General features: G+C 34.3%; 1 protein-coding gene and 5 pseudogenes across 2 annotated transcripts; 3 read left to right on the plus strand and 3 right to left on the minus strand.

Annotated features, from left to right (window-relative positions):
- The first annotated feature begins 31,762 nt into the window (after positions 1 to 31,762).
- Positions 31,763 to 32,554, plus strand: LOC149562384 (replication protein A 70 kDa DNA-binding subunit A pseudogene; annotated as a pseudogene).
- A 6,325-nt stretch (positions 32,555 to 38,879) lies between these two features.
- LOC149562385 (uncharacterized) lies at positions 38,880 to 125,041 on the plus strand. Of its 2 annotated transcripts, none has more exons than XM_089825906.1 (3): positions 38,880 to 39,139; positions 60,444 to 60,639; positions 123,709 to 124,482. In XM_089825906.1, exons 2-3 carry the CDS (start codon positions 60,481 to 60,483, stop codon positions 123,751 to 123,753), a joined length of 204 nt encoding a protein of 67 aa, XP_089682032.1. In that variant the 5' UTR covers positions 38,880 to 39,139; positions 60,444 to 60,480; the 3' UTR covers positions 123,754 to 124,482. The 2 variants fall into 2 exon arrangements, with proteins under 2 accessions (XP_089682032.1, XP_089682031.1); XM_089825905.1 differs by lacking the exon at positions 123,709 to 124,482 and adding an exon at positions 124,655 to 125,041 and having other exon boundaries at positions 38,893 to 39,139.
- On the minus strand, positions 68,607 to 75,917 carry LOC149562386 (uncharacterized protein At1g03900 pseudogene; annotated as a pseudogene).
- Positions 125,042 to 141,861: 16,820 nt separating the features above from the next.
- On the plus strand, positions 141,862 to 151,222 carry LOC149562387 (uncharacterized; annotated as a pseudogene).
- A 2,913-nt stretch (positions 151,223 to 154,135) lies between these two features.
- Positions 154,136 to 160,556, minus strand: LOC149562388 (uncharacterized; annotated as a pseudogene).
- A 100-nt stretch (positions 160,557 to 160,656) lies between these two features.
- LOC149562389 (mitochondrial arginine transporter BAC1-like) lies at positions 160,657 to 162,119 on the minus strand (annotated as a pseudogene).
- Between the last annotated feature and the right edge of the window lie 126,239 nt (positions 162,120 to 288,358).

Genomic DNA, 288,358 nt, shown 5'->3' on the forward strand with positions numbered 1-288,358 from the left:
AACTTAGGAACATCTCTATTGGTTTGATATTTTAGATCCTAAGGACTCTGTTTTGTTTCAATGAAACGTTGTTCAATTTGATGATGACAGTGATTCTAATTAGAATATTTATCTCTCTGTTACTTTCCAAAAACAATGTAACTTTGATGTTACTATAAAATTGGTGAACATTCCAACTATCTTTATATGGATTATATATAAAGTTTATTAAAATATTATAGTTTACATTCACATATTTTATATGTCTATTTATTTTTTACAAATTTATGATTTATATCCTTTTGGGTGTAATAATTTGATATATGGTAAGTTTTAACATTTATTTTTTCACATTAAAAAATTACATAGATGTTTTCAATTGTTTTAGAATTTGTTATTAATTATTGAAAATTTCATAAGTCGCATTATTTATGGAAATAGTTTTTCGTTATCTTTTGAGTTGACATATGTTATCTTTTCAGTTGACCTATGTTATACGTTACATTTATTTTTCTCAAATATATATTTTACATATATTTTTCCCTTGATCTATGTCTCAAACTCAATATGATTATTATTTTTCAAATAGAATAAGTGTTATGTTTATAATGTAATGCCCCGCCTGGAGATCCTTGGAAACAAGGATGAAATACAAGCCAAGAATTTTATTTTTTTTGCAAGTATGAATGCACATGACAACATCATACAGGGATCACAAAGATCGCAACGAAAAACTTCACCACAATCCCGGCAACCAACGAATCTCCAAACACCACTACCAAACGAACACACCCAAACAAAGCCAACAACGGCAACACACATGATGAGGGCACAAGAAACAACCACTCATCAACCAAACACCAAGCTGGGATAAAATGCAGAAACTTGAAATTTGGCTAAGCCTGAAATCCTGAAGCCCTGAAAATTGGCTAAGTCTGGATTTCTGAAGCCCTGAAATTTCCTAGAATCCATAACTTATCTCCGAGAGGTCTGAAACCTATCTCAAAAGATTCGTCGCATATATTAAAATATATCTTAAGCAACTTATACTTAAACGATATATTTTAAACCCTAAGAGACAAAAACAGAAACACGAAAATTGGATTTCAAGAGAAACTGACAGAATTCAAAATGCAACAACATAGGGTCAAAGAATGCCTAAAAGGGTATCCAAATCAACTCTCAGAAAGTATGGATCACGAAGAAAAGTGCCCACTAACGGCACGCGTAGGTTTTTTACAAAAAACTGTGTGACACTTTTTACTAAGGGAGGGCGACACTTCTCCTTAAGGCATGTGACACTCTTCCACTGTCGTACGACATTTCTCAAGAAGGCATGCAATACTTTACAGGATCATATGACACTTCTCAAGAAGGCGTCTGACACTCTTCCGGTGTCATACGACATTTCTCAAGAAGGTGTGCGATACTTTACAGTATCGTACGACACAGTTTGTATGGGCGTGCAATACATTTTTATGTCGCACAATGCTGACAAAATGTCACCCATAGAAACATGAAAACACTCCCAGAAGCAAAAAGGACCCAAAAATAGAGAAAATAAATTCCACACCAGGGAGTACCGGATCCACAAAGGCTCGAGGAATGAACACTCGAGTGCAAGAATAACACAGAAAGAAGAACATCTAACCATCTAAACTATAGCAGCAAAGAACACACTAAAATAAACATTGCAGTGAACTGAACAACCAAACTAAGTATGCAGTTCCTCCCAATCGTCAATAGCATCATAAGACCATCGTGGGTCCTAGCCATCCCGCGCACATAACATCCCAAGCCACTGACCAAATTGTCGATACTGTCGTAATAGGGACGGCACTACTAAAAACATGCAACAATAAAAGCATAAGGAAATCTAGCATGCTAGTAGGAAAGCATAAGATAATCCTACAATAGATAACATCACCTATCACATGCTAAACAGCAATAAGCAACAAATATGCTAATACAACAATTCACAGCATCTAATCATATGCTAAACATCATAATAAGGGAATGCATCAAATAAAATAACATTATCTAAACATGATATACAAGCATCCCAATGAAAGCATAAATCACAAGAAAGCATACTTCGGAACCCAAAGTACCAAGTGAAGACACCCAGCAACGGTCGCACTAGGACAAAAGATCGTCTCTATACATCAATCCCTAGCAGTGGTGAAGGTAGCTACGCCTCCCAACCACGTGGAACCCGTAGGTCCACACCTGCCGTGCTGATGGAGATAAAGATCCAACCACAAACACACAAAACAACATCCAAGGCTAACACTCACGCCAAACAGTATGATGGCTGCAACCAAGAACCTAAGACAATGCAAGGAGTACAAGTCCTGGTCAGACACTCAAAAGGTTGCTAAGTAGGGCCTGACATCATTGAGAGTCGCTTGGCATCGACAAGCCCAAGCTCGAATTTGTGTAGCTCAACTCCCTCAACGGAAGGCCAATACACAAAAGTACCATTTTATTATCTTAAGCTTTTTATTACCAATCACACATTTTATTTAGTTATCACTTATTTAAAACTTCCTATCCTCCGCCAACCCTATGGGACTAAGGTCACCAAGTTGCGAGGTAGAAGCCCCCTCCATATGCTACCCTACCCTACCCATGCTCATCCTACGACAAGTGCCCGTGGGCATGCATACTCCCATCCCAACCCCAATGATCATAACTTCTGAAAGTACCACGGAAGATCGAGCCTCACAAGTCACTCGAGAAATGTACGCGAACATACTCATGTGTGGCGCACCACCATCACGAAGATCATAACACAAGGACAGGAATGAGAACACAATGCAAAGAAAACATCCAACTGAAAGCAACACGGGAAGGACGGATTCTACACGAATCCCAAAGCCAATAAAACCATATATCATAAAATCACTCAACCGGCCTCAATCCGAGAGTATGGATTCTACACGAATCCTAGCGCTCACAAAACAAAAGCAAAGGTCCAAAAGAAACCATAACAAGTAACAAATCACTCAACCGAACACAAAGTTGGGAGTACGGGTGCGACACGCATCCCAATGCAACAAAAGGTGCAATAGTGGTCTGACTGATATCCAAATAGATCATCCAGGTCCATGACCTACATTGTGCCAAGAAAACTCGAGAAAATAGGGCAACACGCAAAACGAGGTAAAAACTCCAAAAATTTAGAAAACTTCAAAATTAAAACCCATTTGGCCTTTGGGTTCAAAAACCCCAAAAATCCAAAAATAAATGGAATCAAACACCATATGCAAAAACGGCCAACATAACGACGTAAAATCCCAAACCCTCATCCCAAAAAAAAGGGAAATGTTCATACCCGCCCAACCGGGTAGAACTAGCATACAGAAACGGAGGGGAACACTAGTTCTCAGCCTCCAAACAAATGGCTACCAAAAATAGAAATAGAAACGGAGCAGAAACAATAAAACAGGAAAGCCCTACCTCATAGCCAAAAGGGCAAAACGGGAATCTGAACCATAAAATAAATATCTCGCAGAAGTAGCTGAAAATCACGACAATCCAAGGTTTCCCCAAGCTGGATCCAACGAGCCCAACCTCACAACGATCCCACGCCCATAGCTCCCACAAAGAACAAAATAGTAAATCCTCATGAAGAGGATTTTGGGTTTTACTCTCCAACTTTCCAATTTGAAAGTGAGAAGTGAGGAATTAAATTCCTCTTTGGATACTTATTCACTTTTCGAGTGAATAATCGATTAGGGCAAATAACCAGCCAACCTAGTTAAACCCCGAATCAACCCAAACGAAAATAGGCTATTCCTATAAATAAAAATTCATCTATGGCAAAGCTACCAGAAATTAAAATAAATCAATTAAAAAGCCCGAAAACTCAAAAACACAGAAATCTCCTTAGCAACTTTCGTGACAATGCGAAACTCTAAATGCACAGACACGCTCACTGGTCAAATCACATAATGCAAATGAGTTCGGATTTAATAATCACCGAAAGGTTAAAATTAACATTTAATTAAGGATACGTCGACCATACCAGGACGACATTGGTAAAATATGAAAGGATGGATCACTAACTCCATGTGTCACTGCCAGGGATATAAATCCTACACACTAAACAACACGATCAAGTGCAATTGCATATAATAATATAGTTGAAGCAATAATGTGTTAAATCAGCTAATTTAACCATTTATTTAATTATATTAAAATAATCTATTTACATCACTCATGTTCGCATAAAGCATAGCAACGCAGGAATGAAGTAAATAACCATAGCATTAAATCCATCACATAACATAATCAGAGGTATGTCCAAATACCAGATAACCAGATATCATCATGCAAACACATTGTCATCTCAAGATGGCATCATCATGCAATATGATTAACTGAACAGCATAGTAGTCTAAAATCTAAGATATTGAAATCAAAGTGAAACATTTGACCCTCAGGTCCTCTCAGATATGAAGCATCACATAAGAACAAATATCTCTCTGATCAAAATATAACAAAGTAAATGTCCACAACACACAACCAAATAATCCAACATGAACAATCCATTCTAATTACTTATGCATTTAAAAATGATTGATTACACAACAATAAAAAGGCACTTAAAACGCATAAGCAAACACAGTCATAAGCATGACTAAACTGCTATAGGAACCTAGTCCAGTGTAGCATGGTAAAAGAACACAGTGCAATCTCTGCACACACCTCTAGGTAATCATGGAACAACCTCATGATACCACATCGATCCTGGTAACCACTGGAACAAACCTCAGTGAACCATAAATCACATCATAATTTCATAGATCAGTCAAAAGCATAATCAAAGCAACTAATACAGCAACATAAATCCAAACACCTCGACAGTGTAGACCACTCAGGGTCACAATCATGATCCCATCACAACAAAAGATCAGCAAGGTTGCATCCATCAGGATGACTAAAAAAATTCAAATGGGAGAGGCACTACATCATCCCCCCCAAAGACTAGGCTTACTCTTGGAAGCCTACAATCCAAAAATAGAAACCAAAATACACAAAAACCAAAATCAAAAGCGAGCAATAGGAATGACTCAACAACTCTCTACAAGTCAAACCCAAATCACTCCAACATTCTTAAACCATCACGTTAACCCCCAAATAGGTTAACCACAAGAGAATGGGTGTCGCACAGACACAAGGTTCTCCAACAAGGAACCTTCTATGTGCTAGGAAAAACCCATCTAGCCATAGAGTCAACAATACAAGGTAAGGAAAAACCCTCTCTAACTCGTCAATAGGTGCCCAACTACAACATGCACCAACTACAAGACCACAAACAAGGTCAAAACAAGACACACTTCCAACAAGAGTTGGAATCATGGGGAAAAACCATCCAAAAATTCCCAAGAATACTATCATGTCACACATGATCATTCTGGAATCCACGTAAACTCACCCTTAGAACAAAGAGAATGGAAGTTTACCAACAAAAGGACACACTCCAAAAGACTACTCACCACCAAGTGTAGGAGCACGACACCTCACCAAGGCACAAAAGCTCAACTACCACTGGAAACTAGGGTAACATAACCCAACCAAACAAGATATCACCTTCCACAAGATTGCACAGACTTTCGTCAGTGGACACAATCATGAAATGTCTACATACCATCTCACGAGATGGTAACATGTGTCCAACGATACCATGTCCCTCTAGCACCATGCTAGGAAAACTACACCCAATCTATCGCTAAACTCAATCTCTAGCCTCAAGTCAACAGTCAATGAGAAAACTTGACTGAGATAATCTACATGAAGATATAAGCTTAGGGAGAAGGATACTACAGAGTATTAGGACTAAGAGGGAGTCTCTCTCAACCTCTACACTAAATCAGCCCAAGATGCGTTAGGGAACTCACAATTTCCCCAACCATCAACATACTCACAAGAGAACACTAACTGAGCTAGTGGCATAGCCACACTAGCCTACTCTCACAAGAGAGAAAAGGATATGGAGATGTGCCAAAGTCAACATCTAGAAAGGGGAATCTAGACTCATCAAAGAATTGAGTCACTCCCAAATGACAAGACAACATCATCCCTGAGCAAGGAATGCTCACAAACCACACTACACCTCACAAGGGCGGTTCAGTGCAATAGGAAACACAAAAACCCAAGCACGAACCCCAACAAGTACCTGGTAGATTATGAAGACAAGATAACTCTTCCATATGAATATCATGAAGAGTTAAACTTCTCCAATGGCCATAAATATGATATGTCATGATTGAATTGGCCTCTACTTGATAAAGGGTACTCGGGACAATGACCAGCAACGCCATAAGCCATAACTTTCACGTCCAAACTCAAATTGAATCCATTCGAAAAGAATTGAAAAGATATCAACGAGGGCCACCACAAGAAGAAGCTAAGAGAGACCTAAGACCTACGATTGAGTCACCACTCAAAACAAAACCACCCAGGCAAAATCTTGGCCACCAAGACAAGTGACGGACAAAACGTCCCAATCCACACAAGAGCACACATGCCCAAAACAACATAAGACATGGAGTGAAAGGTAGTAGACACATTGAAACCATCATTACTCTTCTTTCATAATTTCATTAATTAAGCATAACATAAGCACTAATGCATAAAGAACTGAAAGATTTTCCAAGCAAGGGTTCAAGAGAACTTTCCATAAAACAAGTACATATCTTACAATTTCTTTAAGAATACACTACGTTTACTCATCTTTTAAACCATTCAATTACAATAACAACTTTAAATCTAACAAAGACACACTAGCATGTTCTCCATGATATTATCCCTTGAACGTACTACTAGAGGTTCGAGATGAACATGATAGAGTCACAACACACAACTGGGCAGCAATAAAACACATCCAAAATAGTCATCATGAAACATAATCAAGAAGCCCAAATGGGAGAATTATCAATTCCAATAGTAAGTACCAAATAGAGCTCATTTCAACAATAAGTCAAATGTGACAACTATCACAAAGAGAGCGATAGATAAAATTTGATGACTACTCCAAGAGAGGAAAATACTGAAGACCAATGCTAGCCCAACAACATGAGGAAAGTACCTCCAGCCAAATAAAATAAAGAATCAAACAATTCACATTATAGGTGATGACTGAGTACAGTCACACAAGAGGGATAAATCACCACACAATGCTAAGGAATACATCATCCTAGTATTGTTAGAGAACAAACTCACACACATCAAGCAGTATACCATTAGTAACCTCATGCATATGCAGACAACAATAATTTCCATGCAATGCAATATTTAGATATCCATCAAATTAATATAGTTTTACATAAGCTTAAGAAACAATCAAATTGGGGACTTAAGTCATTAACCCAAGGATATAATGCCAAACCACTACTTTGCAATGATTCACAATAAACACTCATTTTCAATGAAAGGAACCATTTTATTCTTATAATCAACAAAATAAAGAATGACAATTAAGATTCATCTATTTACATGCAATAAGGAGAAAATAAGGAACAATGCACCTAACTCCACAAGGAGAAACAAAAGGAGGCACTCAAAGCCAACACATGGACACCAATCATTGGTTCCATCCAAAAAGGGTCACACAAGCAACCAACCAAACAAGGCACAACGATTCCGCTCACAAAATCAGGAAGACTCACTTCCTTCTCCTCACACAGATCTAGTTGCATCTACTGGACAGGCATGTCCATCACGAGTAGATACCAAAGCAACAAAGATCACGAGTTCTCACCAAGACACTCGCACTTAACCAATGCAACAACAACTACATGGCCAACATATACAAAGAGATCCCAATGTTTGAACATGGGCTCTGATACCAGATGTAATGCCCCGCCTGGAGATCCTTGGAAACAAGGATGAAATACAAGCCAAGAATTTTTTTTTTTTTTACAAGTATGAATGCACATGACAACATCATACAGGGATCACAAAGATCGCAATAGAAGACTTCACCACAATCCTGACAACCAACGAATCTCCAAATGCCACTACCAAACTAACACACCCAAACAAAGCCAACAACGACAATGCACATGATGAGGGCACAAGAAACAACCACTCATCAACAAAACACCAAGCTAGGGTAAAATGCAGAAACCTGAAGTTTGGCTAAGCTTGAAATCCTGAAGCCCTGAAAATTGGCTAAGTCTGGATTTCTGAGGCCCTGAAATTTCCTAGAATCCATAACTTATCTCTGAGAGGTCTGAAACCTATCTCAAAAGATTCATTTCATATATTAAAATATATCTTAAGCAACTTATACTTAAACGATATATTTTAAACCCTAAGAGACAAAAACAGAAACACGAAAACTGGATTTCAAGAGAAATTGACAGAATTCAAAATGCAACAACATAGGGTCGAAGAACGCCCAAAAGGGTATCCAAATCAACTCTCAGAAAGTACGGATCACAAAAAAAGTGCCCACTGACGGCATGCGCAAGTCTTTTACAAAAAATCATGCGACACTTTTTACTAAGGGAGGGCGACACTTCTCCTTAAGGCGTGCGACACTCTTCCAGTGTTGTACGACATTTCTCAAGAAGGCGTGCGATACTTTATAGGATCATACGACACTTCTCAAGAAGGCATGCGACACTCTTTTAGTGTCATACGACATTTCTCAAGAAGGTGTGTGATACTTTACAGTATCGTACGACACACTTTGTATGGGCGTGCGATACATTTTTATGTCACACAATGCTGATGAAATGTTGCCCATTAAAACACGAAAACACTTCCAGAAGAAAAAAGGACCCAAAGATAGAGCAAAAAAACTCCACACTAGGGAGTACCAGATCCATAAAGGCTCGAGAAATGAACACTTGAGTGCAAGAATAACATAGAAAGAAGAACATCTAACCATCTAAACTACAGCAGCAAAGAACACACTGAAATAAACATCGCAGTGAACTGAACAACCAAACTAAGTATGTGGTTCCTCCCAACCGTCAATAGCATCATAAGACCATCGTGGGTCCTAGCCATCCCCCACGCATAACATCCCAAGCCATCGACCAGATCGTAGGTACTATCGTAATAGGGACGTCACTACTAAAAACATGCAACAATAAAAGCATAAGGAAATCTAACATGCTAGTAGAAAAGCATAAGATAATCCTACAGTAGATAACATCACCTATCACATGCTAAATATCAATAAGCAATAGATATGCTAATACAACAATTCACAACATCTAATCATATGCTAAACATCATAATAAGGGAATGCGTCAAATAAAATAATATCATCTAAACATGATATACAAGCATCCCAATGAAAGCATAAATCACAAGAAAGCGTACTCCGGAACCCAAAGTACCAAGTGAAGACATCCAGCAATGGTTGCACTAGGACAAAAGATCGTCTCTGTACACCGATCCCTAGCAGTGGTGAAGGTAGTGACGCCTCCCAACCACGTGGAACCCGTAGGTCCACACCCGCCGTGCTGATGGAGATAAAGATCCAACCACAAACACACAAAACAACATCCAAGGCTAACACTCACGTCAAACAGTATGATGGCTGCAACCAAGAACCTAAGACAATGCAAGGAGTACAAGTCTTGGTCAGACACTCAAAAGGCTACTAAGTAGGGGCTAACATCATGGAGAGTCACTTGGCATCAACAAGCCCAAGCTCAAATCTGTGTAGCTCAACTCCCTCAACGGAAGACCAATACACCGTGTAGCTCAACTCCCTCAGCAGAAGGCCAATACACAAAAGTACCATTTTATTATCTTAAGTTTTTTATTACCAGTCACACATTCTATTTAGTTATCACTTATTTAAAACTTCCTATCCTCCGCCAACCCTATGGGACTAAGGTCACTAGGTTGCGAGGTAGAAGCCCCCTCCATATGCTACCCTACCCTACCCATGCTCATCCTACAACAAGTGCTCGTGGGCATGCATACTCCCATCCCAACCCCAATGATCATAACTTCTGAAAGTACCACGGAAGATCAAGCCTCGCAAGTCACTCGACAAATGTATGTGAACGTACTCGTGTGTGGCGCACCACCATCACGAAGATCATAACACAAGGATAGGATTGAGAACATAATGCAAAGAAAACACCCAACTGAAAGCAATACGGGAAGGACGAATTCTACACTAATCCCCAAGCCAATAAAACCATACATCATAAAATCACTCAACCGGCCTCAATCTGAGAGTATGGATTCTACACAAATCCTAGCGTTCATGAAACAAAAGCAAAGGTCCAAAAGAAACCATAACAGGTAACAAATCACTCAACCGAACACAAAGTCGAGAGTACGGGTGCGACACGCATCTCAATGCAACAAAAGGTGCAATAGTGGTTTGACTGATATCCAAACGGATCATCCAGGTCCATGACACACATTGTGCCGAGAAAACTCGAGAAAACAGGGCGGCACGCAAAACAAGGTAAAAACCCCCAAAAATTAGAAAACTTCAAAATTAAAACCCATTTGGCCTTTGGGTTCAAAAACCCCAAAAATTCAAAAATAAATGGAATCGAAAACCATATGCAAAAACGGCCAACATAATGACGTAAAATCCCAAACCCTCATCCCAAAAAAAAGGGAAATGTTCATACCCGCCCAACTGGGTAGAACTAGCATACAGAAATGGAGGGGAACACTAGTTCTCAGCCTCCAAACAAAAGGCTACCAAAAACAGAAGCAGAAATGGAGCAGAAACAATAAAACAAGAAAGCCCTACCTCACAGCCAAAGGGGCAAAATAGGAATCTGAACCATAAAATAAATATCCCGCAGAAGTAGCTAAAAATCGCGACAATCTAAGGTTTCCCCGAGTTGGATCCAACGAGCCCAACCTTGCGATGATCCCACACCCGTAGCTCCCACAATGAACAAAACAGTAAATCCTCATGAAGAGGATTTTGGGTTTTACTCTCCAACTTTCCAATTTGAAAGTGAGAAGTGAGGAATTAAATTCCTCTTTGGATACTTATTCACTTTTCGAGTGAATAATCGATTAGGGCAAATAACCAGCCAACCTAGTTAAACCCCGAATCAACCCAAACAAAAACAGGCTATTCCTATAAATAGGAATTCATCTATGGCAAAGCTGCCAGAAATTAAAATAAATCAATTTAAAAGCTCGAAAACCCAAAAACACAGAAATCTCCTTAGCAACTTTCGCGATAATGCGAAACTCTAAATGCACAGACACGCTCACTGGTCAAATCACATAATGCAAATGAGTTTGGATTTAATAATCACCAAAAGGTTAAAATTAACATTTAATTAAGGATACGTCGACCATACCAGGACGACATTGGTAAAATATGAAAGGCTAGATCACTAACTCCATGTGCCACTGCCAGGGATATAAATCCTACACACTAAACAACACGATCAAGTGCAATTGCATATAATAACATAGCCGAAGCAATAATGCGTTAAATCACCTAATTTAACCATTTATTTAATTATATTAAAATAATCTATTTACATCACTCACATTTGCATAAAGCATAGCAACGCAGAAATGAAGTAAATAACCGTAGCATTAAATCCATCACATAACATAATCAGAGGTATGTCCAAATACCAGATAACCAAATATCATCATACAAACACATTGTCATCTCAAAATGGCATCATCATGCAATATGATTAATTGAACAACATAGTAGTCTAAAATCTATGATACTGAAATCAAAGTGAAACATTTGACCCTCAAGTCCTCTCAGATATGAAGCATCACATAAGAACAGATATCTCTCTGATCAAAATATAACAAGCTAAATGTTCGCAACACACAACCAAATAATCCAACATGTACAATCCATTCTAATTACTTATGCATTTAAAAATGATTGATTACACAACAATAAAAAGGCACTTAAAACGTATAAGCAAACATAGTCATAAGCATGACTAACCACTGCTATAGGAACCTAGTCCAATGTAGCATGGTAAAAGAACACAGTGCAATCTCTGCACACACCTCAAGGTAATCATGGAACAACCTCATGATACCACATCGATCTTGGTAACCACTGGAACAAACCTCAGTGAACCATAAATCACATCATAATCTCATAGATCAGTCAAAAGCATAATCAAAGCAACTGATACAGCAACATAAATCCAAACACTTCGATGGTGTAGACCACTCAGGGTCACAATCATGATCCCATCACAACAAAAGATCAGCAAGGTTGCACCCATCAGGATGACTAACAAAAGTCAAATGGCAGAGGCACTACATATAACATGTCCATATACAAATGCATGTTATTTAACAGCTGTAAAAGAGACCTTATTAAACTATACAGTCATTATGCTTTATTTCTAAAGCCTTTAGCCTTTTTTCTTTAACTTTTTAGTTGACATATGTTATCTTTTGAGTTTACCTATGTTATACGTTACAATCAATTTTCTCAAATATATATTTTACAATTTTTTCCCCCTTGATCTATGTCTCAAACTCAATATGAATATTATTTAATAGTTGTAGAAAAGACCTTATGAATATGAATATGAATATTTCACAAATGCACATTATTTAATAGTTGTAGAAAAGACCTTATCAAACTATACAATCATGATGCTTTATTCCTAAAGCCTTTAGCCTATTTTCTTTAGCTTTTCTTTTGACATATGTTATCTTTTGAGTTGACTTATGTTATATGTTACAATCATTTTTCTCAAATATATATTTTACAAATTTTATTCCCTTGATCTATGTCTCAAACTCAATATGAATATTATTTTCCTTCTTGTCATTTGGTTTTCCTATATTTGTTTTCTTCTTTATTTGATAAGTAATAATAGAATTTGATTCTTTCTTCAAATATTTCGATGTTCAGGAATGATAAAAAATGGATTTATTAGACAATGAATCTGAAATTATTGCACCAAGTCTCGTTGTTTCTTTAAACTCATATGGCTCACCTCAAACACCATTTGATAAATGTGAAAAGTTTGTACTACAATATTGTTACCAAATGATTCAATATTTTGAATCTACAACATTGTCAATAGATTATGTTTTAGATAATGATATTTTGCGAGTGCAAATTGTTGTGGATAAGATACAGGAGATGTTTAATCGAGTATCTCAATTTCTAGAATATTTGGAAGAAGTGCCATGCGATCATAATGAGAATGAAGGACATAACATTATTCTCATGGGTGACTATTTTATAAGGTCATTGCATTGTAACAATTAGTTTTTATTATAACTTTTTATGATTGGAGTTGTTTACAAATATGTTTATAGTTCAGTTCCATGCCCAATAGAAAAGACCATAGTATTGAAGTATATATTCATAATCAATCACGTTTATGTTTTGTGGCATATGTTAGACTCTCATTTGGGTTGAATTTGAAACATGTATGTTTTTTCTTATATTTCATGATTAGTAATTTTTATAGTTGGTAGTAGTGTATTGAAGAGATATAGATTATTTTATACAACTTAAAAATAATCATATTATTGTTTAAATAAAAATTATAAATAATCTTTACAATTAAACACTCAACCACCACAGATATCAGATATTTTCATATCTCATATATGTGGTGGATGAGTGTTTTCCTTCCCATGGTGACAAAATAGAAAAATAAAACTTTATATGCTTATCACTTCATTTAGGTATTTCAACATTATTTTACATTAGTATTTGGACCATCACAATAGAGTATTAGGGAACAATGTATTTGACTTTGGTGTAGAGTATATCCGATTTTTTAATACAATTATGGGAAACAATGATAATGAAGCATTTTTAATGTACTAATATAATAGTATGAACTAGGAGATGTAACTTTTTAGTTTTACTCATAATAGTATTTTATTTAGTTACATCTTTTTAAAAAGTTTTTAAAACCTTTTTAGTTTCACTCATAATAGTATTTTATTTATTGTTTATTTTAATATAATTTTGAAGTTTCAAAGTTTACATCTTTTTAGTTTAACTTGTAAAAATAAACAAATTTGTCACTAAACTTGCTTACGTAATCCAATCTATCCCTAAACTCTTAAATGCAAATACTATAGGTAACCAAGTGGCTTGATGCGGAGATGTAATGTGAACTCTGCCTTCTTGAATTGTTCTAAGGTATACAAAGTTTAGATATCTTGATTTTCTCCCCCTATCTCCTTATTTTCTTTGATCCTCCTACTCTCCAGTCACCTCCAAATTTCGTTCTAATCAAAAGCATAATGTTAGATTTTGAATTAGTTTCAAATTAAAGTCACACATACACAGAAAATATTTTGTTAACATTTTTATGTGTGACTTTAATTTGAAACTCGTTCAAAATCTAATGTTATGCTTTTGATTAGAACGAAATTTGGAGGTGACTAGAAAATAGGAGGAACAAAAAGAAGAAGGATATCAGGGAAAAAATATTAATATCTAAACTTTTGTAGACCTTAGAACCACTAAGCTGTGTGTCATTGTCATATTATAGAAATCAAAAAATAGAGCAAAAAAAGAAGGAGATTGGGCTAGAAACCATTTGGCAACCATCCAAACCAGGTTCATGTTCACTTAATATTTTGTTGACATTTTTATGTGTGTCTTTAATTTGAAATTGAATCAAAATATAATGTAATGCTTTTGATTAGAACAAAATTTTGAAGTGACTAGAGAGTAGGAGATTCGAAAATAAAATAAAATTTGGGAGAGAAAATAGAAATATCTAAACTTTGTATACATTAGAACCACAAAGCTCTTTGCCATTGTCCTATTACAAAAATTAAAAAAGAAACATCTAGAAGCTTCTGAGCAATGAAATCCATATTTTCTATGTTGTGTTAATTCTAGAAAAATATCCAATAAGAAGGATAGAGAAACAATTATTTTAATTATTTGTTGTTATGCTTCTTTCTTATCTTATTGATATCATGAAGTATATGAATAAGAGTTTATGTGTTTGTTGGGTCCCTTCACACTTTCAGACCTTTCCAAATTTAGATATGATAGACTAAAAAAATTAAAGACTACCTATAGTTAAAAAATAAATCTAGATATGATAGACTAAAAATAAATAAATAAATACTATTGTCGACGAAATGATTAATCTAATATTATATAGTAAATTAAGTTGAAAACTTACTTTTAGGAAAATTGTATCATCATGAATTTTCTTAATAACTCTAGATATGACACACTAATAAAATTAGAGTTTGATTTAATTTTTAATGTGATATCAACACCTAGATTCTATTTCATTTTTTTAAAATAATTGAACAATAGATTTTCTATTAAACCAAAATAAATGATAATACAAAACCAAAATGAAAGCTAACGCTAACCCCAATTGATTAAAAATCCATTTTGAGTGCTAACCCATACATTAAATTAGGTTAATTTTTTTAGTCTAAAACCTATTTTTTATTCTTTATATAATCTTATAAAAGTTTAATTACACGCGCGCGCGCATGCACACACACATATAATAAAAATAAAAATAAACCTACAATTTTTTTAATATTAAACTAAGCAACTACAACCCCAAACCTACATTAAATTAGACCTATTTGTCAAATTCAAAAATTGGTCTTTTACATAATAGAACTATAGAAGTTCATATTATAAAATTGACCCAAATTGAATCATAACCTTAAACCTAATAAACCTATAAATGATAATTAATCCTAAACATAATACTAAATAACTAAACACCATATCCTTAACACTAAACTAATTTTAACCACAATTATAAACCTCAATAAACTATATACATATTATATAATTAAAGACTACTTGTTAAAAAATAAATCTAGATATGATAGACTAAAAAAAATATATTATTGTCGACCAAATGATTAATCTAATGTTATATAGTAAATTAAGTTTAAAACTTACTTTTAGGAAAATTGTATCATCATAAATTTTCCTAATAACTCTAGATATGACAGACTAATAAAATTAGTATTTGATTATTTTTTGAAATTAAGTAATCTAAGAAAAGAGCTTTGCCCTATAAAGATGGTGAAAAAAGCAAATTTGTGAAAGAAGACAATCTGCCCTAATTAAAGAATACCAACGTACCAATAGTAATCAAAACCAATTCTTCCCTTGAAAACCAATAACAAGTATGAAGCCCTATCATCGTAGAAATTCAACCAAAGAAATCCCCACTATAATAGCGAAAGCAATTTTGAGACCCTAGTCAGGCAACATCACAATTGAAATAAAGAAATCCAAAGGCAAAACTACAAATCATAAGAAGGATGGTAGATGGTGCAAAACAAGAAAGAGAGGAACCAATTTCGGCAAAAGCAAATCAGAACAGAAGCAAGAATTTAGAGACAAAAGAATCTTTTCAACAAAACTAAGTATGCACCGATCTTTGAGAAAAAACCTAAGATATGCAAAAATCATGACTAGAAGAAGCAAGTGGAACAACCCCAAGTGATTTCAGAGGAAAATAGCACCCCTCTGGGGTTAACATCAAAGAATTAGCCCAAATTGGTTAGCACGCCCAGTCAACTCAAGAACGGACATGACTTCAATCTGGGGATAGCATCTCCATCCTGAAGAGAAGTAGTTTATGTTCTGCTGCACCGAAAGAATGGCCAAACAACAATAAAGAAAGAAACAAGATTCACTAGACAAAGAACTCCAAGAAAGAATAGAGATCGTGAAGAAATCATAATCAACAATCCTTACAGTGAAGGGAAATGGAAAGAATGTCAAGAAAAGGGCATCTACATGCACTAGAATGGCCCAATAAGGAAAAGCTCCAAACTGGTATACATCCTAACTAATAAATGGGGCAACAAGGTAAGTAACATTACCTCTTTTACAGAATAATACTAATTTATTCTTTGTAAAAATGCTAAAGAAAAAGAGGAAATGCTGAAATCAGACAAATATTTTTACAAAGGGCATCACATTAAATTCTCAACATGGAAACCTAACTTCAACAAAAACCATATTAAAAACATTGAATCGATCAAATGGATGGAAAGTTATGAAAGTCCATTAGAATTAATGGAGGAAAATACTATTAAAAAAATTGGTAATTCATTAGGAATAGTTATAGGGTTTGAAGATAATTTTAACAAATCAAACACTATTAGAGTTCTAATAAAACCAGATCTAAAACATCCAGTAAACAAGAAGATTATCACTAACAAATCTATATATTATTTAATTTTTAAAGAATATACTGGAGAAATCAACAAAATTATAGATTCAAACTTATCTAAATCAAATATCAAGAATAACATTAAAGATAGCATAACCCTAAGAAGATGCAAAAGCAAAAAGATAGCAAGGATAAAAGAGGCAATCTCAGAGATGGAAAACTCAAGAGGAAAGCAAAATGCAAAGAAAGAAGCTTGCAATCCAGATAATAGGCAACTAGAAAATAATGATGAAAAAATACAAGAGGAGGAGGATGGTTTGAAAGGGGCTAATTGGACAGAAAACATAGACTACGAGCATTCTGTAAATAAATTCAAAAAATGCAAGGACTGTATATAGGAGAAAGAGACTATAAAAGAAATGGAATCCAATGCTACAAAATTAAAGCAGCTCCTTCATGAAATCCTCCTAACACACAATGATCTAATAGATCAAAGTGTAATAGTGGAAGAAATCCACAAGGAACACAAAGGGAAAAGGAAAAAAGTTATAGAAACAAGAGAAACTTATGGCTTCTGCAGGGAACAAATAAAGGAATAGAGGAATGAGCAAACAAAAGATCCTATTGAGGCAGAAATGGGGAATCAGGTCCAAAAATCAGGTAAAGAAGATGAGTAGATCACAAATAGTTTAGAAGGAATAGTCACACAAAAGGAAACAATAGAGGAAGAGGTTGTTATCCCACCAGCAAATGCAGCTCAGTGGAGCAATGTAACCATCAGGAAAAAAGGGGGTAAGAAAAGCTACAAATTCTGGCAAACTCCTAGCAATGGAAAGGATATGTTTGAACCAACATCAAAGAACATAGTATTTGAGACAAAAAAGAGAGGGTCACACACAAAGTAGCCACAGGGATCATTTGAAGAACTGACAATGGGGTCAGAATCACAAAATAACCCAAAAGAAGATAGTAGCAAGGAAAAGGACAAGAACACTAGGCAAAATCAAAACACAAAAAGAAAGGATTACCACTTGAACAAATTATTGCTCAAAGAAATTATTTTAGAATATTTTTAGGAAGGAGAGGATTTAGCAATAGCGGAGAAAGAAATAAAAGAATAAAATTTGGAGAAAATAGGCATATCAGTAAACCAGGAGGGAATGAAAACTCCTAATTGTGGAAAATCAAAGCTGAAACAAGGAAAGAAATCGCTAAAAGAACTCAGAGACACAGTGGGACAGGTAAAGGAACAAACCAAAATCTTTGATATACTACAAAATGGGAAGGGTAAGAGCCTTCCCAAGGAACAATGAAGATTACAACTTGGAATGCTAGGGGCCTAAATGACCCTAGCAAAAAAGGCTTGTTAAAGCTTCACCTTATTTGAGTATGATCTTATACTACTACAAGAAACCAAATTAAATAAAGAAGAGGGATTAAAACTCAATTAGAAATTGGGAAGATGGAAATTAGAATTCCATCAATCATAAGGAGCCTCAAGAGGACTGGGAATGATCTGGAACTCTTGGTAAATAAATACAGAAGTACTTACCAACCATAACAATTGGATGGGAGCAAGAGTAAGTAGCCTAAAAAAAATTTTGCAAATAATCATAATCAATGTTTATGGGCCCACCCAAACAACAGACAAACAAGAGGTTTGGAACAATATTAGCACCTTCATTAATTCTATGCCCCAAGAAACATTCATCTTAGGAGGTGATTTCAATGTGGTATTAAGAAAGGAGGAAAAATTTAGAGGAGGTAACCCAATATTCAGAGCCATGGAAGATTTCAAACATTGGATTCAGAAGGACATCCTCATGGATATCACTACAAAGAATAGAATCTATACTTGGAACAACAGAAGAAAAGGATTTTTTTACATAGTAGAATGTTTGGATAGATTCCTTATAAAAGGAGAGCTCAATACATATAAGATTGTTCACATAAAAATTCTAACAACGACAGGTTCTGATCACTTTCCAGTGAAGCTGGAAATTAAAGAGCAGATTAAACCCAATAGGAATCTCTTCAAATGTGAGAAAATGTGGTTTATGGACAAAACATTTATGGATTGGATAAGAGAATGGTGGCAGGAGGAATAGTTTCAAGGATCAAAAATGTTTTGCTTTGTATCAAAATTAAAAAGAATTAAAGATTTTTTTTTTAAATGGAACAATTCACACTTCAAAAATATCTTTAAAGAAAAACTAGACATTGAAGAAAAAATAAGTAATTTAAACAAAGAAATAATTAAGAAAGGTATGAATAATGAAGCCTATCTTCTTGAAAAAGAGTACCTAACAAAACAAGAAGAAATTTTATCTAAAGAAGAGATATTCTAGAGACAAAAATCCAGGGAAAAATGGTTACTAGAAGGTGATCGTAATACAAAAAAAATTTCATAACAACACTATCCATAATAGAAGCTTAATTAACATATCAAAGATTAGGAATCTGGAAGGGGAGCTAACTGAAAGTCCAATAGAAATAGCAGATATTTTTGTCAAACATTTCAATGACACATTTAACAATTTTGACTCATCAAAAAAAATATCCCAAGAAGAGATGCTTAAATATATTCCTAAGCTAATTATAGGAGAGGATAATAAATTCCTTAACAAACCCTTTTCTCTTTAGGAATTAAAAATAACGCTCTTTAACAATAACCTAGATAAATCTCCAGGACCAGATGGCTTCCAAGCATTCTTCTTCCAACAATGTTGGGACATTCTAGGAGAAGAATTATGGAAAGCCCTAGAAGCTACTTGAAATGGAGGATCAATCTTAACTGAAATGAATCATACCTTCATCACTCTTATTCCAAAGAAAAATGAAAGTATTGCTCCTGGGGACTTTACACCAATTGCTTATGCAACACAATCTACAAAATCTTCTCCAAAATATTAGCCAATCGTCTTAAGAGATTTCTTCCAAAGCTTATTTCGAAAGAACAAACAGGGTTTTTCTGTGGTAGATCTATTTTAGATGGTATTTCTATCATTTAGGAAACCATTCACTCAACAATTAAAAACAAAGAAGCAAGCATGTTATTAAAACTTGACATCCAAAAAGCATATGATAAGGTAGAGTGGAGATTTCTTTGTAAAACCTTGGAGGCCTTTGGCTTTTCAAAACAATGGATAAATATAATCTTTCAATATATCTCAACCCCCAAAATTTCCCTTCTCATCAATGGTACCCCAAAAGGTTTCTTTAATATCTCTAGGGGCATTAGACAAGGAGACACAATCTCTCCTTTTCTATTCATCATCATGGCAGAATCGTTTGGAAGAGCAATCAAAGCAACACAAGCAGAGAACAAAATTAAAGGCATTAAAGTAACCAAAGAAGTAGAAAACACTACTCACCAACAATTCGCTGACAACACTATTCTTGCAGGTGTTAGTACCTTAAATGAGGCAGAAAAATTGCATCACATCCTTGAGACATACACTAAAGCCTCAAGACAAAGGATTAATGCCAAGAAATCAGAAATATTCTTCTTAAATACAATAGAACATATAGAAGATCAAATATGTAATAAACTAGGGTTCAAAAAGGGTAAAATGTCATTTAAGTATCTAGGAATTTACCTTGACAAAAACAATAAAACCAACCCCAGCTGGGAACACATTCTTAGGAAAATCGAGAATCAAACAGAATCATGGAAGGGAAGATGGTTAACAAAGGTCGGAAGGACTACCAAATCAAAGCAGTACTATCAGCAATTCGAACTTACCAACTCTCTTATTCGCATTTACCCCAAAACATCAACCTAAAAATGGAAAAGAAACTACGTGACTTCTTCTAGAATGGTCTGGAGGATAAGAAAAAAGAAAACTTAATTAGCCGGAGTAAAATTTGTAAACCTAAAATATCTGGGGGATTAGGAATAAAGAACCTAGAATGGCAGAACGTAGCTCTTGGGGCAAAACAAGTTTGGAGACTGTATTATGAAAGGGATAGGAAATGGGCTATAATTATTTATAATAAATATCTTAACCCCATGGATAGCACATCTTTATTTAGAGTTAAAAATCCTCCTAAAGGCTCTACAAGTTGGAATTTTATTATCAAGTGTAGAAACTTGATTTCTAAATACCTCACTTGGGACATAGGGAAAGGTGAAAATGCTTTGTTCTAGGAGGATTCCTGGAATGGACACCCTTCCTTGATATCTTCGAATTTATCACCAAAAGAAATCACCCACCTCAAAAAACTATGGGGTACAAAGGTGAAAGATTACCTTGAAGAAGCTGACTCCGACATAGGTAGGTTATGGAAATGGAGATCCTTCAATAACTGTGGACTAAACCATTCAGATAGAGAAAAACTTGAAAGTATTTTAAAGGATTGACCAATTGCCATAAAGAACAGGGAGGATAAATTAATTTGGGCAGCATCAAAAGACGAGATGTATAAAGTAAAAGAAGGATACAAAAGGATCACAAACTCATAGAGATGGGAAGTCAATACCCTTCCAATCAATCTTTGCTGGGACCCAACAAGACTTCCAAAAGTTGGGATGTTCCTTTAGGCAGTGATGCAAGCGAGAATATTAATGGAAGACAGGGTTTTAAAAAAGGGCTTTGAAGGCCCATCTAGGTGCATACTATGCAAAGAACACAAAGAAAATGTAGATCATCTCCTTTTTGTGTGCAATTAAGCTCAAAATTGTTGGAAGTGGTTCCAAAACAAACAAATTTGGATGACCCGACTTGCAGAAAGATGGATAGACCATCTGCTAGGTTGGCCCAAAGAGGCTTTAAATAAAGTATATGGGAAATAATGGAACATCTCTCCAGCAATCATAACTTGGGAAATATGGAAAGAAAGAAATCTTCATATCTTCCAAAATCAAAGCCTATCAGAACAAGCTCTAATCACAAATATAGAAGTGGCTATCTCGAAAATTATGAATAGTGACCTTAGGAAGAGACCTAGAGTAGAAGGAACTTTCTCCATTTGGGATGCAAAGATTAAAAAGTTATGGCCCTCTCTTACTAACTCCCCCCCCCCCTCCAAAATCATAAAAAGAAAAACGATCTAGCCAGAAAAACATGTAAATGGGAACCCCCTATGCTAGGATGGAAGAAATTAAATTTCGATGGGGCTTCAAGAGGAAATCCAAGTAAGGCAGGAATAGGATGTATAATAAGGGATGATACAGGTAATTGGGTAGTAAAAAGATCCAAATCTTTGGAAAGGGCATCAAATAATATTGCAGAACTAGAAGCAGTAGAAGAAGGGATTAAACTATGTTTAGAACTTAAAATTAAAAAGGTTATGATTGAAGGGGATTCGCAATCATTATTAATGCCCTTAGAAAAGGTAAAACCCCAAACTTGTTATTAAACTCTCAACTTGAAATGATCATCTAATTACTTGCTAAATTCGTCGAAGTAAGGCTTTTGCATATTTATAGAGAAGGCAACAAAGAGGCCGACACCTTAGCTAATTTAGGAATAGATGGAGTTAATTCTTTATCATTTAATCATATTGTATGAATCATAGAAGAAAGTGGCTTTAAGCATTGCCACTTCACTTCTTATGTGAGAACTCATTAATAATAAATCGATACTAGTACTTGATTTAGAGGATATCTCTCACTCGAGTTAATCAATCTTAGTAATGATGTTTCCGTGAGGATTCGACATTTAGTAGAATGATAACATCATTATTAGGGTCTCTAGATCTTTCTCCCTTGTTTATTTAATCATGATTTTCAGAATTTATACTTCAGTTCAGCCTGGCTTGCAAATGGTATTTTTAAGTGATAGTCTGGACATTGCTTACTAGGGCCGCCATGGATACCAACATTTTCCTATTCCATGCTTTTGAAAATTGGACGATGGCTTTCTGTGGCCTGATCAAACAGGAAAGATGGAATACGTTGTTACGACCTATTGACAACATGAGTCGAGTAGCAATTAGTCAGGCTTTGGGAGAAGGGGTTTTTAGCTATGAATATTCATGGAGGACAAATAGTGATATCATAGGGCTCTAGGTAGGGTGCTTAGTGAGAGCTGGAGTGGAAAAATGGGATATTATCAGGTTAACATATAACATCTGTGACCCCTGCTGGTTAATTGGGTTGGAAATAGTGGTTGCCAACATAGATGTGAGGCTCAAGATCCCTCTCCTTGAGGCATACATGGAGCTAGAAGTGGATAGCCTAGAACTAGCTAGAAGCCCGCAACGTCCTTGTCTGGACATAAGGGACAATATCCAGTTTTTCAGAGAGTGGTCAAGAATGGAGGCTAGCATAAATTTCCTATTAAGGTGGAGAGGTATAATTGAAGACCCTAGTCAGGACTAGCTCACTAACTACCTTAGGGCTTTTGATGCATGCATACATGCGGACGTTGATCTCTTCAATCTAGAGGATGTTGAATTTTGCCTGCCCAACTATGATAAATCAAGCAGAGAAAGGTCGACATATGAATTCCGACCAAGCTCAAAGGCTAGTACTCTACTTGAGGCCTAAAAAATTATAATGGTCTTTGAGAAAAATTAGAATTTTCTACAGTTCATGGGTCATTTTGTAGTAGTTACCGACCCAGAAACTTAAATTAGTATATGTTTATAGTATGGATTCCCTCCTCGGTATAGTTTTCATGTATATAAACTAGTAATGAATATAGGACTAGGATACATGACTCTTTTGTATTGTCCTCTTTGAAAGTATGTTGTAGTTAGTTGGATTGTATATAATGACACAAGTATTGTTGAAGATAGTATTTTAGCTAAAGCAAGCCTTGCGTTATGAATTTTGTTTCCAATTTTCTCAATTACTGCATCATTTCGATTTTTAGATTCAAGCTTTTGAATTGGAGGCACCCCCAATTTTAGCTTGATGACATGTGATCTCGACATTATTTTTTGGTTATCACATATTATTAAAAGATAAGCAATGTGCTTGTGGTTGATTCATCCCACGGTCTAGGCACATTAACATTAATAAACTTAAACCCAAAACTTTAAAAATGAAAATATCGTTGATATCTGCTATTTCTTGGAGTTGGCTCCCTTGGATTTCAAATATTGACATTGTTTAATGATGTTATACTAAACTTAACATTTGCTGGCTATTTGTGGTGCTCTCTGTACAGGGACTCAACAATTATTATTATAGAGCATTTTGAGATTTTCCAGAAGGATTTGACACTATTCTATTTAAATCTTATTTGATGTAAACTGGGGTATGCCCCTTTTATCCATGTTTAATATAGGACTTCAGTCCCGGGCAAGACTGGAGGTTTTCTTCCCCCTTTCTTTCCTACCAGTGCCCATCGGAATGGTGGATATAATGTACTTGTAATTTAAATTTATTAATAAAATAATTCAATGCTACAACAGTTTACCGATAAAATAAATAAATTAGTATTTGATATAATTTTGAATGTGATGTCAACACCTAGATTCTATTTCACTTTTTTTAAATAATTGAACAATAGGTTTTCTATTTAACCAAAATAAATGATAATACAAAACCAAAATTAACACTATCGCTAACCCCAATTGACTAAAAATCCATTTTGAGTGCTAACCCATACATTCAATTAGGTTAAATTTTTTAGTCTAAAAACTAATGTTTATTCTTTATATGATCCTATAAAGTTCAATTACACACACACACACACACACACACGTGTGTGTGTGTGTGTGTGTGTGTGTGTGTGTGTGTGTGTGTGTGTGTGTGTGAGAGAGAGAGAGAGAGAGAGAGAGAGGGGGGGGGGGGAATAAACCAAACTAAACTCTAACCACAAATAACCTTGAATACAATTTAATGTTAAACCTTTCATTAATTCATTACATAATAACCCTAACAAAAAGTGCACCCTATTAGTGATTAAATGTGGACCCAAATTGAATCATAACTTTAAACCTAATAAACCTATAAATGATAATGAATCCCAATCATAATACTAAATCAACTAAAAATCATATCCTTAACACTAAACTAATTTTATTTTTTTGATCAGTAAACTAATTTTAACCCTAACTATAAACCTTAATACACTCAAACTCTAAACCTACTCAAAAGCGTTCACATTTTTTAGTATTATACTGAACAACTACAACCCCGAACCTACATTAAATTAGACCTATTTATCAAATTAAAAAATTGGTAATTTTTTTTACATTATAGAACTATACAAGTTCGTATTAGAAAATTTATGTAGTAATATTATATTATATAATAATATTAGAATCCTATTCTTTTAAGATCCCCTCCAAATGCTACTAGCTATATACATATTATATATTTATATAATATATATAGAGAAATATGAGATATATGGAGGCTTTAATTTACACAAAGAAATACTCATATTAAAAAATTAAAACCTTGATATCTCTCGGCTTTCTATATATATATATATATATAGCCGATAGGCTTTCCCATTGGGATTGCCTATAATTGTGATTTGTCTCACGCCGAAAATATGGAGGCGGTTAATAGTTTTTTAGACAGTATTAAAAAAATTTCCTCCTATGCTAGCAACCCAGGATTTCAACTCATGTCAGAGTAAATGTATAGGTGGGAAAGTAAATGCTAATTCAGGCCATCATAGAAATCATTGAACCTAATCTAGTGATATGACTGCCAGTGGTCAAAAATTTGCTCAAATCATGAGCTCGATCTCATTTATGGGCATCATGAGTTATTTACAGCACTATCACAGGCTCCATGTTATGGAAAGCCGGGAATATCATTAACTGTTGCATCTAATATTCACCCATATATTAGCACGACTGTTTCTTAATATGGATATCTAAACTTTATATAAGTTAGATGCATATAGGCCATCCAATTTATTTCTTAAGTAAGTTGTATTGAAATCTAAACATGGATACAAAATTGATTGGATTGCTCCCATCACGTTAGGATGGATCATCACGTAACAGAGCCCATCACATTAGGATGGATCATCACATAACAGAGTAATTACAATAATCCTATTTTTATGACTTGGTGTGATATCTCTTTACTATCATTTATGAGAGTTAAATACTATACTCAAGTGTTAGCGCTGCCATGGTGTCTTTAAATAGTGAAACTTTTTTCATATTTCCAGTATCCACTATCAGGCATGGGATTATTGTAGAAGACTTCTGCCAGAATTTGCAGCTTCAGGTTGACATTTATAATTTTCTATTTCAGTTTTATGTTTTTGTCAAATTTTTAGATTGAAAAATACTTTTGCAGATTGCAGATTGCTTTAAATCTGAGTTGGAATAGCTTGTTTTGGAAGATAACAGTTGAATTAGATAACATAAGTTTGTTAAGATCTATATATCTCGATAATAATCAATTTTTTTTATCAACTTCCTCCTTCATTTGGCAAGCTTTCAAGTTTTATAGTATGTAATTTTTCATACAGTAATCTTACTAGGCTCTAATATGACCCCCGGACCTACCTAATTCACATTGAGGGATTAATGTGGGCACTCAACAATCGTTTTGACTTTGTAGTCTTTGTTATTGAAAAAACAAATCCATGAATCATCCTGGGCCTTTGTATATCCTCTTAATAAACTACATCATTACCTTTTTTGGGATCTCTTTATTTTGGATGTATTAGCAATTGTGAACCAATAATCTCATTATTATCCCATTTTATCATATTAAAAATAGGGAAACAATGATTTGCTAAGTGTATTCGAGTTCTTGTCTCATTACCGACCTCAATAGACAGGTTCTTAAATATGGTCATTTACAATTGTGGGTATTATGAATCTGTCGTTTACCAGACTAATTTTCTAATCGCTACTCTGTTTACAGTTGGGTTACTCTGCATTTTGATTCACATTTACAACAATTACAATTGAAGATCTCAGACCTTTCTATTTTTGGTTGGTTTTTCAACTAAATCCTTGTTGGGTTCTTTAGTCATTCGAATGGTCACGTTTATACACAAACTGTTGCTTAGAGAAGTTTCCAGAGCCCATACATTACTGCTGTAACATCTTTTACAAATTTTGTGCCTGTCTGTATGTAGTATTTTCAGAAGGTATTGGTTGTTATGTGGGCTCTCGTGTACAGTACCTTTTTGGTGTGTAGTATGTCTAACACAAGCTGTCTGTTTCACTCACATTCATACAAAAGGGAACCCACGAAAATTTTAAGCTCAGTTAGATCATATATTGGTGTGTTGGAGGGGGTACAAATATCACGTTATAATTTAAGAAGTTTTAGTTCCTTTTGTTATAGTATTGGCCATCCAAATAAAGATAACATATAATTCTATTATTCCTTAGTTTTAGACCTATCAAGCTATATGTACTAGACTAAAAGACTGATTAGATGAGTTCCAAGATTTAAGATAAATTCTACATTTTTTTTGAATCTTTTATTCACCACTTCAGGAACTCTGTCATGACAGCAATTATGAAGCAACTAAAACATCAATGGGCCAAATCATGGCAATAGCTATTATGGTAGTAGGAAAAATTTCACAGTTTATTATTGGTAGCATTTGTTTTTTTTCTTAGGCATCTAGTGTATGTGATTGTCCCTTTTGAAGGCTGTCATCTTGTTACTTCAGAGGTTTATTTTTTCCAACAAGTAGGATTTACACACTAAAATCCAGTAAAATCCATAGATAATTTGATGATTTTGGCAGTTAAAATATGACAATTCTCTACTATTTTTGCTTGCAGATTAAGTACAGATTGTTTAATTGAATGTTGAATCATGTTGATTGTTGGAGTACTAAAACATTTCATGTTTAACAAATAAATATGGAACCATCTTTTATATCTTATTGAACACATATTTCCAAAAAAAAAAGATTAATTATGCGTTTTCCCATTCAAAAATAAACATGCCTGTATTTTCTAAAATATGTATGCATTTCCCCAGTAAATAAATAAACAATAGTTAAATTCTAAATAGCTACAATCTTCTCTAAAACTAGATACATTTTCTTCCAATTCAATGGGTAGCAAAATCCATAGTTATATTTGAATATAGTTATATCGATGGCAAAAGTGGATTCTAAAATTCTAATTAGTTGCCTATGTTTGAATCATAGTTATATTTGAATATTTAAAAAATAATTATATTGATAGTAATTACATTATATAATTTATGTTATTAAAATATTTTATAGAAAAATGTTTATACTAATAGAATTTATCATATAAATTTATTAATAGTTTTTTAGCTATTTCTGAATATTTTATTATTTTATATTATTAAACTTTCGGTTAGAAAATATATTTTATTATTTTTAAGTACAAATACTTATGTTATTATAAATTAAGTTTTTAATTATATGTTACAAAAATGTTTTTATGTCAAGCAGCCAACAAACTATTATGAAACACTACTACACCTTTTCATTTTCTGATATTTTAATATAGTAAGATGATTTTAACTATGATACATTCAAAGAAGGAAGTTCTACTTGTTATAATTTTGAGCTGCGAAATTTAAATTACAATGTTATGCTTCAAAATTTAACATTTGTAATTGTTGGTTTTGTTTACCATGTGTTTTGGTTTATGGCATTCTTAACTTCTATTTTTTTTAGCCATGTACGTAATAGATAAATACATACATATTTTATATATACTATTTTATTTTTCGTATGAATGAAAGATTTGGACCAAATCTGATCCAATTTTTATTTTTCTTTGTTTATGGATGCAGCTTGGGGTTTGTGTTTGTTTGCAAATTGTTATAGTTTGAGTTTTTGATAAATTAGTTCAAGTTATTTTGATAAATTTAAAATCTTGTTCAAATATTTCCACTGTAAAGCATTTGGTTTAATTCTTAACCATTTTCCTTTTATGTACATGTTTTTTGCTCACCAACCACAAATAGGGGACTCAAACTATTAATTTCAATACTTATACATTACAACCCAACTCTTTAGAATAGCATTCATTCATGCATTTACACTTATTTTTCATTAAAAAGGATACTCATGCAAATTAGTTATAATATATGGATAAAATTAATTTCCATTCAATACTATCAATGTTCCTATTGGTTCTCTTTTTTATATTTAACATTTGTTTTGGTTTTTAGGTCATGGCTAATCCTCCCCAACCTCACCACATAATAGACATCTTGAACAGTACATCAGAGGTCAATACTCCACAACCATATATGGGGTCTCATGGGTCTATCAATTGGAATGGGTATCCCCAAATTGAAATACAAAGTCTTGCGAATTGTGCTTCTCAAAATTGTGCTCAACTATATGCACAAATGAAAGTGGCAAGCATACATACATGTGATGTTCAAGAATTTGAGATCATTAGGGTTGAGGAAGTTTTGCAAGAAATCAATTTACAACAACTTGATTACTATCATTATTGCAATTATCTAAGGGAGATTCATGCTAACGAGTATTACTGACAAGGGAATGCACCTATTATTTGTTGTGCTTTTTAAGACTATCTTAACCATCCATAAAGCATGCTTCACTTGTGTTATCCCTTTTTGGTGATTATTAGTGGTTACTCTATTACAACTCTCCAAAAAAAGGGGTTTTTTGATACTTCTCCTATTATTGTAATACACGAGTCGACCTTATGTTCCTCCTCTATTATGTCGTATGTTGATTGAAGTTTAATTTATACACACTTGGTTCTATTTTGAATACAACTATGCATTACATATATCTCCAACAACTATTCACTTTTCTTCTTCCTTTACCCTTACATAGTTTACTTTTCTTAAAGAGATGCCACATTTGTTTGATATTATAAATGAGCTACAATATCTACGAAATAGCTCATATATATTTAACTATAATGATTTTTTTTCATGGCACAATGTTTTATATGCTATTATGTCTGTCACATCTTCATGCATCTTTGCACACTTTTGTCGTATGTTTATGTTTACACACTTTAGAATACAAGTTTGAGCACTCTTTTCAATCTATTCTCACACTTTATTCGACAAACTTGGGCTTCACCAAAGCAATTTTGGTGTATCGTTTCCTTGTATGTCCTCTCATGTTTAGACAATTGCCACACATATATGTTTTGGTTTGAAAATAAAGTCAATAGATACGATTAGAACTATCTCTTTATTATAAATTAATATCATGTTCCTAAGTAGTTATATATACTAACATCAATAAATGATATTCTACCATTTCTGAAAACCAACTATTCTTTTCGATCATACTAACCACTTATGGAAAACATTACTTCTCATCCAGGAAAACGCTTGGCAACAAAAAAATGTGTATCTGAAGAAATTACTTTTGGATTGCACATTCCTAGTATGCCTTCTTACCTATATTCCTTTTGCACATGTACATGTTTTTCTATATAAGTAATAATAACCGAGTATGCATTATTTTAGCATAGAGTTAATTTGATGTTACCTTCCATTTTATTTCGCTTAAATTCATAGTGGGAGTCCACTATAGTTACTAATTCATTTCCCTCCTACACTTCACCATAAGCATTCTTTCAACCATATCAAAGTCACCTATAACTACTCTTATTATACTATGACCACTATGTTCCCATACAAAGTGGTACCATACTATAATGCTTAGGTCCAACCCTACTAATGTAATGTAGCCTTTTATGACATTGACAACCACATGCTCCTCTAAGTCGACCACTTGTTCTGACTACTATGTTTGTAAATTTGAACAAGATAATGATTGTTATCTGTCTCAGTTTATAGGGAAAATTCAATCTCCCCAAATGATGTCTCAAACTCTTATGGAAGATGCTATCAAACTTATCAACAATGAAAACAATCAGTTGCAACTGCATCTCCAAGTATTTGGCATTGCACCGTTTGGACAAGGAACTCAAGCAAAAAATAGATACAAGTTAGAGCTCTCTGATGGCCTTCACCTACAAAAAGAAACCTTGCCAAGGAAATTTAATGATCTTATACTTTCAGAGGAAATCCAAAAAGGTTCTATAATACATGTCACCCACTATTCTATTCCCACCATTTGTGAGTTGAGGTAACTCCACTTCCACTCCACTTCTATTTAATGAATCCCTTCATGTTTTATTATGCAAATATGTACCCTTACTAATATTATTATTTTACCTACCTTTTTAGGTGGATTGTAATCTTTGACTTAGAGGTTTTGTGCACAAAACATGATATCATTGGTGTTCCCATCTTCTTGTTCAAAGAGCCAGGGAAAACTATAAACCACTCCTTTGTTAGTCCATTGAGCACAGGAAAAAATGTTGATCAGATAGGAACTTTAGCGCATATGACTCATACTAAATTGATGTTTGGCCTCGATGAATGTCTATAGAAAAAATGTCACACTTTAACAATCACTCCATTTAGAAGTTTGAACCCATATCAAACAATGTGGACTATTAAAGGTCATGTGACCATGAAAAAGGAAAAATACCAATTCAACTCAAAGAATGGGAATGGTCATATGTTTAGTTTTGACATTATTGATACTGAAAGGACTGAAGTCCGAATAACTTGCTTCAATGATGTTGCAGACCTCCACTTTGCTAAAGTCCAGGTTGGGAGTGTCTACACATTGTCTGGTGGTACCATAAAATCTACAAACAAGTTCTACAATAAATTGAACAATGATTTTGAAATCACCTTAACAAAGGATTCAACACTTTCACTATGTGACAATGACCTCTTAATTCCAACACTTTGATACACTTTTACAACCATTGCAAAGATTATGAATATGAATATCAATTCTACTCTTGATCTCATTGGAATTGTCATTTGTGTGGATCTTGCCTCTACAATAAGAAGGCGAGATGGAACTGAGGTTGTAAGAAGGAGTCTCAAGATGGTTGATGTTTCTACGTCCACTATCAATGTAACTTTGTGGGGACATGCAACTATGAAAGAAGGTGCACAATTACAAGAAATGTATCATCTACAGAAGTCAACTGTGCTTGTTATAAAAGATGGTTGTTTGGCAAAATACAATGGTAGGGTCGTAAGCACACTTGCCACTTCACAGATACTTGTAAATCTTGATATTGATGAAGCGAACCAACTACAGTCTTGGTTTTCTGAACATGGGCATGCGTTTCTTGCAACAATGCCCACCCTACTAGATTTGCCTCTGATTTTAGCACGAAAAACCATTACCAAGATTGAAGAGGAATGTCCAACTTCCTCAAAACCTCTCCAATACACTGTTAAAGCAACTCTTGTTTTTGTCGTAAGGAAGAAATTTTGTTATCCAGCTTGTCCCCTTGTCATAGCAAAAAAGCAATGCAAGAAAAGGGTTGAAAAAAATAGTGATTGCAAGTGGTATTGCCCAAAGTGTCTAACCACCTTTTTAGATTGTGATTATAGATATGTACTTCAAGTCAAGATTGAAGACCATACTGGATCATTATGGGAAACTTCTTTCAATGAAACTATAACTAAACTCTTTTGTATGCCTGCAAAAGAAGTCTATATGCTACAGTTTGATAATAATGAACTTGACCATGCAGAGTTTGCTATACGAACTACTTAATACAACCAATTTTTATTCACAATTACAAGAAAAATGGAACCATATAATGATGAGTTGCGTATGAACTCAACAATCCTGGAAGTTGCTAGGTTGGACTTCATAAGTGAGTGCACCTCACTCTTTGATGGAATTATAGCCCCTATGCTTACAACTTAAAAGATAATACACCACACATGAACACACATGACTTCCCTTTTTTAAAAACTACTATCCATACATGAAAATGACATCTTTTTCGTATAAGTATATTTTATATGAATCACAAATTTTGTTGTTCTCCTTACTATCCATTCTCTATGCTTATCACCCCCTCTTTGTTGTATTGACTAGTATCCCCAATAATGTATACTCATCAATAGGGTTTCAAGACCCCTTCAAACTTGTCCTTTAACCTTTTGCTAGAAAACATTTATAGTTTATGTTTTTCTTATTATATCTATTATTTAATGTCTTTCAATGACTTACTTTTCTCTACAAATTATGTACTCTTTGTTATACTTGTACCCAATGTTTAATTTCTATTTGCAACTTCATTATTATCTAATATGTTTTACATTTGGTAATACAAAATATGTTCTATAACAATAATCAACCCTTTACTTAGGCTAATTTAACATTTGTAAAAGGAGGTTCAACACAACTACTACTCTTACTCTTCAACATTTTTTTTCCACCTATACAACTTCTGTTGAAGTGTGGTTACTCTTTTGATATTATTGTTATTATTCTTGCAGTTCCTTGCTTTTGTAATTTTATGATGGTGATAGAAATGCATTTTTCTTCTTACTATACAATTCAAGATGTGGCTCTCGTTGTTCCTGATCAAGATAGATAGCCCATCTATAGTAATAGTGTTGCTATGCAATCACACAAGAGAAGTCGTGTATACTATGGCCAACATAGAGAAGAAATTAGAGCATGTCGTTGCATTCAACGCTACCAACATTTGCAGTCAACATTGAACCAAACATTCCCCTGCCACCTGCATGATTCTACAGATTCTCCTACACCACAACCTTCCATGAATGCACCACCAAATCCTAATGAGAAAATCCCTCCTTGTCAACAATCAATGAACCACATTGATTTCCAGTTTTCCTCTAAATATATAGATGCAACTCACAGATTTAGAACTAGGATAGATACCCTCTCACAACTAAAAACATGTACTACTTGTAAGGAGTGCTGCCCCGGTATGAATGTGTGTACATCAAATGGAGTTATAACTTGTAAGAGATGTTTTTCTGAAACGAGAATACATCGCTTCTCAAAAGCCAACAACATGGACCCCTTTGAGCAACCAACTATGTTAAGAGTTCTCACCCAGGTAGAGGAGATGCTTATTGCACATGTTACTCCCATCTTGCAAGTAACCCATGCTCATGGTGGGCAATACAAATATAGTGGCCACACAATAAGCTTTTCCCAAGATATTCAAACAATTACAAAATATTTACCACTTACAATTGACCAACTAGATGTCTTAATGGTTCGAAGACTAAATACAAGTGGGAAGAATTATGATTGCTATGTTAGTAGAAGCAATGTTCACAATGCACTCTCATACAAGATGAAGTTTGACCCTTACTACAAAGATGTAGAAATAGATAGTTTGGTATTATCAATGCTTCCTACTTGCACTACCAATATTTCTCAAATACTACATACAATTGATGATTGCATCGAACCTCTGCCTTCGACAACTACTTCAGTTGAAAAAATAAATGTGACATGGAAGATGCCTCCCAATATTCAACATCATTTATTATGAGCCTACCAAACAAATGTCGTCAACTACAGATCATAAAAGATTCTTTACAAATGGAACAAGAGATAGATGCCATTGCGGTTTGGCCACCGATAGGTTTAACCCCCATTAATGAGTATACTACTGAGGGCTTGTTTGACATGGCCTTCCCCACACTTTTCCCAAATGGTATTGCACCACTAATGCAACCTCGCACTAGAGAAGTCAAAATCCATGAATATGTTGTGCATCTTATTCATTACTATGATAATAGGTTTGGCCAACATCCACACTTTAGATACTTCCTCTTGAATCTTATGATGCATCATCGTAGCTAGTCTACTGCATATGTATTTATTAAATGAAAAGTGGAAGACAATACACCATCCACTATAGAAGACCTTTGCTCCCACCTAACTAACCTCCCTGACAATCAACTCGCAGAAGAACTGATGCACTTTGGGTCTACTTTATGAGGGACAAGAGCATTCTGGAATACACGTCGTATGGAGTTGACAAGTTTGATAACCCAAATAGGATCTCCAACATTCTTCTTTACATTGAGTGCAACAGACACTAAATGGCCTGATTTGCATAGTGCTCTTTCCCCAAATGTACCATCTTCATTGCTTACCAACAAACAACGTGTTGATAATGTGATTAATAACCCACATACAACATCACTATATCTACACCAACACTTCAAAAATTTTCATGAAGAGATCATTGAGAAACTCATGGAGACAACTAATTATTGGTATCACTTTGAATGGCAAGGAAGAGGATCTGCGCACATACATGGTGTCATTTGGATTAAAAATGCTCCAAATATGGACACACTTGATTGGGAAAACCCTGAAGTAGTAGAAAAGGCCAAACAATTCTTTGAGAAATATGTTTTAGCTATGAACCCTTGTTCAAAAGTAGACATAAACAACTTTCAACATAGGGCTCCAACAGAAGATCCATGTCTTTTAAATACAACTGAAATAACTTCTACTATTCCTTTAGTTGATTATGAAGAGTTGGTTAATTGTGTTCAAAGGCACACTCGGTGTACTAAGAGGACATGCCTATGTGTGAAAGGTAAAGAAATGAAATGTAGATATAAAGCACCTTGGAAAGAATGTGAACAAGCATCATTATACAATAATGAAATAGGGCACAAATGCTTTGAACCAACTAGAAATGATGATAGGTTGAACATTCATAACCCACATATGCTATCAATATGGAGAGCAAATAATGATTGCCAACCTATTACATCTCGAGCATTAGTTCTCAAATACATTGCTAGGTATGCATCCAAATCTGAAAGAAAAAGTGAAAATTGTGTTCAAATGTTGGCTAGAATTTGCTCAGATTCAAATGTAGATGACAATGTCGTCAAAGCATACCAAAAATTTATGGCTGAAATTTTTGTTGAGAGAGATATTAGTGCACAAGAAACATGTCACATGCTTCAAAAATTGCCCCTTGTGAATTGCAATCATCAGTTTATGTCTTTGAATGTGGGGCAAAAAGTTTTGCACCACCTTAAACAAACAAGTGCTGGTAGCAAAATAGAATCTAGCTATATACAAGCATACATGGAACGTCCAATTGAGCTTCAAAAACTTACACTAATTGAATCAGCAAGATCATACACATATGCTGCATCTCACAAACAAGATAAATGGAGAATAAGAAAGGAAATAGCAATAGTACAAGTGTATCCAAAATATTTTGCAATTCCCAATGAAGACTCTGAGCATTTTGAAAAATTTTGTTTGACTGAATTGCTCTTGTACAAACACTTTCGTGATATCCGCGTAGATATAGGTGTGGACAAAGATGACATTATTAGACATTGGAAGCAATTAAAAATAGAAAAATATAATGTTTGGCATGTAGACCGCACTAATCAAGATGACGAGATCTTGGAAGAGGAGAATGATTTAGATGGTGACATGGATATACAAGATTCATTGCAACTGTATGAGTGGGAATTTTTGTCCCAACTAGGCCTTGCCAATAGTTCTAGCCTAGATGATCTTGACATGTTGGGAAAACGTGTCTTTGACAACAACCATCCATGGAAAGACCATAACGTTCCTTTGAATTTGCATGACCATGCCATTCAATTTATACATAGACAAAAAAATGTTGGCTCAGTTATTGGCCCTTCTACCTATGTCTATGCCAATAGTTACACTTTATCACAACATCAACAAATTACACTTTCTATCATTAGAAACCACTCTGCATCTAATTTCTCCATGGAACCTTTATACATGGTCATACAAGGAACTGCTGGAACTGGTAAATCATACCTTATCAGCTGCATAAGAAATGCACTACACAACTCAATGCCAAATACAATAAATCCACTCCTTGGTCTTGCACCCACAGACATTGCAACTTTCAATATTCATGCATTAACCATACAAGCAGCCCTCAAAATCCCAATTCGAGAAATGAGATCACTTCAGGGTTAAGCATTAACAAAATAACAAGAAGACATGAAAAATATTCAATACATTTTAATAGATGAAATGAGTTTCATAGGTCCCAAACTACTTCTTAAAATTGATTCCAGGCTATGTGAAGCTATACCCCAAAAACAACACATTTTCTTTGGTGACATGTCGCTGATTCTTGTAGGTGACCTAGCCCAACTTCCACCAGTTATGGATAAACCACTCTATGCATCTCACACAAATGCAAAACAATTGTGGTGTAGCTTTAACACAGTGGTAACATTAGAAACAATATTTAGACAGGAAGGTGATGATCCGTGTCAAATATAATTTCGTAGAGTACTACACAATATTCGCAATGCTGAACCAATGCTACATGATTGAGATTTGTTAACGACTCGCACAAACAGGAACCTCACTCCAAATGAATAGATTGAGTTTGACTGTGAAACACATTTGTTTGCTACCAATGAATGAGTTTCACTTCACAACAAAAAAATGCTAAAAAAGCTCAATGTCCCTATTGCATTATGCACTGCAACAAATACACATCGTAGGCTTGAAGAAATGATTGATGATGACCAATTACCCAAAGAAGTTTTATTATGTAAACTTCAACGTGTCATGCTTATAACGAACCTCTAGGTCGCTAGTGGTCTTGTTAATGGGTCTCTTGGAGAGGCTAAAGATATAGTGTATCCAATAGGATGTAGACCTCATTTGTTTCCTTCATATGTCACGGTAGAGTTTAGTAGTTATACTAGTCCACCTTGTGATCCTAGAAACCCAAAAATCATTATGATAGAACCCATTTCCCGAGGCAATCGTACACAAATACCTCTTGCCACAGCTTGGGCTATCACTATACACAAATCACAGGGTTTAACCTTAGGCATGGTTACCATTGATATAGGTAAAACCGAAAGACAAGGCCTCACCTTCACGACAATCTTTAGAGTCAAATCCATCCAAAGGCTTCATATAGAGCCCTCCTTTTCTCTTGAGCGCTTTTGTAAGATGAAAAAAAATACGTACAATATTCTTAGAAAGAAAGAAGAAGCACGTTTGCACTCAATCTCGCATCAAAACCATGGCATCAAAGCTACTTCTACAGAAAATGGTAATGTCTCTCATTCTACAAATATCCATTTTTTCCATTTACTTGTGTGTTTGTGTGGCTTCCTAAGTAATTCACTACTCTTTTCTATAGGTTGACACTTGTTGGATTCAAAGAAGGTGTTCATACACAAAAATATGCTCAAGAAACTTTTAGGTATTTCAGGTATCTTTTGATTGCTTCTAGAATTTCACGCCTACTACATTTCCTACAATTGCCTCATTTCTACTTCTTATAAAGAATTAATCCTATTTTTTTCCTTACATATAGGTCTTTGCTGCCTTGCCACAAATAAGACTCCTATTATGTTTCTACTTACAATTTCAAAAAAATTCAAAAAATGTGCAATTCAAATCAAGTATGAAGTCTATTTTTATATCCTCAACACTGAGGGAGTGGACATTTTTGGGTTCCATTAGTCAAAAAATAATGTGAACTTTACCATTGAGATATGTTTCAAGACTATCTATTCTAGCGTTGGATGATCCTTGTACTTACATCATTATGATTTATCTTTTGTGACTTGTTCTATCTTCTCATCTTATTCTTTGGTACACATTTATGTATTCGATGTGCCTCCTTGATGAGATTTATGTGTATTGTTACGTTTCTATTTACAATTTCAATAAAAATAATGAAATGTGCAATTCAAATCAACTCCTGAACTCGATGTCTTGCATTAATCAAATAATGTAGTTCTACTTTTTTTTTTACCTCCAAAGAGAAATGTCAAATGTATATCCCTCTATTCTATATATATAATCTACACTATCAACTAGAAATATTTGTTTTAAATTTAGGTCTTTTGAATTTGTCTTTAAAAAAAAACTATCGACGTACCTCTTGTACCTCTTGCACCTCTTTCTGATCAAGTGCTAGTATATAAATATATAATATGTAAATAACTAGTTATGTATCATAGGTAGATTGAAAAGTACTAATTCACTCATTGTGAAAACTAATATTTGCCTAGGCAAGTACAATAATAACGAATCTAACTATTACATAAATTCGAAAGAGTAAAATATTCGTAAAAATCCGTGTATCGTTGGTTGGTTTGAAAATCGGAGGGCTACAGTAGCTTGCACTTATGAACAAAAATAATTGCTTCAGACAAGATCCAAGCAGCTCCGGAACATTGCTGAGTCCGAATGTTCCCAACGATATACACAGCTGATTATACTTTTTGCTGTCTGCACGGATATCGCATCTTGATATTCAAATGATTGTCTGGACGGCTCTCGCTCATTCGAAATTTCAAGGTATGTTGAATTCCTTGGCAAGGGCTTTATACCAATCTTGACCTGACGGTTAGAATTACAGTCTACTAGGTTAAAAACTTCTTTTTTAGCTCTGTGAATTAGTTTGCCCATATGAATGACCTGAAATGTCATGCGTAAATTATGCATGTATATTTATTATATTATGTCTAAAGATTGACCCAGGCAACATATTTTTTGGCATATGAATTCTCTCCAAAGAAGGAAAACAATGTCTGCGATATATTCATTTCCTTTTAACTATATGCTAAACCGAAAAAGATTTCGTTTAATCAACCTGAAATGAGATTTCCTGGCATTCAAAAAAAATCTAATATCTGGGACTTTATTGGATGGCACCAATTACCGCAGTTTTCTGTCATTGGAACCTTTAGTTGACTTTGTTGGCTCATTCTTAATCCGCAGCAATATGAAGTCCTATAGATAGGCAAGATCGCCACGGGGAAGGTGATTTTCCCGTTTATAAAAGGGAGCAACTCCTTTGAATGATGAGGCTTACAAGATGTGATGCATTTTTGGGCAGAAATTACAAAAAGATTACAAAGTGCAAACTGAAAAGAGATAAAAGTAAAGGGAAGAAAACACGTTATAGACTTAACACAGAGGACCGTTTGAGAATCCAAGAAACGAAAGATGTAAAATGGATGCACATGAAATGAAAGTCAGGGAAATCTTCAAGGTTTCCAAAGTTCCTTGCATCTCCAACTCCATACAGGTGATGTAAAATCCACAATTCGAATCTGAAGAGCACAGTGCCAATCTAGATACAAATAAACTGCATAATAGGGGAATTGACCTACTTGAAATCACCCATCTTCATATATGATAAACAAAGCAGGTTTTCCAAAGGAAGACACATAGCATCCATTATTGAGAAGTTGAATTCTCATTCGTTTCTTTCACATACCATTTACAATAACTGTGGTCTCAAAGAAAGGCATTGTACATGAACTTGCAGTCCTCATCTAGGACAGACACGAGCAAAACAATTATTGACAATCAAATTTTTTACCTTTCCTTTGATCAAGTGGTTGATTAACCACCTCCAAATTCTAATTCAACCTCAAAATCTATTCTAACTCAGCACATACATAACTAGCCCTCTTATGAACACCCCACACACGCATTCCACATAATTTAATATCAGAAATAATACTTGCAGTTTTTCATGAGATAATCAATAAGAAAGTTTATACTGTTTAAGTAATTACTTTTCCAAATGAAATCAATAGGCTGAAAATGTGTAAAGTAAATGACCACTTAAATGGACCCTAATTGGAAAACAGAAAAAGGTTTCACTCGCAGTGACATGTTGGATTCACATTACCACAGATCATGAGATGGAATGTGAACTTGCATGCAAGACCATCCAACCTTCTCTATTGGGTAATTGAGTCCAGATTTTGGTTGACTAAATTATTGATGTGGAAGAGGCCTACTCTTGCATCACCCTGCACATAATGTAGGAGGAAGACAAGGAACCCAAATTGTTTCTAAGGGTCCTAATTCCAATGCATCCAGGTTTGAAAAAATGGTGGTGATAACAGTATGTGAAAGCTAGATTCTGCAGTGTGTAGAAGACATTGTTAACTTATTGACTTTGTAGTAAACCCATTCCAGCAATTAAGTCAACCATCTCAGACTCATCGAATACGCCAAGTAATACTGACATACACTACAATGCACTGTATCACATGTCCATCACTTCAGCATAATTCACAATTACATACCATCATATTCCATACTCATCTTTTCCATTTCATAATTAGTATTACACTCAATTCTCAATTTTTCCATAAGTGCATTTACTATGCATTCTTTGCATTACTCCATATTTCATAAGTGCACTTACATCTTGCTATGCGAACATATTATTATCTTAACCAGCTAAGATAAATATGAGAACTGATTATTATCTTAATCAGCTAAGAAAAATATGACAACCAATTGCCATATTAATTGGCTAAGGTAAAAATGAAGTCGATTGGTTACAAGTGCAATTCAAGTATAACAAGTGGTTAAGGTGATTAACTAAACCAATTATGAATCAGTTTGAGACACGTCCATTCATTGTGTCTTTCCATTAATGAAGCGCAAGTATGTCATGAGAAATGGCTTATTCTTGCAGGGCATCATTGAAGACATGTTATTTTATATGTTCCTTATTGGATTTTCTCATATTGAGCATCAACCATCTAGGCTATTCTCAGGTTACAAGTTTCAATTGTCCAATCAAACCTGGCACCACTTGCAGGCTTGTATTGTAATATCAGAAACAACATTACATATCTTCATTGCTCTGGTGAATGGTAATATTCAGAAACAACAATTATAACATTGGTGGCAATAACCTTATTGGCCACTGCATGTTGTTAAAGGATATATCAAACACAACATCTTCAACATTGTAATTAATGGAGTCTCTAGTTCCTCCAGCCTAAGAGATCACAGAGATTACAAATTTATTAACTTGAGAGATTGCATGGATTGCCCTGTACACACAACCATCATAATTGCATACTACTATTGTTATATCAAATACAATAAAATACTATGTTCATTTGTACTGCATACTTCATTTGTCATATCTGAAACAATCAGTTATTCTGTAAATACTTCATATTAAATTATATTATCAGACTACTGTGTAATAATCAAATCATACCTGAGAATGTCATTGTGCAAATCAATCATAAAAGTATCTATATCAAGTGATTGAGGCATCACACCATCTATTGGCATACATATCAGTGGCTGCAACTGTAAGGATTCTAGTTAGATATCAAGTGCTACCCCAAGTTTCTGTGATGGGGACAGTAGGGAACGAGTTTCCAGGACAGCAATTTGTTTTTCCAAGTTTGTGAACAAGGGGATGGAGAAGGGGACAACTGTATAAATTATGTGGAAATTTTAAAATATGGGGAATCTTGCAAAAATACATGACATTCATATGAAAATATGGATAAAGCATGCCATTTGAACATCACAGAACCTTAACATACAAGTTTACAACATTTCATTGTTTCAAAACATGATATGAATTCAAAAGTCTAAAATTGGAATTCATTGCCAATATCATACATGCTTGTGATAATAAAAATTATGTAAATAAGTTTAACATACAAAACCAAAACGCCGTAAGGCTAAGTGCTGCCATATAGTGTCATGTTCAATATAAATTTCAAAATAGACAAAAACAAAGTCCACTGCTGCTCCTTTTCTGATTAGGCGGACTCTGCATCAGAATCAGAGTCATCTGAATCATTGCCGTCATCATCATGGTCCAGTGGAAGAAGGACATCCTCATATAATGGAACCCCAACCAACCCTGGTGGTGTCGCCTCCTCATCAATCTAGGCCACATCTTTAGGATTAACATCTCACCATAATATTGGAGTCTACCTATACTTTGGAGTCTGACAATCCTGAACTACAAGAGCACAATGCACCACCACTAGCTTATCCGCTCATCTAGAGGTATGTCTATTTCTCTTGAGTGAGTGGATAAAGCCATATGCAGAGAAATTCCTCTCTGTAGCAGAGGAACTAGCAACCTGTCCAAGGAGGCAAGTGGCAAGCACCTTCAACTGTAGTGGATCTCTCCCATGCCATGTCTAGCACCCAATAGGATCCTTTTGTGCCAATATGACTTTGTCCAACCTCGCCTGTGGTTTACTCAAATTTGGGCCACAAAGGTTTTTGAAGTCAAGGAACTGTGTGTGAAGTATCTAAGCCTCCTGCTCTGAAAACATCTTATCAATGGCTTGTGAGAAGTCATCTAACATCATTTGATCATCCCATAGAGGCACCCTTCCATCCAATTCTGCATACCATTTGTCATTTAGAGCGTAGGCTGCCATATGAAGCAGGGTATTCATTATGTTCCACCTGTGCATCACAATGAGTCTAATATGGTCCTCATATAACCCAAAAGTAGGATCCTTAGTTGCAACTATTTTTTTAATCTTCCCAACATACTATCAATTGTCTCATATATTTCCCCAAGACTAGGAGACTTTGTATTGACATATCTAATGACATCTGCAATGGGAGAGATGACAGCTCAAATATATCTGCAGAATGCAAATAAACAATTAATAAGTATTATATAATTAGAATTAGAAAATTTAATATAGTATAAAAATCACCAATCTAAAGACTTAACACTTAATTTTTACCTCATTATGTTCCACCAACTTAAATTAAGGATCTTTAGCTTGACTGATTTTCCTTCACAGAGCTAGAAATAGACCATCGAGTACACTCTGGATTCACCACCATCCATTGTAGAGCCCCATACATCTCAAACATCCTCTTCATCAAGACGTGTTGTGGCATTACCTATAATATGGATAATTTTGAATAATGTATATAGAATTTCTAGTTTTTGATTTTGTGTACGTTTTTTCGCTATCACACCTTTCTTGTGTTAAAACTAGAGCCCAAAAATCCATGAAGATAACCAGCAATAAGAAAGAGAGAAAACTGAAACAAATAACATCAGAATTATTCTGGGAAAACCCTTCGAGAATGAAGGGAAAAACCCAGCCACACAACACAAATATATTTTTATTGATAATGAAATGTTCAAGTGTACAAAATCCTTTGCTTGATGCAAATATATAACAATAGGAGAGACTCTTCACATTGTAACCTAACATCTCTTGAGATTCCCATAACTCCTATAGTTAATTATAATTCTTCGGATATTCATGCCTCAATGCATGTGAATGACACATGTCATTTACATTTAATATTACAAAATTAAACTTAAGTGACCCTTTCAGCTGAAGATAACAATAATGGTAATAATGTCCAGATTTCGAGAGATAAAGATCTCTATCACAGCTACAAACTTTAACCTCTTGCTCTTTATTCCCGATGATGGATCGTGGAGTGTGATCCGAAATGTTGATGAAAAAACATACAATTTTGAATAATTAGAAAATCAGAACACATGTAACAATAATTTAAATAAATTTAGAAGTTAGAAAATGAAGTAGTTCAAATTGGCATACCTTGCCTCAGCTGTTTTAAGAAATTCCTTCTTTGAGAAGAACCTAAAAAGAGCAAGTAAGGTGTGTTGGTTGAAAATGAACTTTGAACCTCTCTAGCTTCTGAAATTGCTTGCTTCACCCAATCTCTCTTACCAATGTCTTTTAATGCATTGTTCAATGCATGAACACAACAAGGGGTCTTAATGACGTGCTTGTAAGCACCCTTCACCATCAAACCAGCTGATTTGCACACATGTGCTGAATCTGTGATCAATTGTACAACATTAGTAGACCCAATCTCGTCTATGACATCTCTCAAAATGGTGAATTGTAACTTTGCATCCTCGTGCTTCCTTGAACAATCCATGGCTTTCAGAAAATATGAACCAGTAGGGGATGTGACAATGATATTGATGAGTGGACAATGTCTAACATCAGTCCACCCATCCATCACAATAGAGTAGCCAGTCCTAACCCAAGTCCGTCTCATATCCTCAAACAACACATTAATCGTGGAATACCCATTGTCTAGGAGGGTATTTTGTAGCTTATGATCACCAATTGGTACGAAGGAGGAACCCATAGTGGCTACGTATTTCATCATTCGTTTGAAATAAGAGGAACGGGCCACATGAAATGAGACAACTTTAGAAAAAAAGAATTTAGCAAAGGATGACTTTGCTTCCAATTGTTGTGCATTAAGCATATTTTCATTGTTTTTTCCCTTGTCAACAACTTTCCTCTTTCCTCTTTTGCCATTAGAACTAGTGCCAATAGTGGCTGAGAATGGCCTAGATGATTGTGCACTTGATAAAGTAGGCGTTGGACTTGTCAAACCTTGTTTTCCAATTTCAGCCTCATTGTGCAATCTATGACACTCTATTCTCTGGTCTTCAGTTAAGTTTGGACAAGCTATAACCCCATGACATGCAATACCTAAAAAGTGAGACTTAGCCCTTGTATGGTTTCCCTTAAAATCATCTTGACAAACATGACAATCCCATACCTTAGTCCCTCTTGCATTTTTTATTTTGACCCCTAGCTGTGATATATTGGAGAAGAGGCTTTTTTTTGTTGAAATGGCCCTTTGCATATTTGCTCATGATTTTTGAAGGGCAACATATGAGGTTGAGGTTTTTGTTGCACACTACTAACTTCAAGCTCAATTTTATGAGTTTAAGCACCCTCATATTCTTTCTCACTATTACTACTCATTGCTGCTCATTTTGGTTTTTTTATTTTTTCCAATTGAAGAAAGAAGTTGAACTGAAACAATGCAAAAAAAACAAAATCGGACTACTTCAAGCTTGAACTTTGGGAAAAAAGAATGAAAAATGTAAGCATCGAATGATGATTAAACTCACCCCTTCCAAGCTCTTGCATCCTAAGATGATAAAATCACTCCAAAAGGTGCTGCTCCTTCAACACAAAACTTCAAACCCTTGCTGCTGCTGCTACCAATGAAAGAATAGAAGTAAAAAAATTGAGATTTTTATGCATGTAACAAGAATGGAGAAGATGCAAGTATGAGCCATGGTTTTGGCTTTTTAGTGCATGTAAGAAGGTGGGGTCCACAAACCAACCCCTTATAAGCTAAAATGAACTGCAATTTTTTTGTAACTTTTCAGTGTGCAAAGCATTGGGGATGGATGACCATTTCTGGTATGGTTGAGGGATGTCTACCAGGTCCTTGGGGCTGCTAATCGTCCCCCTTTTTTTGGATGACATCTTGTTGTGACCTAATCACACATCGCCCATCGAAGATGGGACCCCAGTCTTTGCACTCACTTTCCCCTTTTGGTTTGCATTGTCTTTTTGGCTCTAGTTTCAATCTCCCAAGTTTTTAGTGGTTCTAATTGGGAAATGGTTCATTTTGGCTAAATCTCTTTCTAGAGAGAGGACATAAAGTTATTCTCCCTGTCTTTTAGGGTTTCAATTTTGAAAGTGTCCTGATTGAGAACTATGACATCAAATGAAATACTAAGTTGAAGGTCCTAATGGGAAACCGTGTGTTTTTCTTGGATAGGTATGTTTTATGATTATGAAGCGCTGGCCAAAGAAGATGTGAAGGATTACTTAGAGTCTAGGGAGCATCCTTGAAGGCCACTTGAAAAGAGGAAAGCAAAATTTCTCTTAGTTTGAAGAAATCTATCAAGGTGGTTGACTATTAATTAAAATAGAACATAGAACATCAAGAAAAAAAAGTAAATCAAGAGAAGAAAGAAAACATCAAATTTTGCTAAATTTAAAGGATTTAAGATTGCCAATAAGTAGGGAAAGGTGAAAATGATTAAGTGATGACAAGTTCACTTACATATGCCCATATTCTCATGTTCAAGCTTAAATGCATTTAAAATAAAAAAGAGTCCGAAGAACATAAAATCACTAAGTGTGGTGGACTCACAGTCCTCAAAGTGATGTATGAAGGATGTGATAAATGGCTGCACCCATGATCACTAGGCTATCATGTTTTGGATATGTTCCATTGGCAAAACCTATGTCTATGCCTAATTGATGGGTTTGTTGTTACACCAAAACTAATCAAATATTTTAAAATGGTGGAGTATGTTCGTGGGTTTGAAATTCGCCTTGTGCCTCTGTGAAATCCCAAACTTTTTCATTAAAAAATTGCAGAGGCATAAAATCTCATTTGAGAGAGAAAATTGCAAAGGAAGTCAAGTTTGTCTAAGGGAATAAAAAGAGTTGGAAAATGCCTCATATGTCTCCCGTGCAAATGCAAAAATACCAAATTCCATTACTCATGCACAACCACACTCAAAGTTCCGTTCATTGACATGTCCAAGAAGGGGAGAAAAAAGTGTTCAAAATGATGATACCATTATGCAACTGCTCCCAAAGAAGAATACTCATTAATTTCAAGTCACTCACAATCAACAAGATGAGCATCACAAACCTCAACGAAGGGGAAGACACACTATAGAAACAAAACACGCTTGAATCCCGATGGACTTATTCAAGCTGAAGTCCTCTTCCTTTGATATCCATTGCAATACATGACGAATACAGTGAACGCCAAATTAACAAAGCCGAAGAGCTTGACTAGAGTAGTTGTGATTCTCTGATGCCAAAAGGTGGTTTCAATACAAGAATGCCCCTTGCAAACACCAAAAAATCCGTGGTTAGAGCATGTAAGCACCAAGAAAATAGTGAAGGATCCAAAACTTTGTTCAAAGCACAACACATACTCAAGAAAATAAAAATGCAAACCATGGAGTGTTACATCCCAAATTTTTAACCTAATTTTAAACTTGCTCATAACTATTGGATTTAACGGGTTTTTCTTTCATGATCATGTGAAGTAGGTAGTTATTTATATCCGTTGTATTAACTATTAACGAAGATGGCCATTAACCATTAACTGTTATATGATGTTTAGCAGTTGCTTGATTTTTGGAATTCTGGTTAATAATTTAAAGTCTTTTAAATGTTTATATATGAAAATTATTATAGAATTGTTATTATGGTGGAAGTGTTTTCATGGGTGATTACAAGAGAAGATGAAGGGGGGAAGCATTGCTAAACGGGATCATCAAAATGGGATATTTGCTTAGTCCAGTCAACAGGATTGATAGGTATGACCTTAAACTTCTTTGATAAGGACTTAACGACTTGAACACAGGATACATCTGTGGGACCTGCATGAGCTATTGAAATAAATAATTTGAGAAACATAAAATAATTGAGTTAAAATATAAAACGTACCTCAAAGGATTTAAAATGATCTTTCACCATATTATATATATATATACGGACGTACGTACGTACATATAGATATAAAAATGAAGTGGCACTAAATTATTTTCTTATAATATAACGATGCCACCTCACTAATACATTTACATGTATATATATAAATATAAATTATAATAATATTCCAATTATAATAATATTCAAATTATAACCTCCAACTCTTTTTCCATTTTTTATTCTTTCCTTGTTTATAATCGATTAAACACTTGGCGTAATAAATTGACAAATATTCTTATATTACAGAAGCCAAAGAGTCTCCTTAGTCCTTTTTATATCTTGAGTCGGATGAGACAAATCGCAAGAGAGCACATTCCCTTTCTTTCCTTTTATATATTACATTCTTCCTTGCTTTTGGTGGCTTCAAATTACCATCGATACTATGCTTCATATTATCAAATATCTGCAATACCAATGAAACCTCTTTCCATTTCATAACAGCGCCATACTCTGCCGTATATGTTCTTTCCTCATTGAGGAATTAAGTATTTCATATACTGAAGTTACGTCTCCAATCAATAGCAGAAGAGTAGATTACCAATCGGTTGCAAGGCTTCAGACAGATTCGAATATAGATCAGGCCATGTAATGTTATTCCAATATTTTTTAAAATTGATTTCCATAGCAGCCAGTTAGGCTCACAAAACTTCTTTTCTTTCCAAATTATATTCAGGTTATGATATGAGTTTTGTTGAATACTCCATGTCATTTGTTATCAATTCCTTTTTAACTTTCATAACAACTGGGATCATCATAGATAATGTCGGATAGAACCTCTTATGGGAGAGTTTTCCAAATGCAATAAAACCTGAAATGAAATATACTGTATGGAAATCAAAATCCAATAATATTTTCAATAAGTCTCAAGAACATAATCTTTTAGGTCATAGTTTGTGATAAGTATACTAAGCAGTGAATCCTTCTAGAATTTATGCATAGAGCAGATTGCTCAGAAATTCCAAACACTTGGGACTCACTAGTTGTATAACCACGTAAGGTGAAGAGGTGGAATGAATTTGCAAGAAAGTAGAAGAGAAATCAGATACGAATAATAAATTAATTAAATGTACTTAATAGCTCATGCTCGTCCCTATAAATGTTTCCTGTTGTCAAGTTGAGCGGTGGTGATTGGGTTGTTGGACCTATCAAAAATTCTTGGCCAAGGCAGTTTAAAGGCATGTTTTCCATCTAATGATCACTTGATGTCAGTGGTGCTAGTTATGCAAACATGTCCGTTTCATAATTGTCCGGACATTCTAAACACCAAGATGCTCAAGTGGCTGGACTAAGAACATCCGAAGCCCTATCCTGAGGTAGGGAGGGCCTTTCTAATTCAATAGATTGTGTGGGGATAAGTATGGTCCAAGGTTGGGAGGGTAAGCCTATATCAATGCTTCTCCTCTCACCAAAGCCGAGGCTTGCACAACCAGTAAAAGATCCTCTGGATGATACTTGTATGTTTCTTTGCTTCTTTTCTTGATAAGCATTTACTTACTTGTATGTAGAAAGGATAGTTAATCGATAATTTAGATATTTCCGTTGATCATGAATACAGTTGTTTTTAGTTGGTCATTAATATAGTTATTTCAGTTGATCATAAATACAGTTATGTTCAGTTAATCGTTAATCTAGTTATGTCAGATGATCATGGTTACAGTTATCTTTAGTTAATCGTTAAACTAGTTATTTTCAGATGATCATTGATATGGTTATGGTTATTTCAGTTAATTGTTAAAATAGTTAATGTCATATGAAAAGGATTTCAGTTATCTATCAATGAATGTTGGAAAATCTTTATTTAAATTGTCTTTGTTTTCGATATGAAAAACCATTTGTTACATGGAGGCTAAGTCTATCTCCAATGGTCGGGTAAGGAAATGCCAAAATAGAGAAATAGCTCCATTGATAAAGATCTGTCATTGAGGCACATATAGCTCCAAAATAGAGAAAACAACACTTCTCTGCATGCATGAGAAATAGCTCCATTGATAAAGATCTGTCATTGAGGCACATATATGTATGGATGCAAAAGTCAGACGTTTACAAGAATGCAAAAGGATTAAAAGAATCATTGATTAAGATTCACATGCTATTGAAGGCTCGTAGCCGACATAGTCAGGGAGGCTTTGTGTTACAAAATATCCACTAAAGCCATAGTATGCACTCCAGATGTGTTTGTAAACATGTCATGGAGCACAAATTGAAGATTGTCCATCAAGGAATGTTGCAAATGGAAAAGACCACCCAATGCAAATCACAAAGTTTATCTAGAGAATGAAGTTTGGAGGAAGAAAGGAATCCATAATGGTAGTAAAATTGCACTTGGGCGTGAGTAAGCCTAATTAATAGAGAACTTCTAAAACAAAAAAAAGTCCGCGACACCTTGTAAAATGCAGCTGAGCACAAAAAGAGTATAGTCACACAATTTTACAAAGCAATAAAAATCCACTGCCAACACCAATATGTTCTCTGACTCATATTCCATATGGTCACATCGATTCAACAACCACCTATATTATAGGCAGTTGATCGATATATAGATCTAGTTGATGATCCACCAACAACGATGGTTGGTGTGGGGTTGCCATTCAAATAGTAAGGCAGTAATTTGCTCATTCTATCACTCATCCTACTTATGCAAGCAAGAAAAGTCAGCTAGTTGCCTTACAACATGCTCAAGCGTAATTTACATGAGCTGAAGAAATCTATTTTGAATGAAACAAATCCACTGTCGGGCCTCAGACACGCTTAAGCGCATATCGCAAGAACTAAAGGAATGTTTCCAAAAATATAAAAATCCACCTATGCTGCAAAAATACGCTCATGTGCAATTTATCCATAGTAAAGGAATAATTTTTAATGCACAGTGTGGGTAGATTCCACACATTCAAACGACAAAGTCAAAGGTACACTATTGTGGATAGATATGTATTTAATGCATAGTGGGCATTCATTTCATCCCTGTTCCTGAATGCGCATGCATAGTGTGCATTTATTACCCATTAAGATGGCGGCTTCCTCTTGATTGGTCAATGTAATTCCTTTTATTAATGTAGATTCTCTTTTCTTGCCCTAACCTTAATTAGGGCTGATTTGGCAAAATTTGGGCAATTGATTATTGTTTTGATCCAAACGACTCATATCTGGGGACCTATATAGAGGCCTCATTTCTCATTTGTAAGTAGTGTGTTGTGAGTTTTTCACACCATCGCCCCAAAATTTTGGGGACCCCCCTTTTTTTTGATTGCCTCAGCAAATTTTTGGATCATCCAACAATTTTGATTTTTCGAAAATTTTGAGCCTTGGACACTTTCAGGCCAGTGGGAGCAAGGTTAGATTTATTTTCACCCAGTTTCAACTTGATTTTCCAGAGCTACCAATTCTATCCTTAGGCCGAACAAATTTCAAAGTAAATTCCAACTTGGCAGGATAAAATTGTGAATTTTGTACTCAGACATTTTCTTTCGAAAATTTGGATATAATTGTATAAATATGGATAATTTTCAAAAAATGAAATTTTTGTTAAATTTGGTCTTTTGGAAAATCTTAATTATTTTTTGGTGAAGAAAATTAATTTTTGTGATGGTGAAGTCAAATTGCAAAATCGATTTTTAGGCTCTAGAGAAATAATTTTATTTGTGTTAAAATGCTAAAATTGTTTAGCTAAATCGATTTGAATTAAAATTGCAAAAATTGGTTTTAAATGGATTAATTTGCCTTGAAAACTTTTAGCCTTTAATGAAATTAGTAATTTAATATTGAAAAATGGCTTTTGGCTAGCCAAAATCTAATTACTAAATCTTCATTAAATGGAAATATTTAACACCTCTAAGGCATTATTATTATTATTTTTTTTGCAATTTTGGTCCAAATGGCAATCTAAAAAGTTAATTTTCATCATGGAAAAATTAATTTTAGCTAAGTATTTAATTGTGGGCGGGCCATAATTTTGCATTAATTATTTGTTTTTCTTTCTCCCAGGGTCCAAGTCGGCCAACTTGGAGAAAATTAGAAAGTTGGGTATAAGAGGAGGCCTCTCTCCCATTTCTTCCTCACTTCTCACTTCTCCTTCTCAAGGCGTTGGTGATTTTGCAAGAGCAGATCTGCACTCTTCTTGCTTGGTGAATTTTGTGGAGGGCGAAATTTGTGGGGGCTGAAATTTGTGGAAGCCGAATTTTGTGGGAGCCGAATTTTGTGGAGGCCGAAATTTGTGGGAGCTGAATTTTGTGGGAGATAAAATTGTGATTTTTGCAAGAAGCTGCGATTTTTGCCCTAGGTTGGGTAATTTTATTTGGAAGTGAATTGCATGATAAATTTCTAATTTGCAAAGGATTTGAAGTTCTTAGGGTCAAGTCTTAGTTCCGAAAATTCGCTGTAAGATTATTGGTTAAGGTGAATTTTCATCATCTAGAGTTGCAAGGGGTCCTTAAGCTAACATCCTTCTTTCATTCTAGTCTTAGGATTGCTTCCCTTGGTTCTACTTGCCTTCTGGTCCACCATTCTACCATCCCGTAATAGGGCGACGAGCATGGAGGATGTTAGTGCAAGTAAGAATCCCAAGCGGACAAGACTAAGAAAGACAAAGAGGATATGATGCCCAAAACGCCTTTCTTCTCGAAAATGAAGAGAATAACCGACACCAATATCGGTATGGTGGACATGATACGGATGAAGTACAGACTAAAGGAAGGACATCCCCCTTGGGCAAAGAGGATGTCAACGAGACAGATTTTGGATCGAAGTTGGATGAGCTAGAAAAGGTTGCCATCAGGAAGAAGCATCTAAGCACCCTTTCCTCTCTCAACACTTTTATTGGATTTGCAAAAGAATATGAGAAGGATCATGAAAAGACACTACCAGCAGCAAGCAGCGTGGTGAAGTCAGCGGAACTCAGGGTGAAGCACACACCTTGTTCTCCTATGGAAGAAGTTAATGAAGGGCTAGCTAAGTTCATTGCCTTAGCTAAGAAAATGAAAGAAAAGGGAAGAGTTATATTAGAAGATCATTTGATGTAAGCCCTCGCGGCAATTTCCCTTTCTTCTAGAATAGGACAAGTGTCTATTTCTGATTGGCCACCATTTTGGTGCCTTCTCATTGGTTGCCACTTTTTGCACTTTTTTCATTGGTCTATTGATGAGGTGGCATCTTCTCATTGGCCGATGGGGTGGCAACCCTAATTAGGGTTTTTAGGATCCAATCTGGATCGTTGATCTTGTTTTGATCTCCACCATCTGTTGTATTTTTGGCCCCTACATAAGGCCATTTGCTCTCATTTGTAAAGGGTTGGAGAAATTTTTGCGAAGATAATACCAAAATTGCTCTCTTTTTCATTGTTGTGATTTGCATGTTGATTAAGAACATTGGGTATTATTGCATGTTTTCTACTTCCACTTAGTTAGATTTCCTTTCAGGTTGTTAAAGTTGGTTTCATTTCAAGTTGTTTAAGTGAGGTTAAAGTAGATGGATAGTTGTATGGTAGCTTTGGTAAATGTTTGATAGGGATCAATACTATACCACTAGCATCACAGCGGCTGGTTGGGAAGCCTTGTGTGGTAAACTAATCTATTATTCCTTTGAATCATTGCACCTGTGGAAGTGAGGCCACTGGTCAGCTCTCATTAGGTTCAATCCCCATCCATTTGCTAACCTTCCATTCATAGGAGTAGGAGTAGAATAGTGAGTAGTTGGGTAGTCGAAGCTTAGAGAGGGAAGTTAGAAGGAGTCGGTCAAGCATTAGAACACGTCCATTCACCTTCCACCACCATCACTTTCCCATCAACATCATCATCGGCAGACACACCCTCCATCATCACTACCATCAACATTATCTGCCACCCGCACATTTTACAAACCGAGTTGCCATCACCTTCATCCCACCAAAGTCCAAGTCATCCTTGAATGAACAGCGTAAGGCCGCCTACGTGATTACCAGCAAATCACATCAATAAAACTGAGCGAGTATCCACAAGAGTAAGGAACATTGGAGTTATTCTCATATCTCATGAGCAATAACTTTTCAAGAGAGGAATTGTATGTTTGATACTCCGTATCAAATGTTCAATTGCTAATATGTTATGTAAGTGATACAAAACTCGCATCAACATAGTGGAATTTTGAGATTGTTGCTAAGTGCTATTGAGACAATATAATTTTCATTGTAGTTTGATGATCATTTGATGTGTCTTAAGGCTTGCTTGGTTTCACAGTTCCCTTATTTGGATTAGATTGTTAGAAAAAGTGTTTTGATCATAGTTCAAAATCTCATTCTCTGCCACTTTATTTATTTATTTTTGGATCGGTAAGAGGCCAAAGCCAAGATTAATTCTTAATATTATCGTGTTGGGATTAATTATTATTATTATATATTAAGTTTGAGTAGCCTCAAACCCAAGGCCTCCCAGATAAGAGGCTCACAATTTACTTTTGCGTTGTAGGCTATATTGCCTCTCGTTCTCTGCCACTTATTGGCGAGGCAAGAAAAAGTTGAAAAAGTTTTCTTGGCAAATATTGCATATAAGTTGATAACTTTTCAAGAAAATATTGAAATTTTAGAAATGACTTAGATTGAATTAAAAATGCAATTTTTTGCAAAATTCAATAAGTAGATGCATCTAATGAATCAATAAATGAGTAAACAAACCTAACAAACTGATCTAGATATATAAAAATGAATTAAGTAACAGAAGCGCAACCTCATGCGGAATGTCAATGTAGTTAGAGAATGAAGCAAACTACAAATAACAAATTGGCTTTGTAAAGCCAACTTTTCATTTTTGCAAGTCCAAAGCCAACTTTGATCCCTATCACCAAATTGGTGTGGTGAATGGAAGGAATACAAGCACAAAGTAGTAATTGAAGACTTCTTGGCCAATTCAGTTGAGATGAGGATATTGTGCTAAAAAATATTTGTAGACTTAATCAGGACATTTGAACTTTTCCCTATACCTGACCAACTATAAGATGGAGATTGTACCTATCCATACCATAAAGAAGAGAAAGATGAAGATCTTCCTCCAATAAAGTGATCTAGTTCTAAAACTTATAGATTTGACAACATTAATGAAGCTAGATACCAAGTATACCAATTGGTGGGTAGATCAAAAAATTCACAAATTGATGGAAAATAATATTTGCCTTATTATTTGATGGGCAACATTGAAGCACATTCTTCCAATGATGATGAAGCAATCCCCAGTGCTGAGAAACTTGAAGGCTGCAAGTATAAAAGAAAAGATACAACAAAAACTTTAGCAAGATCAAAAAGGAAGAAGGTTACAAACTAGAAAAAGAAATCAAATTAGGCTCATTCTTCAGCTTGCACTTCATCCATAAAGGAGATTGATTTCATGAATCAAAACAAAATATCAATTGCTGAAAATGAACCACAAGTGGAAATACAAATTCCTCTTTGAATTCTTGAACAAAAAGCAAAGCCTATTGAGTAGGAAACCCAGGAGGAAAAAACAATAAGTTCTTTGGAGATATATCACCAACTTCTTGGTGAGAAGTCTCAAATTTCTCAGCTCTGTTTTCTCATGCAAAAACTATATGTTGTCTCGTGGGCTGTAACTTCTTGCAAGAAGCCAGTTTAACAATGATCTATCTGTGCACGATTTTGATCTATGGTTTTGATATCAATGGAGAATGTGATGGTGTTTTGATGAATTCCATGGTTCACACTTTTGATGGTTTATTAATTCTAAGTTTTTGTGCAAATTTAGCTTGAACCCACTTTTATGTATGCTTAGCTTTTATCATTCAACTTATATTGTTTGTTTTGATGGTACTCGTTGTAATATGAAAATTATCTGCATAACCCACTGAAGATTGCACTAGTTCTTGCATACTTGTAGTTTAAATTGGCGAAGTGAAGTTTAGTTGTTTTGGAGTTTGTCCGTCAAAGCAGTATCCATTGTTGGCATAAACCTTAGGAATAGATTAGAATTTCTAAATCCCTTTCCCTTTGCTTTCCATATATTCTTTGAAAATAAAAAGAAGTACCCTATTGCTAAATCTCTGGGCAGCTCCCATCTTTGGTACCATCTATAATGAATTTGAGTGAAGCAAATGTAAGGCCCCTCGTGAGAAAACAACAAATCACATTTACCATCAAGCTTATCCACGATCAATGCCTGACATGAAAGGAACCTTGGAGTCACCTGTATGATCTTTTTGCAAGCTTATCATACATGAGATTTTGATCAAGAGAGGATAAGATATCCCAATATTTTGTTATACTGTTGGTGGGTCATAAAAAGCACATGAACATTTCACCAAGTTTCTGGGATGTTCCCACTAAATTTTTGAAAATCCAAGACATGAGAGGACGTCCCTTGGCTGTATGCAAGTTTCTGGAGTGTCCCTGGTATTGGGACGGGTGAAATAAGGATGGGGACACATCCTCAGGTGATGCTATAAATATGCCATAATCTTGTTTGAAGAAAAAAGGATACACTGAATTGGTTTCAGAGCACATGATTCTGCCAGCCTGTGGAAATGAAAAAAGTTTAGGAGCTAGTATTTTTAAAATAAGACAATAACAAAAGTTTGACGTATGGAAGAAAATAAAGAACTCAATAAGAACATGCAAAAATGCATGGTAGAGCAGAGAAATACCCAAGAAAAATTAGCTCAACTGTTGGGATTACTAACTGCCATCAATAACAATCATAGCAAATAGAGAGAGAGAGAGGAAACGATGAATTTCAAAACAACATACCCCAAAATTTAGGCCTATGTTTCTTACTTTTCCTCCAACGTAAGAATAACAAGAGAGCAAATGGAACTACTTTAGTCAATCTACAAGACTAACGGCGATAATATTGGATAAAGGGAGGTCTTCAACAATATATATCTCTAGAGGACCATATAGAGCTAGAGTAAAATACCCTAAAGATCATCACCTTGCTGTTAGGAGACAAATTGAAAGACATGATTAAAAATTGACATCAAGTAATTAAAAAACAATATCATTAGAAACTTAAAAGACTATCATATCAAGACAGGAGTACTCAGTAGAGTATAAAGACTTAGAAAGGAAAAATATAACTTATCCAGCACAACAAGAAGCAAAGAATCAGAACATGATCCCGTAGGACTCAAAGGAGTTAAAGGTACCAAAAGGGGAAATATTTGCAGGGATCTCTAAAAGGACAAAAGCAGTCAACTCTTCTTGTACATCTGTAATCACAAGTGAATCAAGTATGCAGATTTATGAAGATCACAAGTCTGATCTTACATCATCTCAACAGTTCTACACAGGGAATGACAAAATGGTGGTTGAATCTTGGTACCATAATTCAAGTTTTGTTGGATTGGTTGGAGATACAAATATGAACTTAAATACTCTTTTACATCCCAAAGAAAGGTTAGCAGTCGTAAGTGTGAAAAAGACAAGCTATGCTTCTTGGATCCAGCCCAAGCACTTCAAGATGTTCAGACAGAGAAATGTAATATTGAATTTTTGGAAGGAAAAGATGCAAAAAAGGGTAAATAAAGGTAGAAGAACACCTACAAATCATGGAGACCCAAATCGTTACAACAGAGATGAAGATGACTTCAAAGGTTACCTAAGGAAATCAGTTAAAGAAATGGGAGAAGTAGAGCTTAGTCTTCAGGGCAAAAATCAAATTGAACTTATTTACAATTCCTTGTTCGAGGTTGAAATGGACATGACATATAGTAACTACCCTTTGAATGGAATGAATAGGCTGATTTAAAATCACACCAAGGCAAGGATGAAAACAAATTTGTTGCATCCAATCAAAGGAACAGTGAGAACCATTGGGAACAATGTGACAAGCCTTCATAATGCCATACCTACACATTCTCTATTCAAACTACAAAGGGATGAAGTGCAGAAGCAGATTCCTTCTATATAGAAAAGATCGAGAAAGGAATGTTTGAGTCAAACAACAAGGAGCAGTTACCCTCCCCATATATATCATATGCTAAACAATGGAAGATCTGTTGGACTTAGGGCATCTTTAAAGTTTGAAACCCATGGAAGACAATGGTTTTTGCCTCCATCATAGAAAACTGTAACATATGCTAGTTTTCTAAACCGTTCATAATTATAAGACGCTGGAATAATGCAGAATATCATCTTGAATTCGTGAGGAAAACTATTAAGAGTATGATTCTATGGATGAATAATGATTTTTTTTTCAACATTCAGGATCAAGTATGTAAGTTTAGACATGACACAATACCTAAGATCTCCAAGGAGACTTTCACAGCTTGGGAATGAGCATCAGACTACTGAATCAGAATGGCGCAGCAGCAACATAAAGGTACACACATAAAGATGAACTGGAGCTCCATCTTCAGTTTGAGCCCATGGTGTGATGAATATCAGATATACAGTAATGGATTTAAGCATCTGTATAAAGAATCCATGCAACATTGGGTGACATGCCTTAAGGACGAACACTACAAGATTATTACTCCAAACTACATTAAGAGACCTTGATGCTTTCGGAACTAGACAACCTCCATAATGGATGAATTGCACAACAAGTTCAATAACATCAACATAAGAAAACAAATATATGTTGAATCCTTCCACATAGTTGGGATCCCGGAATCATCACGAGAATACTTGTGGGCAAGCATTTTTCAAGACGGGGAGACTGTAATATCCCTATCTTGGTGACTAAGTCAACCATCTTTGAGTCATCAAATACGGCAGGGAATACCGACATACACTACAGTGCACTGTATCACATTTCCATTACTTCGGCATAATTCATAATTTCATACAATCATATTCCATATTTGCCCATTTGTATTTCATAATTATACTTGATTCTCAAGCATTCCATAACTCCAACACAATGCGCTCTTTGCATCATCCCATATTTTATAATTGCACTTACATCTTGCTATGGAAACCAATTATTATTTTAATCTACTAATATCAATATGAGAGCCAATTATTATATTCATTAGCTTAGATAAATATGAGAACATATTATAATATTAATCAGCTAAGGTAAAAATGAAGATCGATTGGTTAAGAGCGCGATTCAAGTATAACAAGTGGTTAGAGTGATTAACTTAACCAATTATGAATCGGTTTGAGACATGTCCATTCATTGTGTCTTTCCATTCATGAATCACAAGTATATAATTAGAATCGGCTTATTCTCTCAGGGCATCATTGAAGACATCTTATTTTTATATATTCCTTTTTGGACTTGCTCATGTCAAGCATCAACCATCTAGGCTATTCTCAGGTTGCAAGTATAAATTGTGCAAATTGCACGCTTATATTGTGATATCAGAAACAACATTACATATGTTGATTGCATAGCTGAAGGAAATATTCAAAAACATCAACTGTAATGCTGGAGGCAATAACCTTATTGGTCACGGCATATTGTTAAAGGATATCAGACATAGCATCTTCAGCATTGTAAGTATGTGAGTCTCTTGTTCCTGCAGACTAACAAATTGCAAAGGTTATACAATATCATTACTTTGAGAGACAGATCGCCCTTTACACACAGCCATCATAGTTATATAATATTATTGTTATATCAGATGCAGCAAAAGACTGTGTTCATTTGTACTGCATACTTAATTTATCATATCTGAAACAGAAAGATATTCTGTAAATAATTCATATTAATTTGTATTATCAGACACTGCGTTGTAATCAAGTCATACCTGTGAATTTCTTTGTGCAAATTAATCATAAAAGCATCTATATCAATTAATTGAGGCATCAAACTGTCTATTGGTATACATATCAGTGGCTGCAGCTGTAAGGATTCTACTTAAATATCCTATAATCTTGTTCTAAGAAAAAAGGGACATTATAGACTTCAACCTTGATAGAATCTCCTGATAGAATGCACTAGGAAACTAATCCGAATCTAATAATGTTATTACGACACAAACTGACTCAATTCTTTTATTAACTTTTTGTGTGTCATGTTTGAATGGTGAAAGAATCAATGTTTTGTACTTTCACATTTCAGAAGCATAAAAAGGATTTGCATTTTGGAAGCTCACTGACTAATGTTTGATGCTACGAAAAAGAAATGAAGTCTAATAAATTCACATGCATAGAAGCTCTAGATTCAAAATGCTTGTTTCAAAACATCTACAATCCTGTTCTGCATATTAGCTTTGTATGTGGTTATTAGTTAAAAGTGTCTGTATGGACTTTGTGTTAACATTTGACTAGAAATGTGGAACATTTTAACACATCCATTCAGGAGAATGCAGAAGTGGCCCTAAGATATTTTTTGATGAAATGTAAACTGCACAGATAATTTAATATTCTCTTAGAACTGGGTCAGTCATCAGCGGAAAGAAATGACGATTCAAGTTTTGCTTGAATTTTAGTGATTCAGTTAATTGTCGTGTTTTTAATCTAAGCACTATATCATTGGACTTTGAATTAAAAAATGTAATATCTGTTTCACTCTTGATTTTGTTGGTTTAGAGACGCAATCTTTTGCATCCCATGCTGAATATTCTTTTTGACTGTTGTCTGATTGTGCCTCTTGCAGTTTATTTCAAATTTTCAAAACTAATTAGCGAGAAAACATGTCTAGACCTATGGCTCTGGGGCTAGTGTTGATGATATTAATATTAACATCTCAGTCGGAATGGAAGCAACAGTTAAAGAATGAGATAGAACCAACTGCACCTTTTCCCAAGAAGCAACATCAAATTTCAAACAAGCATGAACTTATCAAAGAGCAGGTAGGCACTCTTTTTTGATGTACACTTTTTTTTAATGCCACACATGATTTTACATTTGTGTCTCATTTGTCTATTTTATTTAAACCCAGTGAACCATTCGATGAAACTAACTTAGTCCTGATTGTTACTAGCGGCTAAATGCGGCCTAGAGGACATAAATACTAAAAAAAGAATTTAATAGGGGTCCTGCAGACTAAAATATGGCTGAAGCAAAAATTAAAGTAACCTTAGGTTGAAAAAGTAATGCTGGTAAACGTTATCCCGAGGATGGTGTGTGAGAACTGGCATCCTTGTTATGTATATACTCTCCTATCATTTAAGGCCTCAAAGAAGTTCAAAACAAGTTCTGTGTTGATCCCAGATTGACGAGTCTTTGCTCTTGTTGGTGAGTGTTTTGTGACACCCCACAACTTAGAATAAAATACCAAGGTATTTAATCCTCTCTTGAGCAATATCCCGTGTATGCTAGATTCAAAAAATCATATAGGTGACTCCAAGGTTCTTTTATGCCAGGTCTTAACTGTGGATGAGCTCAATGGTGGTTGTGATATGCTGGTAACACAAAGGGACTTACATTTGAATGGGCCTTCACTTCCTCTGCAATGCTGGCTGGAACTTCCTCATCGGATATTGCAATCTCATGATGCTTCTTTGAATGAATACAACTGAAATTAAAAGGGAAAGGGTTAGAAGGTTCTAAATCTACTCCTAAGGACAAATATATCAATGCATAGTGTTCTTGTGGAAAAATTCCAAAATAAGCAAGATTTGCTTTGCCAATATCAGCTACAACTTTGCAAGAATTTTCATTTCTCAGCGAACACCATCATAACGAACAATGCACATTTAATGATCAAAGCTAAGCATTCATATAACAAGGGCTCAAGCTAACTTTACACTGCAACTTATGATCAACAAGATGCAAAAACTATGAGCCATTACATTTCTCCATAGAAGTCAAAGCACTTCATCTAACAGTTGAGAAATCAGAAGAACACCATGCAACACTTTGAAATAAACATGAATCCACCACATCTTCTATGAAATCAAATTTTTATTTCCCGAAGACTTACAACAATGCCTTCTCCTCCTAGCCAGAGCTAAATATCTACCAATCTTCGTATCTTATTGTAAAGTTCCAAACTCAGTTTTATATCGTTTCCAAAATATGGCAATGGTAATATGTAGAATATGAATACTCAGATAGATAACTTCAGGAAAGAAAACAGAACATGCCAACATGCATTAAAACATGTAATTTACTCCACTGTGCTACTATCTCTGGCACTGTCTACCATGCAACATATATGTACCACTATGGAAAGAAAGTATAAGAGACTTTGAGTATTTAACACTGGCTATGGGTGCATATAAGTTGCCCTGTAGCCATTGGACTATCTCTTAATGAACTTGTAATGGTTTGGGAATGTCATATGATCATAGTAGAAGTTAAATTCAGAGATGTAACTACTGATGTAAACGGGATGCAAATACTGATTAGATAAGGAACCTGATACTGGAGTGATGCAGTTACTGACTCATCTCCCCGCAGCCTGTTACTGACTTATCACACCCGCAGGTTATGGTCTGCTATCCACGGTAGGGAAGTGTCCAAATACATCAACCGAGTTTCCTTTCTTCCATGCAATTTGTTACAGACAGCTTCCTTTTTGTTATGAGATGGATAGATGCCCGATATCCTGAACACCACACCACTGTCCTGTCTATTTCACTTGCTGCTCACACTGTTGTCGAACCCTTACTGTTAAACTGTTAATGGCTGGGCCTGTACTGAAGTTCGATCGTGCAAACTCTCATTATTATCAGAATTTCATAAACTGCTAGTACTTATTAATGAACTTACTCCTCGGAAGGGGACTCCAAATAGCAATGGCGTCTCACAATGCACTCCACTTCTGAAGATGAATAAGTTTCTGATGAGAGGCGGGGGCTATGTCCAACTCCTCACACTGCCTTAAGGGGTTTCGTCCTCAAAGCAATCAGTCACACTTAAGCAACCTTTTGTCTTTTTCAAAACAATATTATATTTCATGGTGACAATCCCAAGGTAGCTCATTGCTTTTATAAGCTTGATACGAGGGGAAGTACAAACAACTAGACAATGTGGGTTAAAACCATTTTCGTCTTTTAATCACTTAAGTTACTTTTGTTATAAAATGACTTTAAGTCATAAAGTAACTTTATAAATTCACTTTATAAAATAAAGTGACTTAACTATAGAAAAACTACTCAACTTAAATATTTCCCCAACAAAACTAAATAAACTCCTGTGACTGGCTGGCATCCTCAAGAATAATGCTGTTAGCCTATCCGATGGAAAGATAGACCAACAAGGCACTCGTAGGGCCTAGCGCGGAGAAGGGGACATTACACTTATGAATATCTATATATGAATGCACATAATCTAATCATGAGAGAATTAAGCTTATCTATTTCTATATTGGGTAAGCTATCCAATTGTACTTCTATCACATCCAAGGCTTCAGTGTATTGGCTGGAAGTATTTTCCCACTTGTTCTCATGCCCATGAAAATTGTTTATGTAGATCATAAGGGAAAATCTGTCTTGATGTAGGCCAACATTATTCAGTTGATGGCCTTAATGGATCTTGTTTGTGGATCATACCTATTAGCACACTCAACCATTAGCTCATTGCATTGATCTGTTGGTGGAAAGCAATGTTTACTTTAGTGGCAAATATTTGCCAATTGGCGAATTCCACTCATCGACCAACGTCAGTTTGTCGAAATTTTTCCACGTCATACAATGTGTCACCCCACGTTTACCAAAAATGGGTCACACCCCTGGGTCGTTGATCTAAGTTGATCAAATGGTGCTACTATGAGCATATTGATTCCACACTTGATACGTGTTTGCCATGTATCTTTGATCCGGGGGCATTTAGAAAAACTAGTCCACTGTTGCCGAATTCGACCTGAATAACATCTGGAGCCGTTGATCTTTGTTCATCCAACGGTAATCGGGGCATCCCCTTTATAATATTAATATTATATTTCTTAAATATTTCTAATTGTAAAAATATAATAGTTTTTCAATGATACTTTAAATTTGATTGTAAAATAAACCCATCGAATGGAGAAATCAATTTGATTGTAAAAGTAAATATCGTTTCTGTTCCACATTCTGCACTAGTGAACACTGAAGTAACTGATTTATTAATAAAATAAAATTGTTAAATGTTAAACCTCAATATGTTAATTTTAATTCAATTTAAATTGTTATATTCTGTTTCTTAACAATTTAATGGAAAATTTCGAAAATGTCAAAACATTGCAGAAGTAAGCATAACAATTGAACACCATTTTATATGTAACTCCAAAATTTTCATTGAAATTCCTTGAACATTACAATCTACAGGGACTCATGTACAATGATTGTAATTTGATAAAACAAAACAAAAAGTGAAACCAGACATAAACGTCCACAGGGGAAAACCCAAGTACTACTGTACTAGTGTGTAGAAAGCTCGAGACTCAAGTCTATGAATTCTTGAAGCCACCGGTTGTCTTTTGCCACTTCATCCAGATTATACCATTTCCAAATAAAATCCGCGCCAATTCATGCCCATTTCTTATGGCACTTCAACTGTCCACCAGCTAGGCCCAACAGAAATGGTTGCAGGGTCACATTGTTGGCCATGTTCCAGAAGCTTGTGGATTTCCCCTGCCCAAGGGATCCCCACCCCTAATTCTGCATGAGCAACAACGTCAATGTCATAGCCCATATATTTTGCTTTAAAAGTCTTCCTTAGGAGTAACAAAATGTTGACCCTTTTTCCCTCCAAGGTCGAGCAGAGAGGCTAGAAAATGGGACGTAATGTTTGTGTTGATACGGTATTACGGAAATAATTGGTAAATACTTGCTTGTTATTAACAGAGATCGAGAGGTCAATTTATACAAAAGAATAAAGCGATGTTTCTTTAGGAAACTATTAAAAAGAATAAAAATATTCTATTCTAACAGATAAAGCTAAAAAAGCAAAAGGTAACTAAAGCTAACTAGATATTTACAATAGATAACCATTAACTAATAATAGACGATTTATCTATTATTGTAATACCCTCCCTTAATGGTTAATCTATCTAGAACACCAAGTTGTCCTCTGAAGTTGACAAACTTATCAGGACCAAGAGGCTTGGTGAGAATGTTTGCAATCTGATCTATGGTAGGAACATACTGCAGATCTCGAGTCCCGTCTTTAACCAGCTGTCGTATGTAATGACAATGAACATCCACATGCTTGGTTTGTTCATGGGAGATTGGATTTCGTGCTAACTTGATAACGCCTTCGTTATCAACAAACAGAGGAGTCAGCCTTGCTGGTGACATCTGCATATCCCCAAGCATTTGATGAAGCCAAACAGCTTCACATCCTGCCTTAACAGTCCCTCTATATTCAGCCTCTGTAGAAGAGAGAGAAACTGCCTGCTGCTTCTTGTTGGTCCATGTGACTGCACCGGATCCCAAACTGAACACATCCAAATGTTGACTTTTTATCATCAATAGAGCCTGCTCAATTTGAATCTGTGAACCCACTGAGTTTAGGATTAGAACTCTGAGAGTACAGAAGTCCATAATCTGAAGTGCCCTTCACATAACGAAGCACACGCTTTGCTGCCATCCAATGATCAGCCTTAGGAGCTATCATAAAGCGTGAAATATAGCTGACTGCGAACCTAATATTAGGCCTAGTAGCAAAGAGGTAGATGAGGCTGCCTACTAGTTGCCTATATGTAGTATCATCAACGGAAGGAGAATCAGACTTTGCTGATAACTTGAGACCTTTCTCCATAGGTGTAGATGCAGGTTTGCTATCCTACATTCCAAATTTGTGTAACAGGGCCTTGACATATTTGGACTGAGAGATGAATATACCAGAAGACTGTTGCCAAACTTCAACACCTAAGCAATAATGCTTGAGTCCAAGGTCAGTCATATCAAAAGATTGGCATAAGTTCTGTTTGATTCCCTGAATCAAAGATGCCGAACTGTCAGTGATGATCAGATCCTCCACATAGATAACCAGAAGAAGGATGTCACTATCAGTAGTCTCGATGTACAGATTTGAGTTTGAAGAACTCCTCTTGAAGCCTTGATCACTGAGGTACTTATCAATCTTGATGTACCATGCCCGAGGGGCCTGCTTCAAACCATAGAGAGCTTTTTCCAATCTGAGAACCTGATGGTCTTTACCAACAACCTTGAAACCAGGAGGCTGCATCATGTAGACCTCTTCATGGAGATCACCATTCAGGAAAGCACTTTTTACGTCCATCTGATGGACCTTCCAGCCAAACTGTGCTGCCATGGCTAGGACTAATCTGATGGTACTCATCTTTGCAGCAGGAGCAAAGGTCTCCTCATAATCAATGCCTTGACGCTGAGAAAAGCCCTTCGCCACTAAACAAGCTTTGTACTTATCCAAAGTACCATATGATTTGTATTTGATTTTGTAGACCCATTTGCAGCCAATGGGTTTCTTCCCAGGTGGAAGATCAGAAAGGACCCAAGCGTTCTTCAGAAGGCTCTGGTGTTCAGATGTCATGGCCTGTTCCCACTTTGGAATTCTTTTAGCCTTAGAATATGTTTGAGGTTCAAACACACTGTGAATGTTGGCCATAAGAGCAAAGTTACCAGAATCTGTAGTTTTGCTCTTTTTCCGAGCAGTTCTCCCATCAATGAGCTCATCATCACGAAGATCAGCAAGTGTCTTAGCCCACCACTTAGGCCGGATAGGAGAATGACCAACAGTATGACTAGGAGATGCTTGATCAGCAGGATCCTCATCAGAAGAAGCTGGATCAAACTCAAATGAAGCATCTACAAAGCGAGGTGATCATGCAGGAGAAGCCAGAGGTGTCTGTACAGGTATTACTGGAATAACTGGAGTTGCAAGAGCTATTGGAGCCCTCCCATTAGGTGGACCTAATGGAAGCCGAACTCCCAAATCATGAGCCTGCATAGGCTGGTCTGCTGGATCAGGAACAGGAGAAATAGGCATGAATGGTCCTCGCTGCTCATCAAAGACTACAACACGGCTGTATATGAGACGAGATGTCTCAACATCAATCAGGTGGTAGGCTTTGTGAAGACTGCTATATCCAACAAGCATCAGTTTTTGACTCTTGGCATCCAACTTGGTGCGTGAAGCATCAAGGATCCAAACAAAAGCAAGAGAGCCAAAAACCTTCAGGTGACTGATTCTGGGCTTGCGACTTGACCAAGCTTCTTCTGGGGTTTTACCTTTGACCGCCACTATGGGTGACTGGTTCAACAGATAAATTGTAGTGTTAACTGCTTCTACCCAAAACTGCTTTGGAACATGTTTGTGTTCGAGCATGGAACGAGCCATCTCGGTGATTGTCCTATTCCGACGTTCAACTAGATTGTTTTGTTGTGGCGTGTGGTGAATTGGCGTTGGATGCCATGTGTATCCAAGAAGCTAGAGAAAGCATTAGAACAAAATTCCCCCCCATTGTCTGATCTAAGAGTAATAATAGATTTCCCAAACTCTTTTTCAACTAAGGGTTTAAACTTCTAAAATACAGTAAATGCATTTATTTTTTAAAAAAGAAATACACCCACATTTTTCTACTGAAATCATCTACAAACGATAGAAAATACCTGGACCCAAGAACAGGAGTGGCCATAGGGCCGCAGACATCGACATGAACAAGCTGAAGTACTTGAGAAGCTTGCCAAGAATCGCCACTAGGGAAAGGTGTGCGATGTTGCTTCCCAGCCTGACATGCATCACAAACTCCAAGGTGTTGAGTTTGAATCTCTAGCAAACCAAGAACAAGCTCATCCCGAGAAAGCTATGAGAGATAATGCACATTTAAGTGCCCATATTGTTGATGCCAAAGTGTGCTGAAAGAAGATCGCCGAGCAGCCATAGCTAAGTCCTAAGAATCACCAGAATCAGTAAGTCTGAAAAGACCATGATCCTCAAGACCTACTGCAACAATAGACTTAGTCGCTCAATCAATGATGGTGCACTGATGTGAACTGAAGGTGCACTGATGTGAACTGAAGGTGACTGCTAAGTGTGGAGAATGTTGCAACAACTGACTGACTGAGAGTAGATTTAGTTCCATCCCTGGAACGTAGTACACATCAAGGAATATGAGATTCCTCCCAACAAATTGAATCTGAATGTTGCCTTTACTGACAATCGTGTACTCTTCTCCGCCACCAAAAATAACAGAATTTGAATAAGGCTGGTAGTCAGTAAACCAGTCTCTGCGGTGAGTGAAATGTCGAGAGGCACCTGAATCAATGTACCAGGCAGACGACTTCACATGATCTGCAGGTCTTTTAGACATGAAGGCGTAAAAGGCAGATTTTGCCTGCTCAATGTGCTCTGCACTGTTCGCTTTGGGTTGCGAACCTGATTGCTTAGACTGGGCAGCTAATCGTTTCCAACATTCAACCTTCATGTGACCATACTTGTGGCAGTAGTTGTATTGAATGTTCTTCTTTTTGGTACCATCGGATGCTGGAGCAGAAGACTTCTGCTGAGATGGTTGCTGAAACTTGCTCTTATCCTTCTGAAAGGATTTCGCAGCAAAGGCTTGCTCAGTGGAGGTGGAACTGGAGCTACTACCGAACTGTTGTTTCCATCGATCTTGTTGAAGCAGCAGGGTGCAGAGTTCAGTGAACTTCAGATCAACACTAGTAGATGTGATGTTGAGAGTCTCGATAAAATGCTCATAGGATTTTGGTAAACTTTGAAGAGTGATTACCACAATATCCTCTTCCTCCATCTTGCGACCGATGGCAAGTAGCTAATCATGGATTTCCTGAATCTGATTCAGGTGTGCCTGGAGCATGGTGCGCTCCTCTATGATAATAGAAAACAGAGTTTTTTTTAGAAAGAAGGTTCTGCTCTTGTTGGAAGTCTCATGAAGACCTTTCAGATGTGTCTAGATTTCGGTAGTTGTCTTGTCGGATGGAATTTGAGAAAGCTGATCATCAGCTACAGATAATTTGAGAAGCATCACAGCCTCTCGATTATTCGAATCCCATGTATCTTGATCAAGACCCAGAGAAGTCGGAGGCTTCGTAACACCTAGAACAAGTTGATCGGTGTTCCAATATTCAAAGATTGCGATGATACACTACTTCCAGGTTCCATAATTGCGACCATTGAATTTGGAATTATGCTTGAGCAGAATATTTGTCATAGATGCCATACACGTTTTTCAATGAAAAACTGTGAAAATCTGTGAAGGCACGTTCTTCGAGGCAAAAATGCGAAAGACCCAGAAGAATCAGAGTGACCCAGAAGAGAGCTCGAAAAACTCACAAGGAATCTGCTGTCGTTTTCTGGATCCATTGGCTCGAAAATTGAGGCACAAAAAACGAGGCATCCAGAAAAAACTGATGACAACCCAGTTGAGCTCTCGAAAACCCCCCCAAGAATCTGCAATCAAAAAAATTTACGACCCCAAAAAATAGGGTTTCGAGCCAAAAAACCAGTTGGCGGATATGAAGGTCAAAGCAACAGAAAAATGGTGCTTGCAGGTCTGAAAATGATGATTTTGATCAGAACAGGGGCGTTTTTGTTTGAGACAGCATAGGCAAGGAGATTTTAGCAAAAATAACTGTGATTTCACCCTCAAAAATGCTGTTCTGTGATTGCAGAAAAAACAGATGCCAAAATTGAAACCCTAGCTCGCGATTTTCAGATGTGATGAGGATTTGAGTTGCAGAAAAACAACCTCTAGATCTGCGATTTTCAGCAAACGTTTCTTCTAAGAAACCCCTAAAAAAAATGAACACTCGAATTCTTCACAAAAACGAAAAACCCTAGCTTGAGTTTTAGTTAGATTCGAATTTCTCTAGGCAGAAAACCCTAGGTGTGTTTTTGAGAAATTCGACTGAATTTTTTTTGAAAAGAATTAAACAAATAATTTCCAGAAGAAATTATAAATTTTTTCAAAAAATTTGAAGTATTAGCTCTGATACCATATTACGGAAGTAATTGGTAAATACTTGCTTGTTATTAACAGAGACCGAGAGGTCAATTTATACAAAAGAATAAAGCGATGTTTCTCTAGGAAACTATCAAAAAGAATAAAAATATTCTATTCTAATAGATAAAGCTAAAAAAGCGAAAGCTAACTAAAGCTAACTAGATATTTACAATAGTAACCATTAACTAATAATAGACGACTTATCTATTATTGTAATATACGATACCTATTCTCATTCTCCAAAAACTCATGCCCCAAAACTATTTTGACAGCATGAATAACAAAATCCACATTGGGCACAACCTCATTGCAAATTGACAGGAGCTTTTCATCAAGGACATTGCCTAAAAAGGCGTTTTGGTCCTCTTCCAATTTGCATGTCTATTGGAGTGTCCATCTTGATTCACAATTTACAAAATAATTAACTATAGAATAATGACTACTGGCTATAGAGTAATGACTACTAGTCTGCCCCACCAACTAAATAAACCAGACCAGAGTTTAATGAGCACTACAACTACCAGACTAGTGACTGCCAAAGATGAGATGAGCAATGACGAAAGAAGAAGCTCAATTGCCTATAAATAAGCTGAGTGACCAAAAATTTCTTTAATCTTAATTTTGGTCCCTAAACATTTGTCATTTCGACTTCTAGTTCAATTGTTTCAAATGATTAAATCTTTGCAAATTTTCCACATAAATGCAAGTTTGTGCCGAAAAAGTTGTAATGCATGTGAAGCCGATGGAAGAGGGAATGTCACTAAAAGTTACAAGACGTCTATTTAATGTCCACTGCAAGTGGTACAGGGCGGAAGGAGATGTTTCACCATTACGGAGACTTGAACAAGGTTGAGGTTTTGTTCGAGACATTTGGCCCGAAATAAACCTTTAATTGTTGATATATAATCATCAAACAATAGTCTGTAGATGGATGTTATGTGCATGTTGGAGATATGACATGTTATTTGAAACATTTCCAAAAAAACAATTACTTCAGATATCAATTCAAGCTCGCATGTGTATTGTGTACTAACTAGTAAATGCTTACTCAAAAATTAAATTATGATTCATACAAGTTTGGAAAGTAATAATTAAATAAATCATTTGTTTACTGTAAAATAACTAGAGCCGAAAAGGAAACACTATGCCACTGAAATATTAAAAATATCAAATATCAACAAAAAGGGGTTTACTTTGCATTATATTCTCTGAATCTTGTTTACATTTCATCTTCATATATATATATATACTATACTATACTATACCCAAAAAGGTTGTGGTTTCCCTAAAGAAGGGAAGCGACAAGCTTTCAACCGTTACATTTCATAAACTTTTCAATAATATGTTTTACAAATTAAGCCCTAACTAAACTAACGATTCTTCTCCCAATGCTTGTTTTATCCTTCAAAACATTCCAAAAGCGTTGAAGTTATAGTTTTGCTGTTCCACCGCATTTGCAATTTGGTCTTCAAAATTAGCAGGGTCAAGATCCATTTCAATGAACATTGCTCGGAGGTCTTCCTTATCCTACTCCTTTTCCAACTCTTTCATGGCGTCCTTGAGATTAGATAGACATGGCTTGGATTTTCATTTGATGATCCCTCTTCCATAGGCAGTCCCATTTTTGACAGTCAACTACATTGATGAAAATGGCAAGCACTAACCAGGATGTCTACAATTTAAAGAATGTGTTTTTCAACCATATTCCATTCTGCCATAAATATAATAGGACATTCCACATATGTGTCATCCTTTAGATACCTCACTTTCTTATTGCTCTTTGATTTAATACTGATTGTAATCTTTTGATAATCTGACGTTCATTCATTGAGCAATGACGTTATTTTCTAGCACATTTGCCAATGCATTACATATTTTTTCCATTAGATGGGGAAAATTGCCCAACCAATATATATTTTTTCCATTCATCGGGAAAAATTGCCTAATCCAATATTTTTTTATAATAAACGGGAAAAAGCGCCTACTACATTATATATTTTTTCTATCACAAGGGAAAAAATCACCTCAATTTTATGAAATTTTACTATGGTCGGAGAAAAATTGTATCTAAAATAAAACTTTCTCTGACGTCAAAAAAATAAATTTGCCAATAGAAATTAATTTTTTCCCCCCAAAACTAATGTTGGATTTGCCACAAATTTATATATTTTTCGGGGAGGGTTTTTCTTATTGTCATCCTTGGTGGAATTTCTGAAGCTTGCTAAAATTCACACTTGATTATATTGTTCACTATGGATGAAGGCATTCTACCAGGTTTGCCAAACAGTATTTTCTGTATTGAAAAATGTTGAATTCTTTGAGATTGGTGTCTCTGGTCTTCTTCTATTACTTGACATCTGGATTTAGGATAGGACCCTTCAAGCGCCTCCTTAATTTGCTCTTTTCTGATTGCAGCGCCATTGTTTCTTGGTGTAGACATAGTACTTGTATGAAACTCATGATTAGTGATATTTAGAGGCAGCAAAAACATTTAAGGAAGAAGAATACTCTCTTATTCTTATTTTTATTGACGAATTTAAAACATTTTAACCTTTGAAAATCAGAAAGAAACGAGTTAGGACTGGAGTTTTATTGAAATTTGCAGATAACTCTTGTAAAATCTGATTTCAAAAACTCAGGAATTACCCTCTTATGATGAAAACTAAGGAATAGTCAGAGGGAAATCTTTGATTCAGAACTGATTATTATCACTGCAAGCTTGACGGAGGGTTTAAAAATCGAAATTATGTAATTAATTGATGAATTTATTCTTGCAAAGCTTTTTGTTTCTCCTTTCCGTCTCTGATTTTAAATTAATTATTTCTTCTTTTCTACTGTGATTTTGAGATGATGACTTCTTTCTTTTGCTAACCTGCAAGATGACCAGTGTTGAAATGAATTTCAATCTCGATCCATGTCCTTATATAGATGATGAGAGCTTTTCTTGCAAGGGTCAACTTGTTGCTCTATTGCTTTTAAAAAATAAAAGAATTCAAAATGCTTTACTGTCTCTCCCAAAATAAGCAACTCATCTTTGTTTGTATCTAGTCAGCAATTTCTCCTATGATTGATGTGTTTGTGATAGAAAGAGCTTGGTAGGTCATTAAAGCACAAAAAAAAAAAAAACTTAAAACTTGCCCAAACTTGTCAAAGCCATACGAGGTGCAATTTAGCTTTGCTTTTATTTGTTTTTTCTTTGTTGACCTCTTAGAAAGTTTGAACCCATGTGCCATTAACCTTCCATATTTCTCATATTGACTTTCAACATTTAACATTTTTAAGCATTTGTTAAGGAAATCACTTGATGACACCTTTTTAATTTCTCGCATCAATCTTCAACACTCAGGTTTTTGAGAACTTGTTGAGGAAACCATTCTTTCTTAAACATGTTGGTAGAAAGCAAAGTAGTAACTTTCTAAAAATAACTAATTCTCAAATCGACCTAGATTTGCTAGAAAATAAAACTTTCTAAATGAGAAAAAGCAAAAATAACTTTGAAATAGCAAAATTTAAAAAAGTTTGTCATTATTGGTACTAGAATTTTTTCCTCCCATGACCTGTCTAAATGCATTTGTAGCATTAGAATATTGATCCAAGTTAGCACTAACCTGAAGATCAACACTGGTTGTACCATAGTGTCAACTAGATATATCTGAAATTCCCAATGGAGCTTGCAGTTTGAGAGTCTATTAAGTTGAAGATTTCTACATCACAATCACCCTGCTCTTCCAATATAAGAATCTGTATAATTGTAATTCATTCTCCACTTGTTAACAATTGATATATATCCATCCATTTACTAAATATAATTGATGTCAAACCTTTCTGCTAACATATGGTAATCTTTATAGGACTTCTCTGTGAATGTTTAGCCTAGAAAAAACAAAAATAAGAAAAATATAGATAAAAACCCAACCACACCAGAAAAATATCTCTTTTGTTGAAATATAAATGTTCAAGTACAAAGCTTTTTACTTGATTGCCTTACAATACATTAAGCAATCACATAAACAGATTGAAATGAGACTCTTCATATCACACACGGAGTTCTCTTCACATTCCAAAAAACAAGACTCTTCATATTTCCAAATATTCAACACTTCACATTTCCATACGCATGCCTCTTCACATGACACATGTTATCAAATATTATTACAAATATTTTCTTCAGCTGAAGATGACCATAACGATTATAACTGTCATTATTCTATTTCATAAAATCAGAGATAAATATCATTAGCGTAGCGACAATTTTCAACATTCCTTCTTAGCAAGAGAGATCTTTAGTAAGGCAGACACACATAGCTGCAACCAAAGATGATAATGATAAGTTCGCATCACATGTTATCTCAGCATAACATAATTCACCATAGTTACTGTTGATTTTATCAGATTATTATAATTTGAAAGTTCTTTAATATGTTTCTATAAATGTCTTAAGTTAATATACCTCTTTTGCAATAACATTGGATAACTTATATGTGTTCCAAAAGAGAAAACTTCTTATAATATACTTAAAGGGTCGTGACCCCACACATACCACTACACCCGAATGATGTGTCAATATGTTTGACTTAGCAAATTACGAATGCACGAATATGACAAGGTTTAAGCGTTAATAGTAAAGCGCATATAACACAAGTCTGTGCATTAATACTGAGCGCATAAGAAGGAAGGTATCTGCAGTAAAACAATATGTCTGATGACATGTCAGACGGAATAAGACCTCTGCTCACATGAAGATGAGACTGCCAAGGTCAAGGTGGCATGTGGGACAGAGTAGATGTTGTTATTATTATTAATATGCTCATTTCATGAATGATAGACATTTATTAGATTGAATAGAGGTAGAGATATAAAGTGGTATATATATGTAATGGGTGTAATATATAGATATATCCATTAGAAATATCAATTGACACAACATATCTTCGAACAGATATTATCATTATCTATAATATTTAATCAAGAAGTTGTTCGTTATATTTATACTTTAAGTTTTATCCGACTGAAGCTATAAAAACATTAACAGTTACTTTATAAGCACATAAAGATAAAGTCATGGAGTCATACACATGACTTCCACTATGCCTACTCGCAGAGGGGTGATCCACCATATCTATGTGCAGAGGGTGGAATGATGGCTTTCACCTCAAACTTCTCCCAGAGAAGAAGCATTTCCACCATGCCTTCTCGCAGAGGGTGGTCACCCATACTTACTCCCAAAGGTTGGAATGAGGATTTTCACCTCAGTCTTCTCTTATAGAATAATGCATTTCCACCATGCCTCAACATAGGGGGTGGACCAACGGATTTCACCTTGAACTTCTCTCATAGAAAACTCATTAATAACTGAGATTCTCTCTTAATAGACTCCCTCTCAGCAGGGACAACTTTTAACACCACAATAAGATAGTTGATGTAACCTCCCTCTGAATATTTATCATCTCATTTCTTGTTGCAGCCTGCAACCAAGAGAGATATATTAAGAACTCAGAATTTCAACTATAATAGAGATCAATTCTAGAAGCACATACTACTCAATATTACAGAATACTTATCTTCTTGTAGTCTCTGATCTCAGCACAGATAAATAATATGTACACATACATAATATGAACAAAAATTGAACAATAAGAGTAGACCAACATTCATATGATAATCATAGAACTTGCTGAACTGTGTTACTAATTCATGTTGTAACCATAAAAGAAAACGAAAACTGGCATTTGAAACAAGCATCTTACAAAAATACCAGAATAACCTGCCAGTCTTTAGCCTCTGATTGACCGCAGGTTAAATGTCTATTTTACCATTGCCATCTTCTTTAGCACCCTCCTTCTCATGCTCCCTCTTGATGTATTTCTCATGATCAGACAATGCAACATTGAAATTAAAGGCCTCGTTCCTCTTAGCAAATCCAAGGCCAATTGCATGTTTGCCCCTCCCATCCTCAATCTTTAATACAAAATTTCGAGAGGAATCAAACACACTCTCCATGGAGCTGTCCCTCTGGCCTGGATAAACAGCAGGTAGCCAAGATCTCACCAAAATTGGGATCCTCACGCCCAATCTCACCTTTATCCTTACAGGACACAACTCTCAATCTGCCTGACCAAATCTTATCAGATTGCAGCCATTCGCTGCAATTATAACCACCACTTGTACTTCTAGGAGGGATCTTGTACACTGAAACGGTGAAACCTCTCTGACTACTAGAAGTGTGTGTTCCAGAGCCACCTCTTCCTCATAGGACATTGTTAGCCAATCAATATAAATATGGCATATAAGAGAATCTTAAGAAATAAGGTCTTCAAAGAAAAAATGCAAAGTCAAATGGGCACTAGTCCATTAGGGGTTTTTTCAGGAATTTCAGAATAATGGCTGTCCGAGGATGGCAAACATAGCTAATTCAGCAATAGCCCAATTGGGATTGTGAGGATTTGAGGTCAAATCCATGTGCAAAAAGAAGAATTTGAAGTGACAAATAAGTGGGTATTGGAGGGGGAATCGAAGGTGTAGACAAGGATTTGAGGTTGAATCTGGGACCTACTCCTGTAGTATGCTCTAAGGGTTAATTTGCATATACTATGCTTTTATTTCATTTTTCCTGTGCTTTGGAAGCATCAACAATCTTGGGAAACTTTGAAACCAACACATCAAATATATCAGATGCAAAGGGCAAACTAGGAATAGAAGATTGAACCAAACCAAATTGTGCATGAGGACATCCACAAGAGTGCATCCTCGAGATATTTTATTCTGGCTTGTTTGAGTGGAATCTCCCTCCAAGGTGTTTGCAACACATTATGGTATAAGTGGAAAGCTTGCAGTCATCGATAGTCAAACAAGATACATCCTCCTCTGTAGTCCTCATTGAGCTTTTGGCAGCCAAAGAGTACAGTTGGTTTAGAATCATATACGGTGGAGCATTGCATTGAATATGGACAATTGAAATTTAAGCGAAAGATGCGAGTAAAAGGAGCCGAGCAATGTCTTCATCTGATCATCCACACGTAATGTAGCCTCTCTAGAAGGGAAGAACAAGACAAAAAACTGTATATCTCCACTCAAAAAAGATTCAAAAGAATGAAACGCCAAAATGAAAAACAGTCAACTTTATTCTGCTTCAAAAGAAAAAGACACTGCCACAAGATTATAAGCAGATAAATTAGATATAAAAGAAGTGCACAATATCCAAAAAAAACTGTGTCTGTTACGCCCAAAGGAAACACATCCTTCGATCTTTTATTCACTGCGATATTGAAAAGTGTAAATGAAAGATACAAAAAGACTTATGCTCTAAGGGTTAATTTGCATATACTATGCTTTTATTCATTTTTCCTGTGCTTTGGAAGCATCAACAATCTTGGGAAACTTTGAAACCAACACACCAAATATATCAGATGCAAAGGGCAAACTAGGAATAGAAGATTGAACCAAACCAAATCGTGCATGAGGACATCCACAAGAGTGCATCCTTGAGATATCTCATTCTGGCTTGTTTGAGTGGAATCTCCCTCCAAGGTGTTTGCAACACGTTATGGTATAAGTGGAAAGCTTGCAGGCATTGATAGTCGAACAAGATACATCCTCCTCTGTAGTCCTCATAGAGCTTTTGGCAGCCGAAGAGTACAGTTGGTTTAGAATCATATATGGTGGAGCATTGCATTGAATATGGACAATTGAAATTTAAGCAAAAGATGCGAGTAAAAGGAGCCAAGCAATGTCTTTATCTGATCATCCACACATAATGTAGCCTCCTAGATGGGAAGAACAAGACAAAAAACTGTATAGCTCCACTCAAAAAAGAATGAAACACCAAAATGAAAAACAGTCAATTTTATTCTGCTTCAAAAGAAAAAAGACACCACCACAAGATTATAAGCAGATAAATTAGATATAAAAGAAGTGCACAATATCCAAAAAAAACTGCTTCCGTTACGCCCAAAGGAAACACATCCTTCAATCTTTTATACACTGCGATATTAAAAAGTGTAAATGAAAGATACAAAAAAACTTATCTGTCCATTGCTCAAACTCCAGAAGAAATAGCAACTCTTGTTGATCAATTCAAGAGATTCAAGCCATACATAAGGGACGACAAGGGGCCGAACCCGGTGATAGACACCAAAATTTTCAATCTAGAAAACACTGCCGAACCAGCCGAACAGCTAACCAAGCCAATGCAGTATGCTCCTGCAGTTGAAGGCATAACACACTGTTTCACATTTGTGGAAGCTGTGGATAGTAGAATTTGAGTGAATAGGAAATATGTATGTGTGTGTGTGTTTGTGTGTGGTAGAGCTCCATTACAATGTAATTCCCAACAATTAATAATCCATGGAAATATCTCTACTCAGATACAGTCGGCAATGAAGAATTTAAATCTGGTACCAGCAATGAATATAGCGGATACGGAAATTTTCCTAATACATACACAAAGCCTTTGAAAGACCGATTAGATAAAACTCAGACTCCAAATAATATTCATGACAGATGAATCCATTAAATGTTTGACTCCATCACGAAAGTTATGAATTTAACAAAATCTGTTCATGCCATACTTGACAATAAACAGAGTGTCAAGCACCCATTAAACAAGTAAACAAGTAATAATACTCAGCTTATATTTTAATCGCCCAACTACAGCCACAAATAGTAATATTCATGATATTATAAACTCATTGCTATTGAAAATTTCTTAATCACTCTTTCACGGTTGCATCCGCTATGCTTTGCCCATGAAAACATTAATAAGACATGTAGAGAAAGAAGGCACAAAAGACACAAGCAATTATCGTGGGAAAACCCTTCCACTTGAAGGGAAAAACCCAGCCACACCAGCAAAAAATCTCTTTTATCGAAATATAAATGTTCAAGTACAAAGCTTTTTACTTGATTGCCTTACAATACACTAAACAATCACATAAATAGATTGAAATGAGACTCTTCATATTATGCACGAAGGTCTCTACACATTCTAAATAATAAGACTCTCCATATTTCCAAGTTTTCAACACTTCACATTTCCATACACATGCTTCTTCGAATGACACATTATCAAATATTATTACAAATATCTTCTTCAGCTGAAGATGACCATAATGATTATATCTGTCATTATTCTATTTCATAAAGTCAGAGATAAAGATCTCTATCGCAGCTAGAATCTTCAATATGCTCATCTTTCTCTTTATTAGTTCCCCTCATGTCTATTTTATATATGTTCTAATCTCCTCTCCATAATTCTTCTATTGACCCTTTACCCAACTGGAGATCATATACATATTATTATATATCTTTTTATTCCTTAACTCCTTTATTCGACGAATTCTCTCCCTCTATTGAGTTGTTCCAATAGATGCCACAATATGTTTTCAAGAACTCTCGTCTTGTTCTGTAGTAAAGTCTCCCTAACTCGGTGAATTCTATGACCCTGTACGCTGACTCCATATCTTCCATGGATGCTGACAATCCTCTCCTAGTGTTGAGCTGGCTGTGGTATAGATGAACTCCTAATCACCCATCCCCTACGCCTCCTCATATCACCCTGTGTTCAACATTGACTCCTATTTCCATATTTAGTGGTTGCTGGCAAGCCTTGGACACCTTCATGTTTTTGTTCCTTTCTATCGTTGGTTAAGTCTGACTAGATATGGTTTATTTTGTCCATAATATTCTGTGCTTTTGGGATCTTATTATGCTTTGTTAATTGGGTTACCATCTTCTTTTCCTTATCAGCAACTTCTCATCTACCAAACTACTGTTATTTAATAAGGACATATGTAAAATAATTAGTAATATCTTCCCTCCATTTCCCATGTTCCGTGGTTATAAATATATCTCAGTGTGAAAGGTTGTATCCTATTGACCATAGATGTCACATGTCTTCAGTAGTAATTATTGTTGATTATCATTGTGAGAACCATCATCTATTTGGATGTTTTGTTGAATATTATAGCTGCTAGTCTCAACTGCATAATATACCGCTGCTGGATGATAGTCAGTAAATCTCCATCTTGGGTTATCGCTCTCATTAGGCTCCACTAATAAGACAAATATCATTGTTATAATTTCATGCCTTAGTGGGCTATAAGCATGTGCGTTGGTGATGTGATGTCTAGAATATTAGTCATGCCACATCATGGCAGTGGTTGATGTTATCTTATCAATATTATCTGTTGCTCAGTGTCTATGTTAAATCTCCGATATATCAATAAGGGGTAGAAGATGTATATCATTGGTTTGATGATTATACCCTTTTCTTTACTTATAGTTTATAGAGGTTATAATTTATTATATAAGTAATGTATATATTTTACAATATATTAAATTATAAACTTTTGTTATTACACAATATTTTTTCATAATATATGATTATACTAATAATATATTATTATATATTAATGATTGATCATGTAGTGTTATTTAGTAATATTTTTATGTTCTAATTTCTATTATTTAAATAATTGTTAGTTATTAAATCCTACTTTAGGGGTACATTACACCAAAAACTCCCAAAACTTTAGACTTTGCACAAGCAAGAGACCAGAGACTAAAACTAAGACCAATCTAACCAAACCACTAAACTACTAAGCAAAAAGTGGGGAGCCCATTTGCAATGGGGCATGTGTGTAAACAACACAGCAGGTCTGTGCTTCTAAAACAATCTCATGTATCCAGTTTAACATTTGATTTCCTGTGGCATGGATTGTGTAGTGTTCTAAAACATGAGACGATAGCATTGGATGTGAGCAGTTTTAGAAGATTTGGAAAAAGGGTTCTCTGCTAAAACCAACAGGTACACATACCAAGATGTTTTAGTCCTCATACTTTATGAAATTCCTGAATGATGAAACAATTGACAGATCTCATTGTGAAGAGGGCATCTAATGATGACACGGTCTTCAGATTTGGGCTGGTGAGGAAATTATATGCAAGTATATAGTTTCAATAAAAGATGTTGATTTTGCTTCACCCAAAGCTGATGGGAGTAACTTGAAGCTCTGGTAAAAGGGATTCTCAAGCACAGAGGTAATATCATCCTGAAAGACTTTGGTGTACTGATTTGGTCTTTTAGGATTGACAGATAACACTAGATGTAATGAAGCAGCTTAGGTGTTAAAGGCTCTCTTGAATTTGTTCATGTTGCCTTTAACATTGTTTCATACTTATCTAAAAGTCAAATAAATACCTCTTAGTTTCTTTTCTTAGTGAGACCAGGAGCATTAATAAAAACGCTCTAGCTAGGGGGATTCTGTCTATGGCAATAAAAAGGCTCTAACATAGACTGTTCTTAACATTCACTATAGCATGAATACCAGGAAAGGTAGAAAACAATGACACCTTATTGACTTTGAAACTGTCAACAATACATTTGCAATTTATTACCAAAAACAATCACAATCACTTCCACAATAACAACGTTATCACTTGCCAAATTGATTAATGCAAAAAGATAAAACCAGGGTCTTCTCAGTGGGTCAAGTCAATTTAGATAATTTAACTCTTGGTTGAAATGTGACTTTTCCCCTTCACAACAACAACTATAGGCAACATTCACCAGTAAATCATTTTGTGATACTCTCCCAATTCGCAAGGAAAAGCTGCAAAATTTTCCTGACTGTTGTGAAATATGGACTCTCGAGGAAGATCCAGATACCAATACTTGATAATTTGTCATAGAAGTAACAATGTCTCTCAATTAGTGTTTGCATTCTGAATGTTTGGATTGGGCTCGATGTATGAAAACCTGTTCTAAGATGGCTTTCTGACTGTGATACATTGAGTGCCGATGAAAACATGTATAGTTAAACTATTTAGCCTACAATGCAGTCACTACTGTAAATCGATTAAGCTTGGTGGAATATCAAGTGGTGATGATCAGGTATGAGTATCAATCAGATATACATAAGGGAGTCTTGCAATCTGCCAATGATATGTGCACTGAGATCTTTGTGAATTATTGGCAATGAATGTCGAAGATGTTAGCTGAGGTGTATACCGCTTCAGACTAAAGCTGTGAATTTTGATGAGTGCCCTAGTAGGATGGCAATGATGATTCTAAGGCTTGCCAAACAATAAAGTAATGACCAAATGCCATACTTTTGACAATAATTTAAGAGGCATTAATATTTGTTTTGCCAGTCTGTTATATTCTAATGTTGGGAATATTAGTTATTTCTGCAGCCCAAAACCTAAAACAGGTGTTTCAGTCCTTCGTATTTTGGAAGTACGTTACTAAGATTTCTTGACCAACTATAACTCTTCATTCGTTAGCAGCAATATGTGTAACGGTAGTGTCTCATCCATTGCAGAAATTTTGTCGACACCCTCTGTTGCTGATTGTAGTGCCCAAATGCGTGAAGCTTGAATGCACAAAAACCAAGTACTCTACCTTCCTAAATTGTAGTCTGTTGTGATTTATTGAGTGGATGGAGTATGTGCGCTGATTCCTCTCAAATGAAGATTAACTAGCAACATATTAAGACAAATCTAGACAGTAAAAAGTTTCAAGATTTATAAATATAAATCATAAATTAAAATGTAACTAACACTTCAAAGATATTTTTATTATAAAACTTGCAATGAAATTTTGATTGCAAGAGGTTGTAGGTGAGTGTATGTTTCACCAGGGAAGTACGAAAAAGTATGAGCATCAACCATATACTTTTCCCCAAGAGCACCTAGACTACAACCATTGGACCATGCAAACCCCCTAAACTCAAACCTGATTTCATTTCTCATGCCATGATCAACAAATAGTTTGTGAAGTGCTACCTTGTACCACTGGGCGATGTAAAAACCCTTGCTGGTTATAGCTTAAACAAACACCAATTTACTCCACTAATCAGTTGTTTAACATTTTGTCAAACACTTTGCATGCAAAGACTTTATCTGCGGTTCTTTGTTTCAATTTGTATTGTGTTGCATTCATATGCTGCAAATAATGTTCGGAATAGTTCTGATGATGCAAAATTGATTGGTAAGGTAATAGAGACAATATGCTACTTTGTTTACAACTTTCTCATGCATATGAGTGACTGAAATGATTTTCACAATGAATTGACAAATTGTCAAACACTTCTCACGCATTCTAGGAAAATCAAATGACCATCTTCAGTCAAGGGCATTTTGACAAATATTTGGCATGCAATGTTCACTATATGATCTTTTTACAATTAATAATTTAATTACAATGTCAACGCCCAAGCTCAAGAATGCTGCATTAAATAGATCACCAAATAGATTAGAATATGCAATGACTGGAAAGAACCTGTGATCTCCTAACAATGTCTGATCTGTAATAGATTGTACGTCTTCATGCCCTGGTACTCCTAACACCCTCGCAGCAGCAGCAGCAACCTAAATTGCAGACTTAGGCACTTGATATTTTTGCAGATGGTAATGACACCTTTCAGCAGTAGTTTCAATTCCCAAGCTGCAAACCAATGTCCTTGCCACCAAATGTTGAATGTATATCAATGTGCAGAATTTGAACCTCTTTGGTAGCAATTAATTCACCACAATTCTCAGCTTAATAACTTCTTCGCAGCTTCAGCCAACACAGTAAAGGAAGATGCTAACAAACTGACAAAAAACAATTCACTCCTCAGTAGTGTGAAACAGTAGAGAAGTCACAATGTAAAATCCAATCCATTATACATCAGCAATGGATGGAAACTCAGAAATAAGAAAGCCTCACAAGAAATAATCAAAAGCAAAATAGACAATTGGATGTCTATTTGCTTCATGGAGCCACCTTTTATAATGCACTTGGCTTCACCAACCCACCATTAATTAGAAGCTTCCATTAAATTCTTTTATTAAATAATCTTTTCTAGCATATGGCTTCATGAAGACGCTTTTCACTTAAGTCTTCAACTTTTAAATATAACAACTCCTTGCACTTATATATTTAATACTTGACTTAGGCTTATAATTAATTAATAAACGACCCCTTCCAATGATGACCCCTTCCTCAACTTAAGTGATATTATAAAGTTAAATTATAACTTTACAAATGCCATTTAATGAGTTAATAATAACTTGGCCACTAAAATAATAATAACTCCCAAAATACTTATCCTTTAAATATGTCGTCTAAAACAGGAGAGACTCCTATTATTTCCCCATGTGACCAAATGTACTTTCCAAAAATAGAAAGGGTCCCTCTCAATCATCACCTGACTTGCCATAAATAGAAGGTCCATGAACCTAAGCCCAAACGAAGACCAAATTGGAACATACTGAATTGTGAAGAAGACAAAACCCTCTCGTAACCAAGCCTCTGCGTCAAAAGACCCTCTATCTGCAATAATTAGCCTATGCGGATCACATTAATAGTCTAATCCCTTAAACTTTGATGGTGGCATAAATGGGGACATTACAGGCGACTTCAAGATATCTATATGGTGCGACTCCTGATGTCAGAGGTTGAAGTCGAGAACTATAATATTTGGGAGTCATTGTAAAGGCTAGAAGATGCAATAGAGTGGTCATTTTGTTCTATCTCTTTACAATGATTTTGTCTAGTTCTTTGAAGAGATTTTCTTCAGGATCTTGCTCTTTTGCTGGTGTAGGAGCATCTTAAGGGAAAGGCAAACCCTAATAGTCATTTTGGCTTGTAAATGGCCTAGCCAACCATTGACCAAATAAGGGCTAGTTATAAAGTCCCAAGGTGTGTTGGAGTATGTGAAAGTCAGTTGAGGGTAAGTGTGATCATGTTTTAGTTGTTAAAGATCTAATTAGTGTTACAAGGTCCTGATAGGGTTAATTATGGTCAAAGTTGCAAAATCCCTCAAAATTGAGAAATTGTTGTTGAAATGAGGTCCGTAGATGTTTTTGGATTAATTTGGGTGGATTTGAATCAAACTAGATAGGTTTGAGGTGTTAAAAGGTCATTTTTGCAAAAAATGCAAAAGTTGCTCATGACAACTTTTCCTCACATTTAGGAATATGCACTAAAGAGGTCTAGGATTCGACCTGAGTGTTTGGACAGTTAGAAACAAGGTATATAAGGATTGACCAACCAACTTTTAAGGGGTTGGAAGTTGGATTGTATGGACTGTTCATGTGAAAGAAGTGAAATATACACAGACAACGCCCTTTTTGATACAAGACCTGCTATTTTGGATTGATACTTCTGCTGTTTTGCATGGATTAGTTGCTTCATACCATGTGACTGATCTGTGTGTTCTTATTGGAGTTCTTTGAATACATTTTACTAGGATTTGATAATTGTTTACTTTTGTGTCCTGCTGGTTTGTATATAGCAGTTTGCACTAGAATGGCTATAACTTGAATGACCATGGTTAAAACCTAATGGCCTTTGGAATTCAAGAAGTAGCTTCTGTACATTATGTAAATATGGTTTTTGGAGGTTGGGAGAACAAGTTTGCTATTTTTGCAAGCGAGCCCTAGGCAAGCTTGGAGTTGTTTGACTAGGAATTGAGATGCTTGCAAGAAGGTTTAAGTGTGCTTGCTCGATTGGGATGAGAAAATCTTGATTGGGGCAATGAAGTAGGAGGAGTCAAGGGTACATAGGCCAGAGAAGGTCTAAGAAGTAGAACCAAGCAAACCAAGAAGAGATTGTTGTCATTGCCCTAGAAACCCTAAAAAATAGGGTTTTCTGGGAAATTATTGTACGAACATCATGGGAGTCTGAAACTTAGAAAATCCTTGAGTCTAGGTGATTGTGAAACAAAGTCTAGAAGACACCAACAGGGCTTGTTAAGGAGTTTTTGAAGTTATTTCAACTTCCTTGTTTGTAGGAGGCCTAATTGGGGCTCATAGGGCGACAAGGTCTAAAAGAGCAATTTGGTGATTTTGAAGTTTTGGACTTGGAAAGATGGTGCAGAGTGGTTGGTAAATGACCAAGAACATTGAGGGGATAATCAAAACATGTGTTGGACATGTTGGGAGCCCTGGGTGTGTTTGTCTACTTGGTGAGCACTTAAGTGCTTAGTTGGGATTTGAAGGGCTAGGAGTGTGATTTGAAATTGATAGGTGATTTCTAGGTTGGAGAGGATTAGAAAAAGGTCCTCTAGAGTAGGGCATTAGAAGGAACCCTAAGAAGGCTAGAGAAAGCCTTGGTTAGAGCAAAAAGTCTCTAAGTGTGAGAAACTCCCCATCATTTGCATTTATGATGACTTTCATATTCACAATCATTGAGTTGATGCCATCATCTACCACTCCCAAACAAGGCTTATCCATGTTAGTATGACAGATCATGCTCAATAAGAGCTTAGGGAAATTAAGGAGATACTCAAATTGATCTCATCGAATGTCATCTAGGATCATTTGCTTAAGCTTTATTGCGCTTTTAGTGTTTGATTGCCCTCACATGGGCTGATTTCGATTGATGAAAATGTTAGAAAGAACCTCACGGACCTTCACAATTTGTATCAACACAATCATGTTAAAGAGAAAATGAGTCTCAACAACCTTTTGAAAATAAAAATAAATAAATTTACAAATGTTAAAATAAGAAAAGTTTACTAAAATGAGATATATTCATTATTTAACTTCACCAACTCAAATTTTGAGAATGTTCTAATTTCTAAATATGCCTTGTGACATGTAGTTGGTGACAAACATTTGGATCTCTTCAACCATTGCGTTAGGTTGAGGAAGTGGACAACACAAGGCGTCCAAAAAATGAGTAAAGAACACTCCTCAACCAATAACCCAACAACTTCACAATATTGTCATTGTTTGTTATAATTTTCACAATTTGTGAAGGGTCCACATTCTCAATGACTTGACAAAGAATGTTAGAAATAAATGCTCCATCCTTTAACTCTTCTTCACAATCCATTACTGTAAAAGCTATTGCCCTTTTGGGGGACATTGTAACAACATTGATCGATGGAATTTTTGCATCATTTCATGACTAGTAACGATGGAAATATTTATTTCAACTTACAAATCCTTTATAGGCTTCAAGGAGCTTTCTACGAATTTCATCTCTTTATCCAATAAGGTGTTATGCATTTTGTCAAAACTCTAGCCTTTGTACTTCTTGATGGGTGTTCTACGACCACACCAACATAGAATAAAATACCAAGGTATCTTATCCTCTCTTGAGCAAAATCTATTGTATGCTAAGATTGTCAAAGATCATACAAGTGACTCCATGGTTCTTCTATGTCAGCCCTTGACCTTTAGCTTATCTTTCAAATTGCATGCTCCAAATTCCTCATCTGGAAATACAATTTCTGATAGGTCCTTCAAATCAGCGTTTTTAGTATCATCATTTTGGTTCAGATCACACAGACAAGTTTGGACAACCCTTTGGTTGAACAAATTTTGCGATCTGGTGCTCTATCTGGTGCTCTATCTTTCAGATTTATTAAATGAATTTTCATCTCTAAATGCATAGCCACATCTACAGTTATAGCATCATTTTCAAATGATTCTTCATATCTTCCCTGGGCACATCTTGAAATAAAACATCCTCAACAATTTTTTTGTCAATAACAACTTCCAAGTCACCAAATAAGAGGCTTGTATATCTCTTACCATTAACCATATCTCCTTGCAAGCTTTGATGTTATTTTGTTGGAGCAAAACTGTTGGATTCTTACCTTCTTCAACACTAGTCCAAATTTCTTTGGTTCACTTCTTTCTTATTTCCCCACAACTGTGATCAGGTACCCAAGTTTGCTAACATGCGAAATAAATATTCTCCCTTCTCATTTGGTTCTTGCTCTTTTTCAAAAATCCTGCAACGAGAAAGCTCACTGATATTAGATCGTTTTCAGTTATGTGCTCCTTAAACCTTTCACTTTCATGTTCAATCAATCCCTTTGAGAGGTCATAAGCCATAGGTGAGATATTATGCTCGCCTCTCTGAATTGCCAACAATTTTGACTGTAACTGCTCAATGTCATCATTCTCATTTAAGATTAAGGACATGATATTTTGCACACACGCCCTTACATCTTTTGGATGATGCTTCCTGAATTCACTTAAGAAACATTAAAACATTTGAAGAATCATTTTTCTCATCTGAGATCCAACATGATGATAAAAATGTGGCTTTTGCCGTAATTTCCAAAGTCTTAGCCCTCTTACCAAAGATAGGGCCTTTGACATGATGTAGTCCACATAGGTTGTCCAAAATCAGTTGTAAAACCTTCTTCAATATGCCATCATTATAAGGTGCAACATGAGTTGTTATTCTTCTGATTTCACTGAGACAAGAAGAAACTGTTAGTCTCACATCTTCACACAGATGTTGCAATAATTTGTGTTGGACCAAAGCAAGCATTGAGGGTTGCAAAGCCTAGTTTAGAAGCCTCCAATCCGAATTATCTACTCCAGATAAAAACGACACCAAATTGTCCAACTCAGAAAGATCATCATCCAGGGATTTCATGGACCCCAATTGTAATAGGGTTATACAGATCCCATTCCCTATTTCTTTTTCTTTCTGCAAGTCTCTTAACTGTTCACCATAAAAGGTGTCATTCAATTCTTTTCAGAAAATATTGCTTTTGAGATTCTCCATTGTCTTTATTTTGTTTTCCTTCCACCAAATGGAGCCAAATATTCTCAATTCCCTTTCTATAAGTGTGTTTCTCAACACTGAAGACAGAGTTTTGGCAGAAAGACTCCATATTGAGAGAAATCTATCCAGTCCTAGGTTTGAAATTCTCATTACAATTTTGTCATTCATTGTCTTTTCTCAATAGTTGGCATGAAGAGAGTTTATCATTTAATGCAAGTTGAGCCATAAAAATTCCTGCAAATATTGTCTTCTAATTGTTGAATCTCATTCGCAATACACACCACGCTGGACTTTCCTCCTACGACGCAGGACTGTCCTTCTGAAATGACAAGTGATGACTTCTGATGACAATCCAGTTGTCCAAATATAACACCCCGAAAGAGTTTATGAGTTGAACACTTATGCATTATGTAACTCTCGTAGCAAGCACGATGCTTCTCAAATAGCCAGCATAATCAAACTCTGTAGTTGAAGATAATCTTTGAATAGTCGAATTCCTCCCACCCTCTTAAAACTTCACAATAATTAAATATGACACACATATTTATCTGGATAGACTATAATGGTCTGATGACATATATATATTATTATCAAAACAAAATATGGAGGCCTGATAAATTTTCCACGGGCACACAACTTGTTTTTGTGCACTTTGAGCTATTCTGTTATATCCTCAATATTAAGTTTTATCAATAGATGATGTGAACAGAATGAATGACCGGTCCTCTGTTCTATTGTTAATAAAAAAAACCAGAGCCCTATACTAAACTAAGCAATAAGCAGCCATATCTTTCACAGTGTAAAGGAGATTCTCATATGTGTTATAGTTTGACACTGGGAAATATTAGACATCACTTCCCGTATATTGATATAAGAATCATTTACAGATAATACTTGAAGGTATAACAACTGAGTTCTACTGTTTCCAAACTGTCACAACCATTGCATTTCTCAATTGTGAAGTCCCGCACCACACTAAGTTTTAATCATTTAAATGAACTTAGCACACACACAGGCTGCTCACGTGTTTCACCAGAAGTATTTTTTTTAATATTAATAAAAGTCAACTTCTCACACCGGCTAATTAACCAGCAAAATATCTGCAAAAATTGTTCTTGAATATAATTTTCTTTGCACCCTCATATAATCTTCCCAGAACTATTTGCTGATAATATAATTCCTCCTTGCGCAATCTATTTTCTGATTCAAATTAACAAAGTTCAGAATTGCAAATGACTCTGTTATTCATGAAACCTTTAGGGCTGGTGGTAAAACCAATTTTGATGCCACTGTAATGCCCCCCTAGGATATTATCTCCAGCTTTTAACACATATATTCAAACAAATATTTGCATGCAGTTGATTTCAATTGACTCAGTGAAAATATAAAATACCCAGCTGAAACAGAGTTTTGGAAAAGAATATTGCAATTGAATCTTCAGTAAGAAATCACAAAGATCCAATCGTAGTCACAAAACTCACAACAAGATTGGATACCAGAAATATGAATCTGAAACACTAAGTGAGACATCTCCAACTGACAATAGGTTTCTGTTCACTGTCTCCAAGCTCGAGGGTTTCTGTCCTGGAGCTTGTTGAAAGATGAAGCTTCCAAATTCTCCAAGATAATAATAATCAAATCATAAACCAAGTATCCTCCAAATGAGCTTTTCTTGTTCCTTTTAAGAGCATCTTTGTGACCCTTCATTTTCCAACTCTTCTCTTCTCGTATGCTTTTTCTTTTGTCCCTTTTCAAACCTCTTTTTAATATTTAAATGACCTTTATCAATCTGCATTTAGCTTCAAAAAAGGTCATTTAAAAATATTTTGTGAAGTTGGCATTTAATTTCCTGATGTCCCCAAAAAAGGGACATTACACATATCTATCGGAATTGCTTACTCCAAACTCCGTTCTTAGTTACATCTATTATATTCTACCATGATCAAAACTTTCTTAAGAATCATATGTACTTATTGCTATTTGCTTGTCACCGTTGGTTGAATATCCATAACATGTAAAACTTCCTACCTTCAATATATCCTTCCATGGCTGCAGGTGTGAATCATCTGTTGAGGTACCATTTCAAGCCACTCTATGTCCATCATGGCTTGACGCAGATCCCAATCAGATATTAATGTTAGCACTATATATTGAATAAGTACTAATAATGGTTGATATTATGTATGAATTAATATTGTAATATGACTAATAAAATCAATACTAATACTATATTATATATTGATAATAATGATTAATATTATATTTATATTAATGATTAATATTATATATATTTGTTAATAAGATGATTTTGTAATTACTATTTATATACTTGTTTATTTAATGTATATATTCGTTGGAAATATTATATTATAATATTTATTAACTTTGATTATTTATTCACATTATTGATTTATGTCATTGGCTAATGTATTTACTTATTTGCATATTTAATAAATGAACAATTTATAAATGCAAAAAATATATTTACATATACCAATTATTGTTCATAACATCCCTTCATCCAACCTTTGCCTCTTGTATGGAGGCCTTTCAGTAGGCACATTTGGCCATTTCCTTGGTTGCATATCCTAGATGAGGTTCATCCCTTTTTCTCATTCAATATTTCCTGACAGATTATCTTCTATTTCAGCTTTAACTTCTGACGATTTCCTAGGTCTATCATCCTATGGCTCTTGACGTGCTGTCAATTCATAGGTCAAGCGGACATTACTCATCTTCAAGTTGCCGACTTGACGCTTGACCCACCATCTTGTGAATTTTAAAGTTGATCTAGATATTGAATCAAGACCTATTATTTCATGCCTCGACCAATCAAGTAGCTAAGTTATCTTTTTTCTTTTCTTTCTTGGACTCAAGTTGGTTCACGTTTGTATCTTCTTTTAGCTGATCGCGCATTTGGAGGATCCTACATGCCTTAATCATTTTGAGTGGCAATTTGAAAATCATTCTCTTCTTGATCTCATACTCATCTGCAACATCTGCCTAAAATTTTTCATCCTAATGTTGGTACTTCTTGTTAGCTACCACTTTGATTCTATTTTAAGGATCATAATCCATCTGTGTATGAAGTGTGAGATGATAGAACTTCAACTCCTTTGCTAACCTTTCAATTGCTTGCAAACATGGACATACTTTATAAGGAGGGGACTCAAGTCCTATCATCTTATTTTGAATTTTATCACATGTAGTCAATTGTCTAGTGACTTCCAACAATACCATTTTGTTAGTTGGATACCTTGGAAGTCTATATGGCTCAGAAGAGAATCCCTAAAATCGGACATAAGAGAAAGCTGGGAATTATATGAAACAGGTTCAATACTTTCCACGAACTTCATGGCTTCATATGACTATTTTATATGAAAACCACCTTATAGAGAGTTGATGATGTGCATAACAAAGGTTTCATTGACTCTCATGAAGTCGACCCTAGTGTAGAAGTGGAGATGAGGGTAACATTCACACATGTAAATTTATTTGGATCACATACCATTGGTCCCTTGCATCTTAATTTTTTGTATCTAGTCATTCTGACCAGCATATACACAACATACATGCTCATATAAAAGGTCCTTGATGGATCCAGATTCTTGAATTGCCTATCTAAGTTGTCATTGATGATTTTTGACCAGTGCATAGTTCTGACTCTATTTGTCACTTCCTTTAAAAAGTACTACATCCAAGACTCAAAAATATAGGATTGCGGAGATCCAAAAATTCTGCTCAACATTATCACCAAGTCACTATATTCTCACTTAAGATACAACCAGGCAAGTTGTTTGAGGATTTTGAAATGATGTGGCTTCAACCGCCACAACCACTTGTAGTTGATTACTTCATCACAATGATCAACTTCGGAAGTATAGATTCCGAGTGCTTTCTTTGACTTGCACACCATTGAATGGTATGTTGGAATTCCAAAGGTTTCTTCAATTGTTGGTAGAGAGAGACCTGCTAGGATGTTATCATCTAGAGCTCAAATTACCCTTTCTTTTGAATTGCAATGCCTCATATTCTACGATCAGATTAGAACATTGGATAGCAAGAAGGAAACCAATTGTCACCATAATTCCACTTTTGATTATCTACTTGGCTAAGAATGTTGGATAATCTCCCAAATTTGTGTTGCCAACAAATCTCACTATCTATTTAAACAAACTATTTTTAGTAAGTTACACTATGTCCTTGTTTGGCCTAATTTTGTATTTAAACGAACTATCTATAGAATACTATTTTTGGCAGGTCTGATGAGCATTTCCAGAGAATTCAACAAGGTGGTATCTAGTTATATCCGGAAAGTTGGTGACACAAATTTGGGAGGCCTCCACTTAAGAGTTCCATGACTCAAGCTCGCCTATGACTTGGCAAGGTTGCCTTGACCTGTGACTCCCCAATGACTCAGCTATGACTTGGCAAAATGAAAAAAACATAGATTTTTTACAATTTAAAACTTGTTTTATGCACCCATTATTGACATCAAATGTTCCCAAACATATGTATAAAGTTGGGAAAAGAAAAAATAAGCCTATAGCTTAGGCTTAGGCTCAATCTCAATCTCAAAGTAGTCTATTGATCTCCTACAAATGTGAATGGGATAGGTCCTGGTTGATTGACAAACCATAGCCACAACCTCAGCCTCAAATACAGCTTAAAGACACTACACCATCATCAAATAGAATTTAATTTGATGATAGACATAAACATACATTGATCACATAAGTTTAAACGTAAAATTTAACCATAGGAGACATAAAACATAGATACACAAAATTATAAATATTGTCAAATGTATATAAAATCCATGACATCAAATGTTTCCAAACATATATAGAGACAAAAACGAGTCTAAGTGGCTCGTGCTCTAGCTCAGCGTAAGCCTTAGAGTAGTCTATTTTCCTCCTACAAAGGCTCTCACCATTCCTCTCTTCTCATAATAAGCAAATAGATTACCTTTTAGGGCAAAATAGAAAAGATATGTATAAAAAGGAAAGCACAAACTTTTTAATTTGTCTTTTTACAAAAACAACTCACTGTTGCCACAGGTCGGGTCATAGATCACATACTTGACTAGTCATGGCATGACCATCTGAGTCATGGCGAGAAATGGGCCACGACCTATTGAGTCAGAGTGACGGGTCATGAAAACCCGTCTAGCACTACACAATTTGTTGACTTGCACTACTTAGACAACTCCCCGCAAGTTTTGCAACATTGCTTCACATAGACTACTTTAATTTAAAATGGTGATTGACAAACAAATAGACTATCTCATAGATCAAACAAGCCAACCAAATAGGCAACAATTGTAGAATGAGTTTTCGGTGATGTGGACCATGCAACAAAAAAAATGATTAAAGATATGCGCGGTTACATAGGTTGAAGAGATAAAGCTTATTCTGCGATTGTTGCCTATTTTGCTAGCTTGTTTGACACATGAGATAATCTATTTGTTTGGCAATGGCTATTTTAGATTAAAGTAGTCTATGTGGAGGCCTCCAAAATTTGTGTCGCCAACTGTCCAGATTTAGAATTGGATACCACCTTGCTCATTTCTCTCTGAGTTCTCGTCAAACTTGCCAAAAATAGACTTACTATAAATGTTAAAGTTTGTTTAAATGCAAAGTTAGGGAAAACTAGGACATAGTGGGACTTAGTAAAAATAGTAAGTTGTCCCAAACTCAAAATTAGGCCATTTTGGGCTGTAGTGTAACTTACCATAAATAGACACTAAAAAGAGAAAGTACATCAAAACACTCAAAATGTCATTGGCATCTTCTTTGAAAGTTGAATTCATTTTCATACTTAACATAATGTATTGTGTTTTACAATTTTTTAATTTTTCAGGGCCAAAGGCAGATGTTATTTCACTTCTTTACTTAGTTAGTTCCATCTATTCTCATTCAGAACATAAGGAGCCTCAGCAAATTGCCAAAACTACTAGGGACGAAAGCCAAAAAGACCAAGTGGATAAAAAAGTAGGATATCTCCACTTACAGTGTGGTAGATGTGTGAAAAGGTCACAACAATACCCTTTTGAAGCCCTTTTCATTGATTTTGCTATGTTTTGCCACTATGGGGTGGGGGGCAACAATATTGATGCCAATCCATCTGTATAGACACCTCTTTCTATATCTTGACCAGTAATCTTTGTACAGTCACACTCTGAAATGTCGTTTCTAATGGTCTCGTAGAGGTTATAGGTTGAGCTTCAAGTATGGACAGAAATGGACACTCTTAGTAGTTTGAAGTTGAGAAGGCGGTCAAGGACTTCATCCCTCGAGATATGTTCTTTACTGAAGGATGATTTGATTTATAACTTGATGCTTTGGTATATTTTTTCATCCTCTTCAAGATGCCAAGACAAGACATTTGGAAAACCTTTACCATCTTCACTTGGACTAAATTTGATGCCTAGCTCAAGGATCTTGCACAAATGGTTCACTTGAATGTATGAGCTCAAATTTTAACTTTATAGTGACCAAAAATACAAACATAACTTCCACAACTTGAAAGTTTTACCATTTCAACATATTTCCAAAGTGAGTTTGGGCCCATTTTGAAGTGAGGTTGGTTAAGGAAGCTTGAAGTGGTTGCCATTAGCCATGGCAACAAGCTCAATGAGCAACACATTCTAAGAATTGAAACAAATAAAATTTCAAAAAACATCTATAAAGAAAGCAAAAACTTCAAAAGACCTAGCACTTTTTGAGCAAATTCCTCTACAATCTCCTTGATGAAAATTTAACATTTGCAAATAGGTAGGAATAGCACAACCACAAGCTTGGATTTAAACAATGAATTATCAACTCTATTAGTGCAATGACAAACAAGAAAATAGGTTAATGGAGGGAAATGCTTTTTTCATCCACAATATGAAAAATGAGTTCTCTTCTTTTGTATGTTTTTAATGTCAAATTTTAGGGTTAGGGGAGCAAATGGCTCTTTTTGGAGTAGAAATGAAGTAAAAATAAATAAAGAGAACTCAAATTTTCAGCTGGCGTTGAAATCATAATTTGATATTTACAAAGTAGATGAAATCTCCTTAAATAGAGATTACAAGTAGAGTTTTTAAAAGTAGAAACAAAAGACAAAAAAAGAAACATTCTAAAAAGTAACTAGCTATGAAAAGGAAAGATCCTAAATGGATGACCATTATAAAAACATTAGATAATTAGTTGTTGGTAAACAGATTTGTCACTTTGAAAATTGCCGAATCTTTATGCCCAATGGAAATAGTGACATACTATTTCTCAACAGTTGGATAGATCACCTTAATGATCTTCCTTTTCATGTCGAGGGGCAGCTCCCTCATATTATAGGGCTATTTGTTGTTCTTCAAAATTAAAGAAAGTAGACGAGAAATGAGAATGCTGCAAATTAAATGGATATAGCAAAGATATATAACATCCTCCTCAGAATACCAAAAGGCAAGACATCACTCACACAAAGCACTTGAGTAGTGTAACATTATTGCCAATGAATATACAATCATTAACAATGATATAAGAATGCCATTTTATTATTCAAGTTTGTACACAAGGCCCTTTTCATATATATAGGAGATAGATGATACAATTCCTTTAACCATTTTCCTAACAACTTAACTACTTAGGATACTAATTAACTACCTTTGATAATTACTTAACTAATTAATTACCCTTTTGTAACTACTTTGAGGTAGTTATTTGGAAACCAAAACTTTCTTAGGATAACTAAAGTTATTAAATAGATTTTTAACTTAGGATAAGTATCATTTTGAGATAAGTTCGGACTGCACCCTACTTTAACAATCATGTGGATTTCAAAACAAGACTTAGGAGACAGAGAAAAGAAGAGAAGAGCAAGTCATACAGAACTACTCCTACTCAAGCGAAAAATTTGACTTGCTATCTTGAAAGCCAAGAACTGTACATGAGTCAACTTCATTCACTGATCTTTTGCTGATGTTGGTGAACTTTGAAAAGATGGGTCCAACGCCATGGATTGATCTGTTGGAATAGAAGACTAATCTTTGAACATTTTGAAGAGTTTAATGGTCGGTCCAACCAATTTTCCTTTAGGAATGACAACATTGGTCATCCTTGCCTTCCAAGTCTTCAAACTCATGTACGCCTCCCAATTCAAATTGGAGACGTTCAAAACATGCATGAGAAGCTCTGAGAGACATAGAAATATCACACAACTTTTCCAAACAAACTTAATTTAAGAATTTCTTGCCAAACAAGTCTCTATCAACCATGCTACAGAAGCTTTCTTGTGTCATTTAAGCTTCCTCTAATATTGGTGCTGCAGGATGAAGGACGGAAAATCATTCTGAACCTTGGACTTTATCTGATTGCAATTTGTTTCCAGCTTCTCTTGTTCTGCTAAAACTTGATTGACGATTATCAACTTCCATTCAATGGACTCAAGCCAAGATTCTGAGAAAATTTGAAAGGTTTTTTCAGCCACCAAGATGTTTCCATCATTTTCTATCATTTCTTTGAGATTTCTAATAATCTCTTTCCATACAGCTTCTTCGCTTCTGACATTTCTCAATTATCTGCTTTCTTATTTCTGCTTCATCGTAAATAGCTTTAGCTGTTGTGAAAAACCTTGAAGCATCATTCTTAATCTTGTTTATCCATTTTTTAGTATTCTTCCCTTATGATTGATACTTGTGAAAGTTCTCAAAGGATTCATTCCTAATTCCTTGTTGGGATTTCGTAGGAACCGAATAATGTTAAATGCTCAGTGGCATAGCAGAAGGATCCATAAAGGTTTTCATAAAGGAAGTGAGACCTTGTAATTCTTGTTGTACCTTTCTTTTGCAAGCCTCTCTTTCTCTATCCTCTGTAACATGTATTGAGTGACCACCTGGAAATTTTGTATATCTCCATCGCTTGTAGACGGCCCTAGATCAAACCTGGTCATAACAAATCAGTTGGTGTTGCATCATCCACATTTTTCCCTGAAATGGGTTGTGCTATTTCCACACATATTTCTTGTTTCCGAATCTGATTTCAACCGGGAAGCTACTTTTATCTTCTTTTACTTTTAGGCTTTTGAAATAAATCTGAAACTTGAATCAAATTCAGGGACAATCAATTCAACCATCTTCCTTTTTTGTGCTAAACTTTTATCTATTCAAGAGGGGGATGAAGGATGCAGAGTTTCTAATACTTGACCTTTTTGAGGAAGTAGATGTGTTGGGGACGCAGGAGTAGTTTGCTCAAAATTTTCTTCTGAAGGGAAAATGGTTTCTGACAAAGGAAATGATGGAATGTCCTGAGATGAATCAGGGGCTTCCGATGGTAGAGGATCCATCAAGATTGAAGGAGGCATGGTTTGGATTCCTGTATTACTAAGTCTATCATAATCTTCTTGAATTACACTAGGGCTTTTAATATTCTCCTTTCTTTGTTCAGTGCTTTTTCCTTTTTCTTTTGATTTTGCTTTCCACTTCTTTTCTTTTGCCTCATCACCACAAGTTTTCTGAAAATCATTCCTCTTTGATGGGTCTTCATCACTGTCATCTCCTTGCATAACTCATCCATGAGAATGAGTGTTTGTATTTAGTCGTTTAGATGGAGTGAAAGATGACGTACCCCTTTGACTTCCAATTTTCTTCCTTGTAGTTTCTTTACCTGGTGGTTTTGTTGCCATCAGCCCAGCTATCTTCTTTCTAACTCAAACTTCTGACCGTTTGACTGTCATTGTTGTTCTCTCATTGACTTCCCTCACCTCTGGATCAGTCCAATTGATCATTGGGAGATCTTAATCCTGAATCTTTTCAAAAGATCCACCAAATCAGATTTGTCTTCTTTGAGGCCTTCTACAACCCAATCCATTTTGAAATTGTATAGCTATTGTGTTGGTCCCCAAAACTGCAAATTGGAAATCCAAGAGCCTGCCACTTCACCAATAGGATTCCACAATCAGTTCTAGCTAATGAATGAGATTCACCTTGATTCCTCTACACTTCAGGGTCTGCTACACCTAGGCAGGTAGACCTTCTCCTCGAACTTGATCACTTGGTTCAAAGCTTTTCTAAAGTGAATTTAAGCCATGGAGTTCTTCAATTGGCAAGGTCTTTGAACTCGATTAAAATGAAACTGAATGTTGAGTGTTTGAAATGGTTGGATGTTTTGTATAATGTTTGTCAATAATGGATTTGATGCTTGTAAGAAGGAAGTTTTAGATTTTTTTGACCTTGAATATAAATCCAATAGACCAGTGCTTTAACTTACTTATTTGGGCAGTAGAGTCAACTTCAGTGAAGATTTTCACATACAACTTTATAATGTTCTATGCACTTATACTTTCAACAATTAAATAATCAAGATGCAATAGATAAAATATATATGCAATCTTAAATTAGTCCAGATTGAACTTTAACTCCTCTGGTAGGGAGACAAACTGGACTTAGATACATAACCAATTTGATATTTCACAATATCTATGATGATTTGAGTTTAAGATGCTCTATGATCTTGTCCACTAATCTGACATTTAAATTATACACAAAATTTAAAAAATAATTACAAAGGACGAATCATTAGCACTTTAATTCTCCATGCCATTTAGAAATAGAGAAAATACATTATTTTATTATTAAAATAAAATAAATTAATTTATATTAGAAGCCATATTTAAGCCCTTATTCCTCCATACAAATTAATATAAAATGCTTCTTGTGAATATTGAATATGTTCGAATATGTTTTCTTGTTCTAAATGAGTTCTACATTGTATGTCTCATATACTTTGGAAGGTGACTTTTCAAAATAAAAAGCTATCTTTTTAAAATAATTAATACCTTCTTCTTAATTATAATCGCGTCTCTTCATTAAATCACTTTCCCATAGTAAACTTGCAACTTTTCAGAATTAATTGGAAACTACGAGTACATAATGAATTCTTAAACTTGAATGTTATTGAATCCCTTGTTTTAAAGTATAATTGCTCCTGTCGAAATATGGAAGTATTGCCGTCTTTGTCTTGTATATCGTTCCAAAAGATATTATTAATGACTAACTAAATTGCATCGATTATTGTTTTTCATCAAACATAATATGCTCTCTACTATAGTCTCTCTGGAATAATATCGCAAGGGACACTTGGGTATTTGAAGTCTGCGAAATGCATTATTCAATATACTACATAGACACAAATAATCATTCACTAATCTCCTTAGAATCTCCTTAATGCTTGATGCACATATCTTTGTTTCCATCTCTGAGTGTACTCATTGCCGGTTCAATAAAATTTCGTTCTGATTGATTCTGTCTCCATCGTGGCTTTCATTCATAATCTTCTGAATTGGTTCTCTCTTCCCCGCAAGCTCTGATGTTGATGCTTGGATGCAAAACAATTTATGTATATTCAGCTCATTAGCGCCGATCGTCTAGGTTTTGCCCCACATGGATTTTTTTTGTTTTTGATGGAGGGTTCAGACTTGCGAGGTAGCCCAGCGAGGCACGAAGCTTGCAAGCTACCAATCAGCAAAAGCCACCACGAAACAAATTTAGGAACCCGATACTGGCCCACATGTCCGTGGAACCTCTTCGGCTTAGGGCCAAGGACTGAGGGGCATCCATGCTGTCAAATTCACTAGGGCACGATCATGGCCTCATCCCTTATAATGTCAGAGCTTTGCACTCAACAAGACTTTATCCCTGGTGGGCTCTTTGTGAGCCATTCAATGTCACCAATAGACCAAGGGCCCATTGATGCACATGGAAATTTAAACTAAGCAAACAAACCAGACATTATTACAAAGCTATCGCTGCATTACAACTTGGTTTACATGTTGCCATGTATTGTAACTGTGAGATTCTGAAAATACATAATAGCATTCTTCTCAATATTTTGAAGAATCCCGATGGTATCCTACTTACAATTTGATGTTGCTTGATTCTGCTTTAAATCGCATATTTAGATTTAATCTTTTTTGTCTATAGACTTTTATGAATATAGAAACCTTGGAATATCTCAATTATGAGTAGTGATATTGTCAATTTTCTCCAACCCAAAGTAAACTGGAAACATCGATTAATTAGGAAATGTCAATAAATAAAATTGTTGTGCAGAAGGCGGTGTTGGATTGGTGTATGTATCAAGCACTGCATTGGTGGACGTGTTTCAAGCGCTGCACTGGTGTATGCCAAACATCACAAATTTCCTCCTTGCGGGTTTCCAAATTATCACCATATATGAATGAAAAACAGAACCACAGAGCGATTTGTTTTCCTTTCAGTTTCAATGGTAGTGGGAATGATGACTCCAGTTTTCAGGTCATTTCATAGACAGAGTCGCTTGCCAAGTCATTGATGAAGATGTGCATTCAGACCTTTTATAATCTCTTTCTGCTTTCATTATTCTTCCTGCACACGGGTATATCATTTTCCATTTGTTAGTATGAACATTTCTTTGTTGAGGATCGCTAAAGCATCATTGTTATGGAAAACATCTTTGCATGACCAAGTATAACTAGGCGAGTGGTTCTGTATTCAACTTCAGAATGTTTTGGTTTTTTCTCTCAAGACAATCATTTCCATAGTTACCAACACTCAAAGCCATCATCAAGCTGTTATAGCATTCGCCAATAATTAGGAGGAGGTGATTTATTGATGCTTCTGTGGATTATTTGTTCACTCTTGTATGTGCTTTGTGACAACACTTTCAAAAGTTTGGCTGGGAGTGAAATGCTACAACTAGGACTTGATTTAAGAAGTAAATATTGTGTGCTATGCTGTCGAGCACATAGTTCCAGGTTATTGAAAAACATCTCTAACAAGAATATATTATATCCACTTATTGTGAAGAATGCAGGGGCTTGTAAAAACATCTTCAGATACTTGGTATTGATTTGCAACATTTTTGCACAAATGGAGACTAGAATGTGGGCTCCATCATGTTGCACTATAAACCTTGACCATTCTTTTTTTTTGACTTCATATTCATCATGGCAGTCTTCCCTGAAATCTTCGATATTAGGGAAACACAAGTATCCAGGGCCTAACTATAGATAATTCCTCACATATCCTTTTGTAACATCCACTTTTAACCGGGTGTTAAGTAACAACTAACATATCCAAGAATTACAGATATTACTTCATTTGCATGGGAAGACAGATATGTCAGTGATGTTCATGTAAATGAGATTAATGATTAAAATTAGTTAAACAAAATTTCTTAAATAAGAATTGAAAACACCATCAATGAATTTACTATGGAAATTAAAATCTACATACCATGGGATTTGAGACCGAAATCAATCTAGGGATGCTTCTGCAACCACCCAAGTTAGTCCACAAATACCACTATAACTATATCAAATGACGACTACCATCCAATACTGCTATATCAAAATCAAATGACGATTACCATTAAATACCATTATATCAATTAGGGCATCACATACCATTGGATCATTTAGGGCATCAAATACTATCGGATCATTTAGGGCATCAGATACCACTGTATCACTTAGGGCTTCAGATACCACTGTATCATTTAGGGCATCAGATACCACTGTATCATTTAGGGCTTCAGATACCACTGTATCATTCCGTTCCTTCTGATTTGTTAAACTGTGGCATTAACATAAGATTAGAAGATATGTTCAATCATTATTCTTATATATGAAAAACTGAAATAACAATCCTATAGATATATTTCATATTCAGTTAGAAGATCATCTGATCTAATTGGTTGCTAATTATATTGACAATAAGAATTGCTTTCATTTAAAGAAATAACTGTAATGGTGATACAACTCAATTAATCTTACCTTCTACTTGAACAGACATCATAAAGTAAAAATACTTGTTTTCGACAAATGTTTGAATGCATAGCTTATCTTTGTCTGTTGCATGTTTGACAACTTGTGGAGAGGTGAAACATTGTCAGGGGCTTAACCGCCCTACCTCGGACCATAATTTATCCCCACACAATCTCTAACGAGAAAGGCCCTTACTACTTGGAATGGACAGGGAACATCTTGTCATCCACTAAGCATCCTGGTATCTAATCACACCACTTGACTTGACAGCAAGAGATTACAATAACATGATTATGCATGAGCTATTAAATGATATTATTCTAGATTTAATGTATCATATCTGACTTTTATTTTCTCTGTCATTGCAGACTCCATCTCACCTCTTCACCCTTTTCCATGGCTATACAACTGGTGAATCTTAGGTGCTCGGATCCCAGAGCAATCGGCTCTATTTATTGATTCTCGACTAAATTATGAATAATATATATTTTCTAGCTTATCAAAATCTGTGATTTGAAAAATATATTCTTAAAGATTGCATAATTTATTGTTTAATTCAAATCTCCATTGGCATAATGATTTATGGATTCATTTTATGGTTACTTGGCTTTCATTTGCCATTAATAAATCTACTTTAAAGAGAATCAATTCTGTAATATCAAACAAGATATCAACAAGTTATCATCATGATAAATACTGTAGCTTACTGCTATGAAATTTGATGTTATTGTACCTTTTATACAAGGAAATCAAATTGGGAAATATTGTTTTCAGGTGTTCCACATAACCTGGACAAATTGATGATATTGTCTTGCTGAACTCTTAGCTACTTCACCACACCTTACTTGTAAAGATCAAGTCACAACTCCAACCAAAATAACACTCACGATTTCTGGTAGAATATTGGAAAAACGTAGCAAAAGTAGGGCAGTCGGGTGTTTGGAACTTTTGAGCAATTTGCTTTGTGCATAAATTCTAAAATGATTCATTGATTAGTAAATCTTATCACAAACTGTGACTTGGAAGAATATATTCTTGAGATCAATTGAAAATATTATTGAATTCTGATTTTTGAACTGAATATTTCATTCATGGTTTATTGCATTAGAAAGCTCTCTCTTAAGAGTTTCTATTCGACTTTATCTATGATGATTCTGACTGTTATGAAAGTTAAAATAAATCAATAACAAAAGGTCATGGAACATCCAACAAGGTTTATAATGTAACGCGAGTGAAATCTGAAAAGGGAAGAAGTCTCTGAGCCTAGCTGGCTGCTATGGAAATCGATTTAAAACATTAGAATAACACAAGCTGGAATGATTAACATATGACCTGATATAAATTTGGAACTATCTGAAGTTTGCAAGTCGATTTGTAATCAGCTCCTCTCCAGTTGCTTGTAGACGTCACCACAATGTATAAAAACTTAAACCCTCAGCAAGAAGACCATATACGGCTAAGAGTAATAGAATGGCACTGCTATGAATTGGGAAAAAGGTTTTAATGTTCTTGCAGATACTTGATATATATGAAGATGGAGCAGCCATAAGCAAGGAAATAATGTGATATTAAAAGAAAAAGAAATGGGAATGTGCTGTTGCGTTCTTGTCTCAACCGACTCAAGATATAAAAAGGTTTGAAGAAGACTCTCTGGCTTCCGTAACTTAAAGAATATTTGCCAATATAAATGCCAAGTGTTCAATCGGTTTCAAATAAGGAAAAAGAATAAAAGATGGAAAAAGAGTTGGAAGGTTATAATTTGATTATTGTTATAATATATATTTACATACATTCATGTAAATATATCAATGGGGTGACATCATTTTATTAAGTTATAATATAATGGTGCCATTTCATTTTTATACCTATATGTACGTATATACATTTATGTTATAATAATATGATGAAAGATCATTTAAAATCCTTTGAGGTACGTTTTATATTTTAATTATTTTAATTAAATTATTTATTTAATAGCGCATGCAGTTTCATCAATTGTTCAAGTCGCTAGGTCCTCAACCCATTTGCTCAGTGATGGTGATGCTCCTATGCCAAATTCTTTTTCGAGAATGCTTCCACCCCTTCGATGTGCTTCCTACAAGGAAAGTCTCCGCAGTTAAATCATATTATCATAACAAGTTATTTAATTATAAATAATCATAACGGCTAACCGCCTATTCAATTCCATGAATTCATGATAACTGTAATGACTCCATCTTTTTAGCAACTCAGTGGAGTTCTTAGCCTTTACGTTCTCCGAAGGCTAAGTGGAGAAATAAGGAGAAATTGATTAAATTAATTTCTTATAAAGTCATTAAATAAATTAAAATTAAAAGGTGACTTTATATTTAATTAATTTAATTTTTTAGAAGCACAATTAATTATTGTATTGCAAGGGAGAAGCTTCTAGAGAGTGCATTTATTATTGGGAAGGGAAAAGCTTTTAGAGATTGTAATTAAATAATATTTTATTTCCTTCTAGAAGGGTGAAGGAAAAGAATAAATAGAGGTGAGAGCTTCATTGTTTATCATCCGATTATTGTGAATTGCATTTGATAAGAACTTGGGAGAAGAAACTAAGGTTTCTAATTTCAGTCAGCCTTTGGAGAATGTCAACTCTTCAGTGTTGCAACCATTTGAGGTGGTGAAATATCCATTGAATTTGGTATTCAGGAGAGCTTCATTTTGGATTTATATTTGTGCTTAAATTGGAGAATAGATTTTGGCTGCTACAGTACGCATGCACGATGCCGCGCTACAGTATTTATGTTTGATTCATTTCCATTCTTGGCATCACTATTATCAGGTTCCTCTTGCAACTATTAGTAGTTATCATTGTAATTTCTAAGTATATGATTTTGCTGTGATAATTCAGAATCAGATTTTGGCATTACTATAGTCATTATTGTAAGCCCATGAGAATGAATTCAATAAAGGAGATACACGTTGCATACCATTTGTTTGACGAAATGTCTATCTAATAGCATATATGATCAGCATAATAGTTGTATGTGAATTGTTTGTCAAAATGTCAGTTGGCTGTAAGTATGCATTTCATATCTAATTTCCATGTATATGCATTGAAAATACCAAAAGAACTGCACTTGCATATTAGTTCATTGTAAGAGGCATTATAATATCATTCTAAATTTCTTAGCTTGGAGAAGTAGCATACAAGTGTTTGACAATATTCCTTGAGCTAAATTTAGTCAGTTTGGACAAGGGATATTACATTGGTATTAGAGCTTGCTTGCAAAGTGTTTGACAAAATGTCAAACAATTGAATTAGTAAAGAATTTGGTATTTGTTGAAGTTATAACCGGTTGGGGTTTTTACATTGGTATTAGAGCTTGCTTGCAAAGTGTTTGACAAAATGTCAAACAATTGAATTAGTAAATAATTTGGTATTTGTTGAAGTTATAACCGATTGAGATTTTTACATAATTATAACGGCTAACCATCTTACCCTTTTGCAGGATTATAACAAATTTAACTGTCAACTAACTTCATGTGAACTATAACGGCTATATTTTAGATTAGGTCAAAAATTGGGATGTAACACCTTTGCTATTGTTGGGGAATTGCATCTTGTGCCCATAAAGATTGATCTTCTTTATCTTTGATTGAATGTTCAATGCATAGGAAGTTGTACTACAACAATATCATGGCCAAGAGTGATGGGAAAGGGAATGCTTGTCTTCTTCCTGGTTGAGCACCTTTTGTTCACTTCGCTGATTTGTCAACAAACTTCAATCAATATTAGTTTGTCATCTACATATCTTGGTAGTTTCAACGGATATCCATTGAATCTCCCTATCCGTAAATAGGTAAATCTTGGAAATTGAATGAAGAAGATGCCATACTTTCTGATTAGTGTTGCTGCTCTTGTTGATATTCTTTGTGCTAGATTTTCTTGAAGTCTTCTTATTGTCAGCACAATAAATGCATCACTAACCCTCTTGAAATTTTTACGACTTTCCTACAATTCAAGCTGAGGGTAGTGGTCATGTACCTGAGTATTTTGATTAAGCGTTCCTCTAGTATTAAGACCTAGCCATGACCTTACGCTTTCTATAGCACATACCAGATATGATGACATGTGAAAATATCCGGTGATCTCAAGTGAACTAGCTGATCATCTAAACTATTGTTGATGATCTTTCCCCAATCAATAAACCGCTTTTCGACTGAGATAACAATAATGAAGAGATACATCCAAATCTCTAATTCTGAAGACCCTTGACTACCCATGAGTCGATGAAGCAAGACTATCAAAGTTGAGATTGTTGGAAAACATGGATTGTTTTTTGAAAATTTACTAACATTGCCAATGTAATTGATGATTTCCAAATGTAGATTTGAAGACTCATAAATAGGAAAGGAGATATGTCTCATGAAGAGACATGTCTCTATAGTTAATCATCATTGGTTAATATATTAACTATATAAATAGCCATATGTATAATATATATAATATAATATATGTTATACATATATAATATATGTATAAGAATATTTATCTAATGATGATTTACCATCAATAATATATCTCATGATTGAATCAATCTGACTGCAACTACAAACTTAACGCTCCCTCTTAGTTAGGGAGGATTGATATAGAACACATTATGCTCTTAAGTATATGAAGAGATATCATCTCAGTATGATATTCTTAGAATGGCATATTTAAGGATATCAACATAAATCCATCAACTTAGATGTTATCTTTTAATATAATCCAAAGTATGATTCAACAAGAAATATCAATCATTTGTATATTCTTTTGGTATGTGCATTGGCATCAAATCCTTGATGCCTATCAAAAGAATATTTTATATCCTAGAAGGATATGAGTTATCTGATTTCTAGCACTCCGGGACAAGAATTTAATATAGTATATCAGGTAACAAGAAATCACAATGTCATGGTCTCTATCATGACAAGTATCATGATCTCCGACACTTCGGGACAACAACTTAATGAAGTTTGATCATGACATGTTCATTATCACGACTTCCAGCACTCCGGGACAACAACTTAATGAAGTCAGTCATGTTAATAGGTCTACCATTCATGAGATTGCCACCCTACAATGGTTACCTTCTGTTTGATCATGTTAGGTTTGTTATCATGACTTCCAGCACTCTGAGACAACTTAATGAAGACTATCATGGTAATAGGTCTACCATTTATAAGATCGTCACCTTACAATGGTTTCCTTTTGTTTATATATGTAAATGAAAGATCGTCACCTTTCATTACATATCATATGTGAAATAGTAACCACCATGAACCAAGTCAGAGGGTGGTACAAAGGCTTTCACCTCAATTCTCTCTCACAGAGAAGAATGCATTACAAGGAATTTCACTTAGACTTTCTCCTCATAGAGAAGATACCATTCACAAAGAATTGCACTTCAAAATTCTTCCTTAGAACAATGATCCTGGGAAGTTAGGTCCAATAGGTACTCCCTTAGAGGCTCTCTTCCCCCATGGATTCTTGTTAGACTCACTCTGAATCTGATATCAATCTTTCGATTTTCTAGTGATAAGTCAATACTTCCTCATGATGCACTCAAGAGTAGGCCCATCGAAATCATGCAGTCACACACATGTATTTCTATACTCCCTTTGAGTATTAGTCTTCTAATCTCTTACATTGCCTTCAAAGAAGAGTCATACTCCCTCTTAATGTAGAAGGATACTCATAATCTTAATCATCAAAGATATTCTTCAGAGCCTCACTTTATCTAGCCTGATCATAACTTCTTTGAAGCTATTGTGATAAGCTGCCTAATGTGTCATTCTTCTTTTCCTGCAAGATGAACTTCATATACAAAGGAAGAGATCAAGGCAAATAACTCTTATAGTATGTATAGAATTACAAATAGGAGAGAGACTACAATAAGTGAGTAAATGTAATAATAAATACTTATCTGCACATTAATGTTCGTGATACAAGTTGCTTCAATGAAGGGCCATATGCATCAAATAAGCTGATGTCTCTGTATAAACATTTTTCAACCTGGGAATGAAACATTGGTTATTATTCCACCTCACAATGTAAAATTTCCACTCATTCCATCAACAATGTTGGATGATAGTATCTATATATTTAAGAAAGGGAGATTGCTTTAATATAATTGCAACCATTAATAGCTCGATGGCCAAGAAACCATCGCTGGTTGTGTGCAGTTTCTGTTTGCATATGCGATAGATAACGTAGAATTCTAAATGCATCTTTTGATTAGTAAATACTGATTTTTGCTATTCCCACGTGCTACTTCCGATTTGTTAAAGTTCAAGATTCCTTTTGTAAATTAAAGATTTTATTCTCTAAAACTCATACACTTATTTGCAAAATCAAACAATTCATGTTCACCCTAGATATTTCATGAATGCTCATACACCCTCCTTCAAACCACCAAGTCATTCACTCATATAGCAAAGATTTTTCAATGATAATGACGTTTCCTTTTTGATACTAAATGCATCTTAACATATATCTCTGCTTAATGCCACAAGTCGTTTGACATGGCAACATCTGACATCAAATAGTTTGAAATGGTAGAGGAGGCGTCGGTTCATATTCAACACCACCGTTTCAAATAAATAAAAAATAGATTCTACTCCTTGCTACTCGACTTTTGTTTTCTATCTTCCACAATATCTGCTACAAATGTCTCAGCCCGATAAACCATTTCTGATTCTATTTGTTCTTTGTCAACATAAAGGTGTAAATTTGTCCCTGCCCACCATACAGATTTTGTCTGATTAATTCTTGTACATGCTGTAGATGGAAACGATGCAGGACGAATTGGTAAGACGTTGAAGTCATGCACATCACACTTGTATAAAGAACTTGGTCAAGACCTCGTTAATGTATTGTACATACTAGTGTTAAAGGTACCAGTTAAGTGTACGAGAAACATGGATTGTTTATACCAAGGTACCAGTTTATACCATTTTGTTATCTTCATTTCTTTGTACATACCTATGTTCAAAAAAAGAATATCTCAAGTTGCACAAACTTTAAAAGGTAAACAACGATGCTCCAATGTATGAAAGACCTCCTTATATTCTTGAGTTGCTGGTAGTATCACTATAGACCTTTGTTCCTTGACAACGAACATCCTTTGCAAACAAACGACATCAATGGATCATCATACACAGCTCGTTATGCAGTGCACATCACATATCGGAGAACACAGATTTCCTTCGTCTATCATGCTTCCAGATTGGTATATATAGAGGTCGTATTCATAGGCATCCGGAGTTCAGACAATTAAAATTGAGTGTACATTCCAATTTACAATTATTTCCCTCAAGCATGAGAAATTATGTTGTAATATTCCTTTTGAGCTGCTACTTATACCATTGGGAATCTGATCCATATTGGCATTTAAGAGTATAGTCGCAGAGTGAACTTTCAAACAATATATATGAATTTCATTATATGTTCATGGTGACAAGTGATAATTACAGATATTGTTCCTTCATATGTGATTCATCCTTGCTTATATAATTTGATTGGATCTTCCTTAGATTTTGATGTAGAGACAAATTCAATGGAAGCAAAAACAAAAGGAACCAACACCAGAAAGAGATAGATAACAATATTCTTCTAATTGATTCATCAAATGAACCGTATATACACTTTCTCTTCTACAGATTTCTTCTCCCCATAACTTCGTATCCAAAAACTTGACATAGACCTAAACTTAAAAATTCTATTTATACATATGAGGACGGTCTACGGAACATTCTAGATTATTACAAAATAGGAAGAATTGGTTACAAAATACTCTAGATCAATATAGAATAGGGAAGAATGACCCCACAATGGTTTGAACGAATCCCAAAAAAAGATCTTATCCTAATGATGAAATCGGGATAAATTCCTCAAGTCGGCTTGTGCAGAAATCACGTCCAAAATATTTTATGTGGGTGCTCCTGCACCACAAACTCTTGTAAATGAGCAAGCATGGGTTGATTTTCAGATTGGAAAGTATAAGGGCAGAATTTTGTGTGATATAGTTGACATGGATGCATGCCACCTATTATTTGGTACGCCCTGGCAGTATGATTGGCAGGCACAACATGATGGAAAACTCAATATATACACCATCAAGAAGGATGGAAAGGTTATTAGATTGATTCCATTTGCTGATCATGAAGAAGTGGAAGAAAATAAAGAGAGGGAAGCCAAAATTCTAATGGTTGATAAAAAGGAATTCTTACGGGATATGAAGGATGAACCTAAGCCTTGTTTTCTTTTGATGCCTAACCCACAACTACAAGAGCCCGTTGGAAATAACAAAAAGGAGGCTTAAACAAAGAAGGCAATTCCTAATGAAGTGAAAGAACTTTTGGATAAATATGAAGGTTTGATTTCAGAAGGTATGCCAAAGTCTTTACCACCTATACGAGACATTAGTCATTGTATTGATTTCATTCCTGGAGCTACTTTACCCAATAAGGCTGCATACAAGATGACACCTCAACAAAATGAATAGATTGCTAGACAAGTAAAGGAGTTACTCGATTCTGGCTTGATTAGGAAAAGCTTAAGCCCATGTGTTGTACCTGTTGTTTTGGCACCCAAGAAGGAAGGAACTTGGAGGGTGTGCGTTGATTCTAAAGCCATTAATAAGATTACAATCAGATATAGGTTTCCAATGCCAAGAATTGAAGATTTGCTTGATTGTTTGGGAGGTGCAAAGTATTTCTCCAAGATTGATTTAAAAAGTGGGTACCATCAAATAAGGATAAGAGCTGGAGATGAGTGGAAGACATCATTCAAAACCAATGATGGATTATATGAATGGAAGGTAATGCCATTTGGACTCTCTAATGCTCCTAGTACCTTCATGAGACTTATGAATGAAATACTCAAAGAGTTCAATGGCAAGTTCATCATGGTATATTTAGATAACATGTTAATTTTCAGCAAGACAAAGGAAGAACACTTAGAACACATTGACATGGTTTTGAGAAGACTTCATGAGGAGAAATTGGTAATAAATTTGGAAAAGTATTTGTTCATACAAGAGGAGCTAACATATCTTGGTTTTGTGATCTCTCAAGGTAGCTTGAAGATGGATAAAGAAAAGGCAAGTGCTATACTATCCTGGCCACCCCCAAAAACAGTTGGAGATGTTAGAAGCTTTCATGCTCTTGCTACATTTTATAGGAAATTTGTAAGAAATTGCAGTCATATATGTGCTTCTATGTTAGAAACTATTAAAGGAGGAAGTGTAAGTTTGCATGGAGTCAATCAGCAAATGAAGCTTTTGAATTGCTTAAGAAAAAGGTTAGTGAGCAGCCAATTCTTTCTTTACTTGATTTTAACAAAGTTTTCCAAGTAGAATGTGATGCTAGCAAGGTTGTTATAGGGGCGATTCTTAGTCAAGAAGGAAATTTAGTGGCTTTCTCAAGTGAAAAACTCAATGAAGCCAAGCAGAAATACTCTTCATATGACCTAGAAATGTATGCATTGGTTCAAGCTCTCAAAAGGTGGAGGCATTACTTGTTGCCAAAGGAGTTTGTTGTGTATACAGATAACCAAGCACTTAGTTTTCTAAATAGCCAAGACAAATTAAGTCATAGGCACATGAAATGGGTGGAGTATTTACAAGCCTATACCTTCACCATCAAGCATAAGAAGGGCATATCAAACAGGGTTGTTGATGCTCTTAGTAGAAGGAATTTGACTATCTCCCAGATACAGCTAGAAAGTGTGGGAATTGAAGCACTCAAGGACATGTATGTAGCAGATCTAGATTTTGGTGACATCTACAAGGTATGTATGGAGTTTGGTGAAAGATACCATGCTGATTTTCCTGATTTTTTGATACAAGACAGACTTCTTTTCAAAGGAGGACAATTACGTGTACCTAGGTGCTCTATGAGGATAAACATTATCAAAGAGAAGCATAGTGGAACAATGGGTGGACATTTTGGTTTGGATAAAACCTTAGAATTGGTTAGAAGGTACTACTATTGGCCTAAACTTCAGACTGATGTTAGAAACTTTGTGGAAACATGTATGATTTGTCAAAGGGCCAAAGGAAGGACTACAAATGCAAGGCTTTATCAACCTTTTCCAATACCCTCTAGACCTTAGGAAAGTATAATGATGGATTTTGTAATGGGGCTGCCACGGACACAAAAGGGGCATGATAGTGTATTTGTTATAGTAGATAGGTTCAACAAAATAGCTCACTTGTTACCATGTAAGTTGACCTATGATGCTTCTCATATAGCAGATCTTTTTTTCAAGGAAGTCATAAGGATTCACGGGCTACCTCTCAACATAGTTTCAGACAGGGATGTGAAGTTTGTAGGACACTTTTGGAGAAATTTATGGAGGAAACTTGGAACCAATTTATCATTCTCATCAGCCTACCAGCCTCAAACTGATGGCCAAACAGAGGTAGTTAATAGAACATTGGACAATTTGTTAAGATTCAAGAACACTCACAAGACAACATGCAGCAAAATGGGATGTAATCCTACCCCAAGCTGAAATTGCATATAATGACTCCATCAATAGAAGTACAGGAAAGTCACCATTTCAAGTGGTGTATGGAATTCATCCTAGAGGGATCTTCGAGTTAAGAGATATGAGTTCACAACAAGAAGTTAGTGCCCAAGGAGAAGAATTTGCTGCAACCATAAAAGAAATCCATGATGAAGTCAAAGGACAACTCCAACAAACCTTTGAAAAGTATAAGAAGCATGAAGATCAGAAACGAAGACACTTAGAATTTGAAGTGGGAGAATTAGTATGGGCAAATCTCAAGAAAGAGAGGCTACCAAAAGGTAAATCTACCAAGCTTATGTTGAGAAAACTAGGTCCTTGTCAAATATTGAAGAAGTTTGGAACCAATGCTTATGAGATTCGATTGCCACCTGAGATTGGCATCTCTCCCATCTTCAACATAGCAGACCTCACACCATTCAAATCAACCAATGAAGAAATTGATACCGGACCGATTGCTAATACAAAAGACATTCAACATCTACCATTCAAGAAGACACCACAGCTAGAAAGGATACTTGACACCAAAGTCATAAGAAGACAAAAGGAAAGGAGTCCAAGTAGTATTTGTTAAAACTCAAAGGTTATTCGGATTTAGATGCTGTGTGGATGACCGAACAAGATATCAAGAAGCAGGGTACCACTCTACAAGAGCTCATCTCAAGTGGGCTTGAGATAAAATTTCCTGGGGAGTATGGTGTAGGAGCACCCACATAAAATATTTTGGACGTGATTTTTGCATGAGCCGACTTGAGGAATTTATCTCGATTTCATCATTAGGATAAGATCTTTTCTTGGGATTCGTTCAGACCATTTTGGGGTCATTCTTCCCTATTCTATATTGATCTAGAGTAGTTTGTAAGCCATTCTTCCTATTTTGTAATAATCTAGAATGTTCTGTAGATCGTCTTAGCAAGTATAAATAGAGTTTTTAGGTTTAGGTTTAGGTCAAGTTTTACCGTTTTTGGATAGGAAATTACAGGGAGAAGAAATCTGTAAGAGAGCAAGTGTATATATTGTTTATTTAATGAATCAATTAGAAGAATATTGTTATCTATCTCTTTCTGGTGCTAGTTCCTTTTGTTTTTGCTTCTGTTGAATTTTTCTCTGCATTAGTTCGTTGACCCTTTGTTAGCCATGAAACCTTATAAGGAAAAGGATGAGGTATTCTCCTAAGTTTTAACTTCTCAACCATCTCAAGAGAAACTAAATTCTCAGTAGATCCTGAGTCAATAATGACTTTACATACCTTACCTCCGGATTTGCAAGCAGTCCTAAAGATAGTTTTCCTTTGTGGTGGTTCCATGGTAGTAGGCACTTTCAAAAGTGTTCTTTTCATCATTAAACTTTCTCCTCTTTCAGGTACACTATTTGAGTCAGCCATCTCCTTCTCTTGGTATTCATCATCTTGTACCAAATGTGTTCTTCTTTCACCTTGTGAACTTGAACTAGCTCTATCCGGACACCTAGATGCATAATGTCCCTCCTTATTGCAATTGAAACAAATGATCAGACTTGCCCTTCTACCACCAAATCCACCTCTTGAATTGCCTCTTCTACCTCTGAAATTACCTCTGAGATTTCCTTCGCTTTGACTGGTTTCTTGCTTTATCTCCTTATGATCTTCATGATTTTGTCCTCTTCCTTGGAAATTTCCTCTTCTCCTTTGATTTCTTCCTCTTCCTTTGCTATTTTGTTCTTGTCTTCTTTTCAATTTGGCTTCCACCTTCAATGCTAGTTGATAACATTTCTGTACTGTATCAGGACACAATAAGTTAAGTTCTTCTTGAATGTTCAACCTCAATCCATTGAGATATCTAGCAACTTTTACGCTTTCACATTCTCTCTACTTTGCCCTTATGCTTAATTTTTGGAATTCTTCAGTATAGGCTGTGACACCTAGCTCCTTTTGTCTTAAACTTTGTCTCCTTTGATGAAGTTGGATTTCATAATCCTCAGGTAAGTATGTTTCTCTCACCTTGGCACACATCCTTTCCTATGAAGTTATCATGTCATGACCTTCTTTGACCCTTTCTCCTTGAGTGAAATTCCACCAAGTGAGGGCTGGTCACTTCAACTTTGACTTGGCATTTTTTACCTTGTTCTTTTCTACTATATTTTCACATTCAAAATGGTTGTTCAAGGCCTCTATTCGATCCATGACAGCATCAACATCCATCTTTCCCGAGAAGATGGGTAGGTCACCTTTGGCATCCTTCTTGCCAACTCTTTCAAGGGCTTCTATGAAGTATCTCTGGTCTGCAAGTAAGTTAACCACCTCTTGCTCAGGGGTATCCTCTTCTTCCCCTTCTTCCTCTTGTTTTGAGGAAACCTTTGCTTTCTTTTCCATTCGGTCCTTCAGCTTCTCAAATTCATCCAATAACCACTTATTGGTTTCCTCATGTTCTTGCATCTTCTTTGCCAGTTCAACATTGGTGACCATGTTTGATGTTTCAGCTTCTGACTCTGATCCAGACATAGAATCCAATTGCCTCAGGAGCTTTCGCCAAGCTTTGATACCAAAAATGATGTAGAAAAAAATTCAACGGAAGCAAAAACAAAAGGAACCAACACCAGAAAGAGATAGATAACAATATTCTTCTAATTGATTCATCAAATGAACAGTATATACACTTGCTCTCCTACAGATTTCTTCTCCCTGTAACTTCGTATCCAAAAACTTGACTTAAACCTAAGCCTAAAAACTCTATTTATACTTGCTAGGACGGTCTACGGAACATTCTCGATTATTACAAAATAGGAAGAACAGCTTACAAAATACTTTAGATCAATATAGAATAGGGAAGAAAAGATCTTATCCTAATTACGAAATCGGGATAAATTCCTCAAGTCGGCTCATGTAGAAATCATGTCCAAAATATTTTATGTGGGTGCTCCTGCACCAGATTGGCTCTAAGATCTACCTTCAAGTTGTTAGACTTTATAGAAGGAACTAAGCTCTGATACCATGTTGAGAAATATGGATTGTTTTCAGCAAATGTACTAACATTGCCAATGTAATTGATGATTTCTAAATGCAGATTTGAAGACTCATAAATATGAAAGGAGGAGATATGTCTCATGAAGAGACATGTCTCTATAGATAATATATTAATTATATAAATAACCATATATATATATATGAATATTTATCTAATGATGATTTACCATCAATAATGTATCTCATAATTGAATCAATTTGACTGCAACTACAAACTTAACAGAGATTTCATCAATGAAGAGAGATTGATGAAGCTTTTTGGGAAGTTGAGATTTTCCGCCCTTTGACACCAATAACCATTTCTTTGCCAAATTGGTCAAACACTTGCTTTGATTCTCGCTGAAATATTTCAGTGCCCTTTGCTTGCTGATATCTGTGTATTGCTCTTTGTATGGCAATTTGAGAACTATTGCTATGGAAGTTTCATCAAGTTTGGCTATTAAGCAGCCGTCAAATGTTTTGATTTCCCTTGCATCTGGGTTGTGGCTCTTTACACATTCGATTATCAAGTCTGGACATGTACAACTATTGGAAAACCAACTGCATGTGCTAATCCACTTTCAACCGTTCTATGAGCAAGTCTAGATGCATTTTCTTCTGTCTATGATCTCCAAAATTCCTTAATATCATCATGAACCAGCTTGGAATCAGAAAGATTTGGCAGAGTAGTCTGTATCATAGGAGCATAGTGGTATCCTTGACTTCATGATGAGAAACTTTTAAAGTTACTGTATTCCAAATGTCTCTCAGGTCTCCTTGCAAAATTTTGTAACTTACTCTTGACAAAATCTGGCTTCTCTGATGTAACTATATGGTGATGAGTGAACTTGTTTTTACTTTGCACATGCAAAATTTTATTGTGTATAGACTTGTCTCATCACTACTATTGCAAATCTGTTTGTAGATTCCCAATGACAGCTACACATCAAAAAGGAGGAAAAATACTTCTGCTTAAAAGTTCCTGGCCTTCTTGGTCAACTATCCCCACTGGTTACAAGCTGAGGCTTGAACAGTCAAAGCAGTTTGTTTAGACTAACATTCCTGTGCATTTGTCTTTGTTGTACCGAATTGCATGTGTGGTATGCATGTTTCTATTCACTCTTGTTAGTTTCTTCATAATGGAAGTTTGTCAAGCCAAAAACTGTTTCACTTTGTATCCAGTGACTGTGATAACTGCCCTTTCTTTAAAGCATTCAAAGTGACCTTGCGCGTGTTGATAACTACTTTAAGATCTTTGGTTTTAGCTAGTGCACAGAGGATGTTGCAAAGGTGATAGGGTGTAATAGTCCTCTGCTTTCATGGAGTTTTCTGTTTCTAAAGAATATAGACTATCTTCGATGCTTAGGGAAAACCGAGAGTGAAGAAAGTTAGTTATAATAACTGGGCTGCGTGCATCAAATGTGTCACTTTCGTGTCATTTCATTGGCTCTTCCAATCTGTTTTACAACTTTTGTGAACTTTTGAAATCCTTCTAACTATCAAATTCTCTCCTTCTCATCGATAGCTTTGCAAGTTGTGTAACTTAAAGTGAACACCGATGATTGGTAAGAAAACAATGACAGATCCATTTTTTATCGGCACATTACCACTTGTTGGAAATACGACATTCTTATCAACATTACCTTTTAAACAACACTTAGATCATAATGAGGTTGTTTAAGGCATGATCTGAGGAGTATCAGTTTGAGTGGAGAATGCTTCAAATAATGGTTTAATGTCTTTTGGCAGTTTGGGAAACTTCAACAAGTTTCTAAAGGGCTCAATTTTGTTGGGAAAAAGCAAGTGGTGCCATCTTTCTTTATTTCCATTCAAGTATTGGATGTCGCCATCTTTCTCGCTCCACTATTGCTGATTGGAATCATCTTGCTGTGTGGCGTGTCTAGAACTTTATGACTTCTCTTAAAACTTTGGAGCAAATGCCTGGCCACCACCCTTATTGGGTGCCATGAAGATTGTTAAGCGCACTGTCGGCCCGTTTTGGGCTATCGTGATGCCGACTAGATCATCTAAGTGCTATGGAGGTTGTTGAAATGATGCCTTTGCATGGGATGCCGCCAACTTTGGCATTTCAAGGTACATGCTTGCAGACTTGGTCCGCATGTTTACCACCTACTATTCATTGGGTTTTAGAGGATTTCAATGATCTCTGGGAAGACGCCGATACATTCCTGCTGTTATTTCACCTTCCATGACACTTAATTAAGCCATGCTCCAAATATCAGATTCTGCCACATTCATCCAATCATCTCTGCCAACCTGGCTCATAATGCTTCTTGGTGTTTTCTTAGAGGTTTTAATGAACGCCTAGTCACCATCATTACTCATCGGGCTTTGAGGACTTTTCCAAAAGACCAATGAGACAGGTTATCCGCCACGTGTTGTGTATTTGGCCAACTTGGCATATGCATTACCTTATCGACTCTTTGAACGATTTCATCAACTTTCCATGGTTACCGATAAAGGATATATATTTTGAAGTCAGTTATCTTAGCGACACTTTTAACAATGAGAAAAGCTTTAAACTGCACTCGACATCCTTCCTCATCAAATATTTAGATAGCTTTGTAAATATTTTGAAATGTGCAACAAGACAATATATCCTTACCAATTTTAAAAAGAAGTTTGGAAGTTTGTATTTGCTCATTTGACCGGTCACCATGTGATCTGATATGTTAATTCTGTTGGTGATTCTAGAAACGTTGCAAGCCCCCATTGATGTTTGATATTTAAAGCACATTACAACCTTTGCATTCAAACACCCTTGGTCTACTATCCTCCATTTGTCACTTTGAAGCACCTTAACAACTTTATTCGTTTGCCAACAGATGGATTACAATAGGCTTACTCCCCTTCAGATTTGTCAACCATTTTACAAAAAGTCTCAATTTAGCAGTGGCTACCTCATGCATTAGACTTATTTTGGTTTTTGGATAGTCATTCAAATCATATTTATTATTTACAACAAGATTTTCTTTCCACGTACCTTCTTCTTTCTGCATTTTTATTCACATGTATTCCACATATACACCAAGAAGTTATGTTCACGCAGTGATAACAAGTATGCCTTTTGGTGCCACCATAGTAAAAAGTAATGATGATTCTGATTTCTCACTTACTAATAAATTGCATGTGATGGCATCCTTCTTTTATAATTTGTCAAACTAAGATCCAAATCATCCTCATCAAATGGTACAAGCCCATTAATTTCAGGTGTTCATATGGTATGTGATGAGTCATGGGGATAAGAGCCATCTTCTTAATTCACAAAGAGGGACTAATTCTGACTAAGTCTGAAAACATTTAACTGAAATCACATAAATGACTAATTCTGAAAACATTTTCAGAAGGTACTCATACTTTGACCAATTTGATACCAAAGTTTTGATTTGGGCCAGTTGAAAACTGGGCCAACATTACTTTAGTAACCTCCTTTAATGGTCATTCTACTAACTACCCTATGGAATACTTGACATAATCTGCAGGTCATTGTGCCACAAACGCATATAAGACTGACTCCTCTTCAGAACGCTTTGCAACATGAGAAACCTACTGAGGCCCTCCCTCATCGGACTTCTGATCAGCTAACCGCTTCCTGCAAAATCGTTGAATATGACCAAGCTTACCACAATAATGTTGTGATATTCTTTTAAAAATTCTCATAAGATCTGCTTAGCCCTTTTTGTTTAGTGGGCTTGCCTTTGAATTCGTCCTTGGCAGTAAACACCTGTTCCGTGTTGGCTGTGTTATTGCTACTACCAAATTGCTATCTTCACTTGGGCTTGTTGTAGGAGATTAGTGCACAACTCATTGTTGGTTAATAGTTTGTCTTCTCGTTAGATTTATAATCCCTGACTCTTCTTCACGCCCAAGGTGAGAAAACAAGAGAATGTCACCAACAAATGGGTCAGCGTATATGTACAATCACTGCCCTCTGAATTAACAGGTACAGCTCCCTGATTGTATTAAATATTCAATGAATTTGTTTTTATCAATCACCAGATACATTGAGTAATGAAATTAACTGAATTACTTTGTCGGCACAAGCAATTCAGGCTGGATAAAATGAAGATAATCTATAACCCCCAGTAGAATGTCGATTGTAGATTATCACATGAGTTTTAATATCTAACTAATTCTATCCAATTTTATATGAAATGCAGATTCTAATTGGCGAATAGGAGCAATCCTATATAATGAAAGGCAAATAGAATTACCGTTACTGTAATTTGCTTGACAAGAAATAGAATTCAGGAAGACATCACAGTATCCAAAATATAAGTATGCTTTCTATTCAAAAAAAATTGCAACTAAAATAATACTGGAACAACAAACCAATAAGTAGGCTAAGCAAATGGAATTACTTTGCTACCTTCCGATTTGCCTCCCTCATTCCTTTTCATAGCAGTATATATAGATCTTTCAATACATCAAACTCGTAAGGGCTCTTGACTTTTCCTCTTCTTTGAATACAAAAAGACAAAATATAGAGGAAAAGACTTTTCAAATTTAGGAACTCAAACAATCACTATTTGAATTCGGTTTTCTAACCATTTCAGATAAAACTATTCTGACTTGAATACTGTTGACATTCCTGATGTGATCCTTGTGGATTTAATACATCGCCTTTAGCTAACATTTGTAGCTCCTCTTGCCAATGCTCCAGATCACCGCCTATAGAAAGAGTGTAAGGCTTCAACAATTTCTGATTATGACTTCCCATGTACTTCTGAATTACTCTCTCCGTGCATTCGTATCAGCCGATCATAACTAATGCCTTTCTGCCTCTAACTTCGAGCATGTTGACTTGAACTTCAAACCTTGATTCGGGATCCTCAATGCCTTCAAAATGTCGCTGTTGACAACAGTTTTTTTTTTTTTTTTTTTTTTTGCATATGCAATAAACAGTTATTGTATGTTATCCTTCGATCTCTAATAGTAGAAATAGCCTTCGAAACTCGATTGTATTTGGCAGACATAATGTGTAGAGATAGATGCATGTGAGAATGGACAACAATAAATTTGGAGGATGGCTGATGAATTCCTGTGATCACTGTGTGTCTCAAGACCAAACAATACGTGCAACATCAGGTAGCCCCAAGCACAAAAAGAGCATTGCTGTTCCCGTGTGAATATGATCAATATCATCAATTGAAAATCGATGTGGTGTATGATATGTAACCTGTCAAGTTGGAAAATATTTGCGCTGATAATTGAATATTCCTTCATTTTCATCCACAACTGAGCTTTCATGAAAGTGTAATTCCGCCTTAGTTGGAAGAAGGGTAACTGGAAAAGAATCAGATCCGCAGCCAAGATCAAGAACAATAACTGTAAATTCCATCCCTTCTTCAAGAAATATTTCAATTACAACTCTTATATCTATACTCTCTATTATCAATTTATCTTCCTTTCTAAGGGCATCGTCAACACCTAAGGCAACATTAATACCAATGCTTGATCCTGGACAAATTGGTTTTATCACAACCTTGCCACAGCGAATGTCTAAATGTAAGGACTGCCCCTTTCTAGATAGCAGATTTTCTGGAAGTGCCCCCTCGTGAGACATTGGAAGGACTAGAAGGCTGATTCCTCCAAGAATGTTCAGAAGATGATGAACTAGAAGTTGGCGATGCATGTCTCCAAGAAGAGCTTTGTGATAATCTACCACTTCCTCTGCTGTGCCAAGGATAGGTGAACTTTTGAATACCAAGGACATGGAAAACTCCATGACCTTATGAATTTTGCTCAGAAACAATAGTGCATCAATCATCTTGAGAAAGACTCTCATCAGCTCCCTTGTACATGTCTGGAGAACATTTCACAACTCTCATCTGCAAAAGATCATCGATAAGAGCACGATATCCTTGCCGGGTTGGGATCTACAACCTACCCAATATGAACAGACCTTTAGAACAACCCAACCGGCTTAGAGAAGAAAAGGCAATGATAGGGAAACCCGACAAGGACAGCCTACCTAAAGAAGACTTAGACCTAGACTCTTTTGATTTACTTGACATGACCATTAATACAACTCATAACATAGAAAACCTGAAACTCGGGCAACACTCATCAAACTTCAGGTAAATATTAGTGGATATAATATGGAGAGTTTCGATGAAGTGCTCATAGAATTGTGGTAAGCTTTTTAGCATGATCACCACCATATCCTTCTCTTCCATCTTGCAACCAATGGGCTCCAGTTGATCACAAATGTATTTTATCTTCATGAGATGCTCCTGTGAAGACATCTTGTTGTCCATTATAATTGAAAGCAACATATTCTTGAGAAAGAATGCTCTACTCTTGTGTGATGTTTCATTGAGTCTCTTTAGGCGTGTCCAAATTTTGTAGCAGTCTTGCCAAACAACACGTCTAGAAGCTTTTCATCAGTGACTAATAACTTCAACAACAAAACAGCTTCATGGTTATGCTCATCAAGCTTGTTAAAGGTAATTCTTTTTTACATATTCCTAAGGAATCCCTTCAAGTCTTTTGTTTTATTTGATTTATCACACATGTAAAAGTAACTCATTTTAATCTTCCTAATATATGGAACATTAGAGCTTAGGTGTAGATTAGTTTACATGAGGATTTTGCCACTTTGCACATACATAGGGTGATAGGTGGTATGTGTGGACTTGGAGGTACATGTACAACTCCTCTCTCACCTCTTTTTTTTTGAGGTGCTTCTCTCATTCTTCATGAAGCATTATCTCTCTCTTGCTTTATGCCATCTTCATAATATTGGATTTTTTCCTTTTTCTTTTCTCCCTTAAAATTCCCGTGTCTCCTTCTTGGATGTTTGATATGCATGGTCTTAGATCATTTGTTTTTATACTCAATGGTAATTTAGTCTTTCGAACAGTTAATCTTCGATTAGTACATTCTGGTATTTCATTTATTTTTCCTTTCATAGTATCAGATCAGGTTTCTACTAGTCCTGTTGAGCTGTATTGCTGAAGTTTTACCATTTATATTTGGAGCACTCACCATTGGAGACTCTTTTGTGAGAAGAAGAGGAGCTCATCATTTGAATATTCATTTCCTATTTTGTTTCTCTATGCAGGATTCTAATTGTTTTTTTCTCGTTTTCAGATTTAGATCAGTTTGTTTATATCTGTTCACTAGATTTACGTGCATTTGAAATTTGAGTTCATTTTTTTGTTTTTCAATATTACATTTGTGCAACTTATGTCATTTTATTGTTAATATTTTTTTGAAATTTTCTCTCTGGTATTCTAACCTTTCTGATATTTAGTTAAAATGCTTGTATTATTGTTATTTGTGCCTCGTGTTTTCTTTAATTCCAAATAGAAGATAGAATTATCTCTGATATTGCTCTGTCTTATTGTTATTTCTGTTTATTGTTAAATCTTCGATTTAATCTGTTAAATCTGTAACATTCATATTGGAATCTAATCTTATCTGTTAAATCTGTAACATCTGTTATATTATTCCAATTACATAGCTCTTTGTTTTGTTTATAAGCTCTTTGCTAAACCTGCATTCCAATCAATCTCACCTTTCTACAGTGCTTTTGTTTTTCCTTCCAGCCCTTCATGCCTATTGTTGTCACTGCATCTTTTGTTCTTCTTAGCGCTATCTCCCTTCCCTTTTGTTGTGATGTGGGGCCTAATCAGACTTGGAGGTTTATTCGGCGGGATTTCCCTCCAGATAATTTCTACGGGGATTGGGGGGAAGCGCCCCTGCAGGGTCCTAGGGCAGCGCCCCAGATGTGCTCCTTGTCGCAGTACAGGGTGGGGTCGAGGGGCAATGCCCCTGGGGGGCGGGGTGGGGGAGGGGGGGTTTGAAGCCAAAAATGACCTTATATTGTAAAATGTGTCAGCTGCTATTTTTTCTATTGGACGACTTATTCTAGCCCTAATTTTGTAAGCAGAAATAGCTTGTATAAAAAGGCTTAAGAGTTAGAGATTTCATAATGTATGATGATATTGTAGCTTGTTGCGGCTGTATTGAGTTGTAAGGGATAGTGGATTGTAATCACTGGATCATAATAATATTGGACTTGCTATTGGTGGACATAGCGCAAGGATTGAGTGAACCATGTTAAATCCTTGTATCTTGTGTTATCATTTGTGTGCTCTATTATTTTCTAATATTGGTTATATTTGCATGCAACGGTTATTTCTGTCTGTGGTTAATCCTAACACCTTTCATATTCATTGCACCTAATATGTCATTGCAGGTTCTAATTGGCACCTTTGCCACCGAAGGTCAGCATGGAAACTGATAACCCTGAAACTTGCTCTTGCTGTTAGCAATAAACTCACTAGTTTTGATAAACTTCACCTCTTTCACAACTACCACCGCACAACTTAACACATTGGAAGGTGATGGAGGGTGTGGATGACAAATAAAAGCTGTTTAAAAGTAAAAACGTTGTATGCATTTGTCTGGCCAAATCTGGAGGAAATTTGACTGAGTTTTTGTGTTTATGATCACTTTCATTAGATTTTGAATTTCATGGATGAATGTCAGTGAATCCTGTGACATATGGTGTAAACATTGTACCATACCACCTGATGATATGGCAAGTAGAGAACAAATTCCTCTTGTATGGGCAAGGGATGAGCATGATGAAAACACATCACAATGGTGGTATGCAATGTGCATTTTTGTATTTTGCACAAAAAATATCATTACAACTATAGCATGTGCATAGTTGCAGCATGATAAGTTTTTTTCATTGTAAACATGTATGGCCTTTGATGTACGTAGATGCAAAAAGAAATATCACGTGGCAAATGTTTCATAAGCATTGTAAATGCCATTTTTCAGTGTAAGCATCCGAAATGAGTAATGCATTTTCATCTTATGTTTGCACTAGCACATTTGAGAATGGTATTACTCTGGTAGAGAGCAGTTGCTCCTACCAATTGGGGATTTCGTCCCTCATATTGTTTGACATCAATTAAATTATTATAAATATAGAAGTGAGCTGAAGACAGACATTTTATTAGGTGACTATCATTTTCATTTGGAATTTAATTTTGACTTAAATATCTTGTTTGTTGGTAGACGTGAAATAGGAAAGACAATGAGGAAGAAATTAAGTCTAGAAATTCTTACTCTGTATTTTTCCCTATTTTGTATCAAATACTAAAATTGGAGTAACAATTATTTTTGTGCAGATTATCTTGTCTCAAGAAAAGAAGATACATCTGTTGAATGAGCTTGTCAAGACCCTACAACAACAGGTCACCCAATGTAAAAAAAGCAATCCAGATAACAGTACCAAGGAATCTGTAGGTGTAAGCATGAGTGAATTGCATACACAAGATGAAGGTTCAGAAGACTAATTTGTTGATAAGGAAAGGCCACAAAATGCATGTCATATGGTATAAGATTATAATTTAGGTACACAAAGTGTGAAGATGAAAAGATTATTTTGTTCATAAAATTGAAATATATTTTACTTCTTCTCCAGTCAGTTGACTCCTTTTCATCATACTGAAAATGTCTCATGAGCAAAGGCCTGGAATGTAATATGAATGCAACTTATAAATTTTCTTGGGTTAGATGTTGGACTCTTCTATTGTTTTCATTCAAATTGTTACATGTAGTACACATACATATTCACTTTGTGTTTGTTATGCCCCTAATCTTTAGGAGTAAACACCATCTTTTAATCTCGATAATCCTCCTTTATCTCAACTACAAGCTAATTACATGATTGGCTTAAGCAAATACCCAACAACCTTTCAAATTCAGCTTAAATAACTTTGATCAGGACAGATTGAAATAGAAATAATAATTACATGTCACCAAACATGTTGAATATATTAAGTTGTAATACAGCTTTCCTTACGTCTTCTACATAAGTAAGACAGAATTATGGCTCGGCATTTGTGCTATATATATATGAAACCATGCTAGTCTTTTTGACAACCGAGAACTGATATTGCCATCTAGCTTGTGTCTGCTTACATTAATTTATACCTCTGTATCAATATGTTTCATGTTCATTCTTTACGGAAACTCTTCGCAAGGAAAAAATTGAAAATTGATGTTATAATTTATTTCAACCTTTTAAATGATATTATTGTCTCTCCATGCAATTAGTGCAAAATTTATGATTGATGACAAAGGGACTCGAGTCAAATACTGTTGATTACAGGTAGTCTTGTTATGTCCTTGCACGGTCAGAAGAATCCAGATAAATTGATTGACCATGTTCCTTTGTATTCACTGGATTATGTTGCTTGAGTTCATCTAAGCCGTTTATCATAGAATGATTATGAATCTCCATACCAGCTAGCAGCCAACCTTCTCGCGTATCCTGAATTCTAGAATCCAAGGTCTTTAACTACGAATAGAATAAAACAACCACCATACATACGAAAAATATTCGTAGATAGGCATAATCCTTCGTCTATACTTGGGTGTGCATTTTTTCCCCTCCTAATATACACAGGAAAAAGAAACAGCACATTGATCGTCATGGAGGAAAAATCTTTGCGCTTGGGGTAGCTTAGAACATGTAAGAGAAGTCAAGGGCTGACCCTTCTCGTTGATCTGCCCGGGTAAATATACTCAGAAAATGAAAGGACCATGTCACAAGCCTTTGTAACAACTGCCCTTAGCACTAAACATCAATCATTGTACTAATCAATCAATTATCGTTCTATTTAATTTGAAAATGATTCTAAAACTACACTCACTATGGCAATGACAACTTGATATGATTTTATATGCTTAAATCTGAAAGTGTTTAAGCCTTAAGGGTCTGTTTGGTTGCTGGAATAGGAATAGGAAAATAGGAATATGTTTTGTAATCTTTGTTTGGTGCACCAAATTGGAATCTCGAATAGGAATACATATTCCCATTTGGCCCCTAAAATGAGCATATATTCATTCCTCAAAATACCTGTTATTGGAATAGCTATTCCTATTCTCATTTTTATTTTGATTATTTTATTAAAATTTGACTTCCATAGTCGGAGGGCGTACTGCCTCTGTGTCTCTGCTTTGTGACTCGCAATCTGGCTGAGCTTCAGGGGCTAGAGATGTTGGGGAATAATAGTACAAGCTCTCAATATTGGGGACTCGTGCTATACTTGGATTGGATGGACTTGAAAGGCATGAAGCGACGCATGAAAAAGATACCGAGACTTTTGACCAAGTGATGGGAAAAATAATAGAGGAACACCAGCAATGAAGAAGGGAGTCTCATATGAATGATATCATTCAGACGATTTTGGAAATAGAGAGTTTTGATGGAAGGGAAATCAAATAGGAAAACATCACAGCCATTGTTTTTTATGTATTCTTTGATAACTCACGACATGTTCTCTATTTTTGGTTTTTTAATTGCAGGTAGTTCTTTTACATCTTGATCTTACAAGGATGAACAAAATTTGAAGAATATGTGTTCGGCGGCTCCTGCACATATCTCAACTCGAGTGGCCGGACTTATTAAGAAATTCACTAATGGAAATGGTACGAGAGATGTTGAGATTGATTCCTCTATTGCACATAGATTTCATGGATGCGTCAAACCCTATGTGTCAAATTCCATTTCTATTTTATCTAACAAAATAGTGAGAACACATTTCTATTCTAGAATAACAATTCCTATCCTCCCAACCAAACAGGCCCTAAGGGTTCATTCCTAATGATCACCCCTCATGGGTGGAGAGTCAAAGGCTTCACAATTTGCAATTAAAGGGACTTTACTCTTTTCTTTTGATGAGATCTTTGATCTCTTTTTAATCTTGATTATTAAATTGTTTTGATTAAGTAAAAGTAGGTTTTGAAAGGACCCAAAACTTTGTATAAAGAGACAAGAAAGATATAACAATGAGGATCTTAAAACAACTATGGAAAACCACTCGACAAATTAGAGGGACACACCGAAGTTCCCTACAAGAGGGCAAACAATCCAAGAAACCATAGACCATCAAGATTTACATTTTGGTCCAATCTTTTGAGAATGTAAAGACATATGAAATGAAGGTTTGGAGGATTTTCTTTTTTTAACTTTAACTAATGTCCAACCATCCTCCACCTTCCTAGTAGCCTTCTGCCAATCCCCAATAACCCCCAAAACCCTCGCAGCAGGAGAACCAACAATAATGTTTTGAACAGAGTAAACAACAGAAAAAAGGACAACATCAACATTCTGATTCAAAGCTGCCAAAGGGACAACATCAACATTCTGATTCAAAGCCGCCAAAGGGACAACAATCAGATCAACTGAATTAACAACAGGAGAATGGTCAGTAGCAAATTGTTAAGGTTGTTTTTGTTGGATTGATTCGATATGAGATACATTATTATAAATCATAATTTCTTATATATACATAATATTGTTTTTGTTAATATGTTATTATTAATTAAATGACGATTAAACCATAGAGACACGTCTTATGTAAGACGTGTCTACTCTCATATTTATATGAGATTCAAATCTACATTTGGAACATATCAATACAATGACAATGTTATTACATTTGCATAAATGATCCTAGTTACTCAACATGGTATCAGAGTCAAACTGGACTCTAAATGTAAGAAAGTAATAGAAGACATGGTAGAAAAAATTTCATGAGAAAATGGAAGATTGAAAATTACATTGGAATCAGGAAATAAGGAGTGAATCATTGAACGTTACCATAAAAGACTACCACAAATCCATAATCATTGAAAGTAAGGGAGGAGCAACAGACTCAACAAGGGAATGTTAAATTATATCACCATTGGCACAAAAGTCATCGCAATCAACAACACCAGACTTACATCATCATGGATCCTAAAGTAATTACACAGGAGCATTATCACACCATAGGTCTCTGAACAAGGGAGAAAATAGAAAAGAATAGAATGAATAAGGAAAGGCAAAAGCAGAGCCCAGTGGACAAGGGAAATCATCATCAAATTGAATATAGTTGCAGTTAAAGAAAAGATAATCAGGCACTGAATAATACATAAGGAACATCTAATCAATAGATGAGATAATAAAGGAGTTTAGAGCAAAATTGTAGCCCTATCATTGTTGGAGGGATATAAGATAAGTAGAAATAGATTCACATAAAAGTATAACTAGTGCCACTACATTTAACTTGTTCCAAGCATCAACCAAGGAATTTCTGCAGAGAAGTAGGGTTTAGATGAAGAAGTAAGTTTCCACACCACCGATTCCTTGAGGCGGTCATCATACAAGATTAAATCATTATTAAATCTAGAGAATGAAGGTAGATTTTTTTCAAGAGTATGAAGTGCTGGAAGCATCAAATGAGTAGAAGGAAAGATACTCACTGACTGAAGGGAAGAAAAATAAAATATACAACTCCTGCCCATTATTGGTTGCCACTGGAATCCTCACTAAATTACAAAGGCCATGGACAAGACCAAACTATAGATTACAAGTAGTGGTGAATTAATTAAGGATGTATCTTTTGAACAATTTTTTTCATGAGTAATAAATTCAAAGCTATAGAAGGGATACTGCAGTTTAAGTCTTATAAGAATATCACAGTATTAAACGCCTTGAGGTTATGGACATGAGTCATCATGAATAAGCTTTGACATTAAAGAAGTCATAACATGGATGACTTACCATTAAGACAAGCACAACAATCCCATGAAGAGGTGTGATCTTAATAATAATAAATTGTTAAGAGCTTATTAATAATCATTGGCAATGATTACAAGTGAAGGATCAATTAGTAATGGAGAGGTGCATTTAGCACTAAGGAGAGAGAGATGCTATAGAGAGGTATCTTTTAACTCCATGCCTCATCATTCCTAACACAAGATATAAGAAGGCAATCATTATCATTCAAGTTTAAAATAACGTTATTATCCAGATTTGGATTTGCTTTGTAAGAGCAAGTGCATTGTGGCATATCGGTTGCAAGTAATCTAAATATAGACCAGGAACAACACCAATGGATTGTAGACATTAAATTTGTGTATCAAAAATTCATCCATTGTCAAGTTAGCATTCCATTATCAATCTGAAACATGATCACATTGTTGTTAGCAATTCCTATACATACATCAGACACGTCATGTATTAAAAGAACTCATAGATCATTCCTTGCACACAATTAAAGGACGCACCATAAACAAGAATCTGATTTTTATAAGAGATTATCGATCAAATTCTTAAAGACATTCTCCATTGATGACCCAGACAAGGCTATTATTAAATAAGAGAAGTGATATTAATATCCTCAAGAGATGAGGTGAGAAATATGCCCTAAGATGTATTTTTTTTTCTAGCCACAATATCATATGCAAGGAGGTGCCAGTATTGATGGCATCTATTGAAGGATATACACACAATTACATTTTTGAACGTGCTTTACAAACTTTGAAGAAGATTCTTAAAAGATGATCTAAAGTGTTATGAATATAGAGGCATGAAAGAATCATTTTTGTTGTTTCATTATATTGTTCATTTTTGGACAACTAAATAAGAGTTTATGATTATTATCAATGATGTAAGGATTGAGGACAAGAAGCCTATATTAATGTCTAACAAAGCTTCAATATCATGAATGTGTTATATGATGGACAACTTGGGAAAACTATCCAAATCATATGGTTCTGATTACCAAAGCATTTGAACCACCTACCTTATCCCTTTGATGAATAAAGCCCTGAGTATGAGGAATAGATTCATTCTTGTGGCATGGGCACTCTAAATCCAGATATTGGTATATGGTGGATGGGTTTAGAAAAATGTCGAAACTTGTTTGCCTCTATTAATAAGTTTAATGAATGTTTGGATCTTCATTGCATGAAAAGACCAAACTAGAAAGTAGATTAAAGACATTAAATTTTTGTATCAAAAATTCATCCATTGTCAAGTTAGCATTCCATTATCAATTTGAAACATGATCACATTGTTGTTAGCGATTCCTATACATACATCAGACACATCAAGTATTAAAAGAACTCATAGATCATTCATTGCACACAATTAAAGGACACACCATAAACAATAATCTGATTGTTATAAGAGATTATAGATCAAATTCTTAAAGACATTCTCCATTGATGACCCAGACAAGGCTATTATTAAATAAGAGAAGTGATATTAATATCCTCAAGAGATGAGGTGAGAAATATGCCCTAAGATGTATATTTTTTCTAGCCACAATATCATATGCAAGGAGGTGCCAATATTGATGGCATCTATTGAAGGATATACACACAATTACATTTTTGAACATGCTTTACAAACTCTGAAGAAGATTCTTAAAAGATGATCTAAAGTGTTATGAATATGGAGGCATGAAAGAATCATTTTCCTTGTTTCATTATATTGTTCATTTTTGGACAACTAAATAAGAGTTTATGATTATTATCAATGATGTAAGGATTGAGGACAAGAATCCTATGTTAATGTCTAACAAAGCTTTAATATCACGAATGTGTTATATGATGGACAACTTGGGAAAACTATCCAAATCATATGGTTATGATTACCAAAGCATTTGAACCACCTACCGTTATCCCCTTGATGAATAAAGCTTTGAGTATGAGGAATAGATTCATTCTTGTGGCATGGGCACTCTAAATCTAGATATTGGTATATGGTGGATGGGTTTAGAAAAATGTCAACACTCGTTTGCCTCTATTAATAAGTTAAATGAATGTTTGGATCTTCATTGGATGAAAAGACCAAACTAGAAAGTAGATTAACACTTAGAAAGAAGTTACTAATAGAGATAGAGGTTAATACCATTCATAGATGATTATCTCTCATTAGACTTAATTGAAAACTCTATAAAAATGAAGTATGTGGGAATTTTACATTGTGGGGGATGAATAATTACCCAATGTTTCATTCCCATTGGAGGCATTTTTTCCTAAATTAATGCATATGGACCTTCAATGGAGGAATTAGTTTCAAGGATGTTGATAAATAGATAAGTATTTGTTATTCTTAAGTATTACATTTATCTACTCGTTATAATCTTTATTATTTGTATTTATATATGCACTATATGAGTTATTTTCCTTGATCTTTTCGTTTATGTCTGGGGATATTCTTGTAGGAAAAGAAGGTTGGTGCTTTTCACATGCTACCAACTACTGTGCAGACTTAATCTTATGACAACAACTCAAAAGAAGCTTTGATCTAGAGTTCATTAGTTATCTGATGACTAGACTGGATAAAGGGAGGCTCTTGAAGCAAATATCCTTGTTGATTGAGATTATTAGTATCCTTCTATATAAGAGGGAGTCTGGCAGTTCTTCAAAAGCAACATGAGATCAGAAGATTAATACTCAGAGGGAGTCTAAAAATACATATGTGTGACTACATGATTTAGATGGGCCTACCCTTGTGTACATCATGAGGAATAACAACTTATCATGAGAAAGTAGGAAGATTGACATTAGATTTAGAGAGAGTCTGACAAGCATCCTTGGGTGAAGAGAACCTCTAAGGGAGTAACTAGAGGACCTGACTTCCCAAGATTGTTGTTCAGAGGGAGAATTTTGAGGTGCGATCCCTTGTTAATGATCTCTTCTCTATAAGGGAGAAGTTCGAAGTGAGATTCTTTGTAATGTACTCTCCTCCATGAGAGAAAACTCTAAGGTGAAAACCCTTGTTCTACCCTCTAGGAGAAACTATGGTGGATCCACTCTCTGACTTGGTTCATGGTGGATATCATTCAAGTTACCATGTGATGTTGTGATTTATGTCATGAAAGGTGACGATCTTTCATTTGATATATGTGTGAGGTCGCTATTGTAAGGTGACAATCTTAGCAATAGCTTGACCATGTTATCATGATAGACTTCATTAAGTTGTTGTCCTAGAATGTGTTAGTAATCATGTTAACAAAATGTATCATGATCAACTACACTAAATTGTTATCGCAGAATGAATCGAAAATCATGATATTGTGGTGGTTGTGTTGTATTCTTGATCCATTGTCATGATAGATTACATTAAACTTGTTGTCCCAGACAATGTCAGAATGTATGACAATAAGAAAATCATGATGGTCTTGGATTTAGTTAGAAATCATGAGATCAAGATTGACTATGCTTGTGTCCTAGAATGTGGCATAAATCAAATAGTATATATATTCTTAAAGAGATATAATTGTGTATAAGCATTTTTTATGCAAACTCAAATATGAGATTAAGAAATTGATCGTATCATCCCTCGCTAAGAGGGAGTGTTAAAATTATAGCTTCGGTTGGATCTGATAAAATTGATATCAGTATATGGAACAGGTACACACACACATTCATTCATATATGCATGTCTGATTTCCTCCACAAATTGATATCACAAGCTATTTGATACTTTATGATCATGCCTAATTCTTCACTACATTTGTTGTTCTTGTGTTCTTGCTCTATTATCATGGTAACAAACATATTATGACAAACTACATTAAGTTTATGTCCCGGAGTATGTCAGAGGTCATGATACTTGTCATAATAGAGACTATATTAAGTTGATTCACTAAGTTCATGTTGTTATTTGATTGACAATATTTAGTTGTTGTCCCAGAGTGCGCCAGAGATAAGAAAACTTATATTCTTTTGGGATATATAATAATATAATTGTTGATAGGCATCTTAGTGTTGGTGCTAGTGCTCATATCACAAGGATGTGAGATTGATAAGACGATTTAGAATTAGATCACCATTTTGTGAGATGGTTGTGTTGTTTAAATCTTCTCTCACTAAGAGGGAGAGTTGATGAAATAACATTAATTGAACCACATCTGATTTGATGGATATATGTTATGTCCCTAAATATGCCATTCCGAGAATATCATATTGAGATGATATCTCTCTATATGCTTGAGAGCATAATGTGTTCTATAAATCCTCCCTAGCTAAGAGGGAGTGTTAAGGTTGTAGCTTCAATCAGATTGATTCAATCTGAGATACATTATTGTTATTGGTAAATCAACATTTCTTATATATACTTATTCACGTTATATATATATATATATATATATATATATATATATATATATATATATATATATATATTGTTATACATATTATTATTTTTGTTAATATATTATTATTAATTAAATGATGATTAAACCATAGAGACATGTTTCTTCATGAGATATGTCTCCTCCTCTCATATTTATATGAGATTCAAATATGCATTTGGAACATATCAATATGATGCCAATGTTATTACATTTGCAAAAGCGATCCTAGTTACTCAACATAAATAAGGGAATCTATTCCATTACAATAAAACAATTCTATTCCCATCAAGTGTTGGTTTCCTAACTATCAATATTAATAATTAGTTTTACTAACCTACATATACACACAAGGGCCATATCACAAGTCACATAGATGGTTATCTCGAGCAAAGGACTAGCTTGTACATGTTAGAGGTACAAAAGTTGACTAGATTTGCCATGCCTCACATACATAGTGAGTATCTTGAACATACCTCAGAAAGACAAGCATCACAAATAAAATAGTGAACAATTTATATACAACGGCTAACCATCCCCTGTTCACAACATATCCCAAAGAGAATGAATGTTGTTGCATTGAGCACTACATCGCGGGTCTCATTCATTTCCTTGGTCTTTTATGCAAGTGCATATATGGGAAGAGAATTCAATGCATTCCATACTATATATAATGTGTGTTTGTCTTCATACTAATAGGGTGAAGTATATTATTTCTCAAAATCATGCTACTTATCACCTACTTATTCTTCATCAGAAAATCTCTCCCTTGTAATTAATTAGACAACTAACTAATGAGGAAATCCATTGTTAGCATGTAGTTGCCCCATAAGCCCACATGCTTCTAGCAAAACAGTCCAATTCCCTAGATCAATGCAAGGTTCCCTTGCTTGCATGTAATAAACATTATCTATTTTCCATCTTGTTGGTGTGTCTTATAGTTGATTGATATAGTATGCTCCTTGATTACAATCAATCTCGAGCTAATAAGCTTATCTTTAGTGGGTCATAGGATTTGTCCTTAGTGATGACTTTAGATAGATAGGACTAGTCTACATGTTAGAGGAATTCAAATCTCTACCCATGTTCTTGAATGGTCCTAATTTCATTCGTTGCCATAAAAGTCAACACTTGTAACGAGCTTCACATTATAGTTGGAAAAGAGGTTCCCAATTCAGAATAAGTAGATTATAATGAAGGGTCTATGAGTACATACACAAAATCTTCTTAAGTGTGGGATTAAACTTCTCAAACATATTACAATTACATAGAATTGATGTATTATGGCCTCAACTTAATAGGTAACCTTATGTTCATATTGGAGTAGTCAACCCAATTCATTTCCTTTATCTTTCTATTTACAACACATTATGTGTTAAATATAACTTATTAGGTTTTCCTAACTCTTCCATAAGCATTTGTTACTTGTTTTGGCCTGGTCGAAAGCCTACTAAAGAGGAAATGTTAAACAACAAGGGATGATCTCAACCCCTAGAGTTATCCCCACTAGACCCTCCCATATGGACTTCAGACACAAATGTATGCTTCACACAAGGATCACCTACATTCTTGGTTTCAAATAGGTGAAAGTTATACATAGTTATCCTCATGAGATTTCTCAAAGGGCACCTACTCACAAGTTCTCATAGTCAAGATTTTTTTAACAATTTCCCATAGTCATTCGTGATTAACAACAAAAAAGGAACCCCAACGCCATTTAACAACCCATACTATCACATTTTTAGGTCTTGAATCAAATCTCACCTATTAGTAACTATAAAGTAGCTCGAATGTCTTAAGGTTCATCTTACCAACATATAAACTAGTCTTATCAACCAATGCACAATTACCTTTGTTCACTCAAACCCAATTCCATAATGAAATGGATTACATAGCTCCAACTAAATATTATATACTTTGATAATAAGAAAAACTATACTTTGACTTAACTTTTGACCATCAAATATCTATGAGGTTTTTCTTGATGCAATGTCCTACAAATATTAGTTTCAATTCACCTTAGCCACTTTAACTTATTGTGATCTTAATGGATACCAATTAGATAATAGGATTGGTCATTCAAAAAGGTAACAACATTTACAATTATTATGTTATATCAAGCTCACTAATAGAAGTTGTACCTTGATAAGAGCAAAACATGCATTTATGTACCCATACTCTATTGATTATAAGAGTAAATTCCTTAGTTTTCTGAGTAATGCATAAATAATAAATTGTTAGACACATTACTATCACATACTTATATCATTGCATAACACTTGAACTGGGTTATCACAAACCACTCTATATCATAATTCCTTCCACTATGATAAAAATATGGCTTCCAAGATTTCAAGGGCTATCATTTTATAGGTTTTCATACCCTTCTAGTCGATACCTATGCTATTATTCAAAACTATAATTTCAAAGCATAAAATCTCAATGCAATGATTTGTAGAGTGGATAATATGTTTACTTTCTAACACAATGGCATCACCCAAAATTACTCATCCATCTAGGTCTAGATATGGACAACAAATAGACAACTCATATATCCATTTACGTGTAAATGGCCACTTGTATAGATGTATAATTGAAACTGCTATTAAGTAGAAGTGGTACATTTATACATGAGTGCTAATTTAACTTGGAGGTGAATAAATGGAGAACATATCTCTTGCATCTGTGTCTATGTAGATGCCACTTACCCAATAAAATCTATAAAATATGATCTCTATAGTAGCTAAGAAATTAAGATTCACATTCTTTTAGTGAGGTTTCTTGAGCTACATGATTTAAATTTAATATTATAATTAAAAGAACATCCAACATTTGAACAATATTTTGAAAGACTAATTTATGTTTAAACATTATTAGTTCACCAAAATAATTAATTTATCTATATAATTAAATGGTGATTACCATCCACTCTATGTTTTGGATTAAGGTAAAAATGTTTTTTGAGGGGACCCAGAACCCCTTACATCAAGGTTCAAAGATTTTTAGAATATACCAATACAACTAGCAAAAGACATAGACACTAGTTTAAGGGGACCTAAAACCCATATACCATCTCGACAACAAAAAAACATTAAAGACCAAATCCCCATAAGGGGCAAAAAGACCAAAAGCACTATTGTGTAGAGAAAAATACCAGCAATAACAACCAACAACCAACACACAAGAACTGAAAGAAACCTAAATAGAACAAACATACATCAACATTGAAGGAACACTAGACAAGCTCCTTAATGGTATTAGTTAGACTCTTACCCACACTAGCAACCTTTCCAACAATATCCTTCATAGCAAAAGTGTTAGACATGAGATTAGTCATCTGCTTTATGTTAGTGCTTAAATATCTTATTTATTAATTAGATAAATAATAGTCTAGGCAAAAAAAATGTACTCTATAAAGATGCACTCAAGTTAGTTATTAGCCAATTTAGATGGACAACTTTTGGTAGCTTAATAGAAGAAAATATTTACCTATGAAAAACAAAGAGAAAGAAGTTCATGCCATTACATTTTTGTTTCTTTCTATAGGAGCAACTCGCTCTTACTCACCTCATGCCATTTTTTCCTTATGTACATGCAATGGCATCCAGTCCCCTTCTAATCACACCATTCTCAATTCCACCCTCACATTTTCTTATTTTCTTCTCTCTCATTGCACATTGCATTTCTTGAAAATATTTGAAAACTTTTCAACAAATATAATTTGTGCATGTACTACATTCGTTGCACTCCAAAAGACCACATTTCCTTTTGGAATTTTTTTAAAACCAAATATTTCATATTACTTCCATGCCTTGCATGCATCTTTGCAATAGGGCATTTGCATCCTTTATGCTTCTAATTTATACACATGCCCTATTTGAAACCTTTTATTTTGGCACATGAAGGAAGAGGTTGAGAAAGTTGGCTTTAACCTGCCAATTGTATTAGGTTGAAAGTTTCTAAAACCTTACCTACAAATGTATTTCATGCTTATTGTCCAATCATCATCACATTCCATTAGATGACATCTCTGTTGTGGCTTTCTATCAAACAATTCATATTACTTCCATGCCTTGCATGCATCTTTGCAATAGGGCATTTGCATCCTTTATGCTTCTAATTTATACACATGCCCTATTTGAAACCTTTTATTTTGGCACATGAAGGAAGAGGTTGAGAAAGTTGGCTTTAACCTGCCAATTGTATTAGGTTGAAAGTTTCTAAAACCTTACCTACAAATGTATTTCATGCTTATTGTCCAATCATCATCACATTCCATTAGATGACATCTCTGTTGTGGCTTTCTATCAAACAATTCATGTTCCTTTTCTAAGCTTGCACATTTGCATGCATGTCAAAAATAGAAGCAAATACGGCATTCAATAAAGTTTATCTCCTTTAATGCTTGATGGACCCACATATTCTATTCAAGGTTCTCTTTCTAGGCAATGAAAAGGAGGGTAATCACATGGATTGTGCATTTTGGGCTTTTATCTGGACTTTTATCTGTAGGTTGCATTTTTGTAAAACTATCACAACCTTTAAGTAAATAATTTTTTGTATATCTTATGATCATTATATTCCATCATAACCACTTGGCCTTCTCTTCTTCCCTTTTCTACCTTATATATTTGTTGAATCTCTCTTAAGTTGGTGAAATTTCAGTGACTTCTAAGAACTCTTCGAAAATCCATTACCAAATATATTTTATATTTTGCTAATTTTGCATCAATCATAAATAAACTCGAGGAATTTCTCCATGTCCTTATTCTTTATTACACCATATGCTTTTTCTATATGAAGAGGAGGATCTGTCTTCATTAAATCAATGGTTGTCATTGTTTAAGGGGGATGAACAACCATTGAAGAGATCATATCCATCCACATTCCACCAATTGACCATGAGATTTCATGTCATGCATTATGTGAATATAAAGCTTGACAACAAGAATAAATTGTAGCTGCCTAGTCAAAGAGGTTGCCCAAGAATCATACGTAACCCACTGAAAAATGAAGTGTAAACTGAAATCTTTTTTTTTGATGGAGGGTTTAGACCTACGAGACAACCCAACGAGGCATGAACCCTGTGAGCTACCAACCAGTGAAGGCCACCACATAGACTTTTTAGGGACCCGATACAGGCCCACTCGTGCTTGAAACCTCTTCAGTTTAGAGCCAAGGACTGAGGGGCATCCACACAATGAAAATCACTCAGGGCACGATCCCGACCTCATCCCTTATGATGTCAGAGCCTTGCACTCAGCAAGACTTGATCCCTGGTGGGCTCTCCGTGAACCATTCAACTTCACCAATAAACCAAGGGCCCATTGACATAAGCTAAAATCTTGATGGTGCATTCATTTTCATTTTCATTTGGGTACCAATCGAACAATGTACAATCAAATTAAATCTTCTGAACTATCTATTGTTCCATGCCAAAAGATAAAGTCTGCAAGTGGCGTGCAATTTAGATTGCAATTTGTTCATAGGAAAAAATGTGTGTCACTTGTATGTAAAAATTGTGGCTTCCCCGGTTAAAAGTGTAGTCTGGCAGATCAGAGAATGCTTTCTCGACATTCTATAGACAACCTTTGAGAGATTTTGGGATGTCGTGATTGAGAAACCAGCTCACATGTACAACCTCCAACATCATTTTTTTTCCATTTCCCATCCGCCAAATTCAACGATAGGAAGCTTGGCACCATCTTCACCATTCACATTATTTTGTTTGAAAAGGAATATCACTATGGCGCTTCCAAACTTTAAAGTTGTGAGAATTTCTACCAATTATAGGGTTGATGTATTTGTGGGGAGATTACAATAGCATGTAGTGGGTAATGTCATCAAGTGGGATTATCTTCATAGTGTGGGAGGACACAACTCATCATTTATGGGAAACGACCTAGTAGTCATTTAGGCTAACTTCACACACTTATAGTTCATAATCCTTATATTAGAATTTGTCAATTTTTTTGGTGAACCTTCATAGGTGATTGAAGAGCTTAAAACTAACCTTTTAGATTTCCCACTTTTATGGAGCTCTTTGTAGAACTCGTAGAATGTGAGGTGGTCTAAAAGTATCATTTTAAAATGCTCACCTAATACCCAACAATAAGACCCCCCAATAGCCGCTATAGTACTTTCTGTACAAATGGACCAAACAACAACAAGGAAAACTAAAAAATATAAACTATTAGTACATGTGAGATTGACTATTAGTAATTTTGTGAGGCTTTTTATGGTGGTAATTGGGTGGGGGGAGGTAGTGGTAATTGGGGGGTTGGACATGGCGACAATGCGTACATGGGTGACAACTAGCTCGTTTCCCCCAGTAGATTCTACAACTCGTAGACATTAAGAGAAACTTTCTTCATCTATAAAGTTGGATCTACATGTAGATGTATAGAAGTGAGTACTTTAACTTTCTTAATAGAGAAACACGTATTAATCTATTATTGACATTAAAAATAGAGCCATTTTACCATTCCAATCTAAAATAAGATTGTAAAGTATTTGGAAATAGTGAATTTAATGATGGAACATAGACCAATTTATATGAAGAAGCAAAAATAGCTGAAATCTCAATTGTTATCCTAAAATTTTCTTGGTTGTGTTAACGCTATGGGATGTGCCTCTATCAAGAGGACTTATGACATACATAAAGATACTAGGCTTTAAGAATTTTTCAGTTAGGCTAGTTTGAAGGCAAGAAAAGCAAGGGGCCAACAACCATAAATGCTTGGAGTGAGAGTTTTGGAGCTCGAGACCCGAATTCCCTCTTTCTATGCTATTTGCAATGAACACATTGAATTGTTCTTCATACCAATGGTATTTATATAAATAGTTGGCCATTCTCATCTGCCATAGTAAGGAACAAAATGCTTTTAGTCAATTTTCATCACGCATAGGAAGTGATGAATGAGATTCAATTTTTGCCAAGAGTTAATTGTCAGTTCAATTTGCACAAGAAATGGCAGTTGATTGCTTATAAAGCAAGGCATCAAATTAGAGATCATTTTTAATTGTATAGTCATGTTATTTAAATAATTTGTGGTACAAAATAAATAATTCTTTCTATTATTAAAATAACTTATAATAAAAATAAATAATTATAAATATAATAAATATATAATTTTAATATACTATTATGTTTCGTAATAAAAATTATTATTTATAAATATAATAAAATATTTTTGATTAATTATTATATTACGTTATCTAATTTTTAAAATATTTTTATATATTTACATATTAAGTATAAAGTTTAATAATATATAATATATATAATATTTTGAATGCTATTGTATGTAAAAGGTATAAAATATTAATTATATTAAACTATAATATTTCTATGTATCCAAATGTATATTATATAGAACATAATTTATAATAATGAATTAATTTAGATATCAATTATTTAAATTAGAGATAATTATGTGTTAAATATGTAATATACCTAATAAGTACAAAATGATGTTCAATTAAAAATAAATTAGGTAGAAGGTTTATTAATTATCATGTTTGAGTAAAAAATAATAATTTTATTTCTTTTCTTACATTTTATTAAAAATCTAAAAGGAATTGCATGTATAATCATTGTCACACATATAGAAAAGTGAATGTGTTGTAATAGATTTTTCATTATGCTTTTTTAATATATGTCAATCTCTGCTAGCTACTAGATTGCTTGCTACCACCTAAAAATAAGGCATTGAACACATGCAATGATGGTTCATGTCTTCCAATGATTGAATTAAATCAAAGACATTGCACTCATTGTGCAAAGATTTTACACTAGAATGTTTGTAAGGGCTTTGAGGCAAACTCTTGGCACAACTGAAAGCAAAAGATCGCTAATTAGATCTCAGAAGGCCTTGCAAGGTTTCAAACATGGGCCCTCTACATAAGCATTGGAAAACAAGGGACAAGAGAATGAATGAATTGACCCTGCAAATAAAAAAGATAACAATTTTCTTTGCACAAGTTCTTATTTAGATAAAAGATCAAAATTAATCATCTGTAGAAAGGAAAAATGAGGGCTTGTGAGCCTCTCATCTACGAGGTCTTGGATTTGAGTCTACTTGAATTTAACACATAATAATAATTAATCTCAGAAAATGATAATTAATCTAGGCTTTCACCCATTATCTATCAAAACAAAAAATGAAAAATGAAGGTGCACTCAAAAATAGATAGGAATGGTATATCTATATATATAGTAGAAAAGAAAATTATTTTCTTATTAATCTTGGATTTTTGAAATTCTTGTTGAGAGATAGGAATAGATATATAGAGGGAGAAAGTAGAGACAATGGGATAGATATGGAGATAGAGAAATAGAGTGAAGTGGATAGGGAGAGAGGGAGAAGAGAGTAGATATATTGAGATAGAGGTGGAGAGAGAAATATAGGGAGATGGGAAGAAAAGGACACAAATATTGCAAAGAAATGAGAGAAGAGGAGAGAAGGGAAGAGTTGGGAAGAGACATGGATAGAAAGAGGGAGAGGTGTAGAGGGAAGAAGAAGAGTGAGCGAGAGGTAAATAGATCAAGATTGAGAAGCAAAGTGATATGGAGAGGAGAAGGAGATATAGAGGGAGACAATGGGGATGAAATATATAAATATATAAATTAAGACAAAATAAGAAAAAGAAGATATATTTAATGATAAAGATAGATATATATAGAGAGAGGGGCAGATATATATAGAGAGAGAGGTAGATAGGAGTCTAGATATATAGGGATGGAAAGACATGGAGAGATAACAAGACAAAGATAGCAATAGAGGGTGAGATTGGGGAATAAATATGGAGAGATGATAATAGAATGATAATATGGGAGTAAACTAGACAAAGAGATATATACATATTGAGAGGTTAAGACAAAAAGAGAAAGAGGTTGAGGGGGAGAGACAAATACTTAGTTGACCTTCCGTACCTCTGCGACATACCTATTGTACACTAAGGTGTGATTGCTAGTTCTTTAATTCCTTGATCATCCTATTGACTTGCTCCTCCTTCTTCTTCTTGCCTTCCTCATCCCTTTCCTTCATGCATTCCTCATCCATCTTATTTGAATATTCCTCTATGTTCTTCACGCTTCTCTAACAATTCCTCTTTTTATCCCCAATGTTTCCCTCCTACTACTCATTCTATACTCTCTTTTCCATGCTGTTTCCAGCACAGTCTAAAATCTTCGTCGCCAAAGTATAGACATACCTATTATAGGCTCTTAATGAAGTCCACACCCACTCTTCTTAATGAGGACTAACTCCTACATTTACTTTATTTATGTTCCCTCTTTTTTTCTCTTCCTAATGAGGATTGAGTCCTACAATTACTTTATTTCTGTTCCCTATTTTTTCTTAAACAACTCTATTGTTTCCCCTTCATGTGACATTAATACACATGTCTTCTCCACTTGAATATTTGTTTGACCACATATACCCTTACATGGAATAGTCTATTGTAAAGATGTGACACCCTTACTATTTCTATTTTCATATATTCAATAAATTGATCAAATTTTAAATTCTTTGATAGTTACAAATACAACATTTTATATATCTAGTAGAAAGATAACTTTTAAAATTTTATTTTCCTTTTCTATTTAGATATATAAACATGCAAATATTTAATTATTTAATTAATATTTATGATAGTACACATATTTCTCATTTTATATATTATACACTTTTAGTTTAATTACAACAGATAATTAAATAATATGTAACTTGATACATATTAATAATTTAAAATTAAACATTAAAAATATAGACTCTCCATTCACACTTTATGAGATCTTTCTACACTTTGCCAACTCTCTCAATGAAATATTTTGGTTTGGCTATTTGAGGAGTATTTGTTGGAGTCTGGTGACCAATTTAAGCCTCTTTTATTTTTTTCCTTAAATCTTTTCATGGTAGCAACAATGGTGGGATAATAAAACCCCGTTCCAAATCTAAAGCTACCACTCTCACTTTCATGTAATTGTAGGAGTTGGGCATGCCCTTTAAAGGAGTTATAGGTGAGAGAGAGAGATGAAGATAGACTACATAGATTGCTTATCTAAAGCAGTCTAGGTTCATTTTTGTCTCCATCTTCAAATTTAAGGCTTTTTAATTACACTGATTATTTCTATTTGCCATGTAACTATGACATACCTGATTATAATGTAGAATGCACATATTCTCATACCACATTCTCTTTACTAAATAATTAATTAAGTGTATTGATCTTTAGCATAGTCAACACTCTCGTGTCACATAGTAGGTTTTCTAAGCACACTCGTCACTCCCTTTGTATATATCAAAATTCCTAATTTTTAAAATGTCTTTTTATATCATAGATTGGATAATGACATGATTAAATCATGAATTTGATGTCTATATATACACATTCAACCTCCAGCCTTAGAGTTATTCCTATCATTGGTAATGGTCAACTCAATATTAAACAACCATAAAGCATAAATTAGTTGTAGAATTCTTTCATAGATATTTTGAATTAAATTTTTTTTTTTCCCTCTCTTGAATGTTTACATTATTGAGATTTTCATAATTATTATCTTTATTACATCTTTTAAATTATTTGTTCTCTGAATTACAGAATATATGCGAGTCTTCAAATTATTCTTGTCATGGATATTTAACTATTTGATTTGTTATCAATATTTTAGACATTTCTAATCAAAGAATATAGAAGAACATACATTAATTTATCTAAAGAATTAAAAGTAACTAAAAAAATATATTTTAATTGATATTGTGATATTAATAGAAGAATAAAAGATAATTTAATTTGATTAGACTATAATCATATCAATTTTAGAAGTCAAATAGTCACTACTAAATGGTGGAAAATTAAAAACTCTTTGAAACAACAAATTGACTATAATCATACTTTTTTCATTATCAATCCTTGTTGCCTTACACTTCAATAATCTATGAAAGTCACATTTAATCAAAATTTTCTTAGCTAATCGTAATTTTAATCCTAAATATGTTTGGGTTATGCTTTATGCTTTGGACTTAATCATTTTTATTATAATGTCAAAATGTTGTAGAAAAGAGATTTTTGGAAGTAATATTGGGTACCAAAGCATGGGGAGTATTCACAGTTTAACCCTCTTAAGAAGTTGCATGAATGCATAAGATTTTTGTTTGTGTACTTTCATTAGTCAACAATTTGGTTTATGTTAGATTGATTAGCTTAGATCTAGTGCTATTATGTGCTATTGTAAGACAACTTATTTATTAAGACTATTTTTTTAAACTTCTTATACACTTAAAATTTAAAATTATTATAAAATAAAAAAATAAATTTATATCTTCTATAAAACACTATCTTCTTTTTGACAATTATTTTTTCTTCAATTATTATTTACTTCTATGTTTAAATAATCTAACAACACATCAAAGAAATACTTTCTTGATCCATATATAAACAATTTATCTCATTATGTTTAATTTACTCTGAAGATATATTTCAGAGATTGTTATGGAAAATAATAACATGCACCCTCTTTACAATACACTTTCAAATTTCTCTTGATGGCAACTCATTTTATTTGTCATCTTAAGCATACATGTTTTAAGTCTTCTAATATGAAAGTGACAATTTGTTTAGGGGAACTACGTCTTTTAAGGTTTCTATGCATTTCAATCTTTGCACCTTTAACTATTGCACAGATTCCTTATAATTCAACATTTATTTGAATATAATAAGAGTTAACATTTACCATTGTATAACATTTCAAAAAAATTCAATTTTTCTTTGTAAATTTTCTTAAACATTGTATCAATCCCAACTTCACCTATTCTGTTTCTAAGTGTAGTGAACTATTATACTATTCAGATGAACTATGACACTTTGAGTCTCTTGTTTATTTATATTATCATATTAAAAATATGATAATACAAAATTAAAATAAAATAAATGATTTATTTTTCATAAGATAATCATATCTATAAAGAAAGTTAATCTCTAAAAAGAGGATTTTTTTTTTCTCAATATTATAAAGAGGAAATATTTCTTTTAAAGTCTTAAAATAGTTTCATAGGCCAAATCATGGGAACGTGAGTCAAGAAATATTTCTTTTAAACAAAATAGAAAAGTCAAGCGATATTTCATGAAAGAAATAGTAAAATCGATTATGGAATGCATCACAATTAATAATTAATTACAATATCCATGGAGAAGGAAAATGGGCAATAAAGATTTTTACAATCTTGAGCACATAAAAATAAATTGGAAAGCTTTCTTGAAGCACTTTGAAGAGATCTTAAATTTCTGCATTTTCAATTTTAAATGTGAGCAGATTTAAATTTGTGCGAGATTATTTTTTTTCTTATTTTTGAAAATTTCTTCCAATATATTTATTTTGAGAAGTTAATATACTTTAAAATACTAAAATTTTGAATTAGTTGATATTTACATATTTTATTAATCTACAATAAATTTATATGTGTGTATGTATGTATGTATGAGCGAGCCTAGTTTATTTTCTTTAGCTTTTTACAATAGGCTTGGGACCCTAATCAATGGAATGACCATTTGCATTCTCAAATATTTTACATAGAGAGATGTAAGTGTTGGGATGTGCTATGCATGATTAGAATATATTTTTAAAAAAATCTACATTTGGTTCTTTCCCATTTTAGCTTTTAAATTCATAGTAATCTGAAAATGATAGTTCAAAAAGCCACGCATACGCAAAATCACATGTCCAAACTCAAGCACTTGAAAAGACTGACAAACAACATGGTTTGATGAAATAAATCTTATGATTCTTGATATATGAAAATAGATAACACAAACACTTAGCAAATTATAGAAGTTATAATTAGACTAAATAAAAAATTTGTATTTAGGTTGTAGAATTAATTCAAACAAAAAAATGTAAAATCTTCTTTTGGTGTGAACAACATGCCTTCCTTAATTTCACAAAGTGATTTACACAAATACTTGCAACAAAATGAGGTACAATAGCTATGCAAACAATGAAATATACTTTGTGGTATAATATTGAAGTGCAGATATATGGTGAAAAATGAATTTTGTCATTATTAGGAACTAGAAGTATGAACCTATGAAATTTAATACTAGATGGTAAATTGCCAAAACAATATTTTTAATATTGAGTGTTTTGAAATGTGTAAAATTAATTTCTTTTAATTAAATTAAGCACACAATTTCACAAATTATTTTCACTAGATAGTCATGCAATTTTTTTAAAAAAGTAGTGAATATTTTTTACAATGTTGAAATGGTTAACATAAAAGATCTATTACACTGGACACTTTTGTTACTATTTGTTGATGTATTGTCAATACAATTCTTATAATTCAAAATAATTTCATTGTTTTATTTCCATAACTTCAAAGGTTTGTAGAGGTCTTTATCCTTTGTTGTCCTCCAAAAGCTTTTTCCAAGGTTCATTCCAAGGTGCCTATATTGGTGGGATGGGTTTCTATTATGTATTAAAATATATGGTCATCTACAATGACCATATTTGGTTTCCCCATGCACTCTGTTGTATTTGTACAACAATTGATGATCCTTGTGTGACATAGAATGATTTCATCTACAATTATTTATGTAAGTCAAATCGAGACCTTTTTGAATTTTAAGGATGCTATTTTCTTGTGTTCTTCTCATAGTGGAGTGAGTTTCAGAACAATATAATTTGGTACATGGAACAAATAGAAATTGTTGTTAGAACAACTGTCTATGGAGTTGAATTGAAGTTTTGATCTTTTGATGTATTAACACTGTATGAATTTAGTTAATGAATGAAAATGAGAATCCCTACAAAATTCCTTTGATCTTGAGAGTTTAAGGAATATGAAAAAAATAAAAAATAAAATGTGAGATGTAGACAACCCTTAACTAGGAATTTGGGATGCAATTTTCCATTCTTCACTAAAAGCCATGTGGATCTCAAGCTTCACTTGAGATTGTGGATAGTTTGGATTGTGTGGGGTTGGGGGGAGGAGGGGGAGTGGGGATTCAAATCTAAAGAGGTTTTTCAAGTTTCCAAGTGTGTTATGAGAGATTTGAAGTGGGATAAATTGGGTTTTGGGGTTTTTCAAGTGGGTTCAGGATTTTGTTTATATTCCATATACTCTTTTTGTCATTATTGTGAGCTTTATAGTTGTCTTTAAAGTTTCATTTTTCTTCAATGGTTTAATATCTTATTAACTCTGATTAGACGATGACGGGGAGGACATTGTCTTTATGATTAGTCTTCATGTTGGTCATAGTGGGTAGGGTTGTTGGAGGAGGTCCTGACCAAGTAGCATCACCAAATAGGGGATGAGGTTTATATAGTGTTTGAAAAGTATGAAGAGTCATTTGAGTTTTTGCACATGAGGTACAACAATGGGATTTTTTTCACATCCAATACATACATACATGCATGTGTATGTATGTGTCCACCTGTAGATCAATTTACTAATATTACTACTGATAAGAATTGAACATGCATATTATATTATCGCCAATGACTTTTCAATTTGGATTTGTCCATTCAACTTCTAATAAGAATATAGATGGAGTGACCTTTCAACTTTCATGAAGATGTATAAAAAGACTCAGGATGAATTGAACAATAGAATGATATGGACATACATCTCATTTACTAAGATTGCTAATTTGTATTAGATCTTGTATACGGAGTTCATTGGTAGACATCTCAACCATGAGATTTCCCAACTCCTATAGAGTTCGTGGGCATACATCTCATTCATGGGATAGCCCAAGTTTTATGAGCTTGGACACACACAACTCCACGAGTTTGTCCAAATTTGATTGATTTGCAGGCATACATCTCACTTACGAAATTGTCCACAATTGTATGAAATTTTATTTAATATTATGAGCAAATTGAATTCTTGATATTGTTTATTATGCGTTTACAATACCATTATTTATTTCTTTCAGTATTGTCCTTTGAATTGACAAAATGATTCAGATCAATGGTATTAGAGCTGAGGCGTTTGAGACCTTCGAAAAATAATCGCATCTGTAGTTGTCCATCTACTGTGACACATTTTCAAATCTACAAAACACTGCATATTTTCTAAATTTATGCATAATTCTGGTGTAGGATGAGGAGGCCAACACAAGTTTCAACCCTCCGAGGAGAAGGATACAATTGGGGAAGAGCAAAGGCAGGAGACAAAAAAATAAAGAATAAAAAATAAAATAAAAGGAGGGGAAAATTATTGAGGCAGTTGCGAGAGATGGAGATCAACAAAGTCGTGTATCTAATATGCCTCTGGAGTTAATGGAACTAATATTTTAGAAGCTTCCATTTCCATCTTCGCTTGGTTTGCAAAGAATGGAATCAGATTTTGTCTTCGCGCTGCTTTCTGTCTTCCCTACCCAACCAAAAATCTTGGCTTCTCATTTTTCGTCGAGATCGTTGCATGGCATTTTCCTTTTCTACTAACAAATGGAGGCCCATTTCTCTCTCCTTCATTCAGATTCCCTTGGATTATGTTTATATGTTATCAAATACTGTCCAAGGATTAGTGAGTTTTACGGCTCGACTTAAAGATCACACACTAAGCGTTTGACTGCTTAGGTGGATCTTGTGGGGTCGATTTGATTTTCGACGGCTGTTTTCATTTTTCGTTTCCGCGAGTAGTCCCGTTACCACAAATGAGCCAAATCAAATTCAAACGTATCTACTTTTCCTGCTCTGTATTACTTTGGGTTTCCTCGACCTCAGCGATAATGATGGTTTGTAGAGCAACAAGTTGGGTGACTGGATAACACGTTTGAGAGGGCTGGAGCATCTTCCACTGAGCGGCATGAATCTCACAATGGCAGAAGATACCTGGTTGGGAGGATAATTGCTCTCTCTTGCCAATCTCACCGCACTTTCCATGCATGATTGCGAGCTTTCAGGAGAAATTCCTCCCTTCTTTGCAAATCTCTCACGCCTTCAGCAGTTGGAGCTTTGGGGAAATTCATTCAGAGGTAACATTCCTACATTTCTTGGAACTCCCCTTCTGTCAAATCTTGATCTTTCATGGAACAGTCTAGAAGGTTCTATTCCCTCCTCTAAAAGAACCCTCTCCAATCTGAAGTCCCTTTATCTCAGTTCAAACAAATTAAATGGCAGCATTCCGCCTGCTCTAGGGAATCTTTCCAAACTGGTAAATCTTGATCTGAGTTCAAACAGATTGAATGGACTTCCTTTGCTAAGCTATCCAAGTTAGAGGTGCTTGATTTGGCCAACAATAGATTAAATGGAACTTTCTCATTTTTCATTTTGAACAGTTGCACCAAACTTATTGCTTTGGATCTCTCGAGGAATACATTGACCGTAAAAGTCAATGACTCTATCATTCCCAAATTTCAGCTTCAATATTTAAACTTTAGGTGACTGTAATGTTGGAGCAAACTTCCCGACATTCATTTCAGCGCAATATTTTATTAAATATTTAGATTTGTCAAACAATTCTCTATGAGGCTTTATTCCGAATTGGCTTTGGGGATTCACAGATATTGAGTATATAGATCTTTTAGGTAACTTTCTTGATGGATCGATTATAAAATCAATAGATAAATATACACAAAATCTTTAGTTGCTTTCTTTGGCAGAAATAATCTTGATGGTTATATTCCAGCTTCTATTTTTAAATTGAAGAATTAAAAATTTTTAGATTTGTCAAATAATAAGTTCAATGGAAAAATACCTCAATGTCTTGAGAATTGTGCTATATTGAATGTCCTAAATTTAGAGAAAAATAATTTACAAGGGAAGATTCCAAATATATACATAAGGGAATGGATTCTCTTGAGACAGTGAAACTAGGAGACAATACATTTGAAGGGTATATTCCATCATCTTTTGGAAAATGTAGAAATTTACAAATCCTTGATTTGAGAAACAATAATTTGCAAGGTAACATATCAAGATGTTTTGAAACCTTGGTCAATCTCCAAATTTTAATTTTAAAAAATAATAGTTTCAATGGTCCAATACCATTACAATTAACCAAATTGCAAAATCTTCAAATTTTGGATATGTCGAAAAATAAATTTTCAGGGACCATTCCAAAAGACTTAATGAAGTTAACCACAATGGAAAATCAATCAGAAATTACAAACATGCTTGAACATGAAGCCCCTAGTTTTCAAGCATCAAACTATTATGTAGATGAAATAACAGTTTACAATAAAGGGCAAATTATGGAGTTTGTGAAAATTTTAAGATTAGTGAAATGTCTAGATCTTTCTAGCAATAATTTATCTAGTAGCATTCCTTGGGATATTAGATCACTCAAAGGTTTGATTATTCTCAACATTTCAAGAAATCATTTTAGCGGAGAGATTCCCGTGTCTATTAGAGAGATGCCACTACTTCAATCACTTGATCTTTCTCAAAATAACATATCAGGGCCAATTCTTACTGAGCTACAACTTCTCACATCCTTAAATTACTTTAATGTCTCCTACAATAACCTATCAGGAATGATACCATAAGGAGGACAAATGATGACATTTGATTCTGCATACTTCAACAACAATCCAGGTCTATGTGGTCCACAAATATATATCTCATGTTCAAGTAGCCCTTCTCATTCTACAAAGGTACAATAGAAAGATGGTGAAGATTCAGAGGAGGATATATGGTGGGATATTGGAATGGCAATAGGGTTTGCAACTAGCTTTGTAATTGTAATGGGAATGTTGTGTCTCAACAAAACATGGAGTATCCCATGCATTAAAATCATGGATTATATTATTCTCTCTCTATTTTAAATATAAAGATAGCATTTGTATTTTGCAAAGTATTGTTAGAATTTGTGGCTCAATAGCTTTATATATTATAGTATAAGTTTATTTATGATAAAGCATTTAGATTATAAAACACCTTTCTAATATTAATGATGTTAATTAATATTAATATCTTAAATACTCTTTAAAAAAATTTAAAAAATAATGTGATATTTTTATCATGAATCTTTATAAAAATGCTTCAAAGTAAATAAATCTTAATATTCTTTATTTTTTTATTAGTTCTTTCAAAAGGCAAGAATTAAACTATTGTAATCATTAAGAACAATTTTGTCAATTATTTCAACCAATCATAACCATGAATTAAAAGTTTTTTTTTTCTGTATTGACTATAAGGGGACCAAAATAAAAAGAAGTAAAACACAACGAGGGGAGGCACAACCTCACAACATGAGTATCAAAGATTCAAAACATTACAAAAACATGGTCAAGAAAAATAAAGAAAAGCCACCTAAGACTAATGTAGAATCTCATCCTAAGATTCAGCCGAGGTAGTCCAGCCCTAAGGGCATTCAATCCAAACAATGTTCCTTTTCTCTTAGATCTGTGCCAGCATGAGAATCCTTTCATCAATGGCATCCTTTTTGTTCTTTTAAATCTCCTTATTGACCTCCTTCACCATCTTATCAAAGGTAGCAAGATTGTCCATGTTGTTCCTCCAAATAGAAACGTCCTCCATCTCTAAGGTGAACATAGTAGAGTGGCCCATGCACATAAATCTTTCCATTTATCTATGTTCTTATTGGCCAACACAAAAAAATGCAAGGGAGAAAAATCATTTTTCTATTAGATAAATAGTACAAAATTATTGATGACTGGGTGATTAATTAAAATCTTAAAATCTTGTACAATATTTTTAATTCTATATTAATTTCTCCAGTCTCCATCATGCATGATATATGCAAAATGTGGAAATATACATTTTTAAATCTTATTATGAGATTTTAACATGACACTATTTTGTACAAATAATTTTTGTTTTAAATTTATTATAAAATTGATGATAATTTATTGTCTTTTCATCATTTTAAATATTTCTTTTTTGTGTGATTAAAAAATATATATTACAATAATAAATATAAATCAATTTACTTTTATAATCATATATGAAATAAGGATCACATAATAAGTCACTTTTTAATATTGTTATTTAATAACATTCTATTTTAATGTCTTAAAAATTTATTTTCATGACTATTATTATTTTAAAGTAGCAATTTATTGAAAAGTAAAGATATCTGCGCGGGTGCGTGTGTGTGTGAGTGTGATTTAAAAATAAGAAATAATTTACTTTCATTAATATTATATTAATTAAATATAAATTAAAAGACATTTTTCCTCAATCATTTTTAAAAAAATCATAAATTTTAATAAACTATGTTAAATATATGTTTCAACTTATCATAATAATTATCATTAGATAATAAATAATAAAAATTTCAATATATATTTAACATAATTTATTAAAATTTATGATTTTTTTAAAAAATGATTGAGGAAAAATGTCTTTTAATTTATATTCAATTAATATAATATTAATGTAAGTAAATTATTTCTTATTTTTAAATCTCACACACACACACACACACACATGGATATCTTTATTTTTCAATAAATTGCTACTTTAAAATAATAATAGTCATGAAAATAAATTTTTAAGACATTAAAATAGAATGTTATTAAATAACAATATTAAAAAGTGAATTATTATGTGATCCTTATTTCATATATGATTATGAAAGTAAATTGATTATATATTTATTATTGTAATATATATTTTTTAATCACACAAGAAAGAAATATTTAAAATGATGAAAAGACAATAAATTATCATTAATTTTATAATAAATTTAAAACAAAAATTATTTGTACAAAATAGTGTCATGTTAAAATCTCATAATAAGATTTAAAAATGTATATTTCCACATTTTGCATATATCGTGCATGATGGAGACTGGAGCAATTAATACAGAATTAAAAATATTGTACAAGATTTTAAGATTTTAATTAATCACCTAGTCATCAATAATTTTGTACTATTTATCTAATAGAAAAATGGTTTTTCTCCCTTGCATTTTTTTGGGTTGGCCAATAAGAACATAGATAAATGGAAAGATTTATGTGCATGGGCCACTCTACTATGTTCACCTTAGAGATGGAGGACGTTTCTATTTGGAGGAACAACATGGACAATCTTGCTACCTTTGATAAGATGGTGAAGGAGGTCAATAAGGAGATTTAAAAGAACAAAAAGGATGCCATTGATGACAAGATTCTCATGCTGGCACAGATCTAAGAGAAAAGGAACATTGTTTGGATGGAATGCCCTTAGGGTTGGACTACCTCGGCTGAATCTTAGGATGAGATTCTGCATTAGTCTTACGTGGCTTTTCTTTATTTTTCTTGACCATGCTTTTGTAATGTTTTGAATTTTTGATACTTTGATACTCATGTTGTGAGGTTGTGCCTCCCCTCGTTGTGTTGTATTTCTTTTTATTTTGGTCCCCTTATAGTCAATACAGAAAAAAAAAACTTTTAATTCATGGTTATGATTGGTTGAAATAATTGACAAAATTCTTCTTAATGATTACAATAGTTTAATTCTCTCCTTTTGAAAGAACTAATAAGAAAATAAAGAATATTAAGTTTTATTTACTTTGAAGCATTTTTATAAAGATTCATGATAAAAATATTACATTATTTTTAAATTTTTTTTAAAGAGTATTTGAGATATTAATATTAATTAACATCATTAATATTAGAAAGGTGTTTTATAATCTAAATGCTTTATCATAAATAAATGTATACTATAATATATAAGCTATTGAGCCACAAATTCTAACAATATTTTACAGAATACAAATGCTATCTTTATATTTAAAATAGAGAGAGAATAATATAATCCATGATTTTAATGCATGGGATACTCCATGTTTTCTTGAGACACAACATTCCCATTACAATTACAAAGCCAATTGAAAACCCTGTTTCCATTCCAATATCCCACCATATATCCTCCTCTGAATCTTCACCATCTTCATGTTGCACCTTTGTAGAATGAGAAGGGCTACTTGAACATGAGACATATATTTGTAGACCACATAGACCTAGATTGTTGTTGAAGTATGCAGAATCAAATGTCATCATTTGTCCTCCTTGTGGTATCATTCCTGATAGGTTATTGTAGGAGACTTTAAAGTAGCTTAAGGATGTGAGAAGTTGTAGCTCAGTAAGAATTGGCCCTGATATGTTATTTTGAGAAAGATCAAGTGATTGAAGTAGTGTCATCTCTCCAATAGACACATGAATCTCTCCACTAAATGATTTCTTGAAATGTTGAGAATAATCAAACCTTTGTGTGATCCAATATCCCAAGGAATGCTACCAGATAAATTATTGCTAGAAAGATCTAGACATTTGACTAATCTTAAAATTTTCACAAACTCCATAATTTGCCCTTTTTTGTAAACTATTATTTCATCTACATAATAGTTTGATGCTTGAAAACTAGGGCTTCATGTTCAAGCATGTTTGTAATTTCTGATTGATTTGCCATTGTGATTAACTTCATTAAGTCTTTTGGAATGGTCCCTAAAAATTTATTTTTCGACATATCCAAAATTTGAAGATTTTGCAATTTGGTTAATTGTAATGGTATTGGACCATTGAAACTATTATTTTTTAAAATTAAAATTTGGAGATTGACCAAGGTTTCAAACCATCTTGATATATTACCTTGCAAATTATTGTTTCTCAAATCAAGGATTTGTAAATTTCTACATTTTCCAAAAGATGATGGAATATACCCTTCAAATGTATTGTCTCCTAATTTCAATGTCTCAAGAGAATCCATTCCCTTACATGTATTTAGAATCTTCCCTTGTAAATTATTCTTCTCTAAATTTAGGATAGTCAATATAGCACAATTCTCAAGATGTTGAGGTATTTTTCCATTGAACTTATTATTTGACAAATCTAAAATTTCCAAATTCTTCAGTTTAAAAATAGAAGCTGGAATATAACCATCAAGATTATTTCTTGCCAAAGAAAGAAACTAAAGATTTTGTGTATATTTATCTATTGATTTTATAATAGATCCATTAAGAAAGTTATCTGAAAGATCTATGTACTCAATATCTATGAATCCCCAAAGCCAATTGGGAATAAAGCCTCTTAGAGAATTGTTTGACAGATCTAAATATTTAATAAAATATTGCACTGAAATGAATGCCAGGAAGTTTGCTCCAACATTACAGTCACCTAAAGTTAAGCATTGAAGCTGAAATTTGGGAATGATAGAGTCATTGACTTTTACAGTCAATGTACTCCTCGAGAGATCCAAAGCAATAAGTTTGGTGCAATTGTTCAAAATGAAAAATGAGAAAGTTCCATTTAATCTATTGTTGGCCAAATCAAGCACCTCTAACTTGGATAGCTTAGCAAGGGAAGTGGGGATTGGACCGCTCAAAGAATTATTCTCCAATTGAAGATCAATCAAGGCTGCAAGATTCCCTAGAGTAGACGGAATGCTGCCATTCAATCTGTTTGAACTCAGATCAAGATTTACCAGTTTGGAAAGATTCAGGCAGAATGCTACCATTTAATTTGTTTGAATTGAGATAAAGGGACTCCAGATTGGAGAGGGTTCTTAAAGAGGAGGGAATAGAACCTTCTAGACTATTCCATGAAAGATCAAGATATGACAGAAGGGGAGTTCCAAGAAATGTAGGAATGTTACCTCTAAATGAATTTCCCCAAAGCTCCAACTGCTGAAGGCATGAGAGATTTGCAAAGAAGGGAGGAATTTCTCCTGAAAGCCCGCAATCATTCATGGAAAGTGTGGTGAGATTGGTGAGAGAGAGCAAGTATCTACCCAACCAAGTATCTTCTACCATTGTGAGATTCATGCTGCTCAGTCGAAGATGCTCCAGCCCTCTTAGACGTGTTATCCAATCATCGAACTTGTTGCTCTGCAAGCCATCATTATCGCTGAGGTCCAGGAAACCCAAATTAATACAGAGCGGGAAAAGTAGATACGTTTGAATTTGATTTGGCTCATGTGCGGTAACGGGACTACTCACGGAAATAGAAAACGAAAACAGCCGTAGAAAATCAAATGGACCCCACAAGATCCACCTAAGCAGTCAAATGCTTAGTGTGTGATCTTTAAGCCGGGCTGAGTTTTATAGAGCCCTCACCATGATATTCACAAACCCGACCACCACCTTCCTATAAATTATACCTTTGCAATCCACTTATGGTAAGATATTCATGTGCAGAAGTTGAGGGCAATCATGGTAATTGGATCAATATAATACATCCAAGAAATGGAGAACCCTATTTGGTTATGAAACTTTTGTTTCACCTCGGGACAGACACCACAGGTCCCGGAGCTGGAGTCTTTCTTCCGTTCGGAGGTCTTACTCTTTATGTCGCTCTTGAGATGGCAAAAGGGGATCAGCTGGCAATGGGCATCGCGATTCTACATCTCAATCACGTTCACCGAAAAGAGTTTTGCAATCCCCCATGGCACCTAGAAGATGCCGACATTCAAATTCTCGTCGTTCAAACTCGAGATCACTTTTTGGTTCTCGTTCAAGGTCTGTTGATTTATCACCTTCCTGATCACATAACGCTTCAACTTCCAAGATCTGCCTTATTTATCTTTGTTCTCACATTGCATCTTCTGTGCCAAATTATATTACAAGTGGCTTAAGGAGATATTCATTAGCATTAAGAGTCTGCAATTTAAAGCCAGTTTATTTTTTATTGCGGCCTTTGGATGTCACATAATAAACAACTTCAGTAAAGATGCAAAGTTTGATAGTCTAGTGCGAGATTTTTCTATTGGAAGCTAGAGAATACATTAAGGGAAGATGATTTTACCATTATTTCTTTTTAAAGTGATCGAGATTATGACAACTCATAGGGAATCTCCATATAGGAACTTATCTCGGTATATCTATATTTCAAGCTACATGGAAGAATTATAATTTAGTGTATATCATGCAGAAGGCTATTCTATGGTTGGTCTATTTTAAAGGGAAGGGCTATTCTATGGTCGGTCTATTTTAAAGGGAAGAGATATTCTATGGTCGGTCTAGGGCCCTACTATTCTATGGGGTAGATGCTCTGGGGGTTGTCCATGAAATGCCTCCACCGTGATAAGGCCATGGGGCCCATTTCTTTGTAAGAGGGGAGGAATGATCAAAATTGAACATGCATATTATATTAAATCATATTATATTATTGCCAATGACTTTTCAATTTGGATTTGTCCATTCGGCTTTTAATAAGAACATAGATAGAGTGACCTTTCAACTTCCATGAAGATGTATAAAGAGATTCAAGATGAATTGAACAACATAATGATATGGACATACATCTTGTTTACTAAGATTGCCAATTTGTATTAAATCTTGTATATGGAGTTCATGGGCAGACATCTCAACCATGGGATTGCCCAAATCCTATAGAGTTCATTGTCATACATCTCATTCACGGGATAGCCCAACTTTCATGAGCTCAGACACACAACTCCTCCACAAGTTTGTCCAAATTTGATTGATTTGTAGGCATACATATCACTTACGAGATTGTCCATAATTGTATGCAATTTTATTTAATATTACGAGTAAATTGAATTCTTGATATTGTTTATTATGTGTTTACAATACCATTATTTCTTTCTTTCGGTATTGTCCTCCGAATTGATAAAACAATTCAGATTAACTACATAGTGAAAATGTGCGTGTGTTACCCTAGGAGGGATTTGGCAAAAAAAGGGGGCATTCCCTTAGGATGGAGAAGTATCATTGATTACCATAGATAATTTAGCAAAAATAAAAAATAAAGAGATGTGTTTCTTTGGGATGGAGAGATGTCACTTATACCCATAGAGGATTTAGAAAATATACATGTGTTACCCATATATATTAGTTTTAGCATATGTGATCGTGTGTGCAAAAGAGACATGAATCCACAATGCATAGATTTGAGGATGACCTAGAAATCATACCTAGCGAACAAGGCTAAAGTACACCAAGTCATACTCAAAATCCATGTTTGTGCTTCATGGAAACTATGTAAAAGAGGGTGTATATATGCCCCCTCCTTAAGATGACTATGTAATGATAGATATCATAAGGAAGAGAATCGAGGATAACTACTTCTATCAACAAGGAGATATCCTTATCAACAATGTATACCATAAACTTAACAAGGAGCATGAAATCTTATAAACCAAGGAAATACATAAATTATGAAAGGATATGTCACAAATGCGAAGAGGCCCTTGAAAGGAATAGATATTGTGTGCAAGACATCTACCTTCAAGATGAGTGTCATGAATGAAGATGTAACTTCCAATAAGGAAATGATGTGCCTATTTAACCCCCATTTTTAGGTGAAAGAGAGATCCTTGGAAGAGGATGACAAACTTGAAAGCACATAGTAAGGGTAAATGCTAACTATCAATGAAGTTTTTCAAATAAAGAAGAGGTGGTGATCAAGGACATGCACCTCTTGTATAAGAGAGAGCATGATGAAGACACAATTCCTTATAAAAAAAACAAATCATATAACAAACAAATGCCACCATACTAAGGAAAGTCGATCCTTATGAAAATAGATAAAAATAATATACAAAGGCCCTTCCCCCCAAGAGTGAGACAAGAAAGAAAGTCTATGATAATATTAGGACATAATATCTCGTGAGATATAAAATATGTAGGCAACAACCAATAGTTATGCAAAAATCATCCAATATCAACAAGAAATAGTATAGAATAATGTCATACTATAGAAAAAGTAAGAAACATCATAGCATGGACTATGCTAAACATCATAACACTAGTACATTTGAGGTCATTTTTTGACCATTATTGGTCAAAATTTTGACCCAAATTTTGACCAAATCTCGACCAAGTTTGACCAACCCATTGGTCAATGATTTTCAGGTCAAAATTTTGACCAACCTACTAGTTGGTCAAAATTTTGACCAATACATTGGTCGAAACCTTTGAAACATGTTGGCACAAGTTCTGCCAAGCATTGGTCGAAATTTCGACCAATGATTGGTCAAAAACAACCAAGCATTGGTCAAAATTTTGACCAATGCTTGGTCGAAAATTGCCAAGCATTGGTCAAAAATAGCCAATCATTGGTCAAAATTTTGACCAATGCTTGGTAGAAAATTGCCAACAAAATTTTTTTAGGCCTACAATTGTTGAGGTCCACTTCAACAATGGCCCTTCTTGTGAAATTGTTGTCGAAAACCTTTATAATGAGATAATGTGTTATGAGCTCTTCATCAGTGGGATGGAACGTGAATCCAGGAGGCCAATATTGTGGGATGGAACGTGAAATGTCGTCTAATGGCAAGCCAATATTGTAGGATATGCATATTGATTTGTTGAATATATCCATATGATGTAGTGACATTCTTGTTACTGCAACCAATGCCACATATGTATAAAACTGGGATTCCAACTCTTGTTGAGGTTGTAAATTATGTTGAACATAGTCTCAAGCCATAATAGTTTTCTATCTGCCAAAATTAGAAAGAGAATCATACAAACTTGTGTGAGCTCTTTGTATTTTATTTGATATGATATTCAGGAAAAGGATGAGAAACAAAACTCTAAATAAGCAAGCAAGCTCTCCATGTGCTCTACACCCCACAGATAAATCTACTCTAATAAAAGAGGCAATAAAAAACTAGTTCACTTTGCATTTGTAACCTTGGGTAGGCTCTTAGCAACATGCTCACATTGAACCTTTGACGTAAAGGAGAAATAGACAAGCTCATAACCCTCAGGAGGGCTTTCTTAGATAAGAAGTTTCTGAGCAGACACAAATCCTCAATAATAATGCTACTGCAATTTTCTTGTTTAAATCCAAACAAAGTTGTATTATCTTGGGTAGAGGAGACTACTGTTGTTTGTGGTTAAGGATCCTTTAGGTCAGTAGAATCACATGCAAACTAGATGTGACATTGTAGTAAGAAAAGTGTAATAAGAGCTAGGAGCTTGCCTAGTGATTAGGGCTCGAGACTAGACACTGCATGAAGCATTTGTAGGCATTTGAGTTTGAAGTGTCACCAGCACAAAATCAAACTGAAAAGGAAACTTGGCGAATAAAACTAAATAAAAATAGTCCTCTTGAGTAAATATCAACATTGTATGAACAATACCATTAGTGTGCACTATACTTGGTACAAATATATTGTTGGCTGAGTCCCATGACATAATGCTAGTTCCTAAGTACGTCAATATGCGTACTTGTCTAGGTATATCATTTTCTCATGGATAAAGGACAATCTACTAAAAAAAGAAAAGACCACTTTTTACAAATTCACACAGGTATAAACCCATTCATCTTTGAAGGTAATGCTCTTACTATCGTTTCACCCTCAGTAAATTTTTTGTAAGTTCCCAAGTGACGATAGTTGTAGCATTAGCAGGGAAAGCTCTCACCAATGTAGGCCCCAAGCCAGCATATAATCCTCTAAAACTGAGTTCTCTATAAATCTGCCAAACATAGAATTGGGAAATAGTTTCATGTTCATTAATATGAGCACTTATTACTTTTAAATTCATCTATTGGTTATCTAAGACTACTTAGTAGAATAGATCCTAGACAAAAAGATAGAAGCTAAGTCCTGTGGTATTTGAATATTTAAATTTTAATCTTTTAATTAGAACATTCTATATACCCACTATAAAATAAGCATGCAAACAATTGGTGCTAGTATCGTGAATGATAATTTTTTAATCCAGAACACAAGAAAACATGCAAATAAATGAATTAACCCAATTCAATAATCCAAGCATTAATCCTAACAGATATCATAATTGCTATCATAAGAATCCAACAGCTTTGTAAAAGCCTAGTCAAAATCTTTATTAAAAATTAATTTAAAAACATTTTTTTTTAGAGTAGAGTCCATGTAAAAATGAAATTTTATGTCCTACCATCCTGATTGTGTGTATAGGATTTCTTTTGGCATTAATATTTGGAGCTGTTTGAATATGGGTTTTTGCAACATTGAGAGGCAAAACAGCTGACCAAAACTGCAAAGAAAATTACAAGTTTTTTTGCACACATTTGATCTGCAAAAACTGAGTTTAAATACTTAAATTGAAATTCCAACATTAAGGTTACATACCTCAATTCTTGCAAGCCCACCAGAGACACCTCCAACTTCTGCTTCTATAAAAACTTTAGAAGAATAGTTGACAAATTGAGAAGACTGGGAATTCATTTGGGGATTCACCTTATCATGCGTACTAATAAGTGAAAGCATATGATAACAATTCAATTCATAAGTACTTCAGAAAACTGCATTTCCAATAGACTCCCTAAAAAATGTAGTTAGGCCACCACGAAACAAACCTTGTACTTGGAAAATTATGCACCAATGAAACAATGAAACAATATCTTGTATAATGAAGGATACCACGTGAAGCATTTATATTGCATGTCTACAACTACATATCAAATAGTAACAACAATTTAACACCTTACCCTTTCATTTCTAAGAGTTTGCAGTGCACAGTCTAGGGGCCCAACATATATATGCTAATGCTTTTTCAGTTGCCTGTTGTCATTCTCCTGAACTTGCAATCTACATTGCAAAAAAAAAAATAGTCAATGGTATGGAGTCTAGAGTTCAATTTATATACATACAATAGATACAAAGTCTAGTTCTTGTTACCTTTATCAACTCTACTGGGCATAGTACAAAACTTATTAATGCTCCACCAAAAGTCGTAGAAGGAACAACAATCTGAAGTTTGGGCTTGCCACTACTAGGATCTCCTCCCTTTCCAAAGAACCACCATGCCAAATATGATCGCATCAGGACCGCAAACATAAACTATACACTACAAAGAGGAAAAAGTACATCAAACAGTCACCAATATGCCTATGAACATAAATCAATATGCTTACTTATCTAGGTACATCATTTTCTTATGGATAAAAGACAATCTATTGAAAAAGGAAAAGATCACTTTTTACAAATTCACATAGGTATAAACCCATTCATTGTGGGAAAGTAGAAAGCAAATCTAAAGTACTAGTGATGCAAACAAAAGTATCTAGCATCCAATCAAGCAATTCACCTTGAACATCTATTCCAAGTTGCTCAATGCACTCCATAACAAGTTGTTGGTGTGCTAAAACTTTTCTACTCTTCATAATTCTTACAATTGATGCATCAATTGCATAATGTCTATCTTTATCCATATCCTCAATCACCTTTTTTTCCTCATCCATTGGTTAAGCATTGGTCCCGCATCAGAGATTTTGGTGCTTGATCACGAGATTGAGAAGCCTGAAGACAAGAACAATGAGACCGCAAGGTTCTCAAGGTTAAGCACTCGCCACTTGCTGAATAAAGGAAGCACCTTGCAGTCTAGCAACCCACATGAAGTACCCAATTAAGAGGAGCCTACTAGAGAGTTGGTTAGCACATTCTTTTTCATTGTTGAGATATTTTAGAAACCCAGAACCCCAAATAGAAAAAGAAAACAAACAAATTCAAGATTGTTTAAGCTTTACTCAATAATAATATCCTAGGAGTCCAAGAACAACATTTGACTACAATGGTGGTGACGAGAAGTATGGGGCAACATCCCTTCAGACCATATAAATTCTTCTACAGTTCATGTTTTGAATGCCATAAAAACCTAGAATTAACATTAGAATCCATGGTTTGAATAATATAAAGTCTTAGAATCAATACAAAATCCATGCTTTGATTGCTATGAAAACTTAGGACCAGTACTAAATTTCATGCTTTAAATGAAATAAAGACTCAGAGTAGTCATATAATGTTTTATAACTCAACAAATTAAATGCATTGTGGTAATTACCAGTTGTGATGTAGCAAGATGTGCATGAACCTACAATGTTCATCATACCAATGGCAATCATCTCTTTATTGCCATCAATATTGTAGTTCTTGAATAGTGCAAAAGTTCTGCCAACTGCTATTCCTTCCTACATGGGACTCATTTAAATAAGCCAGAGGTAATAAATTACTAGCCAATGAACATAATTCAAGGGATTAGCTCTTACAGTGAGTGTGATGATGCTAATTATTAGTCCTGCTTTCACAAGGGTCTTTAAATATTTGGCCTCAAAAACAAAGAATTCAGTAGTCAATGGGTTCAAACCACTTTTTAAGTGACCAACCTATTTCAAGCCACCCACGAAAACATTAGCAAAAGAAACATGCATTTTAGGACTAGAAAATCATGTTTAGAACAACAATTAGACATAATATCAAACAAATTGTTCCATACCCATCATGTTTCAAACTCGCTAAATAACTAGTATCTTTTGGGTAGTGATATTGAACATGTACAGGTCATAGTAATAAGTGATTTGATAAGTGATTCATTCTACCATACTTAGACATGAGTGAATTGAACACATTGTGCAAAAATGAATACAAGACAGTATAGAATAGTTGGTGATAGAAACTCATACAATCTCAACCCCATGTTTATCAGCATGTGTAGCAAACACCAGCATGCTACTAAGAATTACAGATGTCAGAGGAGTAGTTGCTGATATCTAGAAGAGCTTACGATTTTTCTTACTCTGTCAGATCAACCCACAAGAATGAAAAAATAGATCAACACCATATCAGACATTAGTCATTCCATGTTGTTTCTTCTTGTCATTATGAAGGCTAGGTATTATATGGATAGAAAAATGAAAGAGAATCACGAAGTTATGTTATAATATTGACAATTTGACAAGTGATGATTAGAAAAGAGAGAAAGCATATGCCAAGCACTATGGTCTCCCACCTCCACTGCACATTGATACAATTACAAGAAGACAATAACAACAAGTTGGCAATATACTTTATTCAAGAATGAATTCTTTACTCTAGATGTATTCAAATCACGAGGTTGCTGATTCATTACATATAAACATACCTTGTGAGTTTGTCCCCATACTGATCTCATGGCAGATGCTATGTCTATCTTTGTAGTAAAATGTTGAAGACCAAGAGTTCCTTTTAGCTACTGGAGAGAAACAATAGTGGCTGCTCCAGCCCTGAAACCCACGATAGCTGCATGTGATAGAAAGTCTATAATGAATCCCAACCTGTAGTAGAATCATACATGATGTGACACATACCATTAGTGACCAAAACTAGTTGTTTGTCTCCACTGAAAAAGATTTTAGTGTTGTCCATGAACTTTAAATAGTTATATAAATCAGTATGACTTTCTCATGCCATCCCAACTAAGCAGAATTACATAACTAAAAATAGAAATATGGGACTTGTTAAAACCATTGAATTACACGAGTTTTTAGTGCAAGCCTCTCACTCAATTATGTATAGTCACATGTATCTTCTCTATAAAAGAAGAATCCTATGAAGGACAGACATTGAGAGGCTTGCATAGTGACATTATTGCATTATTAGACATGTAAATCATTAACCTGAAAATGCCCATGCTTGCTTGAAAAATCTTAGCAAAGAATGTTGCAGTCAGGGCCAAGTGCAAAGCCAGTTGAGGATTTTGTGTTGGGGAGACCTCCTTGGCAATCAATGATCCTATAAGAAGTGACACAATCACCAATGATTTGTAAGATGGTTTATAGCCTCTTCCAAATCACCTAAGAAACTCTGAGATTAGAACAAATGCAAAAGGCAATCTATGTGATACCCTTACAAAAATAATATATGAAAACCACTCTATGGATTCTATTAGCAAAGAGTTATGCCATTTGACATTGCCTCCATTGCTTTGCCCTTGGCTACTTGGGTAGAATCTCATTGCTCTTCAATTACTTCAACAGAGGGATTTCCCATTTGTCAGTAACTACATATGTTAATTAAGGAGTTGATGTTAACAACATCAATCATGTAGAAGCTCCGAAAGCAATACTAACTCAGATTTAGAATGTACTATGACATACATATTTTAGTTTTCAATAAAAAATATTATCAATCAAAGCCTTACTTCTATGGGGGGTCATTGTCTAGTTCAACAACTCCTTCATTGTCAAGTTCAATGTCTGATTCAACAATCTCATCATCACTGACATTTTCTTTTGGCACTTTTGGTGTAGCACTTGAAGTACCAAATTGTTCATCCAGATCTATATCATCATCACTTTCATCCTCGAAAGTACTTTTTTGGAGCACATTTTATATAAATTCAGTTAAAAAAACTACAAACATTTTGGATTCTCATGAACATTATAATTCAGATAAGTATAAAACTCCATAGAAACTAATAAAATTGATTCAACACATGCTTTCTTTGTTACAATTCCTACCTGAAACTCCTTGGAATAACACTAGTGAGTTCTCAGGTGAGAATAAAGTTAAATATGGGAACCAATTTTTATTTAGAAAACCAACTAATACAACGCAAAATGTACACAAAAGAAAACTTCAAAAGCACAAATACCAACAAAGATGTTGGGGACTCAACTTTGGAGTACAAATGTATGATATTAAGATATTTTATAAACTGTAATTCTAATATAAACCTGCCTACTAAATCATAATATGCTTGTTTGCCTCAAAAACACACAACTAAATCATAATAGTAAGATCACAATCTGACTTCTTGTGTAAAATATCTTCTACTTATGAAGCTTCAAATATCTTAATCTTTTTCTACTTTACTTCTTCCAGTAATGCTTGAGAATTCAATGGGACTTAAATGTTTCAATTTGAAACAAGTACAAATTTCTCGATATCTAAGTGTCCAAGTCATTTACTATAGTCTACACTAATGCAATGTCTTTGTTCCTCATATATTTTGCCAAAGAAATTAATTAAACTAACTAATTAAATATCAAATTGTCTTGATATTACTGATATTCTTTCATTCCATCTGTCCCATATGATGATTATCAGGAGAATTTTCCAATAGAATTTAAAGGTTTTCTTTCAATTTTCAATGTTTATCCTTCTATAAGGGACTTAGTAAATTTGGACAAGGTCCTTTCTAGGTTCAAGTATTTTCACAAAGAGGAGCATGAGAAAAATTTGGTCATTGAGGGGGGGTTCCAGATACTTCTATGTTGTGAAAATAGTATTAAGTTATTACAAGCTCAACATAGTAACCACAAGTACACTTAGCTAGTTTGCTAAAGTCTTGATTCCTAATTAATGGGTTGCATTAAATGCAAGCATGTCGCAGTTGATCTTAATATTAGCGTTAGTAATGATTTGTTGTATTGAAATCATAGATTGGTGAAGCCAATGGCAAGAGCTATTTATTAACGAATTTTTAACTGAAATCATGTATCACTAAAGCCCATGGTAAAAGCATTCAAGTTACTAGATGAAACTTATTCTGTGAGCCTGTATATTTGAGTTCTAGATTTTTGCCACACAATCTTTCTCCATCATCATATATTGACCATATCAACTTCATGCAAAATTTATACAACTGTGATACTTGGTAAATAACATTCATTCCTTTGCATTTTCTTCATCTTCTGCTTTATTCACATTGAGTGTGAAAGTGTACTCCTGATCTCACCTAAGCTGTCAATCACACATGAAATATAGTGTATATGTCTTCTCTCCAAGCTCTGAAGGTGTAGTAAACCCAAGCTTGACTTTAGTCTTCTTTTGGAGCAATACCCTCTTAATGGCCAGTAGCTGATTGCTTTTTAAATCCCCAATTACTAGCCACCATACTTATTCCTTTGCTTTGGGATACCTTGGTGCATCAACTGGACCCAACTCATGTCTACCTTCAAGATCTCTTTCTAGAGTGACTTGCACTATTGCATTCTCTCCAGCCCTCACATCATCACTGTCAACTATGTCATATGCCAAATCAATGTTTGGGAAGTGATTACAAAAATGAGCAATGTCTAACAGCTATGAATATGTCATTTGTAACAATTCATGCCTTTCATCATCCTCCATCTCAACTAAATCAAAAATAGTTTCAATGTTTTTCCCTAGATTTTCATGGCACTTCTTAGCAAGTTCCTTGGTGAAATGTGGAAGCTGTCACAGGAAAAAATCATGGTCCCAAAGACCTTGTGTAACCATTTGGCTCAATTCCATTGTTGCAAGAGCTGGATTGAACCAACCATTACTAGAAATAACATCCACCATAGCTTGAAGAAGTTGGTTAGCAGAAAGAATCTCACTGATCTAGTGTTAGGTTTCCATCTATGACATGCCTTGAAAAGTGACCTTACAACAATGCATTTGCCTTTACATGTGGATCAATATAAATTTTGGTTTGTCAATAGCAAAATTTTGATGATTTATCAATTTTCTTATTGTTTCTTCTTCACCTGGCCATATGGGAAGTTGTGAATACTCTGAGGCAGAAGCAAGAATTTTGAGAAGCTCTTTTAGCTTTTTCTTTGCAGACAAGGATGAGCTGAAGAGTTCAATGGTTGTATAGCTAATATAGTAGTAAGATCCTATCATCCCCAGGTCCAAAGGAGAAAGATACATATCATCTTCTATGGCAACACATTTTCTTGGTTTCAAATCACTCAGCGTACTCTCTATAAGCTCAAAAAGGTGGTCTGACAAATGCCTATGGCTGACACCTTGATGATTAAAGTAATTCAGATTCTGTGTGAGTCTTTGATAGAAGAATGTCCAAGTAAGATAGTCTATAGCATCCTGCTTACTTTCAATAGTACCCACGACAACTTCAGCATTGATATGATCATGGAGAAAGTGATCTAGATGACTCTCCATAGGAAATGGCTCATATAAGATTTTTTTATAATATTCTTTATGAGGTGCATGACATAAAATTACACACTTTCTAGCATTATCAAGCAAAGGTCTACTGGCATGCCCCATCATTTGGAGATGATTAGTTATAGGATAGTCTGTTTGAGCATTTTCCTGTCCATCATAATACTATATACCCATGACAACAACCAAATGAGCTGACAAAGACAATCCCCCACTCATTGAACTACTTGTAATGCACACCTGAATTGCCCCTGCACTAAACAACTGGGCTACAAGTTGTTGTTCTACCAAAGTGAACATTATTATGAAAATGTTTTTATTGGATTGATGATAGCATTAAACAATCATAGTTCAAAGTAAATAAAAGAGAGAATCTCAAACTAGGAAAGAACTATATATTTGAGTAGATTTTCCTCATGCATTATGATTAAAAAGTTTTTGTTAATAATAGAATTGAACAATCATAGCTCAAAGTAAATAAATGAGAGAATCTGAAACCATGAAAGAATCCATATAGATTTGAGTAGATTTCTTTTGACCCCATCATAGTTAAGTTGTTCACCTCACATATAAGTTATTTACAATAATTAGAAAATCAACCTCTAACACTATGACCAATACCCTACGACCAAAATTTTGAAGGAACAATAACGTGCAATTAGACTTCTTGATGTATAAATTGGGTCTTAAAAAAATAAATTTCCTTTGGGGAAAGTACTTATTTGGTTTTGAATACTAATGTCATGGAGTTCATTTCAAATCATATAGTGTCTTTTCAAGTGACATACCACGTGTTCCTTTTCTTTTCTAACAAAATTGGGTTTTTAGATCTTCATTTAGGAATGTACTTCATATCTATTTGGTGGATATTCCAACTATGATTGAAAACAAGTGATGTCAACATTCTAATCATAATTATCTTTGCATCTAGAGCAAAGATTCCTCAATCTTCAATTTGTTGCTCTTTAGCTACTAATCTTGCTTTGTGCTTGTCAATTAAAACATTATTTTTAAACTTGATCTTAATACTTTTTATAATCAATGGCTTTCTTTCCAATTTCTATCTCTCAACTCAACACATTTTTTCATTTTTCTTTCCTTCTTGCTTCATCATAAATACTTGGTTCACAAGTGCTTATGATGTTCTTCTTGCAAAGATTATAAAGTGGACAATGACTTTCAATCTAGATAATCAATTTCTTCTCTTCCTTCTATAGATTCAATGGGACTTTTAGAGTTTGGCTCAACTTTTTTGGGTAAGTGTGATGATATGTAGTGCACTATAAATTTTCTCTTCAATGAAAGGATTAACACCTCTAATTTTCAAATGGCAATCAACTAGAACTAGCTAACAATCTAACCTTAAAAATACATTTTATGCCAAATTCCAATCATAGTTAAAGACATTTAGCGATTGGAAAATGGCAAGATTATGTCTTATTTCAGATATGCAATAAAATGGGCAAGAAATGTGGAAGAATGTTAACTTTTTATCCACCAAAACATGCGTAAAATTGTATAAATTGAATGTATTTTTAAAAATAATGTCAATTCCCTTCAAAAGAAATATTTTGCATGCAACTTACTTGCTAAAGATGTTTCAAGTTTAGCAACTCTTTAATCACAAGATCCACAATAGTTGGAAGCTTTGACCTATCTATCAGCTGTGGCTTGGCCTGCAGCAACCAAAAATTCATTAGTTTATGCATCTCAACATTTAAAAAATACATCAAGCAATTTAGGTCAGTTCCAGTCTATAAATTAACTAGCATTTGTTTCTCCTTTAACATATTCAACAATCAAGTACAAGGTTTTTTAGTTTGGACTCTGCCTTGATGAGCATTGCTAATCAAAGTTATAAACTTCTTAAGGCTTCTAATGAGCATGTCAAGATCCTTCTTGGTAAATTGGAGAATTCTAATGAGGATAGAGCCATTATCTAGCTCACTGATGACATTTCTCATCATGCGACAAAGAATCCTATTGGACTAAGTAGAAGGACTAGAGCCAGCTATAAAAGGAAATAGTCTTCTATGGCCTCTGAGGTTAAAGAGCTGAAGAAAGTGGCAGCGAATATGAACAAGCTCGCATTGGAAGTGGTTGAGCTACTCAAAAATCTTGGGTAGCCATTTGTCTATGATTCTTCTCTATGTTTTGTTGTCTTGGGTCTTTGTGTTGGGGAGCCTGGCCCTTGCTTTGTTGTCATCATGTCTGGTTGGCTGGCCTATTTTGTTTTTGTTATGTTTCTCAGTTAGTACTATAATTTTGCCTATCTTTAGCACTATTTTGTAAAAGGTTTCAAGATCCCTTCAAAAATGTATTTTTGAGTAATCAAAAACATATTCAACAATCAACTCACTCCCTATAAAATACAGTACATTTTATAATTTTTTAATTTTATTGGTAACACCACTATGACATGTGCCTTGGTATCACACGGACTGAGAGAGACTAGTCCTTGTGACTTCATGCTTTGCCATTGAAAGCACTCACATTTATAACAATAGTCTTAAGACTAATGAAACCAATCTCCTTCAAAAATATGTTAGTACTCTTTCTTGGCAACTAATACATTGAATTTCCTAAGCTAAAACATAAAATGATAAAGCATACCCAAGTAATGAGAGATAGGCCTCCTTCTAGTATTGATTTGTCTACTGGCTTTCTTCCAATAATCAATTCCAATAGAACTACTCCAAATGCATAGACATCACTTTTTTCCATCATTTTCCTTGTCATTGGTTACACAAAGATAATTTTGTCATTGGTTGTACAAAGAAAATTATCTAAGTAGAGGTGAATCGATGTCATGGTGGCATTCGTAGCATAGAAAATTAATATTAATTATATCTATTTTCCTAGGATGTGATTTTTTTGGGAAGCAGATATGCCATAAACATAATTTGAAAGCTCAACCTAGTATTTGAGGCATACCATCTACAAGGTATTCTGGAGCTACATATCCCAAGGTTCCCAAAACTTGAAAAAAGTTTTTATCCACAACTCCTCGAACGATTATAGCAAGACCAAAATCTGAAAGTTGCATGCCATATTAAATAGGCAAGACTATAATGAAACATACTTTCTATGTGAAAATATTCCCTTACAATCAAATTTACTTACTTTGGCATTGTAGTTTGCATCAAGGAGAACATTTGATGATTTCAAATCACAATGAATGATAGATGGATCACAGTGCTCGTACAAATGATTCAACACTTTGTAATATTTAGGGCATAATGACTTTAGATTCTATTGCACTGTCTTTATTTTTACAAAAGAAAAACACGGAGAATCTGCTCTTGGCTCAAATCATTATCACTATTGGCTCAAACCATTTTCACTGAAACTAAATGAATAGGCATTAGAAAAGAGATAAAACAATCCAAAACAAAGGATGGTCTATTTAGAAGTTTTAACAACCCATAACCACTTTAGGAGGCTTATTGAACCTATTTAGAATTGAAAGTGAATAAAAATGGGATAAGGTTAGGAATTGAAAGAGAATAATAAATGAGTATAGAATCTCACTTGAAAACAAATATAACTAAAGATTTAATGTGATGAAGAAGACTGGAAAAGAAAATGCCAATGAATAGAGCAGATTAGGATGTAATGATCGTGTGGAGGAAAATACAATCAACCCATTACTCTTCCCATTAGAATAAATTTTGAACAAACCCTTGTAACCGCTTCTCACTATTTTTGTTAACACCACAATGAACAAGAAAATTGACTGTGTGAAAAACAAGAAAACTCTTTGACAAGAATCTGTCTCGAGACACAAAAAAAACCAAAGCTGTTATGTGTTTTCCACAATTGCATATATTTGTTATAAGTATTTGTTGTTGCATCAAAAATTTGAACTATTAATGTTAGATAGAAATGGTAGATTTATTCTGATCCATGGCATGAATCTCAAAAGAGGCATTGACTACTAAATCAACAATCTCAACAGTAATTTATTGACAAAAGATGCAGGGATGCAGGGTTTCACAGATGGGAATGAGGGTTTAAATTTGGAGATGGCAGAGGGACAATGGGTGAACAATGGTGGAGCACTGGTAGGGGTGTTGCTGCTATATAATATAACATCTTTGTGAGTTTTCATGAAGGTGGCATTCTTATTAGAAGTGGTTAAATCATGTTACAAATTTTGAGGGAGGTGCTTACCAATTTGTTACCAATCGAGCCTTTGACATTAATCGAAAGGACTCAAATGAGACCGAGCTCTGATACCACTTTTTACAAATGTTGTTTCCATTACACCAAAATATCAACCTATTAGTGCTTGATACAACTAGACTTATAAAATCTATAGGAAGTAGTTAAATTGGATTTTGAAAGGAACATTGACAAATTTACCTAACAGATTTTTCTAGAGTACACATTGGAACAGTAATTTCTTACATATATTCAAAAGTTATTTCAATTGAAATTTGTAGTCAGTGACTCAATGTAGTACATTTGAAGTAACATTCCATTAGAAAAGCAAAATGTTAGCCATGGACAACATGAAAAAAATTAGTAACATAGACACTTCAATACTATTGAAGCATTCAGAGTCGACATGAACAACCAAGTCTGTATATTAAGATATTTGGACAAATGATATAAGAAAAGGGATCCTAGAATTATTAGTCATTAAACCAAAAAGTGAAACAAGAAAAGAGATATCAACATTATTGAATCATCAATTCAAAAGCAAAACAAGAAAAGTGACTTCATTATTATAGAAAAGTTAAGCCATGTCATGAATCCCAAAGAAAAACATTGATAAAATAGGGCTAATGTAGACAATTAGAATTTTAATTTACATACCTAAAATTCTTCCTCTGCCTGTTGTCTATTGCCATTCAGCTTCTTCACAGCAGTAGAAAATCCATCATGGAACTGGGCTTGATATACACAACCAAAGCCACCCTTTCCTAGAAGATTATAACTACTAAAATTATTTGTTGCCTCATGCAAAGCAAGGTAATCGATTGCAGATGCACATTCTCTCCTCTTTGTAATTTTGAAAGAGGTCAATGATTAATCAATAGCTGAAGTGATATTCACTTACTGCCATTTGAAAAGACAAGTTGGTTCAAAGTTTTATTAGTAAACTACTTTTAATTCCATTTGGGACCAAAAAGAGACTACAATAAGAATGCCCAAAACTTCCTTTAATGGATGTATCTGTGGCCTTGAATCCCATAAAGAGATTATGATGATGCTTATTCAAACTTCACAAATTGTAAGCTTAACATCTATAGAAGAGGATCCCACAGGAATTTTTTCAACCATTAAGAAAAGAGAAGAAAACTTGAACCATCAATGTGTACTCATCTTTCATATGCTTGAACTTGAGATGGTGTATGAACTAGATATGAATTTCGCTTGTGCACCCAACTACAATATGCAAATAACAAGATGGCTCCAATAAGGAATGGTGCAAAGATGATAGTTGCAAGGATTAGAACTCTGAGATGGTGGCTTTCATGGCTTGCTGAATTTTTTTGTTCCATTTCTGTTGTTGAAACATTGTTTTGGAACAATAAAAAACATAATATCTATCATATGGCACAAAATGTGTTACTAGATTTAGGTTTTTTTAATATCTACACAACTTGAAATGTTAAAAAAATAGATAAAATTAGAATGCTCTAACTCTTGGAGCACCCATAATTCAATTTCAGTAAATGAAAGCTCCTGATAGAGAATGAATATGTAAGTTCATTTACCCATTGTAGAAGAATGGTAAAGAGGGTGTGAATTGGGAGCATGCAATGGTGCATATGACAGGGAATGAGTCCTCCACCTCTGAGGAAGATAAGATTTTCATGATGATCTCTTGCCATTAACATACTTGAATTGAAATGTTCCAATGACACAACTTCCCCAAAATAAAATAGCCATCAAAATTGATTTTTCCATCATATCTAATTTAATAAACTAAGTGGCAATAAGATGCATTCAAACAATTCCAAACACACCTTGAGAAGTAACAAATATTTTCTTGTGCTATAATACCCACTTCATGCAATCGGTGCACCTTCAAGTACACAATCGAAGTTCTTCAAAGTTGTATCATAAGTTCAGTTCCTTCTAAGGAATTCCTTCTAAATTCTTATGCACGAAGATGTATATGTGTGTAAAAAGATAAAGATATTGTTAAGAAGTGGGGGGCATTGAGAAAGACTGGATGGATAAGTAATGCCTTCATTTTCCCAATCCAAGCATTGTTACAAAAACCGATCTGTATGAAAAGTGGCAAATTTGGAGAAGACCCATTTTTGAAACTTCAAAAATTGATTTAGCTCATCATAAAATACCCAATATCTAACATTAAATTTTGGGTTGCCCAATTCAAGCACGCTTATTGAAAGGCATTGTATTATCGACACAAGGCTCTCAAATTGCCAAGTCAATTTTTTTATAAAATTTGACTGAACTCTGTTTAACAAAATCAGATTGCACACAACTGTTAAATATTAACAACTTTCAGTGATGCAAAAATATTTGAAGAAGGTTACTTGTATCAATTTATATATGGTCATTGGAAAATGCACAACTATCACTATAGGGACCCCTTCTTAAGCCTGCATTTCTAGTCGAGCAGCAGAAGTCAGGGTACAATCTAGGTATGTCAATGCAAGACATAGATTATATATATATATATATATATATGTGAAACCTAAAACTTCTATATCCATAAAAAGCTAGAAACATATTAATCTTTTAAAACTATATTAATAAAATACTGTGTCATTATTCATATTAAAATGGCAATGTAACCTTAAAACAAAATTTAGTGCCATGAATCCTAAGGTTGAATGCAGATGGTAGAATGAAAAGTTTGGCTTGAAGCTTTGAGCTGGATATATTGACCAAATATATGGCATATATATAATATACACTTAGGGTCCTTAGTCTTGTCATATTAGGGCCTACACTTGACATACTAGGGATAGGGTCTTTGGTATTAATGAAGCCCTCTAATTTAGCAGATTTGTAGAATATTCATAGAAAATTCACAATTTGATCTACTTTTTATTATGCTATAACTTATTGACCTAAATATTACCATAAATTCTTAAACTTTGATAAAGTGATTATTATATTCTGAATAAATAATATTGCTGATGTCAAGGGCAGTTCAAACACAATAAGTTCATGATCAACACATTTAACAAATGAGTTAAAACAAACTCTCTACATTGCATCCACAATAGTTTAGCATTTTCAACTAGTTATCCAAAATATAACCAAGGGAAAAAATCTCACAAGTAGGACAATTCTAATCAAATATTTTAAATAGACCTGGCCTATAAACACAATTCACCTCAACAACTAAGCTAACATGAAGAGGAAAAACAAGAGACATATAGCTATAGAACCTAGCTCACTCACAAGCAAGCATGTGCCCTTGTCAGCAATCCTGTCAGCATTCTTCCCCAAAGATGGAGATGAATCTTTGATCAACCATTTCTATTAGAATGATATTGTAGTATTTACCCATAATGGTCATTTAAGTCACCTAATGCATAGTTCAGAATATCATTACTGACAACTATTGCTGAGGGCAAAAAAAAAGGGTAAATATATAAAGGGAACAAAATGATCAAATATCAAACATTGTAGGTAGCCACACATAAATCCAATATCACATTTGCATTGTCTATTATGGGCAGCAGTATTTGTGGATCATTTTAGACCTACGACATACAAAGTGTCCATTTTATGTTAGTTTGAGCTTCACTTGATTTCAAGAATACTATAATATTCTCTACTTAACAAGGCCAACCACGTGAAGGTGGAAGATCATCTGGCCTCACCCCCCTCCCCCTAACATCAATCTAAAGTACCCATTATCATCTAATTACTTCATTCATTCATTCATCCATTAAAGAACTATAACATTCAATCAATACAATCACATAACATTCATTAATATGATATAAAATTCATTAATACACAATACTAATCAAAACTTCATTAACACATAACTATATTCATTAACAGAAAATAAAAATCTGTATTAATATGCATCATTCATATATAATTACTTAAAACAAAGTTCTTTCATTATCCAACAAGGTTTATCAAAGAAGATTTTTAAAACATCATTTTTTTTTATTTTTTATGAGCTCTCTTAAGAAAAGCGCTCATAGGAGCATCCATATCTGCTTCATTCTCCTCCTCTTTTGGCACATGTAATGTCAAATTATGATGGCTCCTTCTCTTTGGAGGAGCAGGAGGTTGTTGTACTAAAGGGGGCTTTGTTGCAAGAACAAGTGAATGGGATAAATTGGCATACTCTTTTTCTTTTTCTAACTGTTACAAGTTTGTAATTAAGTATGAGTACAACATAAAATGCATTTTTCTTACCTAAAAATGCCACATCATGTACATTAACATTTTGATCTACCACCGCGTCAACATGTTGAACACTTGGAACATGGTCCACTCCTTCAGCATGATGTTCAACATGCTCTGAAATATTTAAAAAAAGGATACATGTCAAATTCCAATTGAAGATGTTAAATTGTATTCATAATTGCATAATTAATTTCCAATAGCCAATTAATACCTCCACCACTATAATGCACATCACGACCTTCGTCACAAGTAGGTTCTGTGGTAGGATATGAAGGCTGCAGTAAAATGTTATGCACATTGTTATGTAGTCAATTTATGTTTAAAACTAATACCAAAAAAGAATCTTCTCAACTATTTAATTTCATTTACTTTTCATCTAACCAATTTACTTGTGAGATATCATTTGGTGCACTGGATTCTTGGGCAAGGCTTATAGATTCTTCACGTAGGTGTGCAACCACAACTTTATAGCCTTCCTTCAAGGCAATTTTTCTATCTTCATCTGTGACCTCCACATCAAAATCTGTTCCCTATTTTTTTTGCTTGATAACGTCAGTTTTCCATGTATGGTTTCATTAAACAAAGCTGTTTGCATCATGTATTGTCCATACAAGCATTGCATGGAATTGAAATTGTTGATGTCCTATCGGTCTAGAGATGTCATACATAGTGATGCCATTCCATAACTTCAAAAACTTGTCAATTAGGGGCTCAATATACACGTTCACATCTTTAACTTGATATTTACCTAGCAATTGAATGAACATTAACATTATGTAATTATTATAACCATTTTCATGCACTATTTATAAATTAATTTAGATAACTATAAAATAAAAAAATACTTGGCACAATCATTGAAAACATTATGTGCTCCCTCTTTATGGACATCTAAGGAGGAATGCTATTGTTAATAACAAAAATAGGCCATACTGAGTAAACAGATCTCATATCTCCATATGGATTGACACTGTCCGCTGCTAATGAAAGTTTAAAATTATGAGGTTCTTCTTTAAAGTGTGACTATGTTTCTTCTATCTCTTTAAATGCAGAACCATCGGCAGGCATTTATATAATGTCATCATGACTTCTATTGCATGCATGGTAATCCATAAATTGCACCAAGCTAGCGCACCTAAATAACTGTTCAAGACGTGGAATAATGGGAATGTACTGAAGAACCTTGTGAGGCACTTTTTTTATTATTTGATCTGACCGATATCTACTAACATGACAATTAGGGCATTCTGTTGCAAATTCATGTTGTTTATGATATAAAATGTGATCATTGGGACATGCATGTATTGTCTGATACTTCATTCCAATTTGATCCATAATGTTAGATAATTCTTGGTACAAACGAGGCAAAATGTTTGATGGTGGTAAAAAAACCTCACTAATCAACCTACAACAACAAATAGGCATTGTTAATATAATGAATAGTAATTGTATGCTAACATTGAAGATGACAAAAATGACATACCTTAGCATACGTGACATTGCTACATTGGATATACTATTCATAACCTTTAAGTTCACCAACAACACTATAGCCGACAGTAGAGTTGTTTGGGAGCCTTCATATAAGGGCTTATGTGCCTTCTCAAGTAAAGGTATATCAAGACCATCTTCATCATTATTATTAGATTCACTAGTACCATCATTGTGAGCCTCTTCATCACCTGCCCCAATACCATCTTCTTCAATCATGTCCTCTAGCACATTATCATCTTCTTCCACGGGAGTGTTATCCTTAGCTTGGATATTCACACCTCCATGTTCCTCCAGTAGGAAATCCACATTCAGAAATGGACGAAAATTGTGCCCCCCTTCAACATGACCATATTGCCTACAATGACTCTGGGCTATTGTGATTAGAATTCTTTGATTCTTTAAGCCCTTACACTTTTTGCAAGGACAATAACATTTATCAGGTTTTCTTCAGAACTAAGCCCACAATGTAGCCATTGTCTCATTATTTTGTTTTGGGTTCATATTGTCAGGCGTGGTCTTTCTTCATAGGAAAATATACCTGCAAATGAATTGGACATGTTGTAGTTAATGTTTATATCTGCACATATGGAAATTGTTGATTAATGTTTTCAAATGTAACTAAAACGATCCTATAATTTCTAGAAGGCCTAGATGTTTGCAAAATGTGGATTTATAGAAAATGTATCTTAGTTATTTGCAAAATGCCTCAAAGAGATGTCACAAGCTGAAAGTTACTTAGGTGCTAACAACAGCATGCCATGACTAATCCTGATAGCAATGACTAATCTAGTTAATGCATCAACTAATGAAGATGACTAAAAGATTGAAACATATTAATGCAATCTTCAATCAAGAACATGTGAGCTCAAAAGATGGTTAAATCTCAAAAACTCGTAAGCCTAAGATCATTACAATTTCAGCCATGAAATAATTACAATTGAAATTTGTTCAAAAATAGGCCTAAGTGGGTTGGCCTAAGGGTCAAAAGAAGAATTCAGATTTCACTTAATTACAAATCAATCTAACCTAGTACATTCTAGGACTCCATTTGCCCATGAAATTTTACTACATTACATAAATGACCCTTGTCCTTTCATCTTGATGCCAAGAATGGCTTACAACTTGAACTTTAATGATTACAAACATATCAAAGAGGACCTTCACAGGGTCTTATTACATCAAATGTTCTAACATGGTCATGTTGGTTATCTTGAGACCTTAATGTCTTCTCATGCCTTCAACCTTGACCTTGATGCTTCTGCATCATTCTCCCAAGGATCAAAGCAATCCAAGTCCCTTTGGATTGGTAGTCTTCTTCCTTTTCTTCTAGTCTTTAAGTACTCCATCAACATACCTTGCAACTAGATTGTACCCTCTGCTCTTTGTCCTTATGTACCTGCAAATAAATATCTTATATTTATGCCATGTGTTCCATCCTTCAACTATTATCATGATATGCCCATGGTCTGCACCATCATCACCCATAGAATAACCCTACAATTCTGTAATAAGGCACATAACTTTTTGAAGGTTTTGCAAATGGCATGGCAAGCTAAGAAGGCTTAATCTTGGGGAAAATTTTATTTTCAAGAAAAGTTGGATCATCATGGAATTGAGTGGGCAGACCTTCTAGGAAGTTGCAATACTTCAACCTTGTAAGTGTCACCTCAATGCAATGGGTACTAAACAAACAATTTAAGTTGATGAGAAATGGTTGTTATGAATTCAAATTGTAAGCGTCGCCTTAATGCATTGGGTATTAAACAAACAATTCAAGCTGATGAGTATGGGTTTTTATGAACCACAACTCATGAAATATGCATTAAGTCCATACCTGCTGTTTACAATGACTATGAGTTTTTTTTAAGAACATACCTGCTATTTACAGTTAGTAAATTTCTATATCCTCTAAGAAATTTGAAGCAATGAGCCAAAGTCACATGGTTGAAGATGATCATTGTCCCCTCAAAGTGCCACCGTTTCATAAATTGTTGCATTGAAATATGATCTAGATAGGGCCTTTCCACATAGTATGTTGGCACTATTTGAAAATCATCAATCATGTGGTTATTGCAAAGAGGCTAAGGACCAAAAATGGAATCATGGAGATAGTGCATGGACATACAAAGAAAATGCAAGAAACATCAAAGAGATTGTTAACCATTCAATGGCCTTAGTAAAGACAAAGCTTGGCACTTGAAATGCATAGTGCAATGGGATTAGTAAGATATCAAATTTTTTGACAAAATGCCCAAAACAAAGCTTGGAATGCTGATTGATAGACATGCATATGGGAAAGCATGATATGTAATGTTTTATGTCAAAAATGGCTTTGACTTATTGGCTCAGTGCATGAGATACACCTGCAACTTCTCTACACAATCAGCTTGCTATGAAATGTTTTAATCCAGATGGTCAAAACATGTACAAAGAACATGAATTGTTTGACTGAAGGCATTCATGACATTGGTGTCAATGGGTCTCTATGAAAGGCAAAGAAAGGATACCAATTCATTTAACAAAGTCCCAAATATCATACTTCCATCACAATTCAATTATGAAATATAACATGCAACACCATATCTGATTAGATTGATTCAAGGAGATATTTGATCAAGGATGAAATGAATGATCACACCTGGTGTACACATTACAAAATAGAGATAGTCTTGTGAAATATAAAACTAAAAATAAAATATGCAAATCCACTTGGCTTAAATTGGAACTATCGGCTTACAACTCCAAAACACATCTTCAAAACACTAAATGAAGATTAGAACTATAGGCTATGGTTGGGTAACTTTTACTACAGTACCAAGTCACAAATACCCAAAAAAAAATGTTACTTTTGGGCTTTCTGAAAAAGGGGTGGGGTATGAAAGTAAGGGTGCTTAAATTGTCTCATAGAGCATGAACAGGCAGATTTCAGTTGTGGAGACATCCATTCCAAATGGTTTTCTTTATTTTTGACTTACCTATCTAGATTGCTAAAACTCAAAGCTCCTAACCCATTATAAATAGTTACCCATTCCTAACTCAGAGCTCGTAACTCGAAGTTCATCCATATGTTCTAATTCTACCAAATCATGTTAAGACACTAATAAGGCCAAATACATTATAGACAAATTAAGCGTGCTAATTTTTTTTGTATAAGAATATACCTAGGATGGATCATGGAAGTAGTTGGACAACCACTGACCCAATACTCATCAAACATAAAGATCCAAAAAGTAAGCTGAATTTAAAAACTAGGATGATAGGAAAACCTACCGATCAAGAGAGAGGTAATGACATTAGTTTTTTGCATCAATGATTTACATGTAAGTTTTAGGAAAAGCTTAAGTGAAGCAGATTAGACATTCATAAATTAGATTTTGAAGGATGTTTCTTGAATAATTACTATATGCAGGAAAGTTAAATTGCTATCAACATGCAAAATGGGCTTTAGATGCTTGATGGATTTCAAACTATAGGATTCAAATTATAGCTAAGGATAATCATCAATGCATCTGCTATCACTATCACGAATACACACCATTGACTATATTTTACATTCAAGCTTTTCCTTGTGTGAGAAAGCCAATCTACAGTATGGATCTACTGATAAAATGTAATAGTAAGAGTTATAAAGTAACTGACACAATCTCGATCAAACATAAATTTTGCCTTATAGTTTCCATTAATGTTGTTCGGTAACATCAAAATCATTCTGCTTCCTTCTAAAGATACATAAAGCTATCTGAATTTAAAAATAGCCACAATTAAAACCTACTAATTAAAACTAACTTGATAAATTTAAGACTCAACTTTTCAACTTATCTACAGTTCATATAAATGTTAGGATTTAACTGTGTAATTTTAGATGTAGTCAAAAAGTCCCTAGATCTGGAATCTTTAGAGCCAAGGAAAAAATTCATTTCTAGAGCACCTCGTTTGAATCAATACAATGTTAATTTTAAAAAGAAGTGTAGAATCTAATGCTATAATAAAAGGGTATGTGAATTTCACTGTTGAATTGAGAAGTAAGTCTATTGTGCTTCGATTTCTAGGAGTTATGGGAACCTAGTTATTAAATCCATATTATATTGAGGCTACCTATGATGATGAGGCTGAGACAGAAGAGCTAAAGCTCATAAAGAAGAATAGGAACCTGAAATAGTGAGAGGAGGAACTAACTAGCATCTTGGTTGTACTTTGAAGACCACCCAAGGGACAAGTTCCATACTCTCTCAAAGTTCACATAGTCTTGCTGGGATAGGGTATCACTGTTCTTATAGACAATGGGGCCACACATAGCTTTATTTATTAAGGATTGGTGTCTAAGAGGGGCCTTGCATATTTTGTAAGCCCACAATAATTATGTTTCAATACTAAGCTTTTTTTAGAATATGGTGGTAGCTGTCTGTTTTCACATATATGAAATGTGTAACTTTGATTTTACAGATATTACTATTTGAGAGCATCGGGTTGGGGATGTCCTAATCATTTTACAAGCTAGGAACAATGGGAAGTGGACTTTTCATTCTCATCCCCATTAGTAAAATAATATTGCAATTTTAGTTATAAATTTATAATGGTCAACTAAGCTATTACGATAGACTTCAGGAATATTCTTTATTCTTTTAGTTTTCATATTTTCTTAGTTTTCAATCTTATCCTTATTGGAGAACACAGAGTTGATAGAAATGTTTTTATTACAATTTCCTTCCACAAGCATTTTCTAGTAATTTTTAAATTTTCAAATCCTCCATACAATATACTACTGTAGTTATGCATCTCTTGCTTGTGTGTTTCTCTATGGAGAGAGATTTAATTCTGAGCGACCATGAATAGTAAAATGATAACACTTTTATAGAAAATAGAAATAATATCCAAGCCACTTACCTTGGGATTGTACTCAGCATTCCTAGCCTAAAGAGCTATAGCCTTGAGATCCAATTTGTAATCCAAATTTACAGTTGACACAATGTTTCTATGTATTTGTCCATTGAAGGTACGTGCATCCAGAAAGAAAGATACAATTAAATTTTGAAAGAAACACAAGGAAGGGTATCTTTGAAATTAGAGCATTCCATTGATTAATGCAGACAACAATATGGCCTTATTAAATTAAAAAAAAATTATCCTCTACATATGTACATAACATTTTACAATGTAAATTGACATAACATTATCCTCTAAGTGATAGTTTGCAAGCTATTAGTTAAGGCATTCACAACAGTGTTAGAGTTGTGATCCCGTCAACTAGTGAATAATGCAGAAAAGTTTAAGACATTTGACAAAAAAAAATAGGGTGGATCTTTTTTAGAAGCTGATTGAAATACCAAGGAGCCAACATAAAATGATCAAACTATTTAAAATAATATTGCAGCTTCAGAGTAATGCAAAATTCAAATCCAGTTAGAACATCACAGAAAGAGGGAAGCTCATCTTCAAACAACAAAAAAATTGTTAGTCCCACGCCAAAACCTAGAAAACCCAAGTTCTCAAAAAAGGTTGAAGAAAAAGCCTAAGACAACCATTAGCACGTGAGTTTGTGTATGTAGCTTGCAAATCAGAACAAGGGTAGGTAAATTTCCAGCATTGCTACAGATTAAATATGCTTCCTGCTTCTCGATAACCCTTCTGATATTATTTTGTATTTCTACCTACAACAACTAGGTATACACTTCTAATATTCTTTTGTATTGCTGCCTACAACAACTAGGTATACAGTAGTAGAGGTAGATAGTAGTGGGTTGGAGAAATCTCAGAATCTACGACAATGGTTGTGCTCAAACATTTTGGTTTGTATTTTCTTGTTTAGAGAATTTTTATTTCTTTACTTGAAATGGTTTATATATGAGTGTGAATCATTCAAATTTCCTCAGTTAAAAAGATGCTGAGTGAGTGTGTAAATTGGCTTTACACCTGCATTCTACCACCATTTTTTATATGCAATCATTGAGAATATGCAACTTCTTTGCAATCGCATCCATGATTCTTGACCCAACCCTAACATTTCTTAAGGAAAAAATTATAGTACTTTCTAATGTTTTGTTTATGAAATCATCTTGTTCATATCTACTTGCTAACTATGGTAATCCAGATGAAACTAAACATTGACAATTTGTGTTACTCCTGTATGTTACCGTATTACTTAATAAACCCATTTCTAGCAAAGATGTCAAATGTATACTTGAAACCAACATATGCAGAATGAAATTTAACCCAAGTGAAATTGATTTTCATGGCTGTACGCTGCATTCATCTAAAAGAATTGGACTCATTGCATTTCCAATTGTGAATATATCCTAAAAATATCCATTTGTGTCAACAGGCAAGTGTGTTGCAATGGCTTCAAACTTCAATCTGTTTGTCTCTATTGAGGTCTTTTTGGGGAATTTTGTGACAAGAACATTTTTGTATCCATTTTGACTAATTTCTAAGGAAAAGAACAAGACATCACTTTCTAAAATGAATGCCTAAGCATTAAGGTATGAGCATTACAGTATGAGATAAATGCACTAATTTTTGTGACATGTGTAGGCTATTGGAAAACAATGAAATATAAAGTCCACTTCTTGAAGAATTTCTGTAAGGCTCTACTCTTTATCCATATTTTATTTTCCATTTGGGTTCATCTTATGCTAGGTTTTGTTTTATTATTTAACTCGTATGCCCTATTTTTAGAGATTTGTCCCACAATAATCTGATTGGGTCGGTACCCATGACTCATGCTTGAACCATCATGTATGAACAATCTTCCCTCTTATGCTATGTGGGAATTATGTTTCACATGTGAATGCATTTTTTCATTAAAATATAACTGATATTTAGATTGAAGTGCTGATTTTGGGGTTTGGGTGTTTGGAATTTGCCAGTATCAAAGGAAATCCTTTTCTATTTGGAGGTACTGTGCAGAATCATCTTGGGGAGTCTCTAAACCCATGGCTTTTATAGTGAATTCATGAGAAGGTGAGGTTATTTTTGCTTCTTCAATCTTTTCAATCTTTATTTGATTTCCTTAGCTAAATAGCTCTTTTATAGGTACAGTACCAATTGGAGACTCTAGAAAACATAAAGTGGTAGTCTCATTCAATGTAAGTCTGGGCCTCTTATGTTTAATGGGTTTTGGAGTTCGGATTTTCTTGTGGTGGAGACAAAGACACAATCAACAAGTTTTCTTACTTGGGAAAGATCTTACAGGAGACAAATGCTCACGCCTTAACTTTGGTCCCAATGAATTTTCCTTCAACACTTTGAGGTTATCCTTTCCATAACAATCCACCACACTGGACTAATCCTTCCCACAACCAGAAGATTTTTGTTTAGGTTGCTCTTTACCTCTCTTGACAGTCTCAAAGCTTGACTGTGGCACTTGAGAATTGCTTGGGGCAAACTTTAGTTGTGAAATCCTCTGAATTAGTACTAATGAATTTGTACAGAGGAAATTCCCATATTTTCTCTAATTAATAAATACACTGTAAACAAACTTTTACAAAATCAAATACTTTCTCTCCTAATGCAATAATGTTTGGATTTTCTCTTGTTAAACATGCTAAACAAAAAGTTGTGATAGAATCAAAATATTGAGCACTAATTTCAGAGTTTCTTCATCATGAACCCTCAAATATGATTTGATTTAAAAAAATATAGACACTCAATCAGGTAATTTCACAGGAGCTTAGGAGTTCAAGAGAGGAACACGAACAAAAGCTTCATGAGGCTATGGTGAAAAAGACTAGAGAATGGGACAAATCAAAATGTGAGCTTGATTCTAGAATAGTAGAACTGGAGCAGCTGCTAAATGAGGTAGAAGCAAGAAGTAATGCAACATCCACATCTCTTTAGGAAAATTCAAAAGCATTATCTGATTTGCAAGAAGCCAGAGACTAAGTTGAGTCTGAGGCTAAAGTTCTGCAAACTAAACTTGAGATGTTAGAAAGTGAGAATGTTGGCCTCAAATATAAACTTCATGCGCTTAACTAAAAATTGGGTATAATAATTGATGAAAGGGATATTAGTAAGAAATCTGCCCAGGCTGCTAGCAAGCAAAAAATAGGAACAGTTAAGAAACTTACCAAGTTAGAGGCCGAGTGTCAAAGGCTAAGAGGTCTACTTAAAAAATTATTACCAGGGCCTACTACATTGGCTCAAATGAAACTTGAAGTAGATACTACTAGAAGGGAGTCTAGGGATATCAAATTGAGGAAGTCACTTAGTAAGGGTGCTGGTTCACCACGTTCTTCAGCAGAGACATTAAATGATAGACACAAAGAACATTCTCAGAAAGAAACTAAATACCATACATGAAAAGTGTCAGCAATAGAAGAAGAGAACAAGATGCTAAAAGATGCTCTCTTAAAGAAAAATAGTGAGCTTAAGGCTTCTAGAGTCATGTGTGCTAGAACAACTACCAAACTCTCCACTATTAAACAACAGTTGGAATCTTTGAGGTGAAGGCAAGGAAAACCTGCACTTGAGTTGCTTTTGGAAGGATCAAGAAATGAAAGCACAAGCAATCTACCAAGCTTGTCTTCCATTTTTTAGGACAGGAATGATGGTGACCCTAGTGCAAATTCATGGGCTTCAGTACTGATTATAGAGCTAGATCATATCAAAATAGAAAAGGTCATCGGCAAAGCTAAGAAGCTCAGTGATGTGATCAAGGTAGAATCGATGGATTCAACCGAATTGGATTAGGCAGAAGTAGGAAATTTAGATGAAATAACTGACAAGAATGTTTTAGGAAGTTTTGATATTTCATCTAATCAAGAAGATAGAGGTTTCTTAGAAGAAGATCTTGCACAAAAAGAATCAAAGCTTCAAACTATCAATCAGGAATGCTTAGAGCTGTTAAAAAAAATGAACCATTTACAAGAAAATTTAATTGTTCTACAAGCTAGAAATACTTGGAATGAATCTACCCTAGTTAGTCTCAAAGAAAAGCATGATATGATCCTTGTTTTTGATGTTGAGGGTACAAACCTGCACAAAATACTAGATGAGGTCAAATATGCCATGACAATAGATGCTAAAAGTACTAGAGATTCTTAGACACATATCTAGTCTTATGTGAAAGCTAACTTCACTTCTCATTCTGATATTGGGATTAGAATTAGTTTTATTGATGTAGAGTTTGCAACTGCTATTGTCAGCATCGTTAATTTCTTACAATCTATAGCCCAAGACCTTGAAAAGACTCAAAAATTTAAATCATCAGATACTGATAAACTAGTTTTTAGAATTCAGGAGTTTTCTCAATTAGAGGATTACTTTTTGTAGTGAAAATTAAGAAAACATTATAGAGTTAGTTGTTGAACTGATATCTTTGTTATCTCAATTTAGGAAAATGTTTGCTCTTGGTTTTAGTGAAATCTTCCAAAATGAAGCCATAGATTTTGGCAATCAATTTCCCAACCTGATGTAGTCTAGTTTTCTTTGTAATTCGATTGGTATAGATAATTTCACAAGACAAGAAAGTGCTCAGGATCTTTTAGGAGAAGAAAAGGCTAATAGCCTATGCTTTCAACTAGCTAGTGGCAATTTATACATAATTAGGAAGCTTAATAGCATTCAAGTAGGAAAAAAATCTTTGGAATCTGAGTTGAAGGCCCAGGTAAGAAGAATTGGAGAGTTAGAAGAGGAGCTTATGTGCTTCAAGAGTGAGAATGGAAATCTAGAAATAGTCTTGGCTGTAACCAAAGAGGATCTTGGACACAAACAATATCAGATTATTGAGTTAAAAGAGGAGCTCATATGTCTCAAGAGTGAGGATGCTAATTTGGAAGGAGTCTTCATTGTAACAAAAGAGAAGCTTGATCACACCCAGCATCAAGTTACAGAGTTGGAGGAACAACTTATGCATTTGAAGAGTGACAATGCTAATCTAAAAGGTAGTCCTAGTTGCAACTAAAGAGAAACTTGAACACACAAAAAGTCAACTTACTAAATCAGAACAAATGCTGGAAAACTTGCAAATGCAACTTGAATCTGCTAAGGAATCAAAGCAGTTATTAGAGAATGAACAAACAACCATGATTTCACATAAATTAGATATTAAATCTTAATTCAAGGCAACAGAAACTGAGATCAAAGGGTTTTCTGAAAAAGTGGATGCTTTGGAGCTAGAGCTTCAGGAGGAGCGCATGCAATGCAAAGATGCCATTACCAAGTGCGAGGTTTTAGAGGAGTAGTTACAAAGGTTTGTGAAATTCTTCAATCCTATTTCAAATATACCAGATTGATGCATATTTTAATTTCCTAAGATATGTTGAGTTCTATCTGATTTTTTTTATAACTTCTTCAGCATGCATGTATTCAGTTTCAAACCTAGGGTTTCTGAACTAATGTGAAGATGTTTAATTGGATACTAGGAAGGAACAATTTTTTGAGTATTCCTAAAGTTTTGTATCAGAGGAATAAATTGGAAAGAGACTGGTATTAAGTAGCCTACTTGGAACCCCTCATATTTAATCTATGTTCTTTTCTTATTTGCTAAATATACAAATCAAAGTATGCATATATTACTAATTTGTGCTTGCTTTCTATTTATTCTCCATGCTAACCAATGTAAAGTTCATGGTTGAAGTACACTGACATTTTCTATTTTATCATCACAATGAGATTTAAACTATAAGATTTAGCATTAAGATCTACTTGGCATGAAGCCTTGTTTTCCTATCTTGTTTATGTAGAAGCAGATTCCATGATAATAAATGTCCAAGAATGTATCATGAATAATTGACATGACTTAAATATAGGTAAGTCTACCAGATCTTCACAATCCATGTTAAATACTGATTTGTTTTTGGGATAAATTGTGTGACAATTTTTAGCATCAACGTTTCGGATCATACTACATGATCCATCATCAAGATACAAGAGAGTAACATTGATAAATCACGTAGGATGATCCAAAACATTGATGCTAAAAACTATCACAAAATTGATCCAAGAAAAAAATTAACATTTGAGTATAGTTACCTCAAAATGAGGTAGAACTATCCAAAAGGGACTATAGACACTGAGAAAAATATGGTAGTTTTGTGATATGGATATCTAATACAAACAAATTTTTCTCCTTTTAATATAGAGAGATAGATCTATAAGGTAAACCACACGCTTCAATTGAGCATGAAGGATTCCACACACTTGAATTAACCTGAAGGAATTGGATGTTGGTAATTTCATCTAGTTCATGGTTATCTTGGAGATTAAAAATTAAAAATCATTTATAGACTAGTGAAGTTATGAGCATGAATATGCATACTGATTTGAATAGAGACCTTTTTGGCTCACGAAGAGGTTCCTAATCCGTCATCCTTTTTTTTAGCTTAAGAATGTTTTTGGTTAGAGTAAATTAGATGTGCAAATGCATTTTTAATCATAGCTTTTACCTACCACTTATTATACCAAAATGTTTCCTTGGAATAGTATTTTTTGATGAGCCACAAGAAAATTTGAGGTGCCATATAGCCATTACAAATCAAATTATTAGGATACAATAAATTCATCCCATATTCGTGGCTTAAACAAGCATTTTTGAAATGAGTTGTATTAGAATATATGGTAATTCCTGAAACAACTACATTTGGAGAGTGTCTGAAAATGTAGGCAACTGCACATAAGTTGAAACCTTAGTAAAAGGAGAATGGAGAAATACCAATTTGGCACCAGCTGAGCAATGCCACAAATTTAGACCTCTTCTGCAATCCGTCGTTGTCTGCTTCTTGTGCCATTTAGATCTCTCATTACCCAAGCCATGTGCATTGGGAAACAAGGTATATTTCAACTCTTAAAAGAGAATGAAATTAATCCCTCTACAATAAGGGTTGTGTTTAATGGAACATTCCCCAAAGGAGTAAATCAACACTCCTACTGAAAATAATCAGATCTGGTATTGCACTCCATGGGCTTCAAAAGTTGAGTGGAAGTGTTTTAGTTGGGAATATTGAGACAAAGGCAATGAGAAACACCTATACTGATAATTTTTGCGAGGTAGAAATGATAGATGAAGCTAAAGTATTAGTAGGTAAAATGCTGGAAGATGGCCATTTTCTTGAAATCTACACATCACTGGCATAATAGATGACTTTTGCAATTTTGGAAAAGTGAAAAAACCCTACAACTTGCTTGTAAAAATGACAAGTTTGGTCTTTTGCTGTCACTTAAAGTTGTGTGACTGATGCTCATTTTGAAATTGATGGAATAGTCAAGGACACGAAACATGTTTATATACACACACACACACACGCAATGGTCTATGAAAGATGAGGGATCTTTCTAGAGCATATTCACTCATGAATAAGATGTTAGATGGAGGCTTGGCTCCTAATGCCATCACTTAAAGCTATCAGATTTTTGCTCATTGCAAAATTGTTGGAAGAGTCAAGAACACAAAGTGTGTTTAGTTTTTTTTTTAGAAATATCATATATACAGAGAAATGCATTACAATCTGGTTAAATAAAGATGATTGATTCAAAAGTGGCTTGAACATCAATTGTGAATCAATGCTTAGATTCAAGGTAGACTATTCCATTATCCATTAGCCTAATGAACAAGACCTATGATTATGTTTCATGTGGAACTCACTTGGGTTTGAAACCTTGTGTGATCCATCTATCAATTACTTGTGTAATGTCAATAGATTTGAATACAATAGAATGAAACTAAAAAAAAACAAGTTCTTGTGCAAGCTAAAACAAAACCACTAAATAAAGCTCAACAAAAGAGTGTGAAAACAACATTACCATCAAAAACCTGACTCAAATGTTACCAAAGCCTCCATTGTTTAATTATATTCTCCTTGACTAATTGATATGTAGATGCTTATTTTCTTAAGGATGACTTGATTTGACAACATATACTTTTCTCAAACTTGATGGATTTTTGGAATGGATGAGGGAGTGGCTCAATTTATAGAATTTTGGAATGGAGAATGGATAGTAAAGATCTAATGATGAGATCATTGTGAAGGATGGTTGATAGAATCCCTGTAGGATGAAGGAGAAGATGGAAGGTGGAGATTGAAGGTTTTAAATTATGAATAGCTCGGATGAGCTTACTAATCATAGTAAGTGGTTGAAACCATGAGGGAAATAAGGGATGTGTGCATCTAGATTTCCTATATTTTTAGGCTTGGTGGAGAGAATAATGGAACTATAATAACAAGTGCCTTTAGATATTTTGATTCTTGGAACATTTTAAGGGGCTTTAGGCATATTTAAATACTAATATTATTAACTATTTTAGCGATGTGTGAGATGAAAAAAGAAATTTTTATTTATTTATTGTGATAGAGTGGAAAGAGGGATTACTTAAATAATAGGATTATATACTTTAATTTATATTACCAGTATTATCTCAATAGCTGAAGGATCCCCGTCGGATGAAGGAGAAGATGAAAGGTGGAGATTGAAGGTTTTAAATTGTGAATAGCTTGGATGAGCTTACTAATCATAGTAAGTGGTTGAAACCATGAGGGAAATAAGGGATGCGTGCATCTAGATTGCCTATATTCTTGGGGTTGGTGGAGAGAATAATGGAACTATAATAACAAGTGCCTTTAGATATTTTGATTCTTGGAACATTTTAAGGGGCTTTAGGCATATTTAAATACTAATATTATTAACTATTTTAGCCATGTGTGAGATGAAAAAAGAAATTTTTATTTATTTATTGTGATAGAGTGGAAAGAGGGATTACTTAAATAATAGGATTATATACTTTAATTTATATTACTAGCATTATCTCAATAGCTGATCACTACTTTCTCCATAGGTTTCTACAAAACCAACCAGCCAATTTGGTGAATTAGTTGCAGATTCTAACACAAATGAACTGTTACACTATGCACAAAAGCCAGAGACTAATGTGACTCTACAGAACAATGTTTTAGTCCTCTTGGATTTGTTAAATAAATTTCATATAGTTATAATAGTATAATCATTTTCTTTGCTATTCTGTAGATAAGTGACCAAATATACTGCAGTGTCCATATTTTTACAGCTAACATCTTTTCAGCAAGATTTTCAACAAACTCATCTTAATTGGAACATAGTCAATTATATCTCCATTTTATATGCTCAAAATATAAATGTTTATTCCTTCACAACACTACCAATATGCTTTTGACAACATGCATGATGTTTCAATGATTTCTAAATAGAGTGTAAAATAACTTAGGTGAAATGGATTTGTGCTAGATGAGTTTGGTTGATTAGGAATAGGTTATGGATTTGGTTTGGTAAAAGGGACTAGGTGCACTATGGAAGTACTTTAGGTGTCTACAACGTGCAACAAAAATACACAATATTGACTCCTAAATCCCAAAAGATCAATACTAGGTTCTATTCCAAAAACTCTATTGACTGTAGTAGAATATAGCCATGTGCTCATAGCAAGTTATTTTCCATGTTCACTTCTAGTCATTGAAAAAAAACAAACAATATATCACAAAACAACTTACCAGATTCTCTCTAGCAACCCTCAAAGTCTGGTTTGATTCGCTTTGAAGACTAGCCCTAAATGAAACTGGGCTCTCCAAAAACCATGCAAAAATGCAGAGAAAACCTAAAATGAAATTGGGCTCTCCAAAAACCATGCGAAAATGCTCCAAAAACTTGAAATGAAACCAGGCACGGGAAAGATGTAAAAGGACAAATGTTTTTTTCCTTTGCGCATGTATAAGCCCTATGTTGGTCAGAATTTCGACCAACACGGGTCTTATATGTAAAAAAAAGAAATTTTTGCTTTTACATTTCGACCACCCTAAATTTATTTAGTTGATGGTCGAAAATTTTGGTAGAAAAATGATGTTAAATGTAGTAGTGTAAAATGCTAAGAGAAAATATCACATATGATGTAAACTATAGAAAATTATCAAATGAAAAGCATTAGAATCCAAGATATCAAAGGCATTTGTTAGAAAAAAGACAAATGATCCTACATGTAAGAAAATCTTTTTGTACCCAAAGATAAATTGTACCATGCAATAATACAATCCATAGATAAATAAGTGGAAAGATAGAGGAGAAACATGCTATACTTATAAGAAGATGAAGGAAGGTGCAAACATCCATCTGAATGAGATCCTTATAATATGCATAATAGAAAGATTGAGTTGTACTACCAATCAATGTAAACATATTAAATAATACACACCTAAAAAGGATAAAAGCATAAGGGATAACATAAGAGGCTATATTGATACTAAATATGCACTTAAGAAAGGATATTTAGGTATCAAATAGCCAAAATATATCCCAAGAAAGTATGGTCCTTTCCCCCTAGTGAAGGTGAATAGAAATGCCTATTTTATCACTCCTAAACATATTATGAATATTAATAGGGAGCAGAAATAATAGGGGTTAGAAATGCTAAGTATTTTTGTGAAGAAGAGAGTAAATGTCTTGTGTATAAGAAAGTTTACCCTCTTCAATGTTACCATGAATATAGATGATAAATTCTATACAATCATGAAGGTAATGTTCATTAGTGCAGCAAAAATGATATTGAAATATAGAAACAACATTCAAAATTGATGGTTGATATTGTAAGGTAGGAGCTTACAAAAGGTGATGATAAACCATTAAGTCTAAAGCTTCCCTAGTATCCATAGGTGATGTAGTGCAAGACAAGAGAATCCCCAAAGGAGATGTCCTAGCCCCCAACAAATAACCACACAATGGAAACACAACAACAATCCAAGATCTAATAGAAAATCACAACTCTTTATTCTTAAAAAGACTTATTACATGTAATATGCCTGACTGTAAAACTTTCTGGGTCAGAGACAAATACAAACAAAAATTACAATATCAGTTCTATAAGATCCCACAAGATCCAACTTACAATCCCAATCCCAGCTAGTCCAGATCCACAAATGGATAATAATACCAAGAAGAATCTACACTTGTACCCTTGGGTCCACCAAGAAAGCAATCTTCTAATCCTCAAGCCACAACTACTAGCCTTTAAAAGTTTGCATCCTCTTCTCCAAGATGGATCCTCCTAATCATGATAATGCCTAAAGATTCCACAAAACCCCTTACTTATACCCAACTAAGCCACAAGTAGGCCCATATCATTACAAATTAAATTAAATCCCTTACATTAAATATATGTTGAGCCACAAGTTGGCTATAATACAAATTAAATACCCCTACATAAATTAAATGCCAAGGTCAACTCATAGATAACTTGACACCAATAACAACCAAGACCAAGCCAAGTGTCAGAGAAAACCAAGCTGAGCATCAACAAATTCTAAAGCATTATTGAGCTCCTAGAGCATGCCAAGATCCCAGACCATGCCAAGCTCCAAGACCATGTTGAGCTCCATAGTGTATGCCAAATACTAGTATCTTTTGAACTGCACAACTTCAAGCCAAAATCCCTCCAAACATGTAGGATTACAAGCAAGCCCAAGATTCTCCTGCATCAATAGGAGAAAGGTGTAGAAACAAAGGAATAATATGTAAAGGAGGTCAAGGTGGAGGAGACTAAGAAGGGTCACTAAAAGAAGGAATATGACCAAGGCCTTGCTTATGATGTTGTGTTGAAGGGTCAATAGGGCTCTTAATACCATGTTCATTAATACCAAGACCTAAACCCTTATAACCTTGATGAGTGAGAAAGTTATAACACATATTATAAGTACAACATATGGTAGAAGGATAAACTATAATATCGAAAGAAGTAGGAGCGAATGTATTGTAAGGAGGAACTAGAGGAGTAATGTGAAGAGAGGGTTGAGAAGTAGGAGGTGGTCATAGATCATTTAAAAATTGAGAAATATTGGGATCATGAACCATACCTTGAATGTTTGAAATATAGAGGGGGTTCCAAGAGTAGGCATAGGATTAGGACAAGGATTGGTAGGATCACTAACAAAATCATGAATACCATCTAAAATATAAATAAGAAAGCCACATAGAAGTCTAATGATATTCTTGAAATAAGCCCTATCTAGAAACCTTATGTTAGTTAATTGTAAAAGAACAAATCCAAGAGAAGCATGTAAAGACATGAATAACATAAAGTGATAAAAACTTACACAAGCATCATAAATATGATAAAGATATTTAATAAAGTTAGAAACCATAGAAAGCACTATAGACCAAAAGAATGTCATGTTTAAAATAAAAAGGTTCACCCAAAAGGGAGGTAATCACTTAATTTAAATAAGAGAGATCTAGAAAGATGTAACTCCAAGAAAGAGGGTAAGAAGATTGGTTTCACCAAAAGAAGGTAAACACCTAAAACAAAAAATCTAACTCCAAAAATAAATGGGCACAAGTCAGGTCGGCCAATCTGTAAACTCCTTGTTATGAATTACTTACAATTTTAAGATTCACTAGGATACAAATTTAATAAGGATCCTTATTGAGATTGCTTGTGAACTGAGAAAATAATACATAGAAATGTAGAAAATAACTAAGAAAAACCATGCATCAAAGAGAACAAGAGATAACTTAATTTTAGAGTTCACCAGACTCTAGCTACATCTCCAGATCTTCAAACTTGCAAGATCAATGCCATTATTATGATGCAAAACTCATACATCACCATGGTCTTCCATGGAGTTACAATATGCTTCCTGCTTCCACATTGCGATGATAGGAACTTGCTAGCAACATGTTCATGCCTAGCTTCTTTGTCACTTTTTACAATGCTAAGCAATAAAATTGCAACTCTCTCTCAATGGTCATTAAGCCTTTACAATAATGAAATAAGGTCATGAAAAATCCTCTTAAGAGAATTCTAACTTTTTATCTCATATTATGAGACCACTTAATTCTCTACAACATTCTCCCAAATTTCCTCTTTGGAAAATAATAATGACTTATCCAAGTCTTCTTCTCCCTAAGGACTAATTTTTTCCCAAGGACTCATTGCCTTTACAAGAGAAGAATAAGTCCTCTTTTATACTAACAATTTACTAATATGAGGATAAGACCATCTCTCTCAATTTTAAACTAACTCCCTTATTAAATCAGCAACTTCCACTAAAATTATTTGAAGTTTATTTGTTACAAATACAAAATCTGAAATTGTTTTATCAACCACCTATGAATGCAATGGTTGTGAGGATAAATTAGAAGTAGAAGGTTATAGGTTGGATCCCCTTATAATAACATATGCTATTTCTCTTTTTCAACTAACAACATAATCCACCATTCAAATCCCAAAAAATTAAGGCAGAAATTTCAAATTGCAAAGTTCAAGGTGGGGTCCCCATTCTTTGACATTAATAGTCAAAAGTTTAGTTTAAATAAAACAAACCACACATTATTTCTAAACAACCTACTTGTGGTGTGTTGGTGAGTAGCCTTAATGAAATGGTAGAGGCTTGAGGTTCAAGCCTTACAATACCAATTTTTGTTTTATTTGCATTTGTGGTGCTACATCATGCAGACGTCATCTATAATCACTTCACCATATTTTTAATGGAGAATTTCATTTGGCCATAACATTTGCATACGAACTTGGATTTTTTCCATTCAAAATGAGTCAATGAGATCTTCAATTTAAAACCTATTGTTGACCACTTTTGAGATGTTCCAATTTCACCTTTTTGATTAACCACTAGTTCACTAGTTTGACCCAAACTTTCACCACACATATCTTGAGTTTACAAACTCCTTTTGATGCACTTCAAATTGTTTCAGGAACATTTTGTCATGCTCTATATATTGATGTCAATTTTGGGAGAATTTGAGTGGGCTAAATTTTTGAGGTCTTCAAGATCCACCTGGATTATTCCTCCCCACTAAAGGAATTTTTGGACCTCCAAAAGGTTCTTAATCAGATACCAAGTAAGAGAAACACTTTCCCACTTGTCCAGTATCTATACACCTTATTTGTGCATCTACTTCACCATAAATTTGTACTATAATTATGACAATTGTAATCACATTGCTACTCATTTTCATTTTCCCACATCTTTCTATATTCATTACCCCAACTACTATCCATGTACAATGCATTAGCAACGCTAACAAATACAAAGATGATAATGAAATTGAGCTAATAATAATCTTAATCCTCATAATAGGTTTCTATGACAAATCCTCATGTTGTGGCATTGATGATCCTTGAAGCACATGATAGTTAGGCACACAAACAACTACATCATTTTCATACTTTGAATCACCTTGTTTTCCCACCTTTGTAGACATAAGTGAAGAATTTTTTCTCACATAAATGAGCCTCTTCATTTGCCCAGTGTTCACCAATGGAAAATCAACTACAATCTTCTTCTTTTCCTTCATTGGACAAAGCTCTAAATGACGTTTTGAACAATGAGATTCTTGATGTCTACCTTGTTTGCAATAAGTACAAAGCATTTTCAATATCCAGTCTTTCTTTCCCTTCTCTTTCTTTTTCTTTGGAGATGGGTCTTGATGCATTATCTCTTTACTAGTTGACTTGACCTTCCTATACAAAGCCATTCTTTTCCAACACTTGGCAACACTATGGTTATTCAACCCACAAAATGTGCATAGTTTTCTAAACCATAAAATTTTTACATTGCCAACTTTCTTAAAATCAAAAGAAACATTGAATTTTAGTAGGCTTTCTATACCTTTCATGGTCATCCTTGGTGCATGCATGTTGAGAAGAATCAGTGTTCACTCTTCTCTTGGACATCTTGCATATTTCACCACTGCTTGAAGATGATGTGTCATTGCTTCCCTTATATTGTTCTTCTTTCAGAGAATTTGTTGCATCCATTGCATGGGAGCATTCTCCTTTGCCAACCCCCAATCTTGCATAAAGAAGTCTAGTTTTCAGCTTCACAGGTTCAATCATACTTTGTTCATGAATTCAAAGGCCCTTTTCTTTGTTGTCAATCTTGGTTAATAGTCTCAATCCATCATTTTGAGATTGGTTCTAAGAATCACCAAGAGAACAAGGAAAATGATAATAAGAATGAGGAGATTTCACCGAGTCTACATCTTAAGCTTCCTTCAAGAATCCTTCTTCTTCATAATTCCATTCCTCGTACATCTCATCAACCTTGATTTTTATCTCCATAAAGTCCTTGTAAAATTATGCATCAAATACGAAAGGAAACTAATTTTCCTTATGTGAAGCCATCTTGCCTCACCTTTCTTGAATTTTCTCCAAGTATTTCATAACCTGCAACTTGTCAAACTAGCTCTAATACCAAACTTGATCTGTAAACTCCTTTTTATGAATCATTTACAATTTTAAGATTCACTAGGATACAAATTTAATAAAGATCATTATTGATGTTGCTTGTGAACTGAGAAAATGATACTTAGAAATGTAGAAAATAACTAAGTAGGCAAACCATGCATCAAAGAGAACAAGAGACAATTTGGTTTCATAGTTCACTAGACTCTAGCTACATCCTTAGATTTGTAAACTTGTAAGATCAATGCCATTATTATGATGTAAAACTCATACATCACCATGGTCTTCCATGGAGTTACAATCCGCTTCCTACTTCCACATTGTGATGAAATGAAGTTGCTAGCAACATGTTCATGCCTTGCTCCTTCATCACTTTTTACAATGCTAAGCAATAAAATTGCAACTCTCTCTCAATGGGCATTAAGCCTTTACAATAATGATATAAGGTCACATGAAAAATCCTCTAAAGAGAATTCTAAGTTTTTATCTCATATTATGAGACCACTTAATTCTCTAAAGAATTCTCCCAAATTTTCTCTCTGAAAATTATAAAGACTTATCCAAGTCTTCTTCTCCCCAAGGACTAATTTTTTCCCAAGGACTCATTGCCTTTACAAAAGAAGAATAAGTTCTCTTTTATACAAAAAATTTACTAGTACGAGGATAAAACCATATCTCTCAATTTTAAACTATCTCCCTTATTAAATCAATAAACTCCACTAAAATTATTTGAAGTTTATTTGTTACAAATACAAAATCCAAAATTGTTTTAACAACCACCTATGAATGCAATGGTTGTGAGGATAAATTAGAAGTAGAAGGTTATAGGTTGGATTCCCTTATAATAGCATATGCTATTTCTCTTTTTCAACTAACAACATAATTGTCCATTCAAATCCCAAAAATTAAAGCAAAAATTTAAAATTGCAAAGTTCAAGGTGGCACAAGAAGCCATGCATCTTGCCTTCTTACCTGCGGGTCCCTATTCTTTGACATTAACGGCCAAAAGTTTAGTTTAAATAGAACAAATTGCACATTATTTCTAAACAACCTACTTGTCATGTTTTGGTGAGTATTTGTAATGAAATGGTAGAGGTTTGAGGTTCCAACCTTACAAAACAAATTTTTTTTTTGTTTGCATTTGTGGTGCTTTGTCATGTTGCCATCATTTGCAATCACTTTTCCATGTTTTTGAATGAAAAATTTAATTTGTCCGTAACTTTTACATACGAACTCGAATTTTTCTCTATACATTGATGCCAATTTTGGGAGATTTTGAGTGGGCTGAATTTTTGAGGTCTACAAGATCCACTTGGATCAAACCAAAATGTTTAGGGAGAAAAGAGAGGCACTTTAATGGGATTGCAGGTCTCTTCTTTTCTAAAGTCACTAAGCCATCCAACTATGTATAAAAGGGAAAGAGGGGAATTTTCAAATATGATTCTAATTATAATCCAAATTAGATTATCTAGAACTCAAAGGAAGAAGGGTACTAATACTAAATTTGAATTATAAAGGTACGAGGAAATGTACTCGTTGACCCTTGATAGGATAATTTGAATGTGGAATTGAACTAATTGCTTAAATAATGTAAATGTAGATGTTATGCATATACAATTAGCAAAGTTAAGATATAGATCTAGGGTAAAGATATGAAACGAAAGACTAACCTTGAAATGTGTAGAGGAAGAAGTATTTTAACGCCAAAACTTTGTAGATCTAAACTATTTCTGAACATTCATATGCAAATCTTAGAATAAAACAAAAAAAGGAACAAAATTTAGAAATCTCCCTGAAAAAGGATACTAAAGCACTAGGTAGACTTGGAATGATATCCTACAACCTAGTTGATGTAGTTTGATGACCTAAAACTGAATTGTTTAAAAATATCTCTCAAATTAGGTTCCAAATTTGTAAGCTTTGACTAGTATCCTATAAATAAACATAGAAAATAAGGGTTTTGTGGTTGGGGTTTGATGAGAGATTTCCTTGGTCAAGCCCTAGGTTAAGGGATTGACCATAAATGAAATGTATATAATAAAGGAAATGCTTGCATGTAGTAGTTATGAATAATATCAAGTAAAAGATATAATTACTTTTGAAGATGCAATTGCCTTTGATATGTGATCAAGTATGTAAGTGTAATAACTTTGACTCAAAGAAACCACAAAGAAAGAAAAAAAGCCAAAATCTCATGTATGGAAATGCATGTGAGATGCCATGGATGAATAGTAGAAGAACTTGAATGGACAGATCATATTTTTAGAGCCAAACTCCACTAACACCTTGAAGGAAGACGCTTGATGCAAGAAGGAGATGCTTGGAATTGAATGCTTGAAGATGCTTTCTTGTGAAGATGAGATAAGTTGAGAATGAGATATAAAAATGAAGCCTACAACCCTCCTTTTATACTAGTTTTAGAGTGGGAAAATAACTTAGGTTGACAGGGGATGTAGTGCCTGCCCTCGTTCACATCTTTCTGGACATATTGTTGTTATTATTATCAGACTATGTTATTCTAGTTTTATGTTGATGGATTAGTAGTATTGTTTTGACACTATCAGACATGTTATGGATTCAGTTGGTATATGATGAGATCATTTAGACTTTACATTTCATGTATGCATGATGATCATTACATTGCTTTCAGTTATTGTTGATGATTAGTTAGATGGTTTATTATCTCATGTGTTTTATTATGGATACTTACCCCATACTTGCATGTGTATGGTGTGTGTGTTTGCTCTTATTGTATGGCATTTTTGATATGGTTAAGGAAGGGAGTCATAGTCACCTGCTAGTCAGGATCTACGCGATGCACCACTTCCTGCCATTGCCTGTTTAGCTTAGCATTATATATATTGTATGTACATGCATGGTTTTTATGCAGGTTGCAAGTACTGGGTATCAACTTCCTTGAATTGCCAGGATGAGCGTACCCTATTACGTGATCTCAATGATAAGAGAAGGGAGATAAATTCTCAAGTCCAAATCCCAAACCCTTAAACCATTTGTCCTAGTGAGGTAGGACAAGTATCTGGATATTTTACCCACCGAATGTGTCGGATAACAAATTTTGTGATTTTTAACCCCTTTAGAGTGATTTTGTGTGAATTGCTCTATGATGGGTTTTCATATTTTATCTTGGAGGTCTATGGTGAATTTTATATTAATTAAGTCTTAGTAAATAGATTTAATTAATTAATTAATTATTTGGAAAAAAATAAATATAATATCATGATCTTTGATATTTTGATCATAATTAATTAAATAAGAATTAATTGAGGAAAAAAGAATTAAATAAAAGAAAATTAGAAATTAAATTAATAATAATTATAAAATAATAAATAAATAATAATAATAAAAGTTATAAAAATTAAAATGAAAGTTATAAAAATTTAAATAGAAGTTATATAAAAAGTAAATTAGAGTTATAAGCTTTCCTAGGAGTTAACACACCTTTTTATTTCTCATATGTCAACAACACGGGGGTTAGTGCATCAATGAAGCACATGGTGTCTACAACTTTATGAATCATCTAGAAGGTTGGAAAAGACACATGCTTTGTTGGTGACACCTTCTAGCTATTTCTAGAGACATTTTAAGTGTTTCCTGAGAGCTCTTTATATTTAGGCATTCCTAGAAGCTTAGACATAGCATTTGGAGAGCATTGGAGGACTCAAGAATTTTGAAGAAGTGAGGAGCTTGCTCTGCGGGTATTCTGAGGAAGAGTGAATTAGCATCAAAATTTGAGTAGATTCTTGTGATTTTACTTATGCTATTTCTGCACTTCCTGTCTTCTTCGTGTCTTCCATATGTTTTCTAAGAATTTTCCTATTTTAATTGTATGCATTCTCAATATGGGTAGATAAAATTTATTTGAAAAAACTTTATTTGCATAAATCTGAAAAGAACACGGGGCTAGGGTTTAAATTGTAGCCAAATCCATTAGAAAGTTATTGAGAAAATTTAAAGAGTAAATATTTTATAGGAAACTCATAAATTTGTATATATATATTCTTGTGAAAAAAATATATATAAAATATATATATATATATATATATATATATATGATTTCAAATCTACATTTTCATATTTAAATGTTTATAAATTTTGCATATATTTATATATATATATACATATATACATACATACATACATATATATATATATTTAAATGGAAAATCGAGTGAATTACCGCAGTGGAAACTCATCAAATCGCATTACAATTTGTATTTTCATTTTGAGAAAATGCTATAAAAAAAACATTATATGTAATAGTTCATGGGTTGGGCAGACGTACCAACCCCGACTGTCTTTTCGTGCATAGACCCGTGCGCATGGCACCTGTGCCTGGCAGTGTGCTGGCGCTGCTATCTGCACGACCTATGAAAGGCGACAGTGATTTAATCACTGAGAAATGGTCGCCACTGTTTGTATATATATGAAGCACATGTTTTATATAATGCTTCTTTCCATATTATATGACATCAATCGAATTTGTGTAATTCGATTTTATATTTCATTTTATTAAAATGCAATATTTTATATATTTATATATATGTATGTATATATATATATTTAAATATAAATATATATATATATATATGTATATATGTAAGTATGTTAAAATTTTATTAATAAATTTAAAATATTATATAATTGATAAATGATTTATATCAAAGGTTCATTTTTATAATAGTAAACTCTTTTATAATATTAATTGTTTTAAATTATTAAATAAAGTATATGAAATTTAATTGGTAGTTTGGTGGGGGATGTTTTCAAACAAATATTATAATTGGAAGATGGATTTTAGACTTATAAAGGAAAACTATTATCCATCCAAAACAATACATGTGTTAGGAAAAATGTACAAAATGGTCCTCCATTCATTCTCCAAACTTGGAAACGTAAACTGAGACCTCTACATTTAATTCAATGATGTAAATTTAGCAAAACCAAAACATGTGTTTGCATTGTGTATTCTTTATGCTATTGTTTTGGGTTTTGGGTTGACTAGTGTTGACCAATTATAGGACGTCTACCAGAGGCTTGGGGGTTATGTGATTGTGATGTCATGATGTTGTTTTTAATCTCGATCTTTATAAACCCAACCATGGTTATGTGATGGAATGCTCTATTTAATGTTTGTAATTACTGATTGTTATAGTTGAGATTCTTATGTATGAGACACTTGACTTAACCATTTTTGATTCATTGATCAGTTATCCTTGGTTTATTTTCTAGTCGCCATGATGGGACTGAAATGTGTTTTATGATGTCATGTTGTGACATGTTTGACTCAACCATTTCGGAGTCTTCGATTAGTATGATTGAGATATACTTTGGTTATTGAGAACCAATGGATACTTTTGATTATCAATGATGCTTCAGTTGCCAATAGAGAGCTGTTGTGGTCATGATTTTCTATGGATGCTTGCTCATGGAGATTTGATGCTTTTATGCATACTTGATGATTTTATTATGGATTATCTTTTGTGATTTTGAGATTTATGAGTCCATGAGCTTAGGGTAGGTTATCTGCTTGTAGTGTCGAGAAGTGGCTTGCAATGGGGGTCAGGGCCCTAAGAGGCTGCCAGGGTAACTCATTGTAAGTTGGTTAAAAAGTGAAAACATTCACACCTAATACTAACTAAATGAACCTAAAAAGATAATTGTTTTGTTCTTGCCCATGCCTTGAGTGCTTGTATAGACTAGGATGGGAGTAGAGAGAACGCATGGTTGTGACCTTGCATTCCATAGTATGCCTCGTCAGTATGAGAGGATACTAGTGGCCGCATGAGGATCAGTATGGACCCATGGAGTTTAGCTAACTGCCAAGGTAACTTGTACATGATATATGCGATGACACTTTCCCGCTTGCATAGTAGGTTCCTACATGTCTTTGTGTGCCTCTGGGAATTAGATGTCAGTTTTGTGATTGAATCCTTGAGTTAGTCTACTTTTAGGATTCCTGGACTTATAGAGATTTATGATATGTGTTTTGGATAGCCTATTTGGGACTTGAGATTATCTCCTCAGCACAGTGGGAGTGGACCACTTAGGTACCATGCGTTTGGGTGGTAGTGTTTTTCCACTCTTATCATTTGAGATTCATTGAGACATCATGGTTGATGCGTCCTTCATGATGGTGGATATGTATCCTTTCATTGATGATTAGCATATGTTAGATGATGTTATCTTATGCTTTTATTTTCATGGTAGATTACTTTCTACATATGATATAGTATATGTTAGGAGTGACATTTCTACTATGTTAATACCGATGATCTCTTTGGTGATTTGGAATGTTACACACAGAGGGATGGCTAGGGCCCACGATGGTCTAATGATGCTATTAATAGTTGGGAGGAATTGTGCACTTAGCTTATTATGTTTGATCTTTTATGAAGGATGTATATATCTTCTATGATGATGTATCAAGTGTATCATGTGATTATATTTACTTTGATATATCATGGATTAGAATAGGATGATGTATCTTATTCCACATGTGTATATTCTTTTAAGCTTTTCATACCTTGTGGCATGTACAGTGGATGATTGAGCATTTAGAAATGTAATGTATAAACATTGGACTTATCATTATTATTTCATGTGGTTGTTATATTAAATGGATTCAAGAATGTTAGTTGATTTAGATGTAATTCAACGTTAAGTGATCCTTAAAAAATGTAATCTATAATATATGTTATGTTTACTTTTAGATGGACATTGCTATTGCTTCCGTTATGGTGCTTAAGTTATATGTGGTATTTAATTTCATGTAAAAAAAACAAAAAAATGCTACCAAACTTAGTGAAATTCTAGGTTAATTCTTTGGATCCCTTGACGGGGCATTACAGGGGAGGTAATTAAACTAATTGGAAAACTCAATAACTTTTAGGCCCCAAACCCCACAAATTAAGTCAACCTTAGTTGACCTAGTCTAGAATTAGTCAACTTGGGTCAACCTAGTCCATAGAAAGTTGATATGGGTTGATCTAGTCCCTGGGCAGGATAGGAAGGCCATAAAAAGTGCCAGTAGGTGGTCCAAGTGAAACTAAAAGATAGCAAACTCAATAAGAGATATGGTTGAAAGAGCATCAAAATGACACCTAAAAGACCATGTTAGAAGGTGAGAGATGAAAAAGAAGAGTGAATGGAAGAGGAGGGGAGAAAAAGATAATGAAACCACATTAGGGAGGGCTAAAAGGTCTCAAAATGAAGCATGTTCACTTTAAGACTGTATAGATACTACAATATATAAACATTGAAATGCAAATGTCTTCTAACTTACTATTCTTTGAGGATATAAATTTGCAATGGAAATTGCTAACATAAAGGCTTCAATGGTTTTATGAATAGAGAGGAAGCAAGAGGATTACATTTTCCATATTTGTGTTGATTATGATATTCTATATTAAGGCTCTCAAAGTAGATGACATCTTTAAAATAGTCATCCAAACATAAATTTTTCAAGATCTTGGTTGCATGAGCTCAGTCAAATTTGTAAAAATATCTAGAAGAATTTTTATTGATGTTAAACATTAACAATCTACTTCATATTCTTAAAGAAGGTTTGAGGTGATAAAAAATTTAATTTATGCATCTCAGTTGAAAACAAAAATCCACTTCATATTCATAGAATTTTGAGAAGAAAACAAAAAAAATCTAGTTACATACCAATTTTCTTTGAGCATTCTCAACAAGATCTTTCATAGAACAAGAGTTGGCTTAATGACATCATATGGAAATATTTCATGAACTAAACTATGCAATCAGAAAAAGAGGTGTAAATTTTTGCAACAAAAAAGAAAGAGTATCAAATGTAATGGAAGTAAGGGAAAAATATTTGAAGTTGTGGATAGAATAATTCAAGAAGCTAACACAAAAATTCAAAAGAAAATCCATAACTCTTTGCTTGGAAAAAATTATATTCAAAGAGACTCAACAAATGATTTTAAAGAGTCCGAGAAAGAAAATTGCAATCTTTGAAAATAAATAATATGACAAGCATTAATACCTGTGATATTCATCTACATAAATTTAATATCTTAATGCCTATAATGGAAAGTGGAATAATTCATGTTAGTTACTGGTTAAGTATTCTAAGCACAAATCACGATAATCTAAAAAGAAAGAAAAAAAACACAACATAATAGAAGACAACATTAACAAGGGAGCCATAAATCTATACCACCTCTGGCCATTTTCATGGGCATGAAACTTCGAGAGGAAAGAGGAAGCTTCCAAAAGAATCTTGAAGCTTTTAGATTTTAGATTGTTATTATTATAACATTACAAATTTTGTATTAAAAAAAAAGGAAACTTTTCTAATTGCTTAGACCAATGAGAAATCAACAAAATTATTACTTTTAATTATAAAAAATAAACTTTAATGATGAACTATTATATTTTGGTGCAGAGAAATTTAATACTTAATTTTTATTAGTTCATTGACCCAGTCAAAACATTTTTTTGGATTGAATGAATCCACTAGTATCTTGTTGTAGGTAGGAACTAATAATGGTGTATGTACAAGGAATCTCGTCAAGTGTACACTTCCATGCACCAAAACCAATTATTGATGTAAGAATAATTGATGAAAGTCCATAGGAACATAAAAAATATTCATTCACAAAACATTGGGGATGCACTTTCTAATGAAATTATTAGCATGTGTAGATACAAATCTTCCCAAATCTGATGTAGTTGACATCATTTGATTTGAGATTAAAAAAGTTTCTTATCATTACTTAGTAAATGACTTAAAAAAAGATAAAACTACTAATGCATTAGAAAAATTCACACAACTTGATAGCCACACATTTAAAATGTAATCATGGAAAATTAACACTTCTATGGAATGCTAGGTAAGCACAAATTTGATTGAATTTTCAACTTCAGATGACTATTGTGATGTTATTTCATAAATGAACTGAAAGCTAAGTCCCCAAATCCAAGGTATTGGATAAAATGTAAACCTTAATTTTACCAAGGGGTTACTAGGAAGTCTAAGAAAAAACCAAATGTCTATTTTGGGGAGATTTACATTTTTTTTAAAGACATTGCCCTAATCTAATCCTTATAGCCATCGTTTAACAAATATATGAAGAACAAAGTCTCGCCTATTGAATGAATTTTCAATTTCAAGGAAATTGATTTACATTGGACCAATACTCTTTTCTTTCTTTGGAATTGAGTTGAATTCTTGGTAAAGTAACCAATTTACCTCCATTTCAAAAATTTCTATTTCTTTTACCTCAACTCCCAGATTGGCTAAATAATATTTAGACATGTAAAGGAACTATAAGAACCTACAATGTCCTTCACTTGTTAAAGAATATAGTTAATATTCCATGTGGTGCTTCTGCAGGAATTGATAATGAGAAAAGAATATCCTTTTTAAAATATGAAGTTTACTGTATCCAAATATTTTATTTATGATCAACCCTTGGAGAATTATTCTAGCCTCTCCAACATTATTTGTTCCATGTGGAAGTAAAATTGATTTAGCTATTAGGAGATATCCCTTAGAATTTTGAATACAAATTCTTTCTCTAGAGACACCTAGATTACCTCTTGAAGCACTGTCAACATTAATCTTATCAAGTTGTAGATTAGGGCGATACCATTTAACTTGAGATCTATTCTTCTTTATTTACCTAGAGTAAGTAGGCTTCCATTCAATGTTAAAGCCAATGAATTATATTCCTTCATTATAAAATTATCCCAAGATATTAAAATCAAAGATGTCCTCTTATTCTTTTTGTCATATGTATTTGTCACTTCATAGATGGATTTAACAATTGTTTGTTGGACACTTGCTTCTATCACACCTTCTTTTCTAAAAAAATGTTTATTCCCTCCCATCATATGACCCATATAACCATAATTGGATTAATCCCTTAAAGACATGCAAAGAATGCAACTTTTGAATAATAATGGCTAAGCTAGGAACCAATCCCATAGCTACTTTAATAGGGGTGAATAAAATTTAATTTTTGTATGACATACTTCCAACATTGAACAACAAATTTACATTGAATAAAGATGTTGCCCTCATTTTATATCCACCCCCACATTGAACACAATTAAAAGATTTAGTGATATAAAGTTTTATTGATCTATCACTTGTTCCAAATCTTTAGTGAAGAGAAATCTACAAGAAACTTCCATCTTTGGGCTGGAAAACATTATTCCAACAAAAAGAGAATGATCATTGTGATAAGGATTGGTTTATTTTATTACACATGACATTATCTTTCTACTTAATTGAAAAAATAGACAATCAAAAGGAACCCAAAATATTTCATCAAGCTTTCCATTAATAAAGACATGCCTATGGGATAATGTTTTCCTTGAAATATGTTCGTTATTATCATCAAGAGTGTTGAAGACATATCCTTCCTAACATCCTTTCTAGAAACTTCATCGATTGTATTTACAAAGTTAACCAGTCTTAGACCCTAACATTGAGAAATGATGAGTATAGCTGATCAAAGTAATTGCATATCTTTTAATGGTGTATGACCATATAATGGATCACCCTAGAATAGGAAGTTTTTGACCATACTACACTTGACAAGATAAATAATCCATTATAATTTTTCTTGAAGACATCATGTAGATCCAAGTGAAGAGTCAACTAATGTGAAAACCCTATTAGTAATTGAAAATAATTTTTTATTATTCTAAATGTAAATATTATTTCATTGTCTTATCAAAATAAATGTCTTACATAAGATAATATTACAAATAAAGAATTTTAAACCCCTTCTAAACTTATATTTTTGGGGAGTTAGTAAAGATTGCATGTCTCTCATATTTTTCTTTTCTATTCCTGATTATTTGTAATGTTTTAAAAGACAGTGGTAGCACATTTAGAGCTGATTTTCTCTTATTCATGTTACTTGATTATAAAAATTTAAGGTGCTTTCTTATTTTGACCTTTTCCTTGCTAGTTTTTCATGGTGCTTGTCCTTTCTTTATTCTTAAAGAAATTTTGTTGGATATAAATACTTAGTTTATCGAGGATATTAAACTCTAATTTGATTTTTTTATTGAAGATCTCAAACTCATTGAAATAAGTTTTGTTTTCTAAGAAGCCTTTTGATCATTTTTCATGTTCTAAAATATTTTTTACAATTAAAGTTAATTCTTCACATTAGATAACTCATGTTGGCAAATGGTCTTTTTTCTAATTTTATAGTTTTGAAATATGTAATGATGACTCTTCTTATAAAAATCCTAAAGTTATTAGGATTAGTGATGTCACATATGATAATGATGAATTTTACAGATCTGTAACTTCTTCCTCTATATGAATTGATACCAAGAATCATATGGAGGATCATCATGTTATCTTAGTGGCTCCAAAGAAATTGTTTGAGAGAAGTAGGTTATTTAAAAAATGGACTCTATAACATTTTACTTATTTTTTGAGAAAAAAAAAATTCATGAATCTTCTTATTGATTGATGACTTGTAAGTTATTTTATATAATGCTTGAATATAATAATATGAATCATATAGAAATCTAAGAGTGAAAATAAGAAGAAAATAATAAAGTTAATTAAACAATCTACATAGATTTTAGACTAATTTTTTTTGTATAATTGTTATAAAAATAAAAATATGATCTATATATAGTTTAACTTTTATATTTTATACTAGTTTATTTTATCTCAATTTTATTGTTCAAAATTAAACCTGTATTAAAGTTTTTACAAATCCTTGTTGTACATTTTTATTGCAAACTAGACAACTACCAAATTCTTAATGATATTGACTAACAAGGTCAACTCAGGCTTATTTCCAATCTATGGATTATATATATATATATATATGTATATATATGTATATATATGTATATATGTATATATGTATATATGTATATATATGTATATATGTATATATGTATATGTATATATATATGTATATATATATACATATGTATATATGTATATATGTATATATGTATATATATATATGTATATATATATGTATATATATATACATATGTATATATATATATATATACATATGTATATATATATACATATATATATACATATATATATATACATATATACATATATACATATATACATATATATACATATATACATATATACATATATACATATATACATATGTGTAAATATATATATGTATATATATATATCTATATATATGTATATATGTATATATATATACACACACATATATATATACATATATATATAGATATATACATATATATACATATATATATACACATACATATATACATATATATATGTATATATACATATATATCTATATATATGTATATATACATATATATATATATGTATATATGTATGTGTATATATATATATGTATATATATGTATATATCTATATATATATACATATATACATATATATACATATATACATATATATATATATATACATATATATATATATATGTATATACACACACACACACACACACACACACACACACATATAAGGCTATTTTGTTGTAGCTGGAGTCCTTGCCTCTTGTAAAATATAACATATTATAAAACGAGATAAAGATATGTTTAGATAATAAGGGAGTCAAAACTAAAGTTCATTGAGTGTTTCTACATGCCAATTTCTTAAAATATTTTCGTTTCTTAAATAAACTGTAATTTTTGAATGAATATAACATTTCCCAAAATTGAAATTGAAAATTTAGATTTTCAATCTTATGTTTAACACGCTTCTTCCCAAAAAATGAAGCATTATATAATAAAGAAAAGTTGGTAAATTAATAATTTATAGATAATCTGCTTACAGTGTCTACTCTAATGAATGCCAAAAGATAAGAGGAAGGTCGACTAGTGATTCTATGTTTTATACAACTGGTGAGCATACTATGGTGGAATAGTCATGTTGCTGATTATTTTATCAGGATAATTTTGATACTTATGAATCCTCCCAATACTAAAAAATATAATCATCAACCTTAGTCTCGTTACATATAGGAAGGCACATATTTGAATACTCATTTCTATTTAAATACTTTTTAATTCAATTTCCTAAGAAATGTTGATTAACTTATAAAAATGTCATGCTTGGAAGAAAAATAAATTGTATTGTAACTTAAAATCGTCATTTTGGTCAAGAAAGTGATTTAAGATGACATGCACCAAATCACCCTTGCACAAATATGGGTTTAGTGTTGAAGTTAATGAATGATCAACCCGGCATGCAAACACATGTCACATAGAAAGAGAGAAGCAAAAAGCTATGGAGGTTGTAATTGCTAGATCCATAGATGAGACATTCTTGATGAGCAAAAAAGAGAATGCTATTATCAAAACTGAATGAATAAAATTACAAAGAGATCAATCCCCATAAAAGAAGATAAAAAACCTAAGAAGTAAAACCTAGGTTGCATGATAGTAATTAATTATTATATGCCTAAAATTTAGCTTAGGTAAACTAGAGATAATAAGTGACTTAATAATTAAATAAAAATGATTTAATTAATAAGGCAATATCTTATTACTCTAACACCCCCCTTAAGATAAATTTAGGGAGTAGCTAAAAACCTAGAAACTATTGCTAAAAGCAAATTTGGGTCTTAACAAGAAGGCCTGATGAGGTACCCAAGCACAACCAAATCTTTGGAAAGAGGAGAAATAGAGAAAACCATATGGAAAAAATCATACTAAAAAAGAGAGATGGAAATAAAAAATGTTCTAGAAGATAAGAACACAAGGATGATCATGAAGAACACCTCTAAAGCATGAAGTTGCAAGCATTGCCAAACTGTTGATCTAAAGAACTTCCACTGTATAGAACATGACTAGGTAGAGAAAACTAAGTCTAAAGAGCTGATAAATCAAAGATGGATGGTACCTTCATGGCCTCCAAAAATAGGAATGATAGAATGTCTATATGGTAAATGATCCATCTCACTGAAATGCATAGATATCCAGCCATTGCAATCATCTACTACATAGGATCAAATACTGAATACATAGCTCACTCTATTGAACCAAGAAAATAATAGAACCAACATAACCCACCTATAATGCTAATAGGTAAGACATGAACACTAAAATTGAATGCAATATCTCCTAAAAAAAGAATAACTAGGAACATTGAGAGTGCAAAAGAAATACACACACCTATAATGGCACATATCATCGCTACATCATGAGGCTAATGTCATGGAAGGAACACTCACTTGAAAAAGGAAGATGGTAAATATGGCCAAAATAAAACCCTCCAAGGCACTTTATAATGTAGTGTGAGTACAATAAAACACAAAGATATGCAAGATCCTAAAACGAAATAGAGTGACACTTTCTCTTAGTGCATTTGTAAAAACACTACAAAAGGATGTCAAAAAATATCAAAAGAGACATAAGGCTGATACAATAAATAGTATAACCCAATAAAAATAATCTAAAACAACAAAATCAATCCCTGGACCTAAAATAACCATGATATCCATCAAAATGCAAAAAAAACAAAAAACAAAATGGGATGTCCTTGGAGCAGAATTTGGAATATAGAATGTCTCAAGATATGTTTTTCAGAGTGTAAAATATAACTTCTAAATTTGATAGAAAAAATAGGCCACCAAATAGCATCAAAAATTCAAATAAACTAACCATCATGACAGGCTCAGAATTAGCTTTCCGGTGCTTCTGTTAGATTGAAAAACAGAGTCTGGATGAGCAAGTTATGGCCAAAAGACCACATGTAGGTCAAAAAAGTGCTAAAAAAGAAAAAAAAGATTTACTGCCTTGGGCTCAGTGTTAAAATGCCTCAAAAAAGTCCAATAGTACTAGGAATTACCTTGGGAAGTGTGCTGATTCTATACCAAAACTGTCTCGACTTGCATGCCCAAAAAATCTCGATTTGCTGGCTTGAAAAAATCTTGATTTTTGTGTCCAAAATAAAAAAATCACCAGCTTGAGAAATCTATCAAAAATCTCGATTTGCATGTCAAATTTCTAAATATCACTAGCTCAGGAAATGTGCCAAAAATATCAATTTTCAAACAAAAAATCTCAATTTGAGAACCAAAAATTAGAAATCCACAACATCAGGAAATGTGTCAAAAAAATTAGAGAATCATTGCCTTGAGAAATGTGCCCAATCTAGGAGCAATATTTTTAAGCCTCAAATTCCAAATTTGCCCAAATTGGACAAATTTTATATGAAAATAAGGTTTTTTGAGTGCTCTGAGCTCAATGGTGATGTCTGTTTGGGCTCAAAGTGTACCAAAAAATGGTGACCCCCCAGATTCAATATAAAAAAAATCTAAAAAAATGATACCCTCTGAAAAAAAAAGCACAGATCTGAAAGCCAAGATAAGCTTCTCATGAACAGAATAGGAGCATAAAGATTTTGAGCTTTCATACCATGTTGAAGTTGATGAATGATCAACCCCACAACTCCCAAGAATCACCTGCCTGCAAACACTTGTCACATAGAAAGAGAGAAGTAAAAAGCTATGGAGTTTGGAATTATCAAATCCATAGATGAGACATTCTTGATGAGCAAAAAAGAGATTGCTATTATCAAAATTGAATAAGTAAAATTACAAAGATATCAATCCTTATAAAAGGAGATCAAAATATAGGAGTTGATGAAATCCAACTCCACAGCTTGCGAAGATCACCTACATGCAAATAACCTATCAAAGGGAAACCAAGAAGGAAGAGGTGGAGCTTGGAAAAACCCTAAATAGACTTGAGAGATAACATATTGCAAAAACAAGGGAAATGTATTTACAATAAAAATGGAATATGAGATACAATGAGAGAACTTGAATATAAAGGCCTCATGGAAGCTTGTAGAACAAGCTGGAAAGTGGTAGAAGATAAGGTTAACAACTAAGCATCCACAAAAAGGTAGAACATGCTAGAAGGGAACAAACTCCCGTGTTGTCAACAACTCTTCACTACAACAATTAAATGAATACATTAACCTGAGTAAACTTAAGTAAATAGAATAAATAGGCCATCAATTTTTTTGCCATAAATTGATGATGTTAGCACTACATCATCAGTCCTCTTACACCTCTCCATAGTCCTTTTTGACCTATAGTCAATTTTTTGGCCATATCTTGATCACATGGAGGTATTTTTTCGATTCAAAAGAAGTGTTGGAAAGCTATTTTTGAGACGGAGACATTGGTGTAGGTAGTTTAAGGTTTTGATGCAATTTAGTTGCTTGTTTTTGTAGTTTAAGTCTGAAGTTTTGTTTTTTACTCTGACATTCATATCTTTTGCATCCCATGTCCGATTTTTGAAAATGTTATATTTTTGGAAAGTTGGTTTTGTCATCTTTTAAAAAATGTGGTCTTTTTCCTTAGATTTTAGCCCATGCTCTTTCTATCATATTTTTTGGCATTTTTGCTCTATGGTGGATATCTTGGGTGTTTCAGGTCTGAGGATCATTTTCCTAGCATGGAATCTTTTGTTTTTGGTTGTACTACCTTTTGTATTAGCTTGTTTTCTTTTCTGATTATTATAAACAACACTTGTAAGCACTTTTATGTATATGCATTGAGATAAAGTGCCACTCTTGCATTTTAGGTTCATGAACGTTGTTTTGAGACAGTTGTACTTGCACTTTTTTTGTTATAAAACACCATGGGGGGGATAGTTGTTTGCTATTTTTGGCCTTCTTCCTTTTATTTTCCTATGCAACGTTGGTGTGACCATATCTGTATGGGTGTATGTACCTCTTCCTCTCTCTCGTTGTTCTTGGTTATGTCTGGAGAGGATATTGGCCCACCTTCTCAGTTTCCTATCATCTCACCCCGTTTGCATTAGAAGGGGTTATTCTATTGTTCTAATGCATTTGTGGTTTGATGGTTTGATAGTGTGAGCTATGTATTTAGTGGTTGATCCTATATATGAGGCAATTGTAGTGGCTAGCTACCTATGCATTTTGGTGAGACAGATCATCTACCATATAAACATGCTTGGTTCGTGCCTTCTTCTTCCTTGGAGGTTCTTCAAATCAGCAGTTTCTTTCTGATGGAAGATTTTGCAGCTTCTTCATGCTTCAGTGATGCTCTTCATGATCACTTCTTGTTCCTATTTTATGGGGACATTTCTCTAGTTGGAGAATTCTTTAGTTCTTCACTAGGTTAACTCTTTTTGGGGTAGGGTTTTTCCCATGTGGTTTTCTCTCTTTCCCCATTTTCAGAGGTTGCATTCCTTTGCATTGCACATGGGTACCTAACATGGCCTCATTTCTAGGACCCATTCTGCATTTCATCTTAGTTTTGTAAGCTTAAAGCATTCCCCTAAGTTGCACTTAAGGGGGGGTGTTAGAGTAAATAATTAATAATTAATTAATTATTCTAACACAAAACCCTAATAGGCAAAGCCTAGGTTACATGATAATAATTAATTATTTAATAATTAATAAAATAATTAATTATTATATGCCTAAAGTTTAACTTAAGTAAACTAGAAATAATAAGTGACTTAATAATTAAATCAAAATGATTTAATTAATAAGGCAATATCTTATTACTCCAATAGTTAGGTCAATTACTATCTCAGAGAAATATGCAAGGTAGAAAATATTTCATATTCTATTCATTTTACCAAACACAAGAATATATATTTAACACATGTAAATGAGGTTATACACTAGTTAAATAATTGGTTGGGTAGAGTAAGGTAGTTCTTGCATTTGAATTTAGGCAAAAGGTTAATAGATAGCACATAACCTTGCCAACTTTTTTTTATATAGATTTGAGTCATTCCCAAAATAATTTGTCTGTTCATACAAAAATTTATGTTACTAATACTTAGTAACAAGTTCCACCAAAACTTATGCTATGTTGGGTTGGTTCAGTGAGTTAAAATAGAGATATACCTATTAATAATGATATTGAAGCCATCCAAGAAAATGGAAGTAAGGAAAACACAAGGATTACAATCAAACTGTAATTCAAAGCTAGAGATGGGACATGGCTATCGAGAAATATCAACTTAAAATAAACTACAATTGATAACCAAGAAGGGTTAGCTTTAACTACCACATGTTGAATGAAAATAAGGACTAGGTGCTATGATGGGAAAGATGGTAATATAGTAGCCACTAGAAAAGAATTAATCAACTCTTAAGGAAAACCCAAGAAAAAATTATAAATAAAATACAACACTTGGCATTAATACATTTTATATTTTTGTCAACACTAAATCTTCTCGATTATCTTGAACAAAACTCCTCCACATTTTAATCCCAACCCATAGCTCTCAAGCTACACAAAACCCATACAAAGATCTCTGAGGTTCCCTCATCCAAAACAAAACCCTTACACAATATTAAAGATAAGGAAAGAGTTGATAAGTAAATTAAAAAATCTTAAAACATAACATAGGAAATCATCCTAGATATAATAGTTACATTTGACCGTCAAATAAGTTATAAACTATATATTCATTCTCATCTAATTATCCACCGTAAAAATCTATATAATAATTCGTATATGTGACAAAATTGGAACAACCAATTCTGAAATATCAAATGGCCAAAAAATTTAATTTAATAAAATATGTTAACATAACTTTATATTTAGCAATGTATTCACCATATCAAAATTAAATATGCACAATTTTTGAACACTTAAAAAAAAAAAAACCCATTGGGAATTTTGAAAAGAACCAATTAGAAAATAGAAATAAAGATATAAAAATGTAATTTTAATGAAAAAATCTATACCAACTTAGGAAAAAGGCTTCTTGCATGATGTCTCAAAGATAAATAAATTAGAGAAAATGATCTAAAAACATACATTTCTGCCTAAAGGCCTGCCTAAAGGTAGGGATAAGGCCAAGTCGTCGGCATCGTAAATGAATTGGAATGAAAGTCAATCATCTTTATCATTTTTAATATAAAAAGATATATGAATTTCTAGATTGTGGAAGCCTTGACTAATCACAAACCATTAAATATTATAAAGAGAAAATGATTTGGTATTGGGCACACTAATTGATAAGGTTTCCATCTTTACTAGTTTAATCCTTCAATGATGATGGCCACACTAATACTCAATTTATGAAGATTAGAAAATTATTCATGACGATTAATTTATCGTCTATGAAAACCCTAAAAATTGTAGGATGGTTTAATGTATTTTTAATCTTTGAGTGTATCTTCAAATTTAAGTTACTATCTACAATTTCTTCTCATTTGATAAAAATAAATCTTAAAGAGATTATTCCTATTCGCATATTTACAAGATTATAGCTATTGTGGGATTCTATATAGGGAGAGGATCAAACAACTGCATAGGTTTTAATATTGTTTTTTCTTTTAGGAAAACTTATAATTTTTTTCTTTTTTTGCATGTAGATTGTTCACAGATGACTTAAACATCACATATCAAGGCTTGTTTCCCATGTTTAAAAGTATTGGATAATCAAAATTGACTTATTTTTCTAAGGTTAGTATATGATATTTAGGGTGGTCGATTGTTCAAAGTATTTTAAATCAAATTTCAAATAATTTGGTAAGAAAGGTCTTGAGTGTATATTTTAATATTTTTTTGTATCCAAAATCTCATCCCATATACCAAAGATCTTAGAGGCATTATTTCTATTCAAGGCTCTTTAACATTGATGGTTCATGTGGGAGATCCTACATAGGGGAGAGCATTGTTTGGTTGAGTGCATTCCAACAATTATTGTAGTACTTTTTGATCTAATGCCCAATATTTTTGTCAATTTATAGTACCAATAATTATGACTTTAAAGTTGTAATTTTTGATGATAACTACTCATAATTAGATAAAATTTATTCCTTAGATAAAGCATCAAATCATGTGATATCACAATATCAAAACAAGCATAAATAGAACATGACTTGTTACTTTCTTTGGACCTTTTTGGAAACCTTAAAAAAGAAAATGTTGATGTGGCATTATAGTTGATGATGTGACCTTAAAACATTAGTTATAATCAAGAGACTTTCCAATTATGGGAGAGATTTGAGATCACCTTGTACTGGAAATTTGACTAGGGTAGATAGTATGAGGTTATCATTATGGAAGCATATACTCAGTATGAATTGATCAAATCATGAAGATACAAATTTTGTTGTAAGACTTAGAAAATTGTCTAAGTATCATGAAGGTCATCTGTCAGTACATGCACAATTGTGATTGGAAACCTTCAAAGAAACATTATTGGCATGTGCATAGTTACTTGATGATAGTACAATATGTCAGGATATCATACCTAAGTGCATGAGTCAGTATGATAAGTAATGGAATAGTTAAGGAATAAGATATTTTTGTTAATCTTAGATTAGTTTTGACAAGGCAGTGACAAAATACTTAGTCATAATTTAGTAGAATTATAGTGCAAGCCGAGTACATAGTGTATGTTGAGTGATTAGAGTAGGCCAAGCAATTAGTGCCAACCAAGTGATCAAAGCATACCGAGCATAGGTTACCAGCCAATACATGTCAAGAAATATGGATAGTTAGTACCAAGTCACTCAAGTGTCGAGAGGTCTATACATGTTGAGTAAATAGAGAGTGCCAAGCTCTTCAGAAGCTGAGTTACAACATTAGGAGCACAATGAAGGCCGATCATATATTAGAGTCTTTGGATGTCAAGTCAATAGTTTATGGCATAGATGTTTGTAATGGAACCAACTTCAATATAAACCATTTTTGGGCTAACATAATCATATTTTATGATTCTAAAAGATAAGTATGGAGGTATATTGTGAATCCCTATGCAATACATGTAACCAATGGTACCAATATATATCAATCACAACCATTGATTCTAAACTAAGCCATCCCCACAAATGCTTATTCAACAAGGAAAATCCTAGAGAGTTTGTATATGTGTGTGCAAGGAGACAAATGCTAAGAGTTGAGAGAGTATTCATGGTAGATGAGATGGCTATGATAGAGCTATGCATTGTAGAATTAGTTTAAGAAGAAAAAAGTATAGAAGTGAAAAGATAAAGGAGACATATCTGATTAGAAGGATCAAGGTTTAATCAATAAGGAGAAGATCTAACATCAAGTAGAAAGATGCTAACTGAAGGATCACAGTGCTAAATCATTCTAACAAGTGATACAAAGAAAATATCTTAATCAAGTAGTCCTAATAGGCTATTGTAAATCTCTTAACCAAGTGCTTGCTTTATTGTATGTTTAAATCCTCTAACAAAGTGAGACTTAATACTCTTTGTAAGCCTTTAACAAGGTAGACCTTTCACAAGGTAGATTTTAGATAATGATCAAACACATTGTAGCCATAATAGACCACACTTTACAATTGTAGTAGTGAATATTTGTGGGTGTCATCCCCACCCAAGTTTTACCTTCTCATTGGAGGGCTTCTGGGTAACCAATTTATTGTGTTATGTTTTATTTACTTTATCCTTTGGATGTGATGCATGTTATGTTATTTCAGTTTACAGGTTAAGTTATGAGATGGATGTTGGTGACATGTTTTAAGAGGAATTTTTTAAAAGTTTTGATTCACCACCCACCACCCCCCCAAAACTTACTTTCCCATTCTTATTTCCAACAATTAGTATCAGAGCCTAGCTCTCTAGAAAGGAAAGTTTTACATCTTTGGAGGTAAGATCTTGAAGATGGAAGTCTACAAGTTGGGAAAGACTATTGAGAACCAAAAGATTAAAACACAACTTTCCATACATCAACTCATGAAGGAAAGAGATGAATTGCAACATTAATTGAAGAAAGAAAGGAATTGGTTATTCAACAAAATGATACTCAATACCAAGAAGAAGACACTAATCAATTGTTTGAGGATGGAAACTCAAATAAATTTGATGTAGCAATTGTAGATCTAATGGAAAGAATAATGCCCTAATTAAAGAGGTTAGAAATCTCAAAATAGAACAAGAAGTCCAATCAATATTTCTATGTGAGGTGACTAAATAGAAAAAAAAAGCTGAGGAAGACAAAGTCATGATTGAAGAGGAAAAAAGAATACTGACTAATAGACTTGAAGAGAAGACATCAGATGTGCAAAAGCTTGCTAACATGAGATTGGATATGATGAATAAATTGATGGTTTTAAACCATTAATAGAATAAAAAGGACATTGAGATCACAATCCTAAAGTCACAAATTGATCTATTGAAAAATAAACTAAGAGCAAAAAAGGAATTCATTGAAAGATTCAACAAACCAAGTGAACCCATCAAACACTTTGAGAAATTGATGAAATCTCCAAGATGTAATAATGATACTACTAGATTGGGATACACTAATACTAAGGAAGGAGAATCATCTAAAAGTGGTGAGCAAAGGAATAACAAAGGTAAGAACTACAAACCTACTTGTCATAATTGTGGAAAATTGGGTAATGCAACAAATGTTTGTAGGAGCAAAACTATCAACTAGAGCCCCGAGTAGATATACATAGGATACTACTACAACTACAACAAACAAGGACATTAGGAAAATGAATGCAAGACCAAGATCATGAGCACTCAGAGATTTGAAGGATACTGCTACAATTGTTAGAAGTATGGACATAAAGCATATGAATGTAGATCTAAGGCCAAGTGAACATCAAACAAGAAGACAAAGGTATACCAAAATAGGAACTCCTATGATTGGGATTACAACACAAGGTACAATTGTTTCTATTGTAAAGATAATGGACATTGTTGTCACTTAGGTTTGCACCCTTGTCCAAAGCCTATGCATGAGGACAACCTAGTGAAACATGGAAACAACCTCCAAGCTGTGGGACTTGAACTGTGAGGTTGAGTCTCTGGAGAAGGCCGACTTCCTCATCTTGGTGAGATCTAGCCCCACTAATCTACGTGGCACAATGGCGCTATGTCGCTATGGATAAAATCCTTGCAGCTTTCCATAGAAAGATAACACCTACCATTAATCTTCTGAGATTTGGTAGCAAGCAAGATGGATCTGACCTATCAGTATGCCAACCAATAAAAAATAGCCATGTACCAACCTATCTAAAAAATCCTCGTTTGTGGCCCGCCAAGTGAAGCAGGACCCACATTCTACACAGTCATACCTTAGCCAATGAAAATATTGATCAACTGCCTATATGTGCCAAATTTTATCACCAATATTTGACAGGGCATACTTGGGGCCTACCTTCCTTCTGATGTCACCGTAGTATCACTTTTTGTCTGGGTGTTATGTCGCTAACAGTGAGGAACATAGATTTTTCAATAGCGCCATAGCGCCCGCCATGGATCTAGCAAAATTTGACATTGGAGAAACAATAAGGAAAGGGAGGACCCACTTGACACACTGCCGAAAGGCGCTATGTTGCTATGGCAAAACAACGTGCAACTTCCCATAGTGAGATAGCACCATCCGTTGATTCAGACTGATCTGATGATGGGGACTTAGGGGCCCATAGAAATAAATCATAAAGTTTGATCATTTAATTTTTTGATATTCCTAAGATGTTTAAAATAACATTAAATCGAGAAGTGACCGTTGGGCGGGCAAGTATTTAAAATTCAAATATTTGGTGGGGGGCACAATATGTAACATTTATGGTGACTCATAGGGGATGCTAGCCTAATATGAATAAGACCAGTAGCCTGAAGCATCCATTGGGCTATAAAATCATAAAAAATATGTAGATTTTGAGCATTGTGAAACTCTAACCCCACCTCTAAGAGGAAAACCCTGAAACCCTTGTCTCTGCAACTGGAACCAGAGATTAAAGCTCTTCCTCTGTGCCCTTCAAAATTTTGAAACTTGCTGTCTCATGGAGACAATTTTCTGCTCGTGCACTTCTTGGAAAAGCAGGGAACAAAATAGAAATAGAACTAAACTAACTATGTGCATAGAATCTCAAACCCTCAGAAACATAACTTGATATAGATCCCATTGACTGGGATGGGAAAATTTTTACCACCAGGCTTGCTTAATTGGAAAGCATTGGCCTGCTTGCAACTGACAATCAGATAGGGACCACTCCATAATGCATCAAACTTTGAGTGTCTTCCTAGTTTTGCCCTATCTGCATCCTATTTCAAAACTAAATCACCCTCTTTGAAAGTCCTGACCCTAGCCTTCCTGTCAAAACTCTTTTTTACTCACTGTTGGTGTGCCTCTAGGGTTTGCATGGCTTTACTTCTCTTCTCTTCTAGCTCCATCAGCTTTGCCATTGTTAGTGTCATGGCATCATCTTCAATCAACTCTAGCAGATGAGCTAGCTCTAGGGATGGGAACTCCAATGAAATTGGAAGCCTTGCTTCTCTGCCATAAACGAACACAAATGGTGAATTCCCTATTGACCTTTTAGGTGTTATTTTGTCAACCCATAGTGCAGTCTTCAATTTTTTATACCAACACCTCTGGTTATCTTCTATTGTCCTTTTCATGATCCTGATCAGGTTCTTGTTGGAGGACTCAGCCAAACCATTACCCTAAGGATAGTAATTTGAGGATGTGCTCAAATAGATATTATGATCCACTGCCCATGCACAAATTTGAGCTCCAACAAAATATTTTGCATTATCTGAAATAATGGTTGAAGGGGCACCAAACCTGGTCACAATTCCATCAAGGAACTCAACAACTAAAGATTTAGTGGCATCCTTTAATGCAACTACCTCTGTCCATCTGGTGAAGTAATCTATAGCAGCTAGAATCTACTTGTGACCAAAATTGGAAGAAGGATTGATAGGGCTTGTGAAATCCAATCCCCACTGAGCAAAAGGTTGATCCACCTGGATAGGGTGAAGGGGAAGAGCTGCAAGTCGTTGTTTTCTAGAGAAGAAGGCACATTTTTCACACTTCCTCACATACTTATGACAATCATGAAACAGAGATGGCCAGTAATAACCAACCCTCATGATCTTCATTGCAGTTGTCCTTGCTGAGAAATGACCACCATCATGACCATCATGAAGTTCTTTGATCATTCTTTCAACTTGGTCTGTATCAAGGCATCTTAATAGGGCTCCATTAAAATATTTTCTAAAGAGGACATTGTCAACTATGACATAAGGAATTGACTATAATCTATACTGTCTCCTTTTAGTTCTATCTAATCCCTGAGGGTATCCATTCCCTAATAAGAAATTCATCATATCATCCATCCAACTCCTTCGGTCACCATTTCTCACCTCTTGTTGCTTTATTAGTATCATAACAACTTCCTCATCAGGTTCTTGAGATGATAACATCTGTTTACACAACCCCCTCCCTCTTACTAGCTTGGTAATCTGAATGTCAATATCATATTCGATCACTTTAGTAATCCAGCCAACGCTTTTCTCACTAATATCTTTGCTCAAAAGGAAATCCTTCACACTGGCATGGGGTACCAACAAATGAATCTTATTATGAGATAGGAGGTGTCTAAATTTCTTTAAAGCTCTGATGACTGCAAGGGCTTGCTTCTCTACATAGCTGTATTTATCTTCATATTCTTTAAGCCCTTCACTAAAGAAGGCTATGGGCTACTCATCACCTTTATCATTTCTTTGAGTCAGGGTATCAGAAATGCTTGACTCACCACCTAGGGTATAAAGGATGAAATCTTTCTCAAAATTTGGATTCATGAAAGTAGGGGCTGAGGCTATGGCTATCTTGATCTCTTCAAAACTTTCCTTCCCTTCCTTGGTCCATGCAAAGACCATACCTTTCTTGAGCATAGTTTTAAGAGGTTTCACCATGGTAGCAAGATCAGGGATAAATCTTCTCACAAAATTTATCCTACCTAGGAAACTTTGCAGCCCTTTCTTGTGTTTAGGAAGAGGAAGGGCAAGTATTGCTTTTGTCCTCTCTAGATCAATGGTTAAGCCATTTTTAGATACAATGTGTCCTAATAATTTTCCTTGATTGGTAGCAAAGACACACTTACTTGGGTTAAGAGACACCCCAAACTCTCTGCATCTTAGGAATACCTGTCTTAGATGATCAAAATGATCTTCTACATCCTTTGAATACACAATGATATCATCAAGGTAAACTAAGACAAACTTGTCAATCAATCTTTTGAAGGCCATCTCCATTGCCTTTTGAAATGTAGCACCTGCATTGGTTAGCCCAAATGGTATCTTACAATAGGCATAGGTACCCCATTTAGTGGTAAATGAAGTCTTGTACCTATCAGTCTCTTTAACCAACACTTGATTGTAACTAGAAAATCCATCAAGAAATAAAAATCTCTTTGAACCACTGACCTTGGACAAAATTTTCTCCATAGAAGGGAGAGGATGATGATCTTTAAGGGAAGCTTGGTTAAGGTCCCTAAAGTGCACACACAATCTAATTTCTCTATTCTTCTTCCTAACAGGGACAAGGTTTGCTACCCATGATGAGTGTTTGATGAAAAAAATTATATTGGCCTCAATCAACTTGGATAGCTCCTTTCTCATCAAGGGTTCAATTTTAGGATTTACTGGTCTCTATTTTTGTCTTACTAGTTTTACATCATTAATTAAATCTATGGTATGCTGAAAAACCCTTGGGTCAAAGCCCTTTAAGTCATCATATGTCCAAGCAAACACATCATTAAATTATTGACATAGATGAATAAAAATTTCTTGTTCATTTTCAGAACATACCTTCCCCATGTTTAAGGACTTTCCATCTGCAATCATGACTGGAGTGTAGTCACCTTCATTAGAAACTAGGTTCATACCTCTGCCTCTTGTTTGATCATTAGGATTAAAAAACTCTCTAAGGTAATGAGACCCTTAGGCAATTTGTTAGAACTGAGATGAATGATCTAATCACCGTACTGATCCTGCAGTCTTGACTGATTTCTCGCTGAGAATTCTATCTCATTCTGCAAGAAGCTCACAATTTGCTCATCAAACTCAAACACTTTTTAATGGATGTTGTTATTAGGGATAGCAGGCCTTACTACCACTCTGATTTGTTGCTTCTTCTCCTCCTCAAGATTCCTCAGCACATCATAAGATGCACCTATTGCTGCAAGTCTAGCATCATGTCTGTTTTCTTTTCTAGGGATGCTTTGAATATTAAATGCATTAAAACCCTAAAGAAAATCCCATACCCTATTTTTATAAGACTTGAGCAAACCATTCTTGGTGGTATTCCGATTTCTCAATTTATTAACCACCAACTCACTATCTCCATACACCCTTAAGGCTTGGATTCCTATTTTTTGAGCAAGTAGGAGACCTTGAATCAATGATTCATACTCAGCTACATTATTAGTGCAATTGAATTGGAGCCTAAAGGAAAAGTAGTACCTTACTTGTGCAGGAGAAATCAACATCACACCAGCCCTTGATCCATTTTTATTCCTTTATCCATCAAAGTACATACTCCATATCCCACTTACATCTTCTTCAGTCTCCACAAGATTGGGGACTAGATCATCTTTCTCCAATATACAGTATGTACTGAGACCTGTCTCAAGGGTTTTTGATATAGGGTCAAATTGATATGCATCAGCCCACTGATCCAAGAAAAAGTTAGGTATCTCTACTAGGGATGTTTTAGGCTCATTCACTATGTCATTCTCATTCATCTCTAGGATAGGGCAATTCCTGTTGATGAAATTAGGGGTGTAAGATTTAGTATGATGGAGGGCTTGAGGCTCTGATCTGATTAAAGCATTAGCTCCATATCTCATTTTAAAAGACATATATGACCAATCAAAAGATATGAAACCACCTATTTGGGTAGTAAAGTCTCTTGACAACAAATGGCAAAATATGGCTTGATCTTAGCAACAAAGATATCTTGGGTTACAGTACAACCAGGGCATGCATGTAAGGCCATCTCCACATTCCTAAGGATCCCTATAGTCTTGAGAGTACTACCATCCAACTATAATACATCCCTAACAATGGGCTCATATTTCATTCTCAAGGCATTAGCAACACACCTAGGCATCACTGAATTGCTAGCCCCTGAATCAATCATACAATTACGGACTAGTTTGCCCCCTATAATTAGAGAAACATATAATGGTGGAGGTCTAACCTTTTTACTTGTTTCTACCTCCCTTGATGGCTGTACTAGCCTTGTGGCACTTTCCATGTTGAGTGTATGATCCTTTGGTTCAATTCTTTCCAATTCTTGCTGTAGCAACCTCTTTTGCATGGGTATAGTAGCAACAACATCCCACATGGAGATATTCACATTTGTCTTCTTCATTTGCTCTACCACACTAAATGGCATAGTAGGTGTTTTGGTAGAAGCTTTGGGAGCTGCAATTGTATGAGGTTGAGATGGAAAAACCTAAGGATCACTTGTATCTTTTCTACCATGATTTTGCCTTTGCTACTGAAAGGTACTTGATTGATTATTTGCTGCTTGCTCATGAGATATCACATTTGAAGTTGAGGCCTGATTGGGAGGAGGGTAGAAAACATCTTCCATAGCTCTTCTTTTGCTTCTAGTGTTATAAGCAATGGAATCCTGGTTTACATTACAATGCTCCTCCATCTGGTGATTGATAAAAGAGAAATCACCCTATCTTTGCATATTTGAGGCATCTTTAAATTGGTCCTCCTTGTATGATTGTTTTGCTACAGGTTCTTGGACTGTTAAAGTCAAATAAGATTCAGCCTTCTGACACATACAATAGGCATAGGAGTAGTTACAAGAGGGACAAAAATATTGATCTTGAGCCATATTGTTTTGAGAGACTATGGCCCTACTTTGGTTTACATTTGAGGTTGAAGCATGGCCACCCTGCCTACTATGATCAAAAGAATTGTTCCAATGATTAGGATTTGGAGGCCTACCACTGCTTGGAGTTTGATATTGCAATTGATGAGGCTTACTACCTTGAGCTTGCTGTCTTTCTTAATTCACCACCTTGTTGCTTACTTTCTGCATCATAGTAAAATTATCCTCCAGCCTCTTTCCTTGATCTTCTAACTTCTTCCCTTGATCTTGCAATCTTTTATCAAGGTTCTTCTCTCTTTTTTCCATGTTCTGCATTAGAGATCGTATCATCTCCTTGATTTCATCTATCCCAGTTGAGGATGTGGAAGCTTGAGGGACTGGGACAAGGGATTGTGATGTAGAAGTTATGGGAAGAGGAGTCATTTTTGGTTGATGATTTGAAACATCAGGGAAGAAAGGAAGAGGAGGCCTTGGAGCTAGTTTACCTCCTTGTATTAGGATGTTCTCTAATTTTATTGTTATGTCATAAGAATTAGGCAAGGTATCTCCTCCCATAGTTTGGATTATAGTGGCAATATCACTGTTAAAAGCTCTAAGGTAATGCAAGAAGGCATTACTAGGGGTAGGCTTCACTAAAGTAGGTATTCTATCCCATGTCTTTTGAAATCTATAATTAAAATTAGTCATACATTCATGGGGGGTTCTTTTTATAGTAGTCAGCTACTCTAAAAGTGACAAATAGTCACTTTTATCCTCAAAATGTTTGCACAATCCTGCTCCTAATCCATCCCAATCTATTATAGAACCATGACCTAAACCTCTATACCATTGTATTGCTTTTCCTTTCAAGGATGAGGCTAGGAGCCTAACTGCAATATCATCCTCTGTAATACCATGGATATTATAGACATTTGCAACCTCTTGAATGTGTTCTAAGGGGGAGATAGAAGTTTCACCAGTAAACTCTAGTATACTTTTGAGGGTAGCTACTAGTATGTCATGTCTTTGGGCTAATAAGAGAGGGCTCCCACCATTAAAGGTGGCAAAAGTATGATCTCTAGGCAACGCCATATAGAGGGGGAGATAGAAGTTTCACCAGTAAACTCTAGTATACTTTTGAGGGTAGCTACTAGTATGTCATGTCTTTAGGCTAATAAGAGAGGGCTCCCACCATTAAAGGTGGAAAAAGTATGATCTCTAGGACACACCATATAGACAAGTGATCTATTGATATGTATTGATGGTGGTCTAGGTTGAGATCGAATAGTAGGAGGAGTAGAGATAGATCTTGTAGGTGTATTTGCTACTATTGCACTCCTAACTGGTGATAAGGATATTCTAGTATTCCTTCTTCTAGGGTTTGAAAATGAAAGCTCTTAATAATAAAACTTACCTCTAGAAGATGCCCTTGTTTCAGCTCTGGGCATGAATCACTGCAACTTTGGTCTGGCACTAGATATGTATTTGAAGCTTAGAGTCACCAAGTACTTTGAAGAATGAGCCTCTTAAAGGCTTAAACATCGAAGCCAGTACTATCTCCTCGGTATTGATCTTGAAATCTTCCCTTTTGATACCAGTAGGCTTGAAGTTTTCTAAAACAAATTTGTTGTCCCACTAGGCGTGCCAAAAACTATTCTCACTTAGATTTGCACCCTTATCCAAAGCCTATGAATGAGGACAACCTAGTGAAACATGGAAACAACCTCCAAGCTATGGGACTTGAACTGTGAGGTTGAGTCTCTGAAGAAGGCTAGATTCCTCATCTTGGTGAGATCTAGCCCCACTGATCCACGTGGCACAATGGCACTATGTCGCTATGGATAAAATCCTTGCAACTTTCCATAGCGAGATAGTGCCCACCGTTGATCTTTCGAGATCTAGTGATGAGAAAGATGGATTTGACCTATCAGTATGCCAACCAATAGAAACTAGCCACATTCCAACCTTTTTGACAAATCCTTGTTTGCATCTCGCCAAGTGAAGCAGGACCCACATTCTACACAATCATACCTTAGCCAATGAAAAAATTGATCAACTACCAACATGTGCCAAATTTCATCACTGATATCTAATGGGGCATACTTGGGACCTACCTTCCTTCTGATGTCACTGCAGTATCACTTTCCATCTTGGCACTATGTTGCTAACGACGAGGAGTACAAATTTTTTGATAGCGCCATAGTGCCCATTGTGGATCTAGCAAAATTTAGCACTAGAGAAACACTAAGGAAAGGGAGGACTGACCTAACATGTGGCTGAAAGGTGCTATTTCGCTATGGAAAAACAACGTGCAACTTCCCATAGTGAGATAGCGCCATCCGTTGATCCAGACTAATCTGACAATGGGGACTTGCAGGCCACAGAAATAAATCATAAGGTTTGATCATTTAATTTTTTGATATTCCTGGGATGTTTAAAATAATATTAAATTGAGAAGTGATTGTTGGGTAGGCAAGTATTTAAAATTCAAATATTTGGCGGGGGCACAATATTTAATAGACATGTTCCTAAAAATTGAATAAGGAAACATTTTAGAGGCAACTAAAATAGATGGTTGAGTGAGACTACATGCTATAGTTGTCTCAAGATTGGTTATGTTAGCAAAAACTATCCAACTAGGTCACCCATGCCAACTAATGAAGCCAATAAAGGCAAAGAAAAGGTCAATGTTGAGAAGGTAAAGGTGCATATGAGCAAGGCATAGAAAAAGAAGGAAGAATATAGTACATCAAGCTCAGATGAGGTCACTTCATCCAATGGATTAGGTGATCCCATCACCCTCAACTAGGAAAATAAAGGTATGTGTGGGACTGATATTTGAAAAGTTATATTGACATTAGTTCCAAGAATCTAAGATTTGAAAAGACCATATATCATGAATTGAGATGCAATGTAGTGATTAGGACTTGGAGAAAATCTATAGTTTTGTTTTTTCTATGTTGGTGCCAAACTAGAAGATTATATTGTAGTTGTTGAGCAAGGAGAGGAATTGTAGTTATAGCCAAGTTAAGGAGATATGGTAGTAAGTTCCAATCTTGCTACGTGAATTGAGCATGTTGAAAGTCCTATGATAGATGAGCTTACAACTATGTAAGCACTGAGCATTGAATGCCAAATATAAAGGGTTATATAGTCAACTTTCAACTCATTTTCAATCACTAGTGTTTATAGAGTGCACGAAGTTCCTGAAGGTGAATTGCAAAACAAGATTCAAGTGTTTGCAAACTAGATTTAGTTGCTACTCAAAATTGTTCATCATATTTGAAAGGTATTTGGCTATTTTTGAGTTACGTTGTTTTATTTCTCGCAAACCCTAGGTAATAAAAATGTTAGCTAGCTCTTCTACAACTGTTAGAAAAGAGGGAAACTACATTTTCAATATTCAATTGATAAGTAATGATATTAGGTAACCCCCATTTTGAGCTATTCCTAAAATTTCATATAAGGGAGACCCATCTGGTGCACTGTCTATGATAGCACCAAAGGTTCTCATGATCCAAGATGTTAGTGTTGAAAATAATTGATCAATTGTATATTAACGCAATCAGATTTCCACAATCCATGATAGTTAGGGTACTAAGTTTCTAGATTAGATTGTGTAAAGATTATTTTCTATCAACTTACATTATTTTACACCTCTTGCTCTCTCAACTTGATGATGGATCACATAGTGTGATTCAAAATGTTGATGGAAAAAAATCTTTACAAAATTTAATCTAGAAAATTAGTACCATAAAAATTGTATATTATTTTTGATGTTACACAAAATGTCATATCTTTACCAGTCAGTGTATGTTAAGCTCACTCAAGTGATGAAGTCAATTTCCTATGTCTGTCGAGCATTCTAGTATTTTCCAAGTTTAAAAGATAGTGTATACTAAGGTCACTCAGGCTGATGCATGAGTATCCTAGGTTTCCTTGTAATCTTACACTTTTTGTCCATTTTTCCAATTGTTGCTCAGTTCTAGTTACTGCCAAGTGCCAGTTGCTGCCAAGTGCTAGTTCCTACCAAGGTCCAATTTCCAGTTGCTAGTAAGTTATCCAATGTGTGCTAAGTTATCTAGTGTATGCCGAGATATCTAGTGTGTGCCGAGTTATCTAGTGTGTGTTGAGTGAGATATTATTACCGATGCTCAGTTCCTTCTTTAGCTGAGTTATCTATGATTTGGTTCTTAGTGGGAGATGACTTGTGTATTTAATTTCAATTGTGAATTTAATAATAGGATCTTGATTAGGGATGAGTTTTGAACATTTTGAGGTTGCCCTTTCTATTATGTAATGTTCTAGAATCTTCTGTAAGCTATTTTGGCAAGTATAAATAGAGTGTTTAGGCTTAGGTTAAAGGTAGAAGCTAGAGGGTTTAAAAGGTGGAATTCATATGGGTCTAGAAGTGTAAATTTGAAGTTGGATCATAGATCTAGAAGTTTTATTTTGTGTCTTACCATAACCTAGAAGGCCTTACAGCTGGGCATGAACATTGATTAATTGATGAAACAATAAAGTATTTTGTTCTCTCTCTCTCTCTCTCTCTCTCTCTCTCTCTCTCTCTCTCTCTCTCTCTCTCTCTCTCTCTCTCTCTCTCTCTCTCTCTCCTTGGTTTTGTTCTCTAGTATTTGATTTCATTGTGTTATCTCTGCAAGGTGGTTTAGATAGCTGGGTGCAACCTTGGCCCTAGTTATTTCTTCCCTCCTTGTGTCAGGTGGTATGAAAGCTTGAGGTTCATCCTTGTGGAGTTTGGATTGTGTGGAACCCTAAGTGAATTTGGTTGTGAGGTAGTAGATCTAAGATTTTTACCTACAACTTTTAGAGTGTTACAATCTTGTAGGAACTTGATTTGCAAAGATGGTTCAAGGTAGAGGTATTGTTGATAATGCCATATTGGATACATTGAGACAAATTAAAGCCATACTAGATGCTATGGGGACAACCTAGAGGACAGGAGCACATCTTGATGATGTGAGTGATGACAAAGCTATAACACCAAAACCTAATCCATAACCTAAAGAAGATTAAGATGAGGCAAGGTTGTTAAGAGTATTATCTAGGGAAAATTGAAAGCCTACCATAAAAGCTGTTCCTTATGATGGGGAATTGGATACCAATGCTTTGTTGGATTGGATCTCTAAAATTGAGAAGTTCTTTAAGTATGAAAATACTCCTAGTAATAGGAAGGTGAAGATTGCAGTTACTAGGTTGAAAGGATAGTCCTCACTATGGTGGGAACATTTGCAAACTGATAGACAAAGGAGAGGAAAGGAGAAGATCAAAGCTTGGGTGAAAATGGTGAATAAGTAAAGAACAAATTGATTCCTTCTGATTACCAAGTTATCTTGTTGAGAAAGATGCAAAATTTGAGGCAAAGAGACATGACTATGAAGGAGTATATTGAGGAATCCTATAGATTGGACATCAAATATGGACATGTGGATGATGATGTTGAGAAAATATGAAAGGTACATAAATGGATTGAGATGTAGAATTCAAGATGAGATAATTTTTGTGAAACTGAAAAGTGTGGAAGAAGCATACCAATATGCCTTGAAAGATGGAGAGATCTTGACAAAGGGGTAGAGGTGGTAGATTTTAAAGAGTTGGAGGTGGATCTTATGGAGAAGGTGGAAAATTTGATAATTTTTTGAAAGATAAGACAAAATTTGAATGGAAGAATGACAACACAAGAAAGTCAAGTGGACATGTGGTGATTCTTACTGATGAGGTATTGGTTCTTATCAAGGAAGAGGAAATTCTTATTCTAGAGGTAGATTTTTTTGTAATTGTTTCAAATGTGTTAAAGAAGGGCATAGATTCTTTGAATGTAGATCCTTTGAAAGTAGGCAAGGTAATCAAAATGTTGTGATTCATAGAGACACTGAGGGTTCACCAAGTAGACCTAGCACTGGAGAAAATTAGATGGTGAGAAGAACCTTATGTTATAAGGGAAGTGATGAGGAATCTATCCTTAGGAGAATTATTTTCAAAACAAGATGTAAGATGGCTGAAAATGTTGCAAGGTAATCATTGACATTAGAATTTCTACAAATTTGGCATTAGACGAGTTGGTTACAAAGTTGCAGTTGCAAAGGCTAAAGCATCCTAAACCCTATCATGTTTCATGGATCAAGGATGAGCATAAGATATTGGTAAGTGAGCAATGTATTGTAAAGTTCAAGATTGGACATTACTTTGATGAATTTCTATGTGATATTATGCCTATGGATTGTTGTCATATTTTGTTGTTTAGACCTTGTCAATATGATAGATATGTTATACATGATGGAAGATTGAATCAATATACTCTTTGGGTAAACGGGAAAAATAAAATATTGTTGCATTTGATTGAAAGTCCAAATGAGGTTAATTGTACTATTGTGAAAATTTTTATGGTCAATGGGAAATAATTTGAAAAAGAAATGAAAAGGAACCAAGCTAGTTTTTCTATAATTCATAGAGGACTGAGTTTTTGTAGTAATGACTGAATGACAGAAGAAACTAGTAGAGGCTAAGTACCAATAGAAATTAAAAACTTGTTGAATGTGTATAAAGAGATTTTTGTAGAGGATATACCTAATGGTTTACCTCCAATAAGGAGTACAAGTCATTGTATGGATTTTATTCTTGGAGCTAATTTTTTGAACAAAGAACCATATAGATTAGCACCTACATAGAATGAAGAACTTAACAGACAAGTGCATGAGTTGTTTTAGAAAGGTTTGATTAGAGAAAGCTTGAGTCCATGTGTTGTACCTACCATATTAGCACCTAAAAAGAATGGAAAATGGAGAATGTGTATTGATTGCAGAGCTATTAACATGATTATAGTGAAATATAGGTTTCCTATGCTACGGATGGATGACATAATGGATTGTTTAAGTGGAGAAAAGAATTTTATCAAGATTGATTTAAAGAGTGGCTATCATCAAATTAGAATTAGGGAAGGTGATGAATGGAAGATTTCTTTTAAGAAAAAAGATGGTTTGTATCAATGGTTGGTTATGCCTTTTGGTTTGACTAATGCACCTAGTACTTTCATGAGGTTATGAATAAAGTTTTGAAAAGATTCTTGGGAAAATTTGTGATTGTTTATTTGGATAAAATTTTGATATTCAATAAGACTAAGGAAGAACATATTGAGCATGTTAGAAAAATATCGTAGAGATTGAAAGGGGAGAAGTTGATTATTAATCTGAAAAAGTGTTATTTTATTCAAGAGGAAATTATGTATTTGAGATTTGTGATTTTAGATGATGGTTTGAAGATGGATCTTGAGAAGCTAAAAACAATTTTGGAATGGCCTACACTTGAGAATGTGGGTGAGGTAGGATTATTTCATGGTTTGGCTAGTTTTTACAGAAATTTTATAAGGCATTTCAGTTCTATTTGTAATGCTATGACTAAGACAATGAGAGGAGATAAAAAGGAATTCAAGTGGACATATGGAGCTGATAATAGTTTTGAGACTTTGAAACAAAAGGTTGTTGAGTTTCTTATATTGGCTTTACCTAATTTCAATAAGGCAATTCAAGTTGAATGTGATGCAAGTGGTAGTGCAATAGGAGTTATATTGAGTCAAGAAGGTAAATCTACTGCTTTCTTTAGTGAGAAGTTGAACAATGCTAAAAGGAAGTATTATGTGTATGATCAAGAGTTTTATGCCATTACTCAAGCCTTGAAGAAGTGGAGACATTATTTGATTCCTAAGGAGATTGTGTTATATACTAATAATATTTATAGTACTTGGGAAGTTAACATAAATTAAATCAGAGACATATGAAGTGGGTTGAGCACTTACAAAGTTGCATATTTGTTATCAAGCATAAAAGTGTAGTTAGTAACAAAGTTGCTGATACATTGAGCAGAAGACGGTCTTTGTTGACTGAGATGAAGGTTGGAGTTATTGGTTTTGATGAAATTAAAGAGTTGTATGATAGTGATCCTAATTTTTCTGAGGCATGGAGAGAGTATAGAGCACAAAATCTAATAGATCACATAACTAAGTATGATCAATATTTTATTAAAGAAAGTATGTTGTTCAAAGATATTTAGTTGTGTATCCCTAGAAGTTCTATAAGAGTTAATTTGATTAAAGAAAAACATAGTGGTTTTTTGGCTTGATATTTTGGAATTGATAAGACATTAAGTTTGCTAAAGGAGAAGTAATATTGGCCACAAATGTATAAGGATGTTCAGAAATTTGTAAAGAGTTATGGAGTTTGTCAAGTTGCAAAAGGAGTATGTCAAAATACTAGTTTGTATACACCTATTACTATTCCTAAGAAACCTTGGAGTGACATTAGTATGGATATTTTTCTTGGATTGCCTAAAACAGTGAAGGGTTATGATTCTAAATTTGTCGTTGTGGATAGATTTTCTAAGATGGCTCATTTCATACCATGTAAGAAGACATTAGATGCTGAGTATGTTGTTGAGATTTTATTCAAAGAGATTGTGAGATTGAATAGATTACCAAGAAGTATTATTTCTAATAGAGATAGTAAGTTTGTTGGTTATTTTTGCAAGACTTTGTGGAAGAAGATGGGTATTGAGTTAAAGTTTAGTTCTACATTCCATCCATAGATAGATGGATAGATAGAGGATGTGAATAGAAGCTTGGGCAATTTGCTGAGGTGTTTAGTTGGAGATAATCCAAGTAATTTGGAGATGGTATTGGCACAAGTTGAGTTTGCATATAATAATTATGCGAATAGGAGTATAGGGAAAACAACTTTTGAGATTGTTACAGGAATGTGACCTAGAGGTATATCAGATTTGAGAGATCTTTTTGGTGAAGAAAAGAGAAGTGCTACAAGGGAAAAATTTGCTGATTTCATGGGGTCTTTACATAAGAAAGTAAAATTGAGGATGAAACAAAGTAATAAGAAGTATAAGGAGAATGTTGATAAGTCTAGAAGACATCATGTTTTTGAAGTTGGTGATGAGGTGATGGTTCATTTGAAGAAAGGAAGATTTCCTATTGGAACATACAATTAGATGAAGATGAAGAATTTTGGACCTTGTAAGATCTTGAGGAAGTTTGATGGTGGTAATGCTTATGAAGTTGGGTTATTTGATGACATGGATATATCTTCTATATTAAATATTGCTGATTTGTATAAATATCATGATTCAAATGATGAAATTACTATATCAGATGATTATACTAAGAAGTTGATTCAAGAAATTGAACAAGTATTGGATCAAAGAATTGGTAAAAGCACAAGAGGAAAAGATTACTATGAGTATTTGGTGAAGTGGAAGGATAGACTAGTTAAAGATACTACATGGATTTCTCAATCTAAGGTGGATTTAGCTTAGGTTGTGAAACTTGCATATTTTAGGAGAATCATTTATTTCAACCCTAGTGGTTTGATGTAGGAGCATCCCGAGTTTGCTTGTAATCCTACACTTTTTGTCCATTCTACTAGTTGCTGCCAAGTTCTAGTTACTACTGAGTGCTATGTACTACTGAATGCTAGTTGCTATCGAGTTCTAGTTTCCAGTTGCTGCCAAGTTATCAAGTGTATACCAAGTTATCCAATGTATGTTGAGTTATCTAGTGTGTGTCATGTTATCTAGTGTGTGCTGAGTGAGCCTGCTATTACTAATGCTCAATTCCTTCTTTAGTCGAGTTATCTGTGTTTTGGTTCTTAGTGGGACCCAACGTTTGTATTTAATTTTGATTGTGAATTTAATAATAGGATCTTATTTAGGGATAGTGTTGACCATTTTGGGGTCAGCATTTCTATTATTTAATGTTCTAGAATCTTTTCTAAGGTATTTTGGAAAGTATAAATAGTGTGTTTAGGCTTAGGTTAAAGGTAGAAGTTAGAGGGTTTAAAAGGTGGAATGTACATGGGTATGGAAATGTGAATTTGAAGCTGGATCTTAGATTTGGAAGTTGTATTTTGTATTTAGCCATAACCCAAAAGGCCTTACAGCTAGGCATGCATGCTGATTACTTGATGAAACAATAAATTATTTTGTTCTCTCTCTCTCTCTCTCTCTCTCTCTCTCTCTCTCTCTCTCTCTCTCTCTCTCTCTCTCTCTCTCTCTCTCTCTCTCTGGTGCTGCTCTCTATTATTTTCTTCTATTGCATTAACTCTACAAGGCAATTTGTATAGTTGGGTGTACCCTTGGCCCTAGTTATTTCTTCCCTCTTTATGTCACAAGCACCAAAGAGAAGTTAACAAGAGTTCATTGTTAATCGAGATCACTCGGTTAACACAAGAGAAGTTGGATGAAACCAATGTTATTCAAGCTCACTCAGTTACCAAAGGAATTTTTTAAATTTGTACTATTAACCAAGTTCACTTAGTTAACACAAGAAAATATTTTCAGTGTTAGTGTCTATAGAGCTAGGTAGGCTAACAAAGGATTTTCTTGTTTTGGCATATTAATTTTAATAGATTTGTTTGTTGGTTCTAGTTGATTGAAGAGATGAAGTATTATTATTTTAAGTTGTATCCAAGTCAAGTTGGAAGTGTGTATGATATAAGTATAAGGTCAAGTTGAGGATTCAAGATGTGTGAGAATGTGTAGAAGATAAGAAGATTCTTAGAGGAAGTGAATTGGAAGGATAAGCATAATATCCTTGTTGGGCAGCAAAGATTAATATGATTAGGATGGATCAATTATTCGAGCTGGAATTGAGATCTAAAATTAGAAATTAAGTTATTTCATTGTCACTCTCTAACATTGTAGCAATATATCAAATCTCCTAATAGAGTTAGTCTAACAACTATTTGCCAAATCCTCTAACAAGGTGGCATTTCTAGATTGAGGTGTCTAAAGATCTCTAACAAAGCCACTCCTAATAGGATGATTAAATCCTCTAATAGGGTCATACCTAATAGTTTGTTTTGTAACCTTTAATAGGGTTAGCTCCTAACAGGGCTCACTTTAGAAGAGTAAAAGATAGCAACTAGTTGCAATTAGTGATTTTTCTCAAGTTGGGTTTCTACGCTAAATCTTGGTATCACTCGTGTTCATGCTATTTCTTTTATGTGTATGCAACTAAGCTAATTAAGATTAAACATAGTTAATATCTTAGGATTTGCATGCTTGATATTTTTTGAATAATAGTTGATATTATAGTGCTTATCAAGTTACAACATATTGTTAGTGTTAACTGAGTGCTTGTGTGTTAACTGAGTGACAAAAATTTCAATAGAGTTTATGTTTTGTATTGAATTCTAAGGGATCTAGGATTTATTTTTGTGGTAATTAATTCACCCCTCCCCTACCTCTTACTCCTCTTATATTTCCAGCAATTTGTATCCGAGCTTTTGGTGCTTGCAAAGGTGGTCTCAAGGACCTAAGCTAAAGATCAAGATATCTTGTAGGAGAGAGATTCCCAAGTTGAACAAGGATAAATTTGAGGAATTGTAGGAACTTATGAAGCTACATCTAGCAACCATCAGTGATTTAGATCTGAAATATTTGAATTCTTAGTATAAAGCTCCTACTGGAGCATTGACTATGGAGGAGATTTCTGAAAAGAAGAATCATAACATTATGATGATTGATATGGCATCTACTCTTAACTATGCTTAATTTGATGAAGTTAAAGGGTGTGCTATTGGTCATGATATGTAGACAAAACTAAAATATATCTATGGAGGTGATGATAATGTGAGAAGAACCAAGGCATAAAGCTTAAGAGGTACTCCAAACCCTTATTCCTATCTATGCAATTAGATTGTCAGCTATTCAAGAGATGAGAAGTGATCCCAAAAATAAGATAAATTTGGATACTCTAGTGGGAATGTTAAAAAAATTTGAGCTAGATATATTTGATAATTATGTTCCTAGTTCTAGCAATCTTGAGTCTTCATTTGAAGCTAAGTTGTCAATAAAAAAGAAAGATGCAAAGTCTAAAGGCAAACAATCTAAAAGTGAAGAGGAAGATAGTTCTGACAGTGATCATGAAACCATTGAAGCCCTTCTTGCAAGAAGATATCCCAAAAGCAAAGAAAAGTAAAAAGTTAAAATTCCTCTAATCTGTTTTTCTTGTGAAAAAGTTGGCCACATTGCTGTAAGGTGTCCAAATAGAGAAGACAAAGAAGAAAAGAAGGACATCAAGTATAAAGGCAAGAAGGATTTCAAAAACTACAAAGACTACAAGGATAAAGGTAAGAAATTTTGTTTCATCACTAAAGATTCTAATAGTAGTGATGATGATGAAATGGTTTATATTGTTGTAAAAGATGAATCAAATAATGAAGCTGATAAAATGACACTTATCTCTCATGTTAGGAAAAATGATACATGGATTTTTGATAGTGGATGTTCTCATCATATGATTGGTGATAAAAAAAAGTTTGAACATATGGAACATTATGATGGTGGAAGTGTAAGATTTGGAAACAATGAAACATGTCGCATAAAAGAAAAGGTTGTCTTTCTCTAACCAATGAACTCAGATGTGATAATGCTTATTGGGTTGAGGGACTGAAACATAATCTACAAATTGTGGCACAGTTGAATAACATTAGATTCAAGGTAGCATTTATGAATGGGAAGGCCAAGCTACTAGATGGAAAATGAAATCTAGTTGGGTCTGATAATCAAACAAAAGGTAACCTATTCTACTTAGACCTAAGTGAAAGTTCATGTTTCATTTCTCAAATAGAAGAAATATGGTTATGGCATAAAAGGTTGTGACATGTGAACTTTGATAACCTGATCAAGATAAGCAAAGCCAAAAGAGTGAGAGGTATTCCTAGTTTGGGGAAACCTGATATAGGCCTATGCAAAAATTGTCAAATTGGTAAAATGGGCAAGACAAGTTTCAAAACCAAGAACTATCATTTTAAAAAAGTCTTGGAGCTGGTTCATATAGACCTGTATGGACCTATTGGCATAGAGAGCTATAGTGGCAATAAGTATTTTATTTTATTTGTTGATGACTATTCTAGGATGATGATAGTAATGTATCTGAAAGATAAGTCCAAAGCTTTTCAAAAGTTCAAGTAGTATCTGGCAAGAGCAGAGAAGAAAACATGAAAGAAGATGAAATGTTTGAGATTAGATAGAGGAGGTGAATTCATTTTTAATGAATTCAATGAATTTTGCATTGACAGAGGAATCAAAAGACAAGTATCAACATACACCTCAATAGAATGGTATAGAAAAAAGATGGAATAGATTAATCATGGATTGTGCAAGAACCCTGATGATAGAAAAGAATGTTGCAATCAAATACTAGAATGAAGCAATCATTATAATAGTTCATACCTTAAACATAGTATAGCTGAAGAAAGACTCAAATTAGACTCCTTATAAACTATGATATGGCTACAAACCTAACGTAAGTTACTTCAAAGTATTTGGTAGCAAATGTTATAGTTTGAAGGAGATTAGGAAAGGTAAATTTGATGTCAAAAGTGATGAAGAAATATTCCTAGGATACTCCAGCAGAACTAAAGCATACAAATGTTTGAATCTAACTACTCATAAGATCATAGAAAGTACACATGTGAGGGTTGATGAGTTTGTAGAAAATAATGAAGAAGAAAGAAAGAAAGAACCTAAAGACTAAAAAAAGTTTATTTACTTCAAACTTGATACATTTCCTAATCCAATGGGAAGTCAATACACCTCACCTCCTGAGTCAACAAAATATCCAAAAGCATCTAAGTTACAACTAGTGCAACCCAAGTCACAGTCTGAAGGATTTGAGTTAAATCTAATGCAACCTGAGTTTGTGTTTGAAGGACCTGAGTCATAGATAGTGGGACCTGAGAATTATGTAGAAAATCATGGTTAGGCAAGTGGAACAAGCTCTAAATATGAAGTTCTTGTACTTGCAAGATATCTTAGAAAGCACCATGCACCTAAGAAAATCATTGGAGACAAATTAGATGGTACAATGACAATGAACAAATTGAAAGGTACATGTTTGCTTATTGAATTTGAACCTAGAACAGTTCAAGATGCTTTGGATAATGAAAGTTGAATTGAAGCAATGAATGAAGAGAAAAATCAAATAGAAAGAAATAAGACTTGGAATCTTGTTCCTAGACCCAAGGATAAGAATGTAATTGACACTAAATGGGTGTTCAGAAATAAGCTGAATGGAGATGGAGAAGTTTTAAGAAACATTGCAAGGTTAGTATGGAAAGGTTACTCTCAAGAGGAAGGTATTGATTATGGTGAAAACTTTTCTCCTATTACAAGATTAGAAGGTTTTAGGACTTTAATTTCTTATGCTTCACATAAAGGATTTGAGGTGTATTAGATGGATGTGAAATCTACATTCCTGAATGGAATTCTTAAAGAAGAAGTCTACATAGAGCAACCTGAAGGTTTTGTAGATCCTAGAAAAAAGTATATGGTTTGTAAAAGTTGGAAATACAATAAGGAAAGTAAAATCTAAGGGGAGGGAGGACGGGGGCGCGACGGGGGGGTGGGTGGTGGGTGGTTGAATTAGTCCTTCAAAACTTTAACCACAAATTCATTCACCACACATCCATCTCACAATTTGCATGTAAGCTGAAATAGGTAAGTAAACATATTCATCCATAGCATGAAAGAAAATAACATTCAACACATATATGACATAAAATATTTGGTTACATTGAAACCCTCCAATGATAAGGTAAAACTGGGGTGGGGATGACACCCAAAAATCTCCACTACTACAGTAATAGATTGTATCCAATGAAGGCTACAATGTTTGATCATAAACTATGATCTGCCCTGTAAAAGGTTTGCCTTGTTAAGGGCTTACAAGATTGTTAGATCTTACCCTGTTAAAGGATTTCAACATCCTATTAGAAGTGTGCCTAATTAAAGGAATTTAACTTATAATGAATTAAGCACCCTATTAAAGGATTTACAACAACATGTTAGGACTACTCTATTAAGAGATTTAACTAATTCACTTGCTAAAATGTATTGACAATGATCCTGCGATTAACACTCTACTGCTAGATAATAGATCACCTCTTTCTTGATTTGTATTTTTGATCCTCATTGATCAGATGTATCACTTCTATCTTCTAATTCCTTTCCTCTATTCTCCTCTAACTAATTTTGTAATGTATCTCAATTCACAATTCCTTAGCCACCATGAATGCTCTGTTTGTGCATACAAACTTCTCTCTTCTCACATTCCACACACATATAATTTTTAAGGTTTTCCTCCTTAAGAAGACCTAGGTGACTTAGGGTTAGGTATGAATCAATGATTGTGATTCACCCGTTTTGTCACTTAAAACATCCTTGTAACTGATTGGTTGCATGTAATACATAGGGATCCTCAATAAAGATTTGTCCTTATCATCTAGAATTCCAAAATAATCCTTAAGTTAGCTAAAAAAAAAATTTGCATAGAAGTTTGTGCCATTACAAAAAGCTATGTCCAAAACTATTTACTCAACACTAGAAGTGTCTAATGCTTGACATCATCTATATCTTCAATGCTATAACTCAACCTATGAATAACTCGACATCCATTGATCACTTGACATCTGAATGACTCGAAATCTATTATTTGCTTAGCACTTGAGTTACTCAACAATTACTAGTTACTTGGCACATACTATATATTTTAAAAATTACACACGACATACACTACTTGTTCATCATGAACTAAAAAAATGACTTAAGTGTGTTGTCACTCATATGTCAAAACCAATTTGAGATTAACAATAAACTGCACAAAGCATTATATGGTCTCAAACAAGCTCCTAGAGCTTGGTATGAAAGACTTCATAATTATTTGATGAAAATTGATTTTCAAAGGACAAATGATAAAAATAATCTTTACATCAAAGAAGGTCCACATAAGAAGATTGTGTTAGAAAAAATATTTGTGTATGATACATTGTTTACTAAAAATGATGATTTGTGCAAATATTTTTTAGAGGAAATGAGTCAGGAATTTGAGATGTCAAGCTTGGAGAAATTAAATTCTGTGTTGGCTTGCAGATTCAATAGAAGAAAGATGGTATCTACATTACTCAATCTAAGTATATTAAGGAGATATTGAAGAAATTTGGAATGGAGGATTCAAGACTAGTTGGAACACCTATGTTAAAAAATGATGATTCAAAAGAGGTAGATTAGATCACATACAAATCTATGGTTGGAAAATTGTAGTATGTAGTACATATTAGGCATGATATTGCTCTTATAGTTGGTATGGTGACAAGATTCTTAGCTAATACTAAAGAAAATCATATGATGGGAATAAAAAGAATCATGAGGTATCTAAAGGGCACTGAAGATTATGGATTATGGTACAAGAAAGGAGACAACTTAGATTTGAAAGCCTTAAGTGATGTAGATTGGATAGGAAGTGTTGATGATAGGAAGAGCACTAGTGGTGGATAATTATTTCTTGGTAAGAGACTAATGTCTTGGAAAAGTAAGAAGTAGATTTGCATCTCTCAATCTACAATAGAGGTAGAATATGTTACAATAGTAGTCAACTGTTCCAATATTGTTTAGTTCAAACAATTGTTGGTAAGTATGAAGGTAGAAATGAAGGATCTAGTGGTTATCTTTTCTGATAACACCAGTGCAATCAATATATCAAAGAATCCTATGATGCATACCAAGACCAAGCACATTGTAATAAAATATCATTTTCTAAGAGATCTAGTGCAAGATAATGAGGTCAAATTGAAATTTGTTAATACTAAAGAACAAATTGCAGAGATATTCACCAAGCCATTACCTAAGGATGCATTTTTGTACCTAAGAGATAAATAGGGGTCATTCTCCTATCTGAAGCTCACTAAATAAATTTTAGTGATGTAGAAACAAAAGAATGGTGAAGATTAGTCAAGTTGATTCAGTAATGAAAGGGTAGATTGCATATGAATCAATACATTAGGTACATTGAAATTCACTGAATATTGTCGTTGGCATAAGATATCAAAGAGGGAGAGTTTTCTATTTGTCATATCACATAAATTTTGTAAAGATATTAGAGAATTTTTTTTGAATGTTTGAAGATATCAAAGAGGAAGAGTTTGATGAAGAATAAACTTGGAGAGTTTGCTGACAGAGGGAGAAATTGAAATCAGAGGGAGAGATTGATGTCAGAGTGAGATCACACTGTTAGATGGAGTTCTCATGGATGAGAATCATAATAAAACTAAGGATATTAGCCTTACTTTTATTTTGGTCTAAAATTTTATTGTATTATAACATGTTGTATTTCTATTAATGCCAAAGAGGGAGATTGTTGAAAATAATTTATCAATTGTATATTATCTTTGATGTTAAAAAAAAATGTCATATCTTTACCAGTCAATGTATGAGGAGCTCATTCAGGTGATGAAGATATTTTCCTATGACTATCGAGCATTCCAGTATTTTCCAAGTTTAGAAGAAAATGTTAACAAAATTCACTTGGGCACCAAAGAAAAGTTTGAAAAAGTTCATTGTTAACTGAGCTCACTTGTTTAACCAAGGAAAATTTGGATGAAACTAGTGTTAATTGAGATCACTTGGTTACCAAAGGAAGTTTTCAATGTTACATTATTAACCAAGTTCACTTGGTTAACAAATGAAAACATTTTTAGTGTTAGTGTCTACTGAGTTGGGTTGGCTAACAAAGGATTTTCTTGTTTTGGCATATTGAGTTTAATAGATTTGTTTGTTGGTTCGAGCTGACTAAAGAGATGAAGTATTATTGTTTTAAGTTGTATTCAAGCCAACTTGATAATGTGTATGGTATAAGTATAAGGTCAAGTTGGGAATTGAATATGTGTGAGAATGTGTGGAAGATAAGAAGATGCTTAGAGGAAGTGAATTGGAAGGATAAGAAGAATATCCTTATTGGGCTACAAAGATTTATCTGATAAGGAATGATCAAATATTTGATCTAGAATTGAGATCTTAAATCAGCAGTATAGTCGCATCAACAATCATGTCATTTCATTGTTACTCGCTAACCATTGTAGTAGTGTATCAAATCTCCTAACAGAGTTAGCCTAATAGCTATTTGTCAAATCCTCTAACAAGGTAGAATTTCTAGATTGAAGTGTCTAAAGACTTATAACAAGGACACTCCTAATAGGGTGATTAAATCCTCTAACAGGGTCACACCTAATAGTGTGTTTTGTAACCTTTAATAGGGTTGGCTCCTAATAGGGCTTTCTTTACAAGAGTGGAAAGTAGTAACTAGTTAATAATGACATGAAAGTTTGCACCCTTGCCTAAAGTTTTTACATAAAGGCAACCTCATGTAACATAGAAACGATCTCAAAAGTGTTTATAATTAGAGATCGAGTCTCCGAAGAAGGCCAACTTCCTTACTATTAGGGTGCACCTAACTATTTCTTGAGAGGAAAAGGGAGAAGGAATGAATGAATTCAAAATACCTATTCTAATCTAAGAGGGGTGATAGACCAAATAGTGTTGTTCAATCTTATCCCTATCTAGGGAAGCACAATTCATCAATATAATCCTTAGATACATAGATTCTATCTTAGCTTTGACTCAACAATCATGCATAGATCAGAAATAAATGAAATGGTATAAGAAAGGGACTTCACTCAATATCATTCAAAGATAATAGACACAAAATTTAACCGAATAATGAAATCAATACATTGATATGAGGCAAAATATGTTACATGGTATATTAATGGAAGAGGAGATACAATTGAGAATTATATTCATTCACAGGAAAAAGGGGAATTATAGTAACAGAGCATAGAATACTACTATTATAGAATTAAGGAAAAGACCGACCCTTGGAGGGTTTATGAAACTTTATTTTATAGCTCAAGCATAACTGAGAAGCTAACTATTGCCATTAAATTTTTTAGAGAACAATCATTGCAAATCTGGGGGAGATTTGATCGGGTGCATGTCTATATGTAGAAAATTTGATCTTTGTGAGCCTTGAGAAGACAAAAATGAATGTCATAATTGCATGGTCGAGTGAATGGATAGACAGAGTGGTGAAGGAAAGGAATATTGAACAAGCATGGAGAACACCCAAAAAAGTGGCACCTACTTGCCATTAAAGAGCTACTTCTTTTTGTTCTCAATAGACTCACCCCATGCTCCAATACCATTTAAGTATTCTTCCACCTTGCTAGATCTCTATCTTATGTTTGACTTGTTGACTGCCTCATTCATGGCATCACAACCTACCTTCACTTATCCCTTTAATTGCATTGACCCAAAAAATGCCTCATTTTCAATTGATCACTTCTTCATGGTCTACCTTTTGTTTTTTTGTCACTAATCGTGCGACTAAGCGTTCATAGGATTTGACCTCTTATATGAATTCAATTGCATGGTCACTGCATCTTAATAAAATTTGAACTTAACATTTGCAACTATGCAAATGCCCTTAATTCATGGAGTTATAGCTTGACACACCTTTATGACTTTTAGGACTTTGCCTCTGCAACTATGCGACAACCTCTTTTCTTATAATCTATTCAAGACTTCATAGGATCACAACTTGTCTTAGCTAATAATAATTTTTATTTGCAACCATTTGATTGAAGGGTCCCTCATGTTGTTTTAACTTGTTCTCTGGTTCATAGCTTGTCCTTACTAACTTTCCTTTAACATTGCGACTGAGCAATCACCATATTCTACTTTCATTTTGACTGCATCTCATGGTTGTGGTTTGATTACATCTTATAATTATTAACTGTGTGACCATGTGATCAAGAATATTTTAACTACTCTTGCTAGGTCATAGTGTGTTTTGATTTTCTTCTTCTTAGCATCATGACTAAGCAATCACCATGTCCTTCCTTTATGCTAACTTATTCATTGGGTCACTATGTTGGACTAATTGCCAATGTTCCCATGCAAGATTTGTGACATGGCTTAATTATCTCTTGTCTTCTATAAGTATAGTGGTTGTACCAAGAATTAATAGGTGAATCCTTTGGTGCAATGACAACCCTAGCTTGTAACAAGTGGTATTAGAGCTTGGTCACATGTTTGAATCTCCTCGGGTAACATTGAGAGGGGATTGTTGGACTAATCACCAATGTTCCCCTTCAGGATTTGTGACATGGATAAACCACCTTCTGTGTTCTATAAGTCTAGTGGTTGTACCAAGCATTGAAAGGTCAATCTTTTGGTGCAACAAAAACTCTAGCTTGTAACGCGCTAACCTCATAGCTCTCATCCTTTTTGTTAGCATGACTAGGCGAACATACATTTTATACAATTTACGACAATGATCATTAGGTCATAAATTATTCCTCTTATTGCTTAGCTAACATCATGATCACACAATCTAACACTTAACCTTTTTTCTTGGTCATGGTTAACCTTCATGCAGTTGTGACCTAAATCCATTGAAGCTGAAAGCTTCTTGAAAACACACGCTTGACTATGGATATGACTGCATCAAAAATTTGTAGCTTCCCTAATGGTTAAGTGCTAATTACCTACAACCAAGTGATGAAACATAGTCGCATGACGATGACTTGAACCATTCACAAGTAAAAACCATATAATAAAAAAAATTTATGACCTAGGGATATAAGGAAAAATGTAAAAGTTTTATGTATCCCATTAGACTTACATGAAAAAATAAATGAATAGTTAAATTTGATCATTGGCCATCTCTATCACCCTAAAAATTCAAATTTTGGTGCAGGGGGATGGGGGGGTGGGGGGGTGTGGAATGGCTAAAATTTTTGGTGACTCAAAGGGGATGCTTTCTTACTAAGCATGAGATCAATGGCCTTAAGTAATCCATTGGGCTAGAGTCACAAAAAATGAACCCTATATGTTGTCTGAAACCCCACAAAATTCTGTCTTCTCTATAACTGCAAAACTTCAAAACTTCACTATCACTTATAGAGAAGCCTGTGTTCATGCACTTATTAAAAGTAAGAAACTATTCTACTTATAAATAAAACCATAAACTTCTCTAGAAGCAAGGCTTATGGTGAATTCTATTAACTAGAATTGGCAAAATATCACCATTGGGCCTAGATAGTTAGAAAGTGTTGGCTTGTTTACAATTAGTGATAACATAAGGACCACTCCACATAGCATCAAACTTGGAGTGCCTACCAAGTTTAGCTCTATCTGCATCCCACTAGAGAAAAAGGTCTCCCTCTCTAAAATTTTTGGCTGTAACCATTTTGTCAAAACTTCTTTTGACCTATTGCTGGTGAGCCTCAAGTGTAAGTATAGCTTGCTATCTCTTTTCTTTTAATTCATTCAATTCTGCTAACCTGATTATCATGGGATCATTCTCCTCTATCTCTAATTGATGAACAAGATCAAGAGAGGGGAACTCAAGTGAAATAGGAATCCTGGCTTCCCTTCCATATACCAACATGAAAGGTAAGTTCCCAATAACTCTCTTAGGTTTAATTCTATCAGTCCAAAGGATAGTTTTCAACTTGGCATGCCATCACCTCTGGTTATCTTCAATTTTCATCTTCATGATTCTGATGAGGTTCTTGTTGGAGGATTCATCCAAGCCATTTCCTTGGGGATATTAATTTGAGGAAGTGCTCAAATATAACCCATTTTCTAGATCCCAAGAGCATATATGAGCCCTAACAAAAAATTGGCATTATCAGATATGATAGTTGATGGAACACCAAATCTGGTCATAATTCCATCAAGAAATTCAACTACTAAGGTCTTTGTTGCATCCTTCAAAGCCACTTCCTTTGTCCATCTTGTAAAGTATTCTATGGCTTCCAAGATCCATTTGTGACCAACACTAGAGGGTGGATTTATTGGGCCAATAAAATCTAAACCCCATTGAGCAAAGGGTTGGTCAACTTGGATGGGATGCAGAGGAAGGAAAACAAATATTTGCTTTCCTAAGAAGAAAGAACATTTCTCACATTTCCTCACCCACCTATGATAGTCATTGAATAGGGTTGGCCAATAATATCCAACCCTCATTATTTTCATTACAGTAATTTTGGCTAAGAAATGGCCACTAGAAGGACCATCATAGAATTTTTTTAGTAACTTTCTGATATGATCAGTCTATATACATCTTAATAGGACTCCATCAGAATCCTGCTGCTTGAATAATATTCCATCCACCAAGACACAAGGGATAGCTTGCAATTTGAATTATCTTCTCTTTTCTTTGTCTAGACCTTGGGGATATCTCCCATCTATCAAGAAGGTGGTCATGCTATGCAACCAATCATTCTGATCTTTATTCTCCACTAGTTGCTCACCTTGAAACAAGAGGGAAACCTTTTCACATGTTTCAAAAGATGAAACCACCTACTCACATAATCCCTTGTCCCTAAGACATTTGGTGATCTTGATACCAATGCCATATTCCATGACTTTGGTAATCCATCTAACTCTATTTTCATTGATATCCTTGCTTAGAAAGAACTCTTTGACACTAGCATGCAAGACTAAAAGCTGGATCTTGTTATAAGACATGAGATGTCTAAATTTTTTTAGAGCCCTTACAATGACAAGGACTTGTTTCTCTAAATAGTTATATCTACCCTCATAATCTTTAAGCCCTTCACTAAAGAAAATAATGAGTTGTTGAAATTTTCATCATTCAGTTGTGTGAGGAAAACTAAAATGCTTGATTCTCATTCAAGAGAGTAGAGGATGAAATCTCTGTCAAAATTAGGGTTGACAAGAGTGAGGGCTAGTGCAATTGATTTCTTTATCTCTTCAAAACTAGTCATCCCTTCTATAGTCCAAGTGAACATCGGATTCTTCTTCAACATAGCAACTGAGAGGCTTCACCATAGAAGCAAGGTCAAGGATGAACCTTCTTACAAAGTTGATCCTACCAAGAAAGCTCCACAATCCTTTCTTATGGATAGGAAGTGGGAGAGAGAGAATTTCTTCTACTCTCTCTGGATCTATTGTTAGCCCACCTCTTGATACATTGTGCCCTAGGGGCTTTCATTGGTCAGTGGAAAACACACACTTCTTAGGATTCAAAGACATGCCATATTCTCTGCATCTAATGAATACTTATCTCAAATGATCAAAATGATCTACAACATGTTTTGAGAAGATAGTTCTATCATCAAGACATACTAGCACAACATTTTCTAACACACCCTTGAAAGCCATCTCCATTGCCTTTTGAAATGTGGCACCTTCATTGGTTAGTCCAAATGACATTTTAAAATAAGCATAGCTACCTCACTTGGTCATGAATGTTACCTTATATCTGTCTAACTCCTGGACTAACACTTTATTGTAGCCTAAAAAGCCATGTATGAAAGAAAATCTCTCTAAACCACTAACCTTGGACAAAATTTGTTCCATAGAAGGAAGGGGATGGCGATCTTTCAGAGGTCCCTAAAATCTACACATAGTCTAATTTTTCCACTCTTCTTCTTAATAGGAACAATATTAGCTACTCATGAGTAGTTCTTGATAAGGACAATAATGTTAGCCTCTATGAGCTTTGATAGTTCCTTTCTCAGTAATGGTTCAAACTTGGGGTTAACTAGCCTTTTTTTTTTGTCTAACAGGCTTGGCATTATCATTCAAATCTATAGTATGCTGAAATAAACTTGGGTCAAAATTCTTTAAGTATTCATATGTCCAAGAAATAATATCATTTAATTCTTGACATAATTTAATGAAGACTTTTTGTTCAGTCTTAGTGCATACCTTTTCCAAGTTGAGAGTCTTTCCATCAACAATAGTGACAGGTGTGTAAACCTCCCTCCTTGTAGTCAAATTTGAGCCTTTGCCCTTTGCTTAAATATGCCTTCTAAAGTGAACAGACCTTTAGGAAATTTGTTGGAGCTAAAATTCACAATCTGATCCCCATACTAAATTTTTAGCTTGGACTAGTTTCTAGTAGAGAATTCTACTTCATTTTGCAAGAAATTGACAATTTTCACATTAGAATCAAACACTTGCCAATTTGTGTAATTGTCCGAGTCAACAAGCCTTAGAAAAATTATGATTTTTTTCTTCTTTCATCAACAACATGCTCTAGTATATCATAATGAGCACCAATGGTTGCAATCCTATCAACATGTTTATTTTTATTTCTTGGGACACTCTGAATATTGAAAGTTTGAAAGCCTTCAAGTAGATCCCACACTTTGTGCTTGTACAATTTGAGATGGTTGTTCTCTGTGACAATCTGATTTCTAATTTGATTAAAAACCAACTCATTGTCCCCAAATAATTGTAAGAGCTTGATGGCTCTTCTTTGTGTGAGTTGGAGACCTTGGATCAAGGCTTCATACTTTTCCACATTATTAGTATAGCTAAATTAGAGTCTATAAGAAAAATAGTATTTCTCCAATTCAAGGGAAATGAGCATGACACTAACACCTAGACCATTTATGTTCCTTGAGGCAGCAAAGAAAGTATTCCACAATCCATTAGTATCTTCTTTTGTTTTTATAAGCTTGGGAATAGGAGAATTCTCTTCAAATATGCAATAGGTTCTAAGACCTATCTCCCTAGCTTCTTGTATTGGGTCAAATTGATAAGCAATGGTCTACTCATCTAAAAGATAATTAGGTACTTCTACCAAAGATGTGATATGACCATCGGCTATCCATCCTCCATCTTCCTCCCAAAATGTGAAATTCATATTTATGGGGCTAGGAGTATAGATATCTATATGATTGAGGGCTAAAGGCTCTGCCTTTATGGAAGCTTTTGTTCTATACCTTGTTCTAAAGAACATTTAAGACCAATCAGATGCCATATAACCACCTTTTTGTGTAGATAAATCCCTATAAAGGTAGATGGAAAAGTGTGGCTTAACCTTAGCTACTAATATGTCTTGTGTGACAATACAACTAGGGCATGCATGCAATGCTATTTCTACAGTTTTTAATGTTCCTACTAGTTTGATAGAGCTACTATCCAATTGGAGCACATCCCTAACCATTGGCTCATATTTTATACCGAGGAGGTCATCTATACACATAGGCATTACATAACTACTAGCCCCTAAATCAACCATGCAATTATGGAATAGCTTGTCCCTTATGATTAAAGAGACATAAAAAGGAGGAGGTCTATTTTTCTTACTTGTTTCTCCTTCTTTTGTTTTTGATTAGAAAAATAGGTTTTATAGGGATCCTGAAACCTAAAAGTTAAAACTTATCAAGAGGCTGATAATAAGAAAAAAAAGCCCAACCACAGTCCATACATATCAAAAGGCTGATAATAAGCACAAAAGCCCAACCAAAGTACTACAACCAACCAAAAGACCATAACAACAAACAAGCACAAAGCCAAAAACCAAAAACTAAAAAAACCAGTTAGACCAAAGGATAGGAAATGAAAAACCTATGTTACTCCTCCATCTTTCTTTCCAGCTCTTGCATCATTATCGCCACTTCATAGGCCTTCTAAATCTCCTTAGCCATATCCTTGCACTTCTGTTGACCCATTTGATCCAAGTTGTTGATAGTAATGTTTGTAGTCATGTCCTTATCCATCCTATCTCTAGCTCTATCCTTTTCCTCATTATCCTCCAAGAAGCCCCTTTAGCTTTCTGGCAAGAGAAGATATATTTTCATTAAGAGAAGTCAGAATTGAAATCATCTGGTTTGCCAAATTATGATTGTACTTTTCCAGATTTTGAATTATTTTTTCCACCAATTTGAGGCCATCCCCCTGATCTATCAAATTTCCATGTTCTAACTTATTCCCTTGGCTTTCCAACTAACCTACTCTTTCTTTGACCTCCTCTGGTTAATGTTAGAGCCATTTAATTGACTTGAAATTATCTATCATACTATTTCTAGCATTATTTATCAAATTCATGCCAATTTCCCTTGCATTACTAGTAATAGCCACTAGGGCCAGATCGATTAGTTCCCCCATTTAGAGCTTTCCCTCTTTACCTTCAAGGATTTGAGGGTTCATGGTTTCTCTCACTATTCCCATTTTTTATGTTCTAACATTAAATTTTTTCTAGAGAATGTGCCTTTCCTTTATAACTACTTCTCTACTCTCATCCTCTGCCTTCTCCTTATCATGTTCCTACAGAGGGGAAATAGGGGAAAGAGGAATGGTTATGATCTCTGGCCTAGGATCCATTTTCCCCACTGGGGGCACATCCTCCTCCTTAGACCTCCTTTTATTTTCCTCTTTGATTGATTGATCTTCCACTCCTATGCCTTCTAATTCTTCCTATAGTTGTTTCTTCTATGATGGTATAGTGGCAAAAAAATACCATATGGAGATATTAATAGTAGTCCTCATTATTTGATCTACAATGTTGAGGGGATTACTTACTACTTTGGTTGGAACCTTAGGAGCTACAAGGACTGATGACTGGAAGTGAGTAGTCTGAGGTTTAGTAGACTTCTTGTTACCCATATCTTGCCTCTATTTAGGAGCAACATTTGGTTGTGCATTCATCATAGGTATTGAAAAGTAGTACCTAAAGTTGAAGCTTGATTTGGTGGGGGAGATATAGCATTCTTAGTAGCTATTCTTTTACTTTTGGTGTTGTGAGCTATGACATCATGATTGATATGACAATGTTCTTCTGGTTGATGGTTCATAAACAAACAATCACCTTGCTACTATACATAAGAGACATCAGTAGATTGATGAGCACTACATTTTTGTTCTGCTACTCGATCCTATGTGACCAATGCTTGAGATGCTTTTTCCCTTTGACACATGCAATACCCATAGGAATAGTTGCAAGAAGGAAAAAAGTCTTGCTCTTGAGCATGGTTGTTTTGGGGGACTAATGCCTTGTTTGGATTTGTGTTTGTATTTGGAGCAGGGGCATTACCAATAGGTCTATTTTTATTGTGTGGGGCATAACCCTAATTTTGATTTGGAGGCCTATTATATATGGGGACTTGATAATGAGGTTGGGGAGGCCTAAATCTTTTAGCTTATTGTCTCTTAATGGTCACCAACTCATTTATCATCTTTTGCACCACTAAGAACTTGTCCCCCATTTTCTTTTCTTGATCTTACAACTTTTTATCTATATTCTATATCATCAGGTGCATCATGGCCACAATCTTATGTAATCCATTAGAGGATATGGAACCTATTGGGGCTATAGAAAGAGGTTGATGATTAGGCATGTCTAGGAAGAAAGGCATTGGAGGTCTTGGAGCCAGTTTTCATCCTTATATCAAATATTCTCTGCCCTTATGGAAATTTCAGCATGAAACTTGTCCCCACCCATGTATTGTAAAGTGGTAGCAATATCACTATAAAGGCTCTAAGGTAATACAAAAAGACATTACCAGGAGTAGGCTTCACTATAGTAGGTATTCTATCCCATGTCTTCTAAAATCTATAATTGAATTTTGTCATATATTCATGTGGTACCTTTTTGATTGTAGTTAACTGCTCTAAGAGTCTCATCCAAGTTAGTGAATGAATTATGTGGTAATCCTCTATGCCATTATAAGGCTTTTCCCTTTAGAGATGAACCTAACAATCTAACATCAACATCATCTTCTATAATACCCTAGATATTGTAGATGTTTGAGACTTCTTGAATGCTATCTAAGAGAGAGATGGAGGTTTCACTAGAGAAGTCTGGTAGAATTTTAAGAGAAGCAAATGGAATATCATGTCTCTAGGCTAGAATGAGGGGACTTCGACCATTAAAGGTGGCAAGAGCATGGGCTCTAGGCTGGGCCATGTGAAATAAGGATCTATTTAAATGGAGAGATCTTATCCTAGGCTATTACCTATCAACAAGAGGAGTACAAAGAGATCTTGTAGATGTATGTATTACTTTTGCACTCCTAATTGGTGATAGAGATAATCCATTTCTCTTTGTTTGAGAATTTGAAAATGAAAGCTTAGTATATTGAAGGTTACCTCTAGAAGATTCCCTTTTTTGAGCTTTGGGCATGAATCACAACAATTCTGGTCTAGAAATGAAAATGTAGAGATAGATTAGAGTTGCCAAGTACTTGAATATGAGCCTCTTGAAGGCCTAGAATGCTAAGGGCAAAACTGTCTCCTTAGCATAGCTATGAAGTCCTTTTCTTGACACTAGTGAACCACTAGACTTAAAAAATGCTTCAATGTAGTCCCACCAGGTATGTCAAAAATTGTTGACATGAATGTTTGTACCCTTGCCTAAATTTTTTACCTAAAGGCAACCTCGTGTAAGATGGAAACAATCTCAAAAGTGTGGGACTTTGAAATTAGAGATTGAGTCTCTGGAGAAGGCCAACTTCCTTTCTATCAGGGTGCACCTAACTATTTATTAAAAGGAAAAGGGAGAAGGAATGCATAAAAGAAAACTACCTATTTTAGTCTAAGAGGGGTGATACACAAAATAGTATTGTTCAATCTTATCCCTACCTAAGGAAGCATAGTTAATCAATATAATCCTTAGATACATAAATTCTATCTTAGCTTTAACTCAACAATCATGCACACATAAAAAATCAATGAAATGGTATAAGGAAGGGACTTTACTCTATATCATTCAAAGATAATAGACACAACATATAACCAAAAAATGAAAGAAATACATCAATATAAGGCAAAATATGTTGCATGATATATTAATGGAATAAGGAGATACAATAAAGAATTATATTTATTCACTGGCAAAAAGAGAATTACAGTAATAGAGCATAGAATACTACTATTATAGAATCAGAGAAAAAACCAACCCTTGGAGGGTTTATGAATCTTACTTTTATAGCTCAAGCATAACTAAGAAACAAAACCAATAACTACCATTAAATTTTGTAGAGAACAATCATTGCAAATCTGGGAAAGATCTGATTAGGTGTGTGCCCATATGCAAAAAATATGATCTCTGCAAGCCTTGAGAAGATAGAAACAATGACCATAACTACATAGTTGAGTGAATGGATAGAAAAAGTGATGGAGGAAAGGAATTGTATTGAACAATCATAGAGAACACCCAAAAAAGTGGCGATAAGCAATCGAGGACCCGTTCACCATTATAGAGTTGCTTATTTTTATTCTCAACATGCCAAGTTAGCCATGTCATCTGGTCAACTAGAGTCAATCCTCAGACTCACCATGTGGTATAATGCCATTTAAGTATTCTACCACCTCACTAGCTCTCTATCTTATGTTTGACCTATGGACTACCTCATTTGTAGTGTCACAACCTACCATCACTTATCCATTTAACTATAGTGACCCATGATTGTCTCATTTTATGTTGATTTCTACTATGTGGTCTATCTTTTTTTTTTGCCACTATTTGTGCAACTAAGCTCCCACAAGATTTGACCTCTTATATGACTTCAATCATGTAGTCCTTGCATCTTACAAACATTTGAACTTAACATTTGCAACTGGGTGAATGCCCTTAATTCATGAAGTAGTGACTTCACATACCTTTATGCCTTTTAGGCCTTTTCCTTTGGGACCATGCAACCATCTCTTTTCTTATATTCTATTCAAGAATTTGCAGGGTCAAAAATTTCTTAATTGATAACAATTTTTCTTTGCAATCATGTGAGGGAAGGGTCCCTCATGTTCTTTTAACTTGGTCACTGGTTCATAGCTTATCCTTACTAACTTTCTTTTAACATCGCGACTAAGCAATCCCCATATTCTAATTTCTTTCTAATTGCATCACATGGTTGTGGTCCAATTACGTATTGTAATTATTAACTACGTGACCATGCGATCAAGAATATTTCAACTACTGTCACTAGGTCCCATCACAATTTGATTTTATTCTTCTTAACATTGTGACTGAGTGATCACCATGTCCTTCCTTTCTGCTAACTATTTCACTAGGTCACTAATCTTATAGCTCTTAGCCTTTTTGACAGCATGAATGGGTGAACAAAAAATTTATACACTTTATGAAAATGATCATTAGGTTGCAACTTACTCCTCTTACTACTTAGCTAACATTGCCATTGCACAATTTAACACTTCCTGAACCTTTTTTCTTGGTCACAGTTAACCTTCACACAATTGTGACCTAAATCCATTGAAGCTTGAAGATGCATGTGAACACATGACTGACTGTAGAAATGATCACATTGCATATTCATAGTTTCTCTGACAGTTAAGTGCTAACTACCTATGAACAAGTGATGAAAGGTGGTGACATGGTCATGACTTGAACCATTCACAAAGCAAAGCCATTTAATAAGGAAATATTAAGATGTAGGGATATAAGGAAAATGTAAAATTTTTATGTATACCATTAGACTTGCATGGAAAAATAAATGAATAGTCAAATTTGACCATTGGTCATGTCTATCACCCTAAAAATTTAAATTTTGGCAAGGAGGCAAAAAATGGCTAATAGTTACAATTGGTGGTTTTTCCCAAATTGGGTTTCCACATAAAATCTTGGTGTCACCTGTGTTCATGCTATTTATTTTATGTGTATGAAACTAAGTTAATTAAGATTGGTCACAATTAATATCTTAAGATTTTCATGTTCAACATTTGCCAAGTTACAGTTGATATTATTGTGCTTACCGAGTTACAACATATTGTTAGTGTTAACTAAGTGTCTATGTGTTAACCATGTGACATTGGTTTTAGCAGAGTTTATGTTTTGTATTGACATCTAAGGTATCTAGGATTTATTTTTGTGGCAACTAATTCACCCCTCCCCTCTTAGTTACTCGTCTTATATTTCTAACAGTTAGATGCTACTATACTATAAAGGTTAGAGAGGTAGGAGATATGGAGATAAGAGATGCCTATAGTAGACTATGTGATAATGGAGTTTCGAGGGAAGAGAATAAAATTGTTGAATGAAAAGTGTTAACGCATGCCCTATATTTTCCTCAAATATTAAAGATTGAATGGATTCAGATTATTCTAAGCCACATACATGACATTTATATTTGGTTGGAAGGTGGACCAATGAAGATTAGAAAGAGGATTATAAATAGAGTATTGGAGTAACTTGCCCTAGAAAGACATAAGAGTATGTGAAGTGATGCAAAGGAGGTTATAGAAACAAATATAGGTGTCATGTGGAATAAGAGAGGGATGTCTATTGATACTATTTTAGATCCCCTAGTTGCCTTTGTAGTGAGAGTGATAGCTCACAAGTTCTTTTAGTCTAGCCAATTGAAGTGTTTCATGTATGGCAATAGATTTGGGTTATAAGATAGTAAAGAGAGACCATTACTATGATCTTTCTGAGTTACAACTAAAATAGCTATCAAAAAACTTGGAGGTCATCAAGAAAGCTAAAAGTGCATCAAAAAAATTTTTGGGACCTATTTTATCTGGTTTTTGGGCCGACATGTAATTATTAATTATAACCCTAAAGAAATAAAAATACTTGTATATAAGGGCTTAGGGTTAAGGATTGTTATATAGTTGTGATGTGAAATTGGTTCTTGCAGTAGTATTGAGCTGTAAGGGATTATAGATTGTAATCAAGTTACAATCACAGGATCATAATAATATCAGACTTGTTGTTTGGTGGGTGTAGCCTAGGGATTGGGTGAACCACGTGAAATCTTGGTGTCTTGTGTTCTTTTCTGTGTGATCTATTATTTTCTTTTATTTTTTATATTTGAATGTAATTATTATTTCTATCTGTGGTTTAATCCTAACAAGTGGTATCAGAGCGAGGTCTTTTTTTTTTAGTTATCCTCTACAAGAAACTCTCATAGTTGAGTGGGAGTGATGGCAGATGGGGGTAAGCTAAGGGTTCACAAGTTTAATGGGTAGAACTTCTAGTTATGGAGGATGCAAATGAAAGACTATATTTATTAGAAGGATTTATGGAAGCCATCAGAAGGAAAAGTCAAGAATCAAGGATCTATGTCAAATGATGAATGGGATCTTTTAGACAGAGAGGCACTTGGAAGCATTCGATTATGCCTGGCACCATTGGTGGCATTTAATATTACAAAAGTGAAGACAACAAAAGAGTTGATGAAAACCCTAGTGACATTGTATGAAAATCCCTGCACTTCAAACAAGGTATTTCTCATAAAGTGTTTATTTAATATGAAAATGGCAGAAGGTGGATTTTTTGTAGATCATTTACATGAGTTTAATACTATTACTAGTTAGTTATCTTCTATGGGTATCAATTTTGAAGAAGAAGTTAGCGCTCTCTTGATTTTGTGTTCTTTTCCCAAAAGCTGGAATGGCTTGGTAATGGCTATGATTAATTTTGTTCCTAGATCTAGTACCCTAAAATATGATGATGTGATCGGTACTATTTTGAGTGAGAAAACTTGTAGGAAATCCTCAGGTGGATCTATATCAGGAAGTGCTTTGAATCCAGAAAGTAGGGGTAGAATGACTAAGAGAGGAAGTAATTTTAGAAATTGTGGGAAATCAAGAGGAAAGTCAAAGGGGAGGAGGTCTCAATCGAGAGGACCGAATGACTACTGGTACTGTGGGAAACTAGGACATAAAAAGAAAGATAGCTAGATTCAAAAGAAAAATTGAGATAAACTAGATGGAGACAAGGAGGCAAATGTGGTAAGTAACAAATCTGAAGAGGATGCTTTACTTTTGTCTTTACAAAGTGTTGATTATTCATGGGTTTTAGATTCTGGTGCTTCATTTCATGCTACACCTCATAGAGTTTATTTCATTGATTATGTCCAAGGGGATTTTGGGCTTGTTTATATGGAGGATAATGAACCCTATTAGATTGTTGGAAAGGAAAAATTTAAGATTAAGTTTTAGAATGGGAATCATTGGCAACCACATGAGGTAAGATATGTTCCAAGGCTGAGTAGGAATTTAATTTCAGTAGGGCAACTCAGTGATAAGGGTTATGTAGTTACTTTTAATGATAAAAATTGGAAGATTTCAAAAGGTTCCCTTGTATTAGAAAAAGGTGTGAAAGTAGGCACCTTATGTATTTATATAGGTCATATTTTTCCTTCTACTTTGATTTTTTCAGAGAAAAATTAATGTTCAGAAACAATTGTGCAATTGAGCAGCGAGAACAAATAGTTGCTGTAGATTCTAATACAACGTTGTGGCACAATAGACTTGGGCACATGAGTGAGAAAGGTATGAATGTAATTCATTCAAAGAAAGTTTTACTAGGTCTAGAATGTGTCAATATGGATTTCTATGAAAGTTGTGTGTATGGAAAACAAAAGAGAGTGAGTGATTGGGAAGGAAAACAAAAAGGAGAAATTAGAGCTTGTGCATACATATGTATGGGGACCAGCTCAAGTATCTTCCCTTGGTGGCTCTCATTATTATGTTACATTTATTGATGACACAACTAGAAAATTATGGATTTATTTCCTTAGAAAAAAATTAGATGTATTTTAAAATTTTAAGAAATGGAAATGCTTGGTTGAAAATGAGACTAGTAAGAAACTAAAATGTCTCAGATTTGATAATGGTGTTGAGTATTGCAATCATGAATTTGAAGATTATTGCTCCACTATGGGTATTCATAGACAAAAAACTATTCCAAGGACTCCATAGGAAAATGGAGAGGCTGAATGGATGAATAGGACTATAATGGTGTGCCCAAGGAGCATGAGGTTGCATGTTGGGTTGCCCTTACACATGGGTGGAGGCTATCAATACTATTGTATATTTGATTAATAAAGGTCCCTCTACTCCTTTGGGCTATGGTATTCTTTAGGAAGTATGGACTGGTAAGAAGGTGAGTTATTCTTTTCTCAAAACCTTCGGCTGTGAAGCATTTTCTCACATAGATTCTAAAAATAGAACCAAGTTGGAAGCTAAGTCAAAGAAATGTTTATTTTTTAGACATGGCATTTATGAATTTGGTTATAAGATTTGGGATTTTGAAAATCATAAAATTTTAAGAAGCAGGGATGTCATATTCAATGAGAAAGTGTTGTACAAAGATCTATTGTAGCAACATGAGAAGAAAGAAGATGATTATGTAGTGCTGGATGATACTCCAAAAGTTGATGCTCCAGCCATTCCTCATGATGTGCAACAATTGCAACAACAAATGCCACACATAACGGTGAATGTTAGATGGTCAACAAGGCAAATTAGAGCTCCAGAAAGATTCTCTTCCTCTTTGTATTCAATTTTACTTATTGATGCTGGTGAACTTGAATGTTATGATGAAGTTGTACAGGTGGATACTAAGATTTAGTGAAAGTCTGCAATGAAAGATGAAATTGACTCTTTGCTAAAGAATCAAACATGGGATTTATGCAAGTTGCTTGCAAGTAAAAGAACTTTAAGAATAAGTGGGTTTACAAGTTGAAAGAAGAGGAAGGAGGCAAGAAATGACTTAAAGCTAGGTTAGTTGTGAAATGATTTGCACATAAAAAGGGCATTGATTTTGATGAGATATTTTCTCTTGTTGTTAATATGACTTCTATCCATACTATTTTAAGTCTTGTGGCTACTAAAGATTGGCATTTAGAGTAGCTTGATGTTAAAACAACCTTTCTTCATGGTGATTTGGATAAAGAGATATATATGGCTTAGCCATGGGGATTTGTAGTCAAAGTTAAGGAGAACTTAGTGTGCAAATTGAAAAAAAGTTTATATAGCTGAAAGAAAGCACCTCGGCAATGGTATCTGAAATTTGATAGTTCTATGCATGAGCATGGATACAATAGGTGTCATTTAGATCATTGTGTTTATTTTAAGAGGTTGGGTGATGACTGCTACATTATTTTATGTTTATATGTTGATGATATGCTTGTAGTTGGGTCTAACATGGATCATATTAAGGGGCTGAAATGTCACTTAGCCCATGCATTTGCTATGAAGGATTTGGGGGTAGAAAAATGAATCCTTGGTATGAAGATTTGTAGAGATAGGAAAAATAGAAAATTGATGCTATTGCTGGCTAATTATGTTGAGAAGGTGTTGCAATGTTTCTCTATGGAGAATGCTAAAGCTGTCAGCACACCTTTACTTGGTCATTTAAAGTTGACTAAGGAGATATGTCCTAAGACACAAGAAGAGGAGGACAAGATGTCCAAGGTACGCTATGCTTCAATTTTTGAAAGCTTGATGTATGCTATGGTATGTACTAGGCCAGATATTGCACATGTAGTGGGAGTTGTTAGCAAGTATATGAGTCATCTAGGAATTGAGCATTGGAATGCAGTTAAATAGATTCTTAGATATTTGAGAGGAACATCTAATACATGTTTAAACTTTGGGGGCTCTACTACTAATTTATAGGGCTATGTTGACTCAGATTTGGTAGGGGATATTGATACCAGGTGGAGTACTACATGTTATGTCTTTATTGTTCGTGGGGCAGCCGTGAGCTAGGTTTCTAGGTTACAAAAGGTTAATGCTTTATCCACTATAGATGCAAAGTATGTAGCTGCTACAGAGGGAACCAAGGAGATGATATGGCTTCAGTTCTTCTTAGAAGAATTGGGACATCCTTAGAAGGATAATTATTTTTTTACAGATAGTCAAAGTGTCATTCATCTTGCAAAGAATTTAGCTCTACATTCAAAGACCAAAAACATACAGCTATGGTACCATTTCATTTGGTCAGTTTTGGAGGATGGATAGTTAAATCTAGAGAAGATACATACAAATGACAATCTAGTAGATATGTTGACAAAGGTAGTAACAAGGGAGAAGTTGAACTCCTCTTAAGCTTCGGTTGGTCTTCTAGACTGAACATAAATAAAAGAACAACAATTTCCAAGGTGGTTTGATCTAGTTGGAGCCTCATGGAGTAGCAGCATAGCTACAAGATCAATCTCCAAGTGGGAGATTGTTGTTTAGTGTGGAGCTTGATCAATCCCCAAGTGGGAGATTGTTAGATTGTGGTGACTGATCAGGAAAGTATTGTACATACTTCATAAATTCTTTAGGGCTCAAAAAAAATTTGTGGGCCCTATTTTATCAAGATTTTGGGCTGACATGTAATTATTAATTATAACCCTAAAGTAGTAAAAATACTTGTATATAAGGGCTTAGGGTTAGGGATTGTTATATAGTTGTGATGAAAAATTGGTTCTCGCGGTAGTATTGAGTTGTAAGGGATTACAAATTGTAATAAGGTTATAATAACTTGATCGTAATAATATCATACTTGTTGTTTGGTGGATGTAACCTAGGGATTGGGTGAACCACATTAAATCTTGGTGTCTTGTGTCCTTTTCTATGTTATCTATTTTTTTCTATTATTGGTTATATTTTCATGTAATTGTTATTTCTATCTATGGTTTAATCCTAACACAAAACACATTCCCCACCTTATAAAAGTTTCTTGGAAAACCAATAGGTCAATTGCACACCAAATTTCATAATTTATTGAGCACCTTGGAGATAACTTTGAGTTAGTGATGACTAGTTATTTTGAGGATTTTAAGAAATCCATGAAACAAAGATTGAGGACTCTTATGTCATTAGTGGAACACCAAAACTGAATAGGATAAAATATGGATGTATCAGGTTTTAGAATAGTGCACATGAAAGAGACCCTAAACCCATATTTTACACATACATTTGAATTGTTATGATATGTAAAGTAAATCTAGATGAGCAATATTGAAATGAAGAAATAAAAGGTACTTACCTATAAAAAAGAATTGGCCGAAAATTTTGCCAAACAATCTCAAAGACTATCAATTTCCACATTATTGAACCAAAACTATGAGATCTTAAAAACTCAAAAATAGTTTTCTTTTCTAAGGCTAGGGTGACCTTGACCTAAATAGCGAGGCATAATTGTGCCCCAAAAAGTTGAACTTGACTTGCACTACTTCAATGAAATTTCTATTCATAGATCCCACAAGTTTGATGAAAAGGGTATTATCTTTACTTTAATTCACTATTCCATACCTGTATCTACAAGAATAAGGGTTTTTTTTGTTTGGATGGGGGTTTTTCCCTTGTCAAACCCCAGTTTGGAATCAACCTTGAAATGTAATTGAAATTGCAATATAAATAAACAAAGTAAATAGAACTATTCACCTTATTTTGATATTCTTGTGGAGGATTCAAATACTTGACTCCAAAAGTAGGTATGCTCCAAATGAATGTAGAATTATGGCTAGGATGTCTCAAATCAGTGGCATTGGATCTTCAACACCAATCTTGAATGGATCCTAGATTAGGAAGAGGCTTGAATAGAAATGGATGAATCTTCAACAAGAGGGCTCCATAGAGCTTGAATCCTTCAATGGCTACTAATTGATCTTCTTGATGAATTGAATTCTTTAATGCTTGCTTATACTTGAGAGATCAATCATGAAAGCGGATGCTTGATCATAGATAATAGACAATAGATGGTAGATGGATCAAATGAGAGAGGAAGGCTTTGTTATATGAAGATCTAGGACACAAACTCCTAGAGAGGCCAACATATGAGAAATAAATTCCTATTGGGCCCTTACCCCTAGAAGTGGACATAGATTAAATGCAATTTAAGAGTTTACTATTTTAGAGACCAAATAGCTGACCCGGAAGCAGGAAAACAATTATTTTTGAAACTCAACATCCAAAAATCATAAAACCTTGAAATTTGGACCTTGGGTCAAGGTAAAGGTCAAATTTGACCTAGGTCAGGGTCAAGGTCATCCTTGACCTAGGTCAAGGTTATCCTTGACCTAGGTCAAGGTTGAGGTTGACCTTGACCTAAATAGGTTGACCTTGACCCTGAGGTCAAAAATCTTAGAATCTCAATCTAGAATGCTAGAAAATTATAGAAAGAAATTGGAAAAGGGGACAAAATTAGGGGAAAAAGATAGATCTAAGCTGAGGACCCATTCAAGGCACTTAACATGACCCAAAACCACCTACTAGGAGGGCTAAACTAGTACTAATTGGAAGTGCTTCCATTTTTTGAGAATACATTTCGCCCCCACTTTAGCAAGAGTATGGAATAGATGCAAACTCTTGGTAAAGAAAATCATAATGAAAAGATAATCTTATTAAAATCAAATGGACAAAGTGATCCTCAAGTGCTCAATCCCTCAGAGACTCGAATCTTTGTCAACTCGAAGATTACAATAAGAGAGACATCTCTAGAAAAAAGAGAAAAGAGGGAGAGATGAGTGGCTAGATTACCTAGTAAGATGTGTGTATCTCACTATGAACCACAAAATGAATAGGATGACCCACCAAAAAAGAACTTGATAATCACCCCATAAAGTTATGCACCTTCTGGTGGCTTTGTGCATGTACATAGTGCATCTTCTGATAGCTTTTATAAAGTACCCATGGATCCATATTATCATATCACCATAGAATACATTTATAAAATGTGTATCTCTTCAAGATTTGGCAACTTATGTGTGTTACCTTCTAAGGATTTAGCATATTTTAATTTGAAAATGTGTCTCTCTTCAAGATTTAGAAAATTATGTGCATTACCTTCTGAGAATTTAGCATGTTGTAAAACAAAATGTTAGAACAAAAATGCATAATATACAATGAGGGAGACCATATATATTCCCCCTCCTTAAGATGGAAAAAGATACATACTATTTTGACATGTTAAAGAAAGAAAAGAACAAAGATAAGTCCTTCTTCAACATCAAGACAATATCCATATACATTACCCAGTCCAAGCCAAGAAGGTAAAAACTCCTATGAGGCCATGGAAGGGACGAATACAAAGAAATATCATGAATACAAAGAGATATCATTCAAGAAGAGAATAAATTATTCCTTGTGATGGATAACACAATTCAGTTTCCAAGGTGAGAGAATTATCAACCATGGAAACCCAATGTCCAAAAATGAAAAAGGTTATGATTAAGGACTTGGATCCTCAATGCAAGCCAAAATTTTCATGTATGATTGAATATCATGTAATAGATATATATTTCATAACCAAGGAAAAGTGGATCCCAGAAAGATAGAAAAGAAGGAGATGACATCCTTGCCGCCCAAGCATAGGAACAAAGATGGAAGGGAACCTATTATATTGCTTGCAACACTATACAAGACAACGAGCCCCGAAAGATTAGGCTAACATTGTTTAGATAATGTAGAGCTCGATAATAGGAACATAAATATTATTTAGAGAAAATAGGATTGAAATACAACTCATTGCCACATGATATATGAATAACCTTACTATCAATGAGTTGCCTAATCTTATAATGTGGTGCAAGGTACCCATGCAAGGAAAAGGAACAAAGGGGTTATCATCTCATCAAAAACTAGGATTGGAATCATCATGATTTGATTGGTGATTAGTCTTATTAGGTATTGGTCACTTGTAAAGGAAAATGCATCAAGACGTTTATAAATCTTGATTGTATTTATCCTATATGACCCTTAGTTAGGAGTTTTTATTTTAGTTTGGATTAAATAATGAATAAAAGGTCTAGATATAGTTTTAATCATGTTTTTAATCTTATATTAGTCATATAATAAGGTTAGAATTCAAAATTTTCTATTTGAAGCAAAACTGCACTTTGTTGCAAAAGTTGTTAGCAACTTTTTAAAAGCTGCTTAGCAACTTTTTGTCAAGAAGTTGCAAAAAATTGAAAATGACCTCCAAAAACAAAATATGGTCATAGCCATTGGAGGGAGGCTATATTATATAGGATTCATCTCTCTTAAGTCAAAGAGAACCATTGTATGGAAGGATACTTTTGAAATCAATAAAATATACCATGTTTCTATGCATTTTTGTTGTAACTACGATAGGTATGAATTGGTACAGATGTTCTAACATCTGCAAGTGACACGGTTGGATAGAGGGATGAGTTAACAAGCTATTATAGTTGGTTTGAATTCATTTAATCAATCAAGCAGAAATTTGTGTTGATTCTTGTAAAATTGGTATATCAAACCCTTAAATCTAGGGTATTCATCAAAATAGGGCATTAAATTGACTTCCCACTAGTGGATTTGTGTGACCACTTGGAGGGATCAAGTTAGGATGATGATTAATCATATTCCAAGGGAATAAACCTAGGGGATGGATTTTTTCTATTTTTTCTTCCTTTCCCTAGTCTAAATATCTCAATGTATTTAGCATCTAGGGATTGTGTTTGAAGGATCAGATGGATGAGAAGTATTGATTTGGCTAAGTGAGGGTGGATTTGGTGTAGTTTTGAGTTAGGGAACTTTTTTGAAAAAAAATTTCAATTCCATGAATCTATTTTAGACTAGTTCCTTAAGAAACCACACCTAATTAGGCCTCTTAGGTTTGTGAGTCTTAGGACCATTCTAGGATGTTGGAGTAGGATTGGAATGTGAAACCTTGAAGCCTATAAGAACTTCCAAATATGTATCAGAATCCCTAATTTACTTTCCAAGTCTCTTGGAGAAATATCAAGTCATTTGGGAAATATTGAGTTAGGAGGCCTAATTGGCATTAGGCCTGAAAGTGAAAATTTCTAGGTTTCATAGTTTGGTCATTGGTAAAGGAATTTATTGAAGGATATTAGTTAGGGTGTCAAGAGGACATTTTAGACAAGAAGTGAAAGCTTTACAAGCCTTTGTGATCACATTTTGAAGATCAAGCAATTTCTCAAGGAAATTAAGCAATATTGCATCACTTTGAGTAAAACCACCTTTTGCTGCCAAGTATCTACATCAAGTGGTATTAGAGCCACCTTAATTCTAATTTAGGAGCCTACATAGGACACAATATCTAGATGTGAAGAAGGAGATAGGGAGATCCCTTTGAGGGTGGCTAACATGGAGTTGGCCAAGATAGTTAAGGAGCAAATGACAAAAAGTAGAGTAGCTAGGGCTAAGAATAGATCCATGAGAAGAGAGTTGGACAAGTTGAAAGGATAGGTAAGAAGAGGATAAAATGAAGAGTTAGAGGTAGAAGAAGTGAAGAAGAGGATCAACCTAGACTAACAAACATGCCAGAAGATCAAAGGGCTATGCTTGCAGCCCTAGAAATGGTAGGGAAGAAGGAAAAAGGAGACCTAGTTACGTTCCATGGTAGGTTGGAACCAAAGGAGTGCATGCACTAGCTAAAGACCCTTGAGAATCACTTTCAAATTGATGATATACCTGAAAACTAGAAGGTTAAGATTTTTGAGTCCAAGTTGAAGGGCCATCCCTTAGTTGGTGGAAATTCCTACAAAATGAGAGGACATAGGAAGAGAGGACTCTTATATCAACTTGGAAGAGGATGAAAGAGGAGATAAAGAAGAAATTCATTCCAGAGTACTATGAGATCATGGTCAACAAGAAGCTACAAAATCTAAAGCAACAAGACCTAGATGTAAGTACCTATACTCAATAATTCCATTCCTTTTATTTGAAGGCAAGAATGTATGAGAATGAGAAACAAAAGTTGGCTAGGTGCACAAATGGTCTTAAGTATAGTATTCAAGATGAACTCACTTTATTGTTTGTGGAGTTTTTTCATAAATGTTTTCAATTAGCCTTGAAGATTAAGGATAAAAAGAGAGGAAGGGAGATCAAAATTTAAAAGGAGGAAGAGGAAATTGCTTCAGAGGAAGGGGCAGGTTTTAGAATAGGAACTTTAACAAAAACCAAGGATAATCAAGTAGTCTAGACTAGAAGAGGGACAATTCACCAAGGAGAAACACTAGAGGTGGTAGAGGTAACAGTAGGGGGAGATTTGGAGGCATAGGTCAAGGTATCTTCATAGGGAAATGCTTGTCCTACAACCAAGTTCATCACCAATCCTTTAGGTGCCCAAACAAGGTAAGTACTAATTGGAGTAATCAAAGAGGTGATAGGAGGATCCAATTGATACATGACTCACAAGAAGATAAATTCTAGAGTAAAAACTCCTACCACACCACACAATAAATGTCACTAATCCAGAATAAGGTGAGTGCATAATGTTTAATAGGAATTTGTTAAAAGAACCAATTAAGGAACCACAATAGAGGAAGTCTTTATTCATGACTAACTACAAGGTGAATGGGAAAGTATGTAAAGTTATTATTGACAGTGGGTAAACTAAAAATCTTGCATCAATTGAGATGATTAAGAAGCTTGGGCTCAAAACAATCCCTCACCCCACACCTTATAAAGTCTCTTGGTTGAACAAAGAGCAACAAAATATGGCAGATGAAAAATGTTGGATAGATTTTCAAATAGGGGAGTATGGGGATAAAATTTTATGTGAAGTTGTAGGCATGGATGCATGCCATCTCCTTCTTGGATGACCTTGGTAGTTTGATGTGGATGCCCAACATGGGGGAAAACAAATGTTTATGCTTTAGCTAAGGATGGAATCAGTTACACAATGAAGTCATTACCTAATAGTGAGAAGGAAAGAGTCTTGAAAAATGATGTCCTATTGATAGGAGAGAAGGAGTTCTTAAAGATCCTTAAGGAGAATGATACACCCTATTTTTCCATTGTGATAAAACCAAAAACAAAGCCTAGGTTGAAGATTAAGATCCAAGAACCTTTGATAAAAGTAAGGCCTAAGGAAGTGCAAGAATTGCTGTAGTACTACCAAGGAATAGTAGAGATGAGAGATCTTGCCACCCAAGAGAGAAACAAGTCATTGTATAAACCTAATACCAGGTGCCACATTACCAAATAAAGCTACCTATAAATTGAATCAAGAATAGAAATTTGAGATTGCAAAACAAATTTAGGGATTAATAGAAAAGGGATTCATTAGGAAGAGTATCAGGCCTTGTGTAGTTTCTATAGTGTTGGCTCCCAAGAAGTATGGTACATGGATACTATGTATAGACTCTACAGCTTAACATGATAACAATAAGATATAGGTTCCCTATGCCTAGAATGGAGGACCTCATGGATTTCCTAGGTGGAGCAAGCTATTTCTCTAAAATTGATTTAAAGAGTGGTTACCACCAGATAAGAATAAGGGAAGGGGATGAATGGAAGACAACCTTTAAGACCAATGAGGTCTTGTCTGAATGGGTAGTCATACCTTTTGGCCTCTTAAATGCCCCTAGTACCTTCATGAGGCTAATGAATGAAGTCCTCAAACACTTCATAAACCTCTTTATAGTAGTCTACTTAGATGACATTGTAATATTTACCAGGGATAGAAATGAACATTAAATCCACCTAGACATGGTATTGAAGAGATTACATGAAGAGCTTCTAAAGTTAAATTTGGAAAAATTCATGTTTTTCCAGGAGCAACTAATATTTCTTAGTATTGAAGAGATTACATGAAGACCTTCTAAAGTTAAATTTGGAAAAATGCATGTTTTTCTAGGAGCAACTATTAGGAGCAACTAATAGGAGAAACTAAGCTATCCTTTTTGCATTCAGCCAAGCTAAAATATGATTCCATGTTTCAGGTTGATTTGTGGATATACAATGAAATTATGGGACTTAAAAAGAAAATGGATATTATGAAACATAACTAGGAAGCTAATCGTATCACTATTAGCCAAATGGAGGTGCAAGTGGGTGATATCCTAGACAAACTGAAAGAGTATGAACAAAACTTATGCATGCTCATTAAGGAAAGTGGGACTAAAATGGAACAAGTGACTTCAAGTATCTATGCAGCGGCTGCTAGTCTTGGCAAGTGGGAAAATGAGGAAATTATATCTCCGGGAGGACCAAGCAAGAGGACTAGGTAGAGTACAAGGAAGAAGGCTCTGGAGACTACTGTTGCTTCAACTACTGATTCCATATAGGACACTACAAAGATTGGAAAGGAGGTCACCAAAATGATTAAAGAGCTACAATAGCAGTCTTTAACGAGTTCAATTTTCTGGTTTTGTCTCGATTTAGGTCTCAATTACTAGTTGTGGAAATTGGTTTTTGTTTTTGGTACTATTTTATGGTTTTTATCTTTTACTAGGTTCTAGGTCCTTGTAAAACCTAGGTATTTGGATTTATTTAGTGGTTTCAAGTCCCTATAAAACTTGATTTTGATAACTATTTCTTTAGTAGGTTTCAGGTCCTTGTATAACCTGGTGGACTTTATCGCTCTATCCTTTTTGTTGATGTATTAGGGTTTTGGGTCCCCTTAAAAGCCTATTTTTACCATAATCTAAACTAATATTTCTTGGTTTTTTCATCTCTAAGGGACACTTGAAGATGGATCCCTCAAAGGTGGAAGCTATTCTAAATTGGCCCATGCCTAGAGTTGCAGGTGAGGTAAAAAAATTTCATGGCCTAGCAAGCTTCTATAGGAAGTTTATAATGGATTTTAGTTGAGTTTGTGCACCAATGATAAACAATATCAAAGGGGGAGAAAATATAAGTTTGTATGGATAGATGAAGTAGACAGGTCTTTTGAGTACCTCAAAACAAGAGTGGCCCAACAACCCATACTAGTATTGTTAGATTTTCAAAAAGTGTTTACCATTGAGTGTGATGCAAGTAACATAGCCATAGGTGGTGTTTTAAGTCGAGAAGGTAAGCTTGTGGCCTTTTTTCTGTGAAAAGTTGAATGAGGCTAAGAAAAAATACTCCACTTATGACTTAGAGATGTATGTCATAGTCTAGTCACTTAAGAAATGGAGGCACTACCTTTTACCAAAAGAATTAATTATTTATACTAATAACCATGCTTTGAGCTTCTTGAACATACATGAAAATTTGAATTACAACCATTTTAAATGGGTGAAGTAATTATGAGCATTTAATTTCACCATCAATCATAAAAGGGGTGGCTAACAAGGTAGTAGATGCCTTGAGTAGGAGAAATCTCACCATTCAAGAGATCTAGTTGGAGACTATGGGCATTTCAGCTCTAAAGGACATGTACCAAGAGGATGAAGACTTGAAGACTGCATATGAGGTTTGTTTAGAACTTGAGGACATATATCACAATGAATACTCTAATTTTATCATTCAAGAAGGTCTTATTTTTAAAGGTAGTCAGCTATGCATCCCTAAATTCTCTATGAGGGAGAATATAATAAAAGAAAAACATATTGGTAGCCTATCAAGTCATTTTGGCCTAGATAAGACTCTTGAACTTGTAAGAATATTTTATTACTAGCCTAAAATGCAGACATGTGTTAGGAGATTTATGGAAAGTTGCATGTTATGCCAAATGACTAAAGGAGTGACTTCTGATGTAGGATTCTATACACCTCTGCAATATACTCTAAACCTTGGGACTCTGTAAGAATTGACCTTGTATTAGGTTTACTTAAGACCAATAATGGTTTTGACAACATTTGTGTTGTTGTAGATAAATTTTCAAAAATGACACACTTTTTTCCATGTAAAAAAATTAATGATGCCTCTACCATTGCAAGATTATTCTTCAAGGAGATTGTGAGACTTCATGGGTTACCTTTAACCATTGTGTTTGATAGGGACTCTAGGTTCATTAGACACTTCTGGAGGACTTTGTGGAAAAGGCTAGGCACCAATCTTGCCATGCCTTCAACATACCATCCATAATCTAATGGTTAGATTGAGGTCACAAATAGATCACTTGACAATCTACTTAGATGTCTAACTAAGGAGTATGGAATATCATGGGACACTATACTATCTCAAGAAAAGTTTTCATATAATGACTCAACAAATAGGAACACTGGATGCAATCCCTTCCAAATTATTTATGGGACACATCCTAGAGGAGTACTTGAACTTAGAGAGGTGTAGAACATTGAGCACAAGAGTGCATTGGTTGATGACTTTGCATAAGTCATGAAGGATATACACCAACAAGTTAGGGAAAGACCGTAGTAGACCACTGTAAAATACAAGCAAGCAACATATGTGAAAAGGAGACGTGTGCAATTTAAGGTGAGATACTTGGTGATGATACATTTGAAGAAGGAAAGAATTCCCAAGGGAAGATACAGAAAGCTACATATAAAGAAGGTTTCCCATTCAAAATTTTGAAACAATGTGGCCCAAATGCATACAAAATAGATCTTCCACCTGAGATTGCTCTTTCTCCCATTTAAATGTTTTGGATATTTATGCCTATAAATCTATCAATACTAATGATTGTGCTATAGGACAAAGTGAGGTTAAGTCACAGGAATCTCTCAAAGATTTACCAATCGAAAATCCACCAAACATTGAATGCATTGTTGAGAAAAGGATAAGCAAACAAAGACAGAGGCATGTGCATTATGAATACTTAGTAAAGTGGCAAGGAAAAGCCTTGGAGGAAGCTGTTAGAAATAATAGTTCACCAAGATAACTGAAGGGGGAGGGGGTGAATTAGTTATCTAATTAAAACAATTATCAATCTTAATCAATCTTAACCATTCAATCAAATTAATCAACAACCATAACAAGATGCACATACACAATTACACTAGATTTGTTAACTAGGGAAAACCTTGATTAGAGGGAAAACCCTTGTGGGAATGATGCCCACCAAGATATACTAATATATATATTCCTTGTTAGAGGATGGACCCTATTAGGAGTTTATAAATACATTTAGTACATATGAGTCTATGTTAGGAGACTTTGAATCCTTGTTGGGAGATTCCAACCCTATTAGGAGTTGTGGAAGGTAAAAAGATACATTATCCAAATAGCTTCCAAGGAAAGACCAATGAACTTCACTATCCAACTGATCTCTCAACTATTCCTTGTAGAATAATTTTGTTTACTATTCTTTAACCTCTTTCCTCTATCCTATCAACTAGACCAATCACTAAGACCTTGCAGACTAGGTTACAAACCTTAGATCCAAATATCAAACCTCAGATCTCATAACAAAACCTTGACAATGAAGTTTTCTCCAACTTTTCTCTACTATTCTTATCTCCGCATATCAACTTGTTTTTCTTCTATTCCACTCTTTGTGTTTCATGCAATCATATTTTATATAACAAAGAAAAATGTCCTTCTTTTATACCAAATCCATAAAATAATTCCCTTAGTCAGTTGTTACACCTTCTCAATTAATTATGATAGGACCACATTAAGAACACATTATACTTAATGATAACATCAATCCGTCACCTTGCAACTTGAATAAATTTTTGTATGTGTAATATTATGACAAACAAGCTTAGCCATGCCATCTCCAACATGTCTTCTACATTCAGAATAACAACTTTGCTAAGAGATATATGAAGTTGACTAGAACATGCTTCTGTAAACTCTATCTTAGAATAGTCTTCACAAAAAATTACCTAAATTCTTCCAGACTTAATATCTTTAGCTCCTAAGGTTAGATACACTTACTAAGAACTTAGTAGTATCTCTCATTAACCTAACTAGTGAAAATACTCAATGATTTGTTTGTACCAACTTGATCTTTACCACTGTTCTTCTATTAGATACCATTGAAAATTGCTATGTTGACATCAATGAAAAACAAAGTTATGAATGTAACATATTATCAAAAAATGATCTAATCATGCTTCTCGAATACTCCCTCATAGGAATATCATTAGCATTCATGCTTCCAACGATCTCCCCCTTTGGCTTTAATTTCAACAAAGATGAAAAAACATCTAGTTCCAAGAATACCAACTCTTAAAGACTGTTATCCTTTCTTTTCAAATCCTCTTCATCAATCATACACTCTTCTCCCCATTGACATACCTCATTGTTCTCTATATCAAAATCTTTATTCATGTTATAATCCCTCCCCCACTAACATCAATGTCAAAGGTTTTAGCAACCATCTATTACTGCAAAAACTGTCTCTGACCTATTCAAGTGTCCAAATATACTATTCAAAACAACATCTATCAAGAGTCCTAGATTACTCTATCCATCAAAGATACTCCCTTATACAAGAAGCATCAACATTTAGTCTTTACAAATAATAACACTTTGTATCACTAGATTGATGCACTCTTGCATCATCTATATTGATGTAGGTAGAGGCATAACACCTAGCGTACATCGCAAATACTCAAAAGTCTCTTTGGGAAGAGGCTTGGTGAAAATATCTGCAATCTTCTCTTTGGTGCTTACATACTCCAATCTGATTTCCTTTTCTGCAACTTTCTCTCTCAACATGTGATATTTTATAGAAATGTGCTTAGTCTTAGAATGAAACACTAGATTCTTAGACATATTCACTATGCTTGTGTTATAACAATGTATGACAACAAGTTTACTAAATTATATCTTTATATCCTTCAACATCTAGTTCATCCAAACAACTTGATTACAATTATTTTTTGTTGTAACATATTTTTCCTCTGCTATACTCTATGAGATACAATCCCATTTCTTGCTTAAACAAGAGATAAATCTTCCTCTAAGAAAAAACACTCCACCACTAGTGCTCTTTCTATCATCCATACTACCTACCCAATCAACATTAGTATAATCATATAGAGTGAAATAATTAGATCTGTCATACCATAATCCAAACTCTAGTGTTCCCTTCAAATATCTAAATATCCTTTTAATTGCTACATAATGTGCTTCTCTAGGATCAGCTTGAAATCCTGCAACAATTCCAAATGCATTCACTATATTTAGCCTTATGTGAGTCATATATTGCAATCCTCCAATCATAGATCTGTACTTCTTCTGCTCAATAGTAGGTGTCTCATCCTTTGTGGATAACTTGTGTCTAGTTATCATAGGTGATCTAACTGGTTTACATGTTTCCAAACCAAACCTTTTCAATATATCTTTCAAATACTTAGTCTAAGAAATAAATATTCCTTATTTCTCTTGCACAATTTGTAATCGTAAGAAGTATTTCATTTCTACTATCATACTCATTTCAAATTCCTTCTTCATTTCTTCTGCAAACTTGTAACTTTCATCATCATTTTCTCCAAATATGATATCATCAAAAAATATTACCAAAATCATCAATCCATAATCTATTTATTTCCAGTATAGATTACTGTCTGCCATACCTTTGCTAAATCCAAGTTTTGTCAAATGCTTGTTCAACTTGCATACTAGGTTCTAGGTGATTATTTTAAGCCATTCAATGCTTTCTTTAATCTACATATCATGTCCTTGTCATCTATTAAAGGAAAAACTTTAGGCTATTCCATGTATACCTCTTCTTCAAGTTCTCCATTCACAAATGCTGACTAGACATCCATTTAATACACTTTGAATTTCTTATGTGCTACATAGGCTAAGAATAACCTTACTACGTCAATTCTTTCCATAGGAGCATAGCTTTCATCATAGTCTACTCGTTTTTGTGAGTAACCTTTACATACCAATCTTTCTTTGTTCCTTACAACTTCAACTTGTTCATTCATCTTGTTTCCAAATACCCATTTTGTTCCTATCACATTCTTGTCTACTAGTCTAGGGACCAATTCCTATGTCTCACTCTTCACTATCTGATTCAATTCTTCTTTCATAGCTTGCTTCTAATAGTCATATTTGCATGTCTTATATGCATTCTTTGGTTCTACTTGAGATATTAGACATAGGTCTTCATTGATTCTACTTCTTATCATCACCCCTTTATCTCTACTGCCAATTATCTATTCTGGTGGATGATTCTTTGTCATATTCTTACTAAAAGTAGGATTTTTTATCTCAACTCTTAGGTCAAGTTAGGTTCCAAACTTTTCCCACCTTCATTTTGCAAATCATTTTTACTCTCAAAGAATACTTCATCATTCCTTGGTTTAGTAATAACATTCTCATCATCAAAATTGTACTTAACTCTTCTTTCTTGTATCTTGAATTTTCTCATCAACTCTTACTTTTGCACTTTCAACAATGGTCTTAGTTCTTAGATTATAACATCTATAAGCTCTTGTTTTCAATGAATAACCAAGAAATATACCTTCATCACTTCTAGCATCAAATATACCAACATCATCATCTCTTTTGATATAACATTTGCTGCCAAATTTTTTGAAATACTTAGCTATAGGTGAGTGACCAAATCATAGTTCGTAAGGGGTCTTATTTGTGTCTTTCTTGACTTGGACTTTGTTCATAGTGTAAAATGCTATATTCATAGCTTCTCTTCAAAATATCTTGGATGCATCATTCTTAGCTAACATAGCTCTTGTTGCTTCTATTATTAACCTATTTCTTCTTTCTGCAATACCATTTTGTTCATGGGTTCTAGGAGATGAAAGTTCTCTTTTGATTCCATTAGCTTTAGAAAAGATGTTAAACTCATTTGATGTAAACTCTCCACCTCTATCTGATCTTAAGTCATTCTCAACTCTATTCTTGAATATCTTGAACTTGTCAAATGCCTTAGATTTTTCTTTAAGAAATGCAACCTACATCATTCTAAAAAAGTCATTAATAATAATCATAAAGTACTTTTCACCATAGAATCCTTTAGTCTTTGTAGGACCACTAAGATCTATGTGTAGAATCTCCAAATTTGTTGTAGTAGTAAACTTCTTGCTAGGAAAAAAATTGCTGGTATGCTTTAACAACACACTCCTTGAAAATTATGTTATTAGGTTTTACAATATTAGACAAATCTCTGAATACAAAGATATTACTAGTTTTCACAATTTTGTCAATGTTTATATGACAAAATATCTCATGCCATAACCAACTATCATCTACCTTTGCAACCAAACATGTCATTTCAGGGGGATTCAACTGAAATACATTATCTCTAGATCTGGTTCCTATTCCAATTACCTTTCCATCTTTTTCTCTGATCATGCATGTCTTCTTTATGAACCACATCTGATAAACTTTATCTACTAGTTGTCCAACACTCAAAAGATTATGTTTCAAACCATCAATAGAATATACATCCTAAGTGTTAGTCTTACCATCAAGAGTTATAGATCCAATACCTTTAATGTGACAATCTCCATTGTTTCCAACTTTGACAATGTCTCCCTCATAGCTTTTGAAGGCAACAAACTTGTTCATATCACTAGTCATATGATGTGAACAACCACTATCAACTATCTAATCAGATTTCTTTTCAACTTGTGATACCAAATCCATTTTAATTGGAATTTCTTCTTTAATAGCCACAAATCCTACTTCATCATCATGGGAACTTACTACTTGTTCATCAGATTCATCTTCTTCATTGGCATATAAACAATCTCTATCTCTTCTAGGTTTGAACTTTTTTGCTCTTTTAGGACACTTAGATGCATAATGACCAAACTCATTACAAGTCCAACATTTAAAGATTTTCTTTCCATCTTTTTCTCTTCTTACAAGAAGGGCTACTCCTTCTATCTTTTTGTCCTCATCAAATCTACTACTACTTTCAAAATCTCCTCTAGCACTTGTGCTCCTTGATGGATTAGGTTGAATGTTTAGGGAATTGAAAGCTGTTTCTATTCTAGACAATTCTCTAGACTTTCTAAGCTCATTCTTAACTACTTTAAGTCTCCCAAGTAATGTTTCCTTGGTGAAATATTTGGTACAAGAGATCAACAACTATGTCATTTAAACTGCCTATTTAAATGGTGACATTAAACTCTTTAATATCTTCCAAATCACCTCATCATCTTCCTTGATTCCTCCTTGAGATTTGATACTTGCAGTAATTTCTAATCTTCTACCCATATGTTCTTATAGATTCATCTTCCATCATTTTATCATCTTGAAATGCACAAATCCAACTTTGTAACCTCATTTTCTTAGAATGTTCATCACCTTCAAAAATATTTCCCAAACCTTTCCAAATCTTATGAGAAGTATCAAGTGTTTTTACCTAGTTGTACTCTATTTCAAGAAGTGCAGACAATAGTGCTTCTCTAGCTCTCATGTCGTACATGAAAAGTTCTATCTTATACTCAGTACAATTTTCTAGCTCACTTTCAACAATAGTTGTCTTTTTTTATTTTTTCAAGATCTAATAGCTTGGACCCTTACATAGAAGATGTGTCTTCATGTTTTCCTTCCAATTGTCATAATTTATTCCATCAAACTATAGACTATCCTTTGTAAATATGCTAGCCATGGATCTCCCAAATTTGTTAAACCTTATCTTCAAGGGCCTTCTTCTCTAATACCAATTGTTAGAAATAATAGTCCACCGAGATAATTAAGAGTGGGGGATGAATCAGTTATCTAAATAAAACATTTACCAACTTTAATTAATCTTAACCATTCAATCAAAGTAAACAAAAACCATAACAAGATGCACATACACAATTATACTAGATTTGTTAACTAGGGAAACCCTTGATAAGAGGGAAAACCCCAGTTGAAATGATGCCCATAAAGATACACACACACACACACACACACACACACACACACATTCCTTGTTAGAGGATGGAACCCATTAGGATTCTATAAACACATTCAGTACATATGAGTCCCTATTAGGAGTTGTGCCAACCCTATTAGGAGTTATAGGAGGTAGAATGATGCACTATTCAAATAGCTTTTGGGGTAAGACCACTGAGCTTCACTATCCAACTAATCTCTCAACTATTCCTTGTAGAATAATTATTTGTATTGTACTTTATGTTGGAAATGATTGAAACAATAATAATAAAAGTTGAGGGAGATTGTTGGAATAATATATGGAACTGGTAAAAAATATCTTCAATCATTGTTTTGTCATTGATGTCAAACTTGCTACTTGCAGGAATGACAATTGCTTTAGTGATCCAAATACTATCAATTAGTTGATTGTCAAGGTGGAGGAAATTAATAAGATGTAACTAAAATACCTAGAGAAAGGTTGAAGTTATGATATTGTAATGAAGTACAAGGATCAGCTAAGCCATTGATGAAATAATGTATTTGATGACATTCTACAAAGAATGGGCACACTGAAACATATCAAAGATTTAAGGTTTTAGCTAAGTCTTTTGTAAAGCTCAAACTAAGTTCATTAGAGAGGAGCCGAGAAAGCTAGTAAGAGCTGAGAAAGTTCTAGTTAATGCCGAGTAAACTTCAGATGCCGAGTGGTGCTGAGTAGAATCAAGTGTCGAGCAAGTTCAAGTGCCGAGTAAGTTCAAGTGCCGAGTAAGTTCAAGTGTTGAGCTGGTAGAGGTGTCGAGCACCAGTAACTCAATAATGCCGAGTTGCTGCATTATTTAGGAAATTGAAGATTTTCCAGATCTAAGCTAACAAGGTTGTTATCTAGAAATCTGTGAATTAAAAGGAAGATAAGAATGATGAGTTGGTGGCACAAAACACCATGTAGAACGTTTTTAAGATACAACTGGAAAAGTTTCAAGAAGAAAACAAGATATGGGGTAGATACATTGTATCCTACCTAATCCATTTTGAAACTCTAAAATTGAAGAGGGAGAATTGAGCGGTAAAGGAAAATCAGACTTCTATATAAGAAGACATAAGTTAATGAGAGAAGAGAGAGTGAGAGGGGATAGAAGGAAAGAGAGGCAGTGGTCAAGCATAAAAGCATGAAATGTTGAAGAATGTGCCTAGGAGAAGATAGCACAAAAATTCTATTTGTATAGACGACCACAAAGATGATTGCATTGGCAGAATGAGTTAGAAGACTCAAGAAGATGAAGCTTGAGAGGAAGGCAAGCATTCAAAGCTAAAGAGATTAAAGCCAAGCATAAGGATTGAACTGAAACTGTGATCTGAAATCTGCAAAGTATGTTGTAAGTTATATCAGATCAAAAGACCATTATTGTTACTTTTTAGCAATTGTAACTGTAAGTCTAAATCCTATGGACTTAGGTTGGTTTGACAGCCATTAGATAAATCCTTTAATAGGGTGACATTCCAAGTGAATGTTCTAAAGACCTTTAACCAAGCCCATTCCTAACAGTTTGGTGAAATCCTTTAACAAGGTCATATTTAATTAGTAGTGAAATACAGCAAGACAACATATACAATCTTGGTGGTAACTAAATTGATTACTTGATCAGTTTGGTTTGCCATCAATGCCAAAGAGGGAGATTGTCAGAAATGATTGAAAGAATAATAAGAAAAGTTGAGGGAGATTGTTGGAATAATATATGGAACTGGTAAAAAATGTCTTCAATCATTGTTTTGTCATTGATGTCAAACTTTCTACTTCCAGGAATGACAATTGCTTTAGTGATCCAAATACTATCAATTAGTTGATTGTCAAGGTGGAGGCAATTAATAAGATGTAACTAAAATACCTAGAGAAAGGTTGAAGTCATGATATTGTAATGAAGTACAAGGATCAGCTAAGCCATTGATGAAAGAATGTATTTGATGACATACTACAAAGAATGGGCACACTGAAACATATCAAAGATTTAAGGTTTTAGCTAAGTCTTTTGTAAAGCTCAAACTAAGTTCATTAGAGAGAAGGAGCTGAGCAAGCTAGTAAGAGCTGAGCAAGTTCTAGTTAATGCCAAGTAAACTTCAGATGCTGAGTGGTGCCGAGTAGAATCAAGTGTCGAATAGAATCAAGTGCCAAGAAAGTTCAAGTGCCAAGTAAGTTCATGTGTCGAGTAAGTTCAAGTGCCAAGTAAGTTCAAGTGCTGAGCTGGTAGAGGTGCCGAGCACCAGTAACTCAATAATGCCGAGTTGCTGCATTATTTTGGAAATCGAAGATTCGCCAGATCTAAGCCAACAAGGTTGTTATCTAGAAATTTGTGAATTAAAAGGAAGATAAGAATGATGAGTTGGTGGCATAGAACACCATGTACAATGTTTTTAAGATACAACTCACAAAGTTTCAAGAAGAAAACAAGATATGGGGTAGATACATTGTATCCTACCTAATCCATTTTGAAACCCTAAAATTGAAGAGGGGGAATTGAGCGGTAAAGGCTAATCAGACTTCTATATAAGAAGACATAAGTTAATGAGAGAAGAGACAGCGAGAGGGGATAGAAGGAAAGAGAGACAGTGGTCAAGCATAAAAGCATGAAATGTTGAAGAATGTGCCTAGGACAAGATAGCATAGAAATTCTATTTGTATAGATGACCACAAAGATGATTGCATTGGAAGAATGAGTTAGAAGACTCAAGGAGACGAAGCTTGAGAGGAAGACAAGCAGTCAGAGCTAAAGAGATTAAAGCCAAGCGTAAGGATTGAACTGAAAGTGTGATCTGAAATCTGCAAAGTATGTTGTAAGTTATATCAGATCAAAAGACCATTATTGTTACTTTCTAGAAATTGTAACTGTAAGTCTAAATCCTATGGACTTAGGTTGGTTTGACAACCATTAGATAAATCCTTTAATAGGGTGACATTCCAAGTGAATGTTCTAAAGACCTTTAACCAAGCCCATTCCTAACAGTTTGGTGAAATCCTTTAACAAGGTCATATTTAACAGTCTGTTGTAAGCCTTTAACAGGGCAGGCTTTTAACAGGGAATCACTTCAGAAGAGTGAGAATCAAGTAGCATGTTATTGGTGGTTTTTCCCAAATTGGGTTTCCACGTAAATCATTGTGTCATGTGTTGATCTTGAATGTTTTATCGTTGCATGTTGATTTACAGTAATTTGCCTATATGATTGATTTAAGTTTGAATAGATAAAAAGGGTATGGATTCATTAAAAGTAGTAAAAAGGTATTAATAAGGCATTTGGACCTTGAATAATTGATTCACCCCCCCTCTCAGTTATTCTAAAGAATTCTAACACTTTAACCTCTTTCCTCTATCCTAGCAACTAGAGAAATCACTGTCAAACCTTTGGGCAAGACCATTGATCTTCATTGTCCAACTAATCTCTCAACTATTCCTTGCAGAATAATTATTTGTATTGTGCTTTAACCTCTTTCCTCTATCCTTGCAACTAGAAAAATCACTGTCAGACCTTGTAGACTAGGTCACAAACCTTAGATCCCGATATCAAACCTCAGATCTCAAAAAAAAACCTAGACAATAATTTTTTCTCCAAAATGCTCTACTCTACTTATCCTTGCATATCAACTTATTTCTCTTCTATTCTAATCTTGATGCTTCATGAAATTGTTTTTTTACAAAATAAAGAAAAATGTCCTTCCTTAATACCAAATCCATAAAAAAATTCCTTAAGTTGGTTGTTACACCTTCTCAATTAATTATTATAGGACCACATTAAGAACACGTTACACTTAGTGATAACATCAATCTATCACCTTGTAACTTGAATAAATTTCTGTATGTGTAAGATTATGACAAGCAAGCTTAGCCATGTCATCTCCAACATGTATTCTACATGCCTTTAACCTTTCTTCCTAGAATAACAACTCAGCTAAGAGATATAACAATTTTACTAGAACATGCTTTTGTAAACTCTAACTAAGAATAATCTTCACCAAAACTTGCATAACTTCTTCCAAATTTAATATCTTTAGCTCTTGAGATTAGCTAAATATACTAGACACTTAGTAGTACCTCCAATTAACATCACTAGTGAAAATACTCAACAATCTATTCGCACCAACTTGATCTTTAACAATGTTCTTCTATCAGATACCACACAAAATTACTATCTTGACATTAGTGACAAAACAATCATGAATGTAACATATCATCAAAATAATGATCTAATCATGTTTCTACAATACTCCCCCATAGGAATGTCATTAGTGTTCATGCTTTCAACAGAAGCCACTTGGATGACAAAGGCTCAAATTGAAAAGATTGGAGCAAATTTTTCCACCATTCCAAGTCAAGGGACTTGAGTTCAATTGGCTAGAGGAGTATGGTCCAGGTGACTCATGCAAGGACAAGGAAAAAAGGGGTCATCATCTCATCTGTAATAAAGATTTTCATCATCATGATTTTATTGGTGATTAGTCTTATTAGGTCCTAGTCACTTGTAAAGGAAAATGCATCAAGATGGTTTTAAGCATGTTTTTAATCCTATATTAGTCATCTAATAAGGTTAGGAATTAGTTTTTTCTATTTGAAGTAAAACTGCACTTTGTTGCAAAAGTTGTTAGCAACTTTTTTTCAAGAAGTTGCAAAAACTTGAAAAATGACCTCCAAAATCCAAATATGGTTGTAGCCTTTGGAGGGAGCTATATTAGATAGATTTTATCTCTCTCAAATTAGAGAGCACCATTTTACAGAAGGATACTCTTGAAATCAATAAAATATATCCTATTTCTATGCATTTTTGTTGTAACTATGATTGGTATGGATTGGTATGGATGTTATGACATTTGCAAGTGAAATTGGTGGATAGAGGGGAGAGTTAGAATGGTATTATAGTTATTTTGAAGTCATTTCATCAATCAGGAAGCAAGTTGTTTTGATTCCTATAAAAATTGGCTATCAGACCCTTAAATCTAGGGTATTTGTCAAAATAGGGCCCTAACTTGACTTCCCACCAGTGGATTTGTATGGCCACTTGGAGGGATCAAGTTAGGATGATGAATAATCAGATTCTAACAGCACAAACCCAAGGGATGGTGTTTTTTATTTTTTCTTCCTTTCCCTAGGCTAAATATCTCAATGTATTTAGCATCTAATGATTCTGTTTGAATTATCAGATGGTTAAGAAGTATTGATTTGGCTAAGTGAGGGTGCATTTGGTGTATTTTGGACTTAGGCAACTTGTTGGAAACAACATTTCAATTCTATGAACCCATTTACAGTGGTTACTTAAGAAACCACAACTAATTAGGCCTATTAGGTTTGTGAGTCTTAGGACCATTCTAGGATGCTGGAGTAGGATTGGAATATGAAATCTTGAAGTCTCTAAGAAATTACAAAAGGCTATTATAATCTCTAATTTAATTTCTAAGTATTTTGGAGAAATGTCAAGTTGTTTGAGAAATATCAAGTTAGGAGGCCTAATTGGCTTTAGGCCTAAAAGTGAAATTTTCTAAGTTTCATAGTTTGCTGACTCGTGAAGGAAAGTTATTGAAGGATCTTAGTAAGGGTGCCAAGAGGACATTGTAGAAAAGAAGTGAAATCTTCACAAGCCTTTTTAATCAAATTTTGAAAATCAAACAATTCCTCAAGGAAATTGAGCAATATTACATCTCTTGGAGTAAAACCACCTTTTACTACCAAGTCTCTACATCATAATGTAAAGCTTGACATTTATTAGTAGAGTGATCATGAAATATATGATAGAAACAAAAATGAAGAGTCTTCAATGTGGAATACATTTCTTTTTGCATTTAGGTCTAGTAATCATCTTAGAACAAAGGAGTTTAGACAAAATAACTTCTTGATCAAAATCCTCCATAGTTTCATCTTGTTTTAAATTATTATTTGAGATGTTGTTAACATTGTTTTTTGTTGAGGATTAAATCCCAATCCATAAGAATTCTTATACCTCCCATTATATAAGGGCAATTGAATTCCATGTTTATGCTTACCACATGCTTGACCATTGAATTGTTGTTTAACTAGGAAATGATAACCAAGACCATAATCAGATGCCATATTAGAAGGAGTCAATGGAACTTCATTAGTCACAATGTCATCATTAGTAGGTTCAATAGTTTCATTGTGAATATAAGCAATGGAAAATTTGTTACGAAGGGCTTTAGAAGTAAAAAATCATAGTTCAAACTCTCTTTGTGGCTTCATAAAATCAAGACCAGAACCTTATACTATCCAATAAAGGTAGGATTAAAATCCAAGGTTCCCCAATCATCACCAGGAAGAGCATTAGAGGAAGAAGGATTATTATTAGAAATAAGAGTAGTATGGGTTTGAATATTTAGAAAAGGGTTTGGTACATCATCTACATGAAGTGTATACATCATGTTGTTATGTAATGACTTTTTGGTGAATGGTGGAAGGGAGAACATGCATCTCATGCCACCAAGGTCTACCCAAAAGAAGGTTATAATTGAGAGGTCCAAGCATAACATAAATAAGTGTATTCAGAATGACAAGACCTACATTGATAGGTAAGGTAATGATTCCCAAAGTGCTCTTAGAAATATTATCAAATTCACATATAGGAACATTATCAAGATGAATAGTTGAAAGATCAACTTCAATTTCTTTGAGCATGTCCATGCTACACAAATTAATCCTAGATCCATTATTAATAAAGGTCCTATGAATGATACTTTTATTTATAGTAACAACCACCATAAGAGCATCATATTGATTTTGAACTTCTTTAGAAGTAAATTCTTTTGAGTAAATACAATGTCAGGAACACTTGTGGTAGTATGCATGCATTGTAAGAAGCTATTGATGTTCTCTTGATTAGGAGATGGAGTGGGAAAAGTTACTAGAGCATTTTTCAAGGCTTCATAGTAGGTAGGTGAAGTTTGAAGAAGCTCCCATAAACAAATCTTGGCAGGGGTATTTTGCAATTGGTTTATTAAATCATACTCCTTTCTAGGAAGACAGGTGGAGAAGGAAGAATGGGTTGAGAGGGTGGAAATGAAGTAGGAACAACCAGATTAGGTTGAAGGTTAATCCTTGTATGATATGTGTGAGCTATAAAAATTTGGTCACTGATAGACTCTAAAGACTCCATAGATTTACATTTGATAGCAATGTTAGGATAGCCTTTTTATAGTCAACAAAGGTTCTAGATAAACCATGTTATTCATCTCAACACTAAAAAAAATTCACAAGAAGGAAGCAAAGAAGACATCTTAGGAGAAGATGAGGTAGGATCTTGATTCTCCATAAGATCATCAGTAAAAGCATTAAGAGAATCTATATCCTTCTCCACCAATGCCTCTCCACTAGAAGGAATCCCAAATGAAGGTAAATCATTTATAATATCCACATAAGAGTTATCATCATGTATGAATATGTTATCCATTAATTAATCACCCTCTTGTATCAAAGATTCTTTATCAGAAGGGGATAAATCAATGTCTTTATCCAAGGGATCATCCATAATGGTTTCATTAGGAAGAGAGTAATCAACATCCAAATCTAAAGGTTCATCCCAAATAGGAAGATTATCATCCCTATCAATAAAGCACATTGTAGGAGTGCCAAAAATCACTCAAGATTGATCCCTAGAGGGGGAAGAAGGTAAATTATATTGTAAAGTAGGCTCAGAGAAAGGACATATATTAGGAGAAGAATTAACATCAATCCTCAACTCATATCCATAAAGAGAAATATGACGGAGAGATAGATTAATGCCATCTTATTTCTCTAATATATCCTAACAAGGTAATTCAAAAGAGGACAAAGAAACATCACACACACACACACACAACAAGGTCTTTCTAGGTGCAACACCATGCAATGGTAAGGTAAGATGAGAATGTTGTGTGGTCCCAAAAGTTATAGAAGATTGTTTAAAAAAAATTTGAAACAACTTGTGCAACATGATAATGAATAAAGAGATGCATAAAAAATAGATCTAGATATATCCAAATGCATTCAAATGAAATTTATAAGGAAATAAAACATCACAAATAGAGTAAGGGTATCTAATTCCACAAAGAAATGTAAATGTTTTTGTAGTTCTAATTTTTTTTTGTAATTCTTATATATTTTTGAAATATAAATGCGAGAAATCTAATTAGCATGCAAGATTTAACATAAAAGACAAATCTATCACAACAAGATATTATAGAAGGAAATCTAACACCACAAAACACAATAGGGCATTAATTCCACAAAAGAAAGAGGGTAAGTGCATCAGGTTCACCAAAATGAATAGAATAAAATATGGATGAATAGGGTTTTAGAATAGTGCAAATGAAAGAGACCCTAAACCCATATTTTATGCATTCATTTGAATTGTTATGATATGGAAAGTAAATCTAGATGACCAATATTGAAATGAAGAAATAAAGGGTACTTACCTCCAAAAATGAATAGACTGAAAACCCAGTCAGATGATCTCAAAAACTACCAATTTCTAAATTTTTGAATCGAAACTACGAGACCTTCAAAACCCAAAAATAGTTTTCTTTTTTGAGGCTAGGTCAACATTGACCTAGATAGCAGGGCACAACCTTACCCAAAGGCACAATTGTGGCCCAAAAAGTTGACCTTGACTTGCACTACTCTGATGAAATTTTTGTTCAAGGATCTTGCAAGTTCAATGAAAAGGGTATCTAAATATGCACTTTAATTCTTTGTTCAACACTTGTATCTATAAGAAAAAGGGGTTTTTTTTGTTTGGATGGGGGGTTTGCCTTGGTCAAACCCCAATTTAGAATGAACCTTAAAAATGTAATTGAAATTGCAATATGAATAAACAAAGTAAATGGAACTATTCACCTTGCTTATGTTGATATCCTTGTGGAGGATTCAAATCCTTGAATCCACAAGTAGGTATGCTCTAAATGAATGTAGAATTTTGGGTAGGATATCTCAAATCAGTGGCATTAGATCTTCAACACTGTAAAAATTTGTCTTAGAGTAGAATTCACCCAAGACCAAGGAACTCAAATACAAGCACAACAGTAGACCAAAGAGAGTATGATCAAAATGATGATATATATATTCAATATGGATTGAAAGTACACTAGGAGTGCATATATATAAAGGCCTTTGGAATGCTTCTAGAATGCATAGAAATCAGCAACATGATAAGTCATACAACCAAGCACATGTCCACCAGATATGGGTTATCTTCCATTAAGCACAGGAGTAAGTGCGATGATGAGAGGATAAGCCTACAATGGTGTAGCATGCAAAATAATGTTATAGACAACATGTGCTAAATGAGAGTGCAAATAACTATGTTGTCTAAATGACAAATTAGTTAATTATGAAAACTCTAGTGTTTTCATCATGACAACTCATGAGAGTATGCAAATTCCTAAATGTCTCACCTAAATAAATGATAAAATAATGTAATATAATAAAATAATGCATTAACCTAAGTAAACTTAAGTAAAGTGTAATAAGTAAATACTTATTTACATCAACACCCCCCCCCCCCCCTTAAGTGCAACTTAGGGGAATGCACTTAAGCTTACGAAAGCTAGAATGGAATGCATGATGGGTTTAGGCTACTAGGCCATGTTATGTACCCATGTACATAATAAAATGTAATGTCTCATATAGTAGAGAAAGAGGGAAAACCTCATGGGAAAAACCCTCCCCCAAAAAGAGAGATAAAAACTAAATGCATGGATGGATGGAGTAATCAAGACCCCCCCATTACAACATACATCAAGTATATACAATAGAGAAATGTAAGAAGAACATAATCCCAAAAGAGGAAAAGGTCCCACCCACAAGAGAGAAGAAGAAGAGAGACAAGGTAGTCTCCTCCCCAAATGAAGAGTTTTGATTAGTGATAGCTGCTCTGATGTAGAAGCTGATCCAAGACTATTGAATAGTGTT

Source organism: Cupressus sempervirens, chromosome 4 (genome assembly GCF_028749045.1).
Source record: "Cupressus sempervirens isolate cs-2001-9-10 chromosome 4, ASM2874904v1, whole genome shotgun sequence".
Lineage (NCBI taxonomy): Eukaryota > Viridiplantae > Streptophyta > Pinopsida > Cupressales > Cupressaceae > Cupressus > Cupressus sempervirens.

Bases quoted from the DNA above. Each gene is read 5' to 3' on its own strand.
- LOC149562385 (XM_089825905.1), top strand. From the start codon at position 60,481: ATGTCTAGACCTATGGCTCTGGGGCTAGTGTTGATGATATTAATATTA. The intron at 60,640-124,654 runs GTAGGCACTCTT...ATTTTTGTGCAG, and splicing joins ATGAACTTATCAAAGAGCAG to ATTATCTTGTCTCAAGAAAA.